At 41.6% G+C, this 288,358-nt stretch overlaps 2 protein-coding genes and 1 long non-coding RNA gene across 8 annotated transcripts; 2 read left to right on the top strand and 1 right to left on the bottom strand.

The window, feature by feature from the left end:
• The first annotated feature begins 43,524 nt into the window (after positions 1-43,524).
• On the top strand, positions 43,525-84,164 carry ACTR2 (actin related protein 2). Of its 3 annotated transcripts, XM_081264053.1 has the most exons (10): positions 43,525-43,688; positions 53,019-53,129; positions 55,117-55,131; positions 59,783-59,998; positions 63,590-63,662; positions 68,104-68,240; positions 69,723-69,872; positions 72,623-72,768; positions 79,845-79,977; positions 83,176-84,164. In XM_081264053.1, the coding sequence occupies exons 1-10, from the start codon at positions 43,641-43,643 to the stop codon at positions 83,344-83,346; spliced, it is 1,200 nt and encodes a 399-aa protein (XP_081120179.1). In that variant the 5' UTR covers positions 43,525-43,640; the 3' UTR covers positions 83,347-84,164. The 3 variants fall into 3 exon arrangements, with proteins under 3 accessions (XP_081120179.1, XP_081120180.1, XP_081120181.1); XM_081264054.1 differs by lacking the exon at positions 55,117-55,131 and having other exon boundaries at positions 43,526-43,688; XM_081264055.1 differs by lacking the exon at positions 43,525-43,688 and having other exon boundaries at positions 55,114-55,131.
• Positions 84,165-117,415: 33,251 nt separating this feature from the next.
• On the bottom strand, positions 117,416-245,922 carry SPRED2 (sprouty related EVH1 domain containing 2). 2 transcript variants are annotated; one of them, XM_081264195.1, is made up of 6 exons: positions 245,214-245,922; positions 149,821-149,998; positions 141,798-141,966; positions 139,029-139,093; positions 123,415-123,552; positions 117,416-120,706 (listed from the first exon to the last, which is right to left on the bottom strand). In XM_081264195.1, the coding sequence occupies exons 1-6, from the start codon at positions 245,237-245,239 to the stop codon at positions 120,038-120,040; spliced, it is 1,245 nt and encodes a 414-aa protein (XP_081120321.1). In that variant the 5' UTR covers positions 245,240-245,922; the 3' UTR covers positions 117,416-120,037. The 2 variants fall into 2 exon arrangements, with proteins under 2 accessions (XP_081120321.1, XP_081120322.1); XM_081264196.1 differs by lacking the exon at positions 245,214-245,922 and adding an exon at positions 170,134-170,290.
• A 4,188-nt stretch (positions 245,923-250,110) lies between these two features.
• LOC308632265 lies at positions 250,111-279,396 on the top strand. 3 transcript variants are annotated; one of them, XR_014018471.1, is made up of 4 exons: positions 250,111-251,549; positions 267,625-267,721; positions 273,850-273,938; positions 277,830-279,396. It is a non-coding gene; the product is annotated as an uncharacterized lncRNA (long non-coding RNA). The 3 variants fall into 3 exon arrangements; XR_014018470.1 differs by lacking the exon at positions 273,850-273,938; XR_014018472.1 differs by lacking the exons at positions 273,850-273,938; positions 277,830-279,396 and adding an exon at positions 268,720-268,864.
• The last annotated feature ends 8,962 nt before the right edge of the window (positions 279,397-288,358 follow it).

The following is a 288,358-nucleotide window of genomic DNA, read 5'->3' as shown; positions in this document are numbered from 1 at the left end:
GAGACCTGACGTGGACCATGCCTTCTCCTGGGGGCTTCCCAGCCAGAAGCAGGCTTGAGCCAGAAAATGGAAAGGTTTGTTATGGTTCAGGTGTGAGATGTCTTGTTAATGCAGGAATGTTCAAAAGTGAAATGATTAGGTTATAAGAGCTGTAACCCAATCAGTCCATCCTAATTTGAATAGACTGACTGGGTGGTGACGGTAGGCAGGTGGGGCATGGCTGGATGGGGGGTCACTGGGTTGGCCCCTGGAAGGGTTCATCTGATCTGCAGTCTCTTCCACCTCTTTCTCTTTCTCTTTCTCTTCCTCTTTCTCTTTCTCTGCTTCCTGACCCTGCCATGAGCCCAACAGCTTTCCTCTGCTGGGTCCTTTCCCATGATGTGCTGCGTTACCTTGAGCCCAGAACAGTAGAGTCAGCCTTCTACGGACTGAGACCACTGAAACCATGAGCCCCCAAATAAACTTTCCCTCCTCTAAGTTGTTCTTGTCAGGTAGTTTTGTCACAGTGACACAAAATCTGACTAAAACAAGGTTCAAATTATGTAAGAGTATAGAGTTGTGATTAAGATATTCATCTGACTATAAAAGATATTTAAGGTTGTAAATGTTTTTGTTGTTGCTGCTGTTGTTTGGTACCAGGGATTGAACACAGGGGCCCTTAACCACTGAGCCTCATCCCCAACCCTTTTTGATTTTTTTATTTATTTTTTTTTAAAAGAGAGAGTGAGAGAGGAGAGAGAGAGAGAGAATTTTTAATATTTATTTTTTAGTTCTCGGCGGACACAACATCTTTGTTGGTATGTGGTGCTGAGGATCGAACCCGGGCCGCACGCATGCCAGGCGAGCGCGCTACCTCTTGAGCCACATCCCCAGCCCTGATTTTTTTATTTTGAGACAGGGCCTCACTAAATTGCTGAGGCTGACCTCAAACTTGCAATCTTGTTGCCTCAGCCTCCTGAGTTCCTGGGATTACAGGCATGTGCCACTGCACTCAGCATCTAATAATCCCAGTGGCTCAGGAGGCCGAGGCAGGAGGATCACAAGCCAGCCTCAGCAACTTAGAGAAGCCTTAAGCAACTTATCGAGACCTTAGCTCAGAATAAAAAATAAAAAGGGCTGGGGATGTGGCTCAGTAGTAAAGCACCTCTGGGTTCAATCCCTGGTGCCAAAAAAATTAAAGAATTAAAAAAAAAGATTCCCATCTGAATAATTTAATGAGTAAAATACCCCTGATAAACCCCATGCCCTAAAATTTGTTCCCCCTGCAAAATTACTTACTTCATTTGATGGCAATGAATCCTTCCACTGCTCAGGTCCAAGTAAATCAGCCCTCTGTTTCCTCTCACCCCACATTCAAACCATGAGCAAATCCTGTCATCTCTATTGTAACATGCTCTATGTTTTAAAAAAAATTAAATTTTGTTTTGGCAGTACTGGGGATTGAACCCAGGGGTGCTCTACCACTGAGCTACATCCCCAGGCCTTTTTATTTTAAGATAAGATTTCACTAAATTGTCCAGTCTTACGTTGAACTTGCAATCCTCCTGCCCCAGCCTCTCAAGTAACTGAGGTTACAGGTGTGTACCACCACACCCTGCAACATGTTCTATGTTTTAATAGGAGAGACTGGTCAAGTGTGTTTTGGTGTTTTCTGCATTTACAATTCCTGAGTTGGTTGTTGTTGGCCAACATTCAGGAAAGTAAGAACTAGTACAGTTTGTAGGTTACATTTATAAAGCAACTTTTTTTTTTTTTTTGTATACACATATTACTAAAGGCTAAATCTTCAAAATAAAGTCATAATTTAAAAAAATAACTAATTAGAGTGAAATGAGTATGGTTGCTACTAATTTACATTTCATATAATTCAATACAAGAGGAATCCTGATCACAACCATGTGGGCCCCCAGGTGGTACCCTGTGTACCTGTTCCTGCTGCCTGCTCAAATAGCTCTTCTCTGTGAAGGAGAGTACAAGTCTGAGCCTCAGTAAGATGGCAGAGTAGGACTTTCCAAGACTCTGTTCCACTGAAACATTATTATTATTATTTTTAAAGACAGGATCTCTATATGTTGCCCAGGCTGGCCTTGAACTGTCCAGAAATGGCAATTTGAACAATTATCCATACACAAAAATTTCTTCTCAAGAGCTAAGGAAACCAGGTGAGAGATTATAGCTCTTGGGAACAGCAATGAGAGAAGAAACCTGCAGTGAGCCAGGCACAGTGGAGCATGCCTGTAATGTCAGTGACTTGGGAGGCTGAGGCAGGAGGATTGCCAGTTTGAGGCCAGTCTCAGCAATTTATTGAGGTGTCTAAAAAATAAAGAATAAAAAAGATTGGGGATGTAGCTTAGTGGTTAAGTGCCCTGGATTCAATAGGAGGAGGAAAAGGAGAAGGAGGAGGAGGAGGAGGAGGAGGAGGAGGAGGAAGAGGAAGAAGAAGAACAGATGTAGTGAAAAGGGTAAGGAGGACAGTTTTACCTTATTTGTATCACCTTTTGGCCAACTTCAGGGAACACAGAATGGAAAGTAATAGCCTCTCCTTGGGAGAAAGGAGGGAAGTAAGCACTGGACTTTGCCTCAGAGCTCAACATTGGGCCCTCCCCAGGAAAACACAGTAATGCTCAGGCCTGCACAGACCTAGACTCCAGGTCAGTACCTATGGACTCAGCCTCCAGGTATGTCCCAGTAACAGGCTAGATCCTGCACCTGGAGATTCCAGGCTGCCTGACAGACTCAGTCTCCAAGCCAGCTCCACAACCAAGGCAGCCTCAGCTGCCCCGGGGCTCCAGGCCTGCTCCAGTTTCCAGACCAGCCCCAAACCAGGCCTGCCCACACAGTTGCAGACTTCAGGCCCACCCCAGTAAAAGGTCAGCTCTGTAGTTTCATACTGATAACCATGGATGTAGGCTGCAGGCCTGGCCAGTATAGCCCCACACTCCAGGATGGCCCCTCAGGATCCATGTTCTAGTAGAAACAAGATCTGGTCCTGTTCCAGTGGTGCTAGGGTCCAGACCATCCTGACAGACCCCAGGGCTGGGCCCAGGGATAGATCCAAGCTCCCAGGCTGCCCCCGTGAACCCAGGTTCTAGGCTAGCCTCCACTGCCCCAGGACCCAGGTTAGCTATCTTAGATGGTGTTCATGGTCAGACCCTGTAACTTCAGGTACGAAGCCAACCCTCAGGATCCCAGGTTCCACGCTTGCCCCAGCATCAGGCCAGCATAGACTCTAGGCAGGTCCCTATGGCCCCAGGGCCTAGTGGCCACAGAATGCAGCCCCATTAATGTTTTTTAAACAGGAAGAATTAATACTGTTACTAACAATATTATCAAGAATAAATTAATGAATAAAAATAAATAATTATTATTAATATTGTTAAGCTGTCCATGCTACCCAAAGCAATCTACAGATTCAACGCAATCCCTATCAAAATCCCAACAGCATTTTTCACAGAAATAGAAAAAATAATTCTAAAATTTATGTGAAATCACAAAAGATTACAACTAGCCAAAGCAATATTTATCAAAAAGAATAGGGATGGGGGGTGAATTCCTGAAATTGATAGCTATACGCCCTATATTAAAAAAAGAAAAAAAAATCTCAAGTAAATAACTTCAACATCTTCTGACTTTAGACATAGTTTGAAAAAGAACAAACTAAGCCAAAAACAAGAATAAAGCAGCAAATAATTAAAACAAGAGTGCGAATGAATAAAAAAGGGATAGAAAAGAAGATGGAAAAAATAATAAAACCAAATCAAAAGTTAATTCTTTCAAAAACTGTCAAATTTTAACTAGATTGATTGAGAAGTAAATAAAATGTAGTTTATCCACGTAATAAAATATAAATCAACAATTAAAAAGAAAGAAGCACTGATACATACCACTAGCCAATAAACCTTGAAAACATGACTCTAAATGAAAGAAGCCAGTCACAAAGAGCCACCTGACATACGATTCTTTTGACTATAAAATGTGCAGAATAGGCAAATCGACGGAGTAAACTAGTGGTTGTCTAGATCTGAAGGGAATGGAATATGAGGCTAAGGGGTACAGAGTTTCTTTGGGGGTAATAAAGATACTCTAATTGATGAAATGATAATTAAAATAACAATGGTAATTCATTTTGAAATTATAATTCAAAATAACAAAGCATGTAACTTTACCCAAAAGATTGTGAGAAGCTTTGAGAAATTATTATTTTTTTTAATATTTATTTTTTAGTTTTCGGCGGACACAACATTTTTGTTTGTATGTGGTGCTGAGGATTGAAGCCAGGCCACACACATGCCAGGCGAGCATGCTACCGCTTGAGACACATCCCCAGCCCGATAAATTATTAATTAATCTTGAAAGGTATCTGAATAGCAAGAATGTTAATAATGGCATTTTTCTATTTGATAATTTTCTCCTTTTTTATTTCTCTTACTTAATCACATCTTTATGTCTTTGTATACTATTTTGATTTCAAAGTTGTTTTCACTTTAAACACAACTACATGAACAAAGGACTTAGAAACCAATGAAAGGAATTATTTTATTACAAATAAATTTAAATTATTCCAAATTGATATAATATGAAATGATTCTAGGTGCTAAAAAGAGCATAATAGGTCTTCATCATTTGAATCTAAGTCTCATGAAAAAACTATCCTGTATAAAAAAGTCTAATTTTTCTCATTTGTTTTATGTTTGAATTTTTTTGTTGTTTTGTTTTGCTTTTGGTACCAGGGATTGAACGCAGTGGCACTTAACCACTGAGCCACTCCCCAACCCTTTTTATTTTTTATTTAGAGACAGGGTCTCACTGAGTTGCTGAGGATCTTGCTAAATTGCTGAGGCTGGCTTTGAACTTGCAATACTCCTGCCTCAGCCTCCTAGTCCCTGGGATTACAGGTGTGCTCCACTACACCCAGTTGAATTGGTTTCTTAATGGAAATAAGAATCCCAGATGAAGTTAAGGAAATTGTTTTTAAAAACCTATTTCTTCATGTCATATGATAATTATGTATTTGTCCCCTTTGATTAGACCCAAATTTGCTAACCAATTATGTGTTTTTATTTCTAAACTCTCCCTTTATTATTTGCAATTGTTAGAATTTCAGAAATGCTCACAATTATTGGCTGTACTTTACGTGAGTCTTTTTATTTTAAGCTTATTTATATCAGTTCCCCTGGGTCTAACACCACTCGAGAATTTATGTATTCTTTCTCTTATAATATACTTCAGAAACCAAAACTGGTGCTGGAAATATCAAATGATGCAAAAGGTACAGATTTATCTTTAAATTTTTTTTGTAGTTATTTTTAAATTATCTTCTCTGCTCATCCAATTAGGTGAGAACTCTTTCACAGGCTCGTTATTCAGGAACTGTTGTAAAATTTCTAAAAAAAAAAAAAAAAAGCAACAGAAAAGAAGGAAGAAGGAAAGCAATGACAAAATGAGTCCCAAAGAATGGAAAAGACATGTTCAGATTAATGGGTTCTGAAAAGATAATATTAAAAATGACAGGAAGCATGCTCTTAGTGCCGGGATGGGAAATAGGAGGTATCACCCTGGGAGACAGGAAATGGAACCAAGGAAGAAAACATAAAAGGGGGGGGGAGGGAGAGAGAATATGAATATGAATATGAATATGAATGATAGACACAGAAACAGGGTCGATCAGAGACAACCCTTGAAATGTATAACACCGAGGGCTACAAATAGAGAGCAGAGGAACAGTGGATGTGGGGAGGCTGAGGCCAGCCAATGACAGGAGCGAGAAAAAGAGGCAGAAACACCAGGCTGGGGTTGTAGCTCAGGGGTGGAGCGCTTGCAGCGGTAGCACACTTGCCTGGTGTGAGTGAGGCATTGGGTTCCATCCTTAGCACCACATATAAATAAATAAATAAAATAAAGGTCTAGCAACAACTATAAAAATAAATAAATAAAATAAAGGTAGAAAAAAATAAAGAAACACCAGTCAGGAGGAGGAATAGGCTTCAGCTCTGGGAGGCTGAGGGTGTGATCAAGGAGAGCAGGAGCATTAGCACATATACGCTGATATTCTTAGCATTGAAGGTAGGACAACTCACCCAGTTTGGGTTGGGTGGAGAAAATCGGTATTGTAGGAGGGTGGGAATCACATTTAAAAAAAAAAAAGTGCAAAAATGGAAACTTGCAAGGCATAATGGGGGATAGTGAGTAGATGAATTTAGTTTATAACAAAAGATTCACATAGGGTAGGGGTGCCCAAAAGACTAGAAATCTAAGGCTGAGGTTGATGGTGTCAGTCCTCAGATGTCAAGGCAAGAAATTGGGCTCCATCAAAGAGAAAGGAAGTTCAGCAGGAAGCAATGATGGTGAGCCTGGTGATTTAGGAAGGTCGATTTATCATCATAAAAGTGGAGGGGGAGGACTGGAGTTGTGGCTCAGTGGTAGAGTGCTTGCCTGGCATGTGTGAGGCCCTGGGTTCGATCCTCAGCACTGCACATACATAAGATAAAAGATCTATGGACAACTAAATATATATATAAAAAAGTGAAGTGGGGAGGAGACCAGAAGGAAGAAAATTAGTTTGAAAGCTAAGGCCCTTGTAGGACTGAACAAAGCCCTTAAATAAGTAAATAAATAAATAAATGTTCAAAAAGGAGTTTATCAATCACAATCATGGAACTGCAGATAGTAATCTGAGAACTCTTGAAGAAAGGATGAAACAGTAAAGGACTGATACTAATATATGAGTAGGGAATATTAAAAGGTGTGCATGTAGGGGGCTGAGCGTAGATGAGGATCAACTATACCAACTAATGCAGCAACTTAAACTATGGAGCTGTGGTTCTCAACTTTTGAGTATCAGTAGGACACTTATAAATACTTCACTTTTTTTTTCTCCTTCTTCTTCAGTGCCAGGGAATGCTGAGGATTGAACCAAGACCTTATGCATGCTAGGTAAGTTCTCTACCACTGCATTACTCCTCCAGCCCTAATACTTCAATTCTGGGGGTGAGAAACTGATGTGACTCCGTTTTTGAGAAACCAGCTTCTACCTCAAGGCCTGGCCTAAGGAAGGGGGCGTGACCCTTGTCCTGGGAAAAACCGACAGAGCACTCCTAAGCACATACCCACCCTGCTGAGTTGTTTGTCTACAAATAACGGGAGAGATCTGTGGCGCCAGGTGTCCCTGACTGAGTTAGGCTAGGTGAGGATCCATAGCAACCCCCTAGCAACCACCAATCAGCATGAGACAGGGAAAATACCTGGGATGCCAGACGACCCCCCAGTAGTTTATGGTGGTTGATAACATGTTGGGAAACCATGTAATTTAGCACTTACACCCCTCGTGGTCTAAACCCATCTGTTCAAAGGAATCCCCCTATTGTACTAACCAGTCACCCTTACCCAACTTGTTCCCGCCAGTGAATGCGCTAATCAATATTAAGAGTTGTTGTTTGATTCTCCCACGGTATGGAATGATTTGCTGTGTGACATTGTGACGCATAGAGTATCCCCCCAAAACCTATAAAATCTCACTGAACAAAGGACTGGGACTCACTCCCTGGAACCGCTGCGTCGGGAATGGTTGTGAGTCCAGGCTTGAGTTTGCAATAAAGACTCTTGTGTGATTGCATGGGTTTGGCTCCAGGAGGTCTATTGGGGTCCCATGAATCTGGCATTACAGGGGGAGGTACCAGGAATTGACCTCAGGGGCACTTGACCACTGAGCCACATCCCAGCCCTATTTTGTATTTTATTTACAGACAGAGTCTCACTGAATTGCTTAGGTGCCGCAGTCTGGCTGGGCACAATTCAGGAGCCACTTGTCAAAGGAAACAAACTTTATTTTTAGAACTAAAAACACCAAACAAAACAGCTCCTCAGGAAAAACCCCTCAGAGCCCAACTGCCACCACCGGCTTCCCACAAGCCTCTCACCCCCACACAACCCTCACCACCTCCCACAATCCTCCTGTTCTTGAGGCCGATTGGCTGGGTCGCGTGGGCGGAGCCAAAGAAGTCCCCCAATGAGCAGCTCCGTGGAGGAGCCAATCAGCTAGATGTTGCTGGGGCCGCTGTGAGCCAATCATCAGTTGGCAGTCTGAAGGGCAGGGAAACAGCCCAATGAACATCACCGCAGAGGAGCCAATCAGCTAGATGTTGCTGGGGCTGCTGTGAGCCAATCATCAGCCGGCAGCTGGAAGTTTGCTGGCAGCTGGAAGTTTGCTGGGGCCCCTTTGGCTGTGGCTCTCAACACTTAGGGCCTTGCTTTTGCTGAGGCTGGCTTTGAACTTGCAATCCTCCTGCCTCAGTCTCCCCAACCGCTGAGATTACAGGTGTGTGCACTGCGCCCAGCACATGTTCAATCCTTTGATGGAGAGAAGTGTTCACACCTTTGCTGCACATGGACCAAGATTGGAAATAATCTCCAACAGGATATCAGAGTGTTGTTACCACATCAAAAAATGGATGCATCTAGACAACCAAAAAGCCACAAGAAACCTCCAGAATACAGTAATTATGTATTATTTAAGTATTTTTTTCTGACAAGGGTAACAAAAAAATTGTTCCTACATAGTAAGAAAGAAACTGGCTCCCATATCTGAAAAGCCTAGGGAAATAAATTCAGACATAGCTGGGTCTGGGACATACAAAGCATCCTCTCTGCATTGGGCACAGGCTCGACTTGGCACTACCTAGTGACTCTAGGATTCACCTTGCCCTCACCCACTCCTCCCCCAGTTTGCCTAAAGGACCACAGCAGCTCTTTCCTGCATCCTTTCTGCTTCGTGTTCAGAAGGAAAAGAGTTTCTTTCTTCCAACAGCCAAACAAAAATCCTAGTTCTTATTGGTCAGATTTGGCCTGTCTCTCAATAAAATACAAAAAAGGGCTGAGGATATGGCTCAGTGGTTAAACACCCCTGACTTCAATCTGAGTACCAAAAAAAAAAAAAAAAAGTTGATCATGTGACCAAACCAGCCTAGTGTCTGAATTTTACTTCCTTGGTGATTGATTGGTTGATGGAAAGTTTTTTGACTAAATTTGCTTAATATTATAATGAGTTATGGGAAAAGGTTTCATTTCAAATTATTTTTGAGATGAGGTCTTGCTATTTCCCAGGCTAACCTTGAATTTGTGGGCTCAAGTGATTCTCCTGCCTCAGATGTCAGAGTAGCTGGAACTATAGGTCCACACTTCAGAGCCTGCTCCTCAAATAACTTTGAACCTTGAATGATATAAGATGACCATTTTACCATCTCAAGGTTAAAGACTTGCCTGAGATAAAACTAGCACATAGAAATGTAACCAAAAGATGGGAGTGGGGAGAATTTAGTCCTGGTATCATCATTATTTCAAATGTGATCACTACTCTTACACTTTTCAATTATATGAGTCAACAAATTCCATATTTTGATTAGGCAAGTTTAATTTCATTAAGCCAACTATTTATTAATGAGAATTCTCTTACAAAAAGTACCAACTAGGCCAGTATGGTGGCATACAACTGTGATCCCAGCAACCCAGGAGGCTGAGGAAGAAGGATTGCAACTTCAAAGCCAATCTCAGCAATTGAGCAAGGCCTTAAGCAGCTTAGCAAGACCCTGTCGCAAAATAAAATATAAGGGTTGGGGTTGTAGCTCAGTGGTAGAGTGTTTGTCTAGCACTTGTGAGGCACTGGGTTCTATCCTCAGCACCACATCAAAAATAAAATAAATAATAATAAAGATATTATTACAACTAAAAGGTATTTTTAAAAATACACTTACAACTAAAAGGTATTTTTAAAAATTTAAAAAGTCAAATATAAAAGGGCTAGAGATGTGGTTCAGTAGTACAGCACCCCTGGATTCAATCCCTAGCACCTTTTTTTTTTAACAAACAAACAAACAAAAAAACAGAAAAAAAACAACACCACCAACCCGGTGTGTGACATGTATCTGTGGTCCCAGGAGGATCACTTGAGCCCAGGAGTTAAAGGCCAACCAAAGCAACATAGTGAGATCCCATCTCAAAAAAACCCCCAAAACATACAAATACCACATGATCTCACTATTGAGTGAAATCTCAAAAAGTCTAATTCAAAGAATAAAGAGTGAGCTGGGAGTAGTGACGAATGCTTGTAATCCCAGCAGCCCAGGAGGCTGAGGCAGGAGAATCACAAGTTCAAAGCCAGCCTTAGCAATTTAGCAAGGTGCTGAGCAACTAAGTGAGACTTTGTCTCTAAAGAAAATATAAAAAAGGCTGGGGATGTGGCTCAGTGGTTAAGCACCCTGGGTTCAATCTCTGTACAAAAAAAAAAAAAAGAAGAAGAAGAAGAAGAAGAAGAAGCAAAGAATGGAATGAAATGGTGGTAGAGGATATGGGTGGAAAGTAGATTGGGAAAATATTGGTCAAAGGATATAAAACAGGAGGAATAAATTAAAGAGATCTATTGTACAACATGGGGATTATTGTTGATAATATCTAATTATGTACTTGAAAATTACCAAGAGACTAGATTTTAAGTGTTCTCACCACAAATAAAGTATAAATATGTAATGTAATACACTGCATTAGCTTGATTTAGCCATTCCACCATGTATACATATTATAAAACATTATGTTGTATGCCATAAATAAGCAAAAAAGACATAAATTGAAAGTAAATGGAATAAAAAATAATTATGCAAACAACAAGCATCATAAAATAAAAATTGCTATATTAACGTATGCTAGACCTCAAGACAAGAATATCATTGTTATCATCAGGGGCTAGGAATATAGCTCAGTGGTAGAGTGTTTGCCTAGCATATTCAGGAACCTGGGTTTGATCCTTGGTCCTGAAAAAAAAATTATGATGATTAATAAAAGTATATACTTTAAATAGTTGCAATATGGTCATGTAAATTATTCCTCAATAAGCATTTTTTAAATGAACAAAAATTATTTTTAGCTAATTCACTCCTCAGTGCCATGTCCTATTTGCTTGGAACCTTTTATTTTTCTGACTTGTAAACCATGGACAAATTTTGTTGTACAGTCTGGCCTAGGGTGAGCAAAAAGGATACAGGCAGACATCATGTAGAGACAGTCCATCATAGATATCCTGTGGTTACCCTCTCAAGGTTTTCCAGAGAAGCCATAAACAACTCAAATTCTTACCAGCTGCCTTGAGATAGCAGTTACCCAAGAAAAGGAAAGCAAAGTCATTATTCCCAAACTGTGTTTTTCCACCATCTCATTTTCCTTATGTAAATACTGTTCTTGTTTTCATTAGAATTGATCTATCAGGCTGGGCAAGGTGGCCCCCTGCCTGTAATCCCAGTGATTCTGGAAGTTGAGGCAGGAGGATTCAAGTTTGAGGCCCTAAGCAACTTAGTGAGACACTGTCTCAAAATTAAAAATAAAAAGGGCTGGAGCTATAGTTCAGTGGTTAAGCACCCTTCGGTTCCAATCCCTGGTACTCACCCTGCCCCGCTTCCCCCCCCCAAAAAAAAATGATCTATCAGTTGATCTCTCTTGTATACAAATAAAACAGCATGCTAATAATTACTTCTCTTAATTGTTCTTTGATGCAAATTAAAACTACACTGAGATTTCATCTCACTCCAGTCAGAATGGGAATTATCAGGAATACAAGTAACAATAAATGTTGGCAAGGATGTGGGGGAAAAGAAAAGGTACACTCATACATTGCTGTTGAGACTGAAAATTGGTGCAACCACTCTTAAAAGCAGTATGGAGAGTCTCCAGAAAACTTGGAATTGAACCACTATTGACCCAGTTATCCCACTCCTCGACATATACTCAAAGGACTTAAAATCAGCTTGCTATAGTGACTTGGCTACATTATTATTTATAGCAGCTCAGTTTATAATTGCTAAGCCATGGAACCAACTTAGGTGCCCTTCAACAGATGAGTGGATAAAGAAAATGTGACACACACACACACACACACACACACACACAATGGAATATTACTCAGCCATAAAGAAAAATGAAATGATGGCATTTGCCAGTAAATGGGTGGAACTGGAGACTAAGTGAAACAAGCCAATCCCAAAAAAACAAAGGCTGAATGTTCTCTCTGATATTCGGATGCTAACACACAATAAGGGGTGGGGGGAAGAATAGAGGTTATTTGGATTAGATAAAGGGGAATGAAGGGAAGGGAGGGGAATAGGAATAAGAAAGACAGTAGAATGAATCAGACTTAACTTTCCTGTGTTTATATATGAATACACAACCATTGTGACATTGTGAACAACCACAAGAATGGAAGTTGGGCTGGAGCTGTGGCTCAGTGGTAGAGTGCTTGCCTAGCACATGTGAAGCACTAGGTTCAATCCTCAGCACCACATAAAAATAAATAAATAAAATAAAGGTATTGTGTTCATCTACAACATATATATATATATATATATATATATATATATATATATATATATTTTTTTTTTTTTTTTAAAGTACTACCTTAAGTTTGGTATTCAGAAGGGGACTGTTCCTTCCCTCCAAAAGTAATACAGAATAAATGTCTTTTTGGAAATCTTACCTAGATGATATGAAAGCACTGAAGAAAAGTATCAAATACAGCCTGGCTATAACTAATTAGCAAACTATTATGCCAACATAAAGTTTTGTGTTTATTTATTTATTTATTTATTTATTTGGTACTAGGGATTGAACCCCAGGGCACTTTATTACTGAGCTATTTCCCCAGGCCTATCTATTTATTTATTAACTGAAGTTCCAGGGATTGAACCCATGGCTAAGCAAGTACTCTATCACAGAGTTACATCCCTAGCCAGTTCCCTTATTTTTTTATTTTATTTTTTTAGTTGTAGATGGACATAATACCTTTATTTTATTCATTTATTTTATGTGGTGCCTCACACATTCTAGGCAAGTGCTCTACCACTGAGCACTCTACAACCCCAGCCCTCCTGGTATGTATGTATGTATGTATGTATGTATGTATTTATTTTTTGAGACAGGGTCTCGCTAAGTTCCTGAGATCCCACTAAGTTGCTGAGGCTGGCCTGCAACTTTCGATCCTCCTGCCTCAGCCTCTCAAGTTGTTGGGATTACAGGTGTATATCACCACATTCTGCAAGTATGATGTTTAAGAAAATTTATGATTTTTTTAAGTGTTTATGTCTGTAAAGGGAAAAAGTGAGATGCAAAATGATATAGATTTCTTTTATATATATATTATATTTATTTTTTAGTTGTAATTGGACACAATACCTTTATTTCACTTATCTATTTGTATGTGGTGCTGAGGATCGAACCCAGGGTCTTCCACTTTCGAGGCCAGTGCTCTACTGCTGAGCCACAACCCCAGCCCTAGAGATTTCATCTTAGTAATGAACATCAAATCAAAACATTTATTAAAAAAATACTAGAAGAAAATGCACCTAAAATTTAATAGTGGGTAGAAGTACAGGTTATGAGCTCCATTTTTTTCTCTTTTCTAAGCTTCCAAACCCTGCCCACTGCCATATTTCCTTTTATTTTTTTAATATTTATTTTTTAGTTGTAGCTGGACACAATACCTTTATTTCTCTTATTTATTTTTATGTGGTGCTGAGGATCGAACTGTAAGGGTCCCGTGAACGTCGGAGGAAAAGACCACCAAGAGACTGGCTCATGCAATCAGCAAAAGGGGATTTATTGAGAATCCAGCATGCTGGGGCTCCGTGCTTACTCAAGGAGGGAGAGCAGCCCAGAGCCCAGAGCAGAGGTTAAGCAATGCTTAAGTACACTTTTTGGGGAGGGCGGGGGCTTTGCATACATCAGAACAAATCATCATGAGGCGTGGGAAAATTGAACAACAACTTTCAAACTTGATTAGTACATTCATTGGCAGGAACAGGTCGGGCTGGAGTGATAGGTCATTCCTAAGAAGGGGATACATTCAAACTGATTGGTTCAGGCCCTGAATGCCTACGTGCCAGACTGCACAGGGTCCTAGGTTATTGAACAACTAAGTGGTCAGTACTGGGCATTGTCTTAACTGCCTCAGGAATTTCAGGTTCTGTGTGCAGTTCAGAAACTTTACAATACCTAGTCCTTTACTTTTTAACTCAGGCTTTGCAGCTTAGAAACTTACCCTTTCATTTTCCACTCCTTTTTCTGACTACTTTTAATCTTAAAAGTAATGAATCATAATTATTGGGGGGTCTCATTTTTCATCTCTGTCAGTGCAACATATTGCTGTCTGATTACCATGAGTTGTCCTGCGTTTCCTGGAATCATTTTCAGCATGGCCTCCATTTTAGATTTCACTCGGTATTGGACCCCGATTTATCTAACTACACTGACTGCCTAACTTTAAATTTGGCTTCATTCCCCCCTCTAATTTGGGAACTCCTTACTGCTGTAAGGAAGGGGGGCAAAGAGGATCTTTCTGGCTTCTTCAGGCTGAAAAGGGACGGTGTGGGGCAAACAGTTTGGAGTCCCCCTTAAAAAAAAAATCGGGTCTATCGAGTGGTCCATGATAAAAGATTGAGAAGTATTAGGCTGGAGGGCCATTTGAGTGATGGGTGGTCTATAAAACAAACAAGAATTTATTAGTTCTGGAACCAGATTGATGCAGCAATAAATCCCATAGCACAGGAATATGCCAATGAGTATGATGACAAAGACAGAGACTAACAATGTTTTCCACCAGGAAGTACCAAGAACCAGGAGCTAAGATATTGTTTCCACGACAAAGTTGCTGAGGACATGGCTTCATCTGAGCATGTAAATCTTTAAGGATATTTGTCACATTGCCAGAAATGTCAGGGATGTAAACACAACATTTAACTTTAGGGTTACAGTTGTCCTTCCCTTAAGATACAGTTTAATAATTTAATGTCATCTGATCTTGCAAAATCCTTTTACTAGTATGACCTCTGTGTCTAATAGAGAAATCTTTAATTCTGTTACTTAGGGCTGGATAACCATACTAGCAAACATTAAGCCTACCTGCGTTGGTTAGAAATAAAGGCCTTAAGCTAAAACTACTCTGGCAGTTCCTTTTGATAGTTATCAGGCATTCCTACCTAAGAATCTCTTTTGCAGCCTCCAGTTTACTTATTTTTGGAGGTTACATTTAATTATTATTATCATTTAAAATGTCCAGGAACAGCCGTGTTTTGGCTTTGACTGTCTTTGCTAAGTGTTTAAGATGAAGCAAGTCAAACTGACTTTTGTTTCTATCTATTGTTAACAGTCAGCTGAGTTTCCCTGGGAGTCCTCGGGGAGCTTACAGCAGCTTCTCAGTTCTGCTAGTGCCATTTGTGCTAGGATGGGTCCAGGCCTTGCTTGACCATATGGCTTCCCTCAGAAGCATCAGGGACGTCTCCCTTTTCTGATGACCCTCCTCTTCACAGCAAATACACTGATTGGCTTTCTGTCCTCCACTGGTCTCATTAATCTCCCTGCTCAGGAGGTTATGTGGCCTAGAGTTGCAGAGCCCTTTGGAGAAGTCCCCTATTCCCTGATTCAGACTGACTCAGAGGGCAAGAGCCAAATTTTTAATTTTAAAACTTAATCTTAAACATCTAGCAAATAAGTTAACAGCCTTATATTAAGAGTACTGGGCTTTAATGTCTATCTCTCTATCCTGTAGGTGATAACTCCTTATAACTCTTTATCTTAAATTAACCCAGGTTATGAGTTCTTAAAGTAGTACCTCTGCAAAACATTAACAGGCAATCTTTAAACCATTTATAAGAAAACTACAAAATAAAATTATCAAGAGTAAAAACATTTAGTTCATATAATAGCTACCTTGGAGTTTGGTGGAGTTTATCCCCTGTTTGAGATCCTGGAAGTCGTGACAAAAACCAACTTTTGGACACAACCTTAAATGTACTGAAATCTGGTCTACTTCTTTCATAGTCGCTCTCACATGTAGTGAGAGGGGACATAGAGCCTTATCTCAAGTAAGGCAGGGCTCTTCATAAATCTTAAATACTATAGTTCTGAAGCTGATCTTTGTTTTTTAGACATTATTTTACGAAGCCTACATAAATTGTTGCTCATGTTTACATGAACATTAGCTAACATAACATAATATCACATCTAAAACATGAATTAAAGAAAGGCTGGAAGCTTTTAACGTTTTGTAGAAAAGTACCAAAGTATTTTTGTGTTTTGCAATAAAACCTTTACACAGATTAGGCTCTCATTAACTTAAAAATACATTTAAATTGTATCTCAGTGTAGAAAGTAACATAGAACTTTACATATCTTATTGATAACAAGTCCAATTATAGAACACAAATGATATAAATAAATCTCCAACATGTTTTTCTTTTTGAGCCTAAAATTACCATACAACTTTAGAACACCAGCTTGATACAATGCTCTTTTGAAGCTTCTACCTTACAGACTTGTATACCTGGAAGATATGAACACATTAAAATCACCATAACTTTGCAAAAAAGCTGTGTGCTTATATAGGACTAAGGGGGAGATGGTAGGGCTTAGATAAATGGCAGGCAACCCGTCTATTTGCAAGTTCTTCCAGATATTGTCACCAGCACCTGAAGAAGATCAGAGCGAATAAAAACAGAATGAAGATAAAAATTAAGGCAAAAGTCAATTTTTGGCAGAAGTTCCATGTTGGGGGACTGACAGAGAAGAGGCCAAGGGCCATGAGGAAGCTTAAAAGGACATAAAGACTCATGAATCCAGGATGGTAGATTAAGAGGTTCTCCGAACTTGTTGTCTCCCGCTGTCTGATGTTCATTGTATTCCATCGTGCCTGGTAGTGAGCTTCAGCACTGAGTGAACTCTTCTCTTGAAGATGTTGGGGGTTCATCGGTCATCAGAGGCTGGTAGTGCCTAAGCAGAAGCTGGTTGAAAGTTTGATTAGAAACTTTCTGCAATTGGGTTTGAAGGAACTTCATTATGCAGAGCAAGAGAGCACAAGAAAAGTATTGAAAAATAACAGTTGTTGTTTAACCATAGTTGTATAATTTTTTTTAAGATTACTTGCTCAAAAACTTACACATATAACTAACTTACACAAACCTCCTTTATCCCTTACTTAAACCCTCTTGATTACTTAGTCACATAGACTCTCTTATCCAGAAACACATTTTTCCTCTATTAGATCCATACCTAGAATCTTTTAGTTTTTCTTTTCCATCTGTTAACCTCCTTTTGTTCACATTTTGAAACAATACTTGTAAATTTTTGAATCTAAGCAGATTTAACATTTTATTAGGGCCTTTTTGAACACCTAGAATAACTTATAAGCTTAATTTTAAAGACATCTTTTTTTTTCATCTATTTACCAAATTTAAATTGAGCCATTTGAATCACGTGAATCAAAGATATTTGGATCCATTTTTAATTTTTCATGAGCGCTCCTCATCTGTCAATTGTCATATCACTGCATGATATATGGACATACACACAGACATACTGACATACAACACGTAACACAAGTGTAACACAACACAATAGTAAAGGCCTTGTAACTTTCTCAGGTGAAATCTCATTGCCATGTTTAAAAACTCCATGGTTGATCAAAAATAGAATTGTTCAGAAAACATTAACTTGTCTGTAGGATCAAAATCATGAGCTCAAAAAAAATATAGAATCTAAGAAAAAGCAAGAGTCCTAAAAAAGATGACTGGCCAGTAGTTAGTAAATACCATACAATTCACTTTTTGGTTTGGTCTAGTTTGAGTTCAGGTAAAAAGATACTTTTACTCTTTTTTTTTTCCTTGAGCCTGAGCTCCAAGCTTCTTCTGTTTGCATATCAACTTAAGCCCTGGCTGAGGTCTGGAAGGAACTGGGAAAACCGGAATTTTGAGCAGAAACTTCATGTCTAAGGCATTTTAACCATAAGTCATAATTTCCAGGTTTGGATGTTGAAAATTATGATACAAGTTTAAGAGGTAATTTTTAAAATTTTATACCTTTACATTTTCTGACACTAGAAAAACTTGCTCACACAAAACTGAAAATAGGATCTTTCTTGATAATATAAGAGCCACCATCAGAAGAAGTTCCTTTAGGATCATTAAGCCACTTTCTTTGTTCTGAACTTTCTAAAGTAGTATTAATCACCTGAAAAACTTTAAAAAGAACCATACACTACCATGTGTATCCAAAATTAAGCTTTAAAAATTTTTATTACTTTGTTATTTAATGTCATTTTAATAAGCCAGACCAACGTTTTAATTTAACATTTTTTTCTGAATCTTACACACTGAGGGGAACAGATACCATATCATAATTTACTATCTTTGCCCAAATTAATGCGCTGGTACACCTAGTGAAATCTTTTCAGGCTACCCAGTTCAGAAATTGAAAAAATAAAACTAAATTATTGGGAGTTACTTGCCAACTTGGAAGTAGAGTTCTTTAATTTTCTATCCTAAGTATTTAAGTTTTCTAGCATGAACTATCTGAAATTAAATTAAACAATTACTTAAACTTTTTAACTGCAAGATAGTGCAATGCTTTAGAAACCCATTCAGATACCAGATTATTAAAATAAAAAAATCATTTTTTTAGATACACATTTAGCCGAGATCATCCCCAAGAAACAATCTATAATATCAACACATTACTGCATTCATTGTCCCTTTTTTTTTTTTAAGTAGACAGAGGTGGAGTAATCCTTAAAGTGTAGGGAAAGAATGAGGAAATTCCCCAAAGCGAAAATGGCTTTGGTAGCTGCTGGGAATTTCTCAGTCCCACCTTTTACTTACAGGATTAGTTCCTCTGGTTTGGTCTGACCCCAGGCACCAGGCATTTCCCACATCTCCTAACTTTTTAGTAGTCAGCTCCCCAAAAGTTCATCCTCTGCTTGCAGTTGTTTCGAGTGCTAGGCTTCCCCAAGAAGGCAGAGTGGGGACTCTGAGGTGCCAAAATTTGTGACTGAAAATTTGGTTTTCATCCCCAAAGCCAATTAATGCCAATTTAATAATGAGGACAAGGTTTTGAGCAGGCATTTCCACTGGCGCTCAAGCCGACTACGGGAAGAAAAGAAAACATTGCTTCCCTAATGTCAGTATTTAGCCTTAGATGGAATTTACCACCCGCTTTGGGCTGCATTCCCAAGCAATCTGACTCTGGGAAGTCTTGGGCCCGGCTTTCCCAGCCGTCTGGTGCACCACCGCAGTGGAAATGTGCCCGGCAGAGGGGGGGGGGCGTGTGCGGTCCTCCACCGACCTTACCCACGACCCCGCCCGCCCGCCCCTCGCGCCTGCCAGAGTGCCCCCCCCCCCAAAGGGGAGATGGTGAAGGGGCTGAGAGGACGGATGGGTGGAGGGGCCGGGAGGAACGGGGGCGGGAAAGATCCGCTATACTGCCGGGTTGAATCCTCCGGGGGATTGCGCGGACCCCACCCATGCAGGAGGAGATTCTCAGAGGTCCTGCCAGGTTAAAATATATGGCTGTTGATCTGGAGGCCATGCGGCCCCGGCTGAAAGACAATATCTCTGACTTTGTGGATTAGAGGGAGGTGGAAGGACCCTCCTGGGGGCCATTCTGAAGCGCAGAGTGTCTGCCAGGTCTGGCATTTCACTGAAAAAGAAAGATTCTGGGCCCTTGAGCGGGATCAAGGGTCAGGGACCGAGGCATGGAATGGCTTTGTCCCATACTGGGAGTTACTCAAACAGAGACAGGAACAATACAAACGTAACACAGACACACAGTAAACGTTTAAAACAAGTTCAGAAGCAAAGATTAAAGACAGTAAACTCAACCTGAGAAAAAGAATTGCCGGCAAGACCAGACAGGTTGGCAGCAGAGTATCTGACGAGGGCACCTCTGTCCCTCTGAGGGCACCTCCGTCCCTCCACCAGATGAGGGCACTTCTGTCCCTCCCTGAGTCCTCCAAGGCGTCCCTTGAGTACGTGGCCTGTGGCTTCAGGACACATCTGTCCACCACCGCCAGGGAGAACTCGCGCTCTCTGCTGGCAGCCACTCTGCCAACCCAAACCAAAAACCGAACCTGAACAAAAAGCTCTGAGCGATTGAAAAGAAAAAAGAAAGGAAGAGGCGCCTTACTTACCCCTACAGGAGTCCGTTGGGGTCTCCTTTTCCGGTGATGCGCAGTTCTCGGCCAACGCACCAAATGTAAGGGTCCTGTGAGCCCAGAGCAGAGGTTAAGCAGTGCTTAAGTACACTTTTTGGGGAGGGCAGGGGCTTTGCATACATCAGAACAAATCATCATGAGGCGCGGGAAAATTAAACAACAACTCTCAAACTTGATTAGTACATTCATTGGCAGGAACAGGTCGGGCTGGAGTGATAGGTCATTCCTAAGGAGGGGATACATTCAAACTGATTGGTTCAGGCCCTGAATGCCTACGTGCCAAACTGCACAGGGTTCTAGGTTATTAAACAACTAAGTGGTCAGTACTGGGCATTGTCTTAACTGCCTCAGGAATTTCAGGTTCTGTGTGCAGTTCAGAAACTTTACAATACCTAGTCCTTTATTTTTTAACTCAGGCTTTGCAGCTTAGAAACTTTACCCTTTCAGAACGCAGGGCCTCATGCATGTGAGGCGAGTGCTCTACCACTGAGCCACAACCCCAGCCCCTAACTGCCATATTTTCTGTCACTTTTATAATTAAATACTTAAAATTTTATTATACAATTAATTAAATGTAATTTTATCATAATAATTTTATATTATATAATGTAGTTTTATAATAATATTATTATAAAATTTTATTTTAAAAATTAATTAAAAGAAGGGCAAAATATACTCCTACATATTTTTCTCCCAGATTCAATAATTATCAAGATTTTTGCCCCATTTGCTAAATCTACCCTTCTTTTCCCAGAAGATCTTGATGGAAATTCCAGACATCATATTATTTTACCTATAATTACTTTGGTAAAAATCTCATATGATCTGTTTTTATATAATCATAATGCCTTTATAGCATTTACCCAAACTAACAATAATCCCTTAGTATCTTCTCATACCACCTAGTCCTCATAATCCTATTTCCACAACTGTCTCAAAAATGTTTTTTTTTTTTTAAAAACTGGTTTATTTATTTATTTATTTATTTTATTTTTTGGGGGGGGCTGGGGATGTGGCTCAAGCGGTATCGCGTTCGCCTGGCATGCGTGTGGCCCAGGTTCGATCTTCAGCACCACATACAAACAAAGATGTTGTGTCCACTGATAACTAAAAAATAAAATATTAAAATTCTCTCTCTCTCTCTCTCTCACTCTCTCTTTTAAAAAAAAAACTGGTTTATTCAAATTCAGGTACAAATTAGGGGTGTGTGGGGGGAATAGAGGGTGGGAGTGGGGAAGGGTGTGTGCAAGGGATCGAGGGAGTGTCTGTGGTGCTGGGGATCAAACCCAGATCCCACACAACTAGATGAGCACTTTACTCTGCCTCGACCGACACTCGACTCAGTCAGTCAGGGTCACTCCAGGTGAGTTGGACTGGCATGAAGAAATCACACAGACACAGAAAGTACCTTTTTCTTGGGGTTGCATAGGCATGGGCATTACCAAGAGTTGTTTCTTAAGTTTATTTTAATTTGGAGAAGACTCACCCCGCCCCCCACATATATAGTCAAGTCATTGATGTGTTGCAAAAACTGTGCTGCTTTATAGAATATTCCACATTTTATATGTGTAAGCTTACTTCCCTGTAGTATCATTTGACTTCTTCCTCTACCTCTCTTATTTCATCTAAATGGAAATTACTCCAGAAGCCGAATTTGATTCAGGTTCAACATTTTGTGCAGGAGTATTTTATAGGTAATGCTCTCAAAACTTTTGTGCTTAAAATGAATATTTATCTCATATTTATCCCCTCCACACACACACAAAGTACAGAATAAAAATGGAAGCAGTATTTTGCCTGGTGTGGTGATGTGTACCTGTAATTCCACTAACCCAGGAGGCTGAGGCAGGAGGATCACAAGTTCGAGGCCAGCCCCAGGATCTTTCCAGTCTCAAAATAAAAAGGTCTGGGGATGTGGTTCAGAGGTTAAGCACCACAGAGTTTAATCTCCAGTACCAAACAAATAAGAACAAAAACAGAAGCAGTATTTTATCATGGAAAGAACATAGGCTTCAAATCAAACAGACTTACGTTTGAATCCTGGTGTCCCTATCAGGTATAAGCTTTTAGGTAGGTGATTTTAATCTCTTAGCCTTGCTTATTGGGCCTGTGGTGGCATAGTATATCATGGTAGGAGCACACAGCAGAGGAGTTCTGTTCACCCCGTGTAGGCTGGAAGCAAAGAAAGAGGCTGAGATGAAGTCAGGCATGGTGGCCTATTCCTGTAATTCCAGTGGCTTGGGAGGCTGAGACAGGAGGATAGCGAGTTCAAAGCCAGCCTCAGCAACAGCAAGGTGCTAAGCAACTCAGTAAGACCCAGTCTCTAAATAAAATACAAAATGGGGCTGGCTGGGGATGTGGCTCAGGGGTTAAGTGCCCCTGAGTTCAATCCCCAGCACCACAAAAAAAAGAAAAAAAAAAGAAAGAAAAAAAAATACAAAACAGAGGTGAGGTTGGGGTTCCAATATCACTTTCAAGGACATACCACACATGAGGCTCCACTTCCTAAAGGTTCCACCACCTTGTGATAGTGCCAGTCTGATGAAAGTCTTTAACACACGGGCCTTTGGGAACATTATAGCAGTTAGATAATATCTTAAAAGGGCTTAGTATCGCCAGCCTCCTGCGCTGATGGGATGAGCTGGGTTCAAAAGAGCTGGCTGCAACATTAAGCTAAGAAAACGGTGATAAATCACGCAACACAGAAGTAGTTTTCATGTCGAGGGTAGGACGGTTCTGACACCTCCAGGGTCAGTTTCCACAATGGAAGGCATTGGAAAGAGAGCGTTTACCTGGGATCTCTTTATATTTATGGGTGGGGGGCACACAAAGGAGATTTGATGGAGTGTTCGGCACCAAATAAGGCAGAGGTTAAGGTTTCAAAGGTGGAGTCTTGCTTCTGGATGTCTTGTGGTCAGCAGATTGATTGACATCTCATGTGCTGTGTGGGATCCCAGGCAGAGCCAGAGGAGAGGCGCTCTTGAATTGCACAGCCCAATCAGCACAGCTACAATGTGCAGAGCTCACACACACAGCCATGGATGGCTTGTGACAGCTTAGTATGGTGTATTGCAGAAAAGATGCTCAATAGATAGTAGCTACTGTTAGTACTGATAATGAGACTTCATTATTTTCTTTAGTGCACATCAACTCCTTTTAAGCTCCAGTAAATGGATGAGACAGAAATAGGGACATGTTATAACAGGTTTGGTGATCTCATTCTGTGCTTCCTAAATGAGTAATACATTACCCTTTTAGGTTGTAATGTTGACACTAGCAAGTCCCTAAACTCTTTTCTTTGAGGTCCTCAAAATTCAATGCTTGCACTGGGGATGTGGCTCAAGCTGTAGCGCACTCGCCTGGCATGTGTGCGGCCCAGGTTCGATCCTCAGCACCACATACAAACAAAGATGTTGTGACCGCCAAAAACTGAAAAATAAATATTAAAATTCTCTCTCTCTCTTAAAAAAAAATTCAATGCTTAACAAAGCCTTTTCTACATTAATGTGATTGTCAGACCAAAGCAATAAATAATCTTAATCTGTCAAAGAGTAAAGAGAAATCATTTATTTAATCTTAAGGACACCCAAACAGGTTTGAACAGGTTTTTCTTTCTCCGTGGCAACTTTATATTCCAAGATGAAATCTGCACCAAATATTCAAAGAAAACACAAATTTTCTCCAATATGTGATAAAGTCAGAGTGCTATATTACCAAATTATGTAACAGGTCTCTAATAGGAACATTTTTCTAGGAGCCAATAAGTTGCATTTATAGTTTATAGTAGGAATTCAATTCAATTGCAATGTGTTAATTATCTATGTTTTCCTGAACAAATTAAAAAAAGTGATCATATGTTCAGAAATGTTAATGCAGGTCATGGAGATAAACATGGTGAATCTTATCCTGATAATTAAGTAGAAAAAGGGAAAGAAGGGAAGGAGAATAAGGAAGGAACTGTATATGAAGTTAGAATATCTGATCATGGTCAGGCATGATGGCGCACACCTGTAATCCCAGTGACTTGTAAGGGTGAGCCCTAAACAACTCAGCGATAACATGTCTCAAAATAAAATATAAGAAGGGTCGGGGATGTGGCTTCATGGTTTAGTGCACTGGTACCAAAAAAATAAAAATAATTGTTGATCATGTTAATGCACATGCTAAATAGCACTTCACCAAGAAATACAAGCGAATACAACTTCAGCGTCCTAATTGCTTTGTAAAATAATATATATATTTTTAATTAGAAGATTAATACAGGGCTGGGGATGTGGCTCAAGCGGTAGCGTGCTCGCCTGGCATGCGTGCGGCCCGGGTTCGATCCTCAGCACCACATACAAACAAAGATGTTGTGTCCGCCGAGAACCAAAAAAAATAAATATTAAAAAATTCTCTCTCTCTCACTCTTTCTTTAAAAAAAAAAAGAAGATTAATACATGTATGGGGGGGGCAAAATCAACAATTAATCAAAATGAGTAGTTTTAAAATCACAAAGTTAAGTATTATTACAGACTTCGAATTCATAGCTCAGTATATTTTCCACTAATTATTTCATCATTTAACTACAGTTGACCCTTGAGCAACTCAGGGGTTAGCACACCCACCTCCATGAAGGAAAAAATCCACAAAACTTTTGACTCTACCCTAACTTTACTAATAGCCTGCTGTTGACTGGAAGTCTTACAAACAAACATTGATTAACAGGGGCTAGGGTTGAGCTCAGTGGCAAGAGCACTTACCTAGCATGTGTCAGGCACTGTGTTTGATTCTCAGCACTGTATATAAATAAATAAAGGTTCATTGACAACTAAAAATTTTTTTTAATTAATAAAAAACAGTTGATTAACATATACTTTATATATGTATTTCAGTGACAGATATGTGAAAACCACGAGACATTACTTTTTACTTGATAGGCAATTTACTCTTTACTATTAAAGAGAGGAACTGGTCACATGGAGATGGTTAGAGTCACACAGTGTTTATTGTTCTTGGTACTGGGGATTCAACCTAAGGGCCTTTTACCACTGACAGGGTTTCACTAAGTTGATGAAGTTCTTAAATCGCTGAGGCTGGCCTGGAACTTGTGATCCTCTAGCTTTGGCCTGCCAAACTGCTGGGATTATAGGCATTTACTACTGTGCCTGGCTTCACACAGTGTTTTAAGCGGACACTTGCAATACTTGATCTCACCACAATAGCAACAGGAAGTTGCTATGAAATTATTGCAGTAGTATAGTATACAGTACAGCTAATTTTATGCAGTTCTGACTTAACACTGCATCTTTCCATTTGTTGACATTTCTCTTGACTGTGTATGGCACCATTCAGTCTATATGCAAAAGTTTTGATACATTTTAACTTTATATTAGGTATGTACACATTTTATGGTAGTAAATGCTAATGTACACTAATATAGACCATATTAAATAATATATTGTGTGATCTGGGTGCAGTGGCTCATGCCTGTAATCCCAGCAGCTCAGGAGGCTGAGACAGGAGGATCACGAGTTCGAAGCCAGCCTCAGCAATGGTGAGGTACTAAGCAACTTAGTGAGACCCTATCTCTAAATAAAATACAAAAAAAGGGCTGGAAATGTGGCTTAGTGGTTGAGTGCCCCTGAGTTCAACCCCTGGTACCCCCTCAAAAAAATAAATAAAATAGGGCTGGGGATGTGGCTCAAGCGGTAGCGCCCTCGCCTGGTATGCGTGCGACCGGGTTCGATCCTCAGCACCACATACCAACAAAGATGTTGTGTCCGCCGAGAATTAAAAAATAAATATTAAAAATTCTCTTCTCTCTCTCTCTCTCACTCTCTCTTTAAAAAAAAAATAGGGCTTGAGGCTGTGAGTTCATCCCTATCTTGGTCTCTCTCAGGCTCCCTTGCCATTCTGCTTTAAAAAAAAATAAATAAAAAATAAAAAATAAATAAATAAAATAATAATAATATATTGTGTGCATTCATGACATACCCAGCTATTGTTTTTGCAATGTTTCTGGGTTGTGCAGTTTGTTTGCTTTTCAAATTATTGCAAATCTCAAAAATAATATTTTATAAATGAACCTGTGTATTTCAAATTTGTGTTTTTCAAAGGTCAACAGTATATTAATTATTTTATCTTTTAACCTCACTGCATCTCAGTCTATTCATTTTTCAAATAAGGAAGTTGAGGGATGGGGATGCAGCTGAGTGGTAGAGCACTTGCCCAGCATGAACAAGACCCTAAGTTAGTTTCCTAGCATGACAGAATAAATAAAGAGAGAAAATAAGGAGATTGAAACAGATATGAAGATAGTCAGGGCACTTGAGGGTTATTTCCACTATTCCACAAAGAACATGATATTGATTGTGTCAGGATGTGCTGCCATACAGGTATTAGAGTCACATGTCAGATAGTCATCTGCACATGCTGAACACATTGCGCATGCTTTGTGTGGCAAGAGAGTTCAGAATGTCTGGCCAAAGCCAGGCATGGTAGCATAGTCCCATCTGAAGCAGTAGGCTGAAGAAGGAGGATCATTTGAGTCTAGGAGTTCAAGATCTGTCTTTAAAGACAAAAAGAAAAGCAACATCCAATATTAAGCAGCAAAATGTTCTCCATGGATCCTCACAGTGAGAAGATTGGAAACCACCACACTAAATTGCTCTCTTAGAGTGGCAGAAAGAGGTAAGTAACTTCCTGCTACTGCCTCTTGTTTACACCTTATCTGAAAGTGGAAGAGATGAGTCAGAGTTGAAGAGTCCCCCGGGAAAGGTAGATGAGATAGCTATACTTTAGGCCTCCAGGCCACTGACAGAGGGCCTGAGCTTAAGTTTACTAGGCTCTATTTTCATTTCCATAAACTCAGATATTTTTATTTTAGGCTTATTTGTTAAGCTTCAAGGCCTGAAACAGCTTGTGCAAATAAGCTCATGCTGTTCCAGACACTGCTGTTGGGGAACTTGGCTGGGGAACACATCCCTTTTTAATGTTTCATTAGGATTTAAATTTATCACTGCCCCCACAAGCCTTGTGTTTGTTCTCTTTTTAAAATTTTTTTGTTCTTTTTTCAATAGAAAATTTTATTAACATCCAGATTTTAATCACAAAATTGAAGCTACAGAGTGTCTTATTTAGTTTTTTTTGTGGGTATGTATAAATCAAATTATGTATATATTTAATCAAATTATATATTTTTAATCAAATCTGATGCATCTGATATAGATAATCTGGATGATTTGTAAGTTTAAACATTTGCTGTTGCTCAGATCATTTACTTTTCTTTTGGTGATGATGGATCATTTGGAGGTTGTTGAAAGGAAAACAACAACTAAGGTTTTGGCCTTACATAAGGCTTTAAGCCAAAATGATGGTAACGATGCCTTTAAATTTAAAGGATTAAATTATGGGGTGCATCATTAAAGGGGGGAATTGTAGTGACACCCCTTCCTCCACAGAAAATCTTAACTAAGCCCCTCCAGAAATGTTCACCATGATTGATTTTAGGACTATCAGCAAAAGAGTCTCTACAAAAGAGTTCAATGTAAGTAAACTTCCTGTTTTCCTGTTGCTCTATTTTACTTGGCCAGTGGCCTGGGGGAAATCAGCACTCCAGGTGCTGAACACCCCTTTACTAGTTTTTCACCAAAATTTATCCAGTATAGAAGTTTGTAGAAGTGTGTTGGCTGTGAGCTGGGCTTCACAGAGATGTTTACATTTCTAAGAGAAGTTACCAATTGAGACCCATGGTAACAGCTGGCAGGGGGAGGAAAGAAAGGGAAGAAGAAGCTCTCCCCTTCTGAGGTGTGGTCCTTGAAGGGTTAACTTGCCCAGAACAGTGAAAGAAAAAGCTACTTTTTTGTGAACTTCTGGTGCCTGGGAACTTCTGAGCCACTCCCCTTCCATGCTGAGTATAAAGTTTTGAAACTACCTAACTCTGCGTTCAAGGGATTAATTGATTACAGTGAAAGCTGTGCCCTCTGAGCCTGGCTGCAGCCAAATAAAACTGTTTCCTGCTATCTTTGGTGCTCTGTCTTGTCTGTCCCTTACAACAAGGTCAGAAACTTAAGTTTTGATATTGAATACTGTTGTCAGGCACATGAAAAGAAAAACTCCAACTTTATTATTTATTTAGTTAGTTATTTTAAAATCTATTTAGAGAACTAGACCCTTGTGGAACAGTTAGCTACGTAAAGTCACATTCTAATAAAAATGATATATTATGGTGGAATAGATCCTATAGGTATGTTTTATCATATATATGTTATATTGGATGTGAGTACTTTTATGTTACGTGAGTTATTTATTTATTTATTTATTTATTTCATAATGGGGATTGAACCCAGGAGCACTTAACCATTGAGCTACATCCTAGCCCTTTTTAATATTTAGAGACAAGGTCTCACAAGTGGCTTTGGGCCTCATTTAAATGCTGAGGCTGGCTTCCCAAGCAGCTGGGATTACGCATGCTTGACTGCATCTGACTATGAGTAATATATATTTTATTATAGTGTGTAGTGTTGAAGAAGAACGCAAGCACAACTAAAATCCCACCTCTACATGTGGTGATGTCATTTTATAATAAAACTTATGAACAAGAGAGATATTGTATATCTGTTAGACAGTAGATTGAATCAGCAAAACTCAGAGACTTAATATTCAGCTTGGGAATAGGTAGGAATCAAAACTAAGTAGTTGACCTTTGGTAGCAACATATACAACAAAAGCCAAAAATTATGGTAGAATGTCTTTCACATTTTTCTAGCAGTCTAAAGCCACTAAATAAATAATATATTTTATATATATATATATACACATATATATGTATATATATATATATTATAATATATATTATTAATATAAGTAGGGGCTGGGATTGTGGCTCAGCAGTAGAGCCCTCACCTAGTATGGGCGGGACCGGGGTTCGATCCTCAGCACCACATAAAAAAAAATAAAGGCATTATGTTGTGTCCATCTACACCTAAAAAATAAATATTGAAAAAAATATATATATAAGTAACATATTTACTTAGTACTAAATATTCAAAATACAGGGGCTGGGGATATAGCTCCTTTGGTAGAGTGCTTGCCTTGCATGTATAAGGCCCTGAGTTCAATCCCAGCACCAAAAAAAAAAAAAAAAAAGTACGCTGTACACACTCACATGTGCATGTTAAAAAGTTCAATAGGCTGGGCCTGGTTGTGTATATCAGTAATCCCAGTAACTCAGGAGGCTGAGGCAGGAGGATCACAAGTTCAAGTGCAGCCTGGGCAATTTAGTGCCTCAAAAAAAGAAACAAAGGTGGAGGGTAGGATGAGGTGGGGAAGCTGTTGACATAAATGTAGCCCAGAAGTACAGCACTCTTGGCTTCAACTGTCAGTATCTTCCCCCAAGGCAAATTGTTTGTGACTGAGGTTATAGCTCAGTCAGTGGTTGAACTAGACCCTGGGTTCAACCACCAGTACCTCAAAACCCAAACAAGTCAAAAGGCTTAATAAAGCTTTTAAAGATGAAGATCAGTTCCCTGTATTTCCTCTCTACTCAGAATATCTACTCCCTCAAGGTAATTTCTTTCAACTCTTTTAGTTGTTTCTTTTAATATTTAATAGTTAATGCTGCATTTATAAACATAATTACTCAGCTATTCTGAATTCTTTTTTCAATGTAGACATCACTTATTAACCATCTACTAAGAAAGATCATTTTGCTCTCTTATGACCCCCACTACCACATGCTTCTCTTCCCTTTATCCTCCTAACATCTACCTACTGACATAGTTAGATATCATTCCCCGCTTGAAAAACAGGACACCTTAGGCCTAAGAGATGAACACCTCTCAGGAAAAGAAGACAGCCAGGCTAACTCTCAGCCTTGTGGGGTTAACAGCCACACCAGAAAATCAGGAGTTAAAAAGTGAATCATTCTTCAAGGCTACGGAGAGTAAGACAGCACCCCAGGAGGTGGGTGGGAGGCTGGGAAGGCAGCTCAGCCTTCTGAGACTATGTGGTCAGGAGAAATGTCAGCGACAACCAGACAAAGCAAGGTGTCCAGTTCTGAAAATAAGAATATTGAAGACTTTCTTGGATGATAAGGAACAGCTTCAGGTGGTAAGGGGCAAACACATGCCTAAAATAGTCACCAAAGTAACACGCAGTTACCTTTATGTTACTTGTATAGTAAAATGCACACTCCTAGGGGGAGACCCAAGAAGCTTGATGAAGAGGGCAGGCACAACTAAAATCCCACCTCTATATGTGCTGACATCAAGAGACAGAGTTTCTGGGGTGGGGCTGTAGCTCAGTGGTAGAGTGCTTGCCTAGCATGTGTGAGGAGAGAGAGAGAGAGAGAGAGAGAGAGAGAGAGAGAGAGAGAGAGAGAAATTTCTTTCCTACTTCAGGCCCTAGACTGATGCAGAGTTGATTCCTGGGGATTTTTGTCTCATTATCCTCATCCTTCATGGAATTTTTACCTCTTCCCTATGATGGATCCTTGGTCTCCTAGTTACTATGACTTCATATGGTTTAGAACCTTTTTTTTCCCCCTGGTAGTGCTGAGGATTGAACCCAGAGCCCTATGCATGCTAGGCAAGCACTCTACCAACAAAGCTATATCTCCAGCCCCAATTTCATATTTATTGAATACCTCATTTCTAGGAATACATCCTTCAGTAACTTTCTGAGAAAAAGAACCTATCTAGAAAAATTGTTTCTTAATATTTCTTTTTGTTTTGTTTTGTTTTGGTAGTACTGAGGATTGAACTCAAAAGTGCTTTACTACTCAGGAACACCCCTAATCTTTTAATTTTTAGTTATTTTGCTATTGGGGATTGAACCCAGTGATACTCTACTACTGAGCTATATCCCCAGTCCTTTTTATTTTTTGAGATAGTATCTCACTAAGTTGCTGAGGGTTGCAGCTAAGTTCCTAAGGCTAGCCTTAAACTTGTGATCCTCTTGCCTCAGCTTCCTGAATGGCTGGAATTACAGGCATGTGTCACTGCCACTGCATTGGGCTCACACTATTGCCTTCTAACCGGGAATTGACTGTTTTTGTTGGGTGACTGTCATTATGGTCTTGCCTCTGAAAGAATATTGCTTTGTTTTTCCAAGAAAGGAAGGAAAGCAGGGTGGGGTGGGTTACTAGCTTATAGGCAGCTCCATAGGAAGAGGTTGGTTTTCTCACCTTTTAGAATACTGACTTCTTAGTAATCTCCCTGTTTTCAGTAAGGGCCCCTGTCTTCAGGCAAGACTGTCTTTAAGAGTAGAGTACCTTTTTCTTCAACCAACCTGAGAATAAAACCACTTCATTCCATTATAGAGGAACAGGAGAGGGGGTGATCTGACTGCAGGGGCTGAAGGAGATATTCAGGAGACCAACTGATATTTAACATACTGCAAGCAGTTCCTTCCAAAGATGTGTCACCACTACAGTAATTCAATCTAATCTCCCTGTGGTTTTCAGAGCCCTACATCCACCACTCTTTCCCTTATTTACATGCTCCAACCACATTGGCTTTCTTTTCCTTGAATGAACACACCATGGCCATTTTTTTCATGCTATGTCTTTCTTTAAAACAAAGATCATTAGTTGTCTCTCAATATTTATTATCTCCTCTTCCTTGGAAATATAACCCCTAATTTTTAACTCAGCATGGCCATCCAGAACAGAGGCAGTATTTTCTAGCTAGATGTGGCTAGGCTTTAGCCAGAGGGATAGAACTAGAAATTATATATGTAACTTTCAGGAAGAGTCTTTAACAAGAAGTTAGCTTTTCTTGATCCTCTCCATACCCCAACCCCCACCCCTTCCTCCTTCCTGTTAGCTGTAGCTCAACCAACCCCTGCACACTAGGAAACAGAAGCTGCTTAATGAGGGTGTGAGGCAACAAGCCACCTCCACCGGAGGCTAGGTCCCTGATACCACAGAGTGCCACTCAGCCACAGAAGGCTTACCTACAAACTGCATTTATGTGGCAGAGAAATAAACTCTGATTTTCTAAATCACTGTTATCTGGGTTTTCTGTCACAGCTGAATTTCACAATGACAGGTTCAGGATATATGTTACCTCCTCAGAGTGGTGTCCCCCAGCCTAAGTCACTTTCTATTTTTTCCCTTGTAGCACTACTCATGACCTGAATTTATCATATTTTAAAGTTTGCTTTCTTTTTTTAATATTTATTTTTTTAGTTTTCCGTGGACACAACATCTTTATTTTATTTTTATGTGGTGCTGAGGATGGAACCCAGCGCCCTGCGCATGCCAGGTGAGCACGCTACCGCTTGAGCCACATCCCCAGCCCCATTGCTTTCTTAATATTTATCTCTCCCAACAAGAAGGTAAACTTCATAAAAGCAAGGGCAATGAAGTTAGAAAAGAGAGCAGAATCCTCTCTGCAGGGGATAGTTCCACTCTCTCTGTTCAGATACTATATTCACATACCAAATTACAAATTCAATTTACCAGAATATTAAATTTGGAGGTGATGTACCAGAAATTGAACTCAGAGGCACTCGGCCACTGAGCCACATCCCCAGCCCTATTTTGTATTTATTTAGAGAAAGAGTCTCACCGAGTTGTTGAGTGCCTCGCTGTTGCTGGAGCTGGATTTTTTTTTTTCCTTTAACTCAAGATCCTCCTGTCTCAGCCTCCTGAGCAGCTGAGATTATAGGTGTGGGTCACCATGCCCAGGTGGCACCAGAATATCAGATCTCTGAGGAGATGACTCATATTTTTTGGTTTATAAAAGGCGTGTTTCAGTCAGCTGTAGTGGTGCAAGCCTGTTATCACTGCAATGGGAGATTGGGGCAGGAGGATCAAAAGTTTAAGGCCAGCCTCAGCAATGTACTGAGGCCTTAAAATAAAAACTGAAAAGGGCTGGGGATGTAGCTCGTGGTAGAGCACCCCTGGGTTCAATCCCCAATACCAAAAATAAATAAGTAAATAAAATATGTTTACACCATGATTGATAAATTGAGGTTATGGTTTATAATTGATTAGGGGGCATGGCTTGTTAGGGGGCAGATAAAGGTGTGAACAGCAGTTTTACTACTTATGGAAATGGGAACTAACTGTCACAGCTAAATTTACTGAGCTTTAGTCCCTCATTTGTTAAAAATGGAGGCTGTGGGAAAGACTAGGAATATCTGCTGATATGAAGACCAAATGAGATAATACATAATAGAGATTAAGTAATTTTCTCAAGAAGAGAGCTGGGAAGTAAGGGGACCAGGTTTGATTATTTTTGTCATTTTGTTTTTAAAATGCTTTTTTCGTTGTCAATGGACTTTATTTTGTTTATTTATATGTGGTGCTAAGAATTGAACTCAGTGCCTCACTCATGCTAGGCAAGCGCTCTACCACTGAGCCACAACCCCAGCCCAGGGACTGGGTTTTAAACCCAAGTCTATGTGACGTCGGATACTTAGCTCTTACCCTCTATACTATGCCACCATTAAAAAGGCCTCTATGGCTATCCTTGTCAGTCTAATGGTCTTTTAAGTTGGATTATTACCTCAGCTTGGTAGGATAGAAGAAATGGGGAATGGTAGGAAGGAGATAAGCAGGAGGGAAGAGGGACTGCAACCTGCAACTTCAAATCTAAAAACTCTATAAACACCCTTCCTTGCTTCCTAGGCCTGTTTTTCTTCCAGACCTAAATTTATTCATTAGTTATCTCTCTCTGCCCCTTCTTTTTCTGTCTGTCTCCCTCCCTCTTTTTCTCATTTACTTTTTATTTTTTGAAGTATTGGGAATTGAACCCAGGACACTCTACCACTGAACTACATCACCAGCCCTTAATTTTTTTTTTTTTTTTTTTAATTTGGGACACTGGTTTGTGACGTTGCTAAGGCTGGCCTGGAACTTGCAATCTCTGCCTTAAAAGATCCAGGAAGGTTGGGTGCCGTGGCACATCCCTGTAATCCCAAGGGCTTGCCTATAATCCCAGCAGCTCAGGAGGCTGAGGCAGGAGGATCGCGGGTTTAAAGCCAGCCTCAGCAACAACGAGGCACTAAGCAACTCAGTGAGTCCCTGTCTCTAAATAAAATACAAAAAAGGGCTGCAGATGTGGCTCAGTGGTCAAGTGCCTCTGAGTTCAATCCCTAGTATCCCCCCCCTCAAAAAAAAAAAACAAATAAATTTTAGAGTACTGTAAGTCCAGTTAGTTAGTGCCTATATACCTTGTTACAGAATGTATTTTTACACTAATTAAAAGATGTCTGGAGAAATATTGCTATAAATCCATGATATGAGTATAGTCTAAGCACCCTCCATTAACTAGATAACATCAGCCTAAAGGTTTTGAAAAGAACCAGACCACTGTGACCTGCCCTGTGCTTCATGAGCAAAAGAATGCAGCTGATTCCCCACTAATGCTTCTCATGTCACCATTTATAAAGTTTCTTTTAAAAGAAGAAGACTGATAATAAACATCAATGCAGTTGTAAGGATGTGGGGGGAAAGAAATACTTCTACACTGTTGGTGGGATAGTAAACTAGTACAACCATTATGAAAATCAGTAGGGAGGTTCTTCAAAAGACTAGGCATGGAACCACCATATGACCCAGCTATGCCACTTCTTGGCATTTTCCCAAAAGAATTCAAGTCAGCATACTATAGCAATCCATGCATGTTCATGTATTCACAATAGCCAAGTTCTAAAACATGCCTAAGTGTCCATCCACAGATGAGCAGATAAAGAAAACACAATATACATATACAATGGAGTTTTATTCAGCCATAAACAAAGAATGAGGGGGCTGGGGTTGTGGCTCTGTGGTAGAGTGCTTGCCTACCATGGGTGAGGGCCTGGGTTCCACTCTCAGCACCACATAAAATAAATAAATAAATAGAATAAAGGTATTGAGTCCATCTACAACTAAAAAAAATTAAAAATAAAAAGAATGAAATTATGTCATTTTCAGGAAAATGGATGGAATGTAGAGCATAATGTTGAGTGAAATAAGACAGATTCAGAACGTCAGAGTGAAAGAGGGAGAGAGAGAGAAACAACAACAACAAAAACACTTCATGTCAGGCATGGTGGCACACTCCCGTAATGCCAGCAGCGCAGGAGGCTAAGGCTGGAGGATTGTAAATTCAAAGCCAGCCTCAGTAACTTAGCGAGACCCTGTCTCAAAATAAAAGGGACTGGGAATGTGGTTCAGTGGCTAAGCCCCCTTGAGTTTAACCTCTGGTACAAAAAAAAAAGGCACTTTATGAAATCAGAAGGGAATAGAGTGTAGTGGAACATCTGTAATCCCAGCAATTTAGGAGGCTGCTGTATCTGGCTCTTGGGCCTTTTTTTTTTTTTTTTTTTTTTGATATTAGGTATTGAACCCAGAGGGGCTTAAACAGTTTTGTGATGAATCCTTAAATACCTTTCTGCAGCTTAGGTCAAGAACCTGCCAGAGCTGAATTGAGATACTTTTCTTCCTTTAGCAAAAGCTGTGTGGACCCTAACCCCGTGACAAACTGACTTGGAGAAAGAACACTACCCTCTTCATATCAGTTTACATGACGAAACAAGACTGCGTGCTTAGGATTTGGAGTTTGTTCAATCACAAATGGGGATATTTGATAGGAAGGTTAAATTTGGGGTTGGAAAGCCTACTAATAAATCAGTGAATCCAGCTCTAGTTCTCTTAACAGTAAAGAGGCATGTCCCTATGTGACATATATTAACTTTTACCTCAAAAATTTCTTTTCCTAAAAAATAGCTTGTGATAACAACTCATATACCATACAATTCATTCATTTAAAGTGTATAATTCAATGGTAAGAGTTGTGCAAACATCTCCACAATCAACTAAGAACATTTTTGTGATCCCCAAATGCAAACTCATACCTATTAGCAATCACTTCCCATTTCTCTGCCACTTAGGAAGTGGATATATAGCTCAGTGGTAGAATGAAGCTCAGCATGTACAAAACCTTGGGTTCAATTCCTAGCAATGCAGAAAAAGAAAATCAGTTTATCATTTCTCTACCACCTTTCCCTCCTGCCCTCCACCCCCATCCTAGCTGCCTCTAATCTTTCTCTGTAGATTTGCTTATTTTGGACTTTTAATATAAATAGGATCATATAGAATGTGGCCTTAATGTTTTTGAGGTTTATCCCTGCTGAGGCACATATCAGTATTTCATTGTCTTTTATGGGTGAATAATATTCTTTTTTTTTTTTTTTAATTTATAGCACAAATTTTATTTCTCAGTTTTGGGAGGCTGGAAGACCAAGACTGGGGGCCAACTTCTGAGAACATTTTTGTTGTGTCCTCCTGGGGAAGCAGGTGAAACAGGGACAAGGGCTGCTTTGAGAAGCCCCTTCCCAGGGAAGGTGAGTCCATGGCCTAAGCATATCTTCAAGTCCCCACCCCGTAACACACAATAATGCAGAGACAAAATAGAATGACATTCCATGCTCCCCAGAACATCCCAACTTCTTGGCATGACTCAATTTCTGCTACATTTCACAAGTCATGGTTTTGGATAAAACAAGAGTTAAGCTTAACACATGGGGAGAGGGCTCCCTTCTTGGCTCCTGCTTGCAGTGTTGGATGTGGCCTTACAAGCCATCACTGAGGTTCTGCACAACAGCTCTAACTGCCCCCCTACCACATCCCCATGGGGCTGACTCACACTCAAGTCCTGAACACTCCCAAGTCCAGAAACCAGAAACACAGGAAAATCCAAGGGAGATTTGTTCAAAGTCCGCCAAAAATACCAGTCCACACTTGCTCAAGTCTCTTACAAAAATGGCAGAGTATTTGCATTTAACCCCTCATATCTTCTTCCTGTAGCACTTCCATTATCTCTAGATGACTTCTGACACCTAATACAACGAGAGGGCAGTGTCATTCTCTGTAATACTGTAAAATCCAGGAAACAATGAGGAGAGAAGTATCTGTCCAGAGAGACACAACTCCTTTCCTGATAGTTTGGATTTCCAGCTGGCTGGGACCATGGATGCAGAAGAATGGGTGCAGGGGCAACTGCACTTTCTTGCTTTGCATTGACGGGAGGAAACACTGCAGCCAAGATGAGGGCTTCTAGGAGCTGATATCCTTCAAGTCAACATTTGGACACACCTGCCCTTCAAGCCGGAAGACTTTCTTGCAGGGGATCCAAGGACTTGCCTCAGTGTGGAACTTTTCAGGACAAAGGGGATCAAATCTCATGAAACAACTCTTCTCTCTTCTAGCCCATGGGCAATGCAAGGAACCTGCACGATACCAGAGGCTCACTTCTCTCTTCTCATGTCTTCTGGAAATGAATCATTAATGTTTCCTTCAAAGTGAAGCAGAAGCCTGTATTCCCAGCTGCACAGAAGTGTTTGAGGGCACTGTCTCCCAAATGCAAAGGTCCATGAAGAATTACAGTCTCCATACATGAATTCATCATCAAAAGCCTCGAGTCAACAGGGGCTTCACAAAATGGCTTCTTACCTCCTCCTCAGGCAATGCTTCCACCTTCTCAGCCCCCTGGACCTGGCGAGCCAGGACCTTCCAGCCGGGACCTGCAGCCCCGCTACTTCCAAGCTCTTCTTTAGGGGTGAATAATATTCTATCATATGAATGTACGACTTTTTATTTATCCATTCCTCAGGCGATATACATTTGGGTTGTTTCCACTTTTTAATTAATTAATTTATTTTTTGTGGGGCTGGGGCTTGAACCCAGGGCCTTAAGCATGCGAGGCAAGCACTCTACCAACTGAGCTACATCCCCAGCCCATTTCCATTTTTTGACTATTATGAATAATTCTTCAGTGAACATTTATGTACACATTTTTATGTGGACACTGTTTCCATTTCTCTTGGGTGTACAGCTAGGAGTACAATTGCTGAGTTATGTGGTAGTTCAGTTTAGCCTCTTGAGGAACTTCCACCCTGCTCTCCATAGTGGCTGCACCTCGGGAGGGTGGTGGGGTTCTCCACATCCTAGCCAACATTTACCAAATTTTTAGTTGTAAATGGACACAATACCTTTATTTCATTTATTTTTATGTGATGCTAAGGATCAAATGCAGTGCCTTACACATGCTAGCCAAGTACTCTACCACTGAGCCACAACCCAGCCTTGTTTATTATGTTTGTTTTTCATTTACCATTTTTTTTAAATTTATTTTTTTGGGTACTGGGGATTGGATTCAGGAGCACTCAGCCACTGAGCCACATCCCCAGCCCTATTTTGTATTTTATTTAGAGACAGGATCTCACTGAGTTGCTTAGCACCTTGCTTTTTGCTGAGGCTAGCTTTGAACTCATGATCCTCCTGCCTCAGCCTCCTGAGCCACTGGGATTATAGATGTGCACTACCAAACTCTGTGCTTGTTGGTTATTTATTTATTTATTTGGTACAGGGATTGAACCCAGGGATGCTTAATCACTGAGCCACATCCCCAGACCTTTTTAATTTTATTATTTGCTATTTTTAGATACACATGACTTAGAGTATATTTTGATATATTGTACATACATGGAGAATTAGGAGATCCTAATTCTAATTAGGATCCCATTCTTGTGGTTTAAATGATGAAGAGTTTCACTGGTCGTGTACTCATACATGCACATTAGGAAGTTCTGTTGAATTCATTCTACTGTCTTTCCTGTTTCCACCCACTTTCCCTTCCCTTCCTTCACCTTTATCTATTCCAGTGAACTTCTATTTTATACTCCCCCCCATTATGTGTCAGCATCCATATGTCCCTTTTTTTTTTTAAAAGAGAGAGTGAGAGAGGAGAGAGAGAGAGAGTTTTTAATATTTATTTATTTATTTTTTTTAGTTCTCGGCGGACACAACATCTTTGTTGGTATGTGGTGCTGAGGATCGAACCCGGGCCGCTCGCATGCCAGGCCAGCGCGCTACCGCTTGAGCCACATCCCCAGCCCCCATATGTCCCTTTTTATTTTTTATTTTGAGACAGGGTCTTGCTAAGTTGCTGAGGCTGGCCTCAAATTTGTGATCCTCCTGTTTGAGCCTCCCAATTAGCTGGGAGTACAGGTGGGCACCACTGTGCCCAATGTTGTTTGATTTTTAAAAACCATTAACTAGCTTCAAAACTATAATTCTTCTATTTGAAAGCAACTGCAGTGGCTAATTAGATAAGCACATATTATCTTGGAAAATGAGAAATTATGGTCCAATCAAGCAACAATCATTAATGGCCACTGAAGCTATAAGTGGTATGTTCACAGAAAGCTCTAAATAGATCATCTTACAGCAACAGAACCCACTGAATAAGTTTAATATCACTAAACACGGGGCACCCACATATCATATTCCTCCAAATGTGTTGCAATAAGAAGCACATGCCACTGTTTATGAATATTCTTGTTAAACCTACACCTAATCAAGCTTCCATATCTAACTACTAGTTTATAAAAAATATGGAGGTTAGAGGAACAAGAAAAATAACATTGTGTAGATACAATCAGCCAAATCCAGAATGTGAAAAATTTACAGACCAAATGATCTAGTCTTCAACCAAAGTTGGCATTTAAAAGAGAAAGAGAGCTGTGTGTGGGGGTGCACACCTGTAATCCCTGTGACTGGGACAACTGAGGGAGAAGGATCACAAGTCTGTCAGCCTTAGCAATTTAGCATAGTCCTTAGTAATTTATTAAGACTCTCTCAAAATAAACAAGAGCTGGGGATGTTGCTTAATGGTTAAACACCCTGAAACCTAAATAAATAAATAATAAAGGGCTGGGGATGTGGCTCAAGTGGTAGCGCGCTTGCCTGGCCTGCGTGCGGCCCGGGTTCGATCCTCAACACCACATACAAACAAAGATGTTGTGTCTGCCGATAACTAAAAAATAAATATAAAAAAATTCTCTCTCTCTCTCTCTAAAATAAATAAATAAAATAAATAAATAAAAATAAGAGAGAACTGTTATAACCAAAATAGTCTGAAGAGATATACTAGCCATATACAATTTGTAGATTTTATTTAGATCCTGGTTGAAAAGAAAACACTATAAAGGACATGTTTGAGATAATGGAACATGAATATTAGATGATAATAATAAATTACTATTATTTTTTGGCTATAATAATGGTATTGTAATGGTTTTTTAAAATTTTTACCTATTAGAAAAATATATTTAAAGTAGTCAGATATACTCTAAAATACTCCAGCAAACAAGAAAAACAAGCTAGGAGCTATGTATGATGGTACATGACTGTAGTTCCAGCTACTCAGGAGGCTGAGAGAGGAGGATCAGTTTGCTGAGACCATGAGTTCAAGACCAGCCTGGGCAATACAGCAAGATCCCATCTTGAAAAGAAAACAAAATGTTTTTAGTTTTAGATGGCCACAATACATTTATTTATTTATTTATTTATTCATTCATTCATTTATTTATTTATTTATTATGCAGTGCTGAGGATCAAACCTAGGGCCTCACGTGTATTAGGTAAGTGCTCTACCACTGAGCTACACTAGCCCCTCCAGCCCTTTTTTATATTTTATTTAGAGACAGGATCTCGCTTAGTTTGTTTAGGGCCTCACTAAGATACTCCTGCCTCAGCCTCTCAAGCTTCTAGGATTATAGGCATGTGACACCATTCCCAGCTAAGACCCTTCTTAAAATAAAAAGAAAACAAAAAGGGTTGGGGATGTAACGCAGTGGCAGAGTGCTTGCCTAGCATGTGTGAAGCCTTGGATTTGGTTCGCAGCACTGGGGAAAGAAAAAACAACAACAACAATAAAAAGTCAATGTGGGGCTGGGGTTGTAGCTCAGTGGTACAGCACTTGCCTCAAAAATGTGAGGCCAGCCTTGAACTAGAGATCCTTCGGCCTCGGGCTCTGAAGTAGCTGGGATTATAAGTGTGTACCATTGCAGCTGGCTATAGTTTGTATTCTTTTTCTTTTTTTTTTTTTAGTGGTGCTGGGGATTGAACCCAGGGCCTTGTGCATGTGAGGCAAGTACTCTACCAAATGAGCTATAACCCCAGCCTATATTTTGTATTCTTATCAAGTTGCAAATGTTCTTTATTTATTCTGGATACAAATCTTTTGCTGATATATGACTTGCAAATATTTTATCCTATTCTATGGCTTTTCTTTGATCTATGAATTAAAAGTTTTACATTTCTATTAAGTATTAATTTTTTCTTTTGTAGATCATGATTTGGTGTCAATAGCTAAGCAATCTTTGCTTAAATCAATACAAAAACATTTTTTTCTCATGTTTTCTTCTGGAATTTTTTTCTCCCTATACAGGTGATCAAACCAAGGGCCTCGTGCATGCTAGGTAAGCCCTCTACCACATGATTGTGAAGAAAGCAAAATAACCAGGATGAACTTGGTGTAGATGGTAGACGCCAGATTATATACCCTATGGGGTGTTATATCTGATTTTGCATGATCACAGTGTTTTGATGAATTTTTAGTAGGGTACTGAAAATACATTTTTCTATGTTTTCTATTATTTATATGTTCTGTTTCTCTAATAAGAAGAAAAAAATGTTTTTTTTTCTCAAAAAGTAAAAATAATGCACTTAATTCCATAAAAAGGAAAAGTATAAGAATACAGAAAGGCCTGAGCTGGGTGCAGTGGTGCATGCTTGTAATCCCAAAGGCTCCAGAGGCTGAGACAGGAGGATTGTGAGTTCAAAGCCAGTCTCAGCAAAAAGCAAGGTGCCATGCAACTCAGTGAAACCCTGTCTTTAAATAAAATAAGAAAAAGGGTTGAAAATGTGGCTCACTGGTGGTGTGCCTCTGACCTCAATCCTTGGTTCCCAAAAATAAATAAATAAATACAGAAAGGCTTGACTTTAATTTACTGAGACCAATTAAATGTACTTCCAGGAAAACTGCACAATGCTAGGAAATGGGACCACAAAAGTAAGATAAGGACAATACACTCAAAAAAAAATTTTTTTAAAGAGAGAGAGAGAGAATTTTAATATTTATTTATTTATTTTTTTTTAGTTTTTGGCGGACACAACATCTTTGTTTGTATGTGGTGCTGAGGATCCAACCCGGGCCGCGTGCATGCTAGGCGAGCGCTATCGCTTGAGCCACTCCCCAGCCCCCACTCAAAGAAATTTTGAACCAATGCACAGAATAGCAGGTAGAGGTACCTCAAGGACTATGGAAGCAAGTGAAAGGGAAAAATGTTCCCAAGACCTAATACCCATCCTAAACTCTCAAACTTTCAACTACAATTATGGCAAGTTAACTTTTAGAACCTATATTATGTGTTGGGATCTATGTATGATCCAATTTGAATAAAGTACTCTATGCCTTTAGAAAGGTTTGAAAACCACTGGTCTAATAAAAGTGAAAAGTGAGAGGCTGCTACTACTGTAGAAAGAATACTGGATTGGAAGTTCATAATACAAGTTTTATTCTAATTGTCCTACATGTATAGCCATGTGGAAGGCAGAATTCTAGTTCTCAAAAATGATACTTTTTTTATGTGAATGTTAATGTTATTCGTTCAATAAATATTTGTTGAGTGTAATAAATCCAATAATGTTATTCACATATTCATGATAAAGTAATAACAAGGAAGGGGAGAGAAGAACATGTGGAGGTTATCAGCAAAGCCATCAGAGAGATTTAACAAGTTGGGTCTTGGAGCCTGAGAAGTCTGTATCCATTGATTAAAAGGAGAAACCAGGAGCATTACAGATAGGTTCAAAATAATAATGATGATGATAATAATAATAATAATAATAATACCACTGAATAAATGCTTGCTTTTGTGCACAAAATTTTATTCTCATAATCACCCCCTGGAGGTAGAGGTTATCATCCTTTTGAAGAGACCTTGGGTTTACCCACAACACAAAACTCTTTGACTGGCAGGGCCACACCTGAAATTGGGGTTGTCTGATGTCAAAGTGGAGGCTCTGGGTTCAAATAGGTACATATACTTAAGATATGTGAGTAACGTGGGGCTATTTGAAGAGGGAAGTGGGGAGCGAAGAGGCTGAAAACTTAGGCAATCACTCTCGCTCAGTTAACCTCAGGGAGTTTGGGCAAAGAAGAGCTGGTATGGAACCGGAGGTATTGAATCAAGGCGTGATTTCAAGTAAGTGTGAGTGTGTATCCATCCCAGCTCTGTGGACTGAAAAGGCCTAGAAGCCATGACACACCAAGGCACATTCGATGGTTGGGGTAGGCAGGGACCAAGGACCTCCAGGTTCGCTCCCCGCTCTCCTGCTGGCTTCTCCGCCACATTCCACTGCCACCTCGCGGCAGACCCCGTGTTCTTCACCTGCCTGCCTCTTCTGCAGTCCGTGAAACCGCGCCCTTAACTCCTGCGACATCTTAAGGAGAGTTCCGCAGCACCCCCGACGCCGGCCGCCATTAGCGTCAAGCAGATCGCAGGGAACTAGAGAAGAGGTGAAGAACACCGGGGCGCGGCCACCTGACAGCCGACCTGGAGGAGCCGTTTCTTATTGGATTTCACTGCTGCCAGTCGCGACCTCCTATGTTCTGTCCCGCCCCTTCCGCGCAGTCTATTCTCTAAGTGGCGGGCGGGGCCGGGCGGCAACTTCCGGTTGGGGGAAGAAAGTTAGGCCGAAGGCGGGGCCGCGGAGAGGGAGAAGGAAGAGGCAAGGGCCGGGCGGCTACGGCTGTAGGTTGTGAGACGGCGGCGGCTGCGGCGGCGGCTCTCCCTGGGGTGGACGATGGATAGCCAGGGCAGGAAGGTGGTGGTGTGCGACAACGGAACCGGGGTAAGTGCCGGGCGAGGAGTCCGCGGTGGCCAGAGGCCCGGACAGGGATGTACGGGGCTCCTTGGTGCCTGGGGCTGCACGTCTGGGCCTCTGGGGTGAAGGGGCGCGAGTGGCGAATGGCGCCTCCCGCCGCCGTGGGTGTGGGAGCAAGCGGGACCCGCTCCGGACCCGCTACCCCCGTAATTTCCCAGGTCTGAGCGGTAGCGAGACCGGCACTGGACGCTGACCCCCACCTGCTGTCCCGAGGGGGCCGGCTCGATTCTCTAGCCGGAGCAGTTTGGCCAAAATATCCTAAGGTTTGGGTAAAAGACTTGAGTTTGTGCAATCGAGAAGGGTTCCATTTCTCAGACTCGCCGGTGTGTAAAAAGGAGAAAGACCTAGAGGCCTTCCTCTTCCTGTATGGTTGTAGATACCGAATGGGAGGCAGGAAGCAGAAAAAAAAAAAAAAAAGGAAGTGCTGTCATGCAATTGGCCTCAGCCCTTTCGTAGTGCTTCTTGAGGGTTTGTTCTTTGCTTTTTCTTCCTTCTACCTGTCTTGAAAGAAAGGGAGACCAGATTGGCAGTGTATCTATTGCTTTTTATTCTGCATGTGATAGTTTGGTCCTAGCGCACCCTCGCAGAGACCAGCGTGCATGTTCCATGGGATGATTTGAGAGGTCTGAGTGTTAATTCCACTGACTTGGGGAAGTTAATCAGTTTTAGTTCCTCCTTCTCTCTCCCCTTTAAGTACAGAATACAGATGTTCAGTCTTGAAGATTCTAATTGTAAAAATCCGAGGAAAGCATTAATTTAGAAACTCTTTGAAAGTGATTTCTTTTCACCCCCCGCCCTTTAATTATTTTGGATGCGTTCTATAGTAATTTCTATTTTAGTGTTGCAAATTTTGTGATTCCCCCCTTCCCACATATATAATGTGACATATAATGAATTAAAGTGGGTTTAATTTGAACTTTAAAACACTTTGGAAATTATATTTTCTTTTATATTTTTAAAACAAATTGTATTTGGTTTAAGTGCTATCACTTTTTATTATTCTCAATTTCATTTATGGAAATTGGATTGTTGGGACTGGGTTGTGGCTCAGCAGTGGAGCGCTCCTCTCAAACGTGAGAGACCTGGGTTCGATCCTCAGCACCACATAAAAATAAATAAGTGAAATAAAGGTATTGTGTCCAACTACAACTAACAAATAAAAATTAAAAAAAAATTGAATTGTTGGTGGGGGTGGAGAGCTGGCATTTACTGCCATAATTTTGCTCTTGATTGGATTTGTTTTTTGGTTTGTTTTTGGAACTGGGGATCGAACCCAGGGCTTTGTGTACATCCCAGCCCCCACTGGATTTGTTATAGACTTCTACAAATAAAAATTATACTAGGTTCTTCTGAACTGTTAAAAATGGACAAGAGGGCTGGGGTTGTGGCTCAGTGGTAGTGTTCGCCTAGCATGCATGAGGCACTGGGTTCCATCCTCAGCACCACATAAAAATAAAATAAATATATTGTGTCCACCTAAAACTAAAAAATACTAAAAAAGAAAAAAATGAGCCAGGGTAAGGAGAATGTTATAATGCAACAGGACATTTATACAAAATAATTTTTTAAAAGGAGGCAGATCCACTTGTAGGGAAATGTCTAAAATTAATTAAGGTAAAAAGTTTTAGAATGAACCCATTTATGTGTGTTCTTTATTAAATATATTTGTATGCCCACAAATTTGTGTCTGTATATGAAAGTTTTGGAGGGATACTTGAAATTCTATAAGTTATCTTTGGGACAAGGAATAAAGGAGTAAGGTGAGAGGAGAGAGCTTCATGAATTCTCTGAATAATTGGAAAAAAAGTTCTTTTTTTAATGTTTATTTTTTGTTTCAGGTGAACACAATATCTTTATTTTATTTTTATGTGGTGCCTAGGATCGAACCCAGTGCCTTCTGCATGCCAGGCGAGCGCGCTACCACTTGAGCCACATCCCGAGCCCCAGTGTTTTTTTTTTTTTTTTTTTTAACAAAGCATGTTATTATATTTAAACTAATTTAATTACAAACATATATTACCTTAACAGTTAAAACTGCATTTTAAAAGACTACAGTAAAGGTGCATTTTAAAAAAAAAAAATGAAGTTTCTTTTTTCCTTTGGTACCAGGGATTGAACCGAGGGGTGTTTAACCACTGAGCCACATCTCTACCGTGTTTTTTATATTTTATTTTGAAACAGGGGCTCGATAAGTTGCTTAGGGACTCACTAAGTTATTGAGGCTAGCTTTGAACTTGTGATCTTCCTGTTTCAGCCTCCCAGACCACTGGGATTACAAGCAAACATGAGCTCATGGTTGGGGATGTGGCTCAGTGGTAGAGCATTTGCCTAACACGGTAGAGATTAAGGTTCAATCTCTAGCACCACAAAACAAACAAAACCACACACACACACACACACAAAACCACGAGCTTAATAACCACCATAGTATCAAATTGACCTCTATATAAATTTAATACTTTTCAAGTGAATTTACAGTACTTTGTGACTCTGTCAGGCACTCTTTTTAATGGATTCTTTTTCTTTGAGGGATATAGCTGAGGTACCCTGTATTTGTAGTATGGGTACATGTATGTGGGATTTTTGCTTGTGGTGCTGGGGATTAAACTCAGGAGGCTTTACACATGCCAGCTAATTTCTGTACCATTGAGCTATACCCTAAGCCTCTGTATGAGGAGGTTTACTTTATTTTTTACAGTACTGGGGATTAAACCCAGGATCTCTACGTGTGGTGGGCAAGTGCTGTAACTCTGGAGCTTCATCTCAGCCCTTTTTATTTTAGTTTTGAGATGGTCTTATTAGGCTGCCTAGGCTGGTCTGGAATTTGGGATTTTCCTGCCTCAGCCTTCCAAGCCTCTGAAATTACAGGTGTGTGCCACCTTGCCCAGCTACCAGTGGGGTTTTTTGGGGGAGGGAGGGGTACTCAGGGGCACTTGGCCACTGAGCCACATCCCAGCCCTATTTTGTATTTTATTTAGAGACAAGATCTCACCAAGTTGCTTAGTGCCTCACTACATTGCTGAGGCTGGCTTTGAACTCCCGATCCTCTTGTCTCTGCCTCCTGAGCTGCTGGGAGGAGCTGTGACCAGTGGAGTTTTTAATGTTCATTTAGAATAGGAGTGTTTGCTGCTGGCTGTGGTAGGCACACCTGTAATCCAAATACTCAGGAGGCTGAGGCAGGAGGATTACCTGAACCTTGGAGTTTGAAGCTATCTTGGGCAGTTTAGTGAGACCATCTCAAATGAAAAAATAAAAAGGCTAGGGATGTAGCTCAGTGGTAGGGCAAGCTTACCTTGCATGCTTGAGACCCTGGGTTTAATACCCAGTACCACACACACCAAAAAAAAAATATGTGTAAATATTAACTGCAAGCTAATTTTTATGCTACTGTTTCATTAATTTAGCTAACATTAGAAAGCTGATTGTATGCATTTGCTAGTCTTATGTATAATCCATAATTTTAAAATCTTGCTCTTTAGGATAAAAGATCTCTTAGCATGATGTAAATGAAAAAGTATAATTAATTTAAACAAAGATTTATGTATTTGATGTTGTAGTTACTTACAAATATTATCCATGTTTTCTATAAACATGATTGGCTGAAAATGAAAAAACAGCTGGGATATAATATGTAAATCATATGCAAATCAGGAATGCTGTGATACTTAAGAAAATTTAAGAGGATTAGGAGCCACTTAGAGTCTATATTCTGTTTCTAATTATACTTCTGGACATGAATGAACATCTTGTTTTGTTTGGATACCTGAAGTTATAATGATTATTTTACAGTTAAATAATTTATTCAGATTTAATTTTTAAAAACTTCATGGAAATTGTTGTTACTCTAAAGTGTTTTCATTAGCCCTTATATGGTTTAGATTTTAAGGGCTGGAGATGTAGATCAGTGTGGAGCACTTGCCTACTATGTGTGAGTTCCTGGGTTCAATCTCCTAGCACTGGAATGGGAGGTGGGGTTTAGGTTTTAAAATTTTAGGCTGCGTGAGGTGGAATTTTGTGTTGAACCCAGGGCCTCGGGCATGCTAGACTAGCACTCTACTACTGAACTACATTTCTAGATGTCAGATTTTTAAAACTCCACTAACAGTCCCAGAATTGAATGATGTAAAAGTAGGTGCATTGTTTTGACCATATGCCAGATGTTGGTATAATAACTTAATGAGGCCCTGCTGCATTTCCTCATTATCCCCCAGCTAGACTAGTGTCTCATTAGGGTGGCCTAGGGGAAGGAAACTCATCTGATTTCAATAATTTATACACTTTACAAAAAAAAAAAAAAAAGAAAGAAAGAAAAATTGACTTTCAACCTTAATCATCCAAACCTGCTTTCTAAAATAGAGTCACTGCAAGTGGCCAGGGAAGCCAGAATTTGGAAATCTATGAAGCACTAGGTTTTGGTTCCTTTATAGTTGGGCCTAGATCACTAGTATTGTGTATCCTGTTGCCAAACTTGAGTGATTTTTCAGCAGTGAGTTCATTTATGAACAAAATGAAGACTTGTAAGTGCTGTTACTGGCACAGAGCTAAATAAGATCTAATGATCTAATGATACAGAGAAGCTTACAATACTAGAATGATTATATTTTCATTTATAATTCAGATTCATAGTTGCTTGTGACCTGCTTTATCAGATTTATGCTAATTTATATGTAGAATTTAGGAATGTTTGAAATAGAAACAGATCAGAAACTTTGCTTTCACCCTGCAAATGCTATGCAATAAATACAAAAAATATTTTGGTGGCCTAAGAAGTTTTTATATAATTAATACCCACAAACCATCAGATTAGTAAGGGAAAAATATAAAGACAATAAGCCCTAATCCCTCTCCCACCTTTTTTTTTTTTTTTTTTTTTAAGGAAAAAGGTACTTTTAGAACAGATGTGGTTGGGATTATTCTTCATTTTTGCCTGAGGGAACATTTCCCTGCTCATGCTCTTACCATTTGATGACTCAGTGGGAAGTAAGAGAGCCAGTTTAAACCACACACTATGAAGAGGAAACTATATATGGTAAAATCTATTTCTTAAACACAACCTTTTGCACACAATGAGAGAACTAAGTCACCAAGTCATTTTTGATTTACATGGGAGAGGAATTTCAAAGCTTAAAATGAAACCAAATGAATAGTCTATAAAAAATAATTTCTTTGCATTTTATCATGTCATGGTTTAGGTTTTTTAAATGTCATTTTTTTGTAAGAAAGGAATAGGCAGATTGTTGGTTATCCACAAATGGATTATTAAATTATTTCCTTATGAATTATTAATGCATTCACATTTGAAGTAATGTGAAGTAGTACAGTTTCTACTTATTTTGGTGGAGTATCCAAATACTCTTTGGGAATGCTAGCACTGAATTCTAAGATAGCATCTGCTTTCAGTAAGCTATTACTTATATAGTTTTATTAGTAAGTGATTGATATCTTTAATTTGAAAAGCCAAATTTTCTTTTCTTTTTTTCTTCTTTTTTTAAAACTTTTTGTAAAGCAGTTAAAATGAGTTTACATTTGTATCTGTAGTTTCAGATCTCAGTTTTTGTTTTAAGGTACTTGACAAATTTTTGTCACTTGAAATAGACTCAAGAATTAAGATATGAGCTACCCATCCGAACAGTTATTATCAGAAAATCTTGGTGTGTTTATTTGCTGCTGTGCCATGTTCTTGTTTCCACTGTGTGTATGTGGCTCGGAATGAGGGGTAGACATGTCAACCTTAGGAGTCTCTTTTGTACACCAGGGTTTACTTAAGCTCTGTTTTAGGCTCCTCCTCCCACCTTCGACTTCTGTTATGATTTCTCATTTAATACAATCATATATTTATATTTAATATGCAGAAAACAGCTCTTATAAACTTATAGATTTTCTCTTCATTCATTATCTAATTTTCTTTGAGAACATTTATATCCATGTTAAGTGAGCATTTTTAGTCAGATGAATGGGTACTTTTGACCCACCCATTTGTTCATTACTTTGAGGTGAGATGTATGAATTTTGAGCAGTGTTTGTTTTTCTTAACTCCGTGCCCCCCACCCCCCATTCACAGTACAGATCAGGCATAGGGCCTGGACTGAGATGTACATAGGATAGGTTTAATCTGCCTCTTTTTCTGTGTAGTCAGTGTAAGGACACAGCCTTTGGTAAGTACCAGGAGGCCCACATTTTATTTATACTGAAATGTAGATTTGGTTGGGGTAACTATAATACTTTTTCTACCTTCTCATATCATTTTTGTTCAGGTGAACTCTATTTTGATTTAAGGACAAAAGAGATTTTGTGATTTAAGAGAGATTTTGTGGGGCTTTTTTCCTTTTAATTCAAACATACTACTAAAAACTACTAGGTATTAATTTTTTTCTCTGTGGTATTTGTTCCTTCAAATCTTTCTTGGTCACATTAATAAATGAATAAGGTCTCCTGAATTTTGCTTAACACTTCTTTGAAATGGAAAATATGTTCTTCATTATTAACCACTGTCAGATGTGGAGGTGGATATGAGCAGGCAGGTTACCTATTACATATGCCCTCATTTCACATTAACTTCTATCTTGAAAGGTGACCCATAAGAATTGTATAGTATAGCTGGGCCTGGTGGCGTACGCTTATAATCCCAGAGGTTCCGAAGGCTGAGATGGGAATTGCAAGTTCAATGCCAGCCTCAGTAAAATAAGCCACTAAGCAGCTCAGTGAGACACTGTCTCTAAATAAAACACAAAATAGGACTGGGGATGTGGCTCAGGGGTTTAGTGCCCCTGAGTTCAGTCCCTGGTACTCCCCTCCAAAAAAAATGTATACAGTATTATACTTTCAGAAATGGGTAGCTATATTTGAAATATGCATATATGTAGCTTAATGGTAAACTGATAAGGACTAGGTTTTGTGGATTTAGCAGAAGGCTTATGAACAGTGTGTTTTATTTAAGTTCTAAAATTAAGCTTAAAGTACAAAGGCAGAAATTAAGATGATATTGGGAATATGAAACTTCCTAATTTGAAACAGATTTTTTCATAAAATTTCAATCTGTTTGAATCATAATTTTAACATTTAAAAGACAAGTAAAATTGTGATGGCAGAATGTTCCAGGTTATTTATAGTTAAATATGGTTCATCAGCATCATTTTCAACAGGTTGCTGTAAAGATATTTGAAGATATTTTATATTTTGGAGGGTTAGTCAAAAGTCAGTGAGTTTAGGATATTGTTAAATTTTACCACATCAAACAACAATTCCTTGTACATAGTTGCTTCCTGTCCCTGATACATTAATATTTTATTTGCACCTTTGTATTATTCTGTGTGTATCATATCCAGGTACTTTCATCCTAATTGAGAAGTATATGGTGCTTGGTGCTATAGTACAATAGATTCTTTCTAAATATTAAATACATAGCCATCCCTGGGTATCCACAGGTGATTAGTTTCAGGGAATAGACACACATTTTCCTTCTCCCTCTGCTCTGCCTCTCCCCTGCCCACTAAGGGCCCTTACATAAAATGGCATAATATTTGCATATGACCTCCAAATATCCTATATACTTTAAATCATCTCTAGATTACTTAGAATACCTAGTACAATGTAAAGAATTTTATGGAATAATGACAAAAATGTGTTCATTTTCAGTACAGATATCATATATAGATACAGATTTTTTTTGGTACCGAAGATTGAACCCAGGAGTGTGCTACATCTGATCACATCCCCAATCCTTTTTATTTTTATTTTGAGACAGGGTCTTGCTAAGTTGCTGAGTCTGGCTTTGAATTTGCGATTCTCCTATCTCAGCCTCCTGAGCTGCTGGGATTATAGGCACGTGCTACCATGCCTGGCTATATTTCCTTTCTTAATATAGCTTCCTTCTCCCACCCTGAATTTTTTTCTTTTTCTCTTTTTTGTGATACTGGAAATTGAAGCCAGGGCACTCTTAATAAAGAGCTATATTCCCGACCCTTTTTATTTTGAGAAAAGGTATCACTAACTTGCCCAGGCTGGCTTTGAATCTGGAATCCTCCTGCCTCAGCTTCCCTGAGTATCTGATATCCAGGCATGTATTGTCACACCCTATGATTTTTAATTCTTTTTCTTTTTTTAATATTTATTTTTTAGGTGTAGATGGATGCAAATAAAGGCAACAAATGCCTTTATTTTTATATGGTGCTGAGGATCGAAACCGGGTCCCGCCCCTACTAGGCGAGTGCTCTACTGCCGAGCCACAATCCCAGCCCTTAATTGTCTTTTTCTTAACAGTGCAGTGTCTGCTCTTAAGAAAAATTATGTTATTAATATTAAAAATCCTTAGTTCTAAGTTTTGCTGTCATTGTTGAACCTCTTAAAATACCAGTTTCTAAGGGCTGGGGATGTGGCTCAAGCGGTAGTGCGCTCGCCTGGCATGCGTGCGGCCTGGGTTCGATCCTCAGCACCACATACCAACAAAGATTTTGTGTCCGCCAAATACTAAAAAATAAATATTAAAATTCATTCTCTCTCTCTCTCTCTCTCTCTCTCTCTCTCTCACTCACTCTTTCTTTAAAAAAAATAAAAATAAATAAAATACCAGTTTCTAAGATAGAAATATTAGAATTAGTGATGTGCCCTTGGAGAAGTACACTATCTGAATGTGAAATTATGTTGCTTTTTTTTAACATTTATTTTTTAGTTGTACATGAACACAGTACCTTTATTTTATTTTCATGTGGTGCTGAGGATCAAACCCAGTGCCTCATGCTAGGCAAGCGCTCTACCTCTGAGGCACAACCCAGCCCAAATTATGTTGCTTTTGTGTTTGTGTGTGTGTGTGTTTGTGTGTGTGCACGTGTGCGTGTATGTGTGGTGCTGGGGATTAAACTCAGGGCCTTGCATATGTTAGGTAGGCAAGTACTCTACCATTGAGCTACATCCCCAGCCCAAAATTATGTTATTGGATATTACTAAACATATTTACTTAAATATAAAAATGTAAGAAGCCAAAAATGATCACTGTATGCCAAGGCTTCTTTAAACATGTTCCAGCATGAAATGTTCATCTTAGCTCCCTGCTGTTGTGGGCCTTTTCCTTTAGTGGGGGCTTTTAGATACTGAGTAAGCAATTAACTGGTAAATAAGTTCGAACGCAGGAAGTAGTGCCATGAAAGAAGTGAAAGGAGATGCTGCTGGAAATAGAGTAGGTGGTTTGAAAGCACTGAAAGTGTAAAATAATGTATGAACACAAAGTGGTGTTTTTCAGATGTTTTTAGATGCATATAGTAAATACCTTCATCCTAACCCACTTTTACTCTTTCCTTCCAGTTTGTGAAGTGTGGATATGCAGGCTCTAACTTTCCAGAACACATCTTCCCAGCTTTGGTTGGAAGACCTATTATCAGATCAACCACCAAAGTGGGAAACATTGAAATCAAGGTAATATTTTTATTTATTGTTAAAGTAACATCAAGACCTGTGAGATGTTTTTTGAATTGTTTTAAAATATGATGCCAGGAAAAGCAAAGGGCGAGGGAAGAATTTCTCATTTTTAATTTATACTAATACCTGAACAAAGGCACAAAAACTGAAGTTAATTTAATGTAATTTTGTTTATGTATGGCTCAATGCCGTTAGTGTCTAGAGTATAATACTTAAGTTTTTTTTTTTTTTACATTGGTGCAAAACACAATCAGTGACTTAAAGTCCTATTACATAATTTAATTTTTTTAAAACAATGAGCCTGATAATTTTATGTCTTTCAATTGAATATATTTTAGTGTCTCTTTGGGACTTTAGTCTTTTTCCCCTCATGTTTTCATGATCTGATCCCCCTACTTTTTTTATGTAGTCAGGAAAACACAGAATGTGAATCTCATTGTTTCCTCTTTTCACTAATAAAATAACTTTTTCCATAATGTGCTGGAGGAACCTGTGCCAATCTTTTGGCCTTGCACTGTTTATCTTACCATAAGGAAAGGAAGCTGGGTTGTCATTGCCTACTCACTATAAATAACCACTAGAGACTCCACATTAAGGATGAGAGGTCTTTCTCCCAAAGGATTAAAAACCAAATGGGAATTACATTATCTTAGAAGAAAGAAAGAACTAGAAGAGAATTAAAAAGGACAGTGGTCACCAATTGAATTTAAATCCTTCAGGTGGCTTAGGGATTAAATTATACAGAATGCAGTAGAATCGAAGGACTTTTTTAGTGAATCCTTTGTGAACACACTAATATTGCTGATCTTTTCAGGATAGTCCTTGGCAAGAATTCAGTGAACAGTTAGGTCATGAATCATTTGAAATATGAGGGTGTACCTCCTGGGACATTTGTGTAAAATATTTAGGGAGGTGATAATAGGTGGTAGAGATTTGCTACTTGGTAGGCCTCTACTGTTAGGATTAGAGAATTGAGTTACACTGTTCTATATTTTTTAAAGACAAAATGGTAATTTATGGCCTCTTTTATGTTACACAAATTAAAATGGCACACTCAGTATAAGGCTTTTTGAAAAAGGGTCTTTTCTTCGGGGAAATATGTGGAATTTCTCATTCTCTTTGTGAACGCCTTCCATTTTGGTTGCATTCTATCATAAATGAACTTCAGCTTGAGATTTAGCTAAAAATAGTAATAAAAACAAACTGCTGTTTGGAAATAAATTTTAATTTAGTATCTGTCTTTTTTTATATTCCTTATGAACAATAAAATTTTTGAGACATAAGATACATTGTGTATAGCCATTTTTGTTCTTCAACATAGGCATAAATAATTACACATCTCTTCATGCCCACTTTCTTGCTTTTTAAGGCCAAGTGATAGAAATCAAACTCATTGATATTCCAATAAAACATTTTTGCCAGAAAATTCCCTAGTATTTGCTAAATGGTTCTGTGTTCTTTTGGCTTGGTTCTTTTCACTCTTACTTTCAAGTTGAATGGTATTTTTAAATAGAAAACAAAGAGACCGGTGTCAAATGTAATTTGAATACTACAGCTTGGACAAACAACTCTGAACCATCTACCTTTCTACCTACCTACTCAGCTATATCTTTGCTGTTGTCATTTGTTCCTTAAAGTTCTTAAATTCAGTAATGAATTAAAGAAACTTGACTTTTTGGAATTTCTGAGCTTTGTAGATAGACTTATATTTGTGTGTCTTGTTAGCTAAAATGTGATGGTAGACTAAAAAAATAGAAATTTAAATTATTTGTTTAGTTAATTTTCATTCAGGAGTAATAACTGTCCATGTTAATTTGGCCCTAATTATTAACTCCATAAAATATAGTAGTACTGCCTCTGACCTCAACCTAATTTGTCTCTGTTGCTTGTATGTTTAAAAATTTCAGTGAGGATTTTATTTAGGCCTTTTCTGACTCTTACTTCTACCTTCTCTTTCTTCACCTTTCTTGACCTGTTGAAGTAGAATAACAAAAAGATGGTAAGTGAGGTTACACACATGCTGTTTGTTTTCCACTTTTGCTTGGTGGGACAGTAGTTGTTGTTTTGTGTCCCTTTAGTATTGGGGAGGGGGGTAATTCCATATTTTTATTTTAAGTACTTTAATTTTTAACCTTTTTTCATTGCTTCAATTTGGTAGCAACTAATTAAGTCCTGTACTTTCCTGATTGCATACAATGGACCAAACAAGCACTAATTACTAACATAGTTTTGAATTGTTTTACTTGTTTTTCTGTAGATGAATGTTATAATTAAAATGGAATGTGGTGTGCATAATGTTAGAAACCAAGGCTTTATACAGGATCAGTGTGATCTGTGAAATTTGGATAAATTCACTTTATTTACTGATGTTAAATTAAACATTACCTATCATACCTTGTGTGTATGTATTTGCATTCAGTATGGTATCATATGTGTACTTAATAAACTGAGTAAAATTTGGATATGCTAATGAATCATAAGTGGAAAAAGAGAAATAAAAGAATGACTTGTTTCCAAATCATCCTTACGGATAAGTCGATTTGACAGCATTATCTGAAGATAAATAAGAAAAAGGTAAAGTGCTTGTAAGGTTTCCATTTCCCCACAAACGAAATTCTCCCACCCCCAAGTAAATACCATTGTAAATACCTTTTTCTTTTCACCTAGAAGCTTGCTGGGCCTATCTCAGATATTTGACTCACTATATTTTTCTATGATAGTCTAAATACTTCTATAGTAATATTTTCAAGGTTTTTTTTGATATAATGTTTGACAGCAACTTTCACAAAGATAAATATCAGGCATTTCTAATTATATATTTTAACTAGTAGCAGTAACTTTGTGAAAATTTATTTTGAATAGATAAAAACATTTAAAAGTGAATATTCCTATATTTTTCCTAAATAAAAATCATGCACTTGTCTTAAAATCCTAAAGAGATTTTTTAAAAAGCTATACCTATAGAGAATAGGGTAGGCTTAAGTTAACAATTCTTTTAAGCAGGATTTGTATGTAGGGATGTAATTGTGGTTTTAAGCTTACATTTGTTCTGTTCTCTATAATTTAAAGTGACATTGTTCACAAGGTTGCTTATCAGATATAATCTATACTATCTGCTTTTGGTAAAGTGTAGGTGCTTTTGAAACAGCTTCCCAGTTACTATGATTTCTCATTCTTTCAAGTAAAAGGTGATGGTTGTGGGGCAGATGGTAAAGACCTAAAGCCTACTCTGATTATTTATAACTTTGTTCTGAGGTATGAGGGAAAGTTACTGAACACATGAACACAACTTTTTTTTTTTTTTTTTTAATCCCCCACCTTTGGTACTAGGGGTTGAACCCAGGGTGCTTTTACCACTAAGCTAATCTCCAGCTCTTTTTTTTTTTTTTTTTTAAATATTTATTTTTTAGTTTTAGGTGGACACAATGTCTTTATTTTACATTTATGTGGTGCTGAGGTTCGAACCCAGGGCCTCGTGCATGCTAGGCAAGCACTCTACCACTGAGCCGCATATTTTACTTTGAGCAAGATCTTGCTAAATTGCCAAGGCTAGCCTTGAACTTTTGATCCTCAAGTATCAGCCACCCATGTGGCATGTGCCACCTCACCTAGCACTTTTTTTTTTTGGAAGGGATATGGGGACTGAACTCAGGGGCACTCAGCCACAGAGCCACATCCCCAGCTCTGTTTTGTATTTTATTTAGAGATAGGATCTCACTAAGTTGCTTAGCACCTCACCATTGTTGAGGCTGGCTTTGAACTGAGATTCTCCTATCTCAGCCTCCCAAACCGCTGGGATTACAGGCGTGTGCCAATGTGCCTGGCTCACCTAGCACATTTTTTACTTTTAAAAGATAATGGGTACTAGGAAAGGTTATGTGTCATAGGATTATTTATTTTTTTGAGAGAGGGTCTTACTAAATTGCTAGACTGACTTCAAACTCTCAATTCTCCTTCCTCAGACTCCTGAGTAGCTGGCATTATTGGCATGTGCTACCAGTGTGGTTTGTTCTAAGCTTTTTGTTTTTTGTTTTTCAATGCTACTAGAATGTGAACCCAGAGGCTCTTTACCACCTAGATACATCCCCATCCCTTTTTATTTTTTACTTTGAGACTGGGTTTCACTAAGTTGCCTATGCCGGCCTTTAACTTGGCGTCCTCTTGCCTTAAGCTCTGGAATAGCTGGGGTTATAAGCAAGCATGCACCCCACACCTGGCATTGAAATTTTACTCAAGAAATTTTGCATTTTTCAAATAAGCTAATACTTATTTTCTTCCATTTAGAATGTCTTATATTTAGAGAGAGTGCACTGAGGATACTCAGTGCCTGATTTTTTTTTTCCCAGTTAATTCTTTATGGTATGTGTGGTTATAGAAGTAGATACACGAACAGGCTTTTTAAAAATTATTTTTTAATTTTGAATCATTTTTTACGAACCTTTATTTTATTTATTTATTTATATGTGGTGCTGACAATCGAACCCAGTGCCTCACACATGCTAGTCAAGCACTCTACTACTGAGCTACAACTCTAGCCCATGAACAGGCTTTTATTTTAAGTTGGCATTAGGTCAGACATACTTAAATTCCTATTGTTGTGTGGAATAAAAATTAAGTACTCTGTTGAAATTAGGTCAGACTTACTCCAAATGGTTGAAATAATAATTATAAACCAAACCAGCTAATATAAAACAAATAATTATCTAATTGATCATACAATACAAGGAGAGTATCTTTGTTATAGAGGAAAGTAAGTAACAAAATTAGGTATTAAGTTAGATTTGTTAATGATCAAAAATAATATATGTGCTTATAAGTATACTTTTATCCCCCTAACATTTTATTAAACAGTGTTTCAGAACACGAACAATGTTAAAAGATCTTTTTTTTTTTTTTTTTTTTTAAACTGGGAATTGAACCCAGGGACATTTTACCACTGAGCTACATTCCCAGCCCTTTTTATGTATTTTTTTCCTTTTTTGTTTTGAGACAAGGTTTTCTTGTTAAGTTGCTTATGGCCTTGCTAAGTTGCTAAGGCTGGCCTCAAACTTGCGATTCTCTTGCCTCAACCTCCTGAGTCCATGAGATGACAGGACTGCACCACCACACCTGGCTGCAGTGCCAAAAGAATGTTATAGTGAAGCTCATATCTGTCACCTGGATTCTGATCTTAATGTATATTATACTGATTTATCATGTCTGTCCAAGTAAATATCCAATAAACCATCATGTGTTTTGATGGATTTTAAAACAGTATGGATGGATTTCAGATATCAGTATTATTTTCCCTAAATACTTCAACATATTCATGCCATTAGTTAGAGTTCACAAGCACAGAATTTTTAGTTTTGCATTTTCTTCCCCTGAAGATTCTAAATAGTTAGTAGTTAAGAAATTTGAATATTAAGTTGTGGGGAAATTAACTTTATAAGAAATTGGTTACGACATGAAGTTTTAATGAGCATCTCTAGTGTGCTTTCACTTTGTTTCCCTTTTTGGTGTTTCATTAGTGGACTTGTCAGAAATCAGTTTTGTTTTTTAATAGGTCTTTACCTTGGTTTTACATCTAATTTTTTCTTAAGTTTAAAACTCACATTTTTCAAAGCTCTGTCTTAAGTCATGTTAACTTTGCTGCTGCTTTTCTTTATTTTCCTGTATTTTGAACTGGTATTAAATGAATAGTAACTATTTCTGATGTTGATTTTCCAAATTGAATTCATCAGCACATATAAAAATTAATATTTAATGTCTCACATACCTAAGTTCTAAATAAGTCTTAATTCTAGGACATTGTTAGCCTTATTATACAGAGTTTGATTTTTTTTTTTAAATGTGGGTCATCTTAAATATGCATTCACTGGAGACAAGAGTTGTGAGTATTATGTTTACTCTGTGATAGCATAGATTTCTAGTATTAGACTTTAAGATTGAAAATGTTGTCCTTGAGATTATTTTTAAAAATGAGTTGTTTCCTTATGTTTTTAATTTTTCATATTGATACAGATTTTTCATTCATCTCGATAAAGTATATGTAGAAATTTTATTTAAATTTTAATTCAGACATCTGGAGAGAAGTTTGTGAAATTTACAAGTTAATTGGTACATATATGCATTACTGTAGAGTAATAATCATTTTTGCTTCTTTCAAAATTATGTTTTGTAGTACTTAACATTTATTATTTTGATATATAGTACAAAGAAATGTGCTGCATGCATTGAGCATTTTCCTACAAGTTTTTTTTTTTTTTTTCCCTGATGTGCTATTTCACATATCACAGGACTTATTTTTTGAACATTTGAGCAAAAGAAACAGATGAAACCTCATACAAAACCCTCCAAAATATGAAAATATGGGGTTTATTTGTGCTAATGTTCTTCTTTTGGAAACATATATATTAAAGGTAAGGTCAATTTATTGATTTAAACCATGTAGTACATAAAAATTTATTATCCATGATTAAACTTTGCAAGACATTGTTCTTAAAAAAAAGATTTTTAACTTGTGGAATAAAAACTTTATCTGAAAAGCGTCAGAAAGACTAAAATTAATTATTCCCAAGTTTTCAGAAATATCTTGGGAATATAATTTTTTGAAGCTGCTTTATATAAAAATTTGACTGGTTTTAAACTTTGATATTATCATTTTCTAGGATCTCATGGTTGGTGATGAGGCAAGTGAATTACGATCAATGTTAGAAGTTAACTATCCTATGGAAAATGGCATTGTACGAAATTGGGATGACATGAAACATCTGTGGGATTATACCTTTGGACCAGAGAAACTTAACATAGATACCAGAAATTGTAAAATCTTACTCACAGAACCTCCTATGAACCCAACCAAAAACAGAGAGAAGATTGTAGAGGTAAGTTTTTAGATGGGATATGCATATGTGTGTCTTTGTGATGTTATATTAAATCAAAAATTCTTTTTTCTTACCATAGTTCCTATGGATAAAGGGAATAAAAATAATTTATTTTGCATTTTCTACAGTTTGACCATTCCTAATATGTAATCTAAAACTTTTTGAGCATGGCATGATGCTTAAGAAGTTTTGGACTATGCAGCATTTTAGATTTTGGAATTTTGGATTAGATGCTCAACTGGTAAAGTCTTAATATTCAATGCCTGAAACGCTTCTGGTCCCAAGCATTTCAGATAAGGGATACTCAACTTGAATATGCTAGTCTTTATTACTCTAAGTGGGATATATTAATAAACAAAATCCTGATGATGTGAAGTTTATATTTTAGCAGGGGAATATAGGCTTTTTGTTGTTGTTGTTGTTGTTGTTGTTAGGACATAATAGGTGCTAAAGGAAAAACTATAGAGTAAGTTAAGGAAAGTGGGCAGTTGCAGTTGTAGACAAGTTGTGGTAATAGGCCTCTATCTAAAAATGATGTTTAAACAAAGACTGGTAAGGGAATTAGCCAGGATATAAAGGGGAAGAGCCTTGCAGGCAGAAAGGAATAGCCAATGTAAGTCTTAAAGTTGGAACATTTTGGCTTTTTTTTTTTTTTTTAGAGAGAGAGAATTTTTTTAATATTTATTTTTTAGTTTTCGGCGGACACAACATCTTTGTTTGTATGTGGTGCTGAGGATCGAACCATGGCCGAATGCATACCAGGCGAGCGCGCTAACGCTTGAGCCACATCCCCAGCCCCATTTTGGCATATTAGGGGATCAGCCAGAGAGTTAGTGTGACTGTAGAGTGTGGTTGATGGAAGAACACAAAGAGATAACATTGGATAAGGAACATGATTGCCTTGTAGGCTAAAACAGGGAACTACACTTTTACTCTGAGTGAAATGAGGGATACTTACAGGGAAGAAATGCTGATTCAGATTTCTTTTTCTTTTTTTGGCTGCTGTGTTGTGAGTATACCATAGGGAGGCAAAGGTGAAAAAGAGGGGCTGGGGATGTGGCTCAAGCGGTAGCGCGCTCGCCTGGCATGCGTGCGGCCCAGGTTCGATCCTCAGCACCACATACCAACAAAGATGTTGTGTCCGCCGAGAACTAAAAAATAAATATTAAAAATTCTCTCCCCCCCCCCCACTCTCTCTTTAAAAAAAAAAAAAAGGTGAAAAAGAGACCAGTTTGAAGATTTTCAATTATTTAGGCAAATGATAATGATGGCACCTTGAGAGGTGGCGCATACCTGTAATCCCAGCGGCTCAGGAGGCAGAGAGAATCGGGAGTTCAAAGCCAGCCTCAGCAAAAGCAAGGAGTTCAAAGCCAGCCTCAGCAAAAGCAAGGCGTTAAGCAACTCAGTGGAACCTTGTCTCTAGATCAAATACAAAGATAGGGCTGGGGGCTGGGGATGTGGCTCAAGCGGTACCACACTCTCCTGGCATGCATTTGGCCCGGATTCGATCCTCAGCACAACATACAAAGACGTTGTGTCCGCCGAAAACTAAAAAATAAAAATATATTAAAAAAAAAAAAAGATAGGGCTGGGGATGGGGCTCAGTGGTCCAGTGCCCCTGAGTTCAATCCCCGGTACCAAAAAAAAAAAAGATAATGATGGTTAAGATCAGGGATAACAGCAGAAGTATGAGAGGTGATCAGATTATGTATAGGAATTTTCTGATGCTTTGGATGTGGGGTTGTCAGGAAGGTTCTGACTTTAGTAACTAGAGGACATAGTTACCATCAGCTAAGAATTTAAGGCAAATGATCGGGAGTTCAGTTTTGATATGTTAAGTTTAAGGCTGTCATTAGACATCAAAGCAGAAATGTCAAAGATACAGTTGTAGATACAAGATCGAGTTCAGGCTGGAGATATAAACTTGAGAGCCTTCAGGATCATACTGTTTGCCACAGTGAGAGTAGACAGGGGTAAAAAGGCTAAAAACCAGAGAGATCGGAGAATCCAGCGGGAAACTGAGAAGACAAGTACAGTAAAACAAAGAAGTATGGACTTCTTTGAGAAGAAAGAAAGAGCAGGAGAGCTACATTTCTAATACGTAAAGTTTCAAGTTTTTCTTTCATTTTGTTATATGATGTAGAAACTTTTGATAACTTTCTACATCTTAGTAGCTTGCTATTTGCTATGCAATGTAAATGAACCAATTTTTACATAATTTGTTTTACGCTATGAATATATTTAGATGTTGAAGGAAATTTTGGAAAAGGGTTAGAAGAAATTTCCTGTTAGATGACATTTTATAGTTTTAGACAATGAAAACTCAAATTTTTTTTGTTGTTTTTTTGAATGGACAGGCTCAAGTGGTCCTCCTGTTGGTAGCCTCCTGGGTAGCTAGAGACTAGGTATTCATTACCGTTTCTAGCTAAAACTTAATTTTTGTATTAAGTTTTGTACACTGTTTTTGTGGGGCGGGGGGGGGGGTCTTGCTGAGGATTTACCCAGGGGTTTACGTATGCTAAGCAAGTACTGTACTACTGAGCCACATCTGCCACCCACAAGTACTTGGATAGTCTTATAAATATAAATAAATTTTTTTCCTTATTTAATTTATTTCTTCTTTTTTTTTCTTTTATAAATAAATTTTAACAGACTTTCAAGTTGGTATGTGCACATTTATAATATGAATTTAAGTTCTATATAATTCTCATTGTGATCCATTTTAAAATTTGTAAGTATCTAGATATTCATAGTGACAGTTGACCCTATGAGTCATGCTCACTAGAGACTATTGGTAAAAGAAATGCAAGTTATTCCAGCTGACCTAGGCTGCAGAGAATAAGTGTGACTGGAGAGGGCAAAAGGAAACTCCCTCCTCCTGTGTAGTTCATGGGGAGGAGAGAGGAGTTATAGGCTTGGTTCGATGGTGGGACCATCTGCTCTGCAGCTAAGCAATTTCTTTATCTGCCATCTTATTAACACAGTTAATAAAAGTCTTCATCTTCTCATTTTATTTCATGATTTTAGGGTGTGTGTGTGTGTGTGTGTTGTTTGTAGGAATTGGTTGGATCCAGGGCCCCTTGCATGCTAGGCACTCTACTATTAAACTGCATCCCCAACTCTACTTCTTTGTTTTTTAATATTTTTTTTAGTTGTAGTTGGGCACAAAATCTTTATTTTTTTATGTGGTGCTGAGGATTGAACTCAGAGCTTCACATGTGCAAGACAAGCACTCTACCACTGAGCCACAACCCCAGTCCATACTTCTTTGTTTTTAACTGCAAGGGTTGAAGTGCAGGAAGCTTTCTGTCACACTAATTAGCCACTAATTATAATACTCTCAGAAATCTTTGTTTTGTAGCACTTATGAATGCTTGGAGATTTAGTATGTATCTAAAAAATTATGATCAGCATTGGAGCTCTGTGACAGCAGGACTTTATAGAGGCAGGAGAAACTGTTTAGAATGGATGATTGTTCAGGTCCCTTTAATTCTATTTGGTCAACTGATCCTCTCTATGAGCATAAAGAAAGCATATAAATATATATTATGCATCTTTGTAAATACCACTTTTTTTTTCCTACATTTTCAGGTAATGTTTGAAACTTACCAGTTTTCTGGTGTGTATGTAGCCATCCAGGCAGTTCTGACTTTGTATGCTCAAGGTAGGTAATACTTAACTGTTAGAAAAATTAATTCACCATTAATCTTATGCCAGAGAAATTTGATTTCTCATTAAGTTACAAATCCCAGAAAAATCACATTATTTATATACCACACTTTGAAATATTTTCACAATTTGTTATTTCTCAAATAAAATATCATATACTTTTATTTGCTTTACTGCACAGGAAAATTTAAAGCAATTCACCAATTTTTGGTGAAGGGGGCCAGTGCTAGGGATAGAATCCAATGTCTTAAGCATACTAGAGAAGTTCTTTGCCACTGAACTACATCCCCAACCCAAGACCAGTTTGAAAAAAAGGATATTCCCTCTTAAGCTATTTTAATTTTTTATGCAGAAGAAAATAAAATGGAATTATCTTAACAATTGGCTTGAATTTAAAAAATACACACAAACACACACACACACATATCTAATAGGTTAGAATAAAAATCAGACTTGTCAAGATATAAAATAGGAGGAATAAAAGGGAAAAGAAGGACATTTGGGATTCGTATTTTTTGAGGTGGATTTAATGAAAGACTGGTGGCAGACACTGGAACTTTGACTTTGTGACTCTAGAAAGGAAAACAAGTCAGGACAGAGAACAAAGAAATGTAAAGCTTTTATTAGGGCTTCTCATAAGAGAAAAACTGGGCAGCCTCTGGAACAAAGGGAGTTTTATTCCTGTGAAAGGGCTGTTTGGAAGGAGAGGGTAAGGCTTAGGAATGTTAATTGGCTTTAGGTACCTTTCAAAAGTGTGCTTTTCTTTTCCTGTGAGAGCATCTTAACTCTGAGGAAGGCACTGTCAGCAGTCATCATGGAAGAGTCTTGACAGGTTTTCATACTAATGCCACATTCTGTATAAATATCTCTGTCTTGTGATAAGGATGAGATGTTATAGCTGTTAAGAGAACACATGGGTGGGAAATGGAAGAGAACACAAAATCATGGCAAATAACAATTTAAGGGCTCAGTCCTTAGCAGTTTTAATCTTTTGTGTTGTCAGAGAGTCAGGGCAAGAGTGTTTTGGCCCTAATGATGCACCTGGTCTCTGAAGCTGATATGGTTGTTTGAAGGGGGTGGGTAAGGCATGTACCAAGCTTTTAATAGTTAACAAGTTATGAATGAAGGTGAGAGAAGAGAGAAAAAACATTATACTATCTTTTAATGACTGTCAGGCCATGAGTTAATAAGGCCCAGGAGTGCATTTGCTCTTTATCCCTGTGGTGGTCTGTTTCAGATCTACTATGTTCTCTTGGTATTGCCATACCCTGCCTTCTTGTTTATTGAGAATCAGATAGTGTCCATGTGGGGAAAGCCCTTTATATTTTGATGACTTTGTAAGTTCAACAAGAACTATTGAGAATTTATGGTGCTATCAAATATGTGCCAAGGAGTCTTTTAGGCATTGAAGTAAAAAATGCCCTCAAGTGATATCGCCGGTTATCGGGTGACAAGCCTTGCTTCCCCACATGTTGAAGTTTGAACATTAGAGAAGCACACGGAGACAAGCATATGATGCAGAGTTTATTTAAAAATGGGTAACATAGACTTCTCCCGTGAGGGAGAAGGGGGCCATAACTGGTATCATGGTATCCCAAGAGGCGAGGTGTTCTGCCTTTCCCCCCTTATCTTTCTCCTTCCTGCTTATATGACTAGGCCCAGGAATGCTCCTTGGGATGGCCAAAAGGTGGGAAACAGGTGGACTGAAGGGGGAAGGGCAGGATGGAGTAGACAGGGACACATTAACAACCTTAAAGCAGCTCCCTGGGACAGGTTACCTTGGCAACAGGTTGGAGCAGGGGCAGGTTCTTGATAAGATTCCTCAGGGGACAGTCTCCAACTTCCCAGACTCACTCAAAATTGGCCTCCTTGACCTGACCTGACTCGATTTACCTATCTACACTGACTGCCTATCTAATTCTGGCTTCACAAGGAACTTATGGGGAGAACAAAAATTCAGAAATAAAGAATTTAACTTTATGGTGATTTATTTGATTTTACTCATAGGTTAGTAAAAACTTGGAAAATACATTTCGGGTTTAAAAAATACCTTTTGTACTATATATAGATACATAGAAAATACTTGGGTTGAATTTTTTTTTTTTTTAATATTTATTTTTAAGTTTTCAGCGGACACAACATCTTTGTATGTGGTGCTGAGGATCAAACCCAGGCCACACGCATGCCAGGCGAGCACGCTACCGCTTGAGCCATATCCCCAGCCCTTGGGTTAAATTTTTAAAGAAGCTTTATTTATTCACGAAATGTAGTGTGTGTCTTGCACTGTTTAGAACAAAGAATATAGCAGAGAAAGAGACATGGTCTCTTTGTCCTTAAGGTGATTTTAGTCCAGCTATGAGAAACTTTTCCTTTGAAGGAGGAGGAAAAAAAATCACTTTCGTATAAGGGAGGGAGTGCTTGTCTGCAACTAGGTAATTTTATTTCATTTCTTAAAAACAACTTTCAGGCCAGGCTCAGCAGCACACACCTGTAATCCCTGCCACGAAGGAGGCTGATGCGGGAACATACAAGTTAAAGGCTAGCATCAGCAACCTAGTGAGATACTAAGCAACCCTGTCTCAAAATGAAAAATAAAAAGGGCTGTGGATATAGCTCAGTGATAGAGCCCTGGGTTTAATCCTAATACCACAGGTAAAAAAAAAAAAAATATATATATATATATCAATTTAAAAATGGAGGTATTTGTCGGGCATGGTGGTGCTTGCCTGTAATCCCTAGCAGCTTGGGAGGCTGAGGAGGATCTATAGTTCAAAGCCAGCCTTAGCAACGGTAAGGCACTAAGCAACTCAGTGAGACCCTGTCTCTAAATAAAATACAAAATAGGGCTGGGGATGTAGCTTAGTGATTGAGTGCCCCTGAACTCAATCCCTGGTACCCAACACATAAAAAAAAAAAATGGAGGTAGTTGAATAAGTTTATTAAAAAACAATTAGATACTATAGCACATGCAAACTTACACTAATAAGAAAGAGGAAGAGAGCCTATTTAGGGATAAGTAAATAGTAAAGTAAGAGTAAACTTATAAATAATGTATATTTTGGTTTAATTTTTTTCTATTAAAAAATATAAGGAAAAAAGGGCTGGGGATATAGCTCAGTTGGTAAAAAGTACTTGCCTTGCATGCACAAGGCCCTGGGTTCAATTCCCAGCACCACAAGAAAAAACATACATATATGAAAAAAAAAGTTTTTTCCCCCTGTTGCAGAAGGTGGAACACTAACTCTTTGCAGCCATTTTTGTTTTCCTATAGAACACATGAGAAGCCAAGTGGCTTCTCTGCTATTCTTTTATTATAAAGTAGAACCAGCAGTGTTTTTCTGGTTTTTGGTGAATAATTGAACTAATGCTTTGTCTAGACAAGCTTAATTGTTTCTCAGTAGTCTAGCCATCCAGTATTAATAGACATTTCTAAAATAACCATTTTGAATGTGCTGTGTGTCCAAAAAACAGTAAGGAATTATATGATTTCAACAGGTTGACAGGCCAACTTGTTATTTTGTGCAGTTTTTACAATTTTTTTTAATATTTATTTTTTAGTTTTAGGTGGACAGAATATCTTTATTATTATTTTTTTTTAATGTGGAGCTGAGGATCAAACCCAGTGCCTCACGCATGCCAAGTGAGCGCACTACCACTTGAGCCACATCCAAAGCCCCAGTGTTTTTTCACAGTGATTTTTAAAGAAGTTATCCATGATACTTTAGAAAAGTTTACTTTTAGTAAAGTCAGGGATCAAGATTAAGTTGGAGGAGCTGGGGTTGTGGCTCAAGTAGTAGAGTGCTTGCTTAGCACCTATGAGGCACTGGGTTCGATCCTCAGCACCACATAAAAATAAAATAAAGATATTGTATCCACCTAAAACTAAAAAATAAAAAAAATTTTTTTAAAAGATTAAGTTGGAGGAGCCAGGTGCAGTCACACCTGTAATCCCAGCAAATTTGGAGGCTGTGTCAAGAGGATTACAAGTTCAAGGCCAATCTCAGCAACTCAACTAAGCAAGTTAGTGAGACCCTGTCTGAAAAATAAAAGGGGCAGGGATGTGACTCAGTGGTAAGATACTCATGGATTCAATCCCCAGTATAAAAAAAAAAAAAAAAGAAAAAAGGCTAAATTGGAAGGAAAAATTAAGAATTGTACTGAGCTTTAGTAATTTAGGTCTCAGGGTTTGTTTCTTTCCATTTCCTTAGGGAGGAGAGACATGATTATACTAAAAGTCTCACAAGAGAACACTAACTTTAATATCTATGTATTAGAAACAAATTGCAAAATAAGTAAATAAAAAAGAAGTGCTGACTTCTACTAGACCTTTCTCATTTGGTTAATTTTCTCATTTGACTTCTACACTATATTGAAACTTGTCATCTTCAATTTTTCTGACTTGGCTTTTTATTTAAAACCTCCTGGTTTTTGTGCAGGTTTATTGACTGGTGTAGTGGTGGATTCTGGAGATGGTGTAACTCACATTTGCCCAGTGTATGAAGGTTTTTCTCTCCCTCATCTTACCAGGAGACTGGATATTGCTGGGAGGGATATTACCAGATATCTTATCAAGGTAAGTGAAAGGAAAATACCATGGAAACTAGTTTTTGTAGTTTGTTTACTGATTTAACACAAAATTCAGTGTATAAGGATTCTAGATAATCTCCATCAGAGAAGTTACCCAGTTATCCATTATTCATGTAAAAATACACATAAGATTTCCATATATGATTTCTGGTATACTAATAAGAATATATTATTTGCTACTATTGAGAAATGCTGACTGTGCATCAACATAGGTTGCATTAAGTCTTTACCTTGACATTGGGTTCCTTTAGTCTCATTTACAGTAATCCTCTTCATGTAAGGAGATGAAATTAATGAGATTTTTTTTTTAATATTCAGTTTTTGGTGGACACAATATCTTTATTGTGCCTCAAGCATGCTAGGTGAGTGCTCTACCTCTGAGCCACAATCCCAGCCCAAATTAATGAGAATTTTAATACTCATTCTAGGCCCAAATTCTTAGGTAACCAGCAGAGTTTCTGTGGGTCTTATTTTGAATATAAACACAAAGATTAGAGGACTTCACAAAGTCTAGTTGTGTTTATGAGGCTTATTAAGTTATTTTCTCTAGGTAGTTTGCTTTTTTAATATTTCTTATCACTTAAGAAATGAAGAGCTAGGTTCACTGGCACATGTTTGTAGTCCTACATGCTTGGGCTGAGGCAGATCACTTGTACTTAGGAGTTCAAGGCTGGCCTGGGCAAAATAACCAGACCCCATCTCTAAGAAAACAGAGTGAGGGAGGAAGAAGTATAAACTAAGAGATTCAAGTATCCCGACAATTTTTATTCACTTAACAAATTCTGTTGGCCTACCAATAGTGCCAGACATGGTACTGAAAGTCAAAGATAAAACTCTCTAGGACCTGGGGAATTTTATAAACATGGCATTGATAGAATAAGCAAATTGCAGGCTACAGAAGTCTACTACTGGGGCTGGGGATGTGGCTCAAGCGGTAGCGCGCTCGCCTCGCATGCGTGCGGCCTAGGTTCGATCCTCAGCACCACATACCAACAAAGATGTTGTGTCCGCCGAGAACTAAAAAATAAATATTAAAAATTCTCTCTCTCTCCTCTCTCATTCTCTCTCTCTCTCTCTCTCTCCCCTCTCTCACTCTCTCTTTAAAAAAAAAAAAGAAGTCTACTACTAACATAGTATTTATTCATTATGTAGTTTTGATTGTTCATGAGCACTAAACGTAAGTACACAAACAGTACTCTTTTTTAAAACTTTTTTCTAATTTATTTTACCAAATTATTATTCATGAACTGTTAATTTTTTTACTCTCTGTGAAATTGAAATATATATCCTCTTAAAGCAGATAAAATTCCTACTTCCAAAATATTCAGTAGGAACCGAGGATACACTGCCATTGTATTTGCAATTGATGTGTCATTTTATGAGCATTAATATCTTTTGCAGAGTAGAACTCATTACGGTCTATTATGAACCTTCTGCTGTGTTTTCTTTCTTTCTTTTTTTGTACCAGCTGCTTCTGTTGAGAGGATACGCCTTCAACCATTCTGCTGATTTTGAAACGGTTCGCATGATTAAAGAAAAACTGTGTTATGTGGGATACAATATTGAGCAGGAGCAGAAACTGGCTTTAGAAACCACAGTATTAGTTGAATCCTATACAGTAAGTATATCTAGTGTATAATATAGATTCAGTTTAAAAATGAACAGGCATAGTTATTGATAACAATTTAAGGAGGTTATCTTCATCAGCTTTTTATTTTGTTTTGTTTTTATAGTGCTGGGTTTGAACTAGGGTTTTGAATGAGCCCCAAATAGTTATTTTTAAAGTAATTATAAATGTTTATAATTTTTTTGTTATGATACTGTTCCAAATACACAATAAAATCTACTTTATAACTTAATGATCTCCAAATTTGCCTTTGAGATTCATTCTTGAAATCTTCTCTCAACAGTTTCTGTAGATTTCTTATTTGCCATTTACCTGAATTTTTTGGAAAGAAAGTGGCACAAGGCAAATGATAAGAGAACTAAAAATGAAAATCTTCCCTTCTTTTTCAAACAATTTGAGATAGGTTACAAAAATACATAGAAGTGTAAAAATAGTAAACTAGTGAGTAAATAAAAAGTACAAGTCTGGGTGAACAAATATAAGATATGTGTAATTTCTCTGCACGTATCTGTAAATAACTTCAGCAGCCACTGTTTTAAGGAATATGTTTGTTTTGTGCTTCATTGTCATTTTAAATATAAATAATAAATATAATTAGAAAACTATAGTTACAGTATGATTATAAATTTATGTATTACTTATCAATAAGTATTCTGTTAAAATATGAATATAAAGAAAATTCTGATATCTCAGAAATGCATCTAATGCCAGCATTCATGAACATATATTGTTGCTTATATCAATCCAGTAAGTTGTCAGGTGTAATATAAGAGTTTCTACTTCACATTTCTGATTTAATTAAATATAAACATGGTGTGACCTAAGAGTTTTCTACACAGGTCATGATATGATATGGGATCTGTTATTTAAATCTTACTGGTTTAAACTAAAATTGTATTCAGCAGTTTTTTAAGAATTTATATCCTGATAGGATATAACAAAATAGCCTATAAAAAGTAGTCTACGTCAGTGTTCACTTTTTTGATGGTGAACATTTTTTGGATTAAATTATTTGAGAATTAGTACACATAAAGTATTGAGATAGCAAAATAAATAGTATCTAAGCTGGACATGGTGGTGCAAGCCTGTGATTCCACCTATTTAGGAAGCTAAGGCAAGAAGTTTGAGGTCAGCCTAGGCAATTCAGTAAGAACTTGTTTCAAAATAAAAAATTTAGGCTGGGAATATGGCTTAGTGGTAGAGTGTTTGCCTAGCATGCATGAGGCCCTGGGTTTGATCCTCAGCACCAAAAAAAAAAATTTTTTTTTAAAGGGTTGGAGATATAACACAGTGGTAGAGTGTAATAGTTTCACAGACTAGTTATTTGGTGAAAGAAATCTATTTATTTATTTAATAGGCATAATATCTTTATTTTATTTATTAATTTTTATGTGGTGCTGAGAATCCAACCCAGTGCCTCATACATGCTAGGCAAGTGCTCTATCACTCAGCCCCAGCCCCAGCCCGAAAGAAAATTATTAAAAATGTTTATTGTGAGCTGGGCATGATGGCACAAGCCTATAATCCCAGCAACTTGAGGCTCAGACAGGAGAATCACAAGTTTGAGGGTGTCCTCAGGAACTTAGTAAAGCCCTAAGCATCTTAATGAGACCCATTTATTTTTATTTAAAAAATTAAAAAAAAAAATTTTTTTTAAAGGGACCAGGGGTGGGGCTCAGTGGTTAAGCACCTCTGGGTTCAATCCCCAGTACCAAAAAAAAAAAAAAGTTGTGTATGAAATCACAAATGTATTGAAAATTTAAAACAATAAGCATTAACACATACCAGCAATGAGAATTTAGTAGTTGTTCAATACTGCTTTGCTGCACACAGATGGATGTCAGGCACATATGTACTGATGAGTTCTCTAAGAACTTCCTGCTATTTGGGAGCATGGCGTACTTGTTTTTTTGTTTTGTTTTGTTTTGTTTTTGGTACCAGGGATTGAATCCAGGGGTGCTGTTTTCTATTTTTTATTTTGACGATAGGGTCTTGCTAAGTTGCTTAGGGCCTTACCAAGTTGCTGAGGCTGGCTTTGAACTTGTGATCTTCCTGCATCAGCCTCTTCAGTCACTGGGATTACAGGCATGCACCATCGTGCCCAGCTGTGACATACTTTTTTTTTTTAATGGACACAATATCTTTATTTATTTTTATGTAGTGCTGAGGATTAAACCCAGTGCCTCACACGTGTGAGACAAGCACTGTACCACTGAGCTACAGCCTCAGCCCCTGTGACATACATTTTTAAATGTAAAATAGAGCATAATAATAAGAATCTAAATAAATTTTTATTTCCCTTTTTAAAAAAGCCTTTTAGGAAAGGAAAAAAAACCGAGAGAAATGAATTACAGTAGATGGGGTAGAGGGAGAAGATGGGAGGGGAGGGGAGGGGGGATAGGAACAGATAGGAAGGGCAGCAGAATACAACAGACACTAGTATGGCAGTATGTAAAAACGTGGATTGTAACCGATGTGATTCTGCAATCTGTATACGGGGTAAAAATGGAAGTTCATAACCCACTTGAATCAAATGTATGAAATATGATATGTCAAGAGCTTTGTAATGTTTTAAACAACTAATAAAAAAGTTTTAGAAAAAAATTAATTGCTTTTAACAATTTTAGTTATAGAATATACTAATGTATCTGGAGAATACTGTAAAGTACTAATGTTTAAAAGTACTGACGTTCTGGAGAATATTTGGCTGAGACTGGTACCTGGTTATTCTTTGTTTCTAGCTCCCAGATGGACGCATTATTAAAGTTGGGGGAGAGAGATTTGAAGCACCAGAAGCTTTATTTCAGCCTCATTTGATCAATGTTGAGGGAGTCGGTGTTGCTGAATTGCTATTTAACACAATCCAGGCGGCTGACATTGATACCAGGTACATTAGAAATGATGGTTTCCAAATTATTTATCAGAAATGAATCTATTTATCAGTAGTTAGAATGAACAAGTTGTCTGTTATCTCATGTTATTAAACACATTTTTGATAGGACAGTACTGGATGTTGAATAACATATAATACATGATTGTGTCTCAGAAGCCACTTTCTTTTTTCCACGTTTTTTATTGGTACTTTATGATTACACGTAATGGGGAGATTTGTTATTACCTATTCATACATGCACGTGATGTAAACAATATAATTTGGCCAATATCGTTCCTCAGTATTTCCCCTTTCCCTTCCCTCTTTCCTACCTGTTGTCCCTTTTCTCTACCTACTGATCTCCCTTTTTTTTCCAGCAGATTCCCCCCTTCTTTTCCTTCTTCCTTTCTAACTTCCACATAAGAGAAACCATATCATTCTTGACTTTCAAGAAGCCACTTTGTACTTATTTTGAATTTAATACCTACAGAAAACTCGTCCGTGTTCATTGTTTTAGTAATTTTAATGTTCTATACATTTGCTTTATCATTCTTTTTTTCTCCAAAACCATTTGAGAGTAAGTCAAATGCATCAGTTCTCTTTACCAGTTTGTTTCCTAAGAAAAGAAAGTACTCTCTTAGAAAGTCACAATGTGGCTGTCAAGTTTATAAGAATTAATTAATTTTTTAATACTGGAAATTGAACCTAGGACCTCTGCACTGATCTCCAGCCCTTTTTATTTTTTATTTTGAGACAGAATCTTGCTAAATTGCCCAGGCTGGCCTCAAACTTGCAAACCTTCTGCCTCAACCTCCTGAGCCGCTGAAATTACACGTGTGCACCACTGTGCCCGGCTCTCTTAATCACCTTTTATCTGGTACAGTTGTTTGTCTTTCATGGCATTGACATTTTTGCAGACTACAGGCCAGTTATTGTAGAGAATTTCTCTTATTTGTGTTTGTCTATTTTCTTATAGTTAGATTCAAGATGTGCATTTTTTGGCTAGAATACTATGTAAATGATGTGCCCTTCTCAGGGTATTACTTCCAGAGGTTAGGGTTATTATTCATGTTAGTGTTAAGCTCTTAGTGAAATTTACTGTTTTTGCTTTTCTCATTAATAATTTGTGGAGAAATACATTGAGGCTGTGTAAATTTTCTGTTCCTCATCACTCTGTCATTCCTATCTCTGCCTTTGGCATCCATGTGTGTTCCTTGCCTAAATCCATTTTTATTGTAATGACTATGGAGAGTTGGTTTTTTAATTTCTTCTGTTTTATTGATATTCCAGTGTAAGGAATTATATTCCTACTCTGTTTTTCTTTTTTCTTTCTTTCTTTTATTTTTATTTTTTTGGTACCAGGAATTAAACCCAGAGTTGTTTAACCACTGAGCCACATCCCCAACACTGAGCCCCCTTTATTTAATTTTTTTAGGTTTTAATGAAATTTATTTTATTATTTATATGTGGCGTTGAGAATCGAACCCATTGCCTTACATATGCTAGGCAAGAGCTCTACCAGTGAGCCACAACCCTAGACCCCCAGCTCTATTTTTATGTTTTATTTTGATATAGGGTCTTGCTAAGTTCTTAGGGCCTTGCTAAATTGCTGAGATTGATCTCAAACTTGGAATCCCCCTGCCTCAGCTTCCTGAATTGCTGGAATTATAGATGTGCACCACTAAGCCCAGACTTCATTATTATTATTATTATTTTTAATCAACCTGGACTCATGATTTTACTCAGTGGATTATAATTTATTGCTGTCTGTTGTGATGCTTACATTATTTCTGATTTGGCCAATAGGAGTACCTTCCAAGCAGGCTTCTGTGTCCTTTGACATTCCCCCCATCAGTTTTTATGTGTTTTGATATGTAGAACATTGTCTACACTATCAGCTATACAAAAAAGTATACCTAGTAGTACCTTTCCTTAGTCCTCCCTCTCTTGTAGGTAAATGATCTCATTAGTTTCTGGTTTGTCGTTTCTGTGTTTCTTATTGCTTTTCTTATAAAAAAGGTAGCTTACTTAAATACTTTTTTATAATTTTTTTTCACTTACCAATATATTTTAAATAATGCTATATCATTTCATCGAGTTTGTCTTCATTCTTTTTCCATTTGTGTAGTACTCCATTATGTGAATATATTCTATTTCATTCAATGAAACCCACCCCCTTGTTGCAGGGCAGGGGAGTGGCACCAGGAATTGAACCTCAGGACACTATCATTGAGTTACATCCCCATCCCTTTTATTTTTTATTTTGAGAATCTCATCAAATTTCCCAAGATGGCCTTACACTTATGGTCATCATACCTCAGCCTTCTGAGTTGCTGAGATTTCAGGCATGTGTACCTGGCTCAATGAATCTTTTATTATTGGTTATTTAAATAGATTCCAATATCATGATCAGAAATAACATATGTGTGTCCGTGTGTATTGTATTGTTGGATGTGTATATTCTGACTGCTATGTCAACTGGTAAATGCATGCCTTTTTATTTTTTGTTGTTCTGGGGATTGAACTCAGGGGCACTCAACCACTGAGCCTCATCCCCAGCCCTATTTTGTATTTTAATTTAGAGACAGGGTTTCACTGAATTGCTTAGTGTATCGCTTTTGCTAAGGCTGGCTTTGAACTCACGATCCTCCTGCCTCAGCCTCCTGAGCCACTGGGATTATGGGTGTGCACCGGTGTACCTAGCATGCATGCCTTTTTTAATTGACAAAAATTGTCCTTCTGTTGTACGTGATATTTTGAAATAGGAATTCATTATAGAGTGGATAAATTTGAATTTATTAACTCCATACATTACTTCACATACAATTTTTGATGAGAACATTCAAAATCTCTCTTAGCTGATTATGGTGGCACAGGTTTATAATCCCAGTTATTTGGGAGACTGAGACAGAAGGATAGCAAGTTTGAGGCTAGTCTTTGCAACTTAATGAGATCCTGTCTCAAATATAAAGAGCTAGGGATGTAGCAGAGGTAGAGCTCTTCCCTAGCATGTTATAGGCTCAGGGTTCAGTCCTTAATACCTACTCCTTAAAAACAACTACTCAGTGATTTTTCAGGTATCTATTATATTGTTATTAAATACAGTCATCATAGTATACAATAGAACTCTTGAACTCATTCCTGCTGTCTAACTGAAGTTTTATAACCTTTGATCAACATCTCCCTACTTCTACCCGCAGCCTGTGGTAACCAGTAACCACCATTCTACTCTCTGCTTCCATGAGTTCAAATTTTTGAGATTCCACATCGAAGTGGAATCATGTGGTATTTATCTATGTCTGACTTATTTCACTTAACATAATCTGCTCTAGGTCCATCCAGGTTGCTATAAATGACCGTATTTCCCTTTTAAGGGAAATTATATTATATTACATATAATACTACATTTTATTTATCCATTTATCTGTTAAGGGACACTTAGATTGATTCCATATCTGGGCTATTGTAACTGATATTGCAGCAAACATGGGAGTGCACTTGTCTCTTCAGCATATTGATTTTAAGTCCTTTGGTATATATTCAGGAGTGCATTGCTAAAGCAGATGTTAGTTCTGTTGTTTAATTTCTTGAAGGATCTCCATTATCTTCCATAATAGCTGTACTAATATATGTTCCTCCCACCAAGAGTATACAAAGTTTTCCTTTTCTCATCACCAAAAGTTGTATTCCATGTTTTTGCTAATAGCCATTCTCACAGGTATAAGGTGATACATCATTCTGGTTTAATTGCATTTCTTTTCATATATCAGTTGTTCATTTGTATGTGTTCTTTTGAGAAATGAATATTCAGTTCCTTTGTCCATTTTAAAATCTGATTTTTTGCTTTTGAGTTGTGTTCCTCATATATTTTGGATATTAACCATTTATCAGATGTATGGTTTTTCGGTATTTTCTATTTAATAGTTTGCCTCTTTACTCTGTTGTTTCTTTTGCTGTGCAAAAGCTCTTGTTTTATGTAAATGCATATATTTTTGTTAGGTATCATCAAATTCTCCTCCCCCCAGGAACATATGAGGGTAGTAGTTTTGCCCACAGCCTTGTTCCAAGTTTTGTCAATTTTATTACTTTTAAATCACTCTGGTCAGTGAGAAATTAATCTGTCTAGTTTTAATTTGTATTTTTTCTCTCTCTTTAATGTGGTACTAGGGATCAGACTCAGGAGCATTTGGTATATATAGAGAGAGTTACCACCAAGCTACATTCCCAACTTGTTTTATTTTTTTATTTTATTTAAAAAAAAATTTTTTATCTTTATTTTGTTTGTTTATTTTTATGTGGTGCTGGGGATCGAACCCAGTGCCTCACATGTGTGAGGAAAGCACTCTACTGCTGAGCTACAGCCCCAGCCCCCAACTTGTTTTATTTTTAATTTTTATTTTTGAGACAGGATTTCACTAAGTTGTGGAGGCTGGCCTTGAACTTGAGGTCCTCCTGCCTCAATCTCCAGTCACAGGAATTTCAAGTGTTTGCCACCATGCCCTGTTTTATATATATATTTTTTTATTATTAAGGGTGAAGTTACACCTGTAATCCCAGCAGTCTGGGAGGCTGAGGTAGGAGGATTGAGAGTTCAAAACCAGCCTCAGCAACTTAAAAGCAAGGCCCTGAGCAACTTATCAAGACCATCTATAAATACAATATTAAAAAGGGTGGAGTATAGGTTTGGAATCCCAGCAGCATCTGGAGGCTGAGGCAGGTGAACCACAACAACAAGCGAACAAGTTTGCAGCCAGCATGGGCAATTTAGTGAGACCCTGCCTCAAAATCAAAAAATAAAAGGATTTAATAATAGAGCAGAGGATTCAATCCCCCATACGCCAGCACAAAATAAAATAAATAAATAAATGTGAAGTTACAACTGGGTGCACTGTACCCCTACCACTTGAATACTTGGGAGGCCAAGGCAGGGGGATCACAAGTTCAAAGCTTGGTCTGGACAATTTAGCAAAAATCCTGTTTCAAAATAAAAAATTTTAAAGGGCTGAGGATGTAGCTCAGTGGTAAGAGTCCTGCCTAGCATATGCAAGGGCCTGGGTTCAAGTCCCACTACTGCCTCACCCTACCCAAAACAGAGTAAAGCTGACCTTATTTCTATATGCTTAAGGGCCACTTTTTTGCCATATACCTCTACAGTGGTGCTGGGGAAGGGGCCACTTTTTGTATTTTGTGTATGTGTGTGAATTGTCTGTTCCGTGGCTTTTGACTGTTTTATAGAATTTGTGTGTGTGTGTGTTTTTTCTCTCTGTGTTGTTGTTCATTTGTTTTACTTTTGTGGTGCTAGGTGTTGAACCCAGGCACATTGCTAAGTACATGCTCTACCACTGAACTACATCCCCAACCCTTTCCTCCGTGTTTAAAAACTCATTTAGCTCTGTGATAACAGTTGCAGGTATTTTTCTCACTATTTGCTATTTGGTTTTTGCACATGGTGTTTTTGGCTGTGCAAAAATTTGTTTTTATTTAGTTATATCAAAAGATTTGAAATCTTATCTTTTGTTGCACCCAGAGCTTGAGTCATAGAAAGCTGTCCTCTATACCCAAATTATAAAGAAATTGACCCAGGAGCAATTTTGTAAAGCAAGTATGTGTTTATTCATTTATTTGTTTGTTTATTTCTTATGATGGCTGGGGAGAGATAATAATAGAAATGAATAAAAATAGCAGTTGGGGGCTGGGGATGTGGCTCAAGCAGTAACGCATTCGCCTGGCATGTGTGGGGTGCTGGGTTCGATCCTCAGCACCACATAAAAATAAAATATAAAGATGTTGTGTCCACCAAAAACTAAAAAATAAATATTAAAATCTCTCTCTCTCTCTCTCTCTCTAAAAAAAAAAAAAAAAAATAGCAGTTGGCTTACAACAAACTATAAGCCTAATAGAAGATGATAAAAAATCTAATCTGGCCTTCATAATTGTGGTAAATTCTCATGGTAATTATTTAGGCAGGTCTTTTTGTCCTTTGATTTAATGACATTAACAACAGAGTTACATTTAAGAGTGCATGCCCGTTGGTGGTGATTAAAGTTCTGGCATTCCTAAAGCACATCAAATTTAGAACCCTTTCCACAGAGCTTGCATAGGAAAAGTGGCACGACTGATTTTGTTTTGTGTATTCTGGATGCTGACATATATGTACATATCACATGAAACCACATTTCACACGTGTGGCTTATGCTAACTTCATAATTCCTATTTCCACAATTAAATAGGAAACAGAGGTTTTCTAAAAGCTAGAGTTGCAGCAGCCTTAGCCATTGGAGGCAGGTAAAAACTGAGAAGCCAGTTGGAATTGGCAAAAAAATGGAAATGACCCAGCTTCCAAACTTTATTGTAAGAAGACTCTCTCAGACTCTCATCAAGATTCTGTTACTTTTACTACATGAAGATATTTTAGATTTGATTTTCTGAAATCATAGCCAACAGCAGCATATTTAAAAAAGAAAAAAGGGACTGACTGCTAGGAGAAGCAGACACATTTATCTTTCTAGCCAAATAATGAAAGACAGCCTTAAGGCACAGGAACAAAAGGGAAAACTAAAAAGGCAATGGAAAAATTGAATAGTGGGAATTCAGTCAGAGTACAGTATAGCTAATCATAGTAAACACACATATCCCCGTGGCTTCAGGGAAACACTGTGATAACAGTCTAAATACTGGAGGTTTTCAATGTAAACCGTAGTCACTTATTACATATGTAATAAGTGTATCATGTGCTTTTAGAAGTATTTTCATCAGATTTTAATACTTTATATGTAAAGAGGACTTGTTCTCCAATAGCAGTTGCAATAGCAAACATTTAGCCCTGTGGTTTATGTGTGGTATTTTATTTAATCCTCCCAGCAGCCCCCTGAGGCTGACATAAATTAACAGTAACCCTAGTACCAGGTATAGTAGTGAGTTTGAGGCCCCCAAAGGATCACTTGAGCCCAGAAGTTCCAGGCCAACCTGGACAATATAGCAAGATTTTGTCCTTTAAAAAAAAAAATTAAAGAAAATAAATAGCAGTAACCCTGACTTAACTGTTTTCCTAATCTGAAACCCCCAAATGAATACCTATTGTCTCTTCTTAGATCTGAGTTCTACAAGCACATTGTGCTTTCTGGAGGATCTACTATGTATCCTGGCCTGCCATCAAGGTTGGAACGAGAACTTAAACAGCTTTACTTAGAAAGAGTTTTAAAAGGAGATGTGGAAAAACTTTCTGTAAGTAATAACAATGCAATAGTTAATGTTATTTTAGAACCATGTAAAGAAGCTTGTGGATCTTTACAACCACCAGAGGGAGCAAGAAGTCTTCCTAAACAAATTCCTACTGCAATGAAGTGTAGCCTGAAAGTAAATGGTTCAAGGTAAATTCTATCCAAGAATGGTGTTGCTACCAGGTCACCGCTTATTTAGTGCATTGAGGTGACCAGGTCGAGGCCAAATGTCCTAGTTCAACAACACACATCCTGGACTCCAGCATGCCACTAAGTGCAGAAGGAGAATCTGATATACTATGAAACAATAAATGTTCCATTTGGGGTATTGTTTTGTTCTGTTTTTAACTTTTTGAATATGTAGTTGGCCTTCAGCACTACTCTTAGCCTATCATAATTCTGACTTTAGGTTATTTTCTCGCTATTTGTTACATGTCTTATCTCTCCTATCATATGTTCAGTTCTTGTGCATCCTTGTAACTATCATTAGCTCTTAGAACAGACTTTAACTGATCATTGTTGATGTGTACATTGGAAACTTTTATACTAGGGGTAATTGATGCTTCTTTGGCATATGCCCTCCCCTGTATCCAAAAACAAAAAGAAAAACAAACCAAAATGCTGTGGACTATATGAAGTATGCTATATATTTTATGTACTCAACTAAGAGTCTTTTAATCTTGAGTTAATCTCTAAGCTTTGTTTCACTGTCTTTGGTCAGCTTTTTTAGATAATGAGATTATATATTATGGAGTACTGTATGTTTTGGAAACACTAATGTTACATCTTTCACAGATGACTCAAATTGAAATTAAATTGAGTATGGACTTACATATGTTAAACAAATTAAGACTGTAAAGGAGCCATGTTGTCTAAGTACTTTGCTCATTTTTCTGATTTTATTGAATTATACATATAATTTAAAATCCATCACATAGGATCATTTGTTTATTCAGCCAACATTTCTTGGACTCCATCTAGGTGCCAAACACTGTTCTAGGTGCTGGTACAAACAAAATTGTGGTAAACAAAATAAAGTCCCTGCTTTTAGTTTAAGTAATATATCAGTGCTATAATGAAAAATAAGGTTAAAAGCAAAACAATGTTAGTGGTTGGAGAGGTGGTATGTTTCTTTATAAGTGTGATCAGGAAAGACCTCTCTGATAAGGTCTCTCACTTTTAATGAGAGACCTGTATCGATCAAGGGAAAAGTCTTCCAGGGAGGAACTTTAAAAAAAAAAAAAGTCTTGAGAGGATTTTGAGTAGAGAAATGATAAGATTTGATTTATGTATTAAAAGGATAAGTTGGCTATAGTAAATAGACTCGTAGAGGGGAAGGAAACAAAGGTAGATGGAGAAGCATAGTTTGGAGAAGTGAGATGGAAATGTTAGAGGTTTAAAATGGAGGAGGTTGAATTGGTTTCTTCAAGAATGGAACAGAGAGTGGAGAAATGCAATAGGATTGCCATTTAGCACTCAGGCCCTTTTTAGGTTAGTGACGTGTTTACATTTAAAGCAAGTGGTTGGTTTTCTTTCCTATCCAACTCAGCTGCTTGGGGGTAGGTGCAAAGTTGAAAGGTGATAACCCAAGTTGGTATTTGCTAAGTGAGTATAAGAGGAAGAGAAGAAGAAAGTTACCAAGAATCTCAGGAAATGGAGAGAATATGTGCATTCATGAACCAAGAATAGGTATGAGAGGAAATAACCTGGAGATGTGTAGATGTCTGCAAGAATCTATAGATAACAGGACTTTGACAAGGAAAATTGATGGATGGAGTAGTTGGATAGAATGAGTTTCAGAGCAGCTGTGGAGTTCAGGGAGGAGGGAGATAAAAGAAGCAATGAAGAACAAGAACTCCTGTTACCCAACTAGGGTTAGGAAGGTAGTATGAACAGAAGAACAGCAGCCAGTTGCGAAAGCTGCAGGCGAAGCAGTGTGTCTTCAGCGGCTATTTAGTTTCCCTTGGAGCAGAAGTGGGTACATTACAGCCCTTGTTAATTTTATTGGAACATAGCTAGGCCCATTTGTTTACAATAGTGTTAGCTATTGTTATATACTGTGTATGGCTGTCTTCTGGCTACATATGGGTGTAGCTGCCATAAACCTGAAAATCCCCAAGTATTTACTGTCTTAGCCCTTTACAAAAGAATATTTGCCAACTCCTATTTAATAGCAAAAAGTAACAGTAGGTTGGTCTCAGAATTGACTAATGAGTAAATTGTTTCATAGATTATCAGATTTCTACATTCTATTTATTGACATAAAGCCATAATGCAGGAGGACATAGTTACTTTTAAGTCTTTTTTGCAGAATTTGTGACATAAAATAACTATGTCATTTGAAGGTTTCTCTTTCAGATATTGACTATACAGATTAGGATTTATCCTTTTTAGACAATTATAGTAGCTACAGAGTATAAAACTTTTCTCAATTGTCTTAGTTACTGTGTTCATTTTCTCCAACATCCCCATGATTTGTTTTGACCATATTTGGCCTTGTTTATTTGAAGAACATTTCATTTGAATTTGAGACCTTAGAAAGTGAGCTTTCCTTACAAGAAAAGAACTTAAGGACTGTGGGTGTGGCTAAGTGGTAGAACCCTTATGTAGGGTGCACAAGACCCTGGGTTCAGTCCCTACCAGTGGAAAAAAAATAAGAAGGAAGGAAAGCTGGTTCAGTGTTACTCTGGTGTCCTCAACATCATTGTCCATCATCTGGTATTTTGACTCTTGGTAAAGTGATTAGTTGTGTAACTTATCTGTCAAGTCAGTGTACTTTTTTTTTTTTTTTTTTTGGTACCAGGGATTGAACTCAGGGGCACTTGGCCACTGAGCCACATCCCCAGCCCTATTTTGTCTTTCATTTAGAGACAGAGTTTCACTGAGTTGCTTGCCTCAGCCTCCCGAGCTGCTGGGATTACAGGCATGCGCCACCTTGCCCTGCTCAAATCAGCATGCTTTGGAGAATGAAAGGGGGTGCTGTTAAAAATGAGACAACAGGAGTGAATTGAACTGTTCCAAGTACATTAGAGTGGAGCACGGGAGAAATTGCTAAATGTTTCTGGGCCTTGGATCCCAAATCCTGCTGTCCTACTTATATTATGGGTTGTTTTTAGATTCAACAAGTGAATATGAGGAAAAAGTCATTTTCATGAAATAGAAAGCCCTATATTTACGAGACATTTTATTATCCTTTCTTCAGAAATTTAAGATTCGAATCGAAGACCCACCTCGCAGAAAGCACATGGTCTTCCTGGGTGGCGCAGTTCTAGCAGATATCATGAAAGACAAAGACAACTTTTGGATGACCCGACAGGAGTACCAAGAAAAGGGTGTCCGCGTGCTGGAAAAACTTGGTGTGACCGTTCGATAAACTGCAAGGCTTGTTCCAATCACACCCCTAACGCTTTCTTTCTTCCTTTATTGCCAATCTTTGAACTCATTCAACTCCAGGACATGAAGAGGCCTCTCTGTGCCCTTTGACTGAAAAGGTCAAGTTTTATTCTGGTACCTTGGGGAAGGTTTGTTGGTTTTTTTTTTTTTTTAAATGAGTTAATCTGGCTGTTTAATATAACTACTTCCCTGCAAACACAACCAGGGGGCAAAGGGTCCTGTCTGCTGCTTTGTTTCTTCTAAGTAGGCATTTAGATAAATCCTATAGGCTTCCTATTTTCACTTTACTGCTCTAATGTTGCTAGTTTTAGTCTTTAGCACAATAGGTGGTATGCCTTTATTAGCATAAGAAAAACTTTTACATATTACTGGGGTGGGGGGTAGTGAGGGATGGATGGGTGGGCAGCCCTGAACCCTTTAGGGCTTTTCTCTGTAGTGTTGCGCTTTCTACAGTTACTGCTGCAGCTTTAAGTGCTTTAAATCTTCTCCTATTAACATCCTAGGGAAATGTTAAGCTCAGAACTAAAATGATTTTTTTGCCTGGTGGGGGGAGTAGGTAATCTTTTGATTGTGATTTTTTTGAGGTTTTCTGCTGGAGGTATATAAAATGAACCTTATTTACAGTACTTTGATTTGACAGATTTTCTTCTTTTTGTCTGCCTGGAACTGTTTCCATATCATATTAAAAGCAAGTATATTATTCCATTACTATGTGGCTTAGGGATTTGTTTATTTTGTTTATTTCAAGTCACCCATGTTACCTGGGACTAGACTCGCAGAATCTATCAGTGGAAAAGTAACGTTTAAAAATGCATTTTTTAACTCAAATTACAGATAAAAAAAAAAATGCTTAAGAGCTGGTGTTTTCTAAATACTTATTTATTCCAGAAGCTTTAAGATAACCCATTGCCAAGTACCATTCTTGCAAATTTTCTCTTATATAACTGACCAGTGCTTATTTAATAAAACAAGCAGATACATGTAAATAATTACTGGCAGTAGGTTACAATTACTGGTTAAAAATAACATTGGCATATGGGACTTGTTGCCAGTTGTAATTTTCATTTGTTTTTCGTTTGTTTGATTTGAACCCTGGAAGTGGAATAAAATTTGACTATTTAAAATGTTGGCAAAAAAAATCAAGGTTTAAATGTGTATTTGTACTGAAAACTAATAACTGCCAATTCTCAGCCATCTTTTATGCTTGAAAGAAGAGTGGTTGGAATGTTGTGAATGTTAGCAGACTTTCCTGCATGTGTCAGAAAATCCTATTTATGAATCCTGTCAGTATTGCTTGCTGTCTGAAAAAATATCAAATCCAGGCGTGAGTTCTTTCTAAATTTGAAAAATAATAAGAAATTGTATTAGGTTCTGTGGGGAAATGTTTTCCTTTAAAACATTCTTCACTAATAATGGATTTGAAATTTGAAAGAAATGGTCTTTTCTTTTTTCTTTTCTTTTCTTTTCTGTGCTGGGGATTGAACCAAGGACCTCGTGCATGCGAGGCAAGCACTCAACTGGCGAGCTATATCCCCCGCCCCAAGAAATGGCTTAATTTTTTGGTGGCTGAAATCAGAAAAATTGGCTCTCTTTTTTTATGAGAAAATTTAAAAGTTTGTGGAATAAGCAAAAAAAGGAGGTTAGTCTTAATTATGCAACTTCGCTTGTATTGTTCACTGATTTACCTCAGTTTGAACAAGTAAGTTTGTGTGCATGCTGGACATGCTTCAGTACCTATGAACAGCCCTTGAAGAATGTCTACTAGATCTTGGAATGTGGCTTTCAGAGTCGCTTTGAATTCTCAAGTATTTGTAAATATGTTTTTTTTAGAAATTCTCCAACATTTTGAGTCCTGGGCTTGTTAAAGGACACATGTACTATATGTAGGAACAGTAGAACCTACTGACTGTTCAGTTCAGATCGACTCTTGGCCTTTGGTCGTGATTTTAAAATACAGGAATAGAAAACAACAAAGAATAGGATGGACTCTTAAGTAACAAAAAGAGTATTTACGAAATTGTCCCTTGAATGTAGATTTTGTTTTTATTTCATGATTCTGCTACCAAACATGACAGTTAAAATGGTGTATTTATATATACGTGTGTGTGTACACACACATACACACAATAAAATTCCATTTTATAATTTTCCTATCTTATTGAAGTGATGCATTTAATCGTTTGGACGTTGGGAGGTATTATGTTTCATTGGAGTTGTCAGGTGTGAGTCCCTCAGAATTTTTTTTTTTTAATTCTGCTTTAAAAGAAATATGATTTAGCTCTTGAAACTCATTGTCACTGAGATTTCTAAGAGTAGTTAAATTCTTTTACTTTAAAATTAGAATTGCCAATGCCTTGAAGAAAAGGTTTCCTAGAAAACATGGTATTGGATGGTAACTTTTACACAGTTCTGAGCACTGTCTGGAAAGTATTTTGAAAAATGAATGGAAAAACTAAACATTCTAAATTTAACACAAATACACTTCTTTTTGATTCAGAAAATAAAATCAGATTTTTCACAGTAAATTCAACTTTTGTCTTTGTTTTTTCTTTTATAGTGTTTCTTTTGTTTTTATTTATACTTTTAATTTTTGCTAATCCAAGATGGGTTGAAAATTTTATGCTGGTTGTTAGATCAAGTTCAGTTCACCATGATGTGCTATTATTGACAAAACTCACTTCTAGTATGATTTTTAGATAAGTATTTTTAAAAAATTAGAAATGAGGGCAAATTACATTTATACTAGAGATTTTTTTTCTTCGACACAGTATTTTCTTTCCCAAGGTGGCTTTCACAGTATTATCAATGCTAGATAGACCTGTATGTAACATGCTTCTTACGGACATTTTCAGCTCATCTGCAGACTTTTAGGCATACTTCTAACAAAATAACTAAAGCAGAATGAAAATGTCTGACTGACCTGGACCCTTTTTTTTATACTACCCTTGGGTGGGGCGATGAGAGCTGGGAAGCAGGCATGAAGTATTTTTGTTTTTCCTTCATGAACTTTTATACTTGAACCTTGTTATTCTTTCACAGCCTGAGTCCCTCCGAACATCCTGAGGGTTACCTCTGGTGTCTTTTCTGAGTTGCCAGAAGAATCATGTAGTGGCAGGATCTCTATTGATAGAGAGAAGGGATATGATCTCAATGCTCTTCTTCTTCTTTTTTTTTTTTCCTTCACCACAAACTTTGACTACTGTGAATTTATTAACTCCTACTGATTTTAGAACCATCAAAGAGGGTATCTAGCTGAAGTGAACCAGAAACCAGCATTGACATTAGTATTACCATTTGGGGGCTTAACCACTGAGCCACAACCCTATTCCTTTTTTTTTTTTTTTTTGATACTTCTTGCCAAGTTGCTTAGGGCTTCACTAAGTTGTTTTTAAGGCTGGCTTTGAACTTGTGATCCTTCTGCCTCAGCCTCCTGAGTCACTGGTATTACAAGCATGTGCCACTGTGCCCAGCTAGTTCGGGCATATTTTAAGGTCACTTTTCCCCTCTGGCTCAAGTTCCTTGGCCTATTCAAAGATGGAAAATGCTACATCTGAGGTAAGTGGATTTGCTAAGGAAATGGACTTAGGAAAACACATTTGCATGTGGGAATACCCACCTGTAAGGACAAAATTAGTGCCTAACCACTGCATTATAAGGAACCTGAGTCATAGAAGTAAATGAGTTAGGGAAGACACAAACAAGGCAGCTATTATATAAATTTCAGTGAATTGGACATTAAACTTAACACCACACCCCCCAACTTTTTTTTGGTAGAACAGGGAATTGAACCCAGGGGCACTTTACCATTGAGCTACATCCCCAAGTCCTTTTGATTTTTTTTTATTTTGAAACAGGTCTTGCTACAATGCTGAGGGGCCTGCTAAATTGCTGAGGCTGGCCTCAAACTTGTGATCCTCCTGCTTCAGCCTCCCAAGTGCCTGGGATTACAGGTGTGTGCCATCATGCCGGCCCATATTTACTTTTTTTTTTAATCTGTTTTATGTTTTTTGTTGTTGTTGTAGGTGGACACAATATCTTTGTTTTATTTATTTATTTTATGTGGTGCCGAAGATCAAACCCAGTGCCTCATGCATGCCAGGCAAGTGCTCAACCATTGAGCTACAACCCCAGCCCCCTATATTTACTTTTGTTTAAATCCTCTATGCTATGACAGTGACAAAAAGTCTACTTACTATCTCAGTTTTCATTATCTGCAGATGTAAAGTATCTGACTGGGTAAGGGGAAATCCAAATGATTTCTCTCTTTTGGCAGAAGGGACTTTCTACATTATTCATATCTACCCCTTCAACTCCCCCCCACCAAGGAAAGACTGGAAAAGACTGTATAATGAAAATGAAATTAGGCTGGGGGGCGGTGATATCTCAGTGGTAGAGCAGGTGCTTTGCATGTCCAAGTCCCTGAATTTATTCCCAGCACCTAAAATAAAATGCAATCAAATCACCTTTTCCTCTTTAATACGTTAACTATCCTATAGGAAATGCTATAGCTGGAGTATAATTATCTAAACTTTAAAAGTAAGGACTGGGGGTGTAGTTTGGTGTCTGCCTTGCATGTACAAGGCCCTGGGGTTGAGCCCCTGCATTGCAAAAATATAAAGGTTCTGAAGTCCACTCTGGACCTACAGAATCTGGGGCGATGATTTGCTGCTTTTCCAGCTTTCATGCCCCTGCTGTAGGGTGCTAAGATGATAATCAGACTCCAAAGGATGAACCACCCACCCACTCCTGCAGGCCCTTCTTGCTTTCTCTTTGTTGTAAAAACTCAGAAAAGGAAAGAAGCTTGGAAAGCTGGAACCACTTAGAGACTAACTCCCAGAGCTGGTCTCCAGTGTGCTGACCTCCACCCCCACCTCTCACAAATGAATGCTCAAGTAGGTGATAAACATCCTTCACTCAAAAGACAAATGCAAATTATGGGAAGGTTAAAGCATCCTCTGTCACTCATTTGTGTGGATTGAATAAGACTTGAATCCTGGGCAGATGGGAGTTGAGTGGTACAAGTGGTGACATAGCAGAGTTGCTTTCTCCTCACAGCTCCTTCATGAATGGAAGTGATTTGCAGTCTGGCCAAGAAAGCTACCTGCCTGACAACTCTACTTCTGGGGAGGATGTATTTCAAGGTGCATGCAACTAATGAGCAGATTTTTGGATGTATCTCTAAATAATTCCTTTGTCTTTTGACTGGATTTTTAGAATATTAACCCAATTGGATTCCAAAAGTTGGAAGTTTGTGGAATTATTTTAGTTGATACTAGTGCAAGAGAAGGGAAGTTTAGCCCTCCCTGCATTTGCTTTCTTGAGCCAGGGATAATTTCAGCCAGAGATTTGAAAAAGGGTGTGTGCTGAGTGTGTACAACTGTATATTAAGTTAATGTCCCATATATTTATTTTTAAAAAATATTTTATAGTTGTTGATGGAACTTTATTTATTTATATGTGGTGCATGTTAGGCAAGCACGCTACCACTGAGCCCCAGCCCCAGCCCCAACCATATATTTAAATATACAGTCTCCCTTGGTACCTGCAGGGGACTGGTTGGTTTTAGGAGCCCCACACCCTGCCAACAGATACCCAAATCTGAGGATGCTCAAGTGTCATATGACATGACATAGTACTTGCTCATTCCCAAATGACTTATAATACCTAATGCAGTGTCAATCTGTGTTGGGTTTAATCCCCAGATATGGAACCCACAGATAGGGAGGGCAAACTGTATAGTAAGTATAAAATGACCATATATGGTAAATATATTTTTATATATGTTATACATTAAATATGTTATATACAAACATTAAGTACTAGCTGCAGATAAGTGCATAAACAGATAACTAGTGTTCAGGGCAGGAACCCTACGGAGCATTTTAAGGATCCTTTAAGGTTAGAAAAAAATAACTTTTATTTTGTCAACCCAATTATATAGCCTATACCAGTGAACTTTTTTAAGAGTTTTATCTAGGCAGTATACAGTTGATGATAGGTATATTTTCTTACTATTTGTTTGCCTGCATATTCCATTCTTACAATTTGAACCATGAAAGCTTCCCTTAAATTTACCATTTTATTCTAAAACACACAACGAATGTCTTCCAGCCTTTTAAGCACTATCTGATAGTATAATTCATTACACATGCAGATCAGATAATAGAAACCTTGTTAGTCCTATCGGACATGATGGTACATGCCTGTAATCACAGCTACTGGGAGCTATGACAGGAAGATTGCAAGTTTGAGGCCAGATTGGTATGTTAGTGAGATCCTGTTTCAAAATTTAAAAAGGGGCTGGGGATGTAGCACTGGTAAAGCACCTCTGGGTTAAATCCCCAGCACTTAAAAAAAAGGGGGGGGGGAGAAGAAAAAAGAAACCTTGCTGTGAAATTTGTGGAAGTGTTCAATTGTTCATAATTACCAATAGTCCCCTATTTTTTTCAGTGCTGGGGATAGAACCCATAATCTTACATATGCTGGGCTACACTTTAATTTTAATAACTGCTATAAGTACATTTCTTTTTTAAATATATTTTTCGTTGTTGACAGACCTTTATTTTATCTATCTATCTATCTATTTATTTATATGCAGTGCTGAGAGTTGAACCCAGTGCCTCACACATGCTAGGCAAGCACTCTACCACTGAGCCACAACCCCAGCCCTATAAATACATTTCTTACAACATCAAAACTGAGAAGATCAAGTAAAGTAGAATGCAGTTTGTGATGTGCATTTGGGGATATTTGTGTACTAGTATTATTTACTTTTGTCAAATACGTAAGATATAGGTGGTACTAGGAAACTGTTTTCTGATTTCAGCTATTTTTTTAAAAAGTGGTATAATAATTTCATGTTCATTTCTTTAGTTTTGGTTAATCCTCTTGTCTCAGAAAAGAGTTGGATAAATAATGATACTTTGCATTTCTTACACATAACACTCTTTTAAGCTTAAACATTTTTATCTGTTCATACCATTCAAAAGAAGGTAAGATTTGTGATGTGCGCCAACAAAAGTTCCTTCAGTTTCTTTAGAAAGAATAAGAAAGACTTCCTTGAACATTCTAAATGAAAGTTTTCTTTGTTTTGTTGCATTTGTGGATTTGTTGAATAAATACGTGAGAGGGGAGATTAATGTACTGAAATTCCCATGTTTTAAGAGTCTAAAGAGGTCTGGATTTATGGTGCCTTCACCCTCATCCCCACCATCAAATCAGTGACACTGGAAAACTTTTGTGTATGGCCCAGATCACAAAAATGTTTGCTGCTCCCTAGATCCCCTCACTTTTTAAAATAAAATGAAATATTAGAGAGCACCTTAAATTCTTAGAGGCCTCCATTTGCTCAATGGTAACTTAAACCAAATGGCAGCTCACTCCCATTCACTGGTTTTATTCAGAAGCTGAGACCTTTCATTGGAGTTATTACTTTCAAGAATATACCCTGTATCCTTCAGGCCCTGAGCTTGTCTGCTAAAATAATTATCTGCAAGGCAGCTCAGGAAAGAATTGCATCTGCAAAAGGCAGGAAGACAAGGTCAGGAGAAGAGGAGGAGATAAACCCTTTGCTTGACTCACAGCTGCCCACCCTGCAGAGGAGCAAAGCCTGCCAAGAATATCCATGCTGATTTATGAAGGAGAAATGAGGAAACCATTTACCCCAGATATCTTGGATTTGTGACAAAATTGGCGTAAATGATTTCCACTTAGACTAAAGAATTCCTAGTCTCCACGGTGTTCTGCCTCCCCTCCCAACCCCCCACCCCAACTAGCCCCCCCCCCCCCCCCCCCCGCCTGCCCGCCTATACCCCTTCCTCTCCTTTCTAGCAACATTCAGATCAGTGCTTCTCAATCTTGGGGATACATAAGAATCTCTTGGGAAGCTAATTACAATACGGATACCTGGATTTACCTCCAGAAATTGAGACAACAGTCTTAGAAGGGGTCCTTTGAACTTGGAAAAACATGAATCAGAAACCAGGACATTTTTGTAGGAAGTCAGCTACAAACTGATAAGAATCTCAGTATGTTTGTCCAAAGGTTTCACTAATTGGAAGTTATTCTAAGAGAATGAGGCAAAGACTCAGTGCCTAAAAGATAGTCACCAGGACTCTTGGGAATCCTGGGGTTTACTGTACAGGGCTCCTCCTGTGCATTCATTTTACAAAGGAAAGTCCAACCAGTCTCATCTGTTTCAAAGGGCCTTTGTTTCTGATTCCTCTTGGGAGAGGAGCTGCACTTTCCTGCCTTGTTTTACTGCCTTTTGGAGACAAGAATGCATCTTAAACAAGTGTTTATTGAACTTTTAAAAGCGCCTTGAGTTTTTGTGGGCAGAGCCAAAAGAGGTCATCTGGCCCTAAAATTAACCCTAGGAATCAATAACAACAATAGGGACACCACAGAAAGCTATAATCATCACTATTTATTGAGTACCCACTAAGTGCCAGGTGCTGTGCCTTAAGTACTTTACCAGCATTCTCATTTAATGCAAGTACGAATTTCTCATCTTCACTTTATAAAATGAGAAAAAGGAGATGTAAGGAACATTCACTCATTGGGAAGCAATGGCACAAGCCTGTAATTTCAGCTACTCCAGAAGCTGAAGCAGAAGGATCACAGGTTCAAGGCCAGCCTCAGCAACTTAGGGCCCTGTCTAAATAAATAACTAAATGAATGGACTGGAAATATAGCTCAGTGGTAAAGGCTTCACTCCCCATTACTGTCCTTCCTCCCAAAATAAAGGATTGATGACTCAGAGCTTGGAGGTCATAGAGCCAGAGCTGACCTGAAGCATCTCTTGCTTCTCGCACCTCATGATCATTTTCTCCTGTCTCTGTGTCCATCTCCATCAGTTTGGGAGACTTGTCTTGACCCTGTCCCTCACTCGAGAGGCCTCAGGAACAACGTCTTTTATGTGCCTTAATTTAACTCCGAGTTAATCGAGTGCCCCCAGCCTGGAGTGGTTGGTGTCCCAAGTGCAGTTTCAAAAGCGCTTTGATATGAAGTGCCTCACAAGAGGTTGCTCTTCTGTTTCCAGCAAATCATTCCCATGAAGAAAATTAAGTGGAAGCCCTGGGAGTGAACAAGTGCACGGGCCTGTTGGCCACTGGCATTTAGATCGAAGGAGCTTGTCACACTTAGGAGATTGATCCATTTGGGCTTTTGCCTTGGTAGGCTTAGCTTTTGCATAGCAGGTGTTCGCTCTGGCCCAAGGCCCTGGATTTAAATCAGAACTTGACAAATGAGTCAATGGCGTTTTCAAACTCTCCACTCACAACAGGAAGGCAAGAAATGGAAAGAATGTCAGCTATTAAGGTTCACAGTGGCTCCTGGAATCCCAATGGCCCTTCAGAAGAACACTTGGGAAGGAAGCATTTGAATTGCCTGGCTTTCCTAAGAACTTGCCCTCTGTTTGTGGATTCACTGAGGGTGGCAAGTGCATGAGCACTCTGGGGGTGGGGGGAGGCTCTTGTCAGTGGGGACAACTTATTGGAAGGCCTCCTGCAAGGGGCTAAGACATGCAAGGGGATGTTGCCTTCTGGGAGACAGTACCTCCGCTTCCACGCAGAGCAGCTGCACATTACTTAAGAAGTAGCTAATTTTGCTCTCTGAATTCAAGGATGTTTCCCAGATCTCCATGTTCTGAATAGCAGTGTTGTTTAAGGTGGCCATTATTACTTACATCCTCCTCTGGCCAGGAGCTGAGGGAGGAATGGGATCTAGATCTCCCATCACTACTACAGGAGGACATGATTACTGGTTATCCTATCTCTAAAAGCCCTGGGGAGGAAAGGGTAGGAAGGAAGGAAGGAAGTTGTGTAGGATAAACAAAACAAAGCAAAACCCAAAAAAAGCCGCAAGAAAGTACTTCAGATGTGCAAGAATGTAATTCACACAGACTCATGGGATATTTGAGGGTTAGGACCTGGATTATGTGTTTTCACATGAAATGAGAACACCAAGAAAGGAGTGGGATGACTGACTTGGTTTTTGAAAGGCCCTGAAAACAGATTCCTTTTAGGTTTCTTAATATTTAATCCTATCAAAGCCTATATATAAATAGTTCAAGAATACGTCAAGCAAGTTTAACCATAAGACCATTCACATTGCCAATCTGCCTTTAGTTTTTCATGTCAGGATTAAATAGTTTACGTGATTTTATTGAAAATAAAATCACGTAAACTATTTACTTTTATTAAAAGAAGTGAATATTGTGATTTTAAAAAGTAGTGAGGCACGGGCTGGGGTTGTGGCTCAGTGGTAGACCGCTTGCCTTGCATGTATAAGGCACTGGGTTCTCTCCTCAGCACCACATAAAAAATAAATAAATAAAAGATATTGTATCCATCTACAACTAAAACAAAATGTTTAAAAAAATAGGCACTATTTTTTTTTTAAAGTAACTGGACTGGTTGGTGCATAGTGACCTTCACAATTCAATGCTTTTACAATATGAGATTCATCAGGGCTTGCCACACCTCAGTGGTTTTCTTTTTCAACATCTTAATGGCCATTTGGATGAAACCAAACAACACCTTTAAAAGCAGGAGTGATGGGGGCATTTTAACAGGCTGTGAAATTATCTCAATATTAAGTGCTCCAAGAATTACTAAGGCAAATGGCATGCCGTGGTTTATGCAGCTGTCCTGCTGAGGGGGCTTGGGGGCCAGCTCACATGGGAGCCAAATTTTTTTGCAGGTTTTGTATGTGTAGATGTGTTAGTTTGAAGTTGATCTGTCAAGTTGAACTTGGCAGTGAACAAAACAACAAAATAAACCTGAAACCAGCTAATGACAATGTTAGTTTTCAGTTTGAACAAAATATATTTGAAATTTTACATGTGTTAAATTGACTTCATAAGAAACAAATACCCTCATTCCTGCACTAGATAACCTTATTTTACCCTGTGTTAGTTATAGTCAATGGACCACAAAGCTGGCCTGTTCAACTCAGGGGTCTGTTGTTGAAATGATCTCAGGCTGCACTTCTAAATCAACTAGTGATGGGCAAAGCAACTGCCCAAGACATTCTGTTCTCAAGTTAGAGAGCTTGAAAGGGGCTAGAGGGCTGTTCACTCCTTCCTTTTTGAAAGTAGCCCGAAAAATTGCTCTGAAACCAGTGACATTTAAAATCACTTGTATTTGCATGAAAGTCACAGAGTTGGAATTTAGAGAACCGAAGTGTTCTGCAGGGTTCTAAGGAGGCGGCACAGGGCAACACTGTATTTCCCCAAGAGTGCTCCTGAACAAGATGCCTCACATCCCTCTGATTCAAACAGTTAGGGAAATGCAGCATAAATGTCCCTGGCAACATGTCACAGTTTCCCAGAAGTCCTGTAGGAAGGAAACTAACTGGACTTTATCTGGGACAAGGGATCTCTTTATTTCCTTCCCTCCCTCCTTCTTTCTCATTTCCCTTCTCCCTCCCACCTGCCTCCTGGGCCCACCACCTAGGACTACTATGCAAAGCACACTCTAGGACATCCTGGTCTCAGCCACTGCCCAGCCGTGTAGCCAGGGCCACATCGCACATTCCTAGGCCCTGTTTCCTTCTCTGTAAACATGTTTCCAGGTGCTTGGAATAATTACCACTCACACTCCCTTCTTCAGAGATTCACTTTAGAACCAAGATTCAAGAGTTTTCAGGGTTGGGGCTTTTTTTTTTTTTTCCTTCTTCATATTCAGAATAAGCTTTAGAATGCTCAAACCACAAAAGACAGGAGAGAAGACGACCTCACTAGCATATATATATATATATATATATCTACAATCCCAACAACTCTAAAGGCTGAGGCAGGAGAATTGCGAGTTTGAGGTCAGCCTCAGCCATTTAGCAAGACCTTATTTCAAAATAAAAACTGAAAAAGGGCTGGGGACATGGCTTAGTGATTAAGCACCCCTGGGTTCAATCCCAAGTACCAAAAAAAAAAAAAAAAAAAAAAAAGCAGCGGCTCACTAATAAATACCAAGACAATTTAGAAACTGGGAATTTTCCCTGCATTTGGCTGGCTGTTCCCACATGATATTGGTCATGACTTGTGGCCACTAACCATCTTCACTAACTCTTCCTATATTTAGGGGCTTTTCTACATTATGTGACATTCTGCCTTCCTAAGAAGTTGGTAACTCACCCTCCTAGCCTTTTCTTGTGGCTGGGATTTGCCCATCAAATAGTGCCCCTTGAGAGGAATTGCTTCCTATCCAGGCATTTGGACTGAGCTAAGGTGCCTGATGCCTCAAGGGGTGCTTCTTATAGCATCAGAGGTGTGAGTGGTGGAGACTGTTCAGCAGGGAGGTGGCAGGAGCCCCTTCTGAGGGCCCACAGCGTGGTTGGGCCTTATTCCCAGCTGGATGGCCTCCACCCAGTCTCTGTGGCCCTCCTGGAGATTCTGTGAGCTCCCAAATATCCCTTAATAGTTTATTTTCTGTTTAAATCATCCAAGGCAGGTTATGTTGCTTGCGACTTAGACCTTGACTAATATAGGTATATCCTGCCAAAAATGACTGGGCTGTAATTCTGTCTTAATGAAACTGTGCTCAGCAATGAAGAACAGGGAGGTAGTTCCAAAACATTTGGTTCAGTAATAGAGTGCGTTTTTTCTCTACCATATCTAGGATAAGAGCTCTATACCACATGGAGTAGGCATTCAATATTTATCAAATCAAAGTCAACATTCCTTTTCAAGAGAGGCCTCATTCAGTCCCTCCATCTGGTAGGATGAGATTTTGACTTCAGATTTTCATAGGAGCAGAAGGTGAAAAGAACAGAGAAATCATTCAGCATATCCTGCCGGTTTTTCCCCCCACCCTATTAATACCATAAGATTAATAAAAATCCCAAATAAATTTCCAGGAACTGTGAAGGGGTTTATAAATAATACTGAGGTAAAACAAATTCACAGGAGGGTTTTCCCCTTCCTTAGAACAGCTGGGAGTAGAGTGAGAAGGGAGTCGGTAAAGGATCAGAATTTTATTTGTGCCTTCTCTGAAATAAAGCAGAAGTGTTAGAAGCCAAGAAAACCACTATGAAAAGTATTTTCCTTAATGTCAGGAGACTGTGGAATTGTTTAATCAAGTAATCAAATATTTTTAATTCATTACCTGAGCTGAGCGCTCTGCTGGCTGTTGTAAGGAACACTGAAGCAATATTTAATTTTTTTCCCATGCATTTGAGAGTAGCTTGAAATATCATACCTCTTTACCTCTTAATGCCTCAGCATGTATTTTCCTAAGAAGAAAGACATTTTCTTACATAAAGTACAATTATCAAATTCAGGACATTTAACATGGATACAGTAATTTTTTTCCTAGTCCATATTCCATATTCCAGTTTTATCAATTGCCGCATTAGGGCTTGAGAGCATCTCCCCCACCAAATGCAGAATCAAATTCAGCATCACAGACAACACTTAAGTGTTATATCCGCATCACAGACAACACTTAAGTGTTATATCCGTTTTGTTTTCTTTATTCTGGAACAGTTCCTCAATCTCTGTCTGTCTGTCTGTCTCTCTCTCTCTCTCCCCCTCCCTCCCACTTATTTATTTATTTAGTAATGCTGGGGATGGAACCCAGGGCCTTGTGCATGCTAAAGGCAAGTGTTCTACCACTAAGGCATCTCTCAATCCCTTTGTCTTTCATGACATTGAAATATTTGAAAAACAGAGGCCATTTATAATGACTTCATGGAATGTTCCTCTATTGGGGTTTCCCTGATGTTTCCTCAGGACTGGTTTCCAGTGAAGTGGTCCTGCCAGAAGACCACATCAGTGAAGCTGGCATGTGTGGTCAGGTGTCTCAACTGCATAGTTGCCATTTTCTCCTTGCAATTAATAATCCATCAGTGGAGTGATGTACTCTTGTCTTTTAAGGGACTGGAGACACTGCAGGAGTCAGGGAGGTTGCAGGGGTTAGCAATGAGAAATGGCTCAAGTGTTTCTGACTCCCATTCCCTAGCTGTAAGACCTTATCTGTAAAATGAGACAATAATATATCCTTTCAGTGTCGCTGAGTGGCTAAGTCAACCCGTGAGGTGCTTGGACTTGTACAATTGTGAGCATACTTCTCCTTCTCCTCTACCTTTTCAAAATTCAATAGTGGTTTGTTGACTTCTTACTGTTGTTTCCAGTGCTATGATGGGGCATCAAGGACAAGTAAATCATGGCAAGGGGCATAAAAATCTAGATAAGCAAAAGAGACTCAGAGTTTGGAGCTGGGTGTGATGGCGCATGCGTGTAATCCCAGCAGTTCAGGAGGCTGAGGCAGGAGGATTGTGAGTTCAGAGCCAGCCTCAGCAAAAGTGGGGTGCTAAGCAACTTGGTGAGACCCTGTCTCTAAATACAATACAAATAAGGCTGGGGGATGTGGCTCAGTGGTCAAGGGCCCCTGAGTTCAATCCCTCGTACCAAAAAAAAAAAAAAAAAAAAAGAGTTGGTAGTTTTCTTTGGAAATGTTAGGAACAGGAAGTGGAGGAACAATGAAATTGTTTTTTGAGAAGGATCTTCATGCTCAGTTAAGGGGACAGAGGGACATAGACCATGGGAATGATGAGGCTTCAGGACTCCAGCTCTGCAACTTCAAGGACCCAGAGGTTTTTCCCATTGTAGGCCAAAGGCAACACATGTGAGGCAGAATTTCCCCTGCTGCAGATGAACTGTGTGTCCCTGGAAAACCTCCAGTCTTCTCCAAGTCTCCATTTCCTTGTCTATTAAATGAGAGGTTCTTAGCCAACCTGTAGTTCTCATGCTGGATAGGCATTAGAATTAAGAGAGGAATTAAAAAAAAAAAAAAAGTCCTCACTCCCCAGAACACTTGAATCAGAACCCAGACATTGGAATTTTTCAAAAAGTTCCCCAAATGATTCTGTGTAAACCAAACACGAGAACCACCAGCCTAAATAACCTGAAATGTCCTTTTGAGCCTTAGGTTTCTATGAGTCCATGAATGGAATATTCTGAGGAACTGAGTTTTCTGGTGAACTTTAGACTTCACCATCAGAAATTCCTTTTTCTGTTTCTATTCCTGTTTTTTGAAAACTGTCCTGAAGTGAACGAGTATCAATAATCTTAAAGGTCCTTCCTACCTTACTTCCTATGACCAGAGGAGAAGGACACTCTGAGGAAGCTGAGTTTTCTCATAAATTTAGGACTCACAGATTTGCCACACACAAAAAAATACTTTTCATTTTTATTTCCAGTTTTGAAACCAGTTCCAATGTCTGCTTAGGGGAGCAGAAAATATAAATTCATAATGTTGGGGCTACCGCTTTTTCTCTTCCTCGACTGGGCAGACATTATTATTAATTGATGAAATCACTGACCTCCTCTACTTGCCTTAAAAGCCCTTGTCCCTAGGCAGCCACAGCCAGTTGAAACTGACACTTGAGGTGAAACCTATTTGCCATTCTGGGTATGGTGAGGTTAGCTCAATATTTCTTTCATTATGGTGTATCTTTCACAGCCCCAGTGGCAAGATTCCAAACTTTCCCTCTCCTCCAACTTCTCCAGATATACCTGGCTGTAGGTCAAGTGGTACAGGGGCTGTGCTAGCTAATGCACATAGACTGAATCTGGAAAAATTCTGGGTATAAATAAATTTCATTAATTTTTTTTATGCTAGGGATCAAACCTAGGGTCTGTCGCACACTACATAAGTAGTTTACCCCTGAGCTATACCCCCTTCCCCTAGTAAATAAAATCTTTATAAAATATGCTTTGCTGCTATTTCCTTCTTTTACTTTAATCGAACACAATCTGGGGAAATGATATTCCAGGTAGAGTAAGAAGTAGGGTTCAAATTCTGATTCTGCCACTCACTGGTGGGCAAATTACCCAAGTTCTCCTTTCTGTGCCTCAGTTTTCTCATCTAAAAAATGGGGAGCCTAGACCTACCTCCCAAGGTTATTGTAAAGTTTGAACAAAATAATACACCTAACACCCAGGATCTGACACCCAGGGACAGACATTTTCCTTGTAAATGCCACTTGAGGGATTCATTTAGTGAGCTATGGCAAATCTAAATTGCACACAAGTGTCAAAAGGAGAACAGTAGTAGTGGATCTGATAGAAATACTTATATTGAATGCCAAATGCCAGCCCCCAGGAAGGCCATGAGAGTCTGCATCCATTCAAAGTAAGTGCTTTGGCAATATGGCTGTGGGTGGCAGTCCCCACATCTGGGACATGTTCATGCAAGAGCTGTGGTGGCCCAGAGGGGGCATTTTGGAAATTGGTGGGCGTGCCTTTTGGCTGACAGCACTATTGGAATGTGGGGATAAGGAGGAAGCTGGATGGCCTGTGGTATGCAGGAGAGTCCCTACAACCCAGATTGTCTTGTGTCCCACAGGACTTTCAAATGTCCCCCTGGACTAAACTCACTACAGATGTAAATCAGCAATAACTTAGAATACCATAATACTGAAAAAAAGTTGCAAGAAAGTAATTGAAAAGCCCATAATTGAGAAGAATGCCTCCTACAGAGAGAAACTTGAGGGGAAGAAACAGCTTGTCTTGAAGTGATGGAGTAATTTACTTATGCTGTGCATTCCCTGCTTGATGTATTAAACATTCCTGATTACGAATTTTACTGAAAAGGATTTCAACACAGTAAGGCAGTTACTGTGTAGTCAAACAAACAGAAAATACCTAGCAGAGATCTGAGATATCTTTGAACAGAATCTGAACTAAACATAAATGAGTAAGCATGAGACCAGGATCTCAATGAATTTCATTTTTTTTGTGTGTGTGTGGTGCTGGGGATTGAACCCAGGGCTTCATGAATGTGAGGCAAGCACTCTACTAACTGAGCTATATCCCCAGCCCTCATTGTCATTTTTATAAATATTGTTATATATCATTTCAGCATTTATTTATTTGTTTTGGGTACTGGGGATTGAACTCAGGGGCACTCAAAGAGTGCCCTATTTTGTATTTTATTTAGAGACAGGGTCTCACTGAGTTGTTTAGCTCCTCGTTTTTGTTGAAGCTGATTTTGAACTTATGATCCTCCAGCCTCAGCCTCCCGAGCCACTGGGATTACAGTCATGCACCACCACACCTGGTTTATATATTTGTATTTAATTTGGTAGCATAATAAGAAATCTTAAGTTGTAAGAATTACAGCTTAGCATAATTTATTTTCTAGTTACCTGTTCTTTTTCAACTTTATTCTGGTTCTCTAGAGATCTTCCCCACTCCTTGGCCTCTTTGAAACCTATCCTCATTGTCCTTCACCTCTCAAGGGACAGGCCCTCAAGTTCTGTTAAGACACTATAGACTTCTCACTAGGGTGACACCCCAATCCCAGGTCAGAAAATAAGAACCATCCTGATGCAATAACCTAAATAAGGCCCAGCTTATTTATGACTTTGGGTCTATTGTACATCATCTCTATTTGAAATAAGGTTATTTTATACCCTCCCTTATCTGCAGTAGTCCTCTTTACCCATGGTTTCACTCTATGGTTAACTGTGATCTGAAAACATTAAATGGAAAATTACAGAAATAACCAATTCATAAGTTTTGAATGACCTTTATTATAGTATATTATTAAATACTAGGTAATAGTTACAATTATATATAGTATATTATATATTGTATAATATTATGTATATTATAGAATACTGTGTAGTAGAATAGTTGTTCTATTTCATTATTATTGTTAATCTCTTGCTGTGTCTCCTTTACAAAATCAGACAGTATCATAGGTCTATTTGTGTGTGTATATGAAAAAAACAGTGTATGTAGGGTTAGTATTATTTGTGATTTTAGAAATCCATTGGGGTGGGGTCTCAGAATGTATCCCCCATGGAGAAGGAGGGGCTACTGGAGGGGTAAGTGTTCTCTGTTATTACTTAGCCTATTACTAGTTTTTATACTAATGTCCATGCATATCTCACCTCTCTGTGCTTTCATTTTTCTGTTCCTGTACAAATAGTTTTTGATGGCCTTACTTTCCTTAAATCTAGACCCATTCATTATCAGTAGGTCCAGGCATCTGGCTGCTTTATCAAGTCCTGTGCAGCCATGTCAAGCATTTATATTTTGAAATACATGTTATTTTATGTCTCCTTTATGTTGGAGAGGAGTGGTTCTTAGCTGTGGGCATTTTGCCCCACCCCCTTCTGGGACATTTGGGAATATCAGAGACATTTTTTGTTGCCACGCCTTGGGGTGAGGAGCTCCTGGCATCTGGTAGGCAGAGGCCTGGGATGTGCTACAGCGCACAGGACTGCCCTCTTGCAAGAGTAATGTGACCCCAAATATCAATACTGCTGAGGCTGAGAAGCCCTGTGTTAGGGTTGGGATACTACATGATTTCTTTTTTTTAATGTGTATAGAGAGGTTATATAATCCATGAATTTCATTTGGAATGAAAGAAGTTTTCAACATATTTATAAAAAGCTATAAACCACTGGCATAAATCAAAATAAAGAGTACCTGAGGTAGGCTTTGGATTCTCCCCTTCCACTGTAGCTATTGAACTAAATATGTAAATGGAAATGACTTTGGAAAAGTGTTCCATCCCCTAATCTTATGTGGAAGCCAAGGGCCCAGTGTTTCTGAATTGCCGAGTGTCCATTCATCCATTGCATTTCTCAGATGTCTTTCACCAAACGTCCTCATTTTAGGTAACATTTGTTCAGCTCCTGGAGATTCCACAGTCTCTTTCCCTCCCCTCATTTTTTGAGGGGTGGGGGTACCAGGGATTGAACTTAGGGGCATTCGGCCACTGAGCCACATCCCTAGCCCTATTTTGTATTTTATTTAAAGACAGGGTCTCACTGAGTTGCTTAGAGCCTTCCTGTTGCTGAGGCTGACTTTGAACTTGTGATCCTCCTGCCTCAGCCTCCTGAGCCGCTGGGATTACAGGTGTGCACCACTGTGCCCGGAACTTTCCCTCTCATTTAAAAACAAAATGTTTTTTGTAGTTGTAGATGGACAGAATGCCTTTATTTTATTTATTTTTATGTGGTGCTGAAGATCGAACCCAGTGCCTCATGCCAGCCTAGGCAAGGGCTCTACCACGGGAGCTACGGATCCAGCCCTTCCCTCTCATTTTGATGGTGATTTTTAGGGCCATTGGAGAGGGCCTAAGTCACCCACAGGATTTTGGTAGAAACACTCAGCCTTCAGTGGGCACCCAGCCCTGGGTCTCATGGCCCAATTCCTAACCTGGAGGAGCACAGCTGCAAGAAGGCAACCAAGGCTTCCTCCCCATGCCACACATATCCTTAGAAGAATGTCTCAGAATTATTTGAAGGCGTGGCACTCAGTGTGGCCAATATGTAGGAGAAGGAGTTTGTATATAGTGCCATTTAGCACATTCCTTCCCAAGATGCATCAGGAAGCTTTCATTACAAGTGGTGTTCAACAAATGGAATGGAAAATTCCTGGGAGCAAAACAAAACAGGAGTGAGCAGATGCCAGCGGAGATGTTCCCCTGGCATAGTAACTCAGCTGCACTGGCACCCGATCCACCATTGATCCTGCTGTGTGGCTCTGGATACAAACTTGCCCTCTCTGTGCCCTGAAGAATGTTCCTTTTGTTAAAAGGGGATAATAAGGTATATGAAATGCCTAGCAGGCATTGGGCACAAGGCAGCTACCGGTTTCCTTTGGTTAAGAAATTTAGTCAAGGGCTGGGGATGTGGCTCAAGCGGTAGCGCGCTCGCCTGGCATGCGTGTGGCCCGGGTTCGATCCTCAGCACCACATACCAACAAAGATGTTGTGTCCGCCAAGAACTAAAAAATAAATATTAAAAAAAAATTCTCTCTCTCTCTCTCTCTCTCTCTCTTTAAAAAAAAAAAAAAGAAATTTAGTCAAGGTTCACAGTATCTCCACAGGAGGGGTCCCACCCCTGTCAGAACTGGAGCTTGCGCTCAATGAATGGGGAAGGGCTCTCACCATTCACTTTGAGCTACTTGGGGGTTACTCCATTAGGGATGGCCTTCCTCCCTTAAGCCATCTGAAGAGATGACAATGGTTAGCACCTGCTATGTGCAGATTACACACACATAATGGCATTTTGTTCTCATAATAATCCAAAATAGAGAGGCTACTGTCCCTGCTAGTGAATGAGAAAATGAGGCTCAGAGCAGGAAGCCACCTGCTCCCAGCTCCTGGTGGCAAGGATCCAAGGGGACAAGGTAGAACTGAGCCCAGGCATGGTCTTCCCCTCTGCCTCTGGACCTGGTTGGGACCTTATCCCTGCCTTCTGGGAAAATCAGCCAAAAGCCTGCTCACACCCCACAGCCCTCCAGGGCACGGAGGCTTGGTGAAGCACCAGTCCTCTCCAGGCCCAGCTTCCTGGCCCCACTCCTCCTTGCTCTGGGCCCAAGGGGGTGCCCAAGCCTTGGCACCCAGCTACTACATCTGCTCAGTGAAGAAATGGGTGGGGCCCAAAGAGCAGATTTATGGTGCTCCCAGTGCCTTGGGCTCCCTCCCAGCTTCATGGAATTGGACTGGTGACAAGGATAAATGTGTTTGACTCCAAGCTCAGTCACTGAGGACTTATTTAGCACCTGCAGTAATGAAAAATAGCAATGCTGAAGGGCACAAGGCACCACGAGGCCCTGAAGGAAAACCAGAGGAGGAGCAGAAAATGTGTTTGCTAAATAAAATACACACACACACACACACACACACACACACACACACACACACAACTAGAGCTGGGATGTGGCTCTGTGATAGAGTGCTTGCCTAGCATGCACAAGGCCCGAGTTCAATCCCGAGCTCAGCCAAATAAATAAATAAATAAACTAAAACAACAACAACAACAAAGATGCACCTGCTCTCTAGCTGCTTGTAAACTGGTTGTGGGAAAGAGAGGGTTCTGATAGAACCCCAAAGAAGGAAAACAGCTCCCAGGATATCTTTGAGAGGTTGAGTATTTTTTGCTGAGGTCTCATGGCTAGTGAGGAAGTGAATAAGAACTCTAGGTTTTCCCAGGCATGGTGGTGCATGCCTGTAATCCCAGGGTCTCAGGAAGCTGAGGCAGGAAGATCATGAGTTCAAAGCCAGGCTCAACAATTTAGCAAGGTCCTAAGCAACTCAGCAAGACCTTGTCTCTAAATAAAATATAAAAAAAGGGCTGGGCATGTGCCTCAGGTTAAGCGCCCCTGGGTGCAATCCCTGGTATGAGAGAAAAAAAAAAAATAACTCTAGATATGGCTAGGTGCAATGCACATGACTGTAATAACAGCAACTCAGGAGGCCGAGCAGGAGAATCACAAGTTCAAGGCCAGACTTAGCAACTTAGTGAGGCCCTGTCTCAAAAGAAAAATGGCTGGGAATATGGCTCAGTGGTTAATTCCCAGTACAAAAAAAAAAAAAAAAAAAAGCTACAGATTTGGTGACACAATTTTTTTTTTCTTATACAGTAAATCTATAATTTAAAAAAAAGCAAGAAAATGACATCATCCCAAATCTCACTGCCAGAGATAACCACTGTCACTTTCATGGAAGACACCTTCAAGCTTTCTGTCTTTATGCAGATGTGCACAAATATATCCACAGTGTATGTCCTGGTTTTACAGAGTTGTATCATGCAGGGTCTCACTAAGTTGTCCAGGCTAGCCTCAAACTTGTGATCCTCCTGACTCAGCCAAGTCACTGGATATATTTTTTAAAATATTTTTTTAGGGCCCTTGTGGCTCAGTGGCAGAGCTCTTGCCTCACACACATGAGGCACTGGGTTCGATCCTCAGCACCACACAAAAATAAATAAACAAAGTAAAGATATTGTGCCCATGTATAACTAAAAAAAAAAAATTCGAAAAAAAATTTAGTTGTAGATGGACACAATATCTTTAATTTTTATTTATCTAGTTATTTTTTAATGTGGTGCTGAGGATTGAACCCAGGGCCTCAAAGATTCAAGGCAAGTGCTCTACCACTGAGCCACAACCCCAGTCCCTGGATATTTTTAATTTTAATTTTTTGTGGGGCTAGGGAATGAGACTTCATGCATGCTAGGCAAGTGCTCTACCACTGAATTTCAGCCCCAGGCCTGGGCAGGCTATTCCACAGAGACAACCTTTGAGCAGAGACCCTCCTCAGCACTTGACAGATCCTCAGCAACTTAGTGAGACCCTGCCTCAGTTAAAAAATAAAAAGAGGGGAGGGCTGGGATTGTGGCTTAGCGGCAGAGCACTTGCCTAGCACGTGGGAGACCCTGGGTTCAACCCTCAGCACCACATAAAAATAAATAAATAAAGATATTGTGTCCAACTAAAACATAAATATTAAAAAAAATAAAAAGGACTTAGGATAAAGCACTCAGTGATAAAGCACCCCTAGGTTAAATCTCCAGTAATAAGCAAACATACAAGAAGACAACAGCTTTGGATTTTATTTGATAAGATGGAAAGCCATCGGAGGGGTTGGGGGGGGGGCATGACATGAGGGACAGGGGGAATTTCTGCTTTCCAAGGAGAATAAGCAATTTTTGGATTAGTGAGAGTCCACTCTCTGCCTTTGAAGGACTTCGGAAAAGTAACTGCATTTTCATTTGGTGATTGAAGGTCATGTAAGGCCTCAGCGTTGACCATCCATTCATTCCACAAACATTCATCCAGGCCCCTAGGCTCCTGCCCACCATGTGGCAAGAGGCTCTGCCTCAGTCACATTCAGGAGGTAGATCTCCTGCCCTTCCTGAATGGCTATGTATGAATCCAGCACAGGGAAGCCAGGGAAGGGAGAGGTCTCTGGTGATGATAAGGTGCTCATGGTCTGAATCCGTTGATCCTTTGAAAGGCTAGCAGCTCCCTCCTCCACGCCCACAAGATCCTTCGCTTGGTTCCAGGAGCACAGCTCTTAAGAACTGTCTCCATGGCATCTCCCCACCCCCGGGCAGGCAGGAATAGATAGCTGCAGTGTGCACTCCGTGCGCTCACCCCGCCCCCAAGAGATGGGTACCCTTTGATCTGAGGCCAGAAGCAGGCACATATAGTAGGGAAGGCCAGGCTCTACCGGTTGGCAGGAGAATCTAGTGCTATTTTCCTTCTATCCAGCCAAAGTAAGGGACACAGTCCTGTGTCCAAAGTTTTTTTTTTTTTTTTTTTTTTTTTTTTTTTTAAAGATAAATTGAAACTCTGGGTCATGGGACTCGGGGTCAGACCAGGCCCCACAATCTCACAGGGACCCTCCATGCAGTCCGAGGGGAAGGCCGGGATCACCTTCTGTGCAGGAAGGAGGAATGCTGCAGTGACCTGCTGCCTGGGAGTTTTTGTCCTCTCCTGTGTCCACACTCTCACATAAAAGGCCCAATGTCACCTGGTGGCATTGCCAACATGCTGATGAAGTTTAGGATATGCTCTGTCAAAAAGGGCCAGACCTAGTAAGTTGAATCTCTGTCAGGCAGGTCAGGCTTGGGAGGGGAGGTGTGTCTTTCTTCTGCTGCTGGTAAGAGGAGCCCCTTCCCTCACATCCTCCCTGAGAGCTCAAGGAGAAAAGGCCATTCCCCCAGCCACATATCACCTTGGCTCCTGAGCAGGAGTTTTGGGAAATCACATGGAGAAGCTCGCTTTTTAAGAAGGCTTTGGGGACTGTTAATAGCAGGTTGGGCAGGGCACAGGAAGAGTGCTTTCCACAGGATGCTGCCAGGTGATAAAATATTTAAAGCAGGCCCAACACCGGCTCTTCAAGGAATGGTCTTAATGATTCTGTCAGATATCTGGGCCTGTGGTCAAATGGACAGTGAGCTTTGGGCTTTATCAAAAATAGCCTAATGGGCACCATGAATGGATGCCAAGAATGTTTAATGGGTACCAGGCCCTGTGCTAAGGGGCCGCATGTCGTCTCTGATCTTCACAGTAACTCAGCAGGCACCATCACAGAGGAAACTGAGGTTAGACCAGGAAGCTAGACTAGAAATCTAGTTTTGGGATTCCGAAGCCAAAGCTTGCCCTTTTTTTTTTTTTTTTTTTTTGGCAGGGGGTGGTGGTGGTGGTCGCTTAACCACTGAGTCACATCCTCAGTCTTTTTTTTTTTTTTTAAAGAACATTTATTTTTTAGTTGTAGTTGGTCACAATACCTTTTTATTTATTTATTTATTTATGTGGTGCTGAGGCTCGAACCTGGCACCTCGCAGTTGCTAGGCGAGCACTCCACTGCTGAACCACAACCACAGCCCCATCCCCAGCCCTTTTTATTTTGTATTTTGAGATGGGATCTTGCTAAGTTGCTGAGGCTGGCCTAGAACTTGCCATTCTCTTACCTCAGCCTCCCTGAGTCACTGGGATTACAGGCATAGCCATTACACCTAGTTATTGTTGGTGTTCTTGACGACTACCATTCTGACTGGCATGAGATGAGATGAAATCTCAGTGTAGTTTTGATTTCCATTTCCCTAATTACTAATGATGTGGAACATTTTTTTCATGTTTGTTGGCCTATTGTATTTCTTCTTTCTTTCTTTCTTTCTTTTTTTTTTTTTTTTTTTTTGAGAAGGGTCTAGAGAGCTGGTTGATTTATTCTTTATTTTTATATATTTTTTTAGTTATAGTTGGACACAATTCTCTTATTTTGTTTATTTATTTTTATGTGGTGCTGAGGATCGAACCCAGTACCTTGCACGTGCTAGGTGAGCGCTCCACCGCTGAGCCACAACCCCAGCTTGAGCTGCTTGATTTTTAAGATGCCTGCACAACTGTTCACACTGGATATATATGAGCTTAAGCAGTCCACTCCTTAAACACTCTGGAATTTTTTTGCCACCATTAACAACATTGCAATGAGCATCTTCAGACAGTTGGCCCTGCACACATCTGTGAATAACACTGTGCTTTTTTTTTCTTTTAAAAAAAAATTTTTTTAGTTGTAAATGGACATAAAACCTTTATTTTGTTTATTTATTTTTATGTGGTACTGAGGATTGAACCCAGTGCCTCACATGTGTGAGGCAACAACCCCAGCCCCAATATTGTGCTTTTGATAACAAAAGCAAGATGACAACCTGGGACGGTTGGGGGTCACCTGCCAGGTCCCTGGCTCAGAGATTCTACCTGTAGCACCACCAGGGCATTGGGATAGTACAAAGGGAGACATTCAGGCCTTCATCTTTGGGACATCTTATACCTGTGATCCCCTACATTTGACAGTAACAGACCTGGGCTCTGCCCAGCATCCTGGGGACATTCCTGAATGTAAGCAAGGATATGGGGAGTGAGGATTCCTGGCTTTGGCTGCTACTCCTTAGGGCAGCCAGGAACTGTAAATGTCATCCATCAAGCAGATGGAGACTCTCCTGTCCAGGTCACCGAAGATGACATGGACTAAAGTCCAGACAGATGAAGTAGCTCGCCCAAAGTCACACAGATAGAAAGAAGGGAGGTCAGTGGGGCCCGGCTGGGTGGCATCTTCTGTCTCCTTGTGCTCTGCTCCTCTGCCCCCACTAGGCTCTGCAGGTCTGCTCAGCAGAGGTTTGCTTTTTTTTTTTTTTTTTTTTTTTTTAGGGAGAGGAGAGAGAAGAGAGAGAAACTTTTGATATTTATTTTTCAGTTTTCGGCAGACACAACATCTTTGTTGGTATGTGGTGCTGAGGATCGAACCCGGGCCGCATGCATGCCAGGCGAGCGCGCTACCGCTTGAGCCACATCCCCAGCCCCAGAGGTTTGCTTCTTCTCTAGTCAGCACTAGGGCTCAGGAGACCCTGAAGCCACTTCTGGGCCCAGATGGCACAGGACTAATGGGTGCCATCCTGTAGATGGGAGCATGGGTATATCCTGGATCCCTTTCTGCCCTTCCTTCTCCAGGGCAATGCTGGTTTTCTGTCTCATGAGCTTGTGTTTCTAATCTAAACTGCCACCACTCTGCATCAGTCATGATGGTCTCTGGTGGTAACAAACAAACCTGGAATTATCTTCGCTAAATATCTGCATTTATTTTTTCATTTACTCATTCACTCTCTGACTCAGGCCACTCCCATGTTGGCTGTCCCCCCGGAGTGACTCAGTGACCTAATCTGCTTTCATCTTGGGGTTTGCAGCCTCATCAGGAAGCCTCTATGATTGTCCAGGGTGAGAAGCACAGCACGGGATGGGGTGGAGAGGGTGCAGGAGAATCACACATTGACACTTTGATGTTTCGCCTGCTGGATGCAATTAGTCACATAGCCATCCATACCTAACTGCAAGGGATTGGCAATGGTGGTGGTGTGGTGTCTTGGATAATCCTGAACAATATGTGCCTCTGCCAAGCCCCCCAGCTGGTGGAGCCAAGTAAATATGGGCTACATTAAGCAGGGAATGACCACAGGTCTATAGGGACTGTTGTTAAGAGATTTGGGGACCAAAATTAGCTTCTTGGTGCTACTCAACTGTTAATGCATCTGCAGAAGCTTTTTATTTTTCTTAGACATCATATTGTAAAATAAAACACACAACACAGAAAAACCCACAGAGCAAATGTAGAGCTTATGCTTGGTAAATTATTATAAGGCAAACACTCTTGAAACTGCTTCCTAAGGCAAGAAAAAGAAATTTACAGCTGAGTTAACTGTTTTAGTTTTGAGACTTGGTGTTCTACTTTGCCAGACTTGGATCTAACACAGCTTTGGAAAAGCGGAGTTTTGAATTTCAGAGGTACAATGCTCCACTTGAAATCAGAGGGCTTCTAATCTTGACAGTGAACTTACAATGTGCCTGAGACAAGGGAGTGAGAAAGTCTCCCATCTCAGAATGAATGGGAGGAAGGAGCCCAGGCAGGCCAGGCGGTGACCTGGGGAAGCTGCTGTGGACCCTCTGAGTGTTCTAACTGTGGACACTGCGGACGTGGTTCATGGGTCAGCCTGCTCCTTAGGACTCTGGCACCCTGAGGGAAGGAGTCTGCATGGAGAGGCCACCACACCCAACATATGGCCTCTCCTTCAGGCCAAACTGCAGCCTGGAGGTCAGCCTGACCCTGGGGACTCCCAGCTCTGGGCAGAAACCCCATTGCCTCTGCCAAGGTATGTGTCAGCCTCGAAGCAGCACACAATGTTTTGGTAACTTGCAAAGGCTGAATCCTAGAAAGTCTGTGTGTTCCTGGCTGCTGGACTCCAGCCTGAGTGATGCTCCCCGCTCCCCCACCCTCTGAGGGCCTGCTGCACCTGCTGGGAGGTGGCTTGGGGCTGGTCCTCCCTCCAACTCTGCCAGCACATATTTCTAGGCTCAGGTCAGGCTGAGGAGAGTGTGTCTTTCACTCTCCACACCCTGGCCCCCTGCACCCAGGAGATGACTGACCGAGTTTTGGGTAGAAAAATGAGTCTCACCAGTCAAATGGGAGAGGAAAGAAAAAACAAAACAAAAACACCATGTTGCTTGAATTTGACCCAGATAAGATGCTCCTTCAGAGGAAGGGGCAAGGAACTTGGGCTTTCTTGCTTTCAGAGCATTTGGAACACACTCCCCAAAATACCAGAGGCCAAGTGCAAAACCTCTTCTGCTGTCGTGAAGAGGGAGCATGAATCATACAGTAATCGTAATTTCCCTCGTCCCCAAATCCTGCATATATTCTTACATTTAGTGTCGTTTTACATATGCAAGGTATTTTCTAAAAAAATCCCCCCCTTTTTTTCTTAAGCCAAAAACACCAGCTGTAAAACCCACTGCTTCCTTCCCTGCCAAGTCTACAGTGGCAGGAGGCAGCGGCAGCAGACAGCCCGGCCCCCAGTGCTCTGAGTCAGGCCTCCCTCTTGGTGGCTCGCTGCCTGCAAAACAAATTTAAAAGCTGGTGAATGGCACTTAGGGGCCTGCAGGCATGCAGGGAGGCCTAAAATATTTGCAGAGGTACATACTTGGTTCACAGACTGAAAGGTCACTATGTAAATATCTGGGCCCCAGTTGGGGCCAGGCGTTTGCAAAGCTTCTATGCCCATTGCACTTAGCTGGTGAGGAAGCCAAGCCACTCATTCAAAACATCATGCAGGAGCCACACCACAACTTCCTGGCCTCAGAGGGGAGACTCAGAGGTAACACAGCCCTGGGCTTGTGCTTTGACCTTTCTCCTTCGCTGTACTTTCTGCAGGATGGTTTTCGGATGGCAACAATGTCAGCTTTTAGAGCTGGACAGACAGGATCGATTTTCTCTCTTTTGGCAGGGAAAAAAACTTCTTTTTGGAAGACACTCAAAAGGCAACCATAGTTACTGATGGAGCATAGCAAGCATGAAACGGAGGTAGTTATTACCCAGGCTTGACAAAAGAAGAAAAAATGTGGGATGGATTTTGCATCAAGCCACAAATATTATTTCCAAACACTCCCAGATGAGTGTAGATGCAGAGCAGACGCACCTGAGACCCCTGGCAGCACCCCCCTGACTCCTGGGAAGCCTCTCAGAAACCTCGAACCTGGCATCAGTCTTCTAAGCAAAGACAAGGTCATGAGCCAATACCCAGGTAGAATGCTCACTAACCACACCATCCACGGGGATGCATTTAAAAGAACAATCTTGTATTTTGCACCATCCATATTGCTCCTTCTGAGTCAGAATAGGACAGACAGGACCAGGAAGAAAGGAAGTCATTTGATTTTACTTATTCCTTTTGTCAGCGATCATATTGCAACCAGGTAGGAATTACTGTCTAGATTAGGCAGAGCCTGCTTTCATTTTCTTCCACCTCTCCTAAAAGCAGCAAAGACTACAATTCCCAGCATGCAATGGGGGCTGGGTGGATACAGGCTAGCTTCAGGCATGCATCATCATCTTCAGATGGTTAATTGCTAGAGAAAGTGACATTGACAGTGGTAGAAAGGGAAAGGTGCACCAGTGGTACAGCATGCCTGTGATCCCAGCAACTTGGGAGGCTGGAGCAGGAGGTTTGCAAGTTCTAGGCCAGCCTGGGGCAATTTAAGTGAGACCCTTGGCAATTTAGCTAGATTCTGATTCAAAACATAAAAAGGACTGAGGTTGTAACTCAGTGATAAAATGCCCCGGGTTCCATCCCCAGTACCAAAGTGGGGAGGAAAAAAAATAAAAAAAGAACAAGAAGGATGCTGAGATTGACTATTCAAAGCTTGGAAATGAACTAGACTGAATTCTCCATCTTTATCAGAGACTCCAAGAGATGAGCAGATGTTCCAACCATTCACAAGAGAAAGCCACTGACTCCCAAGTGGGAGCTAAGAACACTCCCTTGTCTGATGGCCAAAGCTGAGCGTGAATAGAGGACTCTCCTATGCAATGGGAAGAACCAGCAAGGGACTATTAGAAAGATAGTGGAGCCCAAAGGAGAGGAAGACTGCCCTCAAGGCCTGGAGGTCACAGGTCTCCACTGTTCCATATGGAACAGATGCTCACTTGAGAGAAACGCTGCAAAATGCAAAAAGTTACCTCTGCAAAATGCAAGATAAGCCCTGTGCTACTGGTCTAAGTGGGCACTTAGAAGGACAAAACAGAATGAAATAAGAGACACAAAGAGAGCTGTCCAAATAAGAAGGCAACCAAAAGTAGAAGGGTCACGTGAAAGCTGCACTTGAAAAGAATCAAGAGTAGAATTGACCATTCTTCTCAGTATCCCTTTATATCCTGAAAAGTTGAGAACCCCAAAGAGCTTCAGGTTATAGCTATTGATATGACTGCATTAGAAATTAAAACTGAGAAATTTAAAAATCTGTCTAGTACAAGACAGTTGGATTCTTATATCTACTTTTGAGTTCAATTTGTTGTGACATGTTGTTTTAGTTGAAGTATCTGAAGATAATCTGACTTTAGACAAAGAAGTAGTTGGAAAAGAGATTTTTTTTTGCGGGGGGTGGTGGGGTGCTAGGGATCGAACCCTGGGATTTGAATATGCCAGACAAGCACTCTACTCCTGAGCCACACCCCAACCCAAAGTCACATTTCCTAGTATAACCACCAATTCTGTGAGAAAAGTCTACTAACAAGTAGCAGGTATATGGTTTACAAAATTCCAATTTTTGCTTGAATGCTCAAATTTTATCACTGACTACAAGTATTTCCTTGAGGTATTTAGGCTGTTTTTGCTCATTTTTTTGAGAAGATGTCTGCCAAATACCTCTGCCTGAATAACCATTCCAACCTAACCATAATGACAGTCTGCCAGTTGCTCAACTAAAAGCAGTTAGTTTAGCTTGCAACTTAAGTACACAAAGAGTTTACCTAGACATGCTAACACACTGAATCTGCAGCAAGTGTTTTATGCATGCTCTGTCTTGCCACACAGAATGTTAAAAAGATGTAAATTCAAGGGCCAATATTTATTAAAAGTAATATTTATTGCTTCATGTAAAAAACATTCTTAAGTGAAATTAGCATTTTCTTTCTTTCTTTTTTGAGGGGGTACCAGGGATTGAACCCAAGAGTGCTTAACCACTAAGTCATATCCCCAGCCATTTTTATTTTTTATTTTGAGAGGATCTCACTAAGTTGCTTAGGGCCTCCCTAAATTGCTGAGACTAGCTTTGAACTGCTGATTTTCCTGCCTCAGCCTCCCTAGCAACTGGGTTTGCAGGCATGTGCCATTGAACTTGACATTTTTTTGTTTTATGGATCAAACCCAGGGCTTTAGGAGTGCTGTCAAGTGCTCTACTACCAGGTCACATCCACAGCCCTGCAGTGTTAATTATTATCATATATATATATTTTTGAGGTATTGGGGATGGAACACAGGACATCTTTTTTCCCCCCCCACCAAGTACGGTGATGCACACCTATAATCCCAGTGGTTTGGGAGGCTGAGGTAGGAGAATTCTGAGTTCAAAGCCAGCCTCAGCAATTTAGCAAGGCCCTAAGCAACACAGTGACACCCTGTCTCTAAATAAAAGTGTAAAGAACTAGGACTATGGCTCAATGGTTAAGTGCCTCTGGGTTTAATCCCTGGTACCAAAACTGGTGTCACAACAGGATAGGTAAGATTCATGATTCTATTAGTTCCTCTCCCACGAGGAAACACATATATACAACTGTAGAAAAGTTGAATACACACACCAGTTACCTTTGGTGTGATAGGAACTGAATTATCCCCTACCCTCAAGTCATAGGGACTCCTAATACTTTAGAATATGACCTTATAAGGTCTTTACCGAGGTAATCAAGTTAAAATTAGGTCATTAGGGTGAGTCTTATTCAGTATGAGTGGTGTCCTTCTAAAAACAAAATTTGAGGGCTGGGGTTGCGGGGTTGAGTGCTTGCCTAGCATGTATGAGGCACTGGGTTTGATTCTTGGCATTACATAAAAATAAATCAATAAAATAAAGGTCCATTGACAACTAAAATATATTAAAAACAAAAACAAAATTTGACACAGACATGCACAGAGGAAAGATGATGTGAACAGGCCCAGGGAGAAGATGGCCATCTATAAGCCAAGGAGAGGGACCTGGGCCAGACTCTCAGTCAGAGCCTTCCTCATTCACAGCTCTAATCTTGGACTTCTGGTATCTAGACTAGGACAGTTCTGTTGTTTTAAGTCATCCAATTTGTGGTACTTTGTTACTAGCATCCCTTACAAATGAATATAAGAAAACTCCCATTGTGTGATATTTTTACAACTATAGATATTATCTCATACGATAATCAGAACCCTTCTCCCCAGATGCTTGGCCCACTCTGAAAGAAAAAAGAGAAGGGACACAGGAGAGGGAAAGGATACTAAGTATAACTATCATCTTATAATTTTTTTTTCCTTATAAATATACAAAACCACTGCCTCCTGTTCACCACCCCTGCACTGTCCTTTAGGTGGGAGGCCCAATTCTACAGGGCACTAGCCCTGGTGGCTGCTGCAGCTGAGGACATAGTGCAGGCCCTGATTTGCAGTTACAACTGTATCTGGTCAGCAGAATGTGACCCAGGTCATCCCCCTTCAATCCATACATCTGGTTCAGGCCTCAACAAATGGAAGCTGAGGGTATTGCTCATTATAAAAAGTGTGTGCATTTAGCAAGGCTGAGGCCCTGGTTGGATCCCCCAAACCAACCAACCAACTAAGAGTGACATGTCTAACCTTCTTACCCCACAAATTAGAAAGCCCAGCAGGCCTGCAATCAGGAATGCCTGTGGACACCCCTGCACCAACTCCCACCCCGCCACAAGGCCAGCAAAGCCACCCTGTGACTGCCTGCCTGAATGCAACATCCAACAATGTCCACCATCTGGTGGGGTGGTGGTGACCAGGATCTGGGGAGCAGAAGAAGCCTGACTGGCAGAGGGTATACCAAAGGCCAGACATGGGCCTGGGAAGTTCAGGCAGGCAGTACCCAGGAGACAGTGTGCCCCAACCTTGGGGAAGTGCCACTGAGCTGGACCCAGCTCTCTCAGCAGAACTGTCCTGACACAGGCTGTTGACGTTTGCCAAGCTCCACAAAGAGGGCCCCTCCAAATCCACCCAGACTAGTGCACCTCTGCAGCTAACACTTGGACCATTAACATACAGCAAGAAATCTCAATCAAATTCAGAATCATAAATTAAGAAAAAGAAATCTCAACGAATAGGTTGTAATTCTTACAAAATATCTATGACTCATGCATTAGCCTCTTGTCCCTTGAAAGAGGTTTATTCTTCAGTCCCCAGTGTTTCTTCAGGGACCGAACAGAGGAGGAAAGGGAGAAAGAATGAGCATTTTGGGAGTGTCTTCTGCATGTGGCACTGTAACTACAGCATGTCATTGAAGCTCTAAAACATGCCAAGGGTAGGTATCCATCCACCTATAATAAAGCCAAGTGCTGAGACCAGATCCCAAGCCTAACTCCCTATTGAACCTCACCTGACGCTCGTCTTCCTCAGTCACCAGGTGAAGTGTGTTTTCTTTCTTTGCTGTGAGTTTGGTGCTCAGCAAGAGGGCCTGGGGCAGCTGCCCCCTCTAGCCTTGTTTGTGGGTCCAGTAAGTTACACCAGAAGAAACTCGGGAGGGTGATATCACTTGCTCAAGGGCTACTGGCTTGCAGCGGCAGACTGTCCAGTGACCTTGACTGCGTCATTCCTGTACATGGGCTTCCTCCTCACAGGTGAAGTGGAAGGCTGAAGATGACTTGTGGAGAGGCCTATTTTCTGGCATTGGGCAATGGGCACCAAAGACAAGCTCTTCCTAAGGCAGCCTGAGTGGTGGAGGGCTAGGGTTCTGGCTGCAGCTCACTTTCAAACCCTTGGGCAAGAAGGATGGAAGCAGAAGCCTGGGGTGAGGCTCTGTAGGGGCCTGGACTCCGCAGCTAGGCGGGCTCAATCCCTGCCTCTCCTGATGGAAGGTCACCTTTGTTACTCATTCCCAACTTCAGTTCCTCAACTGTATACCAGGGATAAGGGGAAGGAAGGGAGAGGGTCAAGTATGATTTTAGGACACTTTCCCTGCTCCAGCTCTGGAGGAGCCTTCCAGATTTTTCTCACACCCCAATTTCTAGAATCTTTGCTTTTTACCTTTGCCCAGGTGGCTTGGAAAAGCCACCCCTTCAGGGAAGAGTTAAAAATAAGACGGAGGGGCCCTCTATATTTCTTTTTAGGGACCCTTCTTGTTTCTCTAGAGAAGGAGTTGAAACTTTTCCTTTGTGACCCTCAAAAGACCTCAAGCTTTATTTCCTCCGGGGGAATCATCACTACAGCTTTTGAGCATCCAAAGAGTCCATTTGGAAAGGCAAAGAGCCAAGAACGCTGCTCCGAGGAGACCCAGGGTCATGCAGTTTTAACAATTGTCTTCTGTGAGAAATGGTCTTCCAAACCACACACACACACACACACACACACACACACACACACACACACTTGTACCCCTGAGGTTTAGCAGGAACTGGTGGAAAACAACTCGGAGGAAGTACAGCTGTTCCCTCTGAGGAGATCTTGTGGGGAAGCAGGCCTAGGAAGAGGGGGTGTTTCCCGGGCGGTGACACGAAGCATTCCTTTCACTTGAGGCATTGGAGCCCAAGGAGCTGCAGTCTCCCCTTGGGAATATGACATAACTTTAGGCTGGAAGGGCCTCACAAAAACAGCTCGGTGTCCACATGTCCTTCTGCAAAGGAAACTCCATCCCATCCTGTGTGGGAGAACTCCCAGGTCTGCTGAGGCTCAACAGTCACCCCATGTCCAGGCAGACAAACACCCCAAAGCCAGCCATCTGGTAGAATGTGTTTATATTTACATGGTACATTTTAAAGCAATGGCTACATTGGTCATACATATTAGAAACCATAAAAAAAAGTTAAGAACTAAAATGTACATCATACACTTGTATATATATTTTTTACACAGAGGTAAAAAGGCTTATTATAAAAAAATCAATACAACAGGATTTTTAGTATACAGGTAAAGAATGAATTATGCTTCAGGCACTTTAATTTGTTAATGTGAGCAAATAGCTTGGGGGAGGGCCGGGGAAGCTTCTGAACAGAAAATCTTTTGTTTAATGTTTTTGTTACCACAGATACAAAAATAAAAATCTGAATAATTTCTCTCAAATGATTGACGTCAGTATGGCCAAGCTGACTGGGAAAATACTACACACTGTTCAGCTGCAGTGTGGCAATTGGAGAGCCGTATTTACATAAATGTCCCCATGGCTGTCTTTGTGCCCTTAACCGCTGCCTTTGCAAACCAAAAAGGATATGCGTGCAAGATTCACAAGCATAATTCTTGAAAAGTGGGGAAAACCAGCAAGGGGTAAGGGAAGAGAGAACAAGTAATGAACTAAATAGAGGTGACAAACAAAGCATCCGGGATGTGTGTGTGTTTTCACTGAAATAAATAGGGGCACTTGAACTGAGGTCTGACGAAAGTAGATTAGTGTTGTGCTTTGCAGAGAGGCGACCTTAGAGAAAGGCCTCGAGGCGACACCTCAGGCTGGGGCAGATGGTCTCTCCACAGCATTGGAGGCTGGCTAGATGCTCTCCTGGCAGGGAAGGGGTTCTCTTTCCTTCCATTGATACAGACTGATAGCTCTCTGCTCCTTTTCCACACTGGAAAGCCCCAACTAGTCATTCCAACAAATGAAAACGTCTACCAACTAACTCATAAGCACACTGGGTATTTACACTGATGATCTGTCTAAAAGAAGCATGGCGGGCTCTCAGGCGAGCTGATAGCACTCCCATGAAGGTAAGCTTGGCTAGCACTTTCCCAGTACGAATGGCAGACTGGAAGAAAGTCCCTTTCCTTGAAGACTGTTGTCCTGTGTGCAATAAAGAAGGGAGGGGGAGAGGGAGGAGAGTGGGACCAGGCTATGCCCTCTGCTGGCAATTACCATGGGAAGATGGTGGCGGGAAGAACAGCCAGCATCGACAAGCCTGGTCCCTGTGTTCTCCGCGAGGTTCTGATTGTACTATGCTAGGTACAGGTAACCACTGTTCACTTTTCTTCTTTCTTCAATAAGAAGATTTGGCTATTCTTTGCAATATATTAGAAAAATACTCTTTTCAGCTAATTAGAAGCCTCCTGCACGGCAAGGTGACAGGCAGACTCAAGTCGGCTGACCTAACCATCTATGCACCCAAAGTGGCAAGTCTGGGTGTGGAGTTGCAGGAGAAGACACTTAGGCATCAGAAGGGTTTTTACATATGGCCTTGTTTTTTCCCAAGTATAAATGAAGAATTTGGTGATGTGAAATTGAGTCCAAAATGAAAACAAAAACATAAACCCACAAACAAAAATGCAACCCACCACTCTTCGATTATGACATTTAAAATCGCCCCCGTTTGATAGAAAAAAGTTGCTGGGGCTGGGGGGAGCTCCTACGGTTTTATTCACAACTTTAGTGTTCCTTGAAGAACACTGGTTTGTTTTGAATAGGCTATTAGGTTTGCAAAATAATGAGCAAAATCTCTTACTTCACTAACATCTTATTCTAATATTGCTAAGTTTTCAGAAGTGGTGGCAACACAATTTTAAAAAGTTCTATCTTAAGGGGTGAACTGGGGAGGTTCATAGAGACCTGAAATCCCCTTTCTAGCCCTGGTCCAAGAGGCTGTGATGCAGTTTAAGGAATTTTTCCTGATTCTCACAAGTTAATCTGAAATTAAGGCTCAATTCTCAGTCATTTTATAGGTGAATGTTTTGCATCAGTGAATAAATTCAACAGATTTGGTGGGGGGAGGGCAGAAATGACAATGGGCTAAGGAGAGAAACTGCAGCTTACATGGGAAATTTGGCTTTAGAAAAGTTAAAGCGACATTGTTTTGTGGTACAAGATTGTTAACTAGCTCACCTCCTATATATGACAGCTGACTGCAGGTGAGAACACTTCTGGTCGGGTTTCAGCACTGACAGCACGTTTCCACAGGAACCTGACGCTTGCCAGCAACCAGGCTAGCCAGACTGAGAGAGAGGCTTCGGTGCCCCTGGTAAAAAGAACTACAAAACCCACCCCAAACCAGCCGTTTCCACCGCAGACTCATTCAAACTGGAAGAGGCCGGGAGGAGAGACAGGAATCAACATGGATAAGACGTTAGCATGATTACAGGTTGGTAATAACACGAAGAGTCTATGCAGAAGGTTTCTTTCCCTTAGAACACTGGGCGAGTGTGTGAATGGGTGTGTGGCTGTCGCAGTGGGTGCTGGGGAGTGGAGAGTCCACCGCGCAGGTGCCCCAGGCTGGAATGGTGCCTCAAGGGACCAGGGGGCCGGGAGGCCTCTTGCTCTCCTCGCCCCTTGGAGTGGAAGGGAGCAGGGGAGAAGATGAGTGTGGAAGATACAGAAGTTCCCGTGTGGTTGTGGATGGAGGAGGGGGGAGGAGAGGGGACCGGAGTCACGCGGCTGCTTTGTGCTTCCCGCCGCAGCACCTGCACATCACTCCGCAGTGGTAGCAGGCCCGAAGGGGCAGGTAACAGCACATACAGGGGGCCAAGAAAGACAAGGCAATAAGAGCCATCCACCGGAGGCAAAACTTCTCGTCGCTAGTGTCGCACGAGCAGGGGTCTGTATAGTCTCCCTCGGGGTCCGACATACAGTGATAGAGCATGCTGTCCGCACACCACATACAGCTCACCCGGCGGATGCAAGTTCTCACGGAGTCGGGCGCGTCCTGACAGTGGCCCCTCCGGTTCTCCTCGTGGTTGAACATGTCCCTGCAGTACACGCACCGGGAGCGCTCGCCATCCTCCTTTCGCCGCCGGGACTTGCCCCGCAAGGGCTGCGTCTTGATCACGCTGCCCCCGCGACCTTTGGGGTCCTCCCCGAGGCCAAAGTCTGACGAGTCCACGTAGGGGTAGTTGTAGTCGTGCTTGGGGACCTCGCCCTTGGTGGCGAAGCGCACGTAGGAGTCCGCGTCCTCCAAGGTGTCCAGGTATTTGCCCCTGACCGGCGCGTGCCGGTAGTCCTCGTACCCGGTCATCCAGATCTTCTCCCGCGGGTTGATGCGCACAATCTCCTCATCGTCGTCTGGGAAGCTCACCTGCGGGTAGGGCCTTGGCATCCGCTGCCCAGGGAAAACAGACATCAGTGGCCAAAAACAAGCAAGAAAAGGAAAACCAACCCCCTCACCCCGCCACCCCAATCCATAAAAACTCCCTCCCCTGGGGCTGAGGTTGTGGATCAGCGGTAGAGCTCTCCCCTAGCATGCACAAAGCTCTGGATTCGATCCTCAGCACCAGATAAATAAAATAAATAAATGAATGAATGAATAAATAAATAAAACAAAAACTCCCTCCCCAATCCTCCAAAATGCACCTTTAACCCCAACCAAGGCCTCTCTTTTTAAATGGTTAAATTTGTTCTTTTTAGATACACATGACAGTAGATTGTATTCTGACACACGTACATACATGGAGTATAACTTATTCTAATCAGGATCCCATTCTTGTGGTTGTACATGGTATGGCGTTTCATTGGTGGTCCAAGGCCTTTCTTAAAGAAATCGACCCCTTCTGTAATTATTATTTTTAAAATATGGACGCTTCACGAATTTGCTTGTCACCCTTGTGCAGGGGCCATGCTAATCTTCTCTGTGTCCTTCTAACTTTAGTATATATGCTGCTGAGGTGAGCACCTTTCTGTAATTACTTAACATCTTGTTGATTAAACAAGTATTTCAAATTATGAGTCTTAATCCATTACTGGGAAAATTGATTAAACAGGTAGGGACCAGCATTTTCTTTTCTTTTTGAAGTATGACCATACAGGAAAGGGTGCAATCACAACAGAACAGTCTGAATATTCAGAAGCCCAATACTCCCACGGCAACAGGTGGCACAGGACCTGTCTCTTCCACCTAACCTCCTCAGGCAGTAGCACATGGGGATGATGTCTGACAGTTTACTTTAGTTTTGCCTGGTTTTGTACAGCATGATCTTTCATAAGACTGGTTCTTAAAAAAAAAAAAAGAAAAGAAAAGAAAGAAGGATGTTGGCATACACTGCATGTTTTAAGGGTAACTTCCTTATGTATATACAAAATGTGCAAACTGGGCGAGGCACTAAGCAACTAACTCAGTGAGACCCTGTCTCTAAAATTCAAAAATAGGGATGGGGGTATGGCTCAATGGTGCAGTGCCCCTGGTACCTCTCCTCACCAGAAAACAAAACCAAAACCAAAACCAAAAAAACAAAAAACCCAGAACAAATTGGGTCACCATATAAGATGCATTTTGCACCTGGCTCATGTTCACAAGAGAGCAATAGGGGATACTAGGAAATAAAGTGTGTGTGTGTGTAGTTTATATACATATATAGTGTATATGTATGTAGGTATATATACAGGAAATATAATGTGTTACGTGTGTATACATATATTATATATATGTAATATATATGTGTATATATATTTTATATATGTATACACACACGTAACACACATGGGCCTGTTGGGAAAATGAATAGGAATAACCTAGGTAGAGGATCAGCTCAGTGCCTGACAAACAGGATGCCTGATACCTGTTGCCATCATTGTCATTATAATACTGCTCCAGAACTCAGATGGTAACAGATTTACTTATCACTTTCCACTAGATCCTGAGTGCTTTGAGGGCAGGGGCCATGGCTAACCAGTTTTGCCCTACTTCCTGTCAGTCTCTACATCAATTTGTAAGAATCTGGAAAATCACAAACTGGAAGGATTTTTGAACAAATCGTGTAAAAAGTCCATTTCCATCTACTGCTACCATAAAGTGATTTTTTAAAAAAGCACATTTTAAAGTCAAAATATTAGAAAGCACACAATAAAATCTTCCTAAAAAGATTCAAACAACGGCTGGGGCTGTAGCTCAGTGGCAAAGCGCTTGCATGCATGAGGCTCTGGGTTCTATCCTCAGCACCATATTAAAAAAAAAAAAAAAAAAAAAACAAATAAAATAAAGGCATTCTGTCCATTTACAACTACGAAAAAAAAAAAAAGATTCAAACAAATCTAACTTTATGTTAAAAAACTCACTTGCCCTGTGCTCCTTTCTTCTCATTTCTAAACAGTGTGGTGGCCCTGTTACCTTACATGGGCACCAGTCCACGCCCCACTCTTGGGAACCTCCTCCACAAAGCAGCCGCTCTGTAAATATTTGTTGAATTATTAAATTCCAGACTCCAGCTCCATCTCCCTTGAGCAAGACTGGGCCTGCAGCCCGCCATGCCAGGGAGCTCAAGCCAAGTGAGCAGCATTCTTTTTCTCGGTATGGGGGATTATGAATTCAAAGACACTCTACCACTGGGCCACCCCCCCCAGTCCTTTTCATTTTTTGAGACAGGGTCTTGCTAAGGCAATAAAGCTGGCCTTGAACTTGCTATCCTCCTGCCTCAGCCTCTCAAGTTGCTGGGCTTCAGGTGTGTGCCATTCTTTAGCTTCATGCTTTCCCAGCAAGCCGGAGACCCTCCAGATAGAGGAACACAGAGGCCTTGTGGCCCTCTGGGTGGAGACAAACGTGGGCTGAATGGCCTTCCATCAGGTACCTCACGTCCCTACCCCTGCCTCATCTATGAACTAGGCTTCAGAGGATTAAACCAAACAAAGCACACAAAGGGTGTGGGGCAAGATGTTTGGCACATGAAATCTCTAAGCTGAGTTGTTACCATCAAAACCTTCAGTACTGGGTGGGGGTACAAAGTTGAACACAGGAGGCCTAGGCTTGGGACATTTAGCTGAGCAGGAGTGGAAAGGGGACATGTCCTGGTGATCTCAGGGAATGAGACCGGCGCTCACCTGGTCAAGGTGGTAATGGTCCGTGGGGTATGGGTCGAGAGTGTAAATCCTCCGGTGCTCACAGGATGTGGGAGAGGAGATTGTCCGAGTAGGCTGTTCCCTCTTCTGAGAAGAATTAGAAGAACTGTCTGTAGCTGTCTGTTTAGAGGGGAAGTAATAACCAAGAGTTAGTTAAAAAACAACCATTATCAAGGTACAGTGGTACCTTCCTGTAATCCCAGCTGCTCAGGAGGCTGAGGCAGGAAGACTACAAGCCAGGGTGGTTTAAGCCCTGTCTTAAACTAAAAAATAAAAAAAAAGTGAAGGTGTAGCTTGGTGGTAGAGTACTCCTGGATTCAAATGCCAATACTGCAAAAACAAAACACAGTCAACAAACACACCAAGCCCTACCATGCACTGTTGAATACTGTCTACCCCTGATCTGCGGCACTGTGCTAGACTTCCCACAATCTTGAGTTTATCCTGGCCTCAGCAGGAGACCCCGGAAGGGCCAGATCGTCCAAATACGATATGGCTGGCTCAACCGGAGAAACCCCGTCATCAGGCCTGGAAAGTTGGGATGTTTTCTCAGATGTGGGAGCAGCAACAGGCTGTGGGGAAGGAATGGATACACCAGGCTCCCACTGGCAGGTTCCAGTGGGAAGGAAGATGGCCCAGCAGAGGTGACAGTTTATGGTTGGAGCCTAACTCTATCTTGGGAGGTGATTAGATATGAGTGTGGTCTGTGGCCATGGGAAGAGCTCATGCAACCCCACAGGCACAGGGGACCTTGCTACTGCCACCTGAGACTCCACAAAGTGGGCTAGCTGACCCCAGACGGTGATCCCTCACACTAAGAGGGCTTTGTTAAATGCAGCCGCAGAGCCACCTACACCTCTGCAAGCTGCGCATGGTGATGCACATTCGTAACCTCAGCTACTCGGAGGATGATAACAAGTATGAGGCCAGCCTCAGCAACTTAGCAAGACCCTGTCTCACAGTGAAAAATAAAAAGAACTGGGTATAGCTCGGTAGTAAGCATCCCTGGGTTCAATCCCATACCACATACACACACAAAACCCCCAAACCCCAAATCACCCCAGGGCTCCTCAGAATCCCCACCCTATCTTCTGCTTCCTTAGAGGGATAGATCTACCCTTGGGGGGGAAAAAAAGGGCTTTTCTTGGTAATTCTGGCAAATCTCAGAAACTTCTCCTTAGACGCTGATGCTTCGCTTAGGGCTTCACTTAGTTGCTGAGGCTGGCTGTGAATTTGCAATCCTACTGCCTCAGCCTCCCAAGATGGTGGGATTACAGAAGTGCACCATGCCTAGCTATTGCTTCTTATTCTTATATATTTTTGTCTCATTTGCTTATCTATCTTTTTATTAGCTATCATAAATCCTTTTGGGGGCAAGGCCAGGTTAAAACAAGTAGATTTACTAAAGTTCTTTTTATCTTCCACTCTTATTTTTAAAGGTAATATATGCTCAGTAAAATGGGACTAAGAATTCGGGAAAGGGCTGGGGATGTGGCTCAAGCGGTAGCGCGCTCGCCTGGCATGAGTGCGGCCCGGGTTCGATCCTCAGCACCACATACCAACAAAGATGTTGTGTCCGCTGAGAACTAAAAAAAAAAAAAAAAGAATTCGGGAAAAAGAAAAGAAACCCATGTTTTCATCATGGGACACACCATTGTTAATTTAAGAAACTTGGTAGATATGGACATCATCACGTTGGGGAACCCATCTTTTCTAGATTTTTCTCTACTTCTATTTGGCTCATGTGATTCAGGGCTGATGTCTGCTACCAGTCTCCTGATCCACATGCTGATTCCAACATATTCACAGTCCTCTCTGGGCAATACAGACAGACTTGATGGAGAGATCAGAAGAGCTGCTGCCTCCATCTCTGAAATAAAGAACTAAGGTCCTTTAAGCCTAATGAATCTCATTGCTGTCCCTCAGGTGAGCCCACTTCCAGTTCCTACCCTGGGAGATTCTTTGTTCAGATGAATACAAATACAGCTTCTCCAAATGAGAAGGGGTACACTGTTTTAAACAAACCCAGGAGATAAGGGGATGACGTCTCAGAATTCAAAGGTTTCTCCATAAATACCTTTGGAATGAGTGGATAAGGGCCCTTCAGTGTGATTCAAATCTCAAGAGGTAAATTCTCATCCAACATCTACATTGTAGTCATCTATTAGGTTCCATGTCACCCTTGTAACATGCTCCCAGCATTTAATTCTCAGAAATTCAGTTAATGCATCCCAGTCATCTGCTCACCCTAACCCACCCTCTTTTCTGTGACCTAGGCTTGGGTTAACAGTGTGTAGGAAGTCCTTCTCAGAAACAGGCACACCCAGTTTTCCCAGCATCCACCAGCCAGTCGGAAGCACCACCTTCCAACACACCCATCCTACCTCCTCCCTGGCCCTAATGGCCTCCTCCCACGGCAGAGTCACATGCAGGGCTCCCCAGACATCTGTCAAAGTCAGCGAGACTGGGAAAGGACCTTCAGTAGCTCTTATCTGCTGACGGATTTGTACAGAGTGGCAAGAAGGCCAGACACCCTTGACAGGCGTGTCTGCACCCCGCTGTATCCTGCGAGCACAGCTGAGGCCTACACCATCCGTGTCCACCTGCACCAGGTCTGTGTGAACCCCAGGAAAGAGGGCACGACAGAATGGCTCCACTGCTGGCCAAGGCTTATTTCAGATCTATGCTGTCAGACAAATCCACATAGTTGTGAGGTGACCTGCCCACAAAATATATGGAAGGACATCTCCAAGAAAGGTGAGGGAAACATCTAGCACATGCACCTCAAAACTGGCTGTCCTGTGACCATGGCAGCCACAGAAGAGCAGCACCCAGATATGCGTGTGAGCAAGATTCTACACACTGTGTGTGTACATAAATGACACCCACTGGGCTGGGGATGTGGCTCAAGCGGTAGTGCGCTCGCCTGGCATGCGTGCGGCCCAGGTTCGATCCTCAGCACCACATACCAACAAAGATGTTGTGTCTGCCGAAAGCTAAAAAATAAATATTACAAAAAAAAAAAAAATGACACCCACCAACCCAGCAATCAGACAGGTCACCTTCACTGCAAGCTCCGGCAATCATGTGGTCTGTGGCCATGTTTTCAACTTGACTTGCTCTCTTGGGTGGGTTTCTCTGAACTGTTAGGGCTTTGAACAAAAGCAGAGGCCCTCTGCCAGGACTCTGGAATCCGGACCTCAGGCTCCTAAGAGAGTGGCTTCTAGAGGGAACAAGGTCAGAGCCTGCTGTTAATGTCAATGCCTCCACTGTGGACAGCGAGGCGGGTACTGCATTCTGGGCACAGTGGACTCCTGGGAGGTCTTGTCCTCATGATTTAGCCAGCACAACCCTGGCCACCTACACATGTATTAACCTTCAAAGAAATGCAGCCTCTGGGTTGCACACTGACACAGTGTCAATGGCCATTTATTTAAAAAGTGCCCAATTAAGAAATGTGCAGCCTAATGATAGGTGCTGAATAGAAACAATGGAGCACAATGCCAAAACTCACAGGGTCCTGGCTCAGGAACACCAGATTTCAGCCATTCTGTTAATTATAAGGTGTGTGATCTTTGTCAAGTTCATCTTTTTTTTTTTTTTTTTAGTTGTAGATGGACACAATACCTTTATTTTATTTATTTATTTTTATGTGGTACTGAGGATCGAACCCAGGGCCTTGCACATGCTAGGCGAGCACTCTACCGCTGAGCACCAGCCCCAGCCCCAAGTTAACCTTTAACTCCAGTTTTCACATCTATCACACAGGGCTAGAATCTTCCTCAAGGTTACTGCAAAAATACAATGACAAATAAAACGATCATTTTCTCAATTGTGAGTGCTGATGTTCAGGAGGGTTACAGATTCAGTATGCTGATCCTGCACCTGGTCCCCTGCTTAGGTAGTTCCCTTATAAACCTCAGGAGTTTTGTCAAGTTTGTCTCTGGATTTTTCCAAGTACATTATTTTACCTACAAAAGATGGTTTGGTCTACTTTCTGATATTTGTACCATCTTTTTCTTTCTTTCTTTTTTTTTTTTTTAAAGAGAGAGAGAGAATTTTTTAATATTTATTTTTTAGTTTTTGGTGGACGCAACATCTTCGTTTTTGTATGTGGTGCTGAGGATCGAACCCGGGCCGCACGCATGCCAGGCCAGCGCGCTACCGCTTGAGCCACATCCCCAGGCCTGTACCATCTCTTTCTTGCCTTAGTGTATCTTTGGCAGGGCTTCCAGTATGACATGGAGGAAACCAGTTCCTTCTGGGGATGGCCGCACACCCCTGTAACCCCAGTGAATTACAGTGGAGGCTGAGGCAGGAGGACCACAAGTTGAGAACAGCCTCTGCAACTCTGTGAAACCCTCAACAATTTAGTAAGACCCTGTCTCAAGATTAAAAATAAAAAGGGCTGGAGATAGAGCTGAGTGGTAAAATATCCCTGGGTTCAATTCCAGTACCAAAACCCAAACTAAAAAATAGCTTTATTTGTCTATTTGGTTCTGGGGATTGAACCCAGAGGTGCTATGCCACTAAGTACATCACCAGTCCTTTTTATTGTCCTGCCTCAGCCTCCTGGGTTGTTGGGATTATAGGTGTGTGTGACCACACCTGGTTTTAAAAAAGTGACTTTCATGTTCAGATATTGTGACAATAAATAAAAATCTAAAGTGCAAGACAGTGGGTTGAGGCTGCCTGAACTTGTGGATTGGCTGTTTCTCCTGGTGAGGTCGGGAATTGTCTGAATGGAGACAGAAGCTGCCAGCTCTATCCTCCTGCTGACCCTGAGACCAGCTCCCTCAGGCTGAGTCTACTTTGAACAATGTCATCTTTCGCTCTTGGAAGGTTGGCTATTCTTCCAAGTTTAACCCAGAAATTCTTTTTTTTTTTTTTTAAAGAGAGAGAGAGAGAGGGGGGGGGAGAGAGAGAGAGAGAGAGAGAGAGAGAGAGAGAGAGAGAGAGAGAGAGAGAATTTTTAATATTTATTTTTTAGTTCTCGGCGGACACAACATCTTTGTTTGTATGTGGTGCTGAGGATCGAACCCGGGCCGCACGCATGCCAGGCGAGTGCGCTACCGCTTGAGTCACATCCCCAGCCCTAACCCAGAAATTCTTAAAGGAGCACATGCATCTATTTGGGGCACCTGGGCCAGGAGCAAACCTTCCTCATTCAGGGAATTTGAGAAGGGAGGAAAAAATGAGGGGCCAGACCAGCTGAGGAGATGGTTGGCCTAAACTATCCACCTAGGATGGATCCTGGCTGCTGACTGAGAGCTTCTGGGGCATTCGTCATGAACAGGACTGTGCCTTTCAAAATGACACCAGTGTTTTTGGGACTATGTGCATCCCTTCAAAACCCCTGGGTTTCCCTACTCTGTTTATTCCAAATGGGGGCAGGGACAGAGCTGCAGCTGGCAGACAGAGCTGTGCCTGCGGCGGCTTTCTCAGCAACACCTGGAACTAACAAGGGGCAGCAGGTTTATAGCTTTTTCAAACAGGATGTTCCTGTGAAGCAGAGACCAGGAGAAGGCAGGCAACTGGCAATTTCCTTCTCCTCCTTGGGGAGAGCGACGGAGGGGACACACCCCACCCTCTAGAGAGGTGAGCAAATGCTGGGTGCAGTGGCACAGGCCTGTAACAGGGACGGAGCTCAGTGTGCCTCAAAGTACCTGGGGGTTCCAACCCCAGTACCCGGCCCAGACAGGCAAGCAGACAAACATCTCTGTGTCCCAGGAACACAAGAGTTGACTGAAGATGTCCAACCATCTCCAAGGTCTGTGTGAGGTCTCTAGCAACTTCATGTATAACCCTCCCCCTCTAAGGACTGTACAGGTAAAATAACTAAGCCTGCTGCTTAACTGGTTCAAGAGTGACAGAATTGATTTAAGCAGAACTTCTGCCCTGACTGCACATGCTGATGGGATTGTGAATTTTTAAAGGAGGCCAACTAAAACTTATAGCCATATATTCATTTCAAATACAGCTGAGTAACTGGTGCAAAGCAGTTATCTGTCCCTTTTCACAAGGGATTCACATTTAAAAAAAAAAAAGGAAAAAGAAATTTTAAAAAAATTGGGCATGGTGGCACATACTTGTAATCCCAGCTACTCAGGAGACTAAGAGAGGAGGATGGCAAGTTTGAGGTCAGTTTGAGCAACTTAGCAAGACCCCGTCTCAAAATAAAAAACAAAGGTTGAGTGCCCCTGGGTTCACTCCCCAGTACTGGGGGGCAGAAGGGGACAAGTACTGCCGCTCCCCGCACACCCTGACCACAGGCCTGCAGTGTGCAGGTTGTCTGCACAAGTCAGAAGCCCTTCCCAGAACCCACTTGACAGCCCATGGCCAGTCCTCTCTCCTTTGGCCAACAGCAAGTCGCCAGATATTTTGTCAACAGGTCTTTGGGAACAGGTAGCTCCAGCTCACCTGTCCTGAGGGCCTACGCTGGTTCCAGGTGTCCTCTTTCAAAGAGGCAAGCAGAGCAGGAAACAGGCCAGACCCATACTCTTTCATGGTCTCAGCTAGCAGGCAGTTTGGATCTGAGAGGCAGCTGCTCTGCTAGGGGAAAGAGACGACTTTGTCCTAGACTCTGGGACATTATTTCCTTTAGGACCTAGATGATTCTTCCCCCGTGAAAAATAATGATGTCAAAAACAATGTTTAAGAAAAGCTTTAGGGCTGGGGTGTTTCAGTGGTAAATAACTTGCCTAGCATGGCAAGCGTGAAGTCCTGGGTTCCACCCCCAGCACCCCACTCCCAGCACACAAGCTTTACATTTCTAAATTATGAGGTTGGATGACATATTGATATGAAAGGAATGGACTCTGACAAAAGTCACAGTGTAACTTCACCGGAAGGTCAAGAGGTTGGGGGCAGGAAGGCCAGGGTTTAGGCAAACCTGAGTACTGCTCTATAAATCAGTAGAGTGGATTATCATCTACACCCTAAAAAAGGTGAGTTGATATACGTATAAATACAGACACACACAGGTGGGAGGCTTAGCAAAGGCCTGTGGGCTTCCTGACATTGAGAGCATTTCCAAGCTCTTGTGTGCATCCTTAGACACTTAATTGCCTTCATTCAGCCACTGTAGGTACTGCATGCCGAATCAAAAAATCCTCTTCTTCTTATGAAATGTGAGCTGGATAATTACTGTCATTTTTAGTGCTGGAGATGGAACCCGGGGCCTCGTGCGCTAGGGAGGTGCTCTACCCTAGGCCCCTATTTTGCCTCTCTGAACAAACCCCTGTGGATGTTTCACTAGTTCAACTCTGGAGAAGTAAATCATATCTTCAAAGCATTTCTTCTTTAACTTAATGCTCTCCTTTCCTCTGCACTCTTGACCCAAACCCCGAATTCAAAGGTAAAGATGAGAGAAAGCACTTCAACCAACTGATCTTCAAAAATGAGTCAGGAGCTTGCAAGCACGCACAGGGGACCAGGCACCTCCCCGAGGAGACGAGGAGTTGTGGCAATGGACAAATTAGAAAACCCTCCATCCAGGCAGCTTTTCTGCCATTAAAGGAACACAGAAAATTGGTATGGAAAAATTTCGGAAACTTACTGAACAAATACTTCCTTCTCAGTGGCTGGGGAGGGGATCAGATATCATAAAGATCAAGGAAAACCAATGGAGTAGAAGAAAGAGAACAAGAGTAGGAAGGAAGAAAGGGGGAAGAAACATGAAATGAATTTAACAAAATCAGGTTTTATTCATAAATAAAGTTATCAAAGGGAATGTCAATTTTGTGTATATGGACAAGAAAGCACGTGTCATAGAGCAGAGACAGGAGACTGGGGGAGGGAGGAGGAGAGGAGGAAAAGGAAGAGGATGAGGATTAAAATGAAATGATTTGCATGTATGATTTTGTCAAAATGAACCCAAATACTAAGTTGAATTATAATGCTCTCATAAAAAGTGTTTTCTCTTTCCTCAAAACAAAAACTTCCTCTTTCTTAAACTTCCGTGGCAGGAGCCAGCAGGTTTGGGGTACGCATTCTGGGTGAGCACAGGCTACTTAGCTGGCTTTATCTGGGAAGATGGAGGTGTCGATAGGTGCCCACAGTCCAGATGCAGGGACTGAATGCAGCCAGGTACTGCAGTGCCTAGCTAAGAACAGACAGCACTCCACATCCTCTCCCACTCCTTTCTTCCCCTTGGGCCAGCAAGGAGAGACTAAAAAGAAACATGTTCCCCTGAAAAGGCTTTGAGCTCAAAGGGTCAGTGGTCGCAGTTAACTAATGGCAGGACCAAGTTGAGAACTCAGGCTGCCCGCTCTCCCCCAACTCTACACTCTGGAATCACCTTCACTTCACCTTTAAAAAAACTTGCCTTCTTAAAACCCAGTTCAGGGTCTCCACTGACTCAAGAATGAAAATAAGCATCACTTGCAAATACGAGGACAAAAGCTCACTTAGGACAAAACAATTGACTCCCCAACACTCTGGATCTTTTTTTTGACAGGGTCTCAGGAAGTTGCTGGCCTCAAACTTGTGATCCTCCTGCCTCAGCCTCCTGAGGCACTAGGATACAGGTGGGTGACTCTGCAATGCTTTAGTTTTTAACCATGTGCTTTAGAGAACACCTGGGATGGACATGAGGGGTCTGAGGTGTCATTAGGGACAACTGCTCTTAATAGGCCAAAGGTTATAAATGCTTATAATAAACAGGATGTCAGGGGTTCAAGTGCAGGGCATGAGGAAGGACTAAGTTTTCCAGTCTAGGCAAAAACATGACCGAAGCTGATGCTACTGCAAAGACAGGGCATTTTTCCTGTGTGAAGCAGAATTGCCTACAGGAAAAAATAAGGTATGATAAAACACCAAAAATAACCCACATATAGCCCTTCCAGCTGAGTTTTGAAAGCATGAAGCCCCACACAAAATGAGATGAAGGACTCTTCTCATTTTTGCAAAGGATAATACACAGTTGGGGCCATTTTAAGTGCACAGGAGAAAAGCGAATTTATTATATGTGCTGGATGTGCCATGGTGCTAGGGCTCGATTAGAAATTCTGGTTGAGCTGGGTGTGGTAATGCACACCTGTAATCCCAGTAGCTGGGGAGGCTGAGGCAGGTGGATCGTGAGTTCAAAGCCAGCCTCAGCAAAAGTGAGGTGCTAAGCAACTCAGTGAGACCCTGTTTCTAAATAAAATACAAAATATGGCTGGGGATGTGGCTGAGTGGTCAAGTGCCCTGAGTTCAATCCCTGCTACCTGCCCCTCCACCCCCCCCCCAAAAAAAAAGAAAGAAATTCTGGTTGAGAAGGACTGCTCAAATGCAGTAACAAAATACTTGTTGGTAAAAATCTAGAGGGGGGGACCCTAAAAATCTTACATATGGCGGGACTTCCTGTGGTTAAGTTTTAAGTAGCCATTTTGGGGATCTTGGGAGTAAAACATTCATTGCAATGGGTCCATCATAGGAACAGGCCAACAGAATACCTTTATCTCTTATCTGTTCCCTTTCCAACTTAGGTCCAGGGGAACTCTCTAATATAACTCTTGCATTTGGTTGTCGTTTTACAAATGGAACAGCTGAAGTATCATATAGGTAACTATACAATTAAGAAAGTTGGTAGGTGGTGTCCCACCTTCTGTGGGACCTTAGGCCAGTCACCCCTGACTCCTCGCTGCTTGTACAACTCTATATAAAATGGGGTACTTCCTACTTCATGTGCCAGAAGGAAGGAGGCTAGAGCAGACAAACTCACCATTCTTCCTAAATGCTAAGGTCTTGACATGTCTGTGGCTCTCCTTGCCTCCCAGCAAACCAAACATTTCCAGCTAGCTCCTGCCAGTGGCTCTACCTTTAATGTGCCATTATGTACCTGGTGACCATGTAACAGATCCACTGTATCTATGGGTTCCACATCCATGGATCCAACTAACTGCAGATCAAAACTATTTAGGAAAAAAAAAGGACATCTGTATTGAATGAATACAGACATTTTTTCCTTGCCATTATTTCCCTGAATAACGTCGTATAAATATTTACATAGCATTTACATTGTGGGTAGGTATTACAAATAACCTTGGAAGTACTGGGGATGGAACCCAGAGGCGCTCTATCACTGAGCTACATCCCCAGCCCTTTTTTATATTTTTATTTTAAGACAGTTTTGCTAAGTTGCTGAGGCTGCCCAGGACCTTCTGATCCTCCTGCCTTGGCCTCCTCCTAAGTCACTGTGAGTACAGGTGTGCACCACCAGGCTCAGTGATACTATGACTGAGTACCAGAGGATTTCCGCAATCACAGGGTGGGGAGTAGACGGGCAGGACTATACGGCTTCCTAACAGTGAGCAGAGAAGACAGTGACAGCCACTAAAAAGCACCCAGAGCCACAGAACACAACCTGTGGAGTCTCTCCATCCTTCCTCCTCTCTTGCCCCCCCCTCAGAGAAAACCCCTCTCATTCTTTCTTCCCTTCTTAAAAAAACAAAAACCAAAACAAACCAACAAGAACTCATCTACAGTCTGGCATTTAATACAAACAGCAGCCCCTCATCCCACCTCTGTCATCTCAGCTTCTCATTCCCCAGAGAAATTGACTTTCAATTCTTGTGGCTCTTTCTTTTGGCATCTGTCTTCATTTTTAAAATGCCATAGTTGTATTACTATTTCCTGCCTTTCAGATTTAGATATTATTTAAAGACTTCTTATTATGGAAGATGAAGCCTTGACTATACACCCTCAAGAATCTTCCTATAAAGCAACTATTTCCCTAATCCCCAGCTTGAGAGCCAGAGTCCGGCCACTCGGCACAAGGACAGCTGAAACAGCAACAGCACTTGACTGTAATTCTGGATTAGCCTACTCTAGAAGTATGCATATACCGCAGCTGCATCCCTCCCAGGGTATTTCAAAATCATCCCCTCTATGAAGATGTTGGTAACATTTCAAAAGAATCTATAGTAATAAATAGCCAGATTTTAATGGACCAAACCTTAGCAATAGAGATTTGGATAATAAAGATGGCCACCAAATTCAGAGTGTTCAGAGTTCTCTACAGCCCACGTTCTCTCTCTACAGCCCACTTTCTCTCTCTGCCGCCATCTTCAACAACTCTCTTCTTGGCCAGCCTCAAACCCTCTTGCCTCATGATCCCCAACTGCAGGGATCTGGAATTCAGCCTAAGCTGGGGAGCAATCAGCTCAGGTCATCTACAGAGCTAGGTGTTGGGAGCACAAGTCTACTGGGCGCCCCCAGACATGCCAGGTGTCCATTTACCAAAGGACAACAGAGGCAACCGGCTCCGGAGCTTTTGGGCTCTGTCTCTCAAGTTTCCCAGCTCTGAAGGGGGTGGGGGGGAGTCAAGGCAATTCTTCGCAAATATCAAAACCTCCCCTGTCACAGAATGCTAGCTTCTTTTTGGTTTTATCTTCTTTACATTATTTAGCTTATAAACAGGTACTAAATAACTCAGACAGTGAAATTCCCTCCTGTGACCACACAAAACAGATCTCTGCTCCCTAGATGTCCATGCTCAACTGGACCCACCATTATAACCAAGGCGCCCAGCGAGTGGAGGGGCCTGTGAAGGGACGACTGGGGCACGAGGGAGACAGGAGCCCAGGGTCATGGTGAGTGCCAGTGCTGGCAGGGGGCTCCGATCCCAACCACAGATGGACAGAAAACAGCTAAAAATCACCACACGAACCCACAGAGAAGCCCTCAAAACTATCCACTCTAAACAAACCTTGAGGACCACACTAAAGCAAATACACAAATTCTGAAAACTTAGGGTTGTGATACACTATATCCGGGGTTCAGATTCTCCATTCATTGAACACCCACAGAGTGAAGTTTCACCAGCTTATAGAGACTCAATGACAAATGACCTGCTTATAATCTGGCCCTCAGAGGAAACAGTCCTGGCCACTGGCCACAAAGCGCCTGGGCTGGACATTATCTTTTAGGAATGCAACTTGTTTTTCTATCCTGAGAAGTGAGGGGGACAAGCTGGCTTGGGACTGACCATAAGAGCTGAAAAGGCGTGAGCACACTCACTTCGTGAGTGCCCCAGTCCATTCAACCCCTTCATCGGGGAGCAGAGTGGAGAGCCCCTTCCTCTAGGTTTATTCCCTGTGTTAGTTTGTTTGCCATTGCTAAAATGAAACACCTGAGGCTGTCTACTTTATAAAGAAAAGAGGTTTATTTAGCTTACAGTTCTGGAGGATAAAGATACAGCACTAAAATCAGCTTGGCTCTGGTGAGGGCACCACTGCAGATGGCATTTCAAAAATGGAGGGAGTGGGCTGGGGTTGTAGCTCAGTGGTAGAGCCCTTTCCTAGCACATGTGAGGCACTCACTGGGTTTGATCCTCAGCACCACATAAATATAAATAAATAAAATAAAGGCATTGTGTCCATCTACAACTAAATTATATATATATATATATATATATATATAATTATATGTATAATATATGTATAAATTATATATATATATAATTATATGTATAATATATGTATAAATTATATATATATATAATTATATGTATAATATATGTATAAATTATATATATATATATATATATATATATATATATATATATATATATATATATGGTGGGAGCATATGTCAGAGATCCCACGGCAAAAGGAGAAGCTGGAGAGGCTGGGGAGGGGCCAGACTTACTGTTTTATACCAACTCTCTCTTGAAAACTATCAGGGGTCCTACAGAAACCAAATTACTCTCAGTGCCTACGATGACCTAAACACCTCCTAACATGGCCAAACTGGGGACTGGGCTTCCAATACATGAGATCTCTGGGGACACGCTCACACCATATCCAACCACAGCACTCCCCCAATAGGACATCAAGGAATGCTGATACTCTTGTGCATCCACATATTGTCCACAATATCCTGTTTTCCTCCTAGTCCCAAAGAATCTCCTGAAACAAAATAACCTCTGGCTCCAGTGGCAGAAACACAAAAGGTCTATTCCTGGTTTCTCGAGTTACAACTCTAAAGTTTTCCCATTCACAGGCTGTTCTCTTGGAAAATGATCATGATGCTGGTCCGTCATAAGTTGGAGCAGGTCTTATCACTATTTATACCCTTTCTTTGATAAATGAGTTCCAAGCTCTAAACATCTGTCTTCCAATTATTAAGTCTCAGGATACAACAAGACTCGGGAAGCCGTAGACTACACAGCAGATAAAGCAGTCACATTTCCTTGGCTCTAGGCTTCAGACTTATTTACTGTTTAGGGATAGAAAGTCTGGAGACAGGGAACTCTGAACAAATGGGAACCTGGTATATAAGCCCCCCTCCCCCCTTTCCTAGGGTGTGGTTCCTAAAGACAGGGCTCTTCCTGGGGAAGGGAGGTACCGTTATAAATAGGTCCTTGTTTGTAAACAAATGGAATGAGGGCAGTTGACCACAGACATCGGGACCTATGTGCAAGGCACTTCATTAAATAGAGTTCCTTCTCCAGTGTTTCCAAACATCTGGAAGCAGCAGGGCTGTTTCTAAACTTTTTTTTTTCCAGGCATTCTGTGCTCTGTGGATCCCCTGTGGATTAAAGGACAAAACCAGGAGGGATTCTGGCTTCCATCATTCCTTTCCCTCTCACCCTCTCCCGATTCCATAAATCACTTCTGGCAGGTAGCTGGGAAGCAGCTGCAAAGGACAGTTTTGCTCTGGAGCACAGGAAGCCACCTTTTAACCCGCCTGCTGTTGTTTGTCTCCCGAAACGTGACAAAAGAACAGATGTAAGCAACATGCCAACTGTTGAGAGGATCTGCTCGGAGCACTGGAGGAAGCCTGTTCAGAGCCACATCACACCAGTCGCTCCAAGGAAGGACAACGGAGTTCATTTCCTGAAACCCCCCACGCACGCTCTGTTCACATCAGGCTGGGATGCACAACGCTCAGGCAACTCACCGCCCACACCCCTGCTTCTGCCTCTGCCCCTCTGGCTCCCTAGCTGTGAAGCCCCTTCCAGAACCCTGCTCAGATGCCACGGGAGGTTCAGTCCAGCTTTATCTCCCAGTGAGGTCTTTTCTGAGCCCACACCAACCCCTCATCTCTAGACCAGACTGCTGTCCATAGCCTGCAGCTTCCAGGCCTCATGGGGGTCTAGCCCCCCCTCTGCAAACTACCCTGTTAACCTCCTGTCGTGTTGGAACCTTGGCTTACACACCACTGTGGCCCCCAAGCAGTGTCTTTTATATCTCCAGCTGCAAACTTTGAGTGCCCTGGGAAACAAGTTCAATAGGTTGCACCCAATATTTAAAAATATGGAATAAAAACCAGGCTACAAAAGATAGTCTTGGGAGAACTGGGTAACAATGAAGTCGACATGAGATAAAATTATGAAATTCCTATTAACTTTCTTAAGAGATCGTAATGGTGTTGTGGTTGTACAGGGAAATGCCTTGTTGTTTTTAAAAAACGTACCTTCATTGATCTTCTTTGGGGTCAGTTTTAGGTTTACAAAATTGAGTGGAAAGCATAGCAAAAAAATTTGTGCATGTGGGCTCACATGCACACATATGTAATTACACATATTGGGACAAATCAAGCGAATGTGCCAGAATTTACAACTGCTAAATCCAGGTAGAGGGCACACAGGTATTCATTATGTTATTCTTCAATTTTTTTCCGAGTTTAAAATAAGTTTCATAATTAAAAAAATAAATAAATAAATAAAAAGAAAAAATCGGAATACAGAACATGAAGCCTGATTTGCGTTTAGGTATCTGTTGAAGTGTGTGTCCTGGGTCACGCATTTTTTTATTGTGGGTCAAGGCCCTGAGTTTGAAAAAGCTGCCCTAAAGCAATTTGCTTTCCTAAATTCACAGTAGGCAGGCAATGAACTACTTGTTAATTAACTGCTAGAAGCATAGGATTTAAATGAAGACACAAGCTGAGAAATCAGCTTGTGTCTTCATTTAAATCTCCAGTTACATCTCATTAAGTCAAGCTATGTCACAACATTGAAGCCCCTTCCTCCCCAGCACACTGTCCTCAGCTCAGCCTCCAGGCCTTTCTTATCAGATGCTGAATTACTCAATAAAAAGGGGGACTTCAGGCTTTTTCTCTCCAGGGAGGGTGTTAACAGAAGATTCCAAGCAGGGGCCCAACTGTCTTGGTTTGCCTGGACTGAGGTGTTCCACAGGACTAAGACTCTGGGTGCTAAGACCAGGACTGTCCTAGCAAACCAAAGCAGACGGTCACTCTAGATTTCTTTTTTCTTTTTCTTTTTAATATTTATTTTTTAGTTTTAGGTGGACACCATATCTTTATTTTACATTTATGTGGTGCTGAGGATCGAACCCAGTGCCTCATGGATGGTAGGCGAGCACTCTATCACTGAGCCACAATCCCAGCCCATCACTCTAGATTTCAAAGAAGCCGTAAGGACTCTAGATCTGGGAGAGTTGTCACTGCAGTGCTGTGTAGCATAGTACAGCCACACAGGAGCGAGGGGCGAACCAGTGCTCAGGAAACTGATACAAGACAGAGATACCTGACGGCTGCCACACAAAAACAGTTGATGCCACACTGTAAGGAGTCTCTGGCAATGACAGAGAACCTTTTTGTTCTTAGTCGTCACCTAATGTGGACAGAAAAGGGCAAAGGAAACTTACTGTGAAAACGTCATCGTCACCAAGCTCGGCTTCATTATGGATAGTGGAAGATGATGTTGTTGAGCCTAAAAGAGAAAAAGGTAATAAAAATGTGTCTCCAAGGAGCATAAACTATATTAAATCACTTAAAACTTAAAAAGTGCACTTTAATAAAACCACATTTCATCCTTTTCCCCTCAATTTTTTTTTAGTGTTCTTTTTAGGTATACATAATAGCAGAGTTTGACATATTATGTATATATGCAATATGACTTCCCATTCTTGGGGTTGTCCATGATGTGGAGTTGCACCTGTTATCCATTCAGATATGAACATAGGAAAGTTAGGTGTGACTCCTTCTAGTGTCTTTCCTATTTCCCCCACCCCCCACCCTTCACTACCCTTTGTCTAATCCAATGAACTTCTATTCTCCCTGCCCCCTTCCCCCTTATTGTTTGTTAGCACCCGAATATCAGAGAGAACACTCAGACTTTAGTTTTTTGGGATTGCCTTAGAAGACTCCAGATAATTTACTGGCAAATGCCATAATTTCATTCTTCTTTATGGCTGAGCAATATTCCATTTTGCATGTACCTTTTCTTTGTCCATTCATCTGTTGAAGGGCATCTAGGTTGGCTCCATATCTTAGCTATTGTGAACTGAGCTGCTATAAACATTGATGTGGCTGCGTCACTACAGTATACTCCATTCTTTTTGTTTGTGAATCACTAACAGAAACCAATTACTGGGGAATTAGTGCCTTTTTTTTTTGTTGTTGTTAAACTGGGGATTGAACCCAGGGGTGCTCTACCACTAGGCTACACCCCTAGTCTTTTTATTTTCTATTTTGAGACAGGATCTAGTTGAGGCTGGTCTCAATCCTTCTACCCAGACTCCCAAGTCATTGGGATTATAGGTATGCATCACTGCGCCTAGCTGAAATAAATGCTTTTAACTTATTCTTTAACTGCTTCTTGCCCGATGCTCCCTACATTAACTTTGTGAACTGTTCTCAGTTAATCTCTCAAACTTCTACACTGGCTGCTAAAGAACAGATACATAAAGAAGCACTATGGAGGGGAAAGGAGAACCTGGCTACTTCTCTGAGGGCATTCGGTAAGTCCAGCCTCGGTAGGGAGCTCAAGGTCCCAGTTGTGGAGGGAGGAAAGCACCGAAGTAGGACTCCCTGCAAGTCAGACCTGCCACACTCTTACTGTGGAGACAGGATTTCGCTTTGGTAAGTCTTTTCATCCACCAATGAGGAAGATTTGATTAAACAGCTTGAATGTTTGCACCTCCAGTTCGAAATTCAGATACTGTCCTCTAAATCCCAACTGTGGGAGCCATGTTCTTAGAAGATATCCAGGCAATGGGCAGATGAGTTTCCTTTGCTTTTGCAGGTCAAAATTAAGGCTTCTGTCAGAAATCCCAGCTTATTCCATCACGGAATGACTCAGTTTTTAAAGTTCTAGTTTACAAGAGAACAGCTAGGTAGTGTGTGTGCACACAAAAAAAATTCCAGTTTGAGAATCAGATCCTGTATGTAACTTCAGTGATTAAAGTCCATGGATACAATGCAAACTTCTATCAATAATACAGAGGCTGATTCTCTGCAAACATTGAAAAGCTATATTTAATATCAACATCTAAAATATCTGCCACTTAACGTTGTAAACCCTGGTTTTTAATCTCTTTTTGGCCAACTCATGGTTTTCATTAATTGATTCATGTTGTAGCTAGAATTGTCTTAGCTATTGACAATAATGTTAAATGATTTCCAAGACTTGCATTTTTCTCCCTCATTCACAATCAATACTTCAGAACAGTTCCATTTCTTAAGCAAGCAAAATATATATTCTTTTGTGATTCAATTCCCCCAGTTCTAAATCTGGTATTAACATGTTGCTTGATACTTCTTCACAGGGCTCTGGCCGTAGCACCTTTAATTATCTGATTAGATAACTGTATCTGAAACACAGAAATTTGTCCATCTGCATGTGGGGACTGTAGCCATGATCATCATGAGAGTTGATAGCCCAAGGCTCTTCCAGGCCAGAATCAGGTGTAACAATGCCTACACCATTTACTTTTCTTTTCTTTCTTTTTTGTAAATGAAATCCATCATTCTCTCTTTTTAAAAAATATATTTTTAGTTATCAATGGACCTTTATTTTATTTCTTTATATGTGGTGCTGAGAATTGAGCCCAGTGCCTCACAAATGCTAGACAAGTGCTCCTACCAATGAACTACAACCCTAACCCTGCCTACACCATCTACAAAGAACGACGAAACCAAGGACCTGGGGAGTGACAGATCCCTTTCCTTTTCAGTGGCCACTGTTCACTCCAGGCTTTGATTTGGGAATAGTGGACAGACCTGGTGCAAGCTGGGCCCACCAGAATGCATTCTCTACTTCTGAGCCAAGACAGACCAGACTAAAGTCTTTTTAATAGTCAGGACACGGAGGGGGAAAACAACACCACCACCACCAACAAAAAAAAAAAAAACAGTAAAAAATTCATCCACATGGACATCTGGAGTGCCTGCTTCCAGCTTCAGAGCACAGTCCAAAAACCAATCAGGATCACTCCCTTCTCTGAAATCTATCTCCTTTCCCCTGCATTGTCGCTTTAATTATTCTCCTTGGAAGCTCTGAAAGTTTTGGCATCAACTGGGCCCCAAACCCTCCTGCAAAGAAACTATAAATATACGATGGCAGGCCACTGGAATGAAAAAGAATCTGGGAACTTTCCACAGACCCACTAAGGGCCCAGTGACAAGTTTGATACCTTCTATGAGGTCTTCAATTGCTTTCCTCACTCCCCTGTCAAAGGCTCGAGCGTCAGCAGGGCTTTGGAAGGTAAGTCCAAACTTCCTATTATCGACCTTCCAATGATGAAACGTTGGATTGGCTTTGGTGTAGACCAAGTCCTTTCTTACATAGCATTCCAGCACCACCTGAAGGATGGAAACACACAGGCTGGTTACTCGTGGAGCAGCCACGATGGTGTCTGGCTACAGAAGTCTAACAGGGAATCGTTGCCAGTGCTAACCCAGACCTTCCACCTGTGCCTCCACCGGGCGCCTTTCTACCAGGGAGGACACTCTGTTGCTTACTGACCACCTCATCATTGCCGCCCCTGGCCCTTGGCTCTTGTGAGCTTTCCTGTCCTAGCTGTCCTTTCACCAGGTTCCTCTCCATCTCACAGATTCTTCCCCCCCTGCCCTCACCATGAAGCACCAGTGAGACCCAGGTCTTTGATGGGCCCCATATTGTGGCCTTTGTCCTGATGGCTCTCAGCCTTCTCTCCCCGGTCTTATTTAGTGGCTCCCTTGACCCTTAAATTCAACAAGTTGAAAATCAGTCATTCTGAAATTTCTGCCACTGGTTTCCTCCTAAGTGCCTACATCTGGCAATGCCAACCCTTCTCTGCTCACTCTCTCCAGCTCCGAATCTCTGTGGTCGCCTTTGCCTGTTCTGCTTTCTCTCTTCCCCGATACGATTGATCACCAAGTCCATCTCATGTCTCTGGTATCTTTTCTATCAACCCCGTTTCAGCTTCTGCCATCCTGATCTGGGACTGTTAACGTTACATCTAGATTACTAGAACAATCTCCACATTTCTAACCATCTAGTTTCAGAACTGGCTTTTGCTGAGCTACAACCTTGACTGATCTTTTCCTCTCTAGATCAAGTCCCTCCATCTTTTTATCTCTAAGGTGGAAATAACACCAAAGCTATCAAGGAGATAAGAACATGCTCTGAAAACACTGAACAGAATAAATGAGAAACTTAACAGGGCTGCACTCATTCCTCAGGGCACATCACACGAGGCTGTAGACTATACTCATCCTTGTTGCCTTCGCCCTTGGGCATCTGATTTCACATCATTCTAACAGCCTCAAGTGCATTGATCTTGTTCCCCCTAAATATAAATATTTCAAGATGTATCATAAAGTAACACCCTGTGTCTAGAATGGTGCTATAAAGAAACTAGTATTGTATTTTTATAGAATACAAGCAGTACTGCAATCATGTGACTATAAACTTCATTCTTTATTCAGGATAAATACAAACTATTCACAATATCTATTCCTTCACTATAAACATCATAATGATTTTGCTGAGTTTTAATAGCCTCGATCTTGTTCTGGCAAAGCTCCGCAATTAATACAATGTGATCTTGTTGATTTAGACTAAATGAATGGCAAAAGTACAAGCCTGTTCGAATTAGTGTAAATTTAAATAAGCAATGTGTTCAAATGAGTAGAAATTCAAGAATACCTCACAGCAAAAAGAAATTAAATGCTGCCTAATAAACATTCCTGAAGTTGGTAAAGAAATAAAAATAATATTCAAGTTGGCACACTACATTAGAGGCCCAAAGCAGTTAACTTTACAACATTGTATTGAAAGAGGACAACAGTCCACTCACCCGATTCTATTTATGATTAAATTGCTTATTATGGCCATTTCTCCCTAAGAATAGTGCAATGATTAAATGTCAGCCCAGCCCCATTCCAAATTGGGGAAATCCAAATAACCAAGGCTTTAACTAACAAATGTTTTATCTATTTTAGAATTTAATAGTCTCAATTGAAAGTCTCAAAATAAACTTTTTGTAAAAACACAGACTGTTTTTCCATATTTTTAGGGTGAAAAAATTAGTCTCCAGTTGACACTAACTTTAAAAATTATTCCCAATGCATATTTTCTTAGAAAATTTTAAGTACAACAAGTTTGTCCACTTAAATTAGGTGATAGGGAAATTACATACTATCTTATGATGTCCTCTTATTCAAATTAATATCTTTATGTATCTAAGTTTAACAGCAAAAAGAAAAAAGTTCAGATGCATTCATCTTTACAACAGATATTCTTGTTGGAGTTTAAAAAAAAAAAAAAAAAACAGACACAGGAAATAGATGTCATAAAGAGTTAAAAGTGATTTAGATGAACACAGGAACCTCCTGCTTGCTTTTCTCCTGCCTCACCCTCAGGCCTCTCCATTTCCAGTGTCACCCCATTGTCATTATGGTGAGCAACACCTAGTTCCCTTGCCATCTTCTTCAGATATACACAGCAGTTTGTGTGTGTGTTTAAATGCAGCCACATCTATAAACTGCCCACAACTTGCTTTTTATTTTCCTTAAAACTTTAGGGACTGGGCTGTTGCTCAGTAGTAGTATATGTGCCCTAGGTTCAATCACCAGCACCAAAAAAAGCAACACAACATATCTTAAGAGATATAGGAAGGTAATAATGGTTCTCTCCAATGGCTGTGTGGTATTCCTCAGTGTGGATGTATTACATTTTTTTCCAGCCATTATCCATAATCATGAACATTTAGGTAATTTGCAACTGGTCACTTTTATAGACAAACACCACAACCTACATCCTTATACATTAAAGGTTTTCGGAGTTTAGTCTGCAGGTCCTTGGGAGCCTCCCCCATCTGCAGACCCTTTCCAAGATGAGAAAACTCTTTTTATCATCGTAAGACACTTTTGCCTTTTTCACTGTGTTGACATTTCTGCTTGTGGTGGGTGTCATTGCTGGGCAGTTGCATGAGTCAAGATAGCATGGTAGCACCACCCAAATGTATCAAAGCCATCAGATTCCTTCTTTTGCTCAAGAATGTCCTTAATGAAGCAGCAAAAGTTATTTCACTACATCTTAACCTTTGCATACACATGCACTTTATTTTATGTGATGAAATGGGAAGAACACACAATTGGATTCTTCCATCAGCTTCTGCATTCCACCTGCTACAATGTGCTGCTTTGGTTGAAGAATATGAAGAAAACCTGGCTTTGCACATATGCACAGTTGGAAAAAGAAAGAGTATTTATAATTGCCTTTTCTCTTCTGTTTATGGATGACTGAGTCAAGTACTTATGTGACTGGTTTGGTTGAGAGTTGAACTAACTGCTTATTTCTTGGACTTCTGTTTTTATTCAAAGAATGACAGACCAATCGTGGTTAATCATACTTGGGAATCTGGCAGACATTTTCTTGAAAATGAACAAAGTGAGCTTGTCACTTCAAGGAAAACAACTCAAGGTATTTGTTGCCAATAATAAAATTTGAACTTCTAAGTGAAAATCATAATTTTGGACAGCTTCCCAATCTTAAATAGTGTTCTAATAAGATCATTGGTGATATTAGGAAATGTAATTTTTTGATATTGTAGGATAAAATGTGTCAACAATTGGAAGATCTGCTGAACTCAGTAAACCATTATTTTCCAGATGACTAATGCATCATGTTACCAAATCAGACATGAGTGAAAAATCCAGAGCAAAAGATACACCAGGGATTGAACTCGGGGGTGCTTAACCACTGATTCTCATCCCCAGCCGTTTTTTAAACATTTTATTTTGAGACAGGTTCTCTCCAAGTTGCTGAGGCTGGCTTTGAACTTGCAATCCTCCTGCTTTAGCCATCTGAGCCATGGGGATTACAGGTATGCGCCACCATGCCCAGCAAAACCAATAGATTTTAATATAAGAGAATAAAAAATTCCTATTAATGGTTCCAGATTCCACATTTAAGAAACTGCAATAGGTTGAGTTTTGATGTAGTACCAAAGAAGAATATATATAATTATCTGACAGGGGTCTTTAAATATGACTCCCTTTTCTAGCATATGTTATCATATAGCCAAAATGACATATTAAAACTGATTAAAAAGCAGGAGTAGATATGAGAATTTGGCTCTTGTCTATTCAGCCAGATACTAGTGAAGTGCTAGGTTAAAAAGTTATGTAGGTTTAAAATTAAAATCTCAATCAGGTGTGTCGGCACATGCCCAACATCTCAGAGATATCAGGAGGCTAAGACAGAAGGATCTCAAGTGCAAGGCCAGCCTTAGCAACTTAGCAAGATCATGTCTCAAAAAATAAAAAGGGCTAGGGGTATAGCTCAGTGGTAAAGTTCAATCCCGAGTATGCATGTATGTATGTAAGGATAAATAAATAAAATAAATAAAATCTCGCCAAATTGTCTTTCAAAGAGCTTTGCTGGCTCAAATTCCCCCCACAACATTTTGTAGGAATGCTCACCAACTTATACATGGGCAGTCACTGGAGGGATCAATCAACTCTATATTTTATGATTTGTCTTTATAAAGTGGTTTCTCATGGGATTAAGGAGTAAACTCCTCTAATTCATCTAAAGTAATACTCAACTCAAAAAGTCCTAACTCACATAAAATTTCTCAGGAAAACTTTCTTGTCCTCAGCTTATAAAAATGATCCGAATTACTATTTGAGACTGGGCCTCTGGAACACACCTGTTTCCCACAGAAATAATGACAGTTAAACTCACAAGCCCCAGTATGTAACTAAAACCAACCACCACAAAACCCCTTCACGATACACTGAGACCTAAAACTGGACAACACTGGAGCATCCATCCACAACACCGTTTCAGTCAGAAAGAGCACTTCATGCCCTGGCGGGCAAACTGGGAATTCTGATCCATCCACCCTCCGTGTCCTAATAATGGCCTCCACCCTCTCTCACCATTCCATCTCTTAGTGCAGAGCTCCCTGGGGGCCTTTATCCACCAGTGGGCAGAAACGCTGTTCTGCAGAAGTGCAGAAGGCCAAGGGAGGGGTCACTGAGTCTCTGAAGGTGTGTGTGTGAGTGTGTGAGTGTGTGTGTGAGTGTGTGTGTGCTGTGGGAACAGGAAACCATTCCCCTCACGGGGAGGGCTGGAGAGGTGAGAGTGCAACTGAGTACACAGGTGTGTGTTAGTGGACAGCTGGAGCCTAGAAGTTAGTCATACACTAAAGAAGAGGGATGGGGAGACACGTTGGCAGAGGGAATGACACCTGCATTTAGGATAGCACAACGTGCAACAGCAACAAACAGAAGCTGGTCCACAAGTCCAGGGGGAACAGAGGACTGGAACTGCCCCACCGGGCTCTGACAAAGAAATGGTTCCAAGTGTCGGTTCAGACACTGAATGCACGTCCTCTACCAAGGAAGGGGACCACATCTTGAAGCACTGAGCCCCCAACTACTACAATATCTTCTTCCTTTGAAATGTTGCAAGAGTTTAATGATGCCGTGCATACCAAGAGCCTTGAAAAAAATAATAAAACCTTGTAACTATAATGTACAAGTCACAGGTAAGATACAAGTTCAGGGGGCTGGGGTTGGGGCTCAGTGATACAGCACTCGCCTAGCATGCGTGAGGCACTGGGTTTGAATCTCAGCACCACATAAATATAAAATGAAGATATTGTGTCCACCTAAAACTAAAAAATAAATATTAAAAACAAGATACAAGTTCATAAATTTGTAAAATTAAGGGGCTGGGTTCGACAATCTAAATGGCCGTTTAGGTTGAAACAGTCTATAATAAACCATGAAATTCCATAAAGAAAAATAGCCCTAAATGTTATTACCCTTCACACAAGTAGGTTCCCCTACCCCTACCCCAGGTGCTGGGGATCAAACCCAGGGCCTTGTGCATATTAAGCAAGAGCTACAGCCACATAAGATAATTTGTTAACCCAGAACAACTAAAAACAAAAAGAAGGTGAGTGAAAATTTTTTTCTATTTAAATTTTGTAGGAAAAAAAAAACACCAACTAAAATAAACAAAGCAACAGATTATAAAAATATACTTGAAGTATGTCAGATGAAGATTAGATCTTTATTATACAAGAGAGCATAGATATCAAGGAGAAAAATAAGATCCCAATAGAAAAGTATGCAAAGCACATACATTAATAGATAATTCACAGTCACAACTGTTTGTAACAAGGAGAAAATGATTTGAGCTCATTATGTACCATAAGCTACCACTACTATTCTATCAAAGTGATAAGGATTTAAAATATATGACCTTCAATGTGTTAAAAGGAAATTTTCGTATGCTAGCAGCAGCCCCCTGCACACATAATTGACTTTTCCAAATTATCCCCCAAAAGTAATAAATATGGAAAATGCAGGTAGGTGTCTCTTCAGAGTAGGCAGAAGGGAAAGAACTTTAGTTTTCAACACTAAGGAGATGGCCAAGTAAATAAAAGAACATCACATTGATATCAGCAACGTGGAAAATTTATTTCCTTCCTTCTGTCCCTTCTTTTTCTTCAGAAAAGTGCTCTACTACTGAGCTACACACCTTCAGTCCCTCCAAAATTTCCTTTTTTTCCCCCCTTTTTGGTACTGGAAATTGAACCCAGAAGAATTTGACCTCTGTGCTAATTCCCAGTCTTTAAAAAAAAATTTTTTTTTTTGAGTCAAAGTCTCACTAAGATGCCCAGGTTTGCTTCGAACTTGTTATTGATCCTCTTGCCCCAGCCTCCAGAAGACACTGGCACTACAAGCATGCACCACTGCACCTGGTTCAGAAAATCTATTATGAGAATGCTTGGGCAAAGTAAATGAGACATATAACCGATCATAAAATATGATGAGAGTTTTGCAAAAATAAAAATCTGTGCAAGGGAAAAAACTACATCAATGGGCTGAAGGTGGTTGTACATGTGCGACTCTGGTTTGGTCTTGGCCATCGTGATGGGGTATTAAATACTGGATTGTGGTTCACAAAATGGGTCACCAACAATGTAGAATCATTCTAAATCCTAATATCTTCAGTCATAATGACTGTTGTAAGCATACAGTGGTACAACCTAGCCAAAAGATTAACATGGTACTCAGCAGATGGTAAATGCTAGATAAATGACAGTTTTATCACTTTTTGTTGGTCGTGTGATTATACTGCCTTTATTCCCCAAATTTCGTAAATAAGAATGTTTTCATCATCTGACTATTATGTAGGGAACTTCCTACATAAATACTTCTTAAAATTAGCTATATCCTCCCTTTCAATTTTCAGAAATGAATCAAGTGTGAAAATGGCATTTCTGTTAATCCATATGTAACATTTACAAATTGTTTTATCTACTGTGTGATTTTTTTAAACTCTAAGAAGTGGTTGCAAAAGAAGATTAAATTTGTACATCTAACACATGAAACTCAACAGATGCCGCTATAAAGGGTCTCAAACGTAAGACCGACATATTCTTGCGCCGTCTGCATTCTCTGTGAAATCCTGTACAATCCTGCACATTCCAAATCATCTGTTGGTTTCTGAATATACACACCACGATCAGATACAGATAGGAGTAGTCTTCCATGTTTAGGGCCATTAACTGAAAATAGACTGGACATTCTATTTTTCCTTCCTGTTATAGATTGTATCATAACAGACCTGGTCATCCCAGCTCCTTCACCACCCTGCGCGTTAAGAACTACCAATCATCCATTCTTGGGAAGTAATCATCCCTCTCCCAAGTATTTATTTATAAGCATGTATAATTATTTACAGAAGTGTGATACCACTACTTTTCTGTTACTTCTTTTTCCAAACAAGCTTTACTCATTACTTATGAAATAAAAGCTATGTTATCTTTTAGATAAACACTTATTTAGAAGGAGCCAAATGTCAGAAGACATTTTCTCTCTGCCTTTGCACTCTTAAGTAATTTCTACCTTCCAAATGCAATGGTGAGCTCCGTGAATAAACCCTACATTTTGAAAACTCTGGCTTCACGGTTCCGTATCATCTGAGTTACATAACATGGGTGTGTGGTCAAGAGCCTTTACTGCAAAGGGAGGATTATGTTTTAAAATTTGACAGCAGCTCCAGAACTTTTCAAGTTTTTTGCAAGAGTTTGAAGTCAGAGAAAAAAAAATTAAAAAAAAAAAAAAAAGTTAGTGAAGAGGGCTATGATGTCACGTAAAGAAATCAGTCATTGCTAATTTAACCCACAGTTGCATGTCTGCCATTACCAGTTTGTCTTTCTGTCGTTCACCATGGATGAGAAAGCCGCTTCGTCCATTGCCTTCCGGGTGCATGACCTTACAGACCCCGACGCGACTGATCCCGCCTCCTTCCTGTGGGAACCATCCCCCGCTGGAGTCATCTCTGGTCATAACCACAGCCTTGACACGCACAATATAGCTGTCACTAAAACGACAACAAGAAGAATGGGGCATGACAATGGTCTGGTAGCTGCAGAACATGTTTCACAATGCAAGATGACCACCAGCCAGCACTTCTCTGGACTCAAAAGAGAAAATCTGTGCCTAGTAATAATCTTGAGAGGCAACCCATCTCAAGATTTTTTTAGCGAAAAAAACAAAACACATCAACTCAACATAGAAGTACCTTAAAAAAAGACACCTAAGTGATTAACAACTACTTGTGAGTCTCTGAAGAAGTATTCAAAGCATCTCATTCTCCAGTTTCAGGGCATAAATATTAAAAATAAGTGAGCCAATCTCTATATTTTGGTATCTATTTGTAAGTTGGAAAGATAAACTTATAACTTAAGAGGATATTCACTGTAAACTTAGTTTATAATGAAAGGCAAGTCTTATTAACACTTTATGAAGCTAATAATTTTCTTATTTGGCACAAGAATAAGATAGTCCACTTCCAAATCACAAATTCTGCATGAAATCATTTATACAGATGGGGAAATATTTTAATTCAAGATACCCTTTACACATTTGTAGGCTCTTATTTATGGTTTTATTTTTTTCCATTCTAGAACTTTGATTTTGCAATGAGTTCTTTTGCACATTTGCCAACAACCCTTTCTCCTTCAGAGACCAATCCCAGTTTCTTTTCATTCTTCATCACTTTTTGGGGAAATTTATTTGGATCTTCAGCAAGGCCATTAAATTCTCACTTGATGTTTTCTTTCCTTGGATAGAATTCATTTTTTACTCAATCATATATTCAGAGCTTATGTATGCCAGATGCTATGCTAGATTCTAGGAAACAAAGATGCAGAGTAACAGAGAACCCTCTTGTGCCTTGGGCCCCAGGGAAGTCTGCTCCCTACCCCAGAAGGAGCCTGGTCCCACCATCAGCCGGACAAGAGATGTCCCTTGGCTGCACATTCCTGCTCACCTCCTCACCCAAAGACAAGTCGCTCGGATTTCCATGACCCCACATGGCTCCACCTCCCTTGTGACCCAGCTGCCCTCCTCCACCAAGTTCATGGGCCTGAAATCCAATAACCCCTAATTTCCTCATCTTCTCCTCTGACCATTCCTTTGGTTTTTAAAAAATTGTATAAACTGTACCTACTGTACAAAATTTACCTTTTTATGTGTACATTTCCGTGGTATTAAGTACATTTACACCCCCAGGCAACCTCCAACCACCAGCCATCATCTCCAGATCGTTTTCATTATCCCAAACCAAAACTCTGTACCTGTGAAAACACTTACTCCCCATTCTCTCCTCCCTCCACACACAGCCCCTACCAACCATCATCTGTACTTTGTGTCTTTGTGAATCTGACTACACTAGGTACTTCATGAATATTCCTTTTGCTTTATTAACCTGAATGAAGTGAAAGGTGCCGCAGTCCGGCTGGGCAAAATAACCGGGAGGTGACAAGCAACTTAAAGGTTGAGCGGGAACTCAAGGTAGCGGGCACCCAAGGTAGCTGGAGCCTCTTTATTGGAGAACAGCAGAGGTATATATACCTAACTGATTATACACAGCTTGACTCAATTAGCATCACCCAGTTACAGCAATCAGCCAAATAAGGAATCTCTACCATCTTAATGGCTCGGTGGCATTGTCTTACAAACCACTCCTCCTGGCAAACTGCCAGGCGCCATCTTGACTTGATTTGCGGTCCCCAACAGAAAGGTCCTCTGTGGCTCAGTCTCCCAGGCTGCTCTCTCCAGCATGGCTCCTCCAAGCCTACACCTGGGGTAGAGACTCAGCAGAGCTGCAGGCTCCTCGCCCTCCCCTGGGTTCATCTGCAGCTCATACACCTGACCATACTCTTCTTCCACCCACAATTCTGGGTCATCTCTTAACCTCTCATCCCTTGAAGAGGCTGGCAACCAGGCTCACTGTCCTTCCTCTTCCCTACCACTATCCTGCCATGATTCTTGGGTGTTTCATCACTGATTCTGAGCATCCTTCCAATTCCTTGGCCTCTTAGCTTCTGGGATTCTTTCCCTCCAATGACTCCATCCTGTACCCAGCCAGTGACCCACGCTCAGGTCAACCCTTGACTTTATCGCCAGCTCTGGACCACCTCCCTGCCTCAATTTTAAGCAGCCCACTTTCCGGCCATCACCCCCTTACTCTGTAGCTTCCTACAGACTCCAGTGATCACCTGGCATCACAGCCTGTTCTTACCACCACCTTCTAGGCCCTTCTCCTGCTCAACACTCCTCATGTTCTCACTCTGATTCTCTACCCAACTTCAGCTCCGATATTTACCGTGACACTCCTCAGCACACAACCTTAACACCTGTGCTTTCTCTCTCCTCATCGTGATTGCCTGACACAACCTGACCTGGTTAAGTCCTACCATCTACCTACTCCATGCTCCAACCCACGCTGCCGCACATGGTGTGGGGAACACCCCCTCTACTGTGCTTTAAAACAAGCCTTGTTTTAAAGTCGTAATCATCTGTTAAGTGGATCCTGAGGTACCTGGCATCCTGCTACAGCTGTCCACTCTGTCTCCAAGATGACTTTTAACTGGCCTCCTTTCCCTTGCTCTCAGATGATGGATGAGCTTGCCTGTTTCACTGAGAAGCCAGATGCAGTCAGTAGAGACCCTGCCCTTGTACCCACCATCATGCCTACCGGGTACTGGTACTCTCTGCCTCTCCTCCTTCACGGTGCCTAAACCATCCCCAATCCACGTCCTATCCCAATTCATGACGGGGCCAACTTCTCCAGTTACCTGCTCTATGCTAACAGTGTCCTCATTTGCATTTCCATCCAGGCCTCTTCTGGAGGAAGCTTTTAGTGAGTTCTGAGTTCTCTGCTTGGGTGTTTCACAGGCATCACAATCAATATGTATCAGATCAAACTCTTCATTCTAGTATGCTCCCACTCTTTTGGTTCTCCCTTCCAATTATACCAAAGACAATTTTTACCACCTCCATTGACACTGCCCAACATACCTGCCATCACTTTCCACTGAGATTATCACAACTGCTTCCTAATTGGAATCTTTACTTCCACGTGTGCCTGATTTCCCAGAAAACAGATTAGACTGTGACTCTATTCAAATCCTCCAGCAGCTTCCTAGATCATTTTGAGAAAAGCCAAAATGCGGCCATTGCTTATTCCACTTCACTCCCACTGGCCACACTCATGCCTCAGGGACACTGCGCTGGCTATTTATCCCTGCTTCTTAAGACCCCTTTCCTGCCGGCCACACTGGTGCACTCCTGTCATCTCACAGAGACTTGGGAGGCTAGGCAAGAGGATCACAAGTACAAGGCCAGCTTGGACAGTTTAGTTTGACTCTGTCTCAAAATAAAAAATAAAAAGGGCTGGGAATTAGCTCAGTGGTAGAGCAGCCCTGGATTCAATTCCCAGTACTACAAAAAAACCAAACCAAACCAACATTCCCCACCCTTCTCCCCTACACCAACTAGACTTATTCCCTTACATGATTCAGTTCTCTGCTGGAAATTGTTTCATTAGAGAAGACTTCCCTGTCCATCCTACATAAAACATCTTAAATCTTCTCACCTTGCCTGGCCTGTATCTGTCTGGCTACTAGGATGTAAACTTCTTAAGAGCAAGGACTTTGCCCTTTTGTTCACTGTAATATCCCTGGAGCTTAGAATGAGACTGTGAAATGAATAGGTGACATACACAATAAAACAGGTTTTAAGGAATGCATTTTGTAAGCCGGGCACAGTGGTGCACTCCTGTAATCCCAGCAGCTCTGGAGGCTGAGGCCCTAAGTAACTCAGTGAGACCCTGTCTCTAAATAAAATATAAAAAAAGGACTGGGGATGTGGCTCAGTGGTTAAGCACTCCTAGGTTCAATCCCTGGTACTGAAGGAAAAAAAAAAAAAAAAGAAGAAAGAAAAAAATGTATTTGTAGCTAACAGAATCCTTCTTTTAAAAAAAGAAACAGAAAAAGAAAGTATTCAGTACTCATTTGCTTATGAACCACAATAGTTTAGTTGGGATAACGGTTAAGAATTCCTTTTACAAGAATTCCTTTTAATTAACAAGTAAATGGACAAATTGCACATGTAGAAATACATGCAAAAATCACAGGTTGTGCATGCACATACTTCGAGATCCTAGAGATAAGAATATTTGATAATGTATTCAGATTAGTTGCATATAAACAACTTTGGAGAACATTCATTTTTTCCCCTTCACCCCCTTAATTCCAGAAAAACTAAAGGTACCTAGGATTTAAAAATCCTCCGGTGTACAACACAGCTGTCTCAAATCTTTGATGGGTGTACTATCTGTTCATCTTCCCAGGAAATGGCCAACGTGAACTGAAAGAACTGAAACTCTATACACCTCCTGTTAAAATATGGTTTGACTTTGTACGTGCTGTAGTTGAGGGCTGTTCTCGCTTTGAGGGGATGAAGTGAACATGAAAAAGAGAGGCTTGCATTACTTGTTAGTCCCACAAACTTATTTCCCAAAATAACACATTTATTAGAGATTTTTATAAATACCCCACCCTCTGCTTCCAGACCACAAAGGCTACCTGTGCCTCTGCTTTCGCTCTATGGCAGCTTCTTGCCTCAATTCCTCCCAGCAGGGCCTTCCCCAGAGCATAGACTTCTGAGTGGGGTGGGGTAGGGAGTTTGGGGCGGGCGGGAAGAAGCCCCTTTGGTCTCCACTGGCAACAACTCTGATAGCATTAACTGTGGCATCTGGTTATTTAAAACCAGGCCGAGGGTGAGGTGTTGCACCGAGAGTTGAGAGGGCTGTCTGCGTGGTCCAGCTGCATGGCTGCTGGCCAACAGCTTCCCATCCATGGAGCACTGACTGACGTTACTCGGGCACCTCACTCCCCACCCCAGAGCGCAAGGACAATGAACTCTACAACCAAAAGGTAGAAGAGAGGAAAACTCCCTTCCCAGCTCCCCTCCCCCTCTTTCTGGAAAGAATTAAACAACATCTGTTTAAAACAGATGCAGGGGTTTGTTTGGGGAGGATGGGCCGGAAGGGCAAGGACAGATTGGTTTTTTAAATTTGTGCAAGGAGAAGGCTGCCGGGATGCCTTAGAAACATTTTCAAAACATGCTACCATTGTCAAAAATAACCACCACAACGTGTTGCTGAAACTGACAACTGCTTCACGGTGGCCCGGCAGGGACATGGGGAGGCTCCAGAGGCAGGCCCCAACACCAGCTGTGCAGAGCCGGGGTCTGAACCCGACCAGAACAGCCCCAAACAACCACTGTCATCACCAATGGTGTTTGACTACCACTCAAACAACAGCATATTCTTTGGCTGGTTTATGAATAAATTGACTGAACTAGAGATTTTCCATTTAAGGAAAAGCTTTATGTTTCCAACATGCAGGGTTTTTGTTGTTGTTGTTGTTGTATGTGTGTGTGGTATGGTCACTCAATATGAAAAAGAGGCAAGTAACAACCTGTGTCAGGAGAGGAAGGCAAAGAAAGAACAATTTCAAAACTAGCAGCCCCAAAGAGAAGTTTTAAAATATCTCAGCATTTATGTTGTAAGTTTTCTCCAAATTTGAAGGACAAGTTACAGAAATAAACAAAGGAAGCAGACAGGTCAGCTGTGCCCTGCCTCCTCAGTAGCTGAAGAAATTGCTATTTGAGCTTCAGTTTTCTTCCTTTGCAAAATGAAGACAGGATCCACCCTGCTGGTTAAAAGCAGTGATAAAGGTCAAGTGCCAGAGCCATAGAAGTTTGATAAGTTGCAGCCATCATTACTTCTGCTGAAACACTGGCTTTGATTGCAGAAACAGGCCCTTTAAACCCCTGTCCCCTGGCCACTGAGTGGGTTTACAGACCGCCCAGCCTTCTCAGTTGTCAGAGTGGAAGGGCTGGGGATGCTGGGGCAAACAGCAGAAGAATCTCTGAACCCGGCCTCTCGCAGAAGACACTGTCATAAAGACCAGGTTTGATGGCACACTGTGGGCAGGCACACCTGTGGAGGAGCAGACTTCCTCGACCATCTGTGAGCTGGCCCTCTGCTCCTGCCCCTCCCTTAGTGTTTTTTTTTTTTTCTTTCAGGAATGGAGACTGGAACTTTTATATGCCCCATAAATTCTTCCTGGCCCCCACCTTATCACCAGCCCTTATCTGATTACACGGCTCCTTTATCTCTCCATTATGCTAAACTTTAGACTCACTTCCTCTGGCCTCTTTTCCATTCTTCTCCACTTCACCAGACCTTGAGAGGGATTAGCCAGAGATCCCAGCCTCTCCAGCCCAACTCCCAGACGCCAGCTGAGCCAAATATAACCAGCTTTCTCCAGGGAGTCAGGCACACAAGCTTTATTTTAATCACATCCCCATGCCCCAGTCCTCCTTGTGCTTATAAATTTATGAAGGCTCTTAGATCACATCAAATTACATACATATATAGATAGTATTATATGTTTGTAAAATGTATATAGATACGAAATGCATATATATATATATATATATATATATATATCTGGTGATCTCTATAAAATGACTATAAAATGACTCAACAAACTATTTCAGCATAAGCAAATGTGTTAAGAAGTCAGAGGTACAGGTTAAGATCTGTTAAACTGGGTGGTGCTTTTGTGGGTATTCATTTTACATGTCAGTTAAGAATTTTCAAAAAGTCAATTTCTCTGGTTTAGAAATTTACATATTCTGGACTTGATAGACAAGGAAAGTTACATACAATGTGGTTTTGTGAATGGCAGAAACATTTTCTGCTCTGTACAAACCACTAAAGGCAGAACACATGTCCTGCATGCTTAATGCCACAGGAAATAAGGCCTTTATATTAATTACCAAAATATGTACTGTTTATATGGTTCGGTTAGGCCATTATAGAAAAGGGTTAGGAAAGATCACTAATTCAAATGGTAGAAGACTTATTTGCAAAGTGTCATTTCTGGCAGCAGGCAAGTCTGGCAAAGAAGTTAGCCTTCCTCTCAAATCCTGATGAGCAGGCACCGTGAAGCAGAGAAGAAACTTTCTGAACATTATACATTTGCTTCATAAAGAGGGTCAGTATGCATGAAATCTGTTAGGAAAGCTGAAAAGTGGGCTAAGTAAGAAAAAGGCTGCCCCACAGATAGTTAAGGTCAGTGATACCAACCACAAAATACACCTGGAGAGCCATCTTTGAAACAGCCCTACCCTAATAACTGCTGGTAAGAAAAGCTATGTACCCGAGCAGGTAGTCTGAACTCACAGTGTCAGAGCACTCTGCCAGGGACAGACCTGAGGAGAAGAAAGCAGGCTCATCAGTCCACTCCACTGCGTCTCTGCTTTCCTGAGCATATTAATTCTAATATGTTACATGACAGCAGAATACGTTACAATTCATATTACACATATAGCACAATTTTTCATATCTCTGGTTGTATACATAAGTTTATTCACACCATGGAGTAAGTTTTCAGGAACAGAACTCGAGACACGATTCTTAAAAGGGATGTGTGTGTGTTTGTGTGTGGTCTTTGCTTTCTAATGACTGGGGACCTACATTTTATCCAAGAACCTGCTTACATTGTGACAATCACAGACCCCTTTGGGGATGTTAAATAGATTTTCTTCCTTCACTCTGTATTGGGCTCAGAATCTGAGTGAAGCCATTGAAAACATTTTAGAAATCCCACTGTAGTCTTATGCCACACGCCAGAAGTTCTGCCATTCTACAAGGTCACCAGTGCCCTTTGTGTCCAAGTCCTATCCTTGGAGGGGGAGGTAAGGGGCATTCCATCCTCATCTTCACATGCCTCAGATAAACCCAGCATCTATGCTGTTGATGCTACCTAGCTACACCAAAGCATGTAAATCTTCTCACCCACACACGGTTCTCTGATGCACATTAGAGTGCCATGTACTGGGAGTACAAATAATACTGGAAATATGAATGATTATAAAACTTAGTAATTTGTAGATTATTCTTTAGAATTAGTCCTACCAAGTCAAAATTTATTAGCATGGGCCTCTTGTATTTTTATTTTTCTATTGAAATTTTCATAAAAATACTCCTTTTTAAAAAAATCTGTGCTGGCTGGGGACACCTGTATTTAGAAACAAGTGATTCTAACACAAACTATATGCCAATATCTTGTTTAACATATAGTTCTGATCTAGCAGGTTATGTGCCTCCATAAAATTTTCCTTTAAATTTTATAATTTGTTGATGGGGCTGGTGTTGTGGCTCAGTAGTAATGTGCTTGCCTGGCATGCGTGAGGCACTGGGTTGGATTCTCAGCACCACATACAAAAAAATAAAATAAAGGTCCATCAACAACTAAAAAATATATATATATATTTAAAAAATGTACAATTTGCTGTAAACATTCCTATTTTTCAACCTCTGAATGCTCCCTACACCTTCAGACCCCAGGAGCCAGTGCAGCAGGTGCCCTGAATGTTCTGGTTCATCCTCTGCACAGCCACAGCGCCCACTCCCAGACATCCTTAGGAGTGGAATGGAGACTCGGCTGGGCGGTCCCAAGGCAAAGGTACCAGGCGTTGTGCTGGTCACCAGTCTGGTCTCTCCTTTCTTTTCTGTTGTGTCCTGTGACCCATAATGGCCAATAAAAGGAAATGAAGAAAGACACAGAGGAACAAAGATCAGAGCTGAAGTTAAACATGGGAGCCTTGGAGGAAATTGTTAGGGAAATACCAGCAGACAATTAGGGACCCTCTGCTATCCCCCAGCTGACTGACACTTCTAGAGAGCTGGGGAAAACCTGCTGTGGCCCAGAGGCTTTAAATTTCTGCCCGTCTACAGCAGCCTCCAACACAGAGCCCCAGTACTGGGGGCCAAGCCACAGGGACTGTGAATGGGGTGAGATGCCCATGGCCTGGCAGTGGCTGGGCAGGCCGGAAAGCCCCTCATAAAATGCTGCTCTCTGGCTTACTTCTCAACAAGGTTTGTAAGTTATATTAGACTCACTCCACTTCACTGTCCAAAATGCAATTGTTAAATTAACTTCTAAGTGTGTATCTCCTACAGTCTAGGACAAGCACAAATCCTACACAGGAAGAGTGATTCAACTGGATTCTACCACATTTCTTTTCCTTCCTTCCTTCTTTGCTATGTTAATAAAAAAAAAATCTTGATTTTACTTTAACATATCAAAAGTGTCTTAAGGACAGAGCTGTGGTTTTTTAAGACAACAAAACCTTTCTTGTCCACATTTGAATTCCACATTTAAAATCAGACCCCAAGAATACTAGAAATCCCATATCTACAATGAGTGACCGATCACCTATACTTGGGGCATAATGAAGATAAAGGTATCGGGGCTGTGCTGCCGCTGCCACGCATAATCTCAAACTATAACCTAATGGGACACTTAAAAACAGGCAATGAAGTGTTTAAATGTTGGCTTCACCACCTGAAGGGGCAATTTTAGAAGCAGTGTCTAAGGCAGGTTTTTTAAAAAAAATGGCTCTTTGGCCACTCTCCCTGTGTCCATGTGGCTTTTCCTGGAGCAGGTTATCTTTTGAGGTGAATGATGTGCCCAGCAGGAAGACAGCCCAGCTGGGCTCAGGGCAAGTTGAGAGATGGAGCAGCACAGGGACGACAGTTTCTTGATTGTGGTTCACATGCAATCAGCAAAGAAAGTCACCTGTGTTTCTTAAAATTTGAAAGTGTTCTGCCTTTACCCAACAGCTCAAATCTTAACATTTTTTACCTGGAGGGACCAGAAACTGGAGACTCCTGGGTATAATATGCTTCCTAAATCCCAGTCTTGGTCAACTATGGAGAGGTTAAATCTCCGTAGTTCAGTAGGTAAATTACCTTCATAGTAGGTCCTAGAATGCATTTTAAAATTATTTTTGAGTGCGGCACTGTGGCACACAGCTGTAATCCCAGTGACCTGGGAGGTTGAGGTACGGAGGATCACAAGTTGTAGGCCAGCACTGGCAAGTTAATAAGACCCTGTCTCAAAATAAAAAGGGCTGGGAGTGTGGCTCAGTGGTAAGGATCTCTGATTCAATTCCCAGTACAGGGCTGGGGTAGAGGATGGGAGGGTAGAAGAATTATTTCTGAGTGTGAAAACACCGACTTCGGGAATTTAATACTAATTACCAACAAGAACAACAAATCCTTAGAATTGAAAGTAACTGTAATAAGATTTGGAAAAAGAAAAAAAAACTTTAAAAAATTTGAATTCCATGGAATTCAAAAAAGTTCAAAATATTTTTTTAAAGGAAACATTTCTTTTTAAAAGCCTACCATCAAATAATTCTCTGCTCTGTCCCAGGTATGCATTATACTGACACAAGATAAAAAATTAGATTCAGGCTTTTCCCTTCAAGGTAAATAAACTCCATATGCTGGACAAGGCCACTCAGCTGGCCATGTTCTCCTATCTGCCTCCATACCTTCCTTTACCTGAAAGGCCCAGAGGTCCTACCTGTTAGAATTACTGAAGTAACAAGATAAAAACAGGCATGTGTATGTTTTATTGTAATACTAACTTATTATAGCATTATACACAACTTCTTTAAATGCAAACATGGATATTTTAAAGTCAGTTAAAACATTTTAGGAAATTATTGGAAGATTTTACCCTAACAATTCATTAATATTCAAGGCATCTATTGGAGTCAGTTCTGAGTTTTTAATAAAAAAAAAATCACTAAAACACAAACAACTTTGACATGAGGAATATATGTTTGTGTGTGCATGCATGCACTAGGAATTAAACTCAGAGGTGCTCTTCCACTGAGCTATACCCCCAAACCGATTTACTTTTTGTTTATTTTTAAAATTTTGATACAGTGCTAGTTGCCCAGGTTGGACTCGAACTTGCAATCCCTTGTGTCAGTCTCCTGAATAGCTGAAGTTATAGGCATGTGCCACCACACTGGACAATATGAGGGAAATATTTCAAGAAATGAACTTATTTTTATTCAAGCCCCCCACAAAAGAAAGCATCCATCTCTCACAGACTAAATAGTCTGTCCTAAAGGACTGAGTTTCAGGTGCTTACAAGGCAAAAAATGGAAACAAGGGAGCCCTGGGAGGTGAGCCGCAGCAAAGTCTGAATCTAGGTTTATGACCCTGCTTTTACTGTCTGTCTGCTCTACTGAGCCTGGGGTTCAGTGGAGTTTGTAGTTAATGAACTTCAAAGAACTAACAACTGAAAACAAACAACACAACCCGCCCCCAGAGAATCCTTTCTTCTTTTCCTACTTTTTACCCAGAAAGCAATAATTTTCTTTGCCTTTCCCTGTTTTACACACCCTTACACAAATGGTATTTACGATCCACATTTAACCCCCAAAGGCCAGTTAATGGAAACATTGGATCACTGAACAAAATTAACTCTCACCACGTTAAAGAGTACATGTAATAGAAAAATTGGTACTTCATAACACAAATGGCAAAGGGAGTTATTTAAAGTTAATAATCTCCAATTCAGGGCTTTAAATTGTAGCCCTTGAACTTCTGTACATGACTTTCTCAGAATAGTTTTGCGTTTTTCCTCATTATTGGAGAAAACAAAGGAAACAGTACCTAAAAATCCACAAGCTCAAGTATTTAGTGAGACTTTAAATTTTAAATCTACAAGATGCCAATAACAGTCGTGTAAAGTCTGGTTCCTTCTCCTGTGACCCAGGGCACAGATATATATATATATATATTAACCTAACACCCCCCCCCCCCCGCACCAGTCCCAAGCAAACCATAGTCAAAAGTTCAGGAAATTACTAAATTGTTAATGCCAAATTCTGAACCTACAAAATCTTTTACAAGCTAGTTCTTCATAAGAACTCTTCTAAACAAAAGGAGATGATCATTTACCCCACAGGAAGGAAGGAAAGTCAGCACATCGTGCTAGCAACAGACAGGATTTTTGCAAGCCTCATTGTTTATATTCCCGGCAGATCCACTGGACATGGGAGTCCTTTCAGGTGGCAAGAATTACTAATTGTTTGGTTTCTTTTGCCCCTGGGGCTTCTTGTCACCTCCCTCACTAGAGATAAAAAGCTAAACACACACAATAAACAAAAAACACTCCAGACATCTATTCTCCCTTGAAGAATGTGGGGCTGGTCTTCACTCCCTGGGCCAAGAGTGGGAAAGAGGAGGGCCAGAAGGGATTGAACCAAGGGGCCCTTAATCATGAGCTACAGCCCTTTTTTTTTTTTTTTTTTTTTAAATCTTGAGACAGTGTCTTGCTAAATTGCTGAGGCTGGCCTTGAACTTGCATCCCTCCTGCAGCAGCCTCTCCAGGCCCTGGGTTTATACATTTCTTGCATCAGTCAATTAGAGAAACCACTCCCATTCATAGGAAAAAAATGTAAATCCAGCCTGGGAAAGGGATTTGTTCAAGGTCACTGACATTAGGGACAGATAAAGGATTCAGTCTCTTTTGCTACCTCTGCCTACATTTTTTTTTTTAAATGGCTTTGTTGTGAAAAAGTTCCTGTATCCATACTAGCTGCTCTGAAGGATGTAAAAAGAGTGTTCTTGTTGTTACCTTAAGATTTGCTGGCAAGGCAGCGACTGTGAAGGAATTATAAGAAATGAAGTGGTATTAGTAATAGCACAGCTACATGACACAGGGACAAGGGCTGAAGAGAGTGGCAGAGCAGGCCTAACTGTCTGGGTGGCTTCTCACCAACAGAAGTTGTTCCTTCTGGGATATGTCAGGAGGCCTACCTTGCCATCCATTTACTCCTCACAACTGGTACCACAGCCTTACTCTATTACTGAGCCTCAGCTGCTTCTTATGTATACCGAGGAGTAGGGGCCAAATGACCTTTGAGGTCCCTTTTCACATCTTTGTGTTAAAAAAAGAAAAAAAAAATGCCCTTACAGTTCATTAGCTGTGCCAGTGAACTTACAAACACATGCCACAAAAATATTACACAAAAGCAGATCAGAAAACTTTCACCAGTAAAATGCAACTGAAAAAATCTTTCAAATAGAAAAAAGAAAAAAAAAAAAAAACTTGAACCACAAAGACCTCTAACCCTGACATACTAACAGATACATTCTCTCAGTGCAAGTATCATTACACAATTATGAAGTCCCCAGGGCAAAACTGGTTTGTCAAAGTACTTTGAAAACCAAGAAATCATGAAAACTGAGTTATAATGAATTTAATAAAATATTAAACCCCACTGCCAGTGAGAATGGCCAGTTCTACTCTGGTTTTAACTGTGAACTTTCCTATCTGGGTATATTTGGGGGAGAAAAGTCAAGCAAGGAGGAATTCTTTTTTTTTTTTTTAATGTATTTTTTAGTTGGACACAATAGTTTTATTTTGTTTATTTTTATGTGGTGCTGAGGATCGAACCCAGGTCCTCAAACATGCTAGGCAAGCGTTCTACCACTGAGCCACAACCCCAGCCCAGGAGGAATTCTTAAACTGCTGCATTAGCCTTCATGTTGGGGTCCCTGGAAAATGGCTGCCACGGTTGGTTGAGAAATCTTCAGGCCTACAAAGAAAGCTGACCAATAAAAACAAAGCACTTACATACCCAAGTTCAAATGGCTTATTTAAATGCAAATTTATCAATGGTACCCACATTAATACTATGGTTTCTGTTATGATTTAGATGTGAAATGTTCTCAAAAGCTCAAAAGTGAGACAATGTAAGAAGTTCAGAAGTGCAAAGATTGGGTTGTAGAGCCTTTACATAATCAGTGCCTTAATTCCCTGATAGGGATTAACTGGGTGGTGAAAGTAGGCAGGTAGGGTGCGGCTGAAGGTGTGGGTCTCTGGGGGCGTGCCTTTGTGTTACATATTTTGTCCTTGTTGAGCAGAGCTTGTGTGTGTTCATTCTCATTCTCTCTCTCTCTCTCTCTCTCTCTCTCTCTCTCTCTCTCTCTCTCCTTCCTGGTGAGATGTCCTTAGTGGCTTCCTTCCACTATGTTGTTCTGCCTTACCTCAAGCCCTGAGGAATGGAGTCAGCAGTCTACGGAGTGAGACCTCTGAAACTGTGAGCACCAAATAAACTTTTCCTTTCTAAAATTGTTCTTATCAGGTCTTTTGATCACAGCAGTGATAAAGCTGACTAAAACAGTTCATAAATCCCAAACTCAGAGGTACTGGAAGATTCTCTTTTAAGAACTCACTAACTATTGGTGAGCAGTGAAGGCAAGCGTCAGGCTCAGAGGAGGATCATGAACCCTCTGCACTGTGATCCTCCTAAGTGGACTACACAGAGGGACAGGATTTGACCAACAAGGGCAATTTCCTTCCAACAACAAAACAGAGCTATCCACTCAGTACACACATTCTCTTCAATTACTTTCCTGCTATAAAAGAACTGGGAAGTAAGGAAACTGTTCAGGTCAGCTAGTTACCCAGCCTGCTCACAGTTTTAACATCTTGAAATAGTTTTCATCTATAGGAGAGGATTCCAGTTTGAGTACCTGATTCAAAAAGAACCCCTAGTAAACACCAGAGCTATCTACAACTTCCAAAGCCCACCAGATTGTGGCAGTGCTAGAAGGCATTTTATTTCAAGACTCATGATCTTCACAGATAATTGAGACCCTTGGTGGCTAAGCTGCTAAAACTGGGCTTTCTTGACCACCATTGAATCCTTGCAGTAGGGAACCCAACCAAGTTTTAAGACTTGCCTTCAGAGGTGGCTAAAGCCCGAGGCATGACAGCCAAGTGACCACAGGCAACTTCTACCAGAGAGCTTTACTGACAGATGCTGACCTGCTTGTTGGCCAGATGCAATTACACTACTGGAAAATCTGTCATAAACCCATCGCTGTGGGCTGTGATTTAATGTAAAGAATAAAAGGGTCCCCAAACTAATGTTAGTCAAGAGGAACACCACCTCCCAGGACTAACCTCATCTTGTTCTGGTTCTCTAGGACAGTCACTTCCCTGTTGGCACCATGAAAATACCACCCTGTACCCAACAATGTCCTAAATGAGTCAAGTGCTCTGTATATGGAAGTTCTGCATGAACTGAAAAGGCTAGATGAACAGAAAGGGATACAACGTGACAGTGCTTTGTCCTGTGTGCCTGCACAGAGAGAACCAGCTGTACATTCTTATCTCAAAAGACTGCTCAGTGTGAACCCATTTTCACTGCAGTATCCTCCATAAGACAAGAGATGGGAACAACCAAATGACCATCAAGGGATGAATGGCCAAACAAAATGTGGCACATATATACAATGAAACATTACTCATCCTTAATAAGGAAGGAAATCCTGTCATACCCAACAACATGGAAGGAACCTTGAGAACCCTATGCTAAGTGAGATAAAGCAAGTCACAGATAGTTCATGTGGCACACACCTACAATCCCAGCTATTTGGAAGGGTAAGGTAAGAGAATTCTAAGTTTGGGGCCAGCCTGGGCAACTTACTGAGATCCCGTCTCAAGACAAAAAAGCAGAGGTTGGCGGACTGGGGGTGGAACTCAGTGGTACAGCGGTCACGTAGCACATGTTAGGTCCTGGGTTCAGTCTCCAGTATTGTGGGAAAAAGACAGACAGACCACCACTGCACTATTCGTTTTACTCATATAGGTACCTGAATGTAACTAGTCAAAGTCATGGAAACAGAAAGTGGAATTGTGGTTGGTGGTTGCCTGGGGTTGAGAGAGGAGAAAAGAGAGTTTTCTAATGGGTATGGAGTTTCAGTTTCATAAGATAAAACAGGGGCTGGGGATGTGGCTCAAGCGGTAGCGCGCTCGCCTGGCATGCGTGCAGCCCGGGTTCGATCCTCAGCACCACATACCAACAAAGATGTTGTGACCGCCAAAAACTGAAAAATAAATATCAAAAGTTTCTCTCTCTCTCTCTCTCTCTCTCCTCTCTCTCTTTAAAAAAAAAAAAAGATGAAACAAATCTGTTGCACAACAACAATACTACTAAGATGCACACTTAGAAATAGCTGATGTAAATCTTATGTGTTGTGATTTTTTAGAACACATGCGCGTGCGTGAATCCTAAACAGCTGGGTCACTTGAATTTTGTATACTAAAGGACCTCAAGTTCAGAAATGTTGGTTTTTATGAGGGAACATTAAGAAGTAAACATTACCACTATTTAAATAAAATATCAACCTCCCCCTAATTATAAAGGTAACATATGTCCAAATAAATAAAAAATGTCCACTGTACAAATGACACATCACCACTATCCTTTCAAGAAATATTCTACTCGGAGGAAAGATTAGCAAATTTGTAAGACCTTCTCAAGGGAATTATAAAAGGAGGATCTCATGCTTCAATTATAAATGGAAATGTTGCCTTTGCTTTGTTCCTTGGGATACAAGGCAATTCACATACATGAAAAACACAAATGTTCCCTTTGGTATTGATTTTACTGAGAAAAATAAATGGTGTTTCTTATAAAATCATTTCAAAGAAGAACAGAAAAGAGTTAAACAGAATAGATTTCCCCTAATTATTAGCATTAACAAATTCCCCCAGGCATCAGACAATAATATTCTTAAAGAATACTGAGTTTATAATACAAGCGACAGAATCCCCCAGAACATTTTTTATGATTAGTTCCTTTTTACTTCTTCTATTCTAACCTCAATTTTAAAGATTATCAAACACATACACTCAATCACAAGGGTTTTCTAACAGTTCCATTTCTTCTACGTGAGGGTTACTGATGTTTTTTAATATTACTCAAAGCAAAAAAGGGGGAGGGGCTGTTTTCTATTTCTTTGGAACAAGTTCCTGCCAGGTTTTGCACACTGCTGTTCTTTGGCGATGTGATGAGAACACATGCCCACCCACAGGCACTAATTTTGCTCTTCACCCTTCCCAGGCAGCCTCTATGACACATGCTGTCTGTGCTCCATATAAGAGAATTCAAGAGGTCCAGTCAAACCCTGGCCCCACGGGGCTGGATCAATGACAGGAGGCAACCCAGCTCCTCTGCTGGGATGGGGATGAGGAACACGTATTTAACAGCAAACCACAAAAAAACCCCAAACCCAGCTCGGACATCTCCAATCTGAAAAAATCTCTACAATCCCATGAGTTAATACTGAAAACGAAAGTCATCTCTTGGGTTGAGATTGAGATAGAAATGATATCTTCCTGTGCTTCCTTGCATACTCAATGATCTGAAGATGACACAGCTCACCCCCTGCCATGTGTAGCAGGAAGTACCTCCCTCATCCCAAGCCAAAAGCTCTTTCCAAGAGGGCTGAAGTGTCAGCCTGCTTCTGAAGCAAACAGATACAAGTCCACATCAGTTTGACAATAGAGTGGTCTTGTGTCCCATTTGTTTTCTAAGAGTGGGGTTATGTCCCAATAAGTCTGTGCTTTTCTGAACTAGAGAAGGTTGCTATTTACAGGTAATGACACAAGATTTATCTCCAAGTGTTAGGAATCCCACCCACTCTGTAGACAGAATGTGTGTAACTCCCGATGGGGGAGAATGAAGGTGGCAGTGGAGTGTAGGCAATGGGCAGGCTGAGCCCTCCCCTGGGAGCCAGTCATGGCCGCTCAGCCACAAATCATATGTCTGTAGAGCAATTCACTGCAGACTCTAGAAAAGGGTCTCTCGAAATACAAATGAGTATTTTTAAATGTTGATAGGTAATCCATAGTTAATCTTAGAGGATTCAAATGCTCTCCTGTCACAACCCCCCCCACAACACACATACAAGAAATGTCTCACAGAAGCTTTTGTCCAAAATTATGTCACTCTGCTTGGTTCAGAAAACATGGTCATCAAAATTATCAAACTGACTTTTGAGCCAGACAGTTTTTTCTTAATGTCTATCCAAGAAGAGTTACTTTCTGAAGAATCAAAAAGGGAACAGCTCAAAGTTTCTGATGGCTCTGGATCGCAGGTTCCAGTCAATTTATGAATAAAAGAAAACCCCGGGAGGAATCTATTACACATAATGATAAATCCCAACAAGGCGGGCACTGAAGTGAAGACGGGGCTGGGTCTGGATCTCACGCACTTATTAATTTAACACTACCCAGCACCCGGCTCCCTCAGTATCTACTGATTGTTTCCAAGCTGAATGATATGTGAGACCTTCAATACTAGCCATGCTTCTGCATCCTTTTTCCCTCAAAAGGGAAAGAAGGATCTAAAAACCATGAGATCACTTTGGACTGATAGCTCACAAAGACTGTGGACCCACAAGTGCAGTAGCCACAGGCAGCAGTGGTCACCACTGCTGAGTCTCAGTGATCCAGGTGCCTCCTATGTGGAGCTGGAGAGGTCTATGCTGCTTTGAGAAGAATACGAACAGGACTGTTGATGACACAAATCACAGGAAAACAAGACACTGTCACAGAAAACACCATTAAGTCAAGAGTATTAAAAGAAGTGTTTTTATATCCCTGCCTATAACTTTCTGTAGGCCTCAATGGGGGGAAGTGGTAAAACCCAATATATCAGCGAAATCAGAGAATACAAATCAGAAGGCTCTTCTGCCTTCAAAAGGACAAAAATAATTTGCATTATTTTTCAGATAACTTTTGATGAAGTAAACTCCAAGTTTAGTGTAGCATTTGCCAAAACTGCAAGAGAACCCTGTTTACTATATAACATTGCAAAGCATGAGCTTTACACAGTTCAAGTTAATGTTTTTTAAGTAGCTTTCCTTCCACAGCTTAAAAGAAAAAAATTGTTAATGAGAAGGAATAGAAAAGGTCTCTCACTTTGAATCTGAAGTATTTTTAATATCACCAAATGCTATTATTAAATATGTACTATATATGTATGTGTATACACACACATATAAAAATAAGCCCTACAGATGTGGGCAGGAAAATTCTTAGCAAAACCCCCACATATTTCAAATACTGTTCTTCCTCATTATTGTCCTCTACCATAATTACCATGTTACAGCATAACAGGTGGCTTTCATTTATAGAATGCAAAATTAATGAAATTTGGAGTTGGAGATGGTCTTCTCTCCAAAAACAAATTGGCCACTCTAAAAAAAAAGTGTACCACTTAATCCACAAAACAAACAGAAACATGAATTTCTGAATGCATCTGAATCAGTAAATGGGATGCATTCACCAACAGTTTAAAATTCATACACCTCAAGGAAAATAAGTCATTATTATGGGTTTTATAAGAAAGAGGAAAAAGAACAAAGACTGCCTATTTTTCTAGCTTGGAAACTCCAGATCTTCTTCACACTCTCCGATGATAACAGGATTTACCATCACAAACTGGGCTGCTCCACCAATGTGAGATCTTAGGCAAATTTGTGGGCAGTGGTGTTGTAGGTCCTGACCCAGCCATGCTGGACCCACAACCCCGGAAAGCATAAATAGTACTGCTATAAACTAACTATAGCATCTGTCCCTAACAAGTAGACTCAAAAGTACCTTTTTAAAACATTGAATACACTGTGAGCACACATAGGAATGTTTAATACACTCAAATAAGCAAAATATGTGCCTTAACTAAGTCAGGCATTGTTTAAATTTAGTGAGTGAAGAAATAGAGAAGGTCAGACATGCAGACACGGCTTTCCAATTATGCAGAATGATCCTTTAGATCATGTGAAAGCTATAATTAAATGTTGATACCAAATCCCCACTACCCTTTCTCCCACCTCGGAAAAGTTAATGCATGAATTCAGTCTGAGCAAATTGCGATCTGCAAAAAATAACCATATTCAGTCATAAGGGGAATAAAGCTTTCTTGAGTTAAGCCACGCATATTGGGGGGGGGGGGGACAAGATACCAAAAGAAACCCAACATAACACAATAGTTAACATTAGACCGCCTCCTTCAGCCCTCCTCTGCTTATTTTTTTTTTTTAAAGCTCTAAGTTACCCACCCAAAAGATGTATCATTCCTGCAAGCTGTTTCCTAGGATAGCACCTTTTAGATTAGGACTTAATAAAAGGGATGGGTTAGAACCATTTTATCTGAATACCTAAGGAAACATTTGTTTTTCAGAAAGAGGATGAGTGAATAAAAACTCTCTGTCCATCAACAGATTAGTGGTTATCTATCTGTCCTTGAATGTGGGCAGGAGTGCATGCATGCACGCACACACACACACATATACACACACTTCAGTTCTTTACAATTAGAATGATTTTCCTCCTTTATAAAAATGGTAAAAGCACACACCAGAAATGTTAAGCAAAAGAGAAGAAGGAGAAATTAAAGTTCATGTAAACAGTAAGCACATACCTGCCAGACGATGCCATTTCCTCTACATTGTAGAGCCCAAGTATTGGGTCTCAGCATTATTGCTACTATAAAAGCTTCCGATAAAAATGGACCGTCTCTCGCTGACCTGAGAACCAGCTGGCTGCCTGAGAAGCGGTTTCCCCCATATATGATTCAGTCTCCTTGACAAATATACTGCATTGTACTGGATGAGTCATCCGAGGGTTAGTCCGCATTTTATAGGCCTGTTGTGTCATTACTCACATTCAACATCCTGCTTCTCAGAAGTGGAAACTGGAAGCCTGACAGCTGACAGATGCTTTTTCCAATTAAAATATTGTTTAAAAAAATTCCTGTAAGTTATGATTATCAATCATTGATGATAGTATGAAATGCCCAGGAAGCAAAGAACACAGCTCAATATTTGAGATCACAGTCTATGGACCCACAAGTTCGAGCTGCTCACCCCACCCCCTAGCCCAGATAATTTTCTTCAAAGTCAAGAGCAAGATCCTTCTCTCTGAGGCCATCAGTTGAACCAGCACAGGCAGGACCTTGGCAATTTTTGTGTTATAAGGTTATCCAGTTGTGGGAGCTATGAAAAAATGACATGTCAAAATTTTGGTTCCTGGATGGATTTTGCTAGGTGGGGTGGTAGCACTGTGTTTATCAAATGTTTACTTTTTAGATATCAGTGTTTACTCTTTAGGCATCCTGACGTATGCTAAGGGTGAAATGATGTGGTATCTGGAATTTCTTTTAAATATTTTAGACATACATACATACATACATACATACATACATACATACATAGAGTTTAAAAAAAAAGTGGCAAAATCAGAATAAATTGCTGTACCTGTGTGGTGAGAATATGCAGGTTGGCTGTATTTTTCTCTTTTGAGTATCTGTGAAATTTCTCATGGTAAATTTTATTTAAGTTAAAACTTTTAAACTTAAAAAAAAAAAATTCCCCCAGTCCCTACATTCTAATTTGTACTGAATAAAACACTTGAAGAATATAAAAGAATATATTCAGGGGCTGGGGATGTGGTTCAGTAGAGCACTTGCCTAGCATATGTGAGGCACTGGATTTGAGCCTTAGCACCACATAAAAATAAATAAATAAAATAAAGGTCTATCAACAACTTTAAAAAAATTTAAAAAACAGAACAACAACAACAACAACAAAACACCTGAAGCTGCCATGCTCATGAATGGGGGAAGAAGAGGAGCCCCATTCACAGGGTGACACCGTGGGTGTGGGAAATGAACCTGAAGGTGACTTAACCTACCAGTTAGAAGGTGTGATACTCATGTCCTAAGGCCATGGTGAAGGCTGTATCAACTCCCTGAACCGCTCTGTCATGATTGTTTCCTTATGCTTTCTTTGAGGACACAAGCCCCAGCCTTGTTCATGAGCTCAATGTTAACATTATGAAGGAGAGGTGACCATTTCCAGCTTCCTTTTATGGCTTTGGAAATGCTCCATGAGAGGTTATGTAAGTCAAGTCCAGAGTCCCTTATACCAACAAAGCCCTTTGTAAGGTGGCAGTGTTTGCTTGACTGACTTTGTGCTCAAAGTGGGGTACTGACACCAGCTGGAGGAGGAAGAGGGCTTGGATCTCACGGACGGAAACAAAACAAACCACACCCCCAACATATGGAAGTTTTAGGATTGAACCCAGGGCCTGGCATGTACTAGGCAAGTTCTCTCCCACTGAGATACATCACCAGAACACCAGTGTATGTTCAATAAATCCACTGTTGAAACTAGATGTCATTCCAAAAACTATCCATATGATGTGCTGTGAAAGCATGACAAGCCACCACAAGAAACAAAATACAGAGGTCCTCCAGTACTCCAAACCTCTGCAGTGTCCCCTCAATAGGCTTCAGGCTGAAGTGTCCACCACAGCCAACAGCCAACCCCAAAGGACCTGGTCTAATACAACTGCAGACTGCCTTTGTGTAGCTGAGACAATCCCCATAACATCAAATTACAGTCTTACTAATCCAGAAAGATTAGGATTGAGTGTGTGCCTGAAATGAAGACTTTCTGACTTTGACAAATTCTTTCCTCCTAAGGACAGCAAACTCTGAGGATTATCAAAATGTTCCCTCACAATTCATGACCTTTCATATACTTGAAAAGCATGATATACCTTAATGCAACAAGTACAAATGGGGGGAATTAACAAACTTCGAGCTAAGAAGTCTCCATCAGAATCTTGAAGACATAAATCTAAAGCTTATTCGAGTGTTATGAGCTGGCTGTGATGGCATGGTCCTGTAACCCCAGTGTCTGGGGAGGCTGAGGCAGTAGGATTTAAATTTGAGGCCAACCTTAACAAGTTAGTAAGACCCGGTCAAAATAAAAAGGTCTGGGAATACTGCTCAGTTGTGCAATACCTAGTAAATTGGAAAAAAATATAACAATAATAATTTTATGATTTGAGTTTCATTAAAATACAAAAATATGAGCAATAGTATGTACACATAGACACAATGACCATGAATAAGGCAAATATATAGTAAAATGTTAACAAATAGGAAATTGGATAGAAGAGTTCTTCATACTATTCTTACAACTTTTCTGTAAACATGAAATGTTTCAAAGTAAGTCTAAATGCACAAAACACAAGAAAGAAAATATAAGACCCCTGCTTAAAAAATTATAGATTTAATAACCACTATGGTACCTGCTGTTGATGTGGCCACCCAATTCTTTTCTTTCCTTTTCTTTCTTTCTTTCTTTCTTTCTTTTTTTTTTTTTTTGGTTCTGGGGATTGAACTCTGGGCCTTGTGCATGCGAGGCAAGCACTCTATCAGCTGAGCTACATCCCCAACCTGTGGCTAGCCATTTAGAAAACCTTAGACCATTAAGTAACTCACCAAAATGTGAACTCTTGAAATGCCTCTGTGCTCAGATTTCTCAAAGGGTGTTCCTTGCAATCCATCCTATAGGAACCTCCACATTAATATTCAACCCAAATACATTTTGGGAAAACTACTATATCCTTGGGGATATATTAGTTTTAAGTTTGTTTGGCTTTGTGTTTCCCAATGTCTGACTGCAGACCTCTGCTTTCATCCCCCTTCCCCACACCTATTACCATCTTGATGAGCCTAAATAAAAACTTTGGGAAACATGGCTGGTGGTGATGGGATCCAGGATATTTTTAATAATTTTACTATAATTTTTTCAAGAATAATTTCTTATAATAAAAGACATTCCATAATTGGTTTCTACCATCTTTAATGAACATATCTATTAGATGGTCAGCCTGCAAGCTAATGACCATCACTAGTCAGAAAACAACTTGAACTGTGCACTTATCTAGCCTCTCCCAACCATGCCACCCTGTGGCAGTGTGAACCTGTGTGGATGATGATGGGCTGGCGGGTCAGGCCAGCATGGGCATTCCTGCTAAGAAGTGGTTGGTCCTGGGGAGGCCACCCTAAGGAGCAGGAGCTCTCTAGAACTGGCTCTACTGCACCACTTTAGACTGCTGGGTTTGGGAATCTAGAAACCAGCTGGGATGCTTTCTGCCTTTGAGTTCCGTGGGCCTTCACATAAGTCATTCCCTAGCACTGATCCTTGGTAAGAAGCACAACTGCCTAGTGGTAGCACAGGATAAAGAACTTGTTTATTTGGGGAAAATGAACCCACAGATCCAATAGACTCTATTTTTTTTTCCCAAAAATTGCTATGAATTAATTTGTTAGGGCTGTTAGCAATTATCTGCATTTTTGCTGTTGTTAAATATCAAAAACTGGCTGATGTCAAAATCCAGAAGCATGCGTGAGGCCCTGAGTTCAATCCCCAGTATGGTGGTGACAGTGGGGAACAAACATGGGTATTAATGCTGTGGACACTGCAGGCTGGTACGATAGAAAAGAGCATGTGCCTGGAGTTGTCTTGGTTCAAAATCCAGTCTTGTTTTTATTTACATATTACTTTATTTGTGGTGCTGAGTATTGAACAAGGACCTTACATATAACAGGGAAGTGCTCTACCACTAAGCTACTTTTACTTATTAATTTCATTAATTTGCAGAGGCTGGCCTTAAACTTGCAATCCTCCTGCCTCAGTCTCCTGAATAACTGGGATTAGAAGTGTGTGCCACCATATGTGGTTTTACTTACATTATTTAACTTCTCTAAGACCCTGGTTCCTTATCTGTAAAATGGGTATAATACTATGAATAACCTCACAATTGTTTTGAATGGGATAAATGTGATCATTCCCAACAAGTGCTTAGCATACAGCCTAGCCACATGCAGAACGCTCTTCAATTTATGCAAACAGTGATGAGGATGTTTGTAGGCATTATGAATTTAGACTCTCAGGGGTGGGCAAAACTGTGGCCAGACACCACACTCGTCTGTTTACATCCTGTCTATGAGAGCTTACAAAGACAGACTTAAGCAGCTGTGACAGAAACCATATGGTCCCCAAAGCTTAAGCTTTACTATCTAGACCTTCACAGAGAAAGTCTGTTGACCTTGGTGATCAATGCTTGGGGGGATGAAGACCTTCTATAGGTCTTTTCCGCCATAGAAGTTTAAGTCAGTTGGTCCTTTATTTTGCTTAAGGTTCCAATTTACAATCTGATATCTAAATGCTACTTAAGGTGATCAGAACAAAACAAGCTGCTTTTCTTACAATGCAAATCACAAGCTCTCAATCTCATGGCCGGTGGTGAAAGCTGCAGAGTCTGAGTCTGAGGCTGCTTGCTGGTCTTTTGTCATCCCCTCTCCCCTGACCTACCCAGAGAAAAACCCCTCCCCACTTCAGAGTTCAGTACACCAGCTGTACTATGTGAGTCTACAGCCAGGCCTCCCCTCCCCCAAGTCACATCTGTGCATTATGTAGAAACCACATGTGTCCCCAGAGCTTGAAGCAAGAGGTGAAAGATGATCTGAAAGAGGCATTCAGGAACCTGAGCAAACAAACATGAAGGATGCCCTCAAGGGGGCTGGATGCCCACATGCAGGAGCAGGAAAGCAGTGGAGGCCTTGGGAAATCGGGGATGCAGGCAGCATCAGGGCACCTCCACCTCTGACCAGGGCAGTAAGGAGACCAAGGGCCAACCCAGAAACATGAAAGGCAGGCCTCAAGAGCAGTCCCAGGACACATAACTGCATCCAATTGTGATGCATATTTTCTTTGGCAGGAAAACTTGTTTATTTGGGGAAAATGAATCCACAGCATTAATGGAAAATGCAGGTGAAGGGACTCCTGGGGCTAGGCTCTGGGAGGGGAGATTTGAACAATAGAAACCATTCTAACTGCTCTCAGTTATGATCTCTTGGGTGGGGGTAGCATTAGCCAGCTGTTGGGGCAGAGATGAAATCTGGGATGTGCTTAGATATACACGGGTCTTTGTGGTGGTCACTTTTTGCCTTACTGGGAAATGTCAACACCTTTGAGAAGGCAATACAGTGAGGAAATGCCTTTGTTAAATACCACAGGGAGCCATGAGGGCTGGTCAAGGAAGGGAGCAGGAGGCATATTTCTGGTGTTATCTACTGAGAGCAGAATTTCGGAGACAGTAAACTACAGAGACCATGTTTCTTAAAGTCTGGCTGGCAGGAGGGGTAAAAGAAGACTCTCTCCAAAACTCATGGTTAATTTGGGGATGTTCTGCTTGGCAAGAGCGAGAAGATCTGTGCTGATGAAATGCATATAAGACATTATGCTAAACAGATGGGGAAAAATGACCCTATGATGCGAAGATCCTCAGAGCTAGGACGGTGGATTCAGCCCAGGTTTCCTCAGGAAAAGGCAAAGGAGCTCACATTCACAGTGCCCACTCTGTGTGGGGTGCTTTGTATGATTACATCATCACACCCACAAATTTTGTTCCAGGCCTATGTGGAGGAAAAATAGGGGGCAAAACTAGTGGCAGGTGTAGTCTAGATAGCCTGAGTTTCTTTGGCACAGTATGTTACACAGCCAGGGCAGGGATATGGAAACCAAACACACCAGAAATATGGTAAAGTCACTCTGGGAAGTTATGGGAGGAGCCAAGGGCTTCATTAGCAAGGAAAAGGGAAAAGTTAGTGTTCAGGGCACTGGCTTTCCAGCTGAGCTATGAGAGGACCAACTTTACTTCAAGCCTGGAGGAGTGCTGAGGACCAATCAGGGCAAAACCTAGCTTCTCCAGAGACCTGGGCTGCCGGGAGAAGTCAAAACCCAGATGTAGAGGTGGAATTTTAAGTTCCAGGGATGGGGCTGGTTCAAAACCTGGAAAAGGGATATATGAAGTACCTAGGGGTGAATATTTAATATACATATTAGCACCTGCCAGGCTGAACAACGGGGTCAGCACTTGAAGTCCACTCAAGGTGGATGACTTATTCCTTAAGGTAAGCTTAGACCAAGGTGACCAGACTGACCCACATTGGCCATTCAGCCTAGTTCAGCCTCTGTTGTTTCACTACCTCTGAGCCAGCATCACACCTGAAGCTGCTCCAGGCTGTAGAATTCTAGGAACAGTTTTCAGCTCTCGCTCATTTTGATGCTGGCTACGGAAAAACTCGCGGATAACAGGTTAGCTTCCTAGCAAAGCAAACCTTCTGCGTGGAAGCCATCTTTGTTTGTCAGATGGCTAGAGAGATACTCAGCCACAAATGGAAATCTCTTCAAAGAACTCTCAACAATACTCTAATCATTTACCTATGTAAACAGCAACCAAATTCATGGAATCAGAAATTCTGCAACTTCAAATTACTCCGAGGTCATAGCTTTAACTTGACTTTGCAGCTAGTTATGTGACCTTGGGCAGAGTTACTTCCTTATGCCTCAATTTCCTTGTCTAGAAAATTAAACTAGACAAGGAAATTGATTTAAACCAGTCCAACTCTTGAAGCTCTGAAATTCTACAAGGAATGGATTGATAGCAGATAAGTGAGAAAACTGACTAGTCATACAAGTAGCCAAAGAGGAGAGGAGTGGGAAAGAAAGTTGGGCAGGGGATCAGGAAGAAAACTATGTTCCCAACCCTCGGATCTTACAGATCAACTCAACTAACTGACCAGTCTAAAACAATGCCGTCTTGGCCAGGCACAGTGGCACACACCTGTAATCCTAGCGGCTCAGGATGATATCCCTGGTACCAAAAAAAACGAATGCCAATCTCACCCCAAAGTTAGAAGTGGCTTTTCCTTATAAAAGACATTAATCAACAAGAGTAGCACATGCATGTAATGCCATTGACTAGGGATGCTGACGCAGGAGGATCTCGAGAAGTTCAAGGCCAGCATGGACAAATCAGTGAGTCTCTGTCTCAAAAATAAAAATAAAAATAATAAAAAGGGCTGGGCATGTCGCTCAGTAGATAGAGCATTTGCCTAGCATATGCAAAGCCCTGCGTTCAATCTCCTATACCTAAAAACAAAAAAAGTGGTGGGGAGATGGGAGATGTAGCTCAGAGGTAGAGTGGTAGAGCACTCTAGTTCAATCCCCAGTGCCAAAAGAAAGAAAGCAGGAAAAGCAGCAGTTGTCAACATTAGCCACAGTTATATCATGTACAAGTACTTGATACAACTTTGGAATAAAATTCTTATGTGATTCTAAGACCCCAAGACAAGGTGACGGAGCCTAGCACATCCTCTTCTGATTTCATGACAACTGTTAAGTACAGTGTCTTGTTAAGACTTGCCCATCATCTTTGCTGGACTTGAGATTCTCAAGGTTTTTTCTTTTTCACTTTTGTATTTTGGCATCTGCTACAGAAGATGCTGTAACCATATGGTAAGCCCTTCAAAAACTGGGTTTCTTTCATTCATTCAACAGACAAACATAGTTTATCCTTTACTCCCTGAAATAGCGGGGTGGCGATGAAGATTTTGCTAGGGAAGGCAATGACAGATAGATGGTGGCTAACTTTTGTATTTCACCCCCTTCATCACAAAAAGCAATAAATACATTGTGGGAAATGCAAAGAAAAACATTTCCCTGAACATCTAGGTGGTAGAATTTAAGAGTATTACAGGCATTCTGTGAATTTAAAGTGCTCTTCACCACTATCTGAATCCCATGTAAAAAGTGACTGGGAAATAATATTCCCCTATTTTTTTTTCTATTTATTAGTGGATTTTACACTGTGGATCTTAGATATTAACTAACACACAAACAAACAAACAAAAAACTAGAAGAGCAGCCTAGAAGTCTAAAATGGTCCTTAGAGATAGCTAATTCTTGAGCAACCACACTTAACAGATGAGAAAATTAGTTGTAGGGGCCAGAACTATAGTTTTATAGGGCCCCAAACGTCTATAGTTTTATAGGGCCCCTTTAGAACAAGAAATCAGATGTCCATATCTGGAATATTTACCTTGACTAAAATTCTCAGTGCCAGGTTAAATAACTCTCTGAGAAGGGCAGCCAAAATTGCTCAATACTGTGAAAGTTCTTTCTAGTTTTGCCATAAACAATTTGATTCTATCAGGGAAAAAAAAAAAAGAAAAGAAAAAGCCACTGAACCTGAGTTAGGGCTCACTGGTTTTTAAATGGCAGCTAAATGAGAGCCAGGAAACACTTCCCTCTGCTCTACCCTGAGTACTACAGTGAGCAGGCTAGAAACCATCTGAGAAAGCTTACGGGTCTGCCCCAACCTTCTCCCGGGGCCTCACCTGAATTTTGAGTAGGGAAGACATGTTTAGACAGCATCCTGCTTGCTTCAAGTACCTCCTCCTCTCAGGAGACCCCCAAGAGTGTCATAATAAAACCAGAAGAAGGGTATCCAAACTGCCACATCGAGAAAAGATGTTCTGTGCAGCCTCATAGGGGAGTCTAGGATACACACTCAGCGAGAGGACAGAGAGAGCGCCTGACGACCTTAGAGAGCAGAGGCCCTTCCTCTGAAGGAACACACACTCTGGAGTTGGCTGAGACTTGGGGACTCCCAGTCCACATGCCTCCCCTAAGCACTTATGCCTTGCCATCCCTGATGACTGACTTGAGTGCTTCAGGATGCCATACATACTCATCTTTCCATGTGGCCCTTAAATGCTAGCCAACCATTTCATCTGAGCTCCACCACAGAAAGACCGACCCTTCCCAGGACTGGAGGGGTACAAAGGTTGCATGCCGGTGTCCCACAGAACATTCAAGGGTAGTTGTGACCCATGTGCTTTTCACTGCATATAGCTGTTTGGAAAAGGCAGAAAAAGCGGAAGAGAGAACAAGTCTCTGGCCACACAGGTATCTCAGTGCTCACTGTGGTACTCAGGGCGGAGAAGAGGGAAGGGTTTCCTGGCTCTCATTTAGCTGCCATTTAAAAACGCAGCTCTCCCATTTCATTAAATTAAGTATTAGATGCTGGGGGGGGGGTGGATAATGAATGTGACCTCCACCTATTTATTGACTATGAACCAAGACCCAAATAGTAAAGCACCAACTGGGATACAACAGAGGTGCGTTTGTGGCAGAGCCGAGAATAGATCCTGAGCACCCTTGAATTTCATCTTTCAGAACAGTTTTAAACAAGGCTCAGTCCCACATGTCCTTTGTTTTAAGTCTCTCCAAAGATCCTCTCTGTCCCTTTCTCTACTCAAGAGGGAGAAAAGAATTCCACGGATTTCATTTGTTTGTTTCGTATGAGCCCTGGGGGAACTGTTCCTGATGCTAAGAATGTGCCCAGTGTGGAGAGCAAGTCTTAACACTGGAACATTCCAAAACTACCAGGGTGGGACCAGTTTGGCTCAAAGGGATTTTGCTACCACTCAGGAGAAGTTGGAAACAAACACAAACACACAGTCAATATGGTGCACAGGATGCCAACATATGAACAAGAGTCAGCAGAGAGGCTGGGGTAGGAGCAGCAGCCATGCCAGCCCCCAGCCCCTCGTACCAGAGTTCCCTGCCAGAAATAGGGCAGTTCACTGCGCTGGAGACACAGGCTCCCTTGCCTTCCCTGTCCCTACAGTTAAACTTTAGATGCTGTCAGCTCAGTTTATATTTCAGGGTGAGGAAGGGGAAAAGCCCATGAGCTTCAGAACAGAACCAAATATTTACAATCTGTTGCCGAGCGAGGCATTATGGGAAGAAGAGGACTCACATTCCTGGGCTGGTCACAGCCTTGCTTGGGCCACTTCAGAGCCCCAGATTCTGGGATGTTGAAGTACAAATAAACAGTGGACAGAAGTTTATAAAACAGATCAACTGGGGCATAATAAAGCCATCAATTTATCCACACAATGTAAGTACAGATGCAATATATACATTTGATCATAAATAAATACATATAAAGGTACTGTCCCCCCAAATCCCATCTGTGTCATTATTTCTCCTACCAATAAGCCAATACTAGCCGTTTTTTTAAAAAAAGTTTTCATGTATCCTCCAGGATATATGAAAATACAAGTATGCACCCCCCACCACCAACAGCGTATCATTCACAGGCTCTTGACCTTGCTTTTTTTTTACCTCTATGTGATCTTTTGGTATTAGAACAGACAACGAATCTATTTTCTTTTTACATCTTCACGGTATTCCACTATACGGATATATCATGAATTTATTTATTTAGGTGCTGGGAATTGAACCCTAGACCCATGATTTATTTAACCAGTCTATTATTAATGAGCATTTAGGTTTCTCCAAACTTTTTGCTTAGAAAACCAATCCTGTCATGAATGACCTTATATTTTAGAGTTGCCTTTATATATTAAGAAGTTTACTTTTTGCTCTGTAACCACCTGACTGTGATACAAAGACAGAAAGAAAACCTCACAACTGCAAATTCATCCAAAATCAAAACAAAGCATGTGCAAAGCGCCCGCACACAGCTGTGGAAAAATGAGATAGATTTTGATTTTTTGAGTGGGTTGGAAATATATATGATGCGTATGTAGTAGATAACTGATATCTGTAGAAGGAGTCCATCGTACAATCATTTGTGTTGCCCTCCTCCTGCCACTCCCTACCCCCAACCAAATCCTCTCCACCTAATCAACCTGGGGCGATCCTGGCATCTTTTCCCTTAAGAAATTCTACCAGCTGGGCACAGTGGTACAAGACTGTAATCCCAGCAGTTTGGGAGGCTGAGGCCCTATGCATCCAGAGACTTAGTTAGAATTAAATCCACATAGGGAAGCAAGATAGGACTGGTGTTGGCCAGCCCCTCCATCAGAGCCCAAGTCTCAGGTAATTTGCCAGGTAACTGTCAAAGCAGGTGCTCTCAGTGGAGTCCAGAAGGCTGCCACAGCAGCCAATAAAGAAGCAGAAAATTCTAAGCTCTCCCTGGAGCTGACTCATCCCTCTTTCCACAAGCATCCTGAAGGTTCTATTCTAAGTTTACCAAAGGGAACATGCCTTTAGGCAGAAGCAGAGTGCTGAACAGACTGGGCTAGGGCCTCAATTAGCATTTCCTCTGTAACAGGGTCAAGGTCTCATCAGAAGAGCTAAGGAAGATGAGGAGAGAGACCATCCTGTGAACATCAGCCAGTCAAAGGTCACAGACACCTCTTTTCAGAAGTGCACATGCATCATTGCCTCTGTGTGTATACACAAGGACAATTTAATTACCCGAGGTTAAATTCTTAAAAATAAATTATACTTGTTTGGGCTCTAATGGGGGTAGGGGGGAGAGAAAAGAAAAAAAGGCATTTTTGAGACTGAAAAACAAAATTGAAAAAACTGAAAATGGACTTGGTATTAGATGAGAATAAGAAATGGATATTTTGATAGATGTGATAATGGTACATCCAGTAGTTATTTTTAAAGTCCTTATCTCTTAGAGATACATATTGAGTATTTGTGGATGAAATGATATATCTGGACTTTACTTTAAAAGTTGCCTCCTTGGCCAGGCACAGTGGTGTATGCCTGTAACCCCAGTGGCTCAGGAGGCTGAGGCAGGAGGATCACGAGTTCAAAGCCAGCCTCAGCAATTTAGTGAGGAGCTAAGCAACTCAGTGAGATCCTGCCTCTAAATAAAATTCAAAATAGGGCTGGGGAAGTGGCTTGGTGGTTGAGTGCCCCTGAGTTCAATCCCTGGTACAAAAAGGGGGGGGGGGGGCTGTGGCAGTGGTAGAACAGCTGCCTAGTGCAAGGCCCTGAGTTCAACCCCAGGTACTACAAACAAACAAAAAACCAGTTCCTGGTAGGTTAAAACAAGAAGTTGGGCCTACTTTACATCCAGATGGAAGGTAACCTGTTATCAACACCAGGACTGCAGTTCACATCAAGTATTCCACAAGCACCAAGTCCTAACTAATATGCATCTCACTGAGACCAACCTGTGCTGGCTACAAAAAAACTCCTGTTTGAGCAGGTTGGCAGCTGGCCTTATTCAAACAGAGAGGACCTGGAAATTCTCCTAGGAGTGCAAGCCTTGCCTCTCTAGGGGATTGGGAAGATTTTCCTGTGGCTGGTGACATGTTCTCATATGCAACTGTGAGCCTCTGCTCACTTTTTTGTGGCAGCGGGGTTAATCATGTGTCATTCTCAGAGCCTCGAGAGAGGTGGAAGTTTTGCCCTTCTATATATGTTAACTACTTTCAACTCTCCCTTATAACAACCCTGAAGTGTAATCCTATTCCCATTTTATAAATGGGAGAAATGAGACCCAGGATATGTTAGTTATGATACCTGAGGCAGCACAGCAGCAGAAAGCAGAAGCTGGAATTTGCTTTACTCTTCCTGCAGCCACATTCTTCAAGATATCCATTAGGACAGGCTGTGGGCACCTCTTGCTCCCACCTACCAGAAATAATCCAGAGGTTGCTGGGTCACTCCATCCTCCTACATGAACCTAAAGATACAACCCCTGAAATTTTCCCTCATGCCTTATATGGGGACAGGTATTGGTCTTCCACTCAGATGGACCCCAACTGGTGCTGCTTCTAGCTGCTTCATCCACAGCATTATACCACAGGGTCAGTGCTGCTCACACACCCAACTCGATTTTTCAGTTTTATTATTTTTGCAGTTCTGGGGGATCAAACCTGGGGTCTTGTGTATGCCAGGCAAGTGCTCTACCACTGGGCCACACATCCCTAGTCTTTTTTGTTGTTTATTTCAAAACAGAATCTCCCTGTGTTGCCCAGGCTGCTCTCAAATCCCTGGGTTCAAGCAATCTATCTGCCTCAGGCTCCAGAGTAGCTAGGACCACAGGAATGTGCCAGTGTGTGCCCAGCCTCACCCAAGTTTTCTGAGGTCACCGATCTGAGGGCCCTTCCCTTGACACACACACTTTCAGATTTGCATTCTGTATATCACAGGAGTATGCAAGACAACCCAGGTGAAAAGTCAGGTTTGGGTTTTTACTCTTTAGATGCCCCATTAGCAGCTATGCAAGTCCCAAGTGAAAGGTCAACTTAGTCACCAGCATTGCTTAATACAGTAGGTGTAAAAGAAGACTAATTTTTACCCCCAAATCTCAACCTTACAGATCTTAGCCAACGCTGTCCACTGGAAGAACACTTCTTTTAACACTTGTGTTCTGATGATGCTGCCTCAGTTAAAAGCTGCCTGGGAGGCTTCTCAAACGACCTTCAAAGCCAGTCTTACAATGAATGAATCAGCCAGTTTAAAAAAAAAAAATCTTATTGCTAATTAAGGATCATAATTTTTTTTTTTTTTTTTTTAGTGGATCCATCATGAGAACTTGCTCTTGTTAGTCACAAAACTTAGCTCTAATGTACTCATGGCCATTTCCAAACTTAAAAATCTTCCTGCATTAAAAAAGGGGGGGGGTATTGCTAAGTATGGTCGCACTATCTTTTCTCTCTTCTGAAAAGTGTTCCAAAAAGGCTTCTGGAAGTGTTTCAAGGAGCTTGTTTTGAGATCAAAATGAGAGTGGAACCTCCCAAGGTGAGATCGTGGCTCTGAAAGATAATTCAACCACAAAGGAACCTGTACAGATCACAGGTACATGCTCTGTTTCCCTTAAAACAGCAAAAAAATTCAAGCCATATGATTACATTTTGTTACATTTTATGACTACGATCCATCACATGGCATTAAATGGCATTAATAAAATGCCAGATGACATTTACCGGATATGCCAAGAATACTCTCTTTCCACATGCTCTTTAATTTGCATGGCAGTTCTCTTAGTATACCCATTTTAGAGCTGGGGAAACTGCCCCCCCTCAAAAAAAAAAAAAAAGAATGAAGAAGCCAACCTGATTCCAGAGTATTACCAAAACCCCCCTGGGTTAGCCAGATAGCCACAGAGCTGCCCCCTCTCTATCAACCCAGTAGCTGCAGGGTACCCGGAAGACCAACTAGGACCTCTTTCCAGACAGCCCTGCACCCAGACAGCCCTGCACCCTTTACCACACACAACGGCCATGTGGAGAAGCCTCTGCAGCACAGCATTTTAAAGGCTGTGTTAGAGAGTGTCCGTCCAGCTGGTTCAGCAACATACCAAGACCTAGCCATGCTGTGGTATACTGTCACAGCCTGCGCCAGCGGTAGATGTCCTGACGATAAACAATTGAAGTGACACAGGTGTGGGCTGGTCTGGGCAGTGCAATGGCACATTAATGGTTAAACACTAGGCTCTGGAGCAGCACAGCCCCAGCTGTATGCCTGGCCCATTGAATTCATTGAGAGGCCCTCATTTCATCTTTCTAAACTGCAGTTTTTCTGTGTGCAATCAGGGAAACAGGAGCATCCCAGGTTGGGATTGTGGCTCAGTGGCAGGGCGCTTGCCTCACACATGAGACACTGCATTTGATCCTCAGCACAACATAAAAATAAATAAAATTAAGATATTGTATCCACATATAACTTAAAAAAAAAAAACCCAAACCATTAAAAAAAAAAGAGTATCTCACCCAAGTCCCTCAGGGTTTGTCACGCTGGTCAACTGTGCTTGAAAAGGCAGTTTGTATGATGTTTGTACACGGCAAACACTGAATATGTCCTACTCTGATTATTCCAATGATGGTTCAGCATACAAAAGACCACAGAGGTATTGAATGTCTTGGTAGGGTGTCGCTGCACTGGTGGGTGACAGAACCCCCAGCACTGTGACACTCTTTTCTGGTAAGCTACAACCATCTCTTCAACAGGTTCTTCCTGGACCTCTGGGGTCAATGTGCATGTCTTCCTTAGAAGAGGGAATTATTTGGGGCTTTCAGGCACCAGTGAAATCCCTCCCCTTTTTCCTGAAACAGCAGCTGGACATGGGAGGTTGGTTGTGGGTCTCTACTTCTGCATTTCCCCAAGAGGGAGTTTCCTAAGCTCCCATCCACCTGACTTTCCCGGTACAAGTTTACACTTGAGCAACCACTCCAGAGGGACCAGGAGGGAGGAGCTGGTATGAACAGTGGCTTCTGGGTTCAGACTAGGCAGTTAGTTTCTGGGATGGCCTGGGGAGAAGGGATTAAAAGGCAGCCACAGGAGTCTGACTGGGGGCAGAAGATCAGAAGAGTGCTGAATTTGAAAAAAAAAAAAAGCCTTCCTGGAAGGAGGTGGGTCAGCAAAACAGGCTAAGGGGGAAAAAATAATTAATCCAGGAGAGGTGTTTTGGAAAGGATTTTTAGAAATGTCTGCTGCTTATTAAGCAATTAGCCTTCTGCCTCCAGGGAGGCATCCCACCAGTACCTTAGGATAGGGTCATCCTGAAGCCAGGCCACCAGGAAGAGAGGTCTCTGGGAATATATTTCCTTCAAAGCCACACTGGTGCAGGTGTGACAGTGCATACCGATAGTCTCTAGTCACAGCTACTCAGGAGGCTAAGCAGGACACCACTTCAGTCCAGGAGTTGGAGATCAGCCCGGGCGACACACTGAGATGCATCTCAATGAGTGAGTAGGTAGGTAAGTAAATCAATCAATCAATAAAATAGCTGCACTGGTGGTTGAATTCACAGCAGAGATGAGCAGTATTTTATGACAGAAATGTTAACTCGAGTCACATCATACAATTTAAAAATTTCTAGTAGTCGCAGCAAAAACATGATAAATATAACAAAGTTGACATAACCCAAGAGATCTAAAATATTTGATTTCAACAAGTGATCAAAATAATTATTAATGAGATGCTTTACATTCTTTTTCTTTGTAATGAGGCTTCAACTCTAACACATCATTTACACTGAAAATTCACACTGGCTCAGGTCAAAGGCTCCACGACCCGGATGGCCAATGGCTACAGAACTGGGCAGTAGTCTGGGGGCAGTTATTTCCAATGAAGTCACCTGGATCTCCTAAGGGGATGGGCAGTGGTGTTGGTTTGAAAAATGTGGTATCCCAGCCCCACCTTGGAAGACAGGCAGCTGGCCTCCTTCCAAGTTCCGCACAGGCTGCCACCCACGCATCCCGGTCACCTCAGCCTCTCTGCAAGAGTCATACAAGAAGGCTTACGTTTTAAAAATACCCACTGGCATGCCAGCTTGGGATCTGAAAGCACAAAGAGTAGGAGAGTAAGGAAGCCTCCCTGAGGCAGGTGGATTGGGGTCGATGAGTAAAACGCTCACGCCTACATAACCGAACTTGTCTATTTCTCAATCAGCTCTGAACTCGGGCCAAACTTCAACGTGGCTTCCTTTTTCTCAGTGCACAATGTACACAGCCATAAGTACCAGGTACACTCCAATTGCCTTGTGTGTGAGTGCAGGTCCTATTTACAGACTGCAGATGTTGTAAGAAACAATGAAGGCCCAATAAGAGGTATTGAGTTCTTCAAAGGAGCAGAACTTCTTTAGCCAATATTCCTCTCATGGTATTCAATAGGGAACTTGAAATTTCTGGAGCTATCACTTGCTATCATCATCAGGACTCTGCCCAGAAAGAAGCCACCTTTAAGCTGGATGTGAGTGGTGCATGCCAGTCAAAATGCACTGAAGGTCACTCCCCACCGTGACCTGGGTTTCCTATGATCTGGAATAAGCCTTTCTGGTTTCAGTCTTCCTCCCTGGGGTGCCTAACCAAAAATCTTTCAAAGGAAAAGTCTGATACGCCAGTATGGAAAAGTTCTCTTATCATTTGGACAAAATAATTTAGGGCTGGGTAGATAAACATGTACAGGAAATACTTCTATAGAGGTCTTGATCCTCTGAAGATTAATAGCCCACGGAACTGGAGACCAGCCCCAAACTCAGAGGAAATAGGCAAGTTATAAAAACAGGAAGAACGGGAAGTTTATTTTTGGATGAGTATTTGTTCTAGTGAAGCTCTCGATCCTGACAAAAACCTTGATCTGCAGGTCATCTGCTGCAGCTGAGCAGCTGCACTGCATGTTTCTACAAGCTGTCCGACCAGAGATTTCCGGGTCTTTTTGGAAAGGGCCTCGCCCCACTCCTGCAAAACATCAGCCTTGCTGCTGCAGGCGGAGGGACTCCTTTCCCCTGCATTCCTGTTGGTATGTGGGACCCAGCCCAGCCAGAAAATGCAGCCATCTGCAGCACCCTCTCTGCCTTCCACCCAGTGCCCCAAGCCACCATCACCAGGCCCATGCCTTGATATCTGCCCCGCGTCACAGGACGATGTTAGCAGCCTCCCCTGGTGACCGCCAGCCTCTCTATTTTCACCAGCCTCCAATGCTCCTTCTATCATGCTGCAGCATACCTTCCCAACAACCTACAGAATAAAGCCAGTCTCAAGCCTGATGGACAAAGCTCTTCACAATCCAGTCCAAACCACCTTGACAGTTCCACCAAGCCGCAGGACCATTTCTGTCACTGGTAGGACCTGGTGCAAAATGAAAATGTTCTGTAAAGCCAGCCCTAGTTCCAAATTTGGGGAGCTAGGGACATAGCTCAGTGGGAGAGTACTTATCTATGCACAAGGCCCTGGGCTCCAGACCCAGCACTGTCAATAAATAAGGTGACAGCACAGGATACACTCAGGAGGCCCGACCCTTCCCCATGCCTCCTGAGACCCACCACTGAAAGCAGCAGATGCTGCAGTTACTACTACTGAGGAAAACCCTCCTCACCTCCCACACCTTCACCAAGACACATCCTTCCCCTTGAGGAAGATTTCAAGATAAGGAAACCAGTTCTACCTCCTCAGGTGCCCCATTCAAATGCCTGCTTCCCCTGTGCACTAATCTACAGTATGACTCTTTATGTGCCTTTCACCCCTCTATTCAATTAGACCAAGTGTCCCAAGCTCCTTACTTATTGCTTAGTTACTTCTGTGCCCTCCTCTCCACCTGTCCAGAACAAAACTAGGCACACAGTGGGCCTGCTATAATTTCTTTTTTACTTTTTACCTCTAAAGGACATTGACAAAGCCTCTTATGTTCTTGACAAATGACCCATGAAAGGAAAAAATAAGAAACCCCCCAAAATTTTCCTTTCACCTAAGAGGCAACGTCTGTGCCCTCTGGAGAGGCTAAGGGCATCTGAACAGGAACTTCCACTATCTGCCATCGTGAAACCTGCTGCCAGACACAAAGGCTGCCTGTGTTGACTCTGGCTGGGCCTTCACAGATGGCCAGGCCCAGGCCCAGGCCCGTGTGAGGGGTGTGGTGGAGAGACAGAAGTGGGAGTCAGCATTATCCTCTGGCTCTCCTCTGCTGATGGGGTGGGTGAAGCTGAGAAAAGGGGTCGAGATACTGCTGGATTCCTACCCACTGCCACTAAAAAGCAGGACAAAGAACCTGGAAACTTGAATAAAACCTAATTTCCCTGGAAATGGGGAAAATGCTGTGGGTCATAAATTCCTTCTGAGCAAAAAGGCAGAGTGAGGCAGGGAGAACAAGACACAGGTGGTGCTCACCCTAGCCCTGAAATGCGGACACCTGCTGTATTATTTTTAAGAGGAAGAAAAACATTGGAGATCCCAAATAGCTTCCTAAATGTTCAAGCAAAGTTGATTTTTCCAGCAATTGTCAACAGATCATGCCCAGGGTATGGTATTGTAACAGAAAGCACAGGCCTTCCATCTGTGTGCCCCCTGACAGAAGGTCTTTGCCACACTGAATCAAGGACCCATCCCACCCCAAAGACTTCCTGCAACAGTAACAAGAGCAGGTTGTGGAATCAAGTATTCACAGGGCAAGGGCCAGGCCATTATTCTCTGTCCTCTCCCATGGCATTGATGCCATCTGTATTTTTCTTGTTTACATGCTACCATGCTTAATGCATATCTCCTCTCACAAACGTAAGCTCGTTTATGATTATTCAAGGCCCAGAACAGTGCTACAAACTAGTATCTCATGTGGCCATGAATCTGTCAAATCTGTGTCATCTTCATCGTAACAGATGGGTCCCATTATACAGGGAAGAGAGTTCACATAACCCACTTGGGCTGTCTAAGGAAGGTGCTTCAAGTTTGGGTTCGTCAGCTGTCATCCTGCATGTCTGGAGCCCTCTGCTGTTTTAGGAGGCCTGGGCATGAAAACAACCTTTATGGTGTCTATTTTAGAGACCTGGCTTCCCTGCCACCGATCACCCAGGGGAAAAAAAAAAAAATCACACTGATGAAGTTTTCCACACATGGCTCTGTACAAGTTACCTTAAATTAAAAAAAAAAAAAAAAAAAATCAAAGCTAGTTGTAATGTTACAGAGAAATACTTCAATTGTAAAGCATTCAGTGAATACCCTGAACATCTAAAACCCCAGATGGAGGCCAGGGGTTCCTCCTGCTGTGAAAGGGTGTCTGTGAGGAATGCTGAAAGGCCTTGCGTGGGTGGGCGGGTTCTCTGGGCCGCAGTCACGGGAGATGGAAAAGCGGATTGGCCAGCAGAGCAATCTCCTCCCCAGTCCTTACCGTGGCTCTTGGCCGTGCTCCCTTAAAGAACAGGGTCTGAAGGAGTCCAGCGATGACCGCCACAAAGGCAGCTCAACAGCTCATTTTCCCACAATGACATGCACATCAATTCTCAACTCACTTCATCAAGAGCAACAGCTCAATGTATTCAACTGATACCAACAAATAAAAGAGAATCTGAAGTTTTCAAAACCTACCTGTAAATGCTTCAAAATTATTTTTGAAGTAAACAGGACCCTTATGGAAAAGGCTAGGTCATTGTGTGCATATTAACTCCAGAGTGGGGACACTACCGAACTTGATTAAAACAAATTCAGAAATATCAAATTATTCCTAATTTAGATTTGCACAGACTATCAAACTAAAAATGAAAATTCACTATAAACACGTGTGCATATATCACATTTAGATAGAAAAGGAGCTCCCAAATGCTGAGAAACCAGGGAGAGCAAACATCTAAAAGCCCATGATTCACCTGTGAGGCTTGGTCTTAAGGGTGCATCACACGGCCACGAAGCTGTGTTCAGTCACTTTATTTTAATAAAATACATTTAAGGCTGGGCACAGTGGTGCACACAAAATCAGTAAATAAATAAATAAATAAAATGCATTTAGGGACGAAGAAAAGTTCAACCCGAGTGAATCCACCACAGCTTATGAAACTCTGAATTGGAGCCCTCTAGGTAAAGATCGCATGTCTCCTGTTCGGGCGGGGCCAGAGACATTATCAGCACGCCCTGCAAGTGAAGGTGAGGTAATGCCAGCCCTGGGCGCATGTGGGCAGGGCCTCTCCACCCAGCCCCGTGCCTGGCTCCCAGCTAAGGTTCCTGCTCCTACTGGAGCCCAAGCCTTGCAAAAGAGCCAAGGCCCCGGGGCTTGAGGCTCCATTCTTGGTGACTGCACAGAAGAGTACAGTGAGGACCTCCAATAGTTTTACTGTGGACTTTCATGAGGGCAACTGGGAAATGGTCAATCTCCTCACTGGGGGATTTACAAAGTGCCATTAGGGGCTGCTACCAATAGGACAGGAAGTCCTTCGGTGACCTCCAGTGACTCCACCAGTGCAGACAAAGGACCAAAACCAGGAGGAAGAGGGAGTGAAAAGCAAATTTTTCTCCAACATACACACAAACTCCTATTGTGTTCACGGACATTTCCTAGGTACCCAAAGGTAAATTCAAACCCTGAGAAATGTGGTCTCTTATGAGCAATGCCCTATTCTTTAACTAAATGATCTTTCTCAGTCCTTCACCCCCACCCTAATTCTCCTTGGCTCAGTGATAAATTGCTCTCCTGGGCAGCCCTGTAAGTCACCAATTCAGTCAGTATCCACAGCCTAACCCAGAATGCACTGGCATCCACAGGTGGTGCATAGAGGTTGATTCTGCATTCCCAAGAACTCTGTAGTAATGCTGGCCCTGTGGAAGGAGCAGCAGGCCTCAGGGCCCTAGGGATCCTGCCTGGCCCAGCTGTCTTATGGGTAGAGGTTTTGACTTCCAGGGACCCTAGCACTCTTTCACTTGAGGACTGGATCTACCTCCAGACCCCTGAGCAATTCTCCAAAATAGAAGCCTGACTTCCCTGTCCCCACTTCCAGAGAGGTAGCAGTACAAAGATATATTAGTCTTTATTTATTTACTTACTTTTGCAGTACTAGGGATTAAACCCAGAGGCATTCTACCGTTGAGCTATATCCCCGGTCCTTTTTAAATTTTGAGATAGGGTCTCACTAAATTGCTGAGGCTGCTCTTCAACATGTGATTCTCCTGCCTCAGTCTCCTGAGTAGCTGGGATTATAGACCTGTGCCACCACGTCCAGCATTCTTTTATTGATATTATTACTACCATTATAATTTTGATACTGAGGATTGAACCCAGGGGTGCTTTACTACTGAGCCACATGCTCAGTCCTTTTTATTTTTTATTTTGAGACATGGTCTCACTAAGGTTGACCTTGACCTTACAATCCTGTCTCAGCCTCTGGACTGGCTGGGATTACAGGCATGTGTAATTATTATTATTATTATTATTTTAAGGAACATCTTGCCTTGGGAAGCACAATCTTTCCTTTGAATACTAAAAATTCTAAAAAAAAGCACCCTCCATTTATATTTCCTCTTTTATACTGTTGAAAGAATTTAACTTTTCTACATTATTTCTCCTGTTAGCCCCCCAAAAACTACTGAGTGGAAGAGGTCGACAAATCCTTTTCAGAGAAACAGACTTTCTGAAACCTAACATGTGGTTCAAATTTAAACTTTTAGCTTAAATCTGTCAGACACACACACACATACACATACACACACACACCTACCTAAAACTCACGTTCATTATTTGTTAAATAATAGATTTCTACAACCTAAAGGCATAAACATCTCCCACACCTACCAAGAAATATGGATTCCTTGTCTCTACCTCATGGGTGAGGAATGTAGTGCCTTCCCATTGTTCAACTAATGTGACAAAACAAGCGATTAACCAGAAACTGGCATCGGTTCTCAACAAGGTACAAGTTCAGACAATGGATGAAAGTTATTTCTTTTTAATATATACATGGAGTTGCTCTAACTTGAAAGATGGTTAGGAAGATCTTTGCTATACACAGATTTTTGAAGAAGCTAGAACTTTGCAGTAGAAGTAAAATTGTTCTATTAAAAAAAAAAAAACACCAAAAAAATCCCATGCAGTGGTAGGTACATGCCTGTAATCCCAGCACCTCAGGAGGCTGGGAAAGGAGGATCAGAAGTTTGCGACCAGCCTTGACAACTTAGCAAGGACCAGGTGGGGGTGGGGGGGTGGGCTCTGTGGTTGTGGCTCAGTGGTTGAGCACTTGCCTTGCATGCGTGAGGCACTGGGTTCAATCCCCAGCACCACATAATAATAAACAAATAAGTAAAATAAAGATATTGTGTCCATCTAAACTAAAATAATATTTAAAAGGGGGGGTTGGGAGTGTGTAGCTCAGTGGTAGAGTGATTCTGGATTCAATTCCCAGTCCTGCTATTAAAAAAAGCGAGAAAAAAAGGAAGAGAGGAAAAAAAGAAATGAGACAGGGTTTTGCCAAGTTGCCCAGGTTACCCCTGAACTTGCTATCCTCCTGCCTCCATCTCTTGAGTAGCTGAGATTACAGTTGTGTAGCACCATGCCTGCCAGAAATACATTGTTAAAACCTGGCTAAGAAAAGCAAGTTATAATTATAGGTGGGTGCAGTGGTGCACGCCTATAATCCCCACAGCAAGGGAGACTGGGCCAGGAGGATTCTCAGTTCAAAGCCAGTCTCAGCAACTTAGCAAGGCCCTAAGCAATTCAGTGAGACCCTATCTCTAAATGAAACACAAAAAAGTGCTTAAGATTTGGCTCAATGGTTGAGCGCCCTGGGTTTAATTCCTAAGTACCCCACCACACCCCACAAAAAAAAAAAAAGGAGGTGGGGAAGAAAAGAAAAGCAAGTTTATTGAAGAAATGATTGAGGGCTGGGGATGTGGCTCAAGCGGTAGCGCACTTGCCTGGTATGGGTATGGCCCGGGTTCGATCCTCAGCACCACATACAAACAAAGATGTTGTGTCCGCCGAAAACTAAAAAATAAATATTAAAAAAAAAAAATCCTCTCTCTCTCTCTCTTAAAAAAAAAAAAAAAAAGACAGAAATGATTGAAACAGGTAAGCAGAGGCTGAGGATATAGCTTAGTGGAAGAGCACTTGCCTAGCATGCCCAAGGCCCTGGGTTCAATCCCCAGCACCATAAAAAAAATGAAGAAAGAAAATTTAAAACAGGTAAACAAAAATAATATATACAGGTTGAACATCCTTAATGAGAAAATCTGTAACTTTTTGAGTACAGATGTGATAATACAAGTGGGAAATTTCACTCTATGTTGTTTCATGTATAAAATTATTTTAAATGTTATATTTTAGATATAAGTTTGCCTTCAGGCTGTATGTATAAGGTGTACATGAAACAAATGAATATTCTGTTTAGACTTGGGTCTATTCCCAAGCTATCTCATTTTGTATATGCAAATATCTCCCAAATCTCCATACACCCCAAATTGAAAACACTTCAGGTCCTAAGTATTTGGAATAAGGAATATGTAACCTATATATTTGTGATCCATTACTGGGAGGTAACCACTACTAACAAAACAATGTGTAATTATGGGGGGGGGTCTTTATTAACTAATGTTGAGGATGAATACCCAAATACCGATTTCTTCTTTGTTTAGATTCTTTCTGAAATTTGTGGAGTCTAGAAGAACTCTCTTGGAAGATTATCAACCTACTGAAATGTCTGAGGAGCCAAAATCACCTTCAGAGAGGAGGCTGTCTGATGAGCCAGACTCAGCAAAATAAAGGAAAAGAAATATTTCCCGAAATAACCATGGCTGCACCTGGACCCAGCCCTTGGCCACAAGATCATGTGGCAAAACCGAAAGAGCTCTATCACCAGAGGCCAGTAACTCTGCTATGGAAATCCCCACTCCAGGCTCCCTCCAGACAGGGGACATGCTTCCTGGTTCCAAGGTCAAAGGCATTTCAGGCCGTGGTGCTGGGGCTGGAGTGAAGACGCAGCAGTGAGTCCAACCTGGTCAGATGAGTGATACATGGGGTGGCCAACAACCTGGACTCTGGACTTAGACTGCCTGAGTTCAAAAGCAGACTCCATCAAGAACTCCGTAGTCCTGGATGAATCACCTCATCCCTCAGCAAACACGGCTACATCAGAGCCCCTATTTCAGAGCTGTGATAAACAGAGGGTTAACCATCAAAGGCATCTAGAACAACACAGGGCACTATTTAAAAGCATTATTTAAGTCTGTGCATAGGTTTTTCCTATATTTTCTGAAACTGATCTCTTTTTTTGGGAGTGGGGGTTACTAGAAATTGAGTGCATGGTTGCTTTACCACTGGGTACCCCCTAAGCCCTTTTTAGTTTTTATTTATTTTGAGGCAAATCTTCCCTAAGTTGCTGAGGCTGGCCTCAAATTTGCAATCCTCTTTCCTCAGTCTCCTGAGTTGCTGTGTCTAGAGGAATGTGTCACCATCACATTGCAACATCATTAATTTTATCATCAGAAAATTTACTGCCTCACTACCATCACCACTAGGCCACATAAATGTGTCACTTTTGTTAGCATGGTCCATCTTGTCAAGTGACACAGCCTCATCTAAATACACACGCATACATGCCTCTATAGTGGGATGGCCCAATATCCAGAGTAGGAGTTCTGATGCTAAAACAGTTACATATGTGTAATTTATTTTTTTGAGAGAGAGAGAGAGAGAGAATTTTTTAATATATTTTTTAAAAATTTTCGGCAGCAACAACGTCTTTGTTTGTATATGGTGCTGAGGATTGAACCCGGGCCGCACGCATGCCAGGCGAGCGCGCTACTGCTTGAGCCACATCCCCAGCCCTGTAAATATTTTTTGTTTTGAGACAGGGTCTTGCTAAATTGCTGAGGCTGGCCTCTGACTTGTGATCCTCTTGTCTCAACTTCCCAAATTGCTGGGATTACAGGTACGCCACCACTCAATTTCGTCTTTAAATTTCTAGAGGAATTTTTTTGATAAAGAGGTCAAACTTGGGGGGTAGGGGGAATACAAATGACCTAACTGCTTTCCAGAAAGGGTACACTAAAAGATAAAGATCACGTGTCTCCCATTAGGTGCAGGGCCAGGGAATTTATCAGTGCCCAGCAATAAAAAAATTATTTTCCCATTTGACAATACTAGTTGAAAAGTTGTTATTATGTTTTCATTGCATTAGTTTAATAACCTGTGGGGTTAACTATTTGTGTGTGTAGCCAACTATATTTTGCCCTTTTGACCTGTTAGCTTGGCATTTTTTAAAAACTATTTTTCTGTTGGTTGACTTGGTGTCTCCTTTTATAATTTCCTGAACTCTTCACAATATTTTATTTTATTTATTTATTTTTTTTAAAAGAGAGAGTGAGAGAGAGAGGGGGACAGAGAGAGAGAGAATTTTTAAATATTTATTTATTTTTTCTTAGTTCTCGGCGGACACAACATCTTTGTTGGTATGTGGTGCTGAGGATCGAACCCGGGCCATACCCATACCAGGCAAGTGCGCTACCGCTTGAGCCACATCCCCAGCCCCTCTTCACAATATTTTATATAAAATAATTGTGGTGATTTTTTTGCATATTTCTTAAATTTGTGTTATTATGCAAACTCAAGTTTGGAAACTTGTAAATAATTTCTTCTCTCTAAGTTCTTCTGAAACTTTCACATGTGGACAATCCTGCTTCCTTAAGGGGAGTTAAATGTCCACCTATGTGTTCTAGTTTGCTTTCTTAAGATTTTTGTTTTTAAAACCTTATTTATTTAGTACTGGGGAGTAAATCCTGGGGCATTCAACCACTGAGTGACATCACTAGCCTTTTTGTATTTTATTTAGAGATAGGGTCTTACTTGAGTTGCTTAGAGCCTCACTTTGTTACTGAGGCTGGCTTTGAATTAGTGATCCTCCTACCTCAGCCTCCTGAGTCACTGGGATTACAGGTGTGTGCCAACATGCCTGAGTTAAAGCCTTAATTTTGAAATACAATGTGAGGTGAGGATCTCCATTAGAAGGATGTCATAAAGCTAATAGTACAATGGAGTTGGGTTGAAATGAGGAAATTGTCAGAAATCCAACCTGCAGGATACAAGCTGGGGATTTGCACGAGACCTCTCTCAGTAATGAATCAGTTCATCAAAAAGCTGCACTTGGCAATGAATAGGATTAATCGGAACATGCGGGGAACACTCAGCCCTTCTCTGCCCCCAAGCTCTTGTCTTCGTAAGTGCTGTTGTAATGGACTGTTGGGAGTTGAGTGGAAACGATGGAAAGGGAGGTGGCAGCAGGGCAGCACACAAAGAGAAAGGGGACCAGTGACTCTACCTGCCACTTAGCAGGAGAAAAAGTAAGGTTGAGGAGCCTGCCAAGAGTTTAAATCAGGGGCTGGAGTTGTGGCTCAGTGGTAGAACACTTGCCTGGCATGCATGAGGCCCCAGGTTCAGTCCTCAGCACTGCATATAAAAAATAGATAGATAGATAAAATGAAAGATCCATTTACAACTAAAAAATATTAATTAAAAAAAAAGACTTTAAATCAAGCGAGGGGCAGTAGCACATGCCTGTAATTCCAATGGCTTGGGAGGCTGAGACGGGAGGATCGCAAATTCAAAGCCAGCCTCAGCAAAAAAAATGAGGTGTTAAGCAACTCAGTGAGACCCTGTCTCTAAATAACAGGGCTGGGGATGTGGCTCAGTACTTGAGTGCCCCTGAATTTAATTCCCACTATCCCTCTGCAAAAAAAATATTTAAATCAGTTCTTACCCTGTATCCTTTAAAAAGGATGGAACTACCAGTTTTCTTACAGAAAGTTATTACCACAACTGGCCACAGTGGCACATGCCTGTAATTCCAGCCATGCAGGAGGCTGACAGGAGGATCACAAGTTCCAGCCAGGCTAGGTAGGCTCAGTGAGACTGCCTCTCAAAATAAAAAAATAAAAAGCGCTAGGGATGGAGCTCAGTGGAGAGCGCACCTGGGTTCAATCCTTAGTACCAGGAGTTGGGGGAAAGAGTTATTGCTACAGAGAACAAGGCAGCAGGTTATTCAAAATAATCCTAAGTACAGCTTTTAACCACCTTAGATTCCTGCACCTAGACATGGTGCTGGTGTGAAAAACTCAAGATCAGAAATGTGGTCTCTTTCCAATCTTTCCCTTCTACTAAATCTCCAACCCCTACTCCCTTTCCCAAAATCCAGAGCTAAAAGTTGCAATTTTATGTGGTACTGTTTATGGACTAATCATAGTTCCTTTTTCTTTGCATGAGTAGTCATTACAAAGGGATTTACCAGAAATAAGGAAGATTTATTAGTGCCTTTTAAACACATCTGAGAACACCACAAATATTCTCTCATAACAGGGAATATATGAACTAGACTCATGTGCTGCTTAACAAAGGGACAGATGATAAAAATGTGTTGTCAGAAGATCTTATGGTGCAATGTTGTAAAGTGTGCTTGCACAAACCTAAATGGTATATCCTACTGCACGCCTCTTGTATATACCTACGCACTTTTACATGACTGCCAGTGTAGTAGTAGGTTTGTTTATCTAAGTATCAGCCCAAACATGTGAGTTTGATGTCTACAATGGCACTGAGCAATAGGAATTTTTCAGCTTTATTATAATCTTATGGGTCCACTACAGTATGTGTGGGTCTGTTGTTGACAGAAGTATCTCTACATGGTACATGGCTGTATTCTCTCCAGAGAATTCATTCATTCATTCATTCAGTGATTGACATTGTCAATTGCTGAGCTACTCCTGGTGAGTGAGCAGAAAGCCATGATGGAGTCTGAGGGAAATGTGTTCCATTCTAGCTCTAGCACACACCAATTGGGGGCAAGCTACTGAACCGACTACACAAAATAATATTATCCAGGATCATTAACAATAGGTGAGAAAAGACCCCAGCACAGTAACAGGCACATGCCTGTAATCCCAGCTACTCAGGAGGCTGAAGCAGGAGGAACACAAATTCAAGGCCAGTCTGGGTCACTTATTGAGACCCTCTGTCATAGGATGTATCTCAGTGGTAGAGCACCCTTGAGTTCAATCCCCAGTGTGGTAAAAGAAAGGGAAAATGGTAACTAACTAGATAGATAGATAGATAGATAGATAGATAGAGGCTGTTAGGAGACCCTTGTGTCCACAGCTCCCTCTTTATCTTTGGATGCGATGTCTTCCTCATATGTAAATTTCTAAAAGTCCAGCAGACAATTTAAATTCTCATTTCCTCTCAGTTAATCTGCTAGAAATAGACCAACCACAGCTCAAGACAATTACACATCATTAGGTTGAGAAAGAGGACGGCACAGATGAATCCCTGCTTTAGAAATGCACAGGTGCCTGGTAAGGGATGCTGCTTTTAGAGACAGGGGGTGGCTGCTGGCGCCCTGTCTGAAACCAGGAACACTTGTGAATGGACCGGCTTAATGGACCTCTATTTCAAAGCAGCCTCAATAAAAACAAAAACTGAGAGTTGCTTCTGGGCCAAATCTGACGGGGAAGCACATACTTTCATATCACTAACTCACTTGAACTCAAAGAGAATACGCCTCATTGCCCCCTCCCACGGTCTCCCTGAGCACCAGGGAGACAGGGCTTTGTCCACTGTGCACGCGCCCCAGTCCCACATCTCCCTGTGTTTCTGTTGGTTTTCCTACTAAGATTGCCGAGGGATCTTATTATTTCCACTTCCCAGGATGCCAAGCCCAGTTCTGGGCACAGGGAGGCGAGGAGAAGGTGAACGCCGAGGATGAGCTGGACATTGAAGTACTAGCCAACAGCTTTTTCCTTTTACTAAGAAAATAAAAAATAAAAACACTATATTGAAAACACACTATATTTTTACATTATACTATCTCTTTCTATTAGCTAAATGTATGCTGATTATAGTGTTCTGAATGAGGAAAGTGGCAGACTACTTCAGGTTGGGGTTGACTCTAGTGGCAAGTGCTGTCCAGTGACTAGGAATTGCCACACCCACTAATTTGTCTCCATCATCCAGCTCTCCTTGGGCATCCAGCCGGTGGACCACCCATCCTTGTCCCTGTGCTATAGTATCTCCCAAATTTCAGGTTTGGAAACAATCCCCAAAGTCATGTGTTAATGGAATTTGAACGTGGGACCCGGGGGAGGTAACAGGATTAGATGCCATCATGAGGGCCCCAGGACTGTATTAGTGCTTTGTGAGAGGAGGAGGAGGAGGAGAAACCTGAGCAAGGAAGCTCTGTAATGCCACTTGATGCCCAATACTGCCTCAGGACTCTGCAAGTCCTCACCAGTAAGAAGGACCTCATCAGATGCAGCTACCTGACCTCCAACTTCCCACCTTTCAGAGCCAAATAAAGTCAGTTGTAACAACAGAAAGTGGACTAAGACACCCTGCTTGACCATCATTCCATCCAACCTTGGGTCTAAGTTTCAGTGATCCCCAGCAATACTGTTTGTGGCCCCAGCTCTCCAGCTACCACACACTTTCCTTACCAACTCTAACCCTAACCTAACCCTAACCCTAACCCTCCGCAGATTGCATCCTTACTAAAGCCACCCATGACACCTGCCCTTAGAGCAGACCTTCAGCCCCACCTGTGGCAAAACATCGCAATCTGACTCTTCGGAGTTTGCTGAGGGTTTAGAAGGGAAAGGAATGTCCACTTTTTCCTCTTCTATTCCTCAGGGTTCTCCCCAACAGCAACATGTTAACATGGCAGAAGTCCTTCAGCTCTACCTCAACTCTCACATCCACCCCTTTGCTTTCTTCACTTTCTGTCAGGGATCCCTGCACTGGCCTGACTTAACCTCTCTGCCTCTGACCTCAAGTTCATCTCCTACATCAATACCCAATGCCACTTCCAGCAAGTCACTGAACCTCCCTAAACTGGCACCCAGTTTCCTTAGAATTAAAAGCGGGTGTCAAAAGCACCAACTCACAGGGTTGTTAAGGAGGAGTAAAGAAGGGTAGAAAAGTAAGGCACCTGGAATAGCGTTTGGCACCCAATAAGACTCAAATGCTTTTGTAGCTACAGTTGGAGGCCTTGCTATGCTGGGGTACACCCCATTAAAGACCTTCAATGGATTCCTGCAGCTTACAAAAGTAATTAGCTCAGCACTCAGGGTCCATTTTCCCATCTGCCCCAAAGGACTTTTTTCTAAACTTTACCTCTTTAAACTACTCCTTTTCCCCTTTTGTACATTTTTTGAGGTAGCTAAAGCCTGCACTGGCCTAAAGGCTAAAAAATGAAAAAATAAAAAAAAGTATGAAATATGATATGTCAAGAGCTTTGTAATGTTGTGAACAACCAATTAAAAAAAAAAAGGCTAAAAAATGGAGTTTGGAGATTTGGAGTCAGATTGCCTTGGGCTTAAATCATCCAGGCCTTAGTTTTCTCTTTTATTATTTTTGGTATTGGGGATTGAACCAGGGTTGTGTAAACACTGAGCCACATCCCCAGCCTATTCCCCTTTTTTGTTACAAGGGATTGAACTCGGGCACTTGACCACTGTGCCACATCCCCAGCCCTATTTTTTATTTTATTTAGAGATAGGGTCTCACTGAGTTGCTTAGCGCCTTGCTTTTTGCTTAGACTGGCTTTGAACTTGCGATCCTCCTACCTCAGACTCCCAAGCTGCTGGGATTACAGGTGTGTGCCACCGTGCCCAGCTCCCCAACCCTTTTTTATGTTTTACTTTGAGACAAGGTCTCACTAAATTGCTGAGATTGGTCTCAAACTTGCAATCTTCCTGCTTCAGCCTCCCAGTTGCTGGAATTACAGGTGTTGCTACCATGTCCAGCCTTAGTGTTCTTAAAAGGAAAAAAGTTGCTAGGAGGTTGAAACTGGATGTCAATGAAGCATCAGACAAGTACCTGGCTCACACTGAGAACTCAATGGATGCTAATTACTTTCTTCCTATTCCACTTGCCTCCTTCTATATCCTCTGCCTAGAATATCCTTCTCTGCACACCTACATCTGTTCTTCAAGGATCAACTCAAGTGTCACCTTCTCCACAGGAAAGTCTACCTGAAAGCTACCCACTACCTAATCTCCCGCCCCCCACTAAATACTTTGAGCACAGCATGCTCTTTGGGGGCACTTAAGAATAGAAGCCCTTGCGGCTGGGGATGTGGCTCAAGCAGTAGCGCGCTCACCTGGCATGCATGGGGCACTGGGTTCGATCCTCAGCACCACATAAAAATAAAGATGTTGTGTCCACTGAAAACTGAAAAATAAATATATTAAAAAAAATAGAAGCCCTCCTGTGCCGGCCCTACATCCTATACTTGACTGACACCATTTGTAGATGTCCCCACATCTGACTCATCTTTGTGCTCGCCACACTGTTCAGCATATGGCAGAAACTTGGTGAATATTTGCTGACCAAAAGAACAAATTTTGGGAGGAACCAAAATTAAGGAACTAAGGCACCAGCACCCCAATGTAACTGAGCCACAGCACGAGATGGATTTGTGCAGGGACACACTAGAACAATGAAAACTTTCGTATTCCAAAGGAGCTGTGAGGCCAAACTATACAGCCTCCTCTTGTCTACTCCAAGTGAAGCATGGCTGACTCTCCAGAGCCAAGGGTGGGTGCATTTTAAACAAATGAGTCCCATGGCCTCTGGTGCAAATAGCGCGCCATGCTTCAGTCCTGAGGGGAGGAGTTCTGGTATACCATGCACTTGAAAGATTCCATCTTTGACACCACAAGGCTTTTCTAAACCCCCAACTGGACCTGTCTGCCTAGCAGTTCACTCCTTAAAACCATGTGTTGGTAGCAAGTACAGATGCATTCTTAATCACCTACACCCCACGACCCACTAAAGATAGCTTGAGGAGGTCTGCCATGTGCCAAATTCCTCTTTTAAATAAGAACACAAGAACCATTCAGACCCAGAAAATTCAGCCATGGCTATCAGAAAAGGGAAAAGGGAAAAGGAAAAAGATCAGATTTTGTTCTCCCTGTTTTAAATGAAATACTAAAATGGAAACAATTTGATAAGAGAAACAGATCCATGCCTCCTCTTGGCATTAGGCTAAGATGATGCTCAGACTCCTGTCCTCACATTCGCTCCTGAATAATCTAAAAATGACATGGGTCTATCAGAAATCAACCAAGACAGCACAAAGTAACAACACGGCCCTCACTGCCACCATCTTGCACAAATGAGCAGCATCAGTTTTTCCCACTGCCAACTGAATGGGCTGGGGTTTGAGACATCTCTCTCATTTTCTTTTTCTTTTTTTTTTTTTTTACCTAAATCCTTTCATGGCCATTCAATTCCTTCCTCTTCTGTGAAGCTTTTCTCAGCTGGCTAAACCAAGATGATCTCCTCTCCCCACTAAATTCCTACAATCTTTTCTTAGTCCTTCACTCACAATACAAGGTAATTCTACTAACTCACAGGCCCAGGCCTTTCCAATTAGACCGCCAACATCCTAAAAAGACAGGAGCCACATCTTGGCTCAAAACTTTTCCGACATACCATCTCCTCCAAGGCACCTGATAGAGGACCCTCAGCCTGTGGCCTCACATACACAGGTATGAACAGTTTTCCAGTGAAACCCTCTGATGTCAAACTCGGACATTACCTAGCCGCTTTCTGATGTCCTCCTCTCTCCTCATCCGGGCCCCTTCACAGTTCTCCCCACTCCTTTTTGTTTTGGAACCAGGGATTGAACTCAGGGGCACTTGACCACCAAGCCACATCCCTGGCCCTATGGTATTTTATTTAGAGACAGGGTCTCACTGCGTTGCTTAGGGCTTTGCTAAATTGCTGAGACTGGCTTTGAACTCGTGATCCTCCTTCCTCAGTCTCCTGAGCTGCTGGGATTATAGGCATACGACACCAAGCCCAGCATCCCCACTCCTTCTTAAACAGTGGTATGGCATTTTAATTAAATCAAGATTTGGTGACATACTGTCATGATCATGTAAACATTTAGAACTACCCTTGGAATATTCTATGGTTATATTTACTTTCTTGCAACTGTGTTTTATTTCTATATTAAAAAGTGCCTCTTTCTGTCAAGAGCTGTGGCTCAGTGGTAGAGCACTTGCCCAGCATGCACAAAGTCCTGGGTTCAATCCCTAGCCCTGCAGGAAAAGCAGCACTACCTGCTTCCTTAGTTTTCTATGGATGTTATTATTTAATCCACAAACTGGGCTGGAGCTGAAGAACACTCTCTGAGTAGGATCAAAAAACATTTTTGCTCTTGGTGCCATTCCTTTTGGGGCTATCCATCCATCCCCTAACTCCTGTCTATACTGGCTGTTCTCAGGATCTCAGTGTGTGGTTTTGGAGCTGGAGCTTCTTTCTTCCCTACACTACCCTCCCCAGACATCATTTCCTGGATTCTGTGGTGCTCTCCCTCCTTTCTGATTTGCTGATGACATGTCCTCTTGCTCAGGTGTTCAGGGTTCACTACAGCATTTGCAACCCCAGCCTTTGGGACTCAGTAGCAAACTCCTTCTGCCCCACCCCCGGCTTCACACCACCCACCTGGCAGGTGATTCCAGCTTTCCGTGCTCTGCTAAATCAGCATTCATGCACTCACATTCCATCTTGCAAAATCTGGTTGATATTGCTCTGGCAGGTTTCTGGGTTTATACTGTTTTTATTCTTTACTGTCATTTTATTAGAGTTTCGGGAGGAAGCAGGGCTACATACAACACTTGTTCAGTTTACTATGTTTAACCAGAAGTCAAGGACTCAATGTTTACAAACAGAATTACAAGGTCAGCTGCCCTGTTTCATACCATTTACCCCCTGTCAGCATCAAGTACAGAAACTTATAAATAGTAAGAACTCAAAGAGTGTTTGCCAATTATGCTTGGTCAATATTTTAGTTAACTACACACATATCTAAGCCATCCATAGATTATAAATTATAAAGCAATCAGAGCAGAATAGTAAAACATACACACATCTGCTCTTTTTTCTTTCTTTTTGGTACCAGGGATTGAACCCAGGGGCTCTCAACCATTGAGCCATATCTCCAGCTCTTTTTATTTTTAACTTTGAGTCAGGGCCTCACTAAGTTGCTGACACTGGCTTTGAACTTGGGATTCTCCTGCCTCAGCCTCCAGAGTCATTAGGATTATAGATGTGTGCCACAACCAACACATCTGCTCATTTTTCTTAGGTAACTCTAAAGACAGGTTTCGTGGCAACTTGTCCTGGCAGTGCCTCACTGTGACACGCTCTGAAAGTTCCTTTTTTTACAACACAAACAAAACAACCTCTAGGAAGAATGTGGTTATTTTGTTACATTTTGTCAAAACAGTACAGAACAAATGGTAATATGTGGAGGACTGTAAATTCTTCCTATTCTAGATAAAGTCATTCATTTATTCAACAAATATTTAAGATTCTTTAAAAAAAAAAAAGAAAGAAAGAAAAAACAGCTGAACCCTAAGGTTACCTATGGACTTTGGGTGATGATGGCATAACATGTAGGATCATTGAGTGTTTAAAAAAAAAATCCTACTGTGTCTGGGAACGTTCTGGGAACTAGCAATATGCTAATAAAAAACAAATGGAAGCTGGGTGCACTGGTACATGCCTGTGATCTCAGTGATCCGCAGACAGAAGGATCTTAAGTTCAAGGCCAGCCTTAGGACTGCCTCAGAATAAAAGAAAAAGGGCTGGTAAAGTACTTGCCCAGCAAGTGCGAGGCCCTGGGTTCAACCCTCAGCACCACAAAAACCACACAACACAAAACAACAAAAAAACAACCTAGGAGGTTTCTGCTCATGCAAAGGAAGACAGATCGTAAACTCATAAATCAACAGATGGTGGTAAGTACACACAGATTCGAAGGTGGGTGGCCTAAGAGTGGTGACTGAGGTCAGTTAAAGTATCCCAGAGAAGCTGACATTGAAACTCAGATACAACTATCAAGAAATGAGCAGGAGGAACAGCATCCCAGCAGAAGGAACGAACAATGCAAAGATTCTCAGAGAACACCTGCACCTGATCTCTCTGCTTCCTGGCTGCCATGAGCTGACAGCTTTTTTAACCATGTCCTTCCATCATGATGTTCTGCCTCACCTTAAGCCCAGAGCAATGGAATTAGAGGGTCATAAAGATCATGGAATGAACCTCTGTAACCATGAGCAAATAAACTTTTCCTCCTCCAAAAAAGAAAAACAAAAAGACCTTAAGAAAAGAAAGAAACTGCCAGGCATGCAAGAGAATGGCATGAGACAGGCAGAGTGTGTGACACAGGCTGAGGCAAGGTCAGAGGTCGGTAAACCAGGTCAAGAGTCTAAGCCCCACGGGAAATTTCTGGCAGGTTTTAAACAAGGAGAGAAATCAACATGTGGTTTCCACAGAGATCATGTGGCTGCTCTAGGAAATGCATTATTCAGGGGCGAGAGTTAGATGGGTTCAGGTGAGAGACTGGCAGCTTGGCCAAGGGAGGTAAAGAGCATAAATTTGCAAAGAGAATAAATTTGGGTTGTGCTGTGGAGGAAAAACAGCCTTGTTGGATTAGATGTGGACAGGGAATGTACAAGAGGAGAGTCAAGGTCTGGGGATGTGGCTCAAGCGGTAGCGCGCTCGCCTGGCATGCGTGCGGCCCGGGTTCGATCCTCAGCACCACATACCAACAAAGATGTTGTGTCCGCCGAGAACTAAAAAATAAATATTAAAAATTCTTTCTCTCTCTCTCTCTCTCTCTCTCTCTCTCTCTCTCTCTCTCTCTCTCTCCTCTCTCACTCTCTCTTTAAAAAAAAAAAAAAAAAAGAGGAGAGTCAAAGATTTGGGATCTGGCCTGCTGAGTGAAGGGTGATGCCATTTGTCTAGACAGGAAAGGCTGGGTGAGTGGGCTGCCCTAGGATGGGAAGTTCTCTTCTAGACTTTGAAGGGTAGATGCCTGTTAGACACCCATATGGAGAAACTGACACAAAGCTTGAGTTCTAGGCAGGGTCAGGCTGTAGAAATCAACCTAAGAGTCATCTTGACACAGATGATATGTGAAGTCACTGGACAAGATGCCACCCAGCCAGGACTGTAGAGAGAGAAGAGGGGAAGTGGGTAGGTTTGAGTTCCTGGGTACTCCAGTACCTACAGGATAGAAGGTTTAAGAAGGCACAGTACCAGAGTTCCTGATAGGATTTTGGTGTCTAGACACAAACTAGAAATTAAACTCAGACCCATATTATTGCCTGATTTGATTAATGTAATTCCACAAAGCAGCTGCATCCAAAGAAATCCTCTGATGATTCAGAAATTATTAAAATCAATAAGCATGGCACAGACATGCAAAGAATCATAATGTGGGTTTTAATTTTCTTGAGACTACAGAAGATTTGCCTTAATATGTATTAACTAAAAAAAGGTTAGACAATGATGAACACTTTTGGTTGCACTGAGAAAAACAATGGAATCTACCATGTTTGGGGCACTTCACACCTCTGCCAAGAATGTTTTGGCATGATCAACTTTTACCAACACTGAGACTAATAACATTAGATTTGCAGCCAAAAGCCAAAAACATACCCAAAAGCCAAATATAAGGCTTTAGACTTTTCTCCAGGTCCACAGTGGACCTCATTCAAGCTCCAAGCTACACAAAAATGTGGCAGTACTATAATGAGTATGCACAAACCAAACAGCCCTCCTCAGGAAATGACTATTTCCACAAGGGATTAGGTTTAGAAAAGTCAACATTTAGAATAAGATATGCTAGACTTCTTTAGAACACAAAAGAAACTTTAAAATACTAAAGACAAATTAAAAGTCTGGCAGCCTGAAATGTGGTCCCAGGTCTTCAGCACGAGTAGCACCTAAGAACTAATTGGAAAGGCTGAATAGCATCCCCCAACCTCAGTCTTGCTGAATGAGAACCTGCAATTTTGCTGGATCCTCAGTGATAGCATATCAAAGTGTGGGATTGGGAGACCTGGACATAGGTGGCTTGCCTGGGTACCACTGTACTGTCATCATCAGTTGAATATCAAACTCAAAATCTGACACAAAACATTTTATTCCGGAAGCAGTAGCACAGTTGACTTGCTAAATGGAATGTTTGGAGTATAGCTCAGTGGAAGACAGCATGCTTACTATCATATTCAAGGTTCATACCACCACCCCAAAAGGAATGCTCACACTAAAAATATTTCCCTTGATTTTTTTTTTTTTTAATTTTTGGTGCTGGGAATTCAAACCCAGGGCCTCAGCATCACTAGTTACACCTGTGGCACTTTCTTGTTTTAAGATTTATATATAGGCAGGCAACCATGTTTAAAAAAGGAAAAATCAGCCAGGTGCAGTGCACACTCCTATAATCCCAGTGGCTCAGGAAGCTAAGACAGGAGGATCGAAAGCTCAAAGCCAGCCTCAGTAAAAGCAAAGAGTTAAGCAACTCAGTGAGACCCTGTCTCTAAATAAAATACAAAATAGGGCTGGGGATGTGGCTCAGTGGTATCCAATAAAAAAGTCAAAATCCATAATCAAATATATTCACAAGATTATTTATTATTGTTACCGTATATCTTAAGCATATTAGTGAAATGCATGGTAATGAGATATAAGTGCAAGTTTATACTACGTGTCTATGACCAAACCAAGTTGTTTCTCTCATCTCTATTAGATGCTAAATAATCTCAGGACAGCGTCTCAGTTTTCTCAAGAAAACACATGTAATGTGAATATTCATTCATGCTGCACCATAATTATTTGTTCAGCAGATACCCCTTGAGATTCGATTATGCCAGGCACTGAACACAATGGTGAAGAGAACAGGCACTATTTTGCCCTCCTGGAACTAAAACCTACTGTGCAGAGACCTGGGGGTCTGTGGGAGCTGGAGCCACAGACCCTGTGAAATTTGGGACATAAGATCAAGGAGAAGCAATGTAGCACACACACAAATGGTACAGGTTGTAGGCTTATGGAAACCACATGCCCATGTCTTACAGATTAAGCACAGCTCAGTCATCCATGCACCCCTTGCCCCATACAGACACAGTGCCCTTCCCTCTTCCAAACAAGTCTCTCCCTCCAACAGTCTCTGTTAGCCAATTTCTGGACTGGCTCAGCTCCTGGCACCTGCTCCCTAACAGACCTTTCATCCCTCACATCCCCGGTCTTGTGGCTACTGGTGATGTTTTTCTTGTGTTACACCATGTGCTATAAACTTACTACAAAAATGATCAGAACAATAATTATGACATTACTGACAGCTTGCTTACATAGGGGCTTTCCTATGCACAGGTGTTGTTATATAACTGTATTATGTTACACATGTGCTAGAAACATGTTACAAACATGATTAAAACAATAATTATGACGTTAATGACAACTTGTTTACATTGACCAGGGGCTTTCCTATGCACAGGTGTTATGTAACTGTATACACATCAGTCCATTTTTCAAAAAGAAAACTAAAGCTTGGAATTTCCATAACTGCCCTAGGGTCAGTCACAAGACTAACAAATGGCAGAATCAGGACTCAAATGGCCTTCTTATAGCACTTTGTAGCTTGGTGGAGTAGAGAGTTGATATAAAAATCCGGAGAGAAGAAGTTGATTTCCAGAAGTTTCTGAAATGTCCTTTATCATTCAAACAGCATTCATGAGGGCCCTTTGGTGCAAATCATGTTTCCCTTCTAGCTTAGATCTTTTTTATTCTGATCCCAAATATTCCTAGCTAAAATGCTTAGAGCTGATTCTTTCTTCCTCTTACCCACACACTTGCTACAAATGCAAAACAATTACAATTGTGAATGGGTGTCCAAATCAGCAGACCCAAACTCCCCAATTAAGTCCAGGACACACACCTGAACTCAATGGAACTGCCACACCCGGGAAAAGATTAATCAGCACTGCGGGGCTCCCAGGAACACAAAGGCTATTTTGTGGGAGTGATGCAGCGCTGCAAATTTTCTTTTCTGTGATTACACCTCATTTTATAACAATGTTCAGACATTTGGTTTGAGCAAGTATAGTAATTACATTTCTCACTCTGAACTAATTTCAGCAGCTCCTCCACAAGTCCTCAGGCTTATCCAGCCTCCTCCTCCCACCCAGAGCACTCCTGTTGGAGATCAGGCTCTCTCAGGAATTCAAATTCTCCAAGCTGACCCTCCTGCAACAGGCAACACCCCCACTCCATAGGCCCTATGAGTCCCAGTCGGAAAATGAGGCCAACCAGACTGTTCCATGACCCAATGTGTGACCTGAGTTTTGCCCCACAAGCTTCACCGTCCTCATCTTTATTTTTTGCTGTACCAGGGACTGAACCTAGAGCCTTTCACATGCTACCCAAGGATTCTACCACTGGCTATATCTCCCGCCAAATGTCCTCATCTTTTTATTTTTCCTTATTACACATACACAGCACAATTTTTCATATCTCTGTATATAAAATATGTTGACACCAATTCGTGTCATCATACATGTACTTTGGATAATGATGTCTATCACATTCCACCTTGCTAGACCCCCGCCCCTCCCTTACCTCCCACCCCTCTGCCCTATCTAGAGTTTGTCTATGCCTCCCATGCTCCCCCTCTCTACTCCACTAAGAATCAGCCTCCTTGTATCAGAGAAAACATTTGGCAATTTGTTGTTTGGGGATTGGCTAACTTCACTTAGCATTATCTTCTCCAACTCCATCCATTTACCTGCAAATGCCATGATTTTATTCTCTTTTATTGCTGAATGTCCTCATCTTTAAAGTGGTGCTTTAGGCTGGGTGGAGTAATGCCTGCCTTTAATCCCAGCTCTTCAGGAGACTGAAGGGAGGATTGCAAATTGGAGGCCAGCCTTGGCAATTTATGGAGACCCTGTCTCAAAATAAAAATGGGCTGGGGATATACCTCAATGATAGAGCAGCCCGGGGCTCAATCCCCAGTATTGAAATAAGAAGAAGAAAATGCTGAAGAACCAGGATTTCTTAATTCGCCCCACAAACTTTCTGATCCTCCTCTCCTTTCTTATAACTCACTCTTATGCTTCACAGCAGTCAAGAATAACAAATCAAAATGTTGAAGACAGAAGCAAACCCAGCACGCGCCACCCACCCTTCAAAGAGCCTGGTTTTTTTTGCTAATGGTACCCAATACTTTACCCACTCGAGCCTGTGCACTTAAATTTGTCTCCAAGACTGCAAGGAGCTTTGGGAAAGCAGTGACAAGGGCCTATGTGGTCATGGAAATGAACTGGGTCATTGTACCTTTTGTGCACCACACCCGAGGTGACCTGACATTCCATCTATGGGGAAGGTATTTGTGGGCAGGCAAGTAAGGGGGCAGGCAGGAATATTCATTTCACTTTTTTCTGCTTGCCACATAGGCCCACTTTACTGCCCAGAGGGACAGGTCAGAAATAGTTAATATCAAGTTTTCCTACCTGTCCCTGCTGGGAGCTAACCTGTTCCACCAGAATGGCCTGACAGAGGGAGCCGCCACTTCCTTAGAGATAAGATCCCCTTTTCCTGAGAGCTGGGCGAGGTGGGGCCTCTACCCAGCACCCAGCTCCCTGTCCCAAGGCTCATACCGGGTTTTGGACACGAATTTGAACTAGTGGAAAGTTTAGTCTCTTTCTCAAAAAGAGCATTCAGCTGCTGTATTTTTGTCTACAGATCCCCAGACAGAAAGCTTCAGATAATGTGAACTAACAATGGAAAAACTCCCAAATCACAATAACTTCTTAACAGGAACTTGAGGTGGTTGTGGCTGTGTGCGTACGCACACCAGTGCAGAGCAGGACAGTTAACACCTACATCTAAATTCAGGGACAACAATGATAACCCATCAAATGACAATCTTTAGGACCGCTTACAACAGTGAATACCCATCAAATGACAATCTTCAGGACCACTTACAACTGTCCTCATCACTAGGTGTGCAGCAGAAGGGGCTCTAATATACCCTACCAGGCCCACAGAGGCATGAGAGCTACAGGTAGATGGAGAAGAGAGTGGCACACAAAGCTCCTCTCAGTACAGAGTGGGGGGAGGATAGCATGATTTAAAGCCATTTTTTGCTGAGTCCTGGTGTACAGTGACTGTCACGTGCACTTTCATTCAAGTTTTGCAAATCTATATTTGAGCATCTGGTTTGCTTGAATCTCAAGATCAACTGTATGTGTTCTCTCTGGCTGGACACTACTCAGGATTCGTCTTGCATGAGCGGAGTGGGTGGAGGCAGGGCACAGGTACCATCCCAGAACTCCACTCTGACAGCAGGGCTCCCTTGGTTTTGGGACCATCTCCACCAACATGGGAGAATGTGATGCTCTAGCTCTATGCTTACTTTCCAAGACAAACAACAACAAAATATCTACAGCTGGGCAAGGAGCCCAGAAGACGAAAGGGGAAGGTAAAAAACAACAACAATAAAATGAAAAACATCAATCTGATAATGACATGGCCTGTGTACGTGTGTGCAAGCGCACACAGGTAACTTTCCCAATATCATGAATCTGGGCCATGCCCCTGTCCTCCTCTTGTCCTGTTTCTTTTCCTGGGTGCAGTCACAAATCTTTAGAATCTACCAGAACCTTGGGAATTCAATGAAGCAAATAGATGAGTGGCTCTAGATCCCCCACACCGACTCGCCTGGCTTAGATGGTATTTTTCTGTTTTCAGTTCCAGAAATTGTTCCTCTTGGGCCCCTTTCCTTTCTTGTACATGCCATCGTTTTGGATGCTCATCAGACAAACAAGATCCTTCCTCGTCTAGAACCTGGGCCCTTTCAACAAGGCTTTGTGTTGACACTGCTTTCCAGAGGCCAGCAACATTCGCCTGGCAGGTACTGGAAACTGTGAATGTGCCAGACACCTCAGCAGGCACTTTCATGTCCTATATCTAATTTAATCCTTACAAGCCTCACAGTGTTAGTCCCATTTGACAGGCAAGCGAGCCCAAATTTGGAAAAAATATGCAATGGAAGAGTCAGAGGTAGGATTTGAATTCTGTTCCCCTGCCTCTGAAGCCACAGCTGCTTTTATGATACCCAGCTATTCCCACAGGAAATTCAGGCACCCCACTCTTCTCTGAATTGGCCAAGAGCACAGATTGCTCCAACTAGAACCAGGGTCCCTTCCACTGTTTGAACACAAGATCCCAGTCTCAGGCCCCAGAAATCAGGTAGGAGTGTTGGAGGATGACTATTCCTCGGCCCATACAACTGCCCAAATGCTGGCTCTCATCCAAACACTTATCCTTTAATCCTCACTCTGTGTGGGACCACAACCAATACTGGGTATCTCAAAAATCACAGATGCCACGTACAGACACCTTTTCATGGACCCAGAGCTTTACATACACACAACTGAGTGCATGGTCCCCTCTCACATTTAAAGACACCGAGGCTCCAGAGGGTTCAGGTAACTTACCTCTGGGTCACACAGCTACTAGGCAGCCGAATGAAGCTCACACGCAGGTCTTTCAGTCAAAAGGTGCACTGTCAACACAGTAGTCACCAGCCACAAGTGGCTACTGAACACAGGAAAACTGAGAGGCACAGAAAGTGCAAAATACACACTGCCTTTCTCAAGTGTAGTAAAAGAAGGACAGGAAGAAGGCAGAATACCTATGACATTCATAATTTTAAAATTCTGATTAAATGCTGAAATGACCATTTTTGGATACACTAAGATCAATTTAAAATTAATTTCACTTGTTTCTATTTACTTTTTCTTCCCTAGCACCACTACCAGAATATTTAGAGTTATATTAAGTGGACTAACTTGTTATTTTTAATAGAGAGCACTGATCTAAATCCCATGATTTTGTTGTTGTTCTTGTTTTTTGTTTTATTCAACAAAGTTAACTTAATTGAGCAAAATACAATTTCCATGTCAGGCATCCCCAAGAACCAGAAGAGGTTTAACAGCTTCACATCTCTGGACAAGAATTTTGTTTCCTGATGAAGAGTTTTAAGAACAATTTTAAATGCCAAAAACGTGTACCTTTATGTGTAGGTGCCAAAGGATCTGTAAGTAGCTTACGAGGGGCTGTCTCCCTGCTAGGGTCCTTAGCATGGTTCACAGCACTGACTCATACCTCAGGCAGAACCTCCTTTCAAAAACAATACTAGTACTCCCTTTCCCAGTTGTTAATCTAAGTAAAAAAAAAAAAAAAAAAAAAAAAAGAGAGAGAATCTAGGGCTAGGAATATAGTTCAGTGGTAGAGTATGCCTAGCAAGTCCCTGAATTCAGTCCCCAGCAAAACACACACACACACACACACACACACACACACACAAGCGAGAATCTTGCTTTCCTCTAAGATTGGAAGAGTCAATGCACAGGATCCACATGAAAGAGGCTAAGCCTACTGTGCCTCCTCACCCTTTGGGGAGGAGTTTGCAAGGAAGGACACACAGTTGGCACCTGGATGAGGGTTCTGGCCCACATAGAAGGACCTAAGGCTGTCTGTTTCAGGTGCCTTCACTGTGAAAAACCTATAACGATGATGCTCTTCATCGAAACTGCTAACCCTGCAGGAGTTAGTTCTCATCGGGGATTTTAGCCTTTGTGTTATAATCATCACCAGCTGCAGCAGCCATCTTTTTGGTAACTTTGCTTTCCATGTACCAGGCGCTGGGCTGAGCACCTGACGCACATTATTTCACTGAATCTTCCAGCAGGATCCAAGAGCAGGTTTTGAAAGCAACTTGGAGGCTGACTAGGTCTCTTTCCCGTCCTCCCTAACATTCTGATGACATCCCTGCTGCTTGAAGTAGGGAGAGCAATTTGGTCCGTTGCAAAAGTTCTAACACATAATAGTAACTTAAATTACATGCTTTTAAATAGCACTCTCACACGAGAACATGACAAATGGCACTTTTACCTGGATACTGTGTAATGGGCCACCCATGCATAAGCTGTGTTAACTGGCTTGAAGGGTCTTGTAAAACTAAGCTACAACAGGGAACAAAAGTGACTGGATGGAATGCTGGCCCGAACAGCTCACTTCCTTGCCTTAATTGGCTTCTATCTTAGTGTTAATTGGCTTTGAGTTAAGTGCCTTTCATACAAATCTAGGAAGGCTGACCTTTGGAGCTCTGGTGACTTGTTGGGTAAATATGTCTTTATGGACTTCATAAAATGCAGATTGTGTAAACACATACTCAGGAACTATTAAAAGTGCTGGGTGGCTAGAGTAAGGCACAAAGGTGGCCTTTAAGATTCCTGAGTACTCAGTAGTTAGACATTTAGGAAAAATGAATATCAAGGATGTAATTATAATTTAGGAAGTGGATTTCAAATTCTGGCTAGCAGGCAGAGGAATCACCTGGGCATCATTTCAAAAACACAGATTCCCTGGACCCCACACCCAAGAGACTGATTCTGGAGGTCTGGGTGGGCCTCAGACATCTGTATTTTAACAAGCCCTCCCAGGGAACTGACTCTGAGTAGGTGGCCCAGGAGCAGCTTCAAGAAATGATCTGGGTTCTATGAGCAGCTCATTCATCTTCACCCCTACCAAAGAATACCACCCAAGGAATACAAGAGACCAGAGTCTTTTACTTGGAAGTGAAGAGATCCTTGGAGCAGGAGGGGACTCCCTTCCCCAATCCTACTCAGTACAGTAACCACCCTGGGACCAGGAGGACCTTCTTTCAAGGGGAGAGATGTCTGCTCCTTGAAGATCCAAGGTCTGATGATGGCCAACACATGAACACGTTTTCCACTAAATATCCTGGTGCCCTTCCAGTGACCACAGTCCCAAAGCTACTCTAGATTGCAACAAAGAGGCGAAATACCCACAGTGTCTAAGAGGCTGCGGCCCTGAACAGCACCTCAGTTCTGGGGCCCCATGCTGTGTGGATGGAGATCCAGGGATGATAGTGGCCAGCAGAAAGTACTTGCGAACAATAGGGAATGGTAGTCACTACTGCGGAGGACCATGCTTTGGTAGAAGGACTCGCTGACTGACAGCAGAACTGCATACCCAAGTTACTGTGAACATGGGAGCTGGGGTTCTTTACCGAGGGTGTGTCTAAGCAGAACTTGAAGGACCCACATGGTAAGACAGGGCACATTTCTCAGTCCCTTCATTTTTAAGATTTCAGTCTGGGTGGGGTGGGGGGGCTGTGTACCTCCAACACAAGTAACCCTAACCCCACCCTTATGAGAGTGGATCATCACACATTTGTCTTTTCTACTGGACACAGATTGCCTTTTTTTTTTTTTTTAGAGAGAGAGAGAACTTTTTTTAAAAATATTTTATTTTTTAGTTTTTCGGCGGACACAACATCTTTTTGTATGTGGTGCTGAGGATCGAACCCGGGCCGCACACATGCCAGGCGAGCGCGCTGCCGCTTGAGCCACATCCCCAGCCCCCAAGTTAGGTATTAAATGTGGTGGCTTAAAGTCTTCCCAAGGCTAAGAAATGTCAAATCCATAAACAGTTTATGAATGAGTCTCAATTTCAACAATCAAGAATGAGCACTTGTTGGTAAGAGTCGGTGTGTCATTTTATTGAAAAATTCACAAAAGCTGTAAGTGGTTAATATTCCCACTCTAGTAGTATGCCACCTGAGACACGAAGGATCCAATTTACACCAATATGCTTCTAGTGAAATGATTTAAGGAGAAAAATGTCAAGTCTTTAAAAAAAAAAAAAAAAAAAGAAGGTGGAGGGGTCCAGCATTTTCAAAGAACAAGCTGCTTTTGCACACACCACCGTGCACATACATTCTGCAGGGGTTTCTTTCAATTAAGTGGTTCTCAATTGCATCCACCAGATTATGAATTTTCCCATCTCCAAACAGAGAGTAGAGGGTGGGTTGCCCCCCTGGATGAGGACTACACTGTTGTGCATCATCATCCCACATGCCTTCCTCATATTTGCATGTGGGTGACAACCTCAGAGCGGGAATTCTTGCTGCCCTTGAGAACCATGAAGCTCTATGGATGGAAGTGCTCGCCCACAGTGGTATCAGCTGTCACCGTGGAGAGGTTTCCCTTCAACCCTGGGCTCTGTGTGTCTGGGAATCTCCATCATCCACCACTTAGCCCCAGCTCTGCTGTCAGTTCTACTCTAAGGTGGTCAGGACCTCTTTCTCAGGGGTCCAACCCCTTGCCAAGACATATTAAGATAGAAAGCACATGCTTGGTAAACCCTGGGACCTTAGAATATGCACGACTCTGGGCATTACTGGCCAGATCTCAAAGTTCCATCTGCCTCAGGCTTCTGTGAAAGGAGCTTTGTGGGGCAGGAGCAGAAGAGAGAAGCACAGGGGACTAGGCAGGGATGGAGTGGGAGCTACAATCTGTAAAAGGGATGTAAATGGGAGTGTTTCTACTCCAAGGAGCACAGCCTAAGACAACTGTGTTCAGGATTCTATTTTTTGGCAGAGAAGGATTTCTTTGGTTGCCATCAAGTCGTTAGCTGACCCTGTCACATTTTAAAACCTTTTTTTTTTTAAAGAGAGAGAAGGGGGGGAGGGGAGAGAGAGAGAGAGAGAGAGAGAGAGAGAGAGAGAGAGAGAGAGAGAGAGAGAGACAGATATTATTTACTTATTTTAGTTTTTTTCAGCAGACACAACATCTCTGTACGTGGTGCTGAGGATCGAACCCAGGCCGCACGCATGCCAGGCGAGCGCTACCCCAGCCCTTTTACAAAACTTTTTTTAAAAATTATGGTAAAATGACATAACATGATTTACCATTTTAACTTTTTTTTTTTTGGTGGTATGGGAATTGAGCCTAGGGCCTTGGACATATGCTGGGCAAGCACTCTACCACTGAGCCACACACCCATTTTGGCACAGGGGCTTTCTTAGGTTGTTGAGGTTGGCCTCCAACTTGCAATCCTCCTGCCTCAGCGTCCCGAGTAACTAGGATTATAGGGATGCGCCAAGGTACCCAACTCACTTTAAGCCTTAAACATGCAATTCAGTGGCATTAAGTACATTCACACAGATTTTTAGGACTCTGTCTCATTTATGGACGTCCCTTCTCATTTTATGCTAAGATATTAAAAACAATTTGGGGGCCTTCCTCACATTTGCATGCAGTGCCACACTTGTGGGTGACAAGCTACACTCTTAAAGCCTGGAGTTAGTTATTGTTAGAGACATCTGTTTTAAGTCAATGTTATTTTCATTTCTAGGTAAAAGCACATAATCCTATAGTTCTGCAAATATAGATCCCATGTTAATAAAGGTTTGTCAAAAAATCAAATTCTAGAACTAGTCTTGTTTCCTGTTAAGTTATAGACCCCGTTGTTCAAAAAAGAAAAAAAAAAGTAAGAATTTAAAAACCCTGTATGTAATACTTTAGCCATTAAAATCACTAGATTCAGATCCTAAAGGCATCTGTGTTACATCACCAAGGAAAACTTCTGAAAAAAATTAATAGGGCTTTTAAAGTTTCAGCCAAACCTTTTTAAAAAAAATAATAAAAAACAGTTGTAACTTTTGCCAGCTGGAGGTGATTTTTTTTCATGTGCTTCAGAATGTGTGTGTGTGTGTGTGTGTTTTTTTTTTTTTTTAATTTTAAAAAAGACCTTTTGGATCAATAATTAGAATTGATTTTTTATTGTCTCTTCTGATCTCACTTCACACAGAACGTCAATTTGGTGTAGTTCTCCCCAAGAAGCTGCTATCTAAATTGAAATGAGAAAGAACGAGGGCCGCACAACACTTGAGCTCACTAAATGGGATGTCTGTCACCTTTTGGGCACCCTCCTGTATGACACACTAACCAGGATAAATTAATGGGCAGTTGGAGAATCAAGGGGACCCTTGAAAAGTAGAGCTGCTCTCTGGTGGATTCCGTTGGTGGCGGGTGCAGCCCTCCAGGTTTGGCTGGGGTGGCCCACTTCCACACCCTGATTAGTCTAAGGCATATTAGGATCTCTTGGATTTTTAAAATACCGACCCAGGAGGATGGAGGGTGGGAGTGAGAGCCTACTTCAGCAGGTCTAGGGACGAGACAGGTTAAGAATGAAGGATGGAAACGTGTTGTTTCCCCCATATCATCCCAATGAGCCCCACATGTAGTTCTTTGACCTCAGAGCCTCTTATTATGTTGATAAACTGTCCAAGTTAGGATTGTTGAGGAGGGTGGGGGCTGTTTTAGACATGCCAACCAACACTCCCCAGACCCAGAAGGGGTGAAGAGTGGGCCACGTGCTCTAATTCTCCTGGCCACTAACTGTTAAGACTGCTTGACCCTGAACAAGAACAACGAGGAGTGGGGGGAATCTGCAGGAAAACACTTATACCCAAACCACCCTTACCATTTAGGCCCACAAGGAACCCTTAACTGTGAAAGTAAGAATGGTCAGCAAGTGGGGCATAAACTTGGGAAATAGTGGGGTGGGATGGGGCTAGAAGCCATGAGAAGGAAATGTTCTGGAAATAGAAGTTTCCCACCTAAACAAGCAATATGAATCTCGTTAATTCCAAGAGGAATCTTGACTGAAAAACAAGAGTTCTTCAAAGTAGGTAGGATTGGGGGCTAGGGTGTAGCACAGTGGTCCAGTGTTTATACAGCATGTGAGAAGATCTGGGTTCAATCCCTAGTACTGCAAAAGGGGGGGAAAAGAATCACAGTTATCACAGTAGGACTGGGAGCTTGTCCAGGTCTCACTATGGTGGAGTGGGGTGTGTTCTCCTAGCTACCTACTAAAACTCAGACTCTCAGGGATAGTATCTTGGTTTAGGGATTTTCATTCTTCTTAAACTTAGGTTTTCATATGCCCTTTCCTTTGTTTTTATTTTTGTTTTGAAAGACAGGGTCTCACTGTTAACCAGGCTAGCCCTGAACTAAGATCCTCCTGCCTCAGCCTCCTGAGTAGGTGGGGTTATAGGCATGAGCCATCACACCTAGCTTTTACACACCATTGGCCATGACATTTACTAGCTATGTGATTCAGTATCAAGGACTGATCCCAACTTTACCTGGAGCTAACCTGTGGGGCAGTGACTTTATAAAAACTTAAGGGTAAAAGCTACCATAAAAAAGCTCCCTACATGACTGGCAGGTCACCTCTCCCTCCCTTTGCTCTGACAGCACCTGTTGGCTTGTAAGTGCACAAAGTTCTCACAATAATGTGCCAAAACCGCCACCCTTCCATCCTGGCATCCGCCAGCCCCCACCCCCAGGAGACCTGCATATCAAATATAACTTCCTGCTGTCTAAGACCACACCGCCTTGGCAGTTGACATCAAAAGCAAACACATGGGGAGAACAGAAGGCAAGAGAGCTGGGGAGGAAGAGCAAGCATAGGTAATGTCTCATAAACTTTTTTTCTGGTGCCCAGGTGCAAAAACCTGGGAACTTTACATGTGTTTCAACTGTTCATCTCAGAGCTTATCCTCTCTCTCGGGACAGCAAGCTAGAGGCCCTTCTCTGCTAAAGGCCTCTACTCCCTATGCTCCTGTACCCAAAAGGCAACGTGCAAATCACACCTCAGGACCCTCCTGTCATCCACAGGTAAGCCACACAAGAACAGCATTTGGGAAGCTCATCTATCTCACCCTTGCACAGGGTGTGACCAAGACTAGCAGCCTCTTTTCAGTGTTGATCATTCAACCTCTACATCAGTCATGTTGATCTGAATTGAGTCTCTACCTTCTCTTTCCTGTTTGCCCAGAGTTCAATAACTCAGGGGTAACAAATCTCATGAATAGTTGATATAGCACCAAAAACTGGACTGGAACCAAGGTCATGACATCTCACTGACATAGTCCAAACACCCACCAGCAGTGTGACCCTGAGCTAGCCACATGACGTCTCCAGTCTGCATAAATTGCAGGAGACTTCACATTAACAGCAACAAAAAACACAAGGTGCTGGCTCAGTGGTAGAGCGCTTGCCTGGCACACGTAAGGCCCTAGGTTCAATCCCCAGTACTGCAAAAACAACAATAACAAAAACAAAGAAACAAAAAAATCTTATTATGATCTCAAGCATAAACATACTTGCAAAAGAAAAAATATGGGGAACCGATGTGATTCTGCAATCTTTGTAATGTTTTGAACAACCAATAAAAAAAATAAATTAAGAAAAAAAAGAGGGCTGGGGATGTGGCTCAAGCGGTAGCGCGCTCGCCTGGCATGCGTGCGGCCCGGGTTCGACCCTCGGCACCACATACCAACAGAGATGTTGTGTCCGCCAAGAACTGAAGAATAAATATTGGAAGTTCTCTCTCTCTCTCTCTAAAAAAATAAAATAAAATAAATAAAAAAAAATAAAAGAATGGAATAAAGGTATTGTGTCCAACTACGACTAAAAAATAAATAAATAAAATTTAAAAATAAAAAAATACATGATTTAAAAAAAAAGAAGAAAAAGAAAAAAAAAGAGAAAAATATGGGGAAGAAATTAAAATTTGTATGTATCACTTCCCTAAGATCCTCTCCAGTTCTAAAGTGTTGTGGGCAGATTGCTAGCATTTTACCCCTATGAAGACAAGTGCATCTGCCACCTTGCCAGGGCATTTGTAACTGATCAGAGTACCATGAGGAATAACAATACTTGAAACAGAACCAGAAAACCTCACCTAGGCTATTTCTAAGCTGTACATCTCATCTACATAGCAAGTTGGTTAATTTTGTACCGATATCTCAGCTCCTGACCACCTTCCAATAAATACAAGGACTACCTCTCTGAAGCACAGGTTTCTTCACTTACGGTCCACTGCGTTTAACTCAAGTCAGAGAGAAAAGTCCCGTACAGGTATGTTAGCAACAAAATTATTAGTGATCTCCCTGACTCCAGTCCAACCTGCACCCTAGTCTAATTAACTAGTTCTGTTTTACCAACTTATTATTTTATCTTCTCTTTGCAGTCTTAAAATTAAGCTCCATTCTATTTAAAGAACGGAAGTCCAAATACCTACTTTGTCAGCCAGGCACCCAGTATCCTCCCAGATTTAACCTTGTGAACCTGTCCAGCTCTTTCTCTGGCCTCACCCAGCATAAACTTGGAGGTGCAGTGTCTCTGCCTGTGGAGGAAACTTCCAGACACAAGAAGCCCCTTCATTATCTTGTCTGACCTCCCCCCTCCCCCCATGTGCCACCATCATCCTTCTTTATCCTTCTTTTTTTTTTTTTTGGGGGGGGGGACTGGTAATTGAACCTGGGGACACTTTACCACTGAGCTATATCCCCAGCCCTTTAAATTTATTTTAACACAGAATCTAAGTTGCCCAGGCTGGCCTTGAATCTGTTATCTTCCTGCCTCAGCTTCCTGAGTTGCTGGATCATTATCCTTTCTGAAGTCCTTCAAAACTCAAGACCCACCTTGTAGGAAGTGAACTCTCCCCTGGTTAGTATAGCAATAAAAAAATCTAAATTTTTTTTAAAATATTTTTCTCTATTTAAAAAATACATTGGGTCTGGGGTTGTGGCTCAGCAGTAGAGCGCTCACCTAGCATGTGTGAGGCCCTGGGCTCAATCTTCAGGACCACATAAAAATAAATAAATAAAATAAAGGTTCTGTGTCCAACTACAACTAAAAATATTTAAAAATAAAAAATACATTGTGCTTCTAGCTGGACGTGTTGGCATATACTTCTAATCTCAGCTACTCAGGAGGCTGAGGCAGGAGGATGGTAACTTCAAAGCCAGGCTCAGCAACTTAGACCCTTTTCAAATTAAAAAATAATAAGGACTGGGATGTAGCTAAATGGTAAACTACACCAGGATTCAAATCCCAATACCAAAAAAAAAAAAAAAAAAAAAAGGCAGGGGGGACTATTATTTTTATAATGTGAAGTCTCCTTACAATTTTGAAACTAGAAGAGTCCTTTAATATTATTTCATTATTAAACCTCTTTAATTTAGAGATAAGAAAACTGATCCTAGATTCAGGGCTACAGTTTTTTTTTTTTCCTCCCAGGCAACCTCGGAGCAACTCTTTGAGGGTTCAACTCACCTCCCAATGGATCCATTGCAAAAAAGTTTAACCTAATCTTGACCCAGAAGTCTTTTCTGATGTCTGAAAATGAAAAAAAAAAAAAAAAATTCCCAAAAGATTCAGTGGACGATCATCTAGTCAGCTCAGAAATGCTAATCCTTCTGAATCCTGTGGCTACATGCCCTTATGTCTGCCAGAAGGCCCACCCCAACCACAGGACAGAAGTGAGAGGATCTCATGGGAGGTCAGAAGTGGCTTTCCCTACGGGTGGCTTGGAGTCTGGACATTGTTATCTGCACAGAAAGAGCAAAATGGAGATATCTCCTAAGCAGAGTAAGATTTTCCCAGCTTGAAAGAGAACAACAAAGAGACAGCAATCTTAAGGGAGTTCAGTGTGAATCATGGAGCATACAATTCAAATGTACCTGCAGTTACTGTATATATTCTGGCTGGGATCCTTCTGAGAATGCTAGAATAGGGAATAATTATGTCACAGAGTCAATACAGGCATAAGTTGTATCTTGTTCTTCATGAAGGTGGTAATTTTAGGCACGCTTTTGAATAGCTTATGTATGAGTTCTGTGATGTCTTTATTCTTTTGCATCTCTTTCTACTTTGTGTGTGTACAGGATCTCTTCATGCCTAAATGCCATAAGGAATCTGTGCAGTGTTTTACTTTTCTGTTTGACTCAAAGAAGTTCCACTAGGTCTCAAGTCTTCCTGTGGACTTTAAAAGGCCAAAATCTGTGAAATAAAACTCAGGAACTGGAAGAGATGTAAAGAGAATATTGGATAGTTTGATTAGAGTGTAATAATTAAGAGTAGATAATTAGATTTTCCGGTCTTCAAAAATTTGAGTTGCAATAAAAGGAAATTTTGATGTGATATTTTAATTTTAAGCAGCAAATAATGTGTATATGGGGGCGGGGTAACTTGAGTCTAGGGACGCTCACCAAGGTGCATTCAAAGCCAAAGAGCAGGTTAGTAGCAAAGAAGGGACAGGAACTAAGTTTCCTGAATCCTACAATTTACCACACATGGCAACTGGAGACCCATCTTCTTTGCTGTTTGGAAAGCATTCGAAGCTTTTAGTGTGGGGCATATCCTCTCTTTCACCATAAGAACTATACTGCCAATGTCTTGGCTGGGCACAGAATCACGAGCCACCACAGCTTTGTAGATTCAAACAGCAATTCTTTATTCCCGAACTCACACCGGCCTCCACACACGCTCTGGGGCAATCCCCATTCTCCTCCGCCCAATTCACCTACTCCACGAGGCTTTTTCCCAATGTCCCATTTGAATCTCAGGAGAACTCAACAGGAACAAGCAGCAGGAACACCCTAATCCCGGCAGCAATAATCTTCAACCTCCAACTTCCCTAAAACCCCTATTGTCTTAAACCGGGAACGCCCTAAACCCAAGGACGGGGATACTTCCTCAAACCTGATCAGCTCTAAACCCGGATCCGCCTTGGTCCTTGAGCAAGGTCACCTTACATGCAATGTCAACAGCAAAATCCATTTAACATGGGGTACGCTGGCAAGGAAATTTTGATGCGTCATTCCTACTTGGCAATGGCCCTCAGCATCTCCCACCTTCTGATTAATTAAACAACAAGCAATGTGGCTTAAAGACCATGCCTGGTAGGTTGTCCAATTCAACATATGGTTCTTACCCGTCGTGGGAGAACTGACCTTTAGGCGTCAGCTTCCTGTCTTAGGTTGATACCACTGCAATCAGATCAACCCGTCACTGACTACTGGTCCAGCATTCAGCCATGCTTGTGGATAGGCCTATGCACCAGTGGGGGGGGGTGAGGTTCTTTGCCTCACCTCTGTTGGCCCCCAAATTTTAGACCATTACTAGTAGAAGGGAGTAGGATACAGAAATGCCACGACACCAAGCCAATTGACGGCTCCTTTGGAAAAATTGCATCACTGGTGACACCATCGGCAAAGATATGCCAGCATTACCACAATTAACATGGGGTGCGCTGGCAAGGAAATTGCGTCACTGGTGACACCATCAGCAAAGATATGCCAGCAGTACCACAATTCGCTGCACCAGACAATAGATCACAATGCATGCAACTGATATATACTCCAGGCAAGTTCTGCAGGTAGTTCAAATCGGAGGAGTCTATCAATATGTCCATTTCCTCCCAAAGTAAATCGAGTCCTTGATTGAGCATAACTTGTTGAGTTATATTCATTGATGCATCAGTCTATACAGTTTACTGTGATAGCTATCATAGAAGCTGTAGTTTGGTTTTATCTCAGTCTTCACCGGCACTGGGATGGAGATGGGAATTCTGGCAAAGATGCTAAAGAGACATTACCCTGAACAGAATTATTAAATATAATGAAAAGGGAAGGTGAAAGTAAACAAACAGATCTGTTAACCACCTTTAAAAACAATCCTTAACAGCTGTTTACCTAATTTAAATTAGTAAGCAAACAGATCTGTTAACCACCTTTAAAAACAACCCTTAACAGCTGTTTACCTAATTTAAATTAAACCATTTAAATCATGTGAATAAAAAAAAATTCGGGGCTGGGGATGTGGCTCAAGCGGTAGCGCGCTCGCCTGGCATGTGTGCGGCCCGGGTTCGATCCTCAGCACCACATACCAACAAAGATGTTGTGTCCGCCGAGAACTAAAAAATAAATATTAAAAAAAAAAATTCGGATCCATTTTTTAATGAGCGCTCCTCATATATGAAATATGGACATACACACATACAGACATACAACACAAAACAGTGCACACATAACATACAACACATAAGACAATAAAGGCCCTTTTAGCTTTACCTAGGTTAAATCTCCATTGCAATGTTTAAAACTCCACAGTCAAAAAATAAAACACAGTCAAAAAATAAAACTGATCAGAAAAACATTAACCTAGGTTTGTATGAGCTCAAAAATAAAATAGAACTTTATGATGTGGGAAAAATGCAATAATAAAATAGATATTGAAAAAAACACCTTGGTTAATCACTGTCACAGATGTAAGAATAGCCAAGCTGGAGCTCTGGATATCAGCTGTTATGGATTTGAGTCAAATCATCTTCTTTTTCTGTAGAAATTGCTTTAGTTAATCTCTCTGGAATCCAAATCGGCTGCTGTTCTCCCTGTGGAAAAACACAGACAGAGCCCCGACTCCAGACAATAACTGGATCAGGACCTTTCCACTGTCCTGTTAGAATATCTTTCCAAAGTACCTTAGGCTTATGTACATTTTTCGGATACATATGTCTTTCCGCAGCACTAAGTCCTGATGAATCCAAATTTAGAAAGTTTAGAGTAAAAAGGGTTATTTTAAGTTTATCTTTGGGGGGTATATACCCCTTACAAATTCCCTCTTTTTGCTTTAATAGGTATGTTTTAATAGTTTGATGAGCTCTTTCAACTATGCCTTGTCCCTGTGGATTGTATGGGATTCCTGTTATATGAGTAATACCAAATGATGAGCAAAATTGTTTAAAAGAGGCAGAAGTATAACCAGGACCATTATCAGTTTTTAACTGATTAGGAACACCCACAGTGGCAAAATTTTGTAAGCAATGAGCTATAACATCTTTAGTTTTTTCTCTGGCATGAAGGGAGCCCATCAAAAATCCAGAAGAAGTATCAACTGTAACATGTAAATATTTTAATTTTCCAAATTCTGGCAAGTGTGTGACGTCCATCTGCCAAATACGGTTAGGTATCAGTCCTCTAGGATTGACTCCAAGATTAACTTGTGGTAAAAAGGTCACACAATTTTGACATTGTTTTATTATATGCCTGGCTTGTTCCTTAGTTATTTTAAAACGCTTTTGTAAAGTATTAGCATTAACATGAAACCTTTTATGAAAATTTGTAGCTTCTTCTAATGTAGAGAAAATATGTACGTCATGTGTAGTTTTATCTGCTAAATCATTGCCCAAACTAAGGGCTCCAGGCAATCCTGTATGTGCCCTAATATGTCCTATAAAGAATGGATCTTTTCTGTCCCAGATTAGACTTTGTATAGTGGAAAACAAAAAGAAAACAGTAGAGGAAGGGGAAATCCTACCAGCATCTTCAAGGGATATAATAGCATTAACTATATATTGACTATCAGAAAATAAATTAAATACAGAATCTTTGAACATCACAAAAGCTTGTAAAACTGCATTAAGCTCTATCTTTTGAGCTGATTGTTTGGGTACTAAAAATGTAAAAGTTTGATCAGGGGTAACTACGGCTGCTGTACCATTATTAGACCCATCAGTGAATATATTTGGAGCATTCATGATAGGTGTTTTCCTTGTCATTTTAGGAAAAACTACAGGATGCTTAGACCAAAAAGACAACAAAGGATTCGATGGTAAATGATTATCAAATGAAACATTAGATTTACACATGATTATTGCCCAAGTATTTAACTCATTAGCTAACTCATCAATTTGATCCATAGTATATGGAGTAATAATTTTATTGGGAGAAATTCCAAACACTCCCTTTGCTGCTCTTATTCCTTTGAGTATTAATTGTCCTACAGCCTCAGAATACCTAGTAAGAATAGTGTTAAGAGAATAAGATAAATGTATCAACAATAATGGACCTTCTTGCCAAAATACTCCTGTAGGAATATTTTTTGTTGGTAGTACAATAAATAATAAAGGCAAACTTATATCAATTCTATCTAGATGCATATTTTCCATATATGTTTCAATAATTTTTAATGCCTTTCTAGCTTTAGGAGTTAACATTCGGGGTGAATTTGGATCTGATGGACCTTTTAGAATATCAAATAAAGGTCCCAACTCTCCTGTTGGTATGCCTAGATAAGGCCTTATCCAATTTATGTCTCCCAATAACTTTTGAAAATCGTTGAGCAATTTGAGTTGATCTACTCATGTTTGAATTTTCGGTGGATGGACCATGGTTGAGGATAATAGAACTCCTAAATAATTAATTGGAAAATTTAATTGTACTTTATCTATTCCTATCTCTAGATTATAATTTTTAATAAGTTCGTAAGTGTGGCATAACATTCCAGCAATATGTTTTTATCTTTATGTGCTAATAATACATCATCCATATAGTGAAATATTTTTAGTTCAGGATTTTGATTTCTAAGTGGCTGGATTACTTTATTAACATAGATTTGACATATAGTTGGACTGTTAGCCATTCCTTGAGGGAGTACTTTCCACTCATATCTCTCATCAGGACCTTCATGATTTAATGCAGGGATAGTAAATGCAAAACGTGGACTATCCTTGGGATGAATTGGAATTGAAAAGAAACAATCTTTAATATCTATAGCTAAAACATGCCAGGTTTTTGGTAAAGCAGACAATTGGGGAATCCCTGATTGAGCAGGTCCCATAATAACCATCTCATTATTAATGGCTCTTAAATCTTGCAATAATCTCCATTTCCCCGATTTCTTTTTGATGACAAAAATGGGAGTATTATGGGGAGATACGGAAGGTTGTAAATGTCCTTCCGCTAATTGTTGTTTGACCAGATCATGGGCTACTTGTATCTTTTCTTTAGTCAAGGGCCACTGAGGAACCCACACTGGTCTTTCTGATTTCCAAGTAATTTTGATTGTCTCAGTGGCCCTTTCTGAAAATCCGACCCATGTCTGTCTGTTCCTTGATCTAATTGAATTGGTGCTGCTAAACCTTGTTCCTGTTTTCCTAATCTTTTTTCTTTCCTAACACTTTGTCTAGCCCTAGTAGTGGGCGCATTAGAATTGATGTTATTTGTTAACATCAAACCTAGTTGATCCAGGACATCTCGTCCCCATAAATTAATAGGAAGGTGATCCAAAACATATGGCTGTATAGTTCCTTCACATCCTTCAGGATCCTTCCAATCTAATACCATAGCACTTCTATGGGGATTAGTCGCCACTCCTAGGCCTCGTAGCGTTTGAGTGGCTTGTTGTAATGGCCAATGTTTTGGCCATTCTCCACGAGATATGATGCTAAGGTCAGCACCTGTGTCCAGTAGCCCATTAAACTTGTGACCTTGAATATTTAGTTTTAGCATTGGGCAAGAATCTAAATTTAAAGACAACATAGCCCAATCTACACCTGTGGAGCCTAATCCCTTAGAACCTCTTTCTACATTACGACTATAGAACTTATTATGTAGGCTGGGTATTATTAACAACTGTGCTATTCTATCTCCAGGTGAAATTACTGATATACCTCCTGGAGAACTAGCTATAATTTTTATTTCACCTACATAATCAGGATCAATTACCCCAGGACTTATCATAAGTCCTTTTAATGTAGATGAACTACGTCCCAATAATAAGCCTACTGTTCCTTGGGGAAGAGGTCCTTTTACTCCTGTAGGAATGATTTGAACTCCCATCTCTGGAGTTAATACTGCTCTGGCAGAGGCGCAGATGTCCAACCCTGCGCTCCCTCAGGTTTGTCTGATGAGGGATTTAATAGACAATGTGTCCTGGGCACCACCCTGATGGTGTTGCTGGGTTCCTCCACTGCCCCGTATATTTGTGGTTGTGGGCCCCGGAGCATTGGGCCCCCCCAGTCCGTTTTTTGGAAATGAAGCCTGATGCCTTTCTCCACGATATCGTGGGTAAATACCTGATCCTTGTCCGTTTTTTGATAACGGAGTACCTTCTATGGTGGTTTGAGAACGGCATTCATTAGCCCAATGTCTCCCTCTACGGCATCGTGGGCAAATACCCGGTATTCTATTCCTTTGATTTCTAGTTTTGTTAAAACCTCCTCTTATGGGGCAACTCCTTTTAAAATGTCCTGTTTGTTCACAATTATAGCATGTTTCTGGCCTGGCATCTAAAGCCTGTTGTACTGCAGCTGCCAAGACTTGCCCTTGTTCATTAATATCTCTCCATAATTTAATATATGTATTTAAGTCTTCATGTCTCCATGGTCTAATAACCTCTATGCAGCAACGATTTGCTTGGTCATATGCCAGTTGTTTTATTAATAGCATTGCTTGATCTGTATCCCCAAAAATTTTGGCGGCTGTTTGAATAAGCCTATCTACAAAGTCAGCGTAAGGTTCATTAGGTCTCTGTATTACCTTAGATAGCTGACCTTGTAAATCTCCATGTCCTTGTAAAGTCTTCCATGCCCTAACTGCGTCTGCAGCAATTTGTGCATATATAGCACAAATATATTCAAATATATTCAATTTGTTGCCGTTGACCCTCATAAGGTCCTTTTCCTAAAAGCATATCTAGATTTCTTTGAGGGTAACCGGCTGCTGCATTTTGCCTAGCTGTCTCCATGCAAAATTCCTCATTGGCAACTTTCCATAACAAATATTGTCCTCCATTTAGCACAGATTTACACATGCTAGCCCAATCTGCTGGCGTCATGTCCAAGTTAGTAATGGATTCCACCATGCTTACCGTGAAGGGAGCTTGGGGACCGTAGGTTGTTACAGCCTCCTTTAACTGCTTCACTGTTTTAAAATCTAAAGCACGGTGAATTCGCTGCCCTCCTACCTGCTCAAGTACGGGGCATGCTAATCTTTGAGGTCCTGTCTCAGGATCCCACTTATCAACTACGGGGTTTGAGGGCCACTCAGCTGTTTCCATCGGTGGGGCTGTTGGTTGAATTACGCCCTCTGGTAATAAAACGGAGTTAGTAACAGCCTCTTGTTGTGGCCTTTTTCCTAATAACCCCTTTTCCTTTAAATTTTCTTCCTCTCTCTGACTAGCTCGAGAGATCTTCTCTTTTGCTTGATCTAAAATGTCTTTCTCCATGGTCTGAATCTCTAACAATTTACTTAACACCTTTTCAGTTTCTTTTTTACTAATTTCTAATCTTCTATAAAGATAACGCAACCCAATAAGATAACACAAAACAAAACCGCAACTGAATGAAACAAAAACTAAATAAAAAATCGTTGTATCAAATTTCTCTTCCTCAGGGCGGACAAACTTCAAACCTTGAGCCAACCATTTTTCCCAGTTTGCCTGAGAAATTTCTAGGGACAGGCAGCTTGAAACAAAAACGAAATAAATTAAAACAAGAACACATTGTTTTTTAAAATGGTCACCCATTCTCTTGCCTTCCCTCAGGGGCGAGCAATTTCACTTACCTCCAAGTTTCAGACGCTCCCCGTACGGGCCACCAAATGCCAATGTCTTGGCTGGGCACAGAATCACGAGCCACCACACAGCTTTGTAGATTCAAACAGCAATTCTTTATTCCCGAACTCACACCGGCCTCCACACACGCTCTGGGGCAATCCCCATTCTCCTCCACCCAATTCACCTACTCCACGAGGCTTTTTTCCAATATCCCATTTGAATCTCAGGAGAACTCAACAGGAACAAGCAGCAGGAACACCCTAATCCCGGCAGCAATAATCTTCAACCTCCAACTTCCCTAAAACCCCTATTGTCTTAAACCAGGAACGCCCTAAACCCAAGGACGGGGATACTTCCTCAAACCTGATCAGCTCTAAACCCGGATCCGCCTTGGTCCTTGAGCAAGGTCACCTTACATGCAATGTCAACAGCGAAATCCATTTAACATGGGGTACGCTAGCAAGGAAATTTTGATGCGTCATTCCTACTTGGCAATGGCCCTCAGCACTATACATCACTACAGGTATTCAGATAAATGCTGACTCCAAGAGTAGAGGAAGGTAAAGCTGGAAGACACATCTTCTTCCTAGTCTCTAGGAAAGCAATATGGACTCATTTTCAACTCTCCACATCCACTTCCACCTAAATTTGTCTTCTAGTTTCTGCCCATCTCCCACCTAATCTACTCAATATCCTAGGAGTAGAAGGCTAATTCCCAGTTTTCTAAGTATAAGAATTCAAAGGAAGAAATTTAGGGACCAGTCCCCTTCCTGGGGATGACTGTCAGGTTTCTAAATAACTGTGAGTTGAGGAAAATATATTACAAATTCAGTAGTATTTTAATGAGACTGCAATGTATTATTCCATAAAAACAGCTATGTGCAAAGAACAATACATCTATATTGATGACACTGCATATGAGGTTCACAGACAACACCTCAAGTTCATGTGGATTTCTAGCCACTTGTCTGGGAACCATTGGATGGCAGGTGGTCAAGACTTGGGAGTATCTAAATGCTGGGAAGGACCTTAAGTCTTATATATGTTCCTCTAAAAGAAAAAGACAGGCTCATGAAGACCCAACCAGAGAGGGTCCCACTGCACCCACCTCCACGTGGAGGTAAATGATATCACAAGCTTTTGTATTTTTAATATCTCTTTTTGGGGAACAAAGGGCTTCTCACTTATTTCAGTCCTCTGGTCTATTCTTGGCTCTCCCAACAATGCTGCTTCAAATAGAAGGCCTTATTTCAATTCATATTCCAGTCTCTTCCCCATTTCTCACCAGGAATTATCCCTAAAGAGTAAGCACTGACAAGTGATGGATAATTTGCATTTTAACCCTATTCAAATTTGGGTAAATGGTTTAATATGCATGCTAATATTCCATCATTATTCCAATTAAGGAAACTATTATGTTAAAGTGTTTAATCAGGAGAATTAGGGAGAACTCCAGACACCTAAAATTAACCTCTAATAGTCTTGACATTCATTCCATTTAAGAGCAATTTGCCAAGCTATAAGCAACTCTCACTTAAGACTTCTGCTTAGGCACGTGGGGATTCCTGATAAGACCTAAAAGCAATTCATTTCCTAACTAGATTGCTGTCTAAAAGAATAAACTAAAAGGGCTGTAATTTAAATACAATCAAATCCCCAAGCATTCACATTCCAGGAGACTTAAACATCATCATCTTGATTCCCAGTAACAACAATGCTATTCGCATCAGAAACAACACAACCACTTCCTCTTTCCCTGACCTTCTCTGTTTAATTACTTCCTATGATTTCTTCTAGGGCTGAGTTTGCTTTCTTCCTAGGGCAGCAGGCTTTCCCTGGGAGGTGCAGAATGCCAGCTGACTGTTAGGCATTACCCACAGTTTGGGGATTTCACATATCCAAGTGATGGATTTCTTGGCCCTCCTGGCTTTCACCAAAAACTTTTTTTAAAATAAGGGCTGGGGATTGGGTTTAGTGGTTAAGTGCCCTGGGTTCAATCAATCCCTAGTACCAAAAAAAAAAAAAAAAAAAAAAAAAAAAGCAAAGAGTCTTCCTGTTCATTCCCATCAAAGCTTCGATGGACGAAGTGACAGACATCTATAATCCCAGAGGCTCTGGGGGCAGAGGCAGGAGGATCATGAGTTTGAAGCCAGCCTCAGAAAAAGTGAGGCACTAAGCAACTCAGTGGTCAAGTGCCCCTGAGGTCAATCCCTACTACTCCCCCCCCAAAAAAGCTACAAGTCGGGGCTGGAGTTGTAGCTCAGTGGTAGAGTGCTTGCCTGGCATGCATGAGGCCCTGGGTTCGATCCTCAGCACCATAAATAAATAAATAGATAGATAGATAGATAGATAGATAGAAAGAAAGAAAGAAAGAAAGAAAGAAAGAAAGAAAGAAAGAGCCATTGACAACTAAAAAAATAAATAAATAAAGCTATAAGTCCTGCCAGGGATGAGGAAGGGCTTGTACTTGATTCTATATTTCTCAGTGTATAAGCACCACCTTCTCATCCAGTGAGCTTCTGCAAATGAGTTCCTAATGCCAAGTGTGTTAAAACCTGGTCAATGAAGACACAAACCTTCATCACAGTCCTAGGTAAGCCCACGGAGCAGCAGATCCATCATTACCAGAGAGTTTGTTAAAAACAAAGAATCTCATACCTTACTGAATTAGGATCCTCATTTTACCGGACCTCTACTCCCACCTCCAATGCAAGTTTAAGAAACATTCTTTCAAGGTCCTCCTCTCCAACAGCTGGGCTACATACAGGATCCAGTTAACAGTATGCTTCCTCAGCCACGCTATTCACATGTGCTCCCCAACAAGGTTGAAGGAGGCTCATTCTCTTTCCAAAACAAATATTTGCTCTTCATATCTCAATGCAGAAAAGACCACCTTAATGTGCACTGGCTCCTTACTCCACAGAGCTCAACAGGAATGTGAGGGAGAAACATCACCTGTGGTTTTGAAGTACTTATGGGATCCTAAGGCAGTTCTAATCACATTTGCCTCATAGTAATAGAAATTGAATGATCCATACACTTCTTCACACAGGAAAACTGAGTCCTTGCAAGTTATGTACACACAATGTCCTTCTACAGAACTTGGGTCTGAAGTCAAGGACCTGGGTTAAAAATAACTGCTCTGTAACCTCAGGCAAGATACTCAACCTGAAAGAATTTTTCCTCACCTGCAGTATGTGGACACTTGACTATCAGACATTGACACACGGGTGAATGAGCACATGCCTGTGTGTACAACATGTACACAAAACCTCTCTCTCCTCTTAAACTGCAGAACAACTGGAAGAACTTGCTCCTTACGCGATTACAGCAAAGGCAAGTAGGACCTTTAAGGCTCTGCATGAAGAGTTGCCCCCATCCAAATATAGGAAGCCCAATGCTGCTGTCCTTCCTAGTTTGCAGCTTCAGAAGAAGCCAGCAGGAAGGAGGGAGAAGAAAAGAGAACACAACAGTAATCAATCAGGAAATCATTAAGGCAATATTGCCAGCTGGGTGCAATGAAGCACGCTGGTAATCCCAGTGACTCAGAAGGCTGAGGCAGGAGGACTGCAAGTTGGAGGCCAAGTTCAGCAACTTGGCAAGATCCTGTCTCCAAACAAAACATTAAAAGGGCTGGGAATATAGCTCATTGGTAAAATGTCCCTGGGTTCAATCCCCAGGACTAAAGAAAAAAAATACTGCCCTCATACCTTAGCTCCCCAAGGGCAGGGTCTTCCTGAGTCACAGCTTTAGCACTATGGGTGGATACAGTGCCCCTGGGTTCAATCACTAAGCTAGTCAAACTCTCTTGCTCTGGCTGCACCCTCACTGTGATTTATTTTGTCCAATACAAAACTTGATACTTTGTTTTGCAATTGGGGTCTAAGTACATTCTAAAATTCAAGTTCTTAAGATCCAAAGTCTCCCACACCCCAAATAACCCATTATCTAGTATCCTCTAATTTTCCTTAGTACAAAAGACATTGAAGAATGGATGGTGAGGGCCTCAAAGCAAGTTGACAAACAGAAAGACTTCTGTTCTGAAATCCATTCACAGGAAGATGAATGAGATGCAACCATTACAGGAAGAATGGTGATGGGGAACCAGGGCACACCATCCTAGCCGGGCAGATTTGCTTTGGAATTTTGAGCCTGAGTAAAAACAGATTTGCCTCTCCATGAGAGACTTAATAATTATATTAAGACTATTTATATTTACACAGCTTTAAAAGGTCTGTAACGTGAATAAAATTACTTGCATGTTGATGATTAAACTAAACGGGTCCAGTACTACATCTGTATTCCCACACCCTCATACACTTTATTCCTTGGCTTAAAATATAAAGTGAAACACCAACATGGCATGTAACTAGACAAAACATGTCATAAGCCAGCTTACTCCTAAGGGAAACTTCAGCCCCACCAAGCCTACTGACTTTCATTTTAGAAACTTTTTACCCCCCCAGTACTGGGGGATTAAACCCAGGGGTGCTCTACCACTGAACTATATCACCAGCTCTGACCCTTTTTACATTTTTTTTAATTGTGAGACAGGTTCTTACTAAGTTGCCAAGGCTGGCCTCAAACTTGCAATCTCCTGACTCAGTCTCCTGAGTAGCTGGAATTACAGTTGTGCACTTACCACACCTGGCTTGTTTTAGAAACAATTTGAAAGCTGCTGGTAATCAGATTTCTAGACCATAGATGAAAATGGAGCAGAGAGGGCAAGGGAGCCAAGGATGATATCACAGAGAGGGCAGTAACAGCAGACAGCTGTCAGAATCTCAAACAAACAAAAATCTCAAAAAGCACCAACTAGAATCATAGAGCAAAAAGGTCAATAGTCAGTTGGGCAATTTTTTTTTTTTTTTTTTTTGGATATTGGGGATTGAACTCAGGGGCACTCAACCCCTGAGCCACATCCCCAGCCCTTTATTGTATTTTATTCAGAGACAGGGGCTCACTGAGTTGCTTAGTGCTTTGCTGCGTTGTTGCATAGGTGTGCACCACCGCACCTGGCTTCATTGAGGCAGGAAACAAGATTCCCACTTTATACCTAAGAGTGGAAGTGACTTGCTCAAGGCTCCTTGGGGAGTTTGTGGGAGCACGGTCAGAGGTCATGTTCTATTGTTCCATTTGCTTTCCAGTACTGCCCTACAGATCCCTGTAATACAGCGCCTTTATTTTTTTTAAAGTCAATAATGCCCAGCTGCCAGGCATGGTGGTGCATGCCCATAATCCCAGCAACTCAGGAGGCTGAGGTAGGAGGAGTTCAAAGCCAGCCCCAACAAACAAGGCACTAAACAACTCAGTGAGACCCTGTTTCTAAATAAAATACAAATAGAGCTAGAGATGTGGCTCAGTGACCAAGTGCCCCTGAGTTCAATCCCTGGTATCCCCCTCCCTGAAAAAAAAAGGAGGGGGTGCATCGAGGCTAACATGACTCCTGGATATTCTCTGCCTTGTAAATTTTGACAAGAAATAGTACCTTGTTACACCATGTAAGACATACCGGAGGTGGAGAGTCCACTGAAGTCCCAATTTACCATGTGTGCATTAAAATGCTTTAACTAGCTTACTTCATTTCCACTTTTTAACATCATATGACCAATTCAGCAGACTGAACCTTGTTTTTGTAACTCAGGACTCTCAGGACACAAGTCAACAGGGAGCAGAGGTAGAGTCTGACCACAAAGCCTGTGTTCCTACTACCACCATGGCAGCATCCCCTTTGTTGGTATTGAAAGAGCAACCTCAAAATCTTTTGGGGGCTGTGCACAGTGGCACTCATCAGTAACCCGAGAGACTCAGGAGGCTGAGGCAAAGGGATTGGGGCATGGTAAATTTTAAGACCAGCCTGGGCAACTTAGCAAAACCCTCTCTCAAAATAAAAAGGGCTGGAAATATAACTCGGTGGTAGAGTGCCCCTGGGTTCAATCCCCAGTACTGTGGGGGTAAAAATATTTGCAGAATGCCTACTATGTGCTCAGCACTCTGCCAGATCATGGGTAGAAGGGTAAGTCCTCCCCACACCTAGAAGAGCAGAGAGCCAGGCTTCCCTGCACATTCTCAGGGCAGGATGCGAATGCAAAATAAACAGTGCTTATCTGAAAAATCAGCACTGGAGGCCAGAGCCACAGCAATGCAATGGGAAAAAGAAATAAGAGGAAGAAATAATGAAAAGACAGAGATGGTATTACTAGATGAACAAAGGAAAGACATTTGAAAACTTAACCTGATTTAATTTTTACACACTTAAGAATGGACCACACACTTAAGAATGGATCACAGCAGACTGAACCTTGTTGGTATTAAAAGAGCAACCTCAAAAACCACTAGGTCTAAACTGGGCACGGTAGCACACAACCTGTAATCCCAGCTACTAGGCTGTTTGAGGCAGGAGGGTCTCAAGTTCAAGGCTGACCTGGGCAACTTAATGGGACCCTGTCTTAAAATAAAAAATAAAAAAAGGTTGGCGATGGCAGCTTGGTGGTAAAGTGTCCCTGTACCAAATCCTTAGTACTAAAGTTAAGAAAACAACTAGGTTTGGAAAATCATTATTCCAGTACACAGAGGAGCCACAGTCATACATTTTAGAAGCTAACTGTATTTGTTCTAATCTCTTCAATCACAAGTGCTAAGTGCTAGGAGGAAGTCAAAATCTATTTCTTTAAATCTCGTTTTTAAATAGTCCCCTACCTTGAGAGTACCAGGAAAAACATCAGCACTATTTAATAGCAAGTGTGCACTGGGCCACATGTGGATATACTCTTGAGAAAGGGAAATAAGTAGTAATGAAACAGCTAATACTTACTTAATGAAGTCCTATGCCAGTCAACATCATGTATTTTACTAATCCTGGCCTGACTTCCTTTCTCTGACATGGAATGCAGGTCAGGCCGTGGACCCTTCCTGCCTACCCAGAGCAAGCACATAGAAAGTGCAGTTTGCTCCACAGGGCATTGGGTCCATTGGTACAAAATATTCCATTTAGAAAATGCCTAAAAACCATCAATGTTCTAACCTTAAATATTGATCAAAAAAAGAAACACTTCTAAGAATAAGTATCAGGTTGAACAATATGACTGGATCTTTAAAAAAAAAAAAAAAAAGTCAGCTCAATTAAGAGAAAATAAAAAACAAGCCAGAACAGGGGCAGGGGATGTGGCTCAAGCAGTAGCGCGCTCGCCTGGCATGTGTGCGACCCGGGTTCGATCCTCAGCACCACATACCAACAAAGATGTTGTGTCCGCCGAAAAACTAAAAAATTTAACCACTGAGCCACATCCACAGCCCTTTTTTTATTTTTATTTTAAGACAGGTTCTTTCTCTCTCTCTCTCCTCTCTCTCTCTCCTCTCTCACTCTCTCTAAAAAAAAATTAAAAAAAAAAAAAAAGCCAGAACAAACATCCAAACTCACCAAAACTTCCTGCTCTGCCTCTATTATCATCTTGTTCAATTTCTAAGGATTCTGCTGTTAGTTGTGTATTTGTGTTCAGCCTGAAATACAGGAACTATGCCAATACTGGAGTTCATCAGCACAGCTGCCTCCAACTTCAAGTGTTAAGACTCCACCAGAACCCTGCAGCTACTACAAATTGTTAATATTGTGATTTCTGCAGATTCCCCTGCAGAGGCAGAAACACAGGCACTGTCTTACTGTGCTCAAGATCTTCTCAGTTTCCACAACAATGACTAGAATCAAAACAGTTTTGAGTTGCCAAAGCCAGATCACCACCACCAGATAGTTCTGCACCCAATTTCACAAAACACATCCAGGGCTTCACTAGAATATGGCAAGTTTTTCAGAAGGAAGCTTACATATACCCTAAGTTATCCAAATGCTACAATTATAATTATTGCATTAGCCTGCAGGAATGAAAGAGCATTTTCAAATAATTAAAATTCATTATTTTCTTCAACAGATACTTACTAAGCAACCACAACATACTCAATGGTATTGGGCCAACAACTAGAAAACTAAGCAGTTGAACAGTAGCCCTGAATCCACAAATCCTGATGATTCTGATACAGAATCTAGCTGGGCATAAGCCCAACTGTAAATGGTGGAAAAGGCCATACAGCTCAGGGGGAAAAATAGTAGAGTCATCAATTTTTATTTGGAGAGTGGAGGTGAGATGGGAAAAGTCCAGGAAGAGCTCCCAAAAGGAAAGGTTCACAGCTGGCTGGGGGAATGAGTGGAATGCACCTGTAGAAAAAAGGAAGGAAGAAAGAAAAGAATTCCAGAAAAAGAGCCGGGCATGGTGGTGCACACTTATTATCTAGAGACTTGGATGGCTGTGGCAGAAGGGTTGCAAGTTCAAAGTCAGCCTCAGCAACTTAGTGAGGTCCTAAGCAACTTAGCAAGAACCTGTCTTAAAATAAAAATAAAAAAAGGGCTGTGGATGTGGCTCAGTGGTTAAATGCCTCTAGGTTCAATCACAAGTACCAAAAATAATAAAAGAAAATAAAATAATAGTAAGTGGACGGACTACGAGGCAAACAGTTTTTGGTATTTTGACTGCTTCATTTTTAATATATTTTATTGGTTAAAGGAACTGAAAGCTAAAGGGAAACTGCTATAGTCAGAAAGGAGGTAGTACTTGCTAATATCCCCCATGGAAACAAATCCAGAGAGCCACCAAGCAGATGGGGGTTAGTCTGGGCCCACTACCTAACAAGCTGGGCAGTCTGGCAGTAGACACAAATTTATACAATGACAGGTCCTGGCTTACTAGCTCCTTAAGGCCTTTCCAAGATTTTTTATTTTGTCTTGCTTTTAGGATTTTCTAATGAATGAACCAAGATTCCAATTCTGAAGTCCAAAGCACTCTACTGCTGATCTTAGCATTAGAGAATTTTATTTATGCTGGGTGCCCAAAGACTCAGGAGGCTGAGGCAGGAGAATGGCAAGTTCAAGGCCAGCCCCAACAACTTAGATACACCCTAAGCAACTGAGTGAGACCCTGTCTCACTTGTATCAGGTTATTTGAATTAACATAGATCTACTGCCAACTCTGAATTCACATTTACACATATCCCCTATAATCTTGAAGTGAATCACAGAATTCCCAACCCCAAATTTACTTAAATCCACCTTAATTTGCTATGAGCCTTATGCCTCAAAGCATTTTTAGATATGAAGTCAGAAAAATCATGGCGATGACAAAATTGTCACCAAATCAGAAGAATTATGGACCAACAGCATGACTGATGGAAACAATGAAAACTCCCAAGGTCAGAATGACTAAGGCTGGGGACTGGGAATTTAGTTCACTACTGTAACACTTGCCTAGCATGTGTGAGGCCATGGGTTTACTAAGACTGGACACTACAATTTATGTTAGTTAGAACACACTTCCTTCCTGAACCAGGCTACTGAGGTGCTCAACTGTCATCTCCTTCTGTTACTAATGACAAGACCTTGGGCAAACTATTTATCCTTTCTATACCTCAGTTTCACCATCTATAAATGGGGATAATAATACCATCTCTCTCACAGGATTGCTGAGAAAGCTAAATGAGTTAAGTGCTATAAAAAAGACTTGCAGCTGGGCATGGTGGCTCACATCTATAATCACAGCAACTCAAGAGGCTGAGGCAGAAGAATTGCAAATTAGAGGCCAGCCTCTGCAATGTAGCAAGACCCTCAGCAATTTAACAAGACCCTGTCTCAAAAATGAAAAATAAAAATTTGCTGTCTTGGGTAAGGAATTTTCTTTATTTAAGCTTCCTCATCAGTTAAATGTGGTAACAATTCCTTTACAGGACTATCTGAATGTAACAAGCTAAGCCTGTAAAACACCTATCTCACTGTCCCAAAAAACATCACCTAGAACACCTTGTTTTATGCTAGATACTGCAAGTTCCACATAAGCTATCTCATTTAACCCTCCCTCACAGCACCTGCCTATAAATACTACCCAGAAAAAGGTAGTATTTATTCCCATTTTGTATCTGCATAAAACCAAAGAGAGATGTGTAAATAACTTGTCTTAGATCATGAAGTGAGGAAATGGTAAAACCTTGAGCCTTAAGTGTATGTTACAAATGCATTTAACTCTGGGTTGACTGGTCTCTGGTTGAAAAAAAAAAGTTATAAAAGACATTTTTTCAGATATTTCAGGCTGAGTGTTAAAGACATCAGGGAATAATTCTTACATTTTCTAAAGTGGGGCTGGGGATATGGCTCAAGCGGTAGCACGCTCGCCTGGCATGAGTGCGGCCCGGGTTTGATCCTCGGCACCACGTACCAACAAGGATGTTGTGTCCGCTGAGAACTAAAAAATAAATATTAAAAAAAAAAAAATTCTAAAGCATGATAATGGTACTGCAGTTTCACAGGAAAACATTCTTATCTTTTTGAGAAGTAGGCTCAGGTATTTAGTTGTAAGAGTCTTCATGCCTGCAATATTTTTGAAATAGGTTCAGTTAAAAAAAAAAAATTAAGCCTGTTTTGAAAATATTTTTTTAAATGGAAAACCTTCCAGCAATAGAAAAAAATATAACTGATGGTAAAGCTACAAATTCATTCCCAGCAAGAAGTAGGTTACAGAGAAGAGATCACGAGAACAAAAAAATTGAACAGCAGCCCCATGTCTCCCAAGTTAGATCTTATTTCATGAGGCTTGCTTTATTTTTTTGTCTGTGAATTTTCGAGCCATTTGTAGCCATGACCAAATTCCTTAGATACAGGGGGGGAAAAAAAGATACAGACAACCAATAGTGGTAGTGCACATCTATAATTCCAGCTACAGCGAAGGTGAAGCAGGAGGATCACAAATTCGAGTCATGCCTGGGCAAACTGTAAAGAACTTGCCTCAAATTTAAAAAAAAAAATAAATATAAAGGGTGAGATGTAGCTCAGTAGTACAGCACTTGCCTACCATGCAGGAAGTCCAGAGTTCACTCCCTAGTACCACCAAAAACCAAAATAAACAAACAAAACAAAACCCAGACAAAATTGCATGGTTTTCAATTTTCCCCCACAACGATGTACAAAAGACCACTTTTCAAAAAGGTTGATGATGTTCTTTAAGTTTTTAAAAATTTTTTTGCCAAGGTGCTAGGAATCAAACCCAAGGCCTGGAACATGTAATCAAGAGCTCTACCACTGAGCCACATCCCCACTCCGACTTTTAAAATTATCTTTAAAAACATGTGAAAATGTAGGGCTGGAGTTGTGGCTCAGTGGTAGAGTGCTTGCCTAGCATGCGTGAGACACTGGGTTCGATCCTCAGTACCACATAGAAATAAAATAAAGATATTATGTCCACCTAAAAATAAAACAAAAAAAAAAAGTGAAAATATAAACCTTAAGATGCATCTCAGTGGGACTAGAAATGCAGCTCGCTGGTAGAGCACTAGCCTAGCATGCTGCAGGCCCCAGCACAACATTAACACGCGCATTCTATCTGGAATGAGATCAAAGAAGAATGAATGATCAGTGTATTTTCTACATGGAACCATCATCCACAATCTTTTGGGATCATCTTCAACAAATGCAAACATGCTTTCCTGAATTACCGTATCTGTAAAAGAGGAGTTTTAAATTGACATGAAAAAGAACACTGGACTGGGAGTGGTGGAACGTGCCTATAACCCCAGCTACTAAAATATCCAAAGCAGGATGGAAAAACAAAAGTAAGAAGTGCTGGGGAGATGTAGCTTGGTGATGCAGTGCCCCTAGGTTCAATCCTCAGTAACACATACATACAAAACAAAACAAAAAAGATCAAACAAAACAATATTATTAAAAATCGGGCTGGGGATGTGGCTCAAGCGGTAGCGCGCTCGCCTGGCATGCGTGCTGCCCGGGTTCGATCCTCAGCACCACATACAGACAAAGATGATGTGTCTGCCGAAAACTAAAAAATAAATATCAAAATATAAAAAATAAAAAAAAATAAAAAAAAATAAAAAAAATTAAAAATCAAAGCACGATTTTGGTTTTCTGTATTGATGGTAGATATATTAACTTTTGGACCATTCAATTTTTCAAAAAATATCTTTTACCTAAGGTACATGTATCTCCCCAAGTCTCCAGTTTGATGTCACTAATTCTCCTTATAAGTAACATATCCTGTCTACAAAAACCCGTTAGAAAACAAAAGATCAAAATTCACATGGAGGAGGGTTGGGATTGTGGCTCAGTGGAACAGTGCTTGCCTAGCATGCATGAGGCACTGGGTTTGATCCTCAGCACCACATAAAAATAAAGATATTGTGTCCACCTAAAAGTAAAAAAAAAAAAAAAAAAAAAAAAAATCAATACTAAAAAAATTTTTAAAAAAAATTTCACATAGAGGAGGAGGTAAATAAATCTAGCAAAAACCTAGGCTAATATGGTTACCATATCAAGCAATAATTTAAGCTCTGAACTTTCCAGACAGTGTGGCTTAAAAAAAAAAAAAAGCAACAACAATAAAGTAATTATGGCAAGCTCTATAACTCAGAAGGAGAAATCTTCCTGGCAGTAGGGTTTAAAAGGAATTTTTCAGATGGGTCATTACATAAGAACACTAAACAATATAATGGACAGTGACTACAATGGCAGTTTACTGCCCATGCGGCTGCTTTCTTCCCAGGCATTTAATATCTCATGCCAAGGGCATCACATTAAATGCAAACCCCAGAAGGCCATTTTTGCAGTGGTGAAGGCGCCAGGGCTTTCTGATTCTAACTGAAACCAGAACCTGTCCTCAAATGTCCACTGTTTCCACTGGGTTTTTCACAGCAGTGGAGCAGTGGATGAAAACCTGGAAAGGGAAAGATTTCCTTATTGCTGTGATCCCACCTTTTGCTTTGGATAGCAGATGGGGAAGGATGCAAGGCTGACATGCTGCTGTGAAAAGGAACAGACCAGGCTTGTATGGCTCCAAGGGATGGAGCCAAGGAACTTAATGCAGAATGGTCAAACCTCTCCAAGACCCCAAGGCCTGAGCATGTGGACAGTTTCTCACTACTCCTACTGTTACTCATGTATGCAGGCACAAATGAGGACCAGAAAAAGTACCTGTTTATTGGCCAAGTTCAAAATGGGACAAGGCCTCTATATTTCAGTACTAAAAGCACAACTTTTTTTTTTCACTTTACTATTTCAAGAAAGATATATGAAGGCAAAGCAAAATGCCAAAACAGAAATACCGGCAGGTGCAGTGAAGCCACCCTGTTTTGCACACCAGGCAGGACCTTCTCCAGTGACTGGTGTCCAGCAGATCAAGGGTTACTACAGTTTAAGTTCCCTGGGGACTCACAGGAAGGAAATTCCCATTCCCAAACACCAGCCCCCCTCCTGCCCAGCCAGGCAAGACACCAAAGGATAAAGGGGCACTTAAAAAGAAGTGAGATTTCTTAGAACACAGCATTCTGTCACCTGCTGCAAGACCTTCAAGTCTCCCAGTCGCCTAGCCCTGAGTCACTTCCCCTCCCTGCACGCCTGAGTCTCAATGCTCACAGAGGAGGGGGTGGCGGTGTAGAGCGGGGAGACCCAGGGCCTCTAGAGCTCACGGCCCGCAGTCCCTACTCCCAGGCGTGGACCGGTGGAAAGTGTCCCTCTGGGATGCGCCCCTGCGACTGCCGACAGGCTCTTAGCATCCAAGCCGGCGCCGAGGCTACCTTAGCTAATGGCAGCTCTGAATGAAAGGAGCTGAGGCTGGCTCCGGATTTATGAATGTGCAAGGGAGGAGGGATGTCATGTGACAATAAAGGAGAGCGTCTTATTCACAAAAAAAGAAAAAAAGTGGATGGTAGCGGGCACAGCCACTGAGAAGCGACAGCGGCTGCCGTGTGGTGACCGCTGGGACCCCTGGCCCAAGACTCAAGGCGCGGGGCCCAGCCGCCCCGCCCCCCGTCGCACTCCAGAAGGGAAACGCCTCCGGCCAGGCAGAGAAAAGCCGATCCCGACCCTGCCACCGCGAGGCAGGATGGAGCCGCACCTGGGCCCAGGGATGGAGACAGGCACTGGTCCCGCGCGGGGAGGCTCGGGAGCCCCTTCGGCGGTGCCCAGAGCTTTGTTCCCTTCGAGCTCGCGGGCCGGGCACACGCGCGTGCACGCTAGCGAATGAACACATACACACACACACACACACACACACACACTCTCTCTCTCTCTCTTTCTCTCTCTCTCCCCCCACCACCCGGGCTCGCTGCCCCGCACACTCTCGCCCGCCCTGGCCGCTCGCGCTCCGGATCCGCCCCTCCAGCTACCCCGACCCTGCAGGGCTCGCACGCCGTCCCACAGGCGCGTGCACACGCGCGCGCGCACACACACACACACACACACACACGGACACACACACATACACACACAAGCAAGCGAGCGCGCCGCGGGACCCTTCGGGCGGCTCCAGTGTACCAGCTGGTGCACAGACCCCGGCGCACCAGACCTCCGCGCGGCCCGCGCCCGTCCTCCCCTTGCTCCACCGTGTTTTTTATGAATGAAAATGTGGTATGCAAATGAGAGCGATTCAAGAAAACGAAATGGCGGAGCCTGGGCCCCAGTGGGCTAACAAGGGGACGCGGGGCCAGCGGCAGAGCGCGAGTCACAAAGTCACCATGTAAAAACCTATCGACCCCGAGAAGCCTAAGTGGGGGTGTCAAATCTTCAGCTCCGGCCGCCACGAATGGAGGGAGGTCCCTGGAGAGGAGCGGGGACCGCCCCGAGGTCACCCGCGCGCCCTTGGCCCCCGCAGCAGCCACCAGCCTGCCGACCCTAAGCATGCCCCTGCCTGCCCGCGACAGTTTTTGCCCCCTTCTCGATTCAACAAGGAGAGAAATCTCGCGCCCCAATCCTAACAGGTCAGCGAGTTGCTGCATCCCACGCCAAGTTCACCCAACGAGTCCCCGCCGGCGTCCTCAGCCCCGGCCCCCATGCCGTCCCGTGGGGCACCCTCCTCCCACCCCACGACCGAACTTACTCGTCCGGGTGTGTTTCTTCGGTCATTTTCTTGTTCACCTAGACGCCTGTCCCGCGGCGGGCAGCTTTGCTCCCTTCATCTTCCTGTCCGCTCACCCCCCCTTCTTCACATCTCCGGAGATCGCCTGATTTGGGGAGGGGGGGCGGCTAGAGATGAAGGGGGCGCTGGAGGCAGAAGGGGAAGCAGGGCGACCCGAGCGCGGGGTGAGGTTTGGGGAAGGGGCGCACCAGCCAGCGGCCGGGAAAGTGAGCGCCGCAGCGCCGCGGGGCTAGGCGGGCGGAGGTCGGGGACTCTGAGCGGGCGGAGGGCGAGATTTGGGCAGGGGACCGCGGTGGGGAAGAGCAGAAGAAAAACAAGCGCGCCTCGGGGACTGCTTGCAGCAGGAAAGGTCCAGCGGCGGGTGGGGGCTGGGTACGGGGTCGCCCCCGGGGGGCCGGGCCAATCACGGTTCCGGGGAGCGGTCGGCGGCCGGGGGAGGTGCGCCTGAGAGGCGGTGCAGGGCGCCCTGTCCGAGCCCCATCTCTCGACTCCACCGATTTACTCCATATTGGATTCTCACCGCCGCCAACAGGAGGAGGAAGTAGGGCGGAAGCGATGACGTCTTCCCAGCGGCCAGAGGTGGTGGAGTGCAAAAAGCTTCCTACTTGCGACCGAAAAAAAAAAAAAAAAGAGAGAGAGAGAGGGAGAGAAAAAAAAACTTTGTCCCGCCTACTGAGCATGCCCAGCTTCCTTTCCCCCTCCCTCCTGGCTTCCAGTCCCCAAGGAGCCGCGGAGCGGAGTTGTTTGCGCCGCGTCTGTCTGGCTCCGAATCCTCCTCGATTAAGACTCCGGGTTTTAGGAAGCCCAAGAGGATGAAGGAGGCGGGAGCTGGGGACTCGAACACATCTGGCTCCCGTTTTGTCCCTTCCTTCTTTTTTCCAAACCCTAGGACTGAAAATCGAGGGTGGCGGGGGGGGGGGGGGGCGCCTGGGGGCGAAGATGGGAAAGCTCAAGGGAGGGAATGGAGTTAAGCGGCTGGAGGGGTGGTGGTGCTTGGAGGAACCACTACCCCCACCGGGAGGGCGGGGACGGCGCAGGTGGCAGCGGCTGGCCTCGCCACCCCAACCCAACCAGAAAGAGTGGGAAGAGAGGGAGTTAAGACTTTGCCAAGGTTCTGATGGCAGAGGCTTTTCTGTCTCACGCGAGTCTTAATTTTTTTTGTCTTGATAGATGAGCGGGCATTTTAAAGGAGTCCTTATTTGTACATAGAAAAATAAAGGATAAGCCCCCCCAAATGCCCCAGAAACGTTTGCGTTTTTGTAGAAATGGTAGAGTTAAAAGGTAATCCCAAATGTATTTCTGAACTATCTAGCAAATCTCTCTGCTGATGAAGGATGGATTTTGTTTCAGGCCCTTAAAGACCAGTTACGGAGCCAGAGGTTGCCAGCCCTATGGACTTTGGCACAGAGAGGTGAGGAGCTCATCAACTCCCCACCCCATCCCACCACACCCCCAGTTTTATTTTTCCTGTCTTGGCTTGGTACCTGCTGGAGGTTTTCTGGGTGGGCCCAGGCTCTACAAAGCATCAGGACGCTTAGTCCTTAGTCCAGGACTAAGCGTCCTGGGTATGCAGCTGGTGTAGTTGTAGAAGATCTGTGCTTAGTTTCATGCTCTGTTGTTGCAATCTTGAAATCCTTTATAAACCAGGATGCAGTGGCCCACGCCTGTGATCACAGCTGCTCTGGAGGCTGAGGCAGAAGGCAGGCAAGTTCAAGGCCAGCCATAGCAACTAAGGGAGACTCTAATTCAAGATAAAAATAAAAGCTGGGCGTGGTGGCCAGGCCTGTAATTCCAGCGGCTGGGGAGGCTGAGATAGGAGGATTGTGAGTTCAAAGCCAGCCTCAGCAACAATGAGGCCTAAGCAACTCAGTGAGACCTTGTCTCTAAATAAAATACAAAATAAGTATGAGGATGTAGTTCAGTGGTAGCTTGCATGGGGTCCTGGGTTCCATCCCCAGTAACATTTAAAAAAAAAAAAAGTGTGTTTGTTTGTTTGGGTTTTGTTGTTGTTGGTTTTTTGTTTTTTTGTTTTTTGTTTTTTTTTGGTACTGGGGAGTGAACTCAGGGGTGCTCTAGCACTGAATTACAGTCCCATACTTTTTTTTTTTTTTTTTTTTTTTAGACGGGGCCCAAGTTCCTGAGGCTGGTCTCTCAGACTTGTGATTTTCCCTCCTCAGCCTCCTGGGTTGCTGGAATAACAGTTGTGTACTGTGCCTGGACTCCTTTATAATTTTTTAACAAGGGGACTCTGCATTTTCACTTTGCACTGGATCCCACACATTTCATAATTATTGAGTATTTCTGGGATCTTGCCAGGGAGCAAGAGACCTACTCCCTGTCCCTTGCTGCTCCACAGCACAGTAGAATTTTCTGTACTTGTGAATGTGCCATAAGACAATCCACAGAGATTTTAGCAAAACAGTAACTATTAAACTAGAAGATAAGCATGTGCCACCAATATGGAATACCTAAAAGGTATACACATATGAAAAGCCATATGTGCTCTAAAGATAGTAAATTTCACCTTGAGTCAGGAGAAACTGCTGGCTTACCCTAGACTTCCTGCTTATCACATCCATGATCTTTGTGTACAAAGACTGAGGTTCAACTCCTTTGATGCTGGGTTCCCCGTGGTGATGTGTAGTGGTGAGAAGGGCAGTAGACTGGGTGGAACACCTGGGTTCTGGTTTTCTCCTGGCCCACCTGAGACCCTAAGTGAGGCTTTTATCAAGTCTTCAGTTTCACAAGGATAACAAAGCCAACAGTGTTTTTCTCAGTTTTTCAGGCCACCAAGAATCTTAAGCCATGGCTCCTGGTGGTGCTTGCCTGTAATACCAACTACTTGGGAGACTAAGGCAGGAGGATCGCCAAGTTTGAGGTCAGCCTGGAAAAGTTAGTGAGCTCTGTCTCAATAAAAAGGGCTGAGGATGTAGCTCAGCATTAGAGAGCACCCCTGGGTTTAATTCCCCTCCACCGGGGCTAGGGATGTGGCTCAAGCGGTAGCAAGCTTGCCTGGCATGCATGTAGACCCGGTTCGATCCTCAGCACCACATACAAACAAAAATGTTGTGTCTGCCGAAAACTAAAAAATAAAATAAATATTGAAATTCTCTCTCTCTCTCTCTCTCTCTCTCTAAAAATAATAATAATAATAATAATAATTCCCCTCCACCAAAAAAAAAAAAAAAGAAAAAGTCAAAGAGAAAGCACGACCTATACAAAGGCAAGATCTTAGTGTCCTCTAAATTCCATAACTACCCAGTTCTCACCTTTCACTTTTGATGCTCTTCTCCCTGGGTATGTTGAAAGAGATCCTACTCTCAGTCATTCCTGAACTTCTAGGAGCACAGCATTTATTCACACCAAAATTACCCACCCAATGGGCATCTCTCTGGCTCCACCCTCTATTTCAGAGTACACAGTACAACACCATGGCAGTTGTGGTGATTATTAGTTTCTGCAGGTTGGCAAGCTCTTTGAGCAGCTTGGATGGGTTTTACCCCCACTCACTCAGCCAGCTGCTGTAACTAGTGAAGGACTGGTGCAGCCAGGGGGATAATGGAAAAAAAATCATTCTGAAGTCCAGGAGTCACGAAGTCCCTACTGAGATCTCCTGGTGCCAGACTCAATCTGGAGCATCTTGGGAAGGTGCTTAGATTCTTTTTGGCCTTGGGTTCAGTGTCTTTTGTGTCAGAATAATATCCCCAAGGTAGGGTTGCTGGAAGATGAATTGAGCTATACAGTTAAGGTACTGTAGATAAGAGATTCCTTTGCCAGATACGGTGGCACACACCTGTAATACCAGCGGCTCAGGAAGCTGAGACAGGAGGATCACAGGTTCAAAGCGACCCTCAGCAATTTAGCAAGGCCCCAAGCAACTCAGTAAGACCCTGTCTCTAAATAAACATAAGAGGGGCTGAGGTTGTGGCTCAGCATAGAGTAATCGCCTAGCACTGGCAAGGCCCTGGGTTCAATCCTCAGCACCACATAAAAATAAATAAGTAAAACAAAGGTATTGTGTTCAACTACAACTAAAAAATATATATTTTTTTAAATAAATAAATATAAGAAAGTGCTGGGGATGTGATGTGGCTCAGTTGTTAAGTGTCCCTGGGTTCAATTCCTGGTACAGAAAAAAAAAAAGTTCCTGACAACTTTTCCTGCTCTTCAGTTGATTCTTCGTCCTTCTTATTCCCTTTATTTCCCCCCAGCAGGGATGGAACCCAAAATCTTGCACTTGCTAGGCAAAGTGCTCTCTCACCGTTTTAGACCCCAGCCTCTTTGTTCCCTGAAATAAAGCCTTACAAGCCAGGTGTTGTGGTCCACACCTGTAATCCCAGCGACTCAGGAGGCTGAGACAGGAGAATCCAGAGTTTCAAACCAGCCTCAGCAATTAAGCAAGGCACTTAGCAACCCAGAGAGACCCTGTTTCTAAAAAAACAAAAGGGCTGAGGACGTGGCTCAGTGGTTAAGCGCCCCTGGGTTCAATCCCCAGTACCAAAATAAATAATAAGTAAATAAATAAAGTCTTACAGCTGGGCGCAGTGGAGCACACTAGGTTGAGGCAGGATTGGAGGTTCAAAAAAGTTTAGTGAAGCCCTTTCTCAAAAAATAAAAAGGGCAAGGGCTGGGGATGTAGCGCAGTGATTTAAGCACTTCTAGGTTCAATCCCTAGTAACCAATAAAGAAAGTAAGCCTTCTTGTTCTTTCCTGCTTTGCTGTCACTTAGAGGGGTCTTTTGATAGAAACCATGCTAGCAGATCGCCGCTTAGTCCTGCCCATCAGTTGTTAACTGTGGTTGAGGCCAGTCTGATTTCTGCATCTTCAGAGAATATATGAGGATACTGGATGAATTAACTCGGATACGTTTATTGAATTGAATATCAGAATTTTGACAAAGTCCACTCTACTGGATCGTAACTGGGAAAAGGGAACAGCACAGATTAAGACTTTAAAAGACACCGCTGAAACGAGTTAAGGACCCTTATCCCTCCTTCTCCCCACATCCAGCAAAACAGGGAGCAGGCAGCTCTGCACACGATCTAATCCAGAGGGTGGACTCAGAGTAAGACGGCAAAGCTCCAAAAGTGCTATGGAACGGCTCACAACTTCAACGCAAACCCAGCGGAGCCCCCAGCAGGACCCCACCTACCGGCCTCGCAAGTCCGAGTGCCGGGCGGGGGAAGCACCCTCAGGAGCGTCCTTCCCGCGGGCGGCCGAGAAAGCCCGGAGCTCGGAGCCGGAGCAACCCTCGGCGGCGGCGGGACGGGCATGCTCAGTAGCCCCGCAGGTCCTGTGGCTCTCGGAAGCGGGCCGCGGCCCCCGCCCCCTCCCGGCCCGCACGGGCGCTGGGAGAAGCGGACATTTTAGCTTCCCGTGCAGTCCCGCTTTCTCGTTCGTGTCCTTCGCCCCTTCTCGCCCGCCGGGGTCGGGCAGAGCTGGGTGTGTAGGTGTCCCCAGCTGGGGAGTTGGGGTGGGATCTGATAAACCACTCGCGCTACCCCCAGGGGAGAGGAGGGGGCGATTCGGGCCGGACGCCGCGGAGCCTGCGACGTGTGCCCTCCTGCCAGCAGCAGCCGCCCGCCGCCGCTGCACCCAGCTCCCGGCCCCGCGAGGCGAGCGCAGCTGCGCCGGGGCCTGTCCTCGCCTCACCCCCACTCTGCCCCTTCGGTATTTCTCAATGACTGGCGCTGCGAGGACACTTCCGACGCGGGAGGGAGGGGTGTCATTAGCGCTTGGTTTATCAGTTCCTTCCGGTCTGCCCCGACCCAGCCCTGCGCCCTGCCTGGCCGCGCCTCGGGCGCTCTGCTGCCTTTATTGTTAGGTTTAAATAGGCAGTCGTGTGTGTGCCAGTGTTGTGCCAAGTGAGTTTGTAGCCCAGCTGTCTCCCCCAAGACGGTTTCCCGCTGGCAGCAGTGGAAACCCAAGCTACTCTGGTAATGAAGGGGATGATGCAAACTTAGAAACTGACCCGGCACCCGGGAATGTGCCCTCCCCCACCCGCCACCGCCGGGCGCGCGGCGTCCCTGTTGGGTATGAATGGCTGGAACTCGATTGCATAATCTGCGCGGTATAAATAGCCAGCGGGCGGGCTGCTGACGCGCTCGGTTGTACCGTTATCGTGCAATGCTTCATGCCCGGAGCCGTTCACTCCCAGGTCATTTTCCCTTTCGGCTGCAATGCCGGGATTTAAAATAGCTGAGATGAAAGGCCCCAGCCCCCGCCTCCCTCCTCCCCTGCGTTCATGTATTATGAATGAAACGCCAGCCCTGCAGCGTCCTGAGGTCTCCGCTTCAGGTAGGAGAGAGGCTCAATGTTGACGCAGCGGCCCCACCAAAAGTTGGGTGTGTGCGCGCGCGTTGGGGTGGGGACAGAAAGTAAGAAATAATTGACAGGGCTGGGAAGGAAACATTCTTTTTAAGAAAATGTAACCACTCGGAGTTTTGCCTCTGGAGTTTCAGTTTACAACTGTACAAGCCTCAGTCAATTTAAGAATGGATTATGCAAAAGGGTCTTTCCTCCGTGGCTGCTCTCCCTCCTGCCGCAGGCCACTGCTCCTGTAAAAAGTGCTGTTTCATCTGGAGGAGCTGCTTCCTACCCACCACCACTCCTGCCCACCCCTTGGGACTGCAAACCCCAGCCCAGTCCTCCGCTGATTTTAAGAGAACCCTGGGGCCCTTGAGATTCTCAAAAGCCAGTGAGAGTCACTGTAGCCATGCTAGTTCTAGAACTCTTTATCAGAAGCCTCAGTTACGTCAAAGCTTGAATTTAAAAACGTACTCTTTCTATTTCACACGTGATCAATTTAAAAATTAAAGTATGCAGAGGGTTTTTCTCCTGCTAAACACCAAACTGCAACTTCATTTCAGGTTGTCAAGTTTTTTTTAAAATTTATTTTTTTTAATGGATTTCCATCCTGTGAAATGCAATGGTCAAGATCATTATTTTTTATATTGGGTACCCAGTCCTCCAATTTCCATTTAAGGTGCTAGGTACTCTATAAGGCCAGGGAGATACCAAGGTGAAGGAAGTTTGAGGTTTCTGGCCTGTAGGGACTGTGTCAGGTGGGGTCACAAGCATGTGAAGAACACAAGAGGACAGTAGAGTAACTAAAAATTGGGGTAAACAAAAGAGACAGCAGAAGTTGCAGGAAGACTGTACTGGAGATTGAACCCAGGGCACTGAGCTACATGTCCAGCCCTTTTAATTTTTTTTTAATTTATTTTTATTTTGAGGTAGGCCTGGAACTTGTTGCCTGGAACCTTCTGCCTCAGACTTCGTTAGCTGGGATTACAGGTGTGCAAGACCACACAAGGCCTGACCAAATCTTGAAGGATGGCATTATGGCTGGAGTGCCCAAAGAGCCCAGTGAACACAAAAGCCCTGAGATGTGAGCTGGTATTAGGAACTAGAGGAAAGAGGTAACAGAAAGGGGAGAAGGCAAAAAGCTGGGTCTGGAAGGCCAGACAGCCCACACCAAAGGAGGTTAGGTTTTTTTTTTTGAAGTCGTGAACCTTTTGTAGTAGGTTCACAGCTGATCTTTATTCAGTCACAGATCAGTGCTGTGGCCTCTATAGTTATGCAAATGTAGGGCAAGTGGGCATCCATTGTTCTGGGATTAGGGAATCAAATCAAATTCAAAAACTGACAGCTCATAAACCAGACAAGTTTGGTTTTGCCTACTTTAAAAAAAAAAAACTGACAGTTTAAAACTAGAATATTTTATATAAAACTCAAGATTTGTGGTTCCTCCTGATTGGGGGGAGAAATGAAAGATCTGGCAACTATGAGTGCCAAATTCCTGCTTGGTAGTAACCGATTGTTGCTAAGTAGCTGCTGCTCCAGCTTCAGGCTCCTAGAGGCATTTGAGTTTTTGACCCCTGGCATGAAAGAAAGTTTTGTAACTGGATCAAGCCTCACTCTGAGACCCCAGGTAGGTAGAGCTTGTCACTGGGTTAAACAATTTGCATGAGGAGCCCTGGGCCTCTTGGGAGGAAAGACATCAATTTCAATCTCCTTCCTCAAAATACTGTATTAAGTGGCCACACCAGGCAGGGTGCCTTAGAATGGGCCTAACCACAGCCCAGTGATAGGCAACAGTGAAGTTCCTAAATAACAACTAATGCTTATCCCAGCTCAGGCTGTTTCTAGGGAAACCCACCTAAAATAGTAGACTATCTGTCACATGGGGAGCTGGGTATTCAAGTGATCAGCTGGAAAAATCCCCAAAGGGGATCATGCTTGTAGCCCAAATTTGTAGAACATTGCAAGTCACACAACCAAACTTTTTATGCAGGAAATGCTAGATTCAAATGTTACACTTTTAATAAATTGATTACTTCAGGTATGTTTTTTTGGAGCCAAGCAAAAGATTAGTTAGGAAGAAATTTTCTTCTTCCATGACAGGAATATCAGTATATGACAAAGCACAGTGGCAGGGGCCATGGAGAGAGATAACCAATTCCAAAGACACAAATGGGGTAGAAATGACTTGGCCTTTTAATCTATTAGATATTAGGACTAATGAAGAGGTCTCAGATAATTTCCAAGTTTCTGACTTAGAAAATTCGGTGCCTCCTGGTGCCTTTAACATGATTAGGGCAATTGGTGAGGAGGAGGGCTTGGGCACTCAAGATGGAGACACACAACAGGCAGTTGCTACTACTCAAATCTGAGATCCAGAAAATAGGTCAGGGATTGAGGGATACAGATGGGTCAAGACCAAAGAAAGCAGAACTCAGATATGGAGATGGGGAGACTGTCCCCTGGGGCCATGATTATAGCAGCTGGATTCAATTGGGTTGGAAGTTTAGGGATGATCTGGACTTTTAAAATGCAAAATATAGGGCTGGGGATGTGGCTCAAGCAGTAGCGCACTCACCTGGTATGCATGCGGCCCGGTTCAATCCTCAGCACCACATACAAACAAAGATGTTGTGTCCGCCGATAACTGAAAAATGAATATTAAAATTCTCTCTCTTTAAAAAAAAGTAATAATAATAAATGCAAAATATAAGCCAGATGCAGTGGCCCATGCTTATAATCCTAGCTATTCTAGACTGGAGCATATCAAATCTAAGGTCTGCCTCAGCAACTTGGTGAGACCCTATCTCAAAAAATAAGGATAGGTGTGGTAGTGCACACCTGTAAACCCAGTAATTCCGGAGGCTGAAGCAGGAGGATTGCAGGTTCAAAGCCAGCCTCAGCAACTTAATTAGGCCCTAAGCAACTTAGTCTCAAAATAGAAAAGGCTAGGGATGTAGCTCAGGGATTAAGCAACCATGAGTTCAATCTCTGGTATCAAATTAAGGAAAAAAAGGACTGGGGAGGATGTAGCTCAGTGGTAGAATACCCCTAGATTCAATCTTCAGTACCAAAAAAAGATGCAAAATCTAATACATCCATTTTCTTGGGGGGGGCGGTGTGGTGCGTGAACTAGGGATTGAACCCATCCCAAGCCCTTGTTTTTATATTTTGTTTTGAGACAGGGTCTCGATAAGTCGCTTAGGGCCTTGATTTGAAGTTCCTGAGGCTGGCTTTGAACTCCTGCCACAGCCTCCTAGGCCACTGGGATTACAGGTGTGGACCATCACTCCTGGCTACATTCTTTTTTTTTTTCTTTCTTTCTTTTTTTTTTTCCTTGAGCTAGGTTGACTCAGGCTTCTGTCACTTATAGACAAAAATTTTTTACCTACCAAAATAGAAAAACATACCTTGAATAGCAAGAAATATTGAGGAAACTAAAGAATCTAATAGAAAGGGAATTTTAGAATGTGGGTTTGCAATTTAACACAGGGCCATCTGGGGTCAGTGCCAGGGAGTTTCACAAAGATTCTGATTTAATAGAACAAATTTTTTCTTTGGAGTTAATCAACAGTTTATGGGTTGCAATGGTTTATCATTTTAGTCAGAGTATCCTGCCATCTTCATCTTAAGTTACATCTCCAACTCTGTTACTTTTTTGTTTTTTTAGACATGGTCTCACTGTGTCACCCAGGCTGGCCTTGAACTTGTGATCCCATCCTTCCTGCCTCAGCTGCCTGAGTATTCCTTTCACTCTTTATATCATGTCTGGTTTTTACCTTTACTCTCTATCTCCTTTATTCCATAAAAGCAACAGCTGAGCTTAATAATATAAGAGAATCAGAGCTTTTAGGATTGGAAGAAGTGATAGACCATATGTTTGTGGCAACTGTGGGTACACTAAACCAAATATCTTTTTTTTTTTTTTGGTGGGGTGGTGGTACTGGGAATTGAACCCTGACCTCACACAACTGAGCTATATTCCCAGCCCAAACCAAATGTCTTTTTTGGAATGGATAAAGATTAAAAAAGGAAAATAAAATATGTTCCTTGTATCAGTTCACTTTTGCTATAGCAAACCATTACAGTAAATATTATGGCTTAAAATGACAAACATTTGCCAGGGGTAGTGGCACGAGTCTATAATCCCAGCTACTCAGAGATTAAGACAGGAGAATCCCAAAAGGCCAGCTTGGGCAACCCTGTCTCAAAATAAATAAGAAGGGCTGAGAGTATAGCTCAGTGGAAGGGTGCTTGTCTAACAGGCATGAGGCTAGGGGTTCAATTCCCAGTACCAAAACAAAACAAAACAAAAAAAGACGACAAATATTTTACTCTTCCTTATGAGTCTTTGGTGTGTCAGTTTGTTGTGATTTTGTGACCTGGACAGGTTCAGCTGGGACCAAATGGGGATGGCCTCATTGGCAGATGTGATGATTGTCAAGCTGATTGATCTAGTATGGCTTGAGCTGGGCTAGCTCATCTCTGCTCTACATGATCTGTTATCTTCTAGCAAGCCAACTCAAGTGGAATCACATGGTGGTATGGCAGGGTTACCAGGTTATCAAGAAGTCAAACCCCCAATATGTATGCTTTTTTTTTTTTTTAAGTCTCTGCTTGCATCTATTTGTTAATATCCCATTAGCCAAAGAAGTTGTTATCGTCGGAGTGTCCAGTTTGGCCCCAGGTCCATGCTGTCCCCGAACAAAGAATTGAGCATGACACACACAAGCAACAGGCAAAATACAGATTTATTGAAGGTGAGAATAGCACTCTGTTAGGTAGAGTAGAATGAGCCAAGCAAGAGAGAGGCTCAAGACCCTAATGTCTGGAAATCAGCGTCTTATACACTGAGCTGTAAGGCATTCTCTTCCCTATACTGACCAAATTGAAGACCTTACCCCACTTGCTCCCATTGGTTACCTTATAATACCTGATTTGAATATGTCTAATCCTCACCCCCATCAGTTACTTTAGGAAACCTAGAACACTGCCCACTTTACCCCCATTAGTCATTTAAAAATACCTAACCTGTGTTAGGAGTTTGTCATGGTGATAAGTCCTCAGTGGCAGGTGTTGTCACTGTAATGGGATTCATCCTAAACACGGACATGACTCCTCTCCTCCTCTTGTCCTCCAGCAGCACCTTTCTTATATCCTGACTCTGTCATCTTGGCAACCCTGAACTCATACCTAAGAAAGTCACATGGCCAACCCAGAATCAGAGTCAAGGAGTAAAAAATAGACTCCCCTCCTCCGTGAAAAGCATGTAAAGTCATATTGCAAATGATATGCATACAAGATGAAAGGAATTTAGCCAGTGTGGTGATGATGCACACCTACAATATCAGCTACTTGGGGAGGCTGAGTCAAGAGGACCACAAGTTTGAGTCCAACCTGGGCAATTTAGTGAAACCATGTCTCAAAATAAAAAAATAGAAAGGTCAATGGATACAGCTTAGTGATAGACCACTTGCCTAGCATATATGAGGCCCTGGGTTCAGTCCTCAGTACTACCAAAAAAAAAAAAAAATCATGTATAACTGATTAGAACTAATAAGATTTTTTTAATGCAATGGTTAGGGGCTGGGGTTGTGGCTCAGTGGTAGAGTGCTCGCCTAGAATGTGTTAGGCACTGGGTTTGATCCTCAGCACTGCATTTAAAAAAAAAAAAAAGATGAGAAGAATTTGTAGTCATTTTTATAGTATACTTCAATCCCTAACCTAAATTTCACAATCTACAGGACATTTGTAAAATAGTGTACTAATGAAAACACGTAAGGACTAGGGATGTGGCTCAAGCGGTAGCTCGCTCGCCTGGCATGTGTGTGGCCCGGGTTCGATCCTCAGCACCACATACAAACAAAGATGTTGTGTCCGCTGAAAACTAAAAAAAAAAAAAAAAAAAAAATTAAAAAATTTAAAAGAAAACACATAAATATACTACATATTTATGAAAACATATACATTATAAAAGATGAATATATGATAAAAATATGATACCTATATATTTACATAGGCATACTATTTTTATATGAGTGGTCCTGATGCAGTAAACTTCTACCTTCATAATTACTGATTTACGGCCAACTAAACTGCTTAATGTTCAGATGTGTACATGCTACAAAATGCTCGATTAGTTCAATGAATAAAGAAAGAGGCCTTATGAACTTGTTATGCTTGCACTTCTCTCAGCATGAAAATCCTGTCTCTGATATGCCCGACTTCTTGAAGTAGATATGTTTCCCAAAGAGATCTGGGCAATTAAAATGTTTGTAAACCAAAGCACATTTTAAAAAACACTGGGGAAGTCTAATTATTTAAAGTTGCTCTAGATTGAATAATTTGGAAAGCAAATAATCATCCCTTAATTTGTTCATTATATCAACTCGGATTTTAGACAGTTTGACGATTAGTTAAAATAAGTCTCAGTACGCTTTTCTAATGGTAGCACAGTGGAGTTGGGAGTGGTGGTGGTAGCGGTGTCAGTGCTGGAGATGGTGGAGGTGGCAGTTTACTGATGCAAAACTTGAGTTTACCAGTGGATGCAAATGGATGCAATGTTACTGAGGACCCTGGTCCTCCCACCAGATTCCAGGTTGTACAGAAAACTGGGTAAGTGCATTGGAGAAAGGAATAGAAAAACAATGGATCACACTAGAAAAGCAGATGAAGTTGAACATGAGGTGCCCTGTAGGTCACTTTCCGTAGCATCAGAAGACAGAAACAAGTACCATTCCTTCTGTTCTCATTTGAGTATCACTTCCCGGAAAGCTGCTCTCACTTCCCCTCAGCTGGGCTAGGTGCTATACCCTCTCCTTCCTTTATCTTAGCCCTCTGCAGACCTTTTAGTAATTGCTTATCTGCTTATCTATATTTTCTTCCAACTGGTTTCTATCACTGAGGGCAGTACAGAGACCATATCCTCTCCTCCCTTCTTCAATTCTGTCACTCTGGCACACAGTGAGCACTCTGTAATACTGAGTAAATGAATGGCAAACCACATGCTCAATTTTTCTTTTTCCTCTCTCTAAAAGTGCATTTTTCCAGGCACTGTGGCACATGCCTATAATCCCAATGTCTGCAGAGGCTGAGACAGGAAGAACCCCAATTTCTGGCCATCCTCAGCAACTTGGTGAGACCCTTTCTAAAAATAAAATAAAAAGGACTGGGGATGTAGCTCAGTGGTAGAGCACCCCTGAGTTTAATCCCTAGTACTGCTAAATAAAATAAACAAACGTGCATTTTGCTCTGTGACATCAGAGAAATTGTCCTGAATGACTTGTCATTGACCCTGCCCAAGGTCTTTGGGCTTACTAGTGTCAGATAACAGGCTGGGCAGGTCCCATTACAACAGTAATGTAAAGTGGTAGAGAGTACTAAAGTTCAAGAGGATATTAAGGAACTACCTGTTTTTAAATGAGGAAATGGGCCTAGATAAGCAAAGTGACTCAATTCAGACCACACAGAGTAAGGGTCATATCCGGGAACCATCACTCAGGAGCTCCAAGTCCAGATTCTAGAACCAAGGTTCCTTTGTTGCTGTGGGGCTGGCGACACCCTTGGCCTGCACTTGCAGTTATGCCAGTGGGAGGCAATGTTGCCAGCCAAGGTTGTAATTCATTCATGAAGGAGAAATGAAGATGTGCTTTTAGCTTTCCAAAACTGACTCTGATATGCATATGGCTTGCACTCATTGGCATGGGTTAATTTCTACTGGACACTGCTGATCTGGGGCAATCATGATAATGGTATCCCCTTCTCAGCAAATTCTTGGTTTAGGAGTAGATGGGTTTCTTTTTCCTTTTTTCTTTCTTCTTTTTAAATCCCCAACAACCCCTAAAAAAAAAGTATAGAGAAGAAAATAATATCCCAGTAATCCTACCACCCAGATATAACCCTGATAATATTTTATGTATGTACCTTTATAGATTTTTCTATTTAGATATGCATTTTTAATAAAATATAGCATATATTATGACACGGATCATATTAAACCTTTTTTTTTTTTTTTTGGTACCAGGGATTGAACTCAGGGGCACTTAACTACAGAGCCACATTCCCATCCCTTTTTTGTATTTTATGTAGAGACAGGATCTCACTAAGTTTTTTAGGGCCTTGCTAAATTGCTGAAGCTGGCTTTGAACTCACAATCCTCCTGAGCTGCTGGAATTACAGACATATGTCACCATGCGGAGCCCTAAGCATTCCCTTCTGAAGCCCTGTTAAAAAACTCAGTGGAGCTGGGCACTGTGGTGCACCCATGATCACAGCAACTTGGGGGGCTAAAGCTGGAGGATTATAATTTCAAGGCCAGTCTCAGCAACTTAGTGAGGCCGTTAGCAATTTAGCAAGACCCCCATCTCAAAATAAAAAACAAAGATGGCTAAAGATATAGGTCAGTGGAAAAACACCCTGGGTCCAACTCCCAGTAAACCCCCATCTTACTCCCCCCCCAAAAAAAAAAAAAATCCTCAGTGGAAGAGCTGGGGACGTAGCAGAGTGGAAGAATGCTTGCCTAGCATTCAGGAAGCTCTGAGTTCAATCCCTAGTATCACAAAACAAAAAAGCAAACAACCCAGTGAAAATATGCACACGTCCAAAATCTTAAATGTCTTTTGCACGTTTTTGAGAAAGTATGAGTTGATACTATTTTTTGATTTAATGTCACATATGTATAAAGCTCTTGAAAAATGGAGAAATAGTTTTATGTAATTATTTTATTCTTGGTGCCCCCATGTAACCCATCTAAATTTCTACCTTAGCATCTATAATAAATATTGAACCTATTTGCTTAATTAGCTTTCTTCACCAATTAAATCATATATTTCTAAAAGTAGTAAAGAAAGGAATGATCAAATTAAGGTCTATACCCACATATTTATCAGAATCTAGTACATACAGTGTTCAGAAAATGTTTACAGAATGAACAAAAAAATATGCTTATACAGTTTTTTGTTTGTTCATGGTACTGGGAATTGAACACCGGGCCTTATGCATTCTAGGAAAGCCCTGTACCACTGAGCTAGCTATACCTACAGCATGCTTATATAGTCTTTAAAGTTTTTTGGTACCAGGAATAAGGGACACTTAACCCACTTAACCACTGAGCTACATCCCCAGTCCTTTTTATAAGTTGCTTAGGGCCTTGCTAAGTTGCTGAGGCTGGCCTCCAAATTGCGATCTTCCTGCCTCAGCCTTACAAGTTGCTGGAATTTCAGACAGGCACCACTACTTCAGGCTTATTCCCAATAGGGAGATTTTCACTGTTGTCTCCATTGAAATTCTTATTTCACACTGATTAGAAGTACACTATGGGGAATTTAAGAAGATCTACAAAATAAGGAAAGCAAGGTTGAAAGAAGAGGACACATCATTAAAAACAAAATTGAAAGCAGGATTCCAAAGAAAGTTTGAAATGCCAACCTACCGGAAGGCTGAGGACAAAGCTGGACCTTAGGGACATCTGCAACAAGGTATCTGAAAGCCCTCAGGACCCTGTGGCCCATCTTTTCTCCTACTCTGTGTCAACTTCCTTCTTCCTCACCATAGACTGGCCTCCTCCACACAGCAGGAAACATGGCTGTCGACAGCTTGGACCTTACAGCTTTCTGCCACAGGGAGAGTGGCTTTTGTTCCCAATTGCACTAAGAGTGTTTTGGTGAAGAACTTATCACTGAGTGGAGGGCAGTCGCGCACACCCAGCAAATTAGAAGGCTGAGGCAGGAGGATCTGGAGTTCAAAGCCAGCCCCAGTAATTTATTGAGTCCCTAAAACAGTGAGACCCTGCTTCAAAATAAAAAAAAAAGTAGGGCTGGGGTTGTGGCTTGGTAGTAGAGCGTTCACCTAGCAAGTACGGGCTTGGGTTCGATCCTCAGCACCACATAAAAATGAATAAATAAAGGTATTGTGTCCAACTACAACTAAAAAATAAATATTAAAAAAAAATAAAAATAAAAAAGTAAAAACCTGGGGGTGTAGCTCAGTGATTAAGAGCCCGTGGTTCAATTCCCAGTACCAAAAAGAAAAAAAAAAAAAGGAATTTTACTGACACAGCTTGGGACTTGGGGATGTGTGGTCAGGGAGATGGGGTCCCATGAGTAGCTGGATCTGAGTCAGATGCCAGGGTAAGATCACAAGTTCAAGGCTTGCCTCAGCAATTTATTGAGTGTCTGTCTCAAAACAAAATATCTAAAGGTCTGGAGATGTAGCTCAGTGGTAGAGCACCCCTGAGTTAAATCTCTAGTACCAAAAAAAGAAAAAAAAAGTCACATTAGGATTAAGATCACACACACACAGAAAAAACTACTTTATCATCATCAACAATATCACCTGCTTTATTATCATCATAAATTTTAATGGTGGGCTTGAAAGTTCTGCATCCCATTTTGCCGGCTAGTTCTTGACTTGAATGTTCACTTTGAAGTTTTACCCAACACCAAACAGCTCCAACATAAATGGAAAATTCATCAGATATCCCAGTATTTCAACAAACCTGATATTTGGAGTAAGCAGATTTTTAAAAATTCAGGTAGGAAGCCAAACGTGTTGTGTATGGTGATACTTGCCGTCACGTAGCTGTCCAGTCTAACTTTCCCAGGTCTCCTTTCTCATTTGAGTTCCCAGCTAAACCCACCACAGTCCAGCTCCTGTCCTCACCACTTCCCACAGCTGCTCCATGGTCATGTCACTTCATCTGATTGCCAAATCTGACAATCTTTCTTCAGTGCTCGATGTGTCACTTACATAGCTGACCACTTCCACCTTCTTGAAACTCTTCTCTGTGACTTCCAGACTGACTCCTGGCTTCTCTTTACCTCTCTGTTTATTCATTTATTCATTCAAAATGTTATTAAGACCCTGTGATAAGGCTGACAGTAAAGGTTTGGGGTGAAATTAAAGCTGGCATGTGCTGAGTGCTTACCAATGTTTTTAGATGCTTTACATGTTTGCATGGATGAACCCACTTAATCTTACTAGGGCAGGGGGCACTCAACATTTTCTTAAAGGGCTGAATAGTAAATATTTTCAGTTCTGCCGGCCATATGGCCTATGTCTCAATCACTCACCTTGACCTTGGTAGGACAAAAGCAGCCCTAGACAACATGTAGATAAAGGGTGTGGCTAGGATCCAGTAACATTTTACTTACAAAATAAGTGGCTAATTTTGTCCCAGAACAAACTTAATGAAGACTTATACCCTGAAGTCTAATCTTAGTTCCACCAGGGCAGGAATTTCAGTCTGTTTTAATATATTAAAATAAATACTCAGCAAATATTCAATGAATGAATGTTCTCCCAAGATAGGAATTATTGGAATCCCTGTTTTACAAGAAAGGAAACCAAAGTACAGAGGTTAAGTCCTGTGCCCAAGGTTACCAATTGGTACGTGACAAATCTAGTATCTAAAATCACATGGTCTGGCATCAGAATATAGTATTCTTAATCACTATCCTCCACAGGGGTGAAACAAAGAAGGTCATCAGGTCTTCTTACAGAAGTTGGGAGAGGTTATTTTAACTGGATTTTTTTTTTCAGTAGTGGAGGGAGATTAAACCCAAGGCTTCCTTTAAGCAAGCTCTCTACCACTGAGCCACACCCCTAGGTCTTTTTATTTGGAGACAGGATCTCATTAAACTGATGAGGCTGGCCTCCAACAGGCCATCTTCCTATTTCAATCTCCTTAGTTGCTGTTATTACAGGCATGCAGCACCTCACCCAGCTTTCTTCCTTTTTTTTTTTTTTGGTACAGGGGTGGGGGAATTGAACCCAGAGGTGTTTAACCACTGAGCCATATCCCCAGTCCTTTTTTATTTTTTATTTTGAGACAGTCTTGCTAAATTGCTCAATAAAATACAAAATAAGGCTGAGGCTATGGCTCAGTGGTCAAGTGCCCCTGAATTCAATCCCTGGTGCCAAAAAATAAAAATAAATGTGTATGTGTGTTTGTGTGTGTGTCATGCACAAGCACACATGGGGGATGCTGAGATGTGGTTCACTGGTAAGCGCCCATGATTTCAATCCTGGTACCAAAAATAAATAAGTGAATGAAGAATTTTCCTGCAGAGTGGCACCTGCCTGTAATCCCAGTGACTGGGCTGGAGGATCTCAAGTTTGAGGCCAGCCTAAGCAACTTAGTGAGACTCTGTCTCAAAATAAAGTGCCCCTGGGTGTGGGTTCAATTCTAGTATCCTCTCTCCTCCCACCCCCACAAAAAAAAAAAAAAAAAAAAGGAATGAAGAATTCACCAGGAAAAAAGAAAAAAAGAGGTAAGGGAGAAATTTCAGAACCTGAAATAGCAGATATGAAAAACAGACACCTGACACAAAATGGCACTATGAGCATGCTGACAGCAAAGCAAGAAAGTTCCCGGGCTGGGGATGTGGCTCAAGCGGTAGCGCGCTCGCCTGGCATGCGTGCGGCCCGGGTTCGATCCTCAGCACCACATACAAACAAAGATGTTGTGTCCGCCGAGAACTGAAAATAAATATTAAAAATTCTCTCTCTCTCTCTCTTAAAAAAAATATTTTTTAAAAAAAAGAAAGTTCCTTAGGCGGTGCCTTCCCTTGTCAATACTTCACATGCCTTGACACAGGGTTGGAAGTGGATAGTGGTAGAGATGAGGCTAAAGTATGCCTGGGGCTTTGTGTGACATGTGAACAAATTTGGATTTTCACTTGGTGGCAGATGGGCTACTGAAGCATTTTGAGCATGGGAAAGAATGACCATATTTGCATTTTAGGTCAATTTTTAAAATTACATTTTTTATTTTAAAATTAGACGTCGTATGCAGATTGTACAACAGTCAAAAGCCGAAAAGGTCTTCCTCTAGCCTGCTTTCAGCCACCCAGTTCCCTGTCCCAGAGACACCCAGTCTCTCCAGGTAGAGAGATGACCTTCACCATGGTGGGAAGAATGGATTAGGTCCTGGGAGCTGGAGGTCAATTCTGGCCACACCCATCTCTTGACATGAAGTCAAAAGTCCTGTCCTGCAGCCCTCTTCACTCACTGACTTAACTTCCAGTAATCCTGTCCTCCCTGGACTTCAGGCCTTGAGGTAGTATGTCAGTGTCTAGACCCAGGGGAAGGCACTGGGCTGGAGATTTCCCTGTAGTAAGCCTTCTCAGGGTAACAAAAAATGGTTCTTCAGGGGGAAAAAAATGTTAGGTCTTAAAATGTTCTGTGTCTTCCCTACTCAACAAAATCTTGTGAAGGAAAATTGAATATAAATTAAAATTTTCTCCTTAGTATGAATGACAATTTTTAAAAAGAGGCTAAGAAACACTTTATAAATTGTCTCTACCAATGTTCTTCACATGAGCCAGGTAGAGTATGCCCTGATACCTAAAGGATGCAGAAGGTATCGGTATCCAGAGTCTCAGAGGAAAGTTAGTTATCCCAGTGGTCATGGGGGAAGGCTTTGTAGCATCAAGGGAATAAGCAGGAACTGCTGGGATTGGAATCTTGGGTCTGCCATTTACTAGCACCTGACCTTAACCTCTCTGTGTGTCTCTGCAAAACAGGGATAATAATGGTCCTTTCTCCTGGTGGTTGTTAGGATATTGCTCAATGTGTGTTAGCCATTGTTTAAAGAGTCAGATAAGAACTTCAGAGGAGGGAGGGCATTTTGCAGGAGGGTAGAAGAGTAAAGGTGTAGAAGTCAGGCCAATGAACGTGGAGAATGCCAATAGCACTTCCCATGCCCGTGGGTTGTGGGACCTGGGAAAATGAATAGCATCCTTTCTAGAAGCCCCTGGAGGAAGAATGTTCCTTAGGGAATACATTAGATAAGGAAGGAATTTGTAAGTTGGGAGTGGAAAGTTAGGTAAGAAAGGAATTTGTATGTTAGGAGTGGAAAGGAATTGAATTGAATAAAGGAAGGTTCCTGAGTAGAGAACAAAAGACCTAGGAAGGAACAGGGCAGAAGATGGAGAGAAAGCCCAGCGCAGGATTGTAGATTGGAGGTTAGGGTAAGGTAGCAGAGAGGCAGATCCATTACCTGTGACAACTCAAACAGAGCAGAGTGGGAACTGGTAACTAGGGACATATTGCCTGTTCTTGTTTTGTTTTGTTTTGTTTTGTTTGTATAGACAATTACCTATTTTTGTATAGCCTACCAGCTAAGAATGGTTTTTAAAAAAATGAAAATAAGAGCTGGGTGCAGTGGCACACACCTGCGCAAGAGGATAACAAGTTCAAAGCCAGCCTCAATAAGGCCGTAAGCAACTCAGCGAGACCCTGTCTCTAAATAAAATATAAAAATGGGATGGGGATGTGGCTTAGGGGTTGAACACCCTGGGTTCTATCTCTGGTACAAAAAAATATATATATTTCATGATACATAGGAAAATGATGTGAAATTCAATGTCAGTGTCCACTTTTACTGGGTCACAGCCATATCCATTGGTTAACATTTGTCTACTGCCACTTTCACCTTGTACCCAGAGTTGAGTCTTGTCAGCAGAGACTGTCTGGCCCACAAAACCAAACATGTTGCTATCCGATTCTTTACGGAGAAACTTGGCTGGCCCCTGCCTTAGCACATCATTCATAGTCTACAGTATGAGTGGGGGTGACCTTGGGGTTGTGTGACACAGAGACCTGGCCCTCAGAGCTTTCACTTTAGATGTGATACAGAATTACAGCTAGTAGAGGAATGGATAGAATTCAATGGCCTTGGGACTCTTTTTGGAATGTGGGCACAAAGTTGTTTTGTTAGAACAAAGCAAAGCTGTCAGTCTGGATTCATGCCACCACCTCTGGGCTGGTGAGAAACTAGGCAGTAGACGACACTGATGGCCTACACAATCTTCATTTCTCCTTTTGTTATTTACTAACAGAGCCTGGTTTTATCAATGTAACAATGTACCCTGTTAAAAATAATCATTTCAGGGCTGGGGTTGTGGCTCAGCGGTAGAGGATTGGCCTAGCATGTTCGAGGCCCTGGGTTCGATCCTCAGCACCACATAAAAACAAATAAATTAAAAAAAAGGTATTATGTCCAATTACAACTAAAAAATAAATATTAAAAAAAAATCATTTCAAAAGAGAAAAAGTAAGGCCGGGCTTGGTGGCACATGCCTGTAATCCCAGCAGCTTGGGGAGGCTGAGGTAGGAGGATTGAGTTCAAAGCCAGCCTCAGCAATTTAGTGAGACCCTAAGCAACTCTGGAAGATGCTGTCTCTAAATAAAATATTAAAAAGTGCTGAGGAGGGGCTGGGATTGTGACTCAGTGGCAGAGCTGCTTATCTAACATGTATGAGCCACTGGGTTTGATTCTCAGCACCACACATAAAAAAAAAAAAAAAAGAAAGAAAAAGAAATAAAGGTCCATCAACAGCTAAAAAAAAAAGTGCTGAGGATTTGGCTCAGTGTTTAAGGACCCCTAGGTTCAATCCCTAGTACCAATAAAAAAAAAAAAAAGCCAGGCACAGCAGTACATACCTGTAATCCTACCTGCTCAGGAGGCTGAGGCAGGAGGATTGGGAGTTCAAAGCCAGCCTCAGCAAAAGCAAGGTACTAAACAACTCAGTGAAACCCTGACTCTAAATAAAATATAAAATAGGGCTCAGCAACTTAGTGAAGCCCTGTCTCAAAATTAAAAAAAAAAAAATTAAAAAGGACTGGGGATGTTATCCAATAGTAAAACACCCTTGAACCCCAGTAACTAAAATATAAATTCAATAAATAAATAAATAAAGTAATATAAGGTCCTGGATTTGTTCCTGGAACAGAAAAAAAAATATTTCTTTGCTATAAAGAACATTAGTGGGATAATTAGCAAAAGCTGTACATGAAATAATAGCATTGAATCAATGTTAATATTCTGATTTTGATCATTGTTCTGTGGTTATGTAAGAGGAAGTTCTTATTTTTAGGAAGTACACATTGAACTATTTAGAAGTAAATGGACATCATGTGTGCATGAGAAAGCTAGAGAAAATGATAAAGTCACCATGGTGAATATTAATTGGAAAGACTTTTTTGTTGGGTATTGGGGATTGAATCCGGGGTTGGTTTGTCACTGAGCTACATTCCATGACCTTTTTATTTATTAATTTTGACACAGGGTCTTGCTAGGTTGCTGAGGGTCTTACTAAGTTGCTGAGGCTGGCCTTGAACTTGAGTTCCTCCTGACTCTGCCTCCCAAGTCACTGGAATTACAGGTAGGTTCCACTGTGCCCAAAAGTAATCAGAAAGTTTTTTATTTTATTCTATTTTATTTTTTAATATCTTTTTTTAGTTGTTGATAGACTTTTATTCATTTGTATGCAGTGCTGAGAATCAAACCCAGTGCCTCACATATGCTAGGCAAAGTGCGCTCGCTACTGCTGAGCCCCAGCCCCAGCCCCTGTAATCAGAAAGTTTGAGTGAAGGGAAGACAGAAATTCTTTGTACTACTTTTTCAGATTTTTTTTTAGTTTAAAATTATTTCAAAACGATGAGTTGAAAAAGAAAAATTCATTTTTGCCTTGTACACATTCAGTAAGATATCCATATACTGAATTCTGGCCAGTGAGTTGTAGTTTCTAATCTGATGGATGGAACTTCTCAGAAAACTATTTTTTATTTTTTTTCTGATAAAAAGGGAGGACAAAGGCTGGGGTTGAGGCTCAGTGGTAGTGTACCTGCCTGGCATGTGTGAGACACTGGGTTCGATTCTCAGCACCACATATAAATAAAAAAAAAAAGGCCTATCAACAACTAAAAGAAAAAAAATTAAAGAGGGGGGGCAAAAGCAGCAGGAAGTAGCATGAGTCTTGATGGCTTCATTGAGCATCAGCCCCAGACTTCCTTCCTCTGGATAAGAAATTAGTTAATCCCCCATAGTCAGGTTGTTATGTACAACCAATGCAACTCCAACTAGGCTAAAGCATCCATGGCTCCCAATAGTGTTTATAAAGTATATGGTTTGGGACGGGAGGGGGGGGGATAGTAGAGGATAGGAAAGGCAACAGAATACAACAGACACTAGTATGGCAGTATGTAAAAATGTGGATGTGTAACCGATATGATTCTGCAATCTGTATATGGGTAAAAATGGGAGTTCATAACCCACTTGAATCAAATGTATGAAATATGATATGTCAAGAGCTATGTAATGTTTTTTTTTTAAATTTTTTTTAAGAGAGAGAGAGAGAGAATTTCAATATTTATTTTTCAGTTTTTGGCAGACACAACATCTTTGTATGTGGTGCTAAGGATCGAACCCGGGCCGCACGCATGCCAGGCGAGCGCTCCACCGCTTGAGCCACAGCCCCAGCCCAAAGAGCTATGTAATGTTTTGAACAACTAATAATAAAAATTTTTAAAAAATGAAAAAAAGAAAAAAAAATAAAGTATATGGTTTGCTCCCTCAATTTTCTTTATGAGCAGCTGCTTCCACCTACCCTTACATGTTTATTTTTATTTTATTTTATTTTAAGAGAGAGAGAGAGAGAATTTTCAATATTTATTTTCTAGTTCTCGGCGGACACAACATCCTTGTTGGTATGTGGTGCTGAGGATCGAACCCGGGCCGCACGCATGCGAGGCAAGCTTGCTACCGCTTGAGCCACATCCCCAGCCCTTGCCCTTACATGTTGATGTTCCCCTAGTTCATTGTCAGTCTCCTTCTCTTGTATGGTCACCTTGGACTACATTGCCCATTCCCGCTTAAATTAATGGCTCTCAATTACTATCTCCAGCCTGAACTTTTCTCCTGAATTACAAACATATATCCTGCTTCCCTACTAGATACCTGTGCCTGTGGACTGCAGTCAACACCAACAGTTACAAAGTTTAACTGTCTTTTCAGCTACACACACACACACACACACACACACACATACACACACAGTTCTCCCAACCATTATCCAGCCACTTTCCCAAGCCAGAAGCTCAGGAGTCATCATCCTCTCCTCTTCCTATTTTCTCACCCGCTACGTGCACTTGGTCATCCAGACCTTGATGACTCTGTCTCCTAAGTAGTTGAATTCCTCTCCTCCTCTTCATTCCCATTACCCAGGTCAGTGCTTCAACATCTGTCACTGGTATTTCTTTACATTAACCTCCTAAACAATCCTTCTGTCTCCTCTTCCTCTAACGCACACTAATTACTTTTCTAAAATATAAATATCACCATATTCTCTTACCCAACAATTTCTTAGCACTTAACTTTTTTTTTTTTTTTTTTTTTTTTGGTATCAGGGATTGAATCCAGGGATGCTTAACCACTAAGCCACATGCCCAGCACCATCCTACCCCCTTTGTTTGTTTGTTTGTTTGTTTGTTTTTAGAAAAAGGAAAAAAAAAAGCTTATTGCTTATTGGGACAGGGAACTCCTGTCCCAAAGGCTGTGATCCTGCCCATCTGCAGGAACAAGGGGCTTTTATAGAAGTGATCCAGAAAAAAAAGAGATTAGGGAGGAGAGATCAGGAAGGAAAAGATCAGGGAGAAGAAGATCAGGGTGGAGAAATTTAGGGAAAAGAAGATTGGGAAAAAGGAAAAAAATTAAGTTTCAAAGCCACAAGGGGTATAGTCAAAGTATCAAGTGAACCCATTACCTTTCCCCACTGTCAATTTCTATATTCTTTTTTCTTTTTTTAGTTGTAGATGGTCACACTATCTTTATTTCTATTTACTTTTATGTGGTGCTGAGGATCAAAACCAGGGCCTCACGCATGTGAGGCAAATGCTCTACCACTGAGCTACAACCTCAGCCCACAATTTCTGTATTCCATTTCTATGGAAAGTGGGCAACAACATCTCCAGGCTACTTACTGCTGAAAGGGGGCAAAGTTGGGAGAAGTAACCCAAAGTCCTTGTTCTCTATCAGGAGGGGTGAGGATAGTTAAGGGCATTCAGCATCAGAGCAGTCCAGAGGTCCACAGTAGCAGATGGCAGGTGACTGGACAAGGCCTGCGTAGGGCAGGGATCATGTGAATGGCCAAAGTTGTCACAACTTTCCTTAGTTCAGTTTCCTTTTTCTCAAAGTAGACCAACTGATGGAGCAACTTTTGCAGTTCAGGGAGAGAAGGTGGGAGTTCTGTGAAGCAAAAAAAAGAACTGCTGGGATGGCCCCTCAGTCCCTCCCTTTACTCACAGAAACAGCTCCTCTGGTTGGGTCTGAGGCAAACTCACACTGTCTCCTAATTTCTCCAGAGGTCAGCTCTCAACAAACTCACCAGCACCATGAATCCTCAGCATGGAAGTGGACTTACTCAGAGAGCAAACCTGCCCAAGAAAGCTGGAGGGGGGCTGCTTTCAGGTCCTCCATCCTTGTCCCCGATGCCAATTCATTAATGAGGATATGGCTTTGAGAAAAAGGAAAAAGAAGGTTTATTGCTTTGCTAGCAAAGGAGAAACACAGGGAACTCCTGTCCCAAAAGGAGGAGAAGTTCAGGGAAAAGAAGACTGGAAAAAAGAAAAAAAAAATGTAAGTTTCAAAGCCACAAGGGAGATATTCAAAGCACCAAGTGAACCCCTGTTACATCTCCCCACTATCAATTTCTACATTTTATTTTTTATTTTGAGACAGGGTCTCACTACGTTGCTTAGGGCCTTGATAGATTGCTGAGGCTGGCTTTGAACTTGTGACTATCTTGCCTCAGCCTCCTGAAGGTCACTTCAACTTCTATGATAATAGTTTTTGGTTTTTTTCTTCATAGTTCCTGCTATACTGTATTATGCTCACAGAATCTTTTCTTGTCTTTTTAAAAAAGACATATTCCTTTCTTTTTACATATTTATTTATTTATTTTTATGTGGTGCTGAGGATTGAACCCAGTGCCTCACATATGCTAGGCAAGCGCTCTATCACTGAGCTACAACCCCAGCCCCTCTTTTCTTGTCTTGACTTCCCATAAGTGTTCTGTCTCAATGAGAAAAGGACTCTTGATATTGTGACTGGTTTATTATATTCTCAGGGGCAACAACTCCTGTAAACCAGTGATCTTCCTTTGGTTCTAATCTTCTTTTACAAGAAGTTGCACCTTACTTTACTGACAATTAACCCTCAGCGTTCTTTCACTTGTTACAAAAATAGGTTTTGTTCATTGATCTAAATGAGGCATTGGGGCCATTGTGCGTGATGGTGAAGGCTGGGCACTGCTTGAGCACAACACACATCATTCAGGCAGACTACCTTTTAGTCTGTCTGTGGGCGGGGGTAAGCTCCAGGGATCTTCATAATGCAATCCAGCTATGCACTATGGATCTCTTGTTTTGGCTGCTTTTTTTTCTGTCTTTATTTCTGTGATGTTCGGAGTTGAGCCCAGGGTCTTGCACATGCGAGGCCAGCACGCTACTAAAAGCTTGGATGCTTTTAAGTTAAGTAAACCTGGGCTCCTACGACTAATTCTTCCATATCCTGATGCCAGCTGCTAGAGTAGGTAATTGAAAGCCCTCAGCAAAGAGGGGAAGCAAGGTGACACAGTTTTTTCAGGCACAAACCATTATTGGCATTTACCTTCCCACCCCACCCCCGGCAGTACTGGGGATTGAACACAGGTGTGTTCTACCACTGAGTTACATCCCCATCTTTTTCCTTTTTTTTTTTTTTTTGGTACCGGAAATTGAACTCAGGTGCACTCAACCACTAAGCCACACCCCCAGCCTTTTTTTTTTTTTTTTTGTATTTTATTTAGAGACAGGTTCTCACTGAGTTGCTTAGCGTCTCACTTTTGCTGAGGCTGGCTTTGAACTCTTGATCCTCCTGCTTCAGCCTCCCAAGCTGCTAGGATTATAGGCATGTACCACCACACCTGGCACCTTCTTCCTTTTTTATTTTATCTTGAGATGGGGTCTCACTGAATTGCTGAGACTTTTCTTGAACTTTCAGTCCTCCTGCCTCAGCCTCCTGAGTAGCTGGGCTTACAGGTATGCACTGCTAGGCAAGTTAGCATTTTCTCTTAATAACCTTCTCTCTCCTGTTACTAGCAATGTCCTTTTTTGTTTTAAACCCAGATCAAATGAAATCTATTAAGATCTTCCTCCACCCAGAGTTAGACATTCCTTTGAGAAGCTCCCATGATCTTATCATGCTGAATTCAATTGTGTATTTGCATGTCCATTTCCCTGCATTTGGTCTCCAGCATCTGAATGCAAATCTTACCCTTTTTTATATGTCCCTTCACCCAGTATCTAGTAGAGTCTGATGTGGAGGATAACCCATAAGTGTCTGTTTCATAAATTAAATGAATGGATGTTTCTTCTAGGTTCCAAGTAGAACATGGTAGAAAGAGCCTGACCTGGGTACCATTCCCAATTAGTCCCTTTGCTAACCTGTTTTGTGAACACAGTATCTCATCAGCTTTTTCACCTCGTCAATGAAGTGGAGAAAATACCACCCATCTTAGAAGAATTGTTTTGGAGATTAAAGGAGTTAATGGTTATTTATTCCTTCAATTTTATGGCTATATTAAATGCCTCTTATAAGCTCGGCACTGTTAGGTACCAAGGATACAATAGCTTTCCCTCATAACATTTCAATCTAGAGGAAAGTTAATTAAACATTTACAATAAAATATGATGAAAATTACAATAGGTGAAGAACAGGTGATTTGGGAACACGGAAGATGGACATGACCTAGGCAGGGGCTGGGAAAGACCTCCCCAAACATTGTGGGTTATTTTATAACTAAAACAGTTATAAAGATGTTTTAGTCAGTTTTTATTGCTCCTATCACCAAAATGCTGACAAGAACAATTTTAGAGGAGGAAAAGTTTATTTGGAGCTCAGGGTTTCAGAGGTCTCAGTTCACAGATGGTTGAATTTGTTGCTCTAGGCCCAAGGTGAGGCAGAACATCATGGCAGAAGTGTGTGGCAGAGGAAAGCAGCTCAAGGCATGGAAACCAGGAAGCAGAGAGAGCTGTGCTCACCAGGGACAAAATATAAACCCCAAAGGACACCCCCAGTAACCTATCTCCTTCAGCCACACCCTACCTGCCTACAGTCACCATCCAGTTAATCTGTATCAGTGAGTTAATCCACTGATTAGGTTAAGCTCTCATAACCCAATCATTTCACCTCTGAAAATCCTTACATTGTCTAACACATGAGCTTTGGGGGCACACTTCATATCCAAACCACGACAAAAGTGTTATCTGTATTCAGATGGTTTGTTATTAGAACAGAGGAGCCTGACTTTGAGTTCACAGGAGGAAGACATCACACTAAGGGAGTAGAACTTCCTGGAAACATGCTCAACACCACTTCCTTTGATAGGCTGACCAATCTTCCTCTGTCCATGCCTGTGAATGAATGGTGTTTTCAAGATCAGAGATTGATCTGCTTCCTCTGTCCCTTCTGCAGGTCACCTTATTGCTCCAAGAAACCAGCCCTCCAGTTAAAGAAGAACAAAGGCCACAGAGATAAGGAATGCTGAAGGGAAATCTTGAGAGGCCAGTTATATTTCTAAACAAGGCGGCAATGGAATGCTATTCACTTCCACCAGAATCCAGATAGTCTCACCACCTCCTTTGTAACTCCCTTTCATCAGTCAATGGATGACTTGCAAAAGCCCCCCAAACTATTTCTACCCTTACCTCCTATGTCTCTACCACATTCCAGCTCTTAAAATTCTTTGTCCTTGCCAGGGCCCAGTGGCACATGCCTGTAATCCCAGCAGCTGGGGAGGCTGAGGCAGGAGGATGGCGAGTTCAAAGCTAGCCTGAGCAACAACAGTGAGGTGCTAAGCAACTCAGTGAGATCCTGTCTCTATAAAATACAAGATAGGGCTGGGGATGTAGCTCAGTGTTCGAGTGCCCCTGAGTTCAATCCCTGGTACAAAAAAAAAAAAAAAATTATTTGTCCTTGTCCTGGTTTTCAAGGTAAGGAGCCTTGGATGAGAGTTTTTAAGGAAACTTTTGCATTCCTTGAAAGATGAGGAAATGTGGGCAGATGCTGTCCACCTACTGCACAGCATCAACCTGTGTTAGATAAATAAGACCTAAGAAGTCTTCCCCTGTTGTTCCCTATTAAAGAATTTTCAGACTAGCCCCCGTGCCTCCACCCGCTTCTAGCCTCTCCTCCTCTGCATTTCTCAGACCTTCCCTGGGCTGCCTTGAGGCTGCTAACACCCTATCTCTGCAGCCTCATCTCCTTCCTGGTCTTTCTGAATCACACTCCACAGTCTTTCCCAGCAGTGCACAAATACCCTCTTGTCTGTCAAAGGCATTTTTCAAATTGTCATCTCATGCTCCAACCTGGAGGAAGGGCAGGGGCGTTGGAGCCCCATTCCCTGAGCTCCTGAGCATGGCGAGACTCTGTGGGTTTGTGGTGAGTTAACCTGACTCAGGCTTTAGGCAGGACTGTGGCTACAAGGGTGATCTGTTTCAGATCTTAGCATTTTTCAAATGCCAGCAAGGTAAGGGCTAGAGACAGCATCTCTCCCAACAATTGTCATCTAATCTTTACCTGGATCCAGTAGTTCTCAACGTACACTCCCACCCCCACCCACCTGTGTCTCCATACACATTCCAGCTCTTGGAATTCTTTGTACTCCACCCACCTCCACCCCCAGCCCCACCCCTGCTTTGTTTAGGATTGAACCCAGGGCCTCACACATGCTAAGCATATGCTCTACCACTGAGCTGCACCCCTAGTCCCTCCTGATTTCTTTCTGTTTCTCTCTTATTCTTTCAAGAAGTCTATTTGTCTTCTGTCTCCATTGTGTGTGTGTGTTTCCATCCATCCTTACACTTTTTTTTTTTTTAGTTGTAGTTGGACACAGTACCTTTTTTTTACTTATTTATTTTTATATGATGCTGAGGATTGAACCCAGAGCCTCACATGTGCTAGGCAAGTGCTCTACCGCTGAGCCACAACCCCAGCCCCAACCTTACACTTATATATGTTTGTGGTAAACCTTTTGAAAGTAGGTAGCAAACAGTTTGACAGCTCAACCTAAATACTTCATCATGCCTTTTTTTTTTTTTTTTTTTTTTGGTATTAGGGATTGAATCCGGGGCACTTAACCACTGAGCCTCATCCCCAGCTCTTTTTAATATTTTATTTAGAGACAGGGTTTCACTGAGTTGCTTAGGGCCTCACTAAGTTGCCAATGCTGGCCTCAGACTTGCGATTCTCCTGCCCAGCCTCCAGAGTTGTTGGAATTAAAACCTTTAACTTTTGATTATTTATGTTGACTTCTAAGGGGATATTGATCAGGGCACTGGGGATTGAACCCAGGGGCGCTTTGACACTGTGCCATATCCCCAGCCCTTTTAATTTTATTTGAAAAAGTATTATTATTGTTATTGTTGTTACTACTATTATTGGTACTGGGAGTTGAACCCAGGGGCCACTGACCTATATACCCATATTTTTTTTTTTTTTTGAGAGAGAGAGAGAGAGAGAATTTTAATATTTATTTTTTAGTTCTCGGCAGACACAACATCTTTGTTTTGTATGTGGTGCTGGGGATCGAACCTGGGCCGCACGCATGCCAGGCCAGCACACTACCACTTGAGCCACATCCCCAGCCCCTATATACCCATATTTTTTTTTTCTGTTTTCTTTGGAGGGAGGGTCTTGCTAAATTGCTGAGTCTGGCCTCAAATTTGTAATTCTCCTATTTCAGCCCACCCTGTGGCTGAGATTATAAGTGTGTGCCACCTCACACAACCCAACTTCTAGAATTACTATTCTCATGTGAGCAGTTGTTTGTGCTGTGGGTATGACAACTGTATTTTATTTATATATTTTTAATTTTTAAATATTTTTGTTACTGGAAATTGAATCCAGAGGCACTTTTACCACTGAGCCTTTTTTTTTTTTTACTTTTTATTCTGAGACTGGTTCTCTCTAAATTGCGCAGGACCTCCATAAATTGCTGAGACTGGCCTTGAACTTGCGATCCTCCTGCCTCAGCCTCTGAAGTTGCTGAGCCATGTGCCACTGTTTCTGGCTCTTTTTTATTTTTTTGGAGTGGGTTTGGGACTTGATTTTTGGATAAGAAATTTGAAGAGCTAACCAGGATTGAATGTTCTGACATATGTAGCTATTTGAGGAATTTCTAGTTGGTTTAAGCTATAAATGTTTATGGAATATGATTCCAGAAAAAAAGAAAAGAAAGAAAAAAAAACCAGATTTATTTAGTAGGAAAAGATGTAGTCCTAGAGACCACCATTTTGATTTCAGCATAATGTTAGCTGACATTATGGATTTTTTTCTTTTCTTTTTGAGTCAGGGTCTTGCCTTATTTCCCAGGCTGGCTTCAAACTCCTGGGCTCAATTGATCCTCCTGCCTCAGCCTCCCAAGTAACTGGAACTAGAGGTGTGAGCCACCACATTCAGCAAGAATACTTTCCTTTAGCCTAGAACCTTCCCGGGCAATGCCAAGCTTGTGAGAAGCATTATGGTTCACAGAATGAGGGCTTTGTCGACATACACACCTGGGTTCAAATCCAGGTCTTTCTCAGCTGTATAACCATGGACAAATTGCTCCACCTCCTCCCCTTGGTTTCCTTATGTCTGCAATAGGAATGCTATTATCCACTCTAAAGATTGGGTAATTGTTAAGCACAATGTGGTTTTAGTGCTTGTCAAATAGGCACTCAGGACACGTCACCCCTTTTGAAAGGGACCTGGGGAAGGGAATTATATACATGATCAACAGCCTGCGTAGTAGGAGGTAAAGCAATGCAATTGGGTCCTCTATGCAAGGGCAGGACATCCCTTGTTCCCACCCCTTCCCTGGGTACTAAGCATTGAACCCAGGGGCACTTAACCACTGAGCTACATCCCCAGCCCTTTTCATATTTTATTTTGAGACAGGGTCTCGCTGAGTTGCTTAGGACCTTCCTAAATTGCTGAGGCTGGCCTTGAATTTTAGATCCTCCTGCCTCAGCCTCCCTAGTCACAGGGATTCTAGGCCTGCATCACCATGCCCAGCAAAGTCAAGAAATTCTAAAACCATTTCCTTTGCTCACATACACCTATAGCTAATATAATATAGCTAATGTCTCTCACGTACTAGAAGTTGAGCTCCATATGGAAGAACTTCTACCTGTTTCAATGTTTTATCCCCAAGATCTGAAACATAGTTCATTAGATGCCTTAGAGTGAATGAATAAATAAACAAGTGAATGGATTAATCTTACCTGATAAAGCAGAGAAACTCACTGCTATGTAACTAAAAAAATATCAGTCTCTGCTCTTCGCCTCCTTTTCTAGGGTGTGCTTCCTTTGATATAAAGTGGTGTGTTTGTCAGCTGTTCTCATAGTTATGCTAACAAATTATCCTGAAGGTCAGTGCTTCAAACAACAATCCTTTGTTTTCATGCACACAGGTCTGTAGATGGAGTGCAACTTGGACTGAACTAGGCTGGCCCTTGGTCCTGAGCTCCAAACTTCAGGTTGAATCCAGCTGTGATGCGTGGATCTTGTTCTCCTTGCAACAGGGGCATTCGATTTGTTCCCCGGGTCTCATTCTGTGCCCAAAGTGAAGGGAATGGGCGTGTGGGTGTTGGCATCATCTCTCTAAGCTGGGCTGACTTTTGGCTTTTCCCATCAGCTGCAGCATGAATAGTCATCCTCCTCACAATCACAGTGGGTGGATTTGGGACCTGCTAGACACAGGCAAATACCCAGACTTCACATTCCCCTCCCAAAGTTAAGCTCCATCTCTCAGAGGCAGCAAGCTATGAGGAATAAGAAAGCTGTATGTGTCTGTTAATGGATAGTGTCTTTAACTCCTTTAACTTTCTGGAAGGGACTTAAGTAACTTCTTGGCCAAGATCTTTTGTTCCCAGTTTTCATGGAGATAAAAGCAAGATGTAGTATATTCCTCAAGTTAAACATGTTTGACTAATCATGGAAGGATGACAGAAAAATACAAAAACTCAGTGTGACTACAACAAACCTTTGTGATTCTTCAGTCTTCATCCATATCCCAACCTCTCCTTTCACCCATACTCCTGGGTCTTACCACAGTTGTCTGCAGGTGAAACCATCAGACAGGAGATCCTGTGACCTATCCCTGCACCCCGACCCACTGTCTTATCCACATGCCCACCCACCTTTGCTTTCTTCCATCCTCCTGTCCAAGACAAATCCTGACGTCTCTGCCACAATCTCATTCAAATTTCCAATGTGCCAAATCACCCCTTTCTCTGTTTCATCCTCAATTACTTCCTTACCAAATGCCTTTTTTTTTCTGATGGCCATTTGAGTCTCTTTCATCTTAAAAGGCAAAATGTGTCTTGTTGACTTTGTATTTCTCTCTAGATTCTGCCACATATAGTTGTCTATGGAATCTAACTTTAAAAAAGGAAAAGAGACTCCTGTAGGAAATGGCAGTCCTTGGGAAACAAAGCTAGTTAAGATAGGGGATGTCAGATGGTAATGTGACATGAATGAGCTAAATGTTAACTGTTGGATGATAAAGGAGACAATGAACAAAGAATTAGATCTAAGAAATGAGTTCAGGAAGGTTGCTGGTCAATGCATAAAAATCAAAAGCATTTGACCATTGTTATAACAGGGATCTGAGGTGTCCCCCCAAATTTTCTGTTAATGCAGGAATAGTCAGAGGTAGAACGATTAGATTATGAAAGCTGTGATGACCTCATCAGTCCATCCTAGTTTGAATGGACTGACTGGGTGCTAACTGTGGTCAGGTGGGGCATGGCTGGAGGAGGGGCTCCCTGGGGGCATGCCTTGGAAGGGTTCAGCAGCTCTGTGGTTCCTTCCCCTTCCCCTTCCTCTCTCTCTTTCTCTGCTTCCTGACTCCACCATGAGCTGAGCATCTTTCCTGCTCTGGGGCCTCCCCCCATGATGTGCTGCCTCACTTTAGGCCCAGAGCAATGGAGTCTGCCATCTGTGGACTGAAGAAGCCTCTGAAACCATGAGCCCCAAATAAACTGTTGCTCCTCTGAGTTGTTCTTGGTGATTATTTTGGTCACAATGGTGCAAATACTGACGAAAACAACTATGTTGCCAGGCCTGGTGGCCCATGCCTGTAATCCCAATGGTTTGGGAGGCTGAAGCAGGAGGAATACAAGTTTAAAGCCAGCCTCAGCAACTTAGCAAGCCCTTAAGCAACTTAGCGAGACTCTGTCTCAAAATAAAAAATAAAAAAAGGATGGGGATTGGGCTTGGTGGTTAGGCATCCCTGAGTTCAATCCCTGGTGCAAAAAAAAAAAAAAAAAAAATTAGGAATTAACCTAACCGATTGTTATGGGCTGAATTATATCCCTCTGAAGTTTGAAAGTTGACCTATCCCCTGTACCTCAGAATGTGACTATCTTTACAGAGGTAATTAAGTTACTGTGAGGCTATCAGGATAGGTCCTAACCCAATGTGACTGGTGTCCTTATAAGAAGAGGAGTTGTCCCTTCTTAAGGTACACAGACAGGCATGCAGGGAAAACCACATGAAGACAGCCATATCCAAGCCCAGGAGAGAGGCCCCAGAAGAAACCAACCCCGCTGACACCTTGATCTTGGATTTCCAGGCTCCACATACTGAGAAGAAAAATTTATATTCTTCAAGCCACCCAGCCTGCGGTACTTTGTTATTATATCCCTAACAAACAAATACACCAAAAATATACAAAACTTCTGTTGATAGAACTTCTAAGATTCTAGAGCTGGAACATAGGTAGAGAGCTTGCCACGCATGCACAGGCCCTGGATTCAGTCCCCAGCACCACACACACAAAAAAAGAACTTCTAAAATTCTAGCCAGGTGTGGTAATATGTGCCTGTAATCCCAGTGACTGAGGAGGCTGAGGCAGGAGGATCGCAAGTTGGAGGGCCACCTCAGTAACTTAGTGAGACCCTGTCTCAAAACATAAAAAAGGTCTGGGGACGTGGGTCAGTGGTAGAGCATCTCTGGATTTAATCCCCAGTACACACATACATACATACATACATACATACATACATAAATCCCTCTGAACAACATGTTTCTTTTTTCTTTTGCTTCTCCTCCCTTCCTGCTCAATTTGGTCCTTAGCCATTAGACAGGGCAGGCTAGGGTGGTCAGGGTGGGAATCTTGAGTGGGGGACGGGAGCTGGTGGTAAAGTAAACCCAACATAAAAGAGCTTAAAGGATACAGAAGAGCTCTGTGTGGCCTGGGATGCAAATGTCAGGTGTCAGTGGTAGGAGGAACTCTGGATAATTATTTCCTACTTTTCTTCTAAGTTCCCTTTGACTAAGGAGGTCATCTAATTCCTCTTCCCTGTTTTTCTGATGGCAATAATACTTTTTCTTCTGGCACCTATTCTCTCCTTGTTAAACGTTGGGGGGGGGGGGTCTTCTCATTCAGTCTGGCCCTGTCACTCCAAGCACAGCAGATGATTCTCCCTCCCTGTAAGCACAAGGCCATCTGGTAAGGGAGCATTGGGCTTGGGCTTGGGGAAAGAATCAACCACCTAAGAATCCCACCTTCTGTTCAAAATGCCATCATCATTGATAACAGCTAATATTTATTGAGCACTTACTATGTGGCAGGCACTGTTCTAAGTACATCCCATGTATTATGGTAATTCAGTTAGCCCACCAACCATCCCATGGAATGTGGAACTAATAGTGTCAAACCCCTTTTAAGGATAAGGAAAACTAGGTGCAGAAGAGATAAATGCTCTCCTAAGGTCTCTTGTTGGGAATCAGGTGAGGAAAGCAGGGTCTGAACCCAGACAGTCAGGATCTGGGCTCAGGCTGTGTTTACTATACTGTATGTCACTGGTATTTAGATACTGCACTGGGGATTTACTTCTGTAAATGTCTCCCCTGTCCCCACAAATGTGTTTTATTTATTTATTTTAATATTTAGATTTTAGTTGTAGTTGGATTCAATGTCTTTATTTTATTGATTTATTTTTATATGATGCTGAGGATCAAACCCAGGGCCTCGAACGTGCTAGGTGAGTGCTCCACCACTGAGCCACAACCCCAGAACCAAGTGTGTTTTATTTTTTGACTATTTGATATGAACGTATATTCACATGCAGTTATAAAAAATAATCCAAAATCATCATGTGTACTCTGTCAGGTTCCCTCAGTGGTAACTGAAACAATAGTCAAATATCACAACCAGTCACACATCAAGTCAGACCACAATATCATTGCCATCACCACACGGAGCCTTCACGTTGCCATTATATTATCATACCCCTTCATCCCTACCCCTGGTAGCCACTAATATTTCTATGTTAATAATTTCTATAATTTTTGTCTTTTCTTTTTCTTTGTTCTTTTTTACATGTAGCCATAGATGCTTGCCTGCAATCCCAGCTACTGAGGAAGTTGATGCAGGAGGAATGTAAATTTGTAGCCAGCCTTAGCAATTTAACAAGTCTCTGTCTTAAAATAAAAAATTAAAAGGGCTGGGGGCCAGTCGCAGTGGTGCACGCTTATAATACCAGTGGCTTGGGAGGCTGAGACAGGAGGATGGCAAGTTCAAAGCCAGCCTCAGCAAAAGCAAGGCACTAAGCAACCCAGTGAGACCCTGTCTCTACATAAAATACAAAATAGGGCTGGAAATGTGGTTCAGTGGTAAAGCTCACCCTGGGTTTGATCCCCAGTACCACATACACAATAAAATAAAAAATAAAAAGGGCTGGGAATGTAGCTCAGTGGTAGAGCACTTGCGTAGCATATGTGAGTCTCTGGATTTGATCCCCAGTAATGGGGAAAAATAAAGTATATGAAAGTGCTACCATATACACTGAGAAGCTGATAGGAAATCCATTTTAGTTGTTCACACTACTGTGTAAATTAGATTCTCAGATGATTTCCTGCCCACTTGACAGCAGATCACCCAAACACTGGAAGTTTTGACATTGTGGAGGAAGTCTTTCACATATGGAGTTAACATTTACTGGACACCAATGGGGATTTGGCATGTGTTTTATAAAGCCTTCCCCATGGTCCTCTGCCTTTCACATTTGGGTAAAGTGGGGGTTCCAGAGCTCAAGTCTGTTCCCTGGGTGTTCCTAGTAGCCACAAGATGCCCAGGGACACTTGCAGCTGGCTGGTGGATGGAATGAAAATGAAGTTTTTTGGAGGGGAGAGGAAGGATGCTTAAAGCCAAACATCAAAGTTTCATGCAGGGGCTGGGGTTGTGGCTCAGCGGTAGAGCGCTTGCCTGGTATGCGCGAGGCCCTGGGTTCAATCCTCAACACCACATAAAAATAAATAAAAATAAACAAAATAAAGGTATTGTGTACAACTAAAAAATAAATATTAAAAAATATATAGTAGATGTTTCATTTAAAAAAAAAAAAGTTTCATGCAGCTTTGGGTCCAGGAAACACAGCTGGTTTATTGAGTGATAATAATTGGGTCAGGCGGGTACCTCCTCAGGGGCTTTTGTGGCAGGGTGAGAGATCAGTACATAACAATGCACTCCCCAGCAGTTTAGTGCTCAAGCCATTGGAACCCTCTACCTCTCAAGAAGGGACTATTTTGTGGTCTGGGGATTGAACCGAGGGCCTTGTGCATGCAAGGCAAGAACTCTACCAACTGAGCTGTATCCCCAGCCCAGGAAAGGACATTTTTATAGCCGAGAACAGATAAAGATGGGCTGGGGATGTGGCTCAAGCGGTAGCGCTCTCGCCTGGCATGCGTGCGGCCCAGGTTCGATCCTCAGCACCACATACAAACAAAGATGTGTCCGCTGATAACTAAAAAATAAATATTAAAATTCTCTCTCTTTCTCTAAAAAAAAAAAAAAAACAGATAAAGAGCGAACTTAGAGTTAGTTTATACTTTTAAAATATTTGCTTCCAGTCTTTCAAATATAAATACCCTAGATGTATCCGTTTGTATTCATCTAGAATCTGAAATCTAAGGCCCACTACGCCTTATATGGATTCTTCTTTGTTTTGGAAATCCACTTCATCTGCTGTGCATTTCAGCTTAGTCTGGAAACCTCTATGCTCAGGATCACCAGCTTTGACTTTTGTCAGAGGCCTGGAGAAGGGGTGGCTCCAACAGGCCTACGAACAATGGGAACCAAACTCGAGGTCAATGTCCCCTTCTAGATTTAGAAACAGATATTGGTTATGGACTAACTAACGGACAGAGTGACCCCAGTCAAGAGGAGCTGCTGGTACCATTTGACCTGACTCTTCTTTTAGAACATTGTTGCTGTGAAGGAGAAGCCTCCAACTGTGGGTCTCTGTCCAAGCATTGAGAAGGCAGCATACAACTCTCCTTTTGTCAGCACCTCCCAAAATAACTCTCAACAGGATATGGCTCCTTATATTAGTTCTGTCACTTTATTTTCCAAATGATGCTTGTCTCTGAAGCTTGGCTCGGGGAGCTGTGGCTAAGATTAAATGGGGTTCAGTGTTTTGTGACAGTACTTCCTTGGTGACACATGGTTTTAAGAAATACATTTTTTGGATCTCTTAAAACCTGTGACACAGAAATTTGGATCATCTTCCATCCTGCCATTCATTTCCCACATTTGACACCAATGTTGAGCGTCTTTTAATTTGTCAGGCCCTTCGCTGGGGTCGGGGAAGACATAATAGTGAGCAAAAAGCAACTGATTTCTGATCATAAATAATTCACTGCCTAGCTGGGTTTCTTCGTGGCGTGACACCTGTAATCCCAGCCGCTCAGGAGGCGGATGCAGGAGGATCACAAATTCAAAGCCAGCCTCAGCAACTTAGCAAGGCTAAGGAACTTAGCAAGATCCTGTCTCAAAATAAAAAACTAAAAGGGCTGGGATGTGGCTCAGTGGTTAATGCTACTGGGTTCAATCTCTGGTACCAAAAGTAGTAGTAATAATAATAATAATAATCATTATTATTATTATTCAATGGTACACACCTGTAATCCCAGCAATTTAGGAGGCTGAGGCAAAATGTTCAAGGCCAGCCTGGGCAATTTAACAAAATCCTGTCTTAAAAAAAAATGTAGGTATCCTAAGGGTGTAGCTTAGCATTGGTGAGGCCCTGGGTTCAATGCACAGTAATGCCCAAAACAAAACAAAACAAAAAAATCTCTGCCACATCCTTAATTTAAGGATCTCACAAATAAATGTACAATGCAGTTGTGAGATGTGCTGGGGTGGGGGGGGCGGGGGGGGGCTGGTGCCAGGAGGATGTGCATTTGAACGCTCTCCAATTTGGTATGTCAGGGAAGGAAGGAATGCTTAAGCCAATAGGGGGAACAACATATGCAAATGCCCTGGGCCATGTCTGGAATCAGAGACTCGGGCAGTGAAAGTGAGCAGAACGAGGGATGAGAGAATAGTTATTATGCTTTGGATGTGAGGTGTTCCCCAAAAGCTCATGTGTGAGACAATGCAAGAAGGTTCAGAGAAGAAATGATTGGGTTAATGAGAGCCTTAACCCAATTGGTGAATTCATCATCCCCTGATAGGGATGAACTGAGTGATATGTGAAGTGGTAGGGTGTGGCTGGGGAAGCTGGGACGTTGGGGGCTTGACTTTGGGGTATATCTTTGTATCGGGTGAGTGGCAATCTCTCTGTTTCCTTCTCATCATGTGAGCTGCTTCCCTCCACCACCCTCTTCTGCCATGATGTTCTACCTTACCTTGAGCCCCAAGGAATGGAGCCTGCTGTCTGTGGAAACTCTGAAAATGTGAGCCCCCAAATAAACTTTTCCTACTCTGTGATGGTTCTGGTCAGGTCCTTAAATCACAGCACCGAAAGAGCTGACTAAACAGCGGTGGAAAAGAGATTTGAGAGGCAAGAAGTGCCAGACCGGGCTGGGGATGTGGCTCAAGCGGTAGCGCGCTCGCCTGGCATGCGTGCGGCCCGGGTTCGATCCTCAGCACCACATACCAACAAAGATGTGTCCGCCGAGAACTGAAAAATAAATATTAAAAATTCTCTCTCTCTCTCTCCCCTCTCTCACTCTCTCTCTAAAAAAAAAAAAAAAGAAGTGCCAGACCATGACACTTTTACAAAATTTATTACTCTGGCCCCACCCTGAAAGATTCTGATTCACTTGGAAGAAGGAGGACTAGAGGTAGGTGTTTTTAAAACATTCTCCAGAAGTAAACCATGCAGGGTTGACAATTATTAATTGAGGTTTATTTTCTACATATTCTCAGAGCTGGGGAAACCACTAAGTTGTCTATAGCAGGAGATGGAGTGATTTGGGTGGACATCTCATGTCCTCGCATGCCTGCACGTCTATGCACCAAGTCATCAAGGCAGTCCCGGCACTACACATAAATGCTGCACGATAAGGTCAGAATGGTAGTCAACCTGGTCATTGTCTGATAAAACAGAAAGTGAATAGATAAACCCCAAATGCAGACCCCTACGGTGATCTCATTTCAACTCTTCTTTAGCTTTAATTTTATGTGTCAATCTTCAGTCCTCTAATTTGGGCCTAGCTACTCCAATGGGAGTGGTAAAGAAGGCTGGGGAGGGAAACCCCTAACACATCCTGTGGCTTCAAAACTAGAAGGAGCCAGGCCTGGTGGCACACACTGTAATCTAGGTATTCAGGAGGCTGAGGCACAGGATCTCAAGTTTAAGACCAGTCTCAGCAATTGAGTAAGAACCTGTAAATAAAAATAAAAAGGGCTGGGGATGTAGCTCAGTGATAAAGCACCCCGGGGGTTCAACACGCCCCCCTCCCATACAGCAAAATGAAAACAGAAAAACCAAAAACCAAACCCCAAAAACCCAACTTGGAAGACCCATGTATCACACAAGAGTCTCTAAGCAACACTTTCAGCAGCACCACTTCGAGTTGATTGTGCACAAGGGGGCAGAGAAGATGAAATAAATTATTTTAATCTGTGAGTGAGCAAGAATAGGCCAGGAATAAGCCCATGAAAAGACAGTATGAATACTTGAGAGAATTCTTTTCTAGAAAGGATGTGTTCAGGATGTTCTCTCTTCTTCAAACGGCCATATTTCCAGAGACATGATGCAGAGGGCCAGACCTGACGTCTACTTCCACATCACCCAGTCATTCAAATTTCGGAAACATCAATGAATCCAAAATAAATTCACCAGGCGTTTTTCAAGTCTCTGCACTCTTGGATGCTTTTGATAGGATTCTTGACATCCTCTGAGCACTATTACACAGATAGCAGAAACCTCTAGGGAGATAAGTAGGAACAAAGGGCACCAAATGCTTTTTTCCTTTTTGCAGATAAGGAAACTGAGTAGTTAAGTGACTTCCTTGGATGGCTTTTTAGCAGGGGTATCTGAGCCAAGAAGGGAAGTCAGGGACTCCTGGCTTCCGCACACAGCTCCGGCCATTAGGCATTTATCTTTAAAGACCTGAAGATGGCAAACTGTTCTGAATGGCTTATCAGACAGATGGATTGATGGCTTCCAGCCATGAAACTCACTTACCCTGGATGGCTCATGGATCTCAAGGTCAAAAGTTTGCAGGTCTCCCTCTTCAGGGTGTGTGTGTGTGTGTGTGTGTGTGTGTGTTCCTCTCATGGCTATTAACTGGTTTGGTTGGCCTTGCTAAAGGCATCCACCCATTGCTCTCTGGGGTATTAGACCACCTGGGGGTAAAGATGTAAGTGCCATGCCAGAATATAAGCTTGTGAATGGTGCCAGCCAAGACCACTTTCTACTCACTCACTAAGAAATGATGCTGAAGGATCCCTGAAGAGGCGTGTATACTCTTTTAAGGCAAGGAATTGATCAAAAGACCTTGCAAACCTATTTTCTTCTTGTTTCCAGGTTTTTTTTTTCTTTTTTTTGTGGTGGGGGAGCAGGTACCAGGGATTGAACTCAGGGGCACTCAACCACTGAGCCACATCCCCAGGTTGGCTTTGAACTTTCCATCCTCCTGCCTCAGCCTCCCACTGGGATTATAGGTATGTGTCACTGTGCCCGGCCTGTTTCCAGTTTTAAAAATATATATATAAAAGTTCTAGACGGACACAATACCTTTATTTTATTTATTTATTTTTATGTGGTGCTGAGGATTGACTCCAGTGCCTCAAACATGCCAGGTGAGCACTCTACCACTGAGCCACAATCCCAGCCCCCCTGTTTCCATTTTTCTTTTTTTTTTTTTTTTTGCCATGTCTTTCCATCAACTAGGAATGAATGAAATATCCTCTCTAATCAATGAGAAGATATTACATAAAATTTAAATAAAAATAGTAACAGGAAAACTGTAATGCTTACTATGTATCAAGATTTCTTCAAAGGGCTTTTTCTTTTTTAAAGAGAGAGAGAGAGAGAGAGAGAGAGAGAGAGAGAGAGAGAGAATTTTTAATATTTATTTCTTAGTTCTCGGCGGACACAACATCTTTGTTGGTATGTGGTGCGGAGGATCGAACCCGGGCCGCATGCATGCCAGGCGAGCGCGCTACCGCTTGAGTCACATCCCCAGCCCTTATAACTGCCTTCTAAGGTAGGTAGCAGTACTTTCTCTTTATACAGATTAAGGCAGAGAGACCTTAAATTATGTATCCAGTATCACACAGCTAGCAAGCACCAGAAATTGGGGCCAAGACAGTTTTTTTTTTTTTAAAGTTGTAGATGGACACAATATTTTAATTTTATCTATTTTTTCCTAACGTGGTGCTGAGGATCGAACCCAGTGCCTCATGTATGGGAGGTGAGAGCCCTACCACTGAGCCCCAGCCCCAGCCCCCAAGACAGTAGTTGGTTTTTGTTTTTGTAGTACAGGGAATCGAACCCAAGGCTTCAGACATGTTAGGCAAGCACTCTGTCACTAGGCTACATCCCCAGCATTTTTAAATTTTTAAGGCAGGATCTTGCAAAGTTGCTTAAACTTGAAATCTTCCTACCTCAGCCTCCTGAGTAGCTGGGATTTTAGACACTGGCCACCTGTCTGGTTTGGAATGATAATATTTTTAATCAGTCACCTTTTATATAAATAT

Source organism: Spermophilus citellus (assembly GCF_964194105.1).
Source record: "Spermophilus citellus genome assembly, chromosome: 13".
Lineage (NCBI taxonomy): Eukaryota > Metazoa > Chordata > Mammalia > Rodentia > Sciuridae > Spermophilus > Spermophilus citellus.
The sequence above is the reverse complement of the archived record's forward strand: the minus strand, read 5'-3'. Positions and strand labels throughout refer to the sequence as shown.

Coding starts and splice junctions, on each gene's coding strand:
- ACTR2 (XM_081264053.1), top strand. CDS start 43,641: ATGGATAGCCAGGGCAGGAAGGTGGTGGTGTGCGACAACGGAACCGGG. Junction 63,663..68,103: donor TCTGACTTTGTATGCTCAAG/GTAGGTAATACT, acceptor GTTTTTGTGCAG/GTTTATTGACTGGTGTAGTG. Junction 69,873..72,622: donor TATTAGTTGAATCCTATACA/GTAAGTATATCT, acceptor CTTTGTTTCTAG/CTCCCAGATGGACGCATTAT.
- SPRED2 (XM_081264195.1), bottom strand. CDS start 245,239: ATGACCGAAGAAACACACCCGGACGA. Junction 141,967..149,820: donor AACGACAGAAAGACAAACTG/GTAATGGCAGAC, acceptor TCCATCCTTCAG/GTGGTGCTGGAATGCTATGT. Junction 120,707..123,414: donor ACCATTACCACCTTGACCAG/GTGAGCGCCGGT, acceptor TTCCCTGGGCAG/CGGATGCCAAGGCCCTACCC.